Source organism: Dermacentor andersoni, chromosome 11 (assembly GCF_023375885.2).
Source record: "Dermacentor andersoni chromosome 11, qqDerAnde1_hic_scaffold, whole genome shotgun sequence".
NCBI classification, from domain to species: Eukaryota; Metazoa; Arthropoda; class Arachnida; order Ixodida; family Ixodidae; genus Dermacentor; species Dermacentor andersoni.
The window spans coordinates 43,337,807-43,581,599 of NC_092824.1; the positions used below are offsets into that span (position 1 = coordinate 43,337,807).

The 243,793-nt window shown below is 47.8% G+C and overlaps 2 protein-coding genes across 2 annotated transcripts; both read left to right on the forward strand.

The window, feature by feature from the left end:
• Nucleotides 1–108,396: 108,396 nt before the first annotated feature.
• LOC140213980 (phospholipid-transporting ATPase ABCA3-like) lies at nucleotides 108,397–243,511 on the forward strand. The gene is made up of 14 exons (XM_072285182.1): nucleotides 108,397–108,480; nucleotides 113,820–113,937; nucleotides 121,185–121,339; nucleotides 124,037–124,192; nucleotides 125,604–125,814; nucleotides 136,732–136,984; nucleotides 138,768–138,820; nucleotides 145,192–145,645; nucleotides 183,596–183,666; nucleotides 194,708–195,165; nucleotides 212,797–212,984; nucleotides 216,283–216,456; nucleotides 226,499–226,712; nucleotides 243,168–243,511. The coding sequence occupies exons 1-14, from the start codon at nucleotides 108,397–108,399 to the stop codon at nucleotides 243,348–243,350; spliced, it is 2,772 nt and encodes a 923-aa protein (XP_072141283.1). The 3' UTR covers nucleotides 243,351–243,511.
• On the forward strand, nucleotides 147,869–162,403 carry LOC140214033 (uncharacterized). The gene is made up of 3 exons (XM_072285271.1): nucleotides 147,869–148,284; nucleotides 149,623–149,748; nucleotides 161,639–162,403. The coding sequence occupies exons 1-3, from the start codon at nucleotides 147,870–147,872 to the stop codon at nucleotides 161,905–161,907; spliced, it is 810 nt and encodes a 269-aa protein (XP_072141372.1). The 5' UTR covers nucleotide 147,869; the 3' UTR covers nucleotides 161,908–162,403.
• Nucleotides 243,512–243,793: the final 282 nt, after the last annotated feature.

Sequence of the window (243,793 nt, forward strand, 5' to 3'; positions counted from 1 at the left end):
CATGTTTACCACTTGTTTGAAGCCAGAAGCAATGGACTTCGCATTGAACTATATTTTATAACTTGTAATAATGGGGGGGGGGGGGGGGGGGCGTAAGCATTTTTTCACGAGTACCCTCAGAAATGTGTTCGTACAGTGTCGCCGTATATCTGCAAAATAAACGCATAATTGGTGAGTTTAACACGCGTAATCGTTGTAATAGTGTAATAGTAGGTGCTTGGTAGCACACACACACACACACACACAAAAAAACTCTTGATTGGGATTCGCACCATGGACCGCAGCGCACATAAGCATTTTTGTCGAGTACCTCACAAAATCTATCCGTCCCATGACGCCCTATATCTGCAAAATAAATGCAGAATTGGCGAAGTTAGCATATCTAATCGTTATAGTAGTGTAATAATAGACGATTGGAATCGTTAGAAAAAAGGGACCCGCCGTGGTTGCTCAGTGGCTATGGTGTTGGGCTGCTGAGCACGAGGTTACGGGATCGAATCCCGGCCACGGCGGTTGCATTTCGATGGAGGCGAAATGCGAAAACACCCGTGTACTTAGATTTAGGTGCACGTTAAAAAACCCCAGGTGATCAAAATTTCCGGAGTCCTCCACTACAGCGTGCCTCATAATCACAAAGTGGTTTTGGCACGTGAAATCCCATATTTAAATTATTAAAGAAAAAAGGCGTAGAAAAAAAGATTACTTCTGACCGCGATTTGAACCATACACCGCAGCGTGGCAGGCAGATGTCTGTGTGAGCCACATTAAATTCGCGGGAGTGAAAGTTGCTTTGGCATTAGTCTGCATCACACCCGGTTCAAGTCAAAAGGACATTAAGAGGCTTCTAGTTCTTTATTTGCTACAGTCCTACAGTAATGCGTAAGCTTTCTTTGACGAATACCCCAGCAAAATGTGTCCGTCCCGCGATGCGTTATATCTACAAATAAACGCATGACTCGTCAAATTAACAAATGTAATCATTAAAATAGTAGGTGATTTGTTGGGTTAGAAAAACAAAACAAAAGGTAAATAAAAGAAAACTGGTTAGGTCACCATCACTGCGTCAAGGTCATAACAAAAAAGGAAATAATTGTTACTACATGTAATCATTACAGTTATGTAATAGTAGAAAATTGGTAGCGTTAGAAAATTAACTGGTTAAATCCTTGTCGCCGCGTCAAGGTCGTAATTAAGATCAAGAATGAAGAATACATGTAACCGTTATAATAGTGTAACATTTGATAACTGGTAGCGTTAGAAAAAAGAAAGACTGGCGACGTGGCCTTCGCCGCATCAAGATCGTAACAAAAATAAAATAAAAAGAGAAAAATTGCCAGGATATGCCAGGATATACGTAGCGAAAGCTAAGGCATAGCATGGTTAGCCGTGGTTAATCTTGATTGCAAGTCCAGGTTAGTCTGGTTGTTTAGCTATGTTGCGGCGTTTAGCCAGTCGTTCGGCGCGCTGTTCGTCTGTTTTTTGGGTGATTCGTTTCCTCTTCATCACGTTCCGATGTCGATTCGAGCCCTCCTCCTGCTTATCAGAATTGTCGCCGTCCATACTGCCGCCTCAACTGTGATTGCGGCACACGCTAGCTCTCATTTTAAGTCCTCCAACATGTTATCCGGCATGTGACGCAGCTGGCGAAGCGAGTGGAGGCGAGCGCAACGACGAGGAACGCGGTGTGACCAAACGGCGCAAGCGGAACGGCGCGACACTGCGCAGCGGCGGAACACCTGTGACTCGGTGCCACTAGTGGCGCATGCGCAGTAGTCACTAGGGAGCGAGATAGAGAGAGAGAAATATCCGTGGCGAGGCGCGCGTTGTGACGTCATGTGCCTCCTCGTAGCACCGCCACGGTGAAATCGCAAGTTCGCGGCCAGTAAAGCTCTCGCTGTAAAAGCTGTGGTGTGGTAAAAAAGGCCGCTTGTGAAGGCACCTCAGCTCAGTTGATACGACACATTGAAAAAATCATGTGGGGCTTCCGCACCGCTGACAGGCGCGCCCAAAAGTCGACGCCATAAAGGGGACGAAGCGCGTTATGTGCACGCTCTCCTTCTGGTCCGCCATTAAGGAGACAGCGTCATTTTAGCCAGCCTCTATCTTTAACCTACGTTACAATATCTGCAAAATAAATGCATAATTGGTCAAATTAAAACACGCAATCATTATAATAGCATAATAGATTATTGGTAGCGATGTGTAGACATGCATAAGCAGCTAAATAACTTAGCAAAGCGAATGCAGCAGCCGAGCCAAAGGATGCTTAGACATTGGAAGACAATTATCAGAATTTATGTAGCAATCTTTATTTTGTTAATGCTCGTGTAGCAAGTTGCATGCAAGTAAACGTGCCAAGGTAATTATGAGCAGCTCGGTGAGAAAATGTTCTGTTTTTTTCTCACCCCGCAGTGCCTGGACACTGTCAGGCCCGCTATTTCGGGCTCGCTTTATTTAAACGATCGGGCTTGACCGGGACGATCTTTCTGAGTAATGCTTCAAGGGTCGCAAACGCCTGTCCATGAGCCTCTTTATTACGCGCAAGCGTAACTGGCCAGCCAGTGAAATAGGCGAAGGTCTCTTTGAAGCCGCGAAGCACGTGAACTAGGAATGTGCCTGGAGGTCTATCGCTTCAGCGCAAACTCAGCGGCGAGAACAGCGCGTCCTTGCAGCTACGAGCCGTCGGCGCCGTTGGCACACCTGTACTCTGCAGGGCGCGATCAAGATAATGCGCGCGACATAGAGTTACTATACTGACTCTAGAGGACAAGCTACCCATAGGGCCCATGCATTGAAATCGGGAACCGCAAGAGCGCCGCCATGTTGTTACGCACTGAGGTTGCCAGCTCCTGAGACGCTTGCTAGACTTGGTGGCAGTAGTCAGTTTTAATCCGGCAACCGTAGCAGCGTAGCAGCATGGCGTCTCGCTTGTAGTGTCACGAAGTGGTGTGCGTGCAGCCATGTGTTTGGGCTTTATAAGTTGTTTCTTTATTCTATGTTGCGGGATGGTGTGGGTGTGGTCCATGTTGGCCGTGCAGGTGGAAGTTATGCAACCGAAGGATGATCCTGTTGAAGTTTCCGGCGGTATGCGGTTTTCAGCGGTCACGCCTGTTGCAGGAGTGTCACTCGACGAGGTTACGAGCTCGAAGCTGTGGTCAGATTCCTCGTTGGCATTCCGTAATTCTCTTCGCACGGGCGCGGTATGATGCAAAAGCCGCTTTCGCGATCTATCGTCGCGACGATAGATCGGTTTTTTTATTGTTATTATTATAAGTACTCATCCAGCTGTAGGGCACATCTAACCGACAAACGGAAGTCTCGGGAGAGCACCTGAGATTATAATAAAGCAGGCGGCGCACGAACTCCAGGGCACCCAAGGGACAGTGGGGGGATCAAAGCTCGAAGCAGAACGGTACGTAGGGTGGGGCCGCCGAGGCAGGTGTGTGCCAGGGAGTGTTCGCACGGACAGCTCCCCTGGAAAGTTTTTCCTCCTCCTCCTAGCACGCGCAGCGGTGCCTCGCAAGGTCGAGATACTTTAAAGGCACCTGCGTTCATGATCTTTCTTTTGCCTCGGTGCAGTGAGCACAATTAACCAGAATAATATGGAGGGCATCCGGTGCAGTTGCGAATGCGAGTCATGGCATATGTAGCTCGCGTCGTCGGGCGTATGTAGTAATATCAGAGTTACTTGCATGACATTTCTGTATAATACGCTTTGTTACGGTACCTTAACAGAATGGGTCTAGAGGACGGTGTTGGTACGTTTTTTCGTACCGCCATAATCCTGTACCCCCCTACTACAAACACACACACATACCCCCCTTTTTTTTCTATATGTATACATACAATTCCTTGCCATGACGGATTGACCAGTTCAATATGTCAACTTGTCAGTAACTGTCATAGGAATCACTGTAATAAACACAATTCCACAATCGGATTGTTTACTTTCAGTTTTTGTTGTAACACTGAGGACTACATAGAACCTTATTTTGTATATGTGAGAGAAGTATGTGGATATCACAAGCTTAAGCCAATGTGCATACACAGACAAAGCAGCTGCTACAACATTAACTGCATTGAGGGCCACACAACACATACGTAATTAAAGGTGCAAAATATAGGGAAAAGCTTCAAGATATGCTCTGTAGCACTGCAAAGTATAACATATATTGTATGTATACAATAAATGTTCAAAAAAGCAATGCATCAATGTCCCGTTTGCCTTAAAATTTATTATAAAGTTCAAGTTTACTGAAGTTTATTATGAGCATATGTACAACAGGAATCTACTGACACACCCACAGTCAAGGTGGCTGTTTGAGGTGTGCTGGCTGCCTCAGTGTAAGAAAAAGAAATTGGGTGAATGTCGACACCAGTGCCACTGCTTCTTGCCTCTGACCTGCACGTGCCTCTGCGGCACCTTCGTGCACAAGTGAGCTGGCGTGGCGAGGCGTAGGAGTCATCCGAGAGAACGAGCATCGTTTACATGGAGAAGTGGCTGTGCACATTGCCGGTCGCTTTCCCTCAAATGTTTCCTTGGCGACTAGGGTGACACACCCGCAGTCAAGGTGGCTGTTCGAGGTGTGCTGGCTGCCTAAACGAAAGAAAAAGAAAGAAATTAGATGAATGTTGATACCAGTGCTATTGCTTCTTGCCTCTTACCTGCATTTGCCTCCACGGCCTCTTGGATTGCGGAGTCTGTATGAGGGAGCTGCTGTGGCTAGGCAAAGGCATTGTCTAAGGAAAAAGAAAAGGCCATTCAAATGGGGAATTATGGAAATAAATTCAGTTATGTCTGCTTCTTGCACTCTTCTTGCCTAAAAGTTGTCAAACATAGTGTCCACACACAAGCACTTTGACTGCTTCTGCTTTTTACCTGCAGGTGATGCTGCGAGATCCTTAGTATGGCTGCATGCAGCATTGTAACACTTGGTGGAGGCATTTGAAGTAGTAGCCAAAAATGTAAAGAATCATCCTTGTCTGCATGAATGCTTTCAATTTCTACATGCAGTGGTAAATATCACTATTGGTGCAAGGCCCCCCACATCTATGCGGCAAGTGCCATAGCTCGAAACTGAATTTTTCCTTTAGTGTTTCACAAGGCGTCTGATATGTCCACATTAGATGTGATGAGTTTCTTTTTATTTATCCCAGTCAGGAGACAGTATCATTAAATTTTTTATCTTTGCTTGTCTTGTTTTTTCGTTCATTTCTGAATTTATCAAGCAGCAGTCTCATGATGCTAAAGGGACTTATGTAATGACAATCATCAGCCTTTGTTTCGCAGAAAAACAACGCATTGACTGACCCATTGTTTGACGTCCCCTCCCTCGCATAATTTTGCAGGGCATTCTACCTATATTGACTTGCTTGACTCCCACTAAAGAGTCTTGCATTTTGAAATAGCATTCTTTCCTTAAAATCATTCTACACTTCTCATAATTTCTGTACCTTGGGCTTCCGATACTATGCATTCACCATTTTTGCTTGTTGTTTCTGACTAGAAATGTCTTCTTTATTTTAGAGCTTAAATTTTACCCTTGGAACACACGGAAGGGCTTGCCATTGCATATATGCATTACAGGGAAACATGTTTCATTAAACATTTGCAAAATCCAATTGAAGATTGATGAATGCAGCTTGCAGTGTGATTTGACTGAATGAGCCATAAAAGTAACTCATTTCACTTGGTAAATTAAAGCACATATTAGTGTGATGTACAAGACACGTTACACTAACATGGCGGGTTCTTTAGCTTATAGAGCAAAATAATCGGTGCGCGAGAAAAATTTTTTTTTGCATACCCCTTGCACACTGATTTCAGGAAAATCAGCTGGAGCTGTCCACATGATCTACTTATTTTACCTGCGAGTATGGTCAACAAAAATGTGTCCCAGCTGCTTAGTGGTATTTGATATTGTGTCAGTATTGCATATGTGCCTGTTGTCTAAAATAATTAAATTTTGAAAATGCTCGTAGGGATCTGATGTGCATATCTGCAGTTTATAGATACATGTAAAAGACTCAGCGTCAAGTGCAAGTGAACGGTCCCACAGGCCGGAGTCGATCATGAAAATAGATTCGCTGCACAAATTTGTGACCAGAACAGATATGCCACATGAAATGGCATGCAAGGAAGTGTTGAAAATATTGCACAGTTAATAAAAGGCCTACGCTATTAATATGTGGGTTCATGCACTCGATTTCGTCTGTATTAGGCACTCGCCTCTTGATTGCTTCGTGGTACACAAATACTCGGCATCGGGCTGTTTTTCTACTGTGGCCTTTGTGGAAGCATGATTGTTCAAAGTGCAACAATTACACAGATTCTATGACTTGCTTGTGGATTCGCCAGTACAATTCCGGTGCGCTGGTCCGCCTGTCCAGCAATTTTCTACTGAAGGGAAACCTGCAAACAAAACACCGCTCCGCATGTAGAAAAATGCTATACTGTGACGCTTCTCAAACGATTGTGATGCATCACAAGAGCTGTCTGCTCACGTGATGTTCTGAACAAGGAGATACATTCCTTTACTTACATGTGAAGGTATATGCCAGAGCACTTCGGGGCTTCGGTGGCACATAAAGCACGAATGGGCCATAGCGTCCGATGTCGACGCGCGATCGCACGCCAAACCTAAACTGTACGAAACTACTACGCATCCAAAAAACAGATTCGAAACCGAAATTCGCGTCATCCTTTATTGCATGAATGCGTACATCGCGATTTACATTAGTCACGGACTTAGCGATCGCTTTCTGTAAACTTAATATTAACGCACCACCTTCATAAAGTCATCAAGTATGCGTTTTTAAATGACGAAGCATAATGTGACCTGTACTTCTTTTCAACTCTTTCAATAGTAATTGCGCTGGCCACATTGACCAGTAGCAACAGGGCGGCGCCCTAGAGGTTCCCACTTTTCCGGCCCAGCTTTTCGTCTAGAGTTGCTCTACTAACTCTATGGCGCGCGAGGCCGTGAAACACGCAGTTGCTGCCCGAGTACAGCGCCGCACCCGTACCTTCCCTCCCGCCTAAAACCCCTTAAACTTCGTAAAGTAGTGCCACGCTTTGAGGAATGCCGCCTCCTCCTCGCGCGCTCTGGCTGACGCCGGCGCCGTGTAGCTATTGGCCTAATAGCATCACGTGGGCCCTCGCGCCGTGCATCAGCGCCATTTTTGCTCTAGAAGCATCTACGGAGTGACGAGGAGCGCATGTTGGCGCCGTTGCTACGCTCGGGCAGTGTAGGCGGCGCCACGATCGCGGAGGGAGCGTGAAAGAGGAGAAATGAGGAAGAGTGAAGGCGGAGGAGGAGAGTGTCGCTACTTTACGATGTTCAAGGGGTTTCACTCACCCCGGCACCACGCGCGCGCTGCCTCCCGCTTTCCTCTTTTGAGCACGCGAGATCGAGCCGCTATCGTCAGCTTGCCGTCGCACGCTTTACTCGCATATGCAGCACGAATGCGCGGGGACGATATTATCGCTCCTTGGATTTCATACAGAAAACCGAGGCGACGACGAGTGCAGAAACGCGCCTGGAGTGTCCATGTAATTGCTCTCGCAAGGAACGGCCACCATACGCTTGCGCGTAACCCGCATTCACAAAATGAAACGTCCGTGTAATTTTGACGTGCCTCTGCAGCGGAGCTACGCAAACTGTGGTCCAGAAAAAAGAGAGTGCTACAAACACCGAGATCCAATAGCGCAGCGAACGCTTATCACGTTTGATTTGAATTTTGCTGCGTCGTATAAGAACACGATCAGGGGTAAATAGACATGCGAAATGTGAAAATGCGCGTATGTTTGTGAACGGAACAGTCCTTCACTGCTGCTTTTCAGGACATCCCAACCTGAGGCCTGGCCAACACATTTGTCGTCAGCAGCAGTGTCAGTCCCTTAGTCGTCGCCGGAGCCAACCTTCTACGATGTTGGGCAACCTGAAGACTTTCTTATGGCGCACGCTCTACCTGCAAACGATACGTCGCCACTACATTAACACGGGGATCGAGATTGTATTAGTGGGTTTCTTAATTTGGTTCCTGCCGTCTTCACGTACTCCGGCTACACCGCTCAGCAAGGATTCCAAGGAGGTGGACGCCAGTTCTGTTTTCGTGCCGCCTTTATTGACGGACATTGTGTACGCACCAAAGAGTGTCTACAACGATGAGCTGATGCGTGCCGTGGGCGACGAGGTATCCAGTCATATGCAGGGTAAGTTACGTAGGCTTGTGTTCTGTTCTGAGTGCATGCGGCCGTGTCTAGGCGCACGCAGGGAATTTATAGACATCATCGCATAAGCGGAAGCTTTGCTTCTGTCAAAACCACGTAGGAACGAAATTGATTAGAAGTGAGCATGTCGTCTACAAGTGAAGGTAAACAGAAAGTAAGGACGACACGGCATGGGCGCCAGCTCCTGACTGAAAGCTTATTGCCAGAATTAAAATCGCTCTAAGAAACTGTGAGCAATAAATTTTTCAGCTGTGAGTCAAAGCTCTAACGCGATCGTCCTTCCTTTGTGCTGAGTCTGATTTCTTCCTGCCATACGAAGACATGCAATTATGCTGACTCGCCTGACTTGACATGCACGGCTTAAACTCACGGAGGAGCTCAGCGAGGCGGGGGCGCACCACCAAAACTGACGGGGTAGCCCGGCTGCCCGATCGTTGCCATCAGAAATACATGGACAAACATTCACACGTAGGCACGTATACATACATACATACATACATACATACATGTATGTATGTATGTATGTATGTATGTATGTATGTATGTATGTATGTATGTATGTATGTATGTATATGTATGTATGTATGTATGTATGTATGTATGTATGTATGTATGTATGTATGTATGTATGTATGTATGTATGTATGTATGTATGTATGTATGTATGTATGTATTTATTTATTTATTTAAAATACCTTACAGGCCCCATGGGGGCATTGTGTAAGGGGGGTTACAGAGTAAGCAGCCTTCTAATGTGGTACACAAAAGATATACCTCAATACAGGCCTCATCAACAATACTAGCAAGATTAAAACATGAAACAGGAACAACTGAAGTAATGAAAGGCCACAAAGGTACACTTAAGGAAATAACATGAGTAAACGTAACGTAAGGCATTAATACTAGAAAGTAAAATAGACAAAAGATGAACATATCAGGGAGTACAATTCTTGAAGTGATATTCAGGGAAAAAGACGCAAAAAAGCAATAATATATACAAGGCATACAAGTGAACACACGACGCAGCATAAAATAGCAATTCACAAGAGCGAGATAGCAATGCATCAAAAAAAAATATCACAGGATGTTCGAAGCAGATTGCAAAGTGTACGAAAAAAGATAAAGTGATTTGTAAGTGCTATTATGCAAAATGCTCGTGTAGGAGATGACGAAATTTTTTTTGATCTGACTCAGAAGCAATGTGCTCAGGCAGATTGTTCCACAAGCGAATGGCCGTAGGGAGTGCGGAAAAGTTAAAAGCATGTGTCGTACCGTACATGCGCGAAAAACTTAAGTGGTTATTTAATCGACGAGACGTGTTCGAGGCGGTCTGGATATGTAGTGTGGATTGTGTGGCATTATAAACATATTTGTGAAACAAGGATAACAGAGCGATATTACGGCGAAGAACTAAAGGCTGTATGGAATGATCGAGTTTCATTTGCGTTACGCTGGAGTGATGGCTATAATTACGTGAAATGAAACGGGCAGCTCGGTTCTGGACTGACTCAAGCATGTCGATTAAGTATGTAGGATGTGGGGACCAAATGGATGACGCATACTCGAGCTGTGGACGAACAAATGTCTGATAGGCCAATTTGCGGATGTTGGATGGTGAATTACCCAGATTACGACGTAGGTAACCTAGTGTCCTTGAAGCTTTTGCGCAAACGGCTGCAATATGGTCTGTCCGGGAGAGGTTTTCGGTTAGGTGAACACCCAAATATTTATACGATACTGTATGTAACAATTCTTTATTATTGACGTTATATAAAAAATGTCAGTTGTCACGCTTACGACTAAAAGAAATAACCTGACATTTTGATACATTTAAAGCCATTAACCAGGTGTTACACCAATTATGAATTAGGCTAAGGTCATTTTGAAGGGCTAGGTGGTCGTCAGTACTGTTAATTGATCTGTAAATAATGCAGTCGTCAGCGAAAATACGTAAGCGAGAAGAAACATTAAGTGGCAAATCATTTATGTAAATTAGAAAGAGTAAAGGGCCCAAAACGCTGCCCTGAGGCACACCAGAAGTAACGTAAGTAGGAGACGAAGCAATATTATTAACAACCGTGAACTGTTGACGATTCGAAAGAAAATTACGAAGCCATGTTAGAGTGAAAGAGTCAATTCGAAGTGCAGTTAATTTAGCAATAAGGCGACAATGAGCTACACGATCAAATGCTTTAGAAAAGTCAAGGAAAATGCAATTGGTCTGCTGGTTATTGTTCATGTTAAGGTGCAGGTCAGTCGTGAATTCGAGTAACTGTGTCTCACATGATAATCCTTTCCTGAAACCATGTTGATGTCGAAAAAAGAAATTATTGGACTCTAGGTGATTATAAATATGAGAAGCAATTATATGTTCGAGCATCTTGCAGCAAATGCAGGTCAATGAAATTGGACGGTAATTTTCCGGGGAGTGTTTATTCCCAGTTTTAAATATGGGTATGATTTTGGCCATATTCCAGTCCTTGGGCAGTTGTCCCGATGACAGAGACTGCTTGAATATATGGTATGTATGTATGTAATATATGTATGTATGTATGTATGTATGTATGTATGTATGTATGTATGTATGTATGTATGTATGTATGTATGTATGTGTACATACATACATACATACCTACTGTCATACATACTGTATGTATGTATGTGTACATACATACATACATACATACATACATACATACATACATACATACATACATACATGTGTACATACATACATACATACCTACTGTCATACATACTGTATGTATGTATGTGTACATACATACATACATACATACATACATACATACATACATACATACATACATACATACTGTCAGGTAGCAGTGATGGTGAAGAACACAGTAGCAAAGCTGTGAATGAAGAAACAAATTTTTGTTTGGCGAACCTATGCCTAGAAAAGCAAGTAAAAATTGAAGTACGACGATAACGGTGAACACAGTCGGCAATTGTCGAAATCTGATCTGCGGGTCAAGCTCGCCGGCTTTTATTCATGACTCATCGACTGCTCCAAGGTGTTCTCTGGCGGCAGCGTGCCTTCCAGAGCAGCCACTTCGGCTGCACTACCTTCGGCACTACCTTTCAGCGAAGCCGGCGAGGTAGTCGGTTTCCAGGACAATCCATTTATTTCCAATTGTTGACGTCGGAAATGGTCCCAACAAATCCATTCCAATTTACGGAAATGGTCGACAAGGAGGTTCGATCGGCTGTAGTAATTGCGATGGCCATGGCCGAGGTTTCTTGCGCCGCTGGCAGTCACGGCATGTCTTTAGGTAAGGGGCGACGTCGGCAGTCACGCGCGGTCCATAGTACTATTGTATGCTAGCGTGCGGGAAAACCCGAGGTCCTCGGCTGTCTGATCGTCGTGCAGAGCGTGCAGGACTTCTGATCAGAGTGCTGCGGGCACAACAAGAAGATAGTTCGCGCGGACTGGGGAAAAGTTATTTTTTACGAGGATGTCGTTGTGTAAACAAAGACAGTCCACGCCGAAATACCATAGGGACAACGTCGGTCTTGCCTTCTAAGTACTGTACAAGGCTTCGTAACTCCGGGTCTATTTGTTGCGGTTCGGCGAAGTCATTTGTAGTAATTGTTCCTAAGAAGGCGTCATCGCCCAGTTCGTCTTGAGGGGGCGGGCCAATAGCGGCGTGAGACAGGCAGTCGGCATAAGAATTATTCCGTCCAGACTTACCGACATGTTGATGTCGAATCGCTGGAGTCTGAGACTCCATCGGGCTAGGCCACCTGAAGGATTCTTTAAGTTTGCCAGCCAACACAAGGCGTGGCCGGTCGCTCACTACTTTAACGTGCCTGCCATATATTCAAGAGAAAAGACGGGGAATGCGGGAGATGGAAATTCAAGACGATGAGCAAAACGTGAACAAGGTGAATGCAGGAGCCAACGTTTCGACAAGTGGACTTGTCTTGTTCAAGGCGACATATGCTTTCCTCGCCACAGTATATATAGGTAGGGCCCCTCCAAAGGGGAGAGGGCGTGAGGCGGGAGGACGCGGAAACGAGGGAAAATGTGTTAGCGTGTCGAATTTTGAGGGAGAATGTGTTAGCGTGTCGAATTGTGAGGGAAAATGTGTTAGCGTGTCGAATTGCGAGGGAAAATGTGTTAGCGTGTCGAATTGCGAGGGAAAATGTGGTAGCGTGTCGAATTGCGAGGGAAATGTGTTAGCGTGTCGAATTGTGAAGGAAAATGTGTTAGCGTTTCGAATTGCGAGGGAAATGTGTTAGCGTGTCGAATTGACACGCAATTCGGCAATTCGACACGCTAACACATGTTTCGTTTCCGCGTCCTCCCGCCTCACGCCCTCTCCCCTTTGGAGGGGCCCCACCTATATATACTGTGGCGAGGAAAGCATATGTCGCCTTGAAAAAGACAAGTCCACTTGTCGAAACGTTGGCTCCTGCATTCACCTTGTTCACGTTTTGCTCCTTGCGATATATTCAAGGCCGATATTTCACCGTAGCCTCGATGATTCCAAGGCACTCAATGTTGTAGAATAATTCGCTTCAGCTTTTGACAGTGGTCGGCTGGCGCAAGCTATGACGCTTTCAACTCCGCCCTTTCTTTGAGCTAGCACGGCAGCGAGGCCTGTGTGTCGGTGTGGATTTCCGTCTCGGCTCCTTCTTCGAAGTGTAGAAGTACCGGCGGTGACTGTAGTCATCGTTTCGGCTCCTCGCATGCATCATCTTGCGGTGTTTCCCATTTAATGTCTACGTCGGCCTTCGTGGCATGAGTTGATGGTTCCGCGATGCTTGAAATGTCTCTTACAGAGCACCTGCAATGGCACACAAGCCAAGGAACCTACACACTGCCTTTTTGTCGACGGGCAGTGGGAAATCAAGTGATAGCAGCTGTCTCCTGCCGGTCGGGAAGGACTCCAGACGTGCTGATGACATGGTCTAGAAACAGAAGCTCTTCGTAAGCGAAACGACACTCTTCTGGCTTTAGTGTGAGTCAAATGATTCGATCGCCTCTAGTACTTTTTGAAGCCGCCTCAGGTGATCTTCGAAATTTGTGGCAAAGGATATACAATGCCATCCAAGTAGACTGTCCATCACACGCTGGGACGTCGCCGGCGCAAAGTCCGAACGACAAGAGTGTGAACTCGAAAGGCAGTGTGGCGTGATAAACGAGGTCTTCTCTCGATTCCTTTCGTCGACTTCAGTGGACCAATACCCTGTCTTGAGATCCATCGAGGAAAAGTATTTAGAATTGCAGAGTCAGTCTAATGCATCATCTATCCATTGGAGGGGGGTGCACGTCCTTCCTTATTTCAACGCGACAGCGTTAAGGAGCTTGTGTCGCAGAAAAGCCGGTGTCGTCGGCGTTGGTGTCGGCGACGTTGGCCGTGAGTGATAAATCCCGGCAGGCACTTCATGAATGAAAAAGAACTTGCAATATGGGCTGGGTGGGAATCGAACCAGGGTCTCCGGAGTGTGAGACGGAGACGCTACCACTCGGCCATGAGTTCGATGCTTCAAAGCGGTACAAAAGCGCCTCTACTGAATGCGGTGTTGCCTTAGAAACGAGCTGTGCAAAGTTATACTGCGGTGTATATCGGTAATTATGAACATGTAACTTACAGAAGTCGCAGGTACACGAGTAGCGAGGTGCGCTTCTGCTACATTTCTTCTGCGCTTTCCGCACATGCAGAGCCATCTTGAGGCAAACACAGAACACCCCCTCATCTCAATGTACGGCGCTGCCCCGACAGGTGGCGCACCACGCACGCATTGGGGCTGTGCGGGGACCGGTGCGAGGCGCGTGGCGACCCAGACTCCCGCTGCCCTGACGACGCTTCGCCTTGCTACCTCACGGGTTGCAGAATCAAGCGTCCTTCCTTTCTTTAGATCCCTATCTGTCTATCTCTGCCCGTGCCGATCACGACGTTTGGCTGGCGTGCATGTGTCCCCCTCCGAGACACCGAGTGCTTTGGTTCGTTCCGCTTGCTCAGGCGCACGTTTCGTTGCCGCGCCAAACGTTGCGTTGCTCGACGCTCACCGCGTCCGATGTGGAGCGCCTCGTAATTGATCGCTGCGCCGTAGCCCATTGTCTTACACCCATTGGCGGGTCGACGGGAACGCTGTCGCGTTCCACTCTTGATGGCGAGGTTACGCATCCTCCAATTTTAACGCGACAGCGTTAAGGAGCTCGTGTCGCAGAAAAGCCGGTGTCGTCGGCGTTGGCCGTGAGCGATAAATCCCTGGAGGCACTTCATGAATAAAAAACAACTTGCAAGATAGGCTGAGTGGGAATCGAACCAGGGTCTCCGGAGTGTGAGACAGAGACGCTACCACTCAGCCACGAATTCGATGCTTGAAAGCGGTACAAAAGCGCCTGTAGTGAATGCAGTGTTGCCTTAGAAACGAGCCGTAGAAAGTTATACTGCGGTGTATATCGGTAACCATGAACGTGTAACTTACAGAAGTTGCAGTTACACGAGTAGCGAAGTGCGTTTCCGCTACATTTTTTCTGCGCTTTCCGCACATGCAGAGCCATCTTGCGGCAAACACAGAAGACCCCCCTCAACTCAATGTACGGCGCTGTCCCTACAGGTGGCGCACCACGCACGCATTGGGGCTGTGCGGGGACCGGTGCGAGGCGCGTGGCGACACAGACTCCCGCTCCCCTGACGACGCTTCGCCTTGCTACCTCACGGGTTGCAGAATCAAGCGTCCTTCCTTTCTTTAGATCCCTATCTGTCTATCTCTCTGCCCGTGCCGATCACGACGTTTGGCTGGCGTGATTCCGAGTTCTTTGTTTCGTTCTGCTTGCTCAGGCGCACGTTTCGTTGCCGCGCCGAACGCTGCGTTCCTCGACGCTCACCGCGTGATTGGTGGGTGAAAAGTCCGATGCGGGGCGCCTCGTAAGTGATCGCTGCGCCGTAGCGCCATGGTGGCGCATTGTCTTACACCCCTTGGCGGGTGGACGGGAACGCTGTCGCGTTCCACTCTTGAAGGCGAAGCCTAAGCGTCCTCCGATTTTGTTCGAGCGGTGGGCGATAATCGACACAGAAGCGCAGAGTTCCATCCTTCTTCACTAAGACCACATGAGGCGCCCACGGGCTTTCTGATGGTTGGATAATGTCGTAGAGCAGCATTTCGTCTACTTGTTGCTTTATAGCCTCTCGTTCTCGGGTGGACACTCGGTAAGGCCTCTGGCACAGTGGTCGAGCGAATTCTTCGGTTACTACGGGATGCTGCACAACTGGTGTTTGCCGAATTCTAGATGACGTAGAAAAGCAGGCTTTGTATCGTCGGAAAAGACTTTCGAGCTATTGTTGCTTACTCATCGGAGGCTTGGATTTATGTCGAAGACTGTACCAGGAACTATGGTCGTCGAGGTAGAAGCGGCAGAATTCGTGAGGACAAACGCATTGCTGGTTTCCACAGTTTCCTCGAGGTATGTGGTACTCGTGCTCTCATTGGTTTGTTTGTACTCCTGGCTGAAATTTGCGAGAATCGCTGTCCTTCCTTCAGTCGAGCAATTTCTATTGCTAAGCAAATTTCACGGTCTAGCGGTAGATGTTCGCCGCTCTCTACAACGCTATGTCTGCGGGTGTTTCGGCTCCGGCGGAAATGATGATAATGGAGCAAGGTGGAATGCTGACTTGATCGCCGAGCACACTAAAGGTATGGTTAACCAGAGAACTCCAGCGGTGGCGATTGGTCTTCGGATAGCGTTGTCGACATGGCGTTCAGGTCAACGATAATTACACCTACACTGTGTTGGTACAGAAAGTCCATGCCGAGAATTACGTTCGCTAGCATTGTTGGAGATCAATGAAGGTTGCAGGATAGGTCCTGTTATGAACGGCAATTCTTGCCATGCAGATTCTGGTTGGCTTATTAGGTGTCTTCCAGATGTGCGAATTTGAGGTCATTCCAGAGGAGTCTTCACTTTCATCAACTTGGTGACGAGTGACCCACTAATGACGGAGTAGTCGGCTCTTGTGTCTACAAGAACAGTGACTTCGTGGCCGTTGAGAAGCGCGTCGAGGTCAGTGCTTCTCCGTCTTGCATTGCAGTTAGGTCATGGTGTCGGGTCACGGCTTTGTCGCATTGTCCTGCGGTCACGTCTCGTAGTCAGGTCTTCTGCAGGCGGCACAGTCTTGGCCTCGATGATGATGAAAAACGTTTATTCAACGGATTGAGAGTTTGCAGGCCAAACATGGTCCTTTACATAGGTGGAGTCCTTAGTCTGGGACCCCACTGGACGAAGCTGCTACCCGCGCCCGTTGGACTAGAGCCCTTTGGGACTCCAGCGCCGAGCAATTGAGTAGGGCTGCCTCCCATGCCTCTCTAGTGGGGGAAGGGTTGGGGGGAAGGGACGGATTCATCTGACATGCCCACACCATGTGAAAGTTATCGGAGACTTCCCCACAGTGAGGGCATCGCCCATCAACTTTTGGGTCAAAATGTTTTGCTATTGCAGGACACAACAGGGTGTTTGTCTGCAGGCGCCGCAGTGTTCGTTCATCGGCCTTACTCAGGCCCTTAGCAGGGACCGGGAAAAGCCGATGACGTTCGCAATAGTCTGCCAGAATTTCCCTGAACCGCAGAAGCGGTTGTCTAATCTCTGAGCCGGAAGAGTCTGGTTGAGGTGCCCGGTGGGTAAGCGCTCGGGCGGCCGCGTCCGCAGCCTCGTTACCTCTAAGGCCCTGGTGGCCCGGAGTCCAAATAATGCGTTTGGGTGAGGGGTCCGATTCCCTCACGGCTCGCTGTAAAATGCGGTAGGCTAAAGGTGATACCTCGCCCGCCAGGTAGTGCTCACAGGCTCTGCGCGAATCTCGAGGCTTCGTCTGGTCGGCGGCGTGTCGTGGTTTCATCGTCGAGTTAGGTCTTGAAGCGTCGTCGTTAGCGGCGGAGGATCTTCGGCATTTAGATGAACAGCAAATACCTCCATCGGTTGCTGCGTTTAGGTTTCCGCTATGGGCTAACTGACCGGCCGTGACTTGGGCGAGTGTACGTTGGTCGGGGCTGCGGTGAAAGCTAGCGGCAAGGTTACGGTGAACGGGCAGATCGTCATGGTCTCCGCTCAGTAGCTTCCAGGTAGTCGGCGATGTCCCGTGGTCGTTGCCCTAGTCGCGAGCACGGCACGTTCATACTGAATCCTCGTAAATCTGACGGTATGGGTGTCCGCAGCAGATGTGCCGGCTTTTTCAGAAAGGTAGCAGCGCAGGAGGTGGTGAGGAGCGGGCCATACGCCTGTCTTCCTAGGGAAGCTGCCGTGGGTGACGGGCGAGCGTGCTGGTGGCGGCGGTGGGCGGTAGAGTTGCAGCGTTGCGGTGCTGGAGGGGGCGCAGAGGGGCAGCCTGGCGGTGGGCGACGGCACGGTATTTCATCGGTTCCGGCTCCGGCTACGGTGATTGCGCCTGCACCTTAAGGAACTCCAAGCCATCGCTGAACTTCTTCTTTGACGATGTCAGCAAATAAGGGCACTTGAGGCTGCGACCTTGGAAAAGCTTCTGTAGTTCCTCCTGAAAGACCGCTCTGAGGGTCTCGCATAAGTCATCGCGATCGAAGGCGCGCACATCGGTATACTTTGCGGTCAGCGCTGAGCGCTTGTATTGCCTTGTCCGCATATCGAGCGTCTTCTCAGTGGTTCAGGCTTCAGAAACAAATTCACCAATGCTCTTGGGCAGGTTGCGTATCAATCTGAGAAAAGCTCTGGCTTGATACCGCTCATCAATTGCCGAACTTTTTCCTCTTCTGGCATGTCGGGGTCGGCGTGTCTGAACAGGCGAGTTATCTCCTCCGTGAAAAGCGATGTTCTCGTCGAGTAGTTGCATTCGGGCTTCTAGCTGAGCTTCGGCTCTTTCTTTTCTCACAATGCTCGTGAAAGTGTTCAAGAAGGTGCTGCGAAATAGGCGCCATGTCGTTAAGGTTGACTCTCGAATGTTGATATGGCATAGCCTGTCGTCGTAGTTCCAGTTGTTGAACGCAGTGACACTTTCGTAGTTTTCCAGCAAGCTTTCCGGGTCTTCCAGTGATGATTTGGGGAAGGTCGTTGGCTCCCTAGGCTATTGCAGCACTATAGGGGACGCTTGGGCCGCCGTCGTGGTTGGTGACTTGGCCTCGATTCCTGTCGCCTTTTCGGGAAGAGGTCCGTATTCCGGTAGCACCCTTGTAGCCTGCGGCTAGCTCGCTGGTTCTCGGCGACGTTGGTGTTGTCTTCGTCGTTCTGGCTTGGAGGACAGCTTTGCGGGAGCGCTCAGTAGATGAACGCACAAGCACCTCCACCAGATGTCACGAAGTATACACGGCAAAGAACACAGTAGGAAAACTGTGAATGACGCATCTACCTTTTGACTTGGGCGAACTTGTGCCTACAAAAGCAAGTGACACTCGAAGCACAACAATTGCGGTGAAGACATTCGGCGATCGTCGAAATCTGAGCTGCGGGTCAAGCGCGTTTGCTTTCATTCAAGACTCGTCGAACGTTTCAGGGTAATCGCTGGTGCCCGCGTTCTTTCCAGAAACTACTACAAAATTCATGTCGCGGACGCAGTCGGATTATTCAAGGTTCGACGAGAACACACAAAACAGATAGAACCAAAGATCACGTTCGAATAATCCCCAATTCATGCAAGCGAGTCTTGCGCTGAGCGAAAGCGGTTAAAAATAAAAAGCGGTCGCTGAAGAAAGATAAAGCAGAGTGCGTGTCAATACATACATACATACGTACATACTTACATACATACATACATACATACATACATACATACATACATACATACATACATACATACATACATACACACATACATCATCATCATCATCATCATCAGCAGCAGCAGCAGCAGCAGCAGCAGCACCAGCAGCCTGGTTACGCCCACTGCGAGGCAAAGACCTTTCCCATACTTCAACTACCCTGGTCATGTGCTAATTGTGGCCATGTTGTCCCTGCAAACTTCTTAATCTCATCCGCCCACCTAACTTTCTGCCGCCCCCTGCTACGCTTCCCTTCCCTTGTTCTCCAGTCCGTAACCCTTAATGACCATCGGTTATCTTCCCTCCTCATTACATGTCCTGCCCATGCCCGTTTCTTTTTCATGAGAGTGGCTTGTCGGGCTAGTTGGTACATGGTTATACCAGGAGAATGCGAGCAAACTTGAAAGTAAAAAAAATCGGGAAGCAGACATAGACAAAGAGACAGTAAGGTCGCTGGGCTAACAACTGAACTTCATTCATGAAAACGGGAAGCAGGAAAGGGAGCTGATTGAACCTTATCGCATCTATAAACTTGGCCCCGAGAAGTGTGTAAGCGCGCCATCTATGTTCCTTACCAAGAAAGAGCTCTTATTTCTTGATAAGTGCAGACATGTATAGATAAGGTGTTGACCGCGTTTTTGTTTTGTTGGGCCTTGCGCATGTTCAGTATGGACTTGGGGGACGTAGTTTTTATGAATGAAGTTCAGTTATTAGTCCAGCCACCGTACTGTCTCTTTGTCTATGTCTGCTTCTCAATTTTTCTACTTTCAAGTTTGCTGGCATTCTCCTAGTATAACCATTTCCTTTTCTTCATTTCAACTAAGATGTCGTTAACTCGCATTTGTTCCCTCACGAAATCTGCTCTTTTCTTATCCCTTAATGCTGCACCCATCATTCTTCTTTCCATAGCTCCTTGCGTCATCCTCAATTTAAGTAGAACCCTTTTCGTAAGCCTCCAGGTTTCTGCCCCGTAGGTGAGTACTGGTAAGACACATCTATTATACATTTTTCTCTTGAGGGATAATGGCAACCTGCTGTTCATGACCTGAGAATGCCTGCCAAACGCACGCCAGCCCATTCTTATTCTTCTGATTATTTCCGTCTCATGATCCGGATCCGCCGTCACTACCTTCCCTAAGCAGATGTATTCCCTTACCACTTCCAATGCCTTGCTATCTATCGTAAACTGTTGTTCTCTTCCGAGACTGTTAAACATTACTTTAGTTTTCTGCAGGTTAATTATTAGACCCACCCTTCTGCTTTCCCTCTCCAGGTCAGTGAGCATGCATTGCAATTGGTCCCCTGAGTCACTAAGCAAGGGAATATCATCAGCGAATCGAAAGTTACTAAGGCATTCTCCATTAACGCTTATCCCCAATTTTTTCCCAATCCAGGTTTCTGAATACCTCTTGTAAACACGCTGTGAATAGCAATGGAGAGATCGTATCTCCCTGCCTGACCCCTTTCTTCATTGGGATTTTGTTGCTTTCTTTGTGGAGGACTAGTGTGGCTGTGGAGTCGCTATAGATATCTTTCAGTATTTTTACATGTGGCTCGACTACACCCCGATTCCGTAATGCCTCTGTGACTGCTGAGGTTTCGACTAAATCAAATGCTTTCTTGTAATCAATGAAAGCTATATATAAGGGTAGGCTATATTCCGCACATTCTTCGATCACCTGATTGATAGTGTAAATATGGTCTATTGTTGAGTAGCCTTTACGGAAACCTGCCTGGTCGTTTGGTTGACAGAAGTCTAAGGTGCTCCTGATTCTATTTGCGATTACATTAGTAAATACTTTGTAGGCAACGGACAGTATGCTGATCGGTCTATAATTTTTCAAGTGTTTGGCGTTCCCTTTCTTATGGATTAAGATTAGGTTGACGTTCTTCCAAGATTCCGGTACGCACGAGGTCATGAGGCATTGCATATATAGGGTGGCCAGGGTGCAGGATGCAGCGGTGGCGTAGAGGTAGAGTATCCGACTCGCATGCGAGAGGACCGTGGTTCGAATCCCGGTGCCACGCAATTTGCCACCGAACTAAAGGAAATCCGCCTGTTGATAAAATTGCATGAACAGGCCTGGAGTGCGGCTTGATCCCGGTGACCAGAACCGGTAGTGCACTCCATCACCAGAACAGGATTGGCCATCCTGGTGCAGCACTTGGCCACAACCTCCTATATAAATACAACAATCAAACATACATGGTTTCGCAGCTAACTTTGGCCAATTAATAAAGATACAAACAAACCACGTATTATTCTGAGTCAGAGGGAGCACGTCATATATTTGTCCATGCTCCAAGCCGGTTAATTAACAAAGATTGCTTGATGAACTTGTTAAATATTACCTCCAACAAAAGATCGTCAGTGCAAAAGTTGTAGCGCTTGTTGAGCAACATAGTATTATTTCTTCTATCTTAAGATAACTGCCCTGCTTAATTTTATTTCCAGCCTTTTCCTGAAGTGCGCCAAATTGAAACATTACCACGTCACTGCGCGCGCATTTAGTGCCCTCAAATGTAAGTTGAACGAATTAGCAAAGGCTGGCTCCGCGCGCAGAGGTCGATTGAACAGGCTGTCGGTTACTGCGATGGTCTGCGATGGACCGGAGGCTGCATGGCTTTTATCTGTGTTTCATTACACTGTCAGCCTCGCCCCTTCCGTCGTCTTCATTGCACCGAAAACAAAATAAAAAATTGGCAGTGGCTTAGCTCGGCTATGCCAGGATATACGTAGCGAAAGCTAAGGCATAGCATGGTTAGCCTTGGTTAATCTTGATTGCAAGTCCAGGATATTCTGGTTGTCTAGCTATGTTGCGGCGTTTAGCCAGTCATTCGGCGCGCTGTTCGTTTGTTTCCTGGGCGATTCGTTTTCTCTTCATCTCGTTCCGATGTCGATTCCAGGCCACCTCCTGCTTATCAGAATTGTCGCTGTCCATACTGCCGCCTCAACTGGGGTTGCAGCGCACGCGAGCTCTCCTTTTCAATCCTCCGACATGTTATCAGGCATGCGACGCAGCTGGCGAAGCGAACGGAGGCGAGCGCAACGGCGAGGAACGTGGTGTGACGTCATACAAAACGGCGGCGGCGGAAGGGCGGGGCACTGCGCAGCGGCGAAACACCTGTGGCTCGGTGCTACTAGCGGCGAATGCGCAGTAGTGACTAGGGAGCGAGAAAGAGAGAGAGAGATATATATATATTCGCGGCGAGGCACGCGTTGTGACGTCATGTGCCTCCTCGGAGCACCACCAAGGCGATATCGCAAGTTCGCAGCTAGTAAAGCTTTCGCTTTAAAAAAGAAATGACTGCGCTGCGTCAAATGCCTCCGGCCTCGCATCGCAGCCGCTTTTTCGTTGAGGACTTTCTTTCTCAAAACAGTACGCCCCATTCTGTCGCTTAACGCCCATCGCAGTCACCAACGGCCTCTTCAATCTGTCTCTGTGCGGGGAGCAGCCCTTATAGTCGCGGACAACATTCTGAGGCTATCAAGGGAAGGCTACGGGTGCGCGCCTGCTGCTCACGCCTTACCGCGCCAAGTTGTCCGGTAGCGTTTGAGAGCGCTTTCGACGGCTCGGGACAGGCGCCGGATCGACGCAGCTTCACGTGTGCGACAGTTTCACGTTTACCCCTACGCAGAAGGGAAAAGCCGCAAAATAAGTAAGCCTTTACGCTCAGTAATGTGTTCAGTCTTACTTTTGCTAATAATTTGTTTTCTCTTCTCAAGCCTAAACTAACATGGATTACAACGCGGAACCCTTTGCCGAAGCGCTTTCAGTTGAGCGCGCTTTGCCTCCGTAAAGCTTCCGTTCGGAGCCACAGAAAGTTGTCCGCGAGTATAATTCGTTTAACTTACATTTTTTGAGGGCACTAAAAGCGCGGCGCGTTAACCGGCAGTGACGCGGTATTTTCTAAAATTTCGCGCACTTTGAAGAAAGTCTGTAAAAAAAATTTAACAGGGCAGTTGGCATAGTTGAAATAATCCGATGTTTCTGAACGAGCACTACAACTTTCGTACTGAAGATTTTTCGCTAGAGTTAATATTTCATAAGTTAATTAAGCAATCTTTGTTAATTACCCAGCCTGACGGATTGAAAAAAGAATATCATGAGGTGGCAATTCGACATGCGTAGCGCCTATGTTTTTTTAAAAAAAATACTTGGCCCAAGTTAGCTGAAACACACTTATATAAATATATATATACGGACAACCTTGGCGAATGCGTGGGAGCACCCCCGACACGAGCAAAGGGAGACCGCAAGGAGTGCTGCTAGGAATGTCAGGTCGTTGTTTAGAAGCGTGCCTCATAATCAGACCATGGTTTTGGAACGTAAAACCCCCTAATTTATGATATTGGATTATTTTGGAGCCTATACCTAAAGAAACAAACAGGCAAGGCTCGTGGGAAGTAAGCTCTCGCAACCACCAGATGGGCGAGCGGCAAGCTCTCGCAGCCGAGCACGCTGACAGTATGAAAAAAAGAAAACAATAGAGCGATGGCACGAGCCGACCAGCACGACGGCATCACTATAACTGCCTCATAAAGTGAACAATGCCTTAAAATGCCCGACATCAACGCAGGGTCCATTTCCGAGTAATGAAAGGGCAGATTCGTCCCCGAATGGTAGGCGAGGCGGGGTCAGAAGAGGTTGCCTTGCCGAGGGTAGCTGGGTTATGTCACGATTCCGCCTGTCGTTCTCTTCGCCCATCAACCAAACTCTGAAGAAGCCCTTTGACGGCCTCTCATGTGAAAAGAACGTCTTATTTTCAATAAGAAGCTCCAGCGAGATTCTGAAGGCGCTGGCGACCGGCATGCTATTTGCGTCTCCAGTATGTATTGAGAGTATCTCAAAGGGTACAACGGTTCTCGCAACGCGAAGTTTCCGGTTGTCTAACTGCTGACCGCAACCCAGACCAAGGGATGACAGCGACGTCCTAACAAGGTTCACAACTGCCAATCGCATCAACGACATTCTGTAAAGTGAACTTACGCAGCGTTTCCTTTTTTGAGCTGCGCACTTAATGTTATGTTTGTCATTTTGTTACGAAGTTAACTTGTTTAAACGGAGACTTCAAACTGCAGCATTTTGATTTCGTCTATTTGGTGAAGGGGAAGAAACATCAACATCTCTTTCGCTCAGAGAGATTTGCAAAGTTCACCAAGTTTTACTTTAGTACTGTTTGAATTAGGTTGCCATAACATTTCAAGCCGTAAGCCGCGCATTTCGCAGTTGTAACCGTGAAAAAATATATGCTTACACGGTAGTAGGCGCGGACACTCCTACGAGCAGGCCGGTATGCATATATGTATGATAAATCAATTGACATGTATACTTATTTATGATAAATCAAGTTTTGTGAGACTTCAGGGTGCTCTGCAAGGTCACATAAACAACATTGTTCCATACCATTTACGAGATGAGTGTATTTGCTCACAACACCTGCTAGTGTTGGTTCGTTGTGATAATGTACCCTGAAGTCTGCTCATCCTCTAAGCAACTGTTGAGGACGAGGTTACCTGGCTACACTTTAATAACTTGTCATACCTACACGTCTGCCCAATCATCATCCTGAGCACCAAACACTCAAACGGTAAACAGCGCAGACAACAGCTATAGTGAAAGAAGCGGACAGATTCGCTGTCTAAAAACCAAATTTTATGCTTGCGAAAGAAAGGCACATAATGCAAAAGCACAACGGTGTCTAAAAGTGCACGAAGGACCGGCAAGAACCAAAAGTGAAAGCAATCTGGATGTGTATGATAAGCAACTTCCATGACTGTACATCGCAGCACTGTATGTGCGCGCTTTGGAACGCGGTACTTATGTTCGCGATCGTGTATCAACGCGCAAAAAACCACCGAATTTTAGACAAGCAGCGGCAAGGTGCTTGACATCACGGAATTGGACCCGTGTTTACAATCTAATGAGAAGTTAGTGCTTAGGCATTCTTCCTGGAGCAAGTTCCCAGTGACACTTTAGCGCGTTTTTTCTCCTGTCGTTGCAACGTGCAGCTAGATGAAAAAAAAAAAACATACGTACCAGCTAATATTTCCAATGCGCGAGAAGGTTCACACATCGTTCTCGCTGTTGGCACACTCAACATCGTCGTTGCCGCCATCGTTTTCTGTATCGGCTGTCGGTTCGAACATGTAAGGCGAAAATACAAGCTGTCCGAGACAGCGAGAACGTTCCATAATGCTTACAACTCATCTGTGAAGCCAGACCAGAACAGCGTGCTAAGCTCTGAAACGGCGGCGCCGACCGGTGATCCCCGTGAATGACGTCACAGCGGTCCCGACCAATCATGGGCAACAGCGGCGTTCGCGCGATGCCCCGAGGTGCTGGTGCGCGTTTTCTTGCAAAAAAAAAAAAAAAAAGAACAGCCGCTTGCGTTTATTTCCGCCCTTCTTAAACTAGATATTCGTGTTCAATGGACTAAAAACTGTAGAATGCCGAAGGGAAATCATTTTTTTCGAAAAGTGTTTCAGCTTCCCTTTAAGGGCCTGGGAATCAGCAGGAAGTGCGACAGCGAAGCTTTACCGTGTCCGAACTTCTCCGCTTCGGCAGAACCGGCCGAATCCACTACCGCCGCTTGCTGGCGATCCAGTTTTTTAGCTGCTCCTAGTGCATCTCCAGAAAATAACTATTAACACTTCCTTGTTCCTCCTCCCTGATAAGTGCTGAAGAACGGCGCTACGGCGCAGACGAGACGCCAAGTTGCACGTCTTGACTGATAGGCCAGTGAATGAACGTGTTGCTTGATGTGGTGGGGTGATGAGCAAACCACACCCACAATTAGGCGCGTAGTAAGAAGAGGTGGCGAAGGCGGCGGCGGCAGTGGCAGTACAAAGGTTAGCAACTAGTGGAGTATTGGGCGAAAAAGAATTTCCACCCGCTTTGACCTAGTCGCTCTTTCGCTGCTTCCAAAGCATTAACACGCTCTTCAAGCCAGTTTAGAGCATCGTCTTCTTTGCTATGTATGTCACCTTGTCCTCTGGCTATTTTGTTGCCACTCCGTTTTCTTTGGGGTAAGTCGAGCAACTTATAGATAGCGTTGTGCCCTTGGGTCTCCTGACTTCTGTGCGTAGGACACCGAGTAAAACTTCGTTGACACAACGCATCTCCCAAATTTGTGCACTTCTAATGGCGTCTACGCTGTTTGCCATGTCGAGCGTACACCGATTAGCCCAGCTTATGCCCTGTTTCATGCTCGGTAGGAAAAGCTGCAAACACTAGAGAGATTCATAACACAGTTCGAATTCGTGACCAAGCAATATTGCGTCACGTGTGAAAAGAGGCGCGGCTCTGTGTCATGTTGTGCGACGTGGCATTACGTTCCAAACTTCTCTGTCGCAAAGCACAGCGCAGTTACTATATTGAAAGCATCGCACGTCTAAAGCCATTTGCTACCCAGCGAGCGCAATTACGCTTTTCTGCGACCAGCCGCATACTTGGCGACTTCGCAGGATCGCAGCTAAACTTCCAGCGGAGCTATTTCTCTGGAGCAGCTGGGTTCATAATTTCCTTTGAAGGTCTTTGCCGCGTGCTCTTTCCGCTCTCTTGTGGGCAGCGTGCTGCTGCTCTTCGAGACCTGTCTAATGCTAACGTCAACCAACTAGCCAAAGTACACTTCTTAATTATTGCCTGAAATTAAACCCATCACGTTTTAAAATTCTGCTCGCATACGGACGAGAAGAAAGGGGGGTTAACCGAGGGGCCTGATTTTTTATTCATCATATCATATGAGAAGTCAACAAATAAAGACGCCTAGGAAAACATTGGGGCAAATTAATTGTGCTTAATAAAGGACGTAAAGAAACGATAAATTAATGGAAATGAATGTGCGTGAAAAAAAAAAAACTTGCCACCAGCGGCAAGTTCTTTTTTCATCCACTTTCATTGCTACTATTTATAATTTTCTTTAGTTCAATTAGTAAGTTCAAGTCATTTCCCCAATATTTCCCTAAGTGTCCTTGTTTGTTGGCTTCTTATGATGTGCTCGCATGCGAGGCTTTCTAGAATTGTCTTAAAAAATTTCTAGCGAAGGCATTACTACAACCGCGCACTTTTTAACTTCTCGTCCGCATCAGCCATAGTCAGTCAGATCAGCTGATTAGGCTAAGAATCGCTTTCATGCACAGTGTAAACCAAAGGCCCCAATCAACTCACATTACTTAAACTTCGCCATGGTATAACCCAGAACTGAACCCTTGTTTAGAATGAATGAATGAATGAATGAATGAATGAATGAATGAATGAATGAATGCTTCAAATTTGTAGAAAAATGTCCTGCGTACTTAGCCGCATTCGTGGCCGCATAGTTACGGGAGATTCCGAAACCACGATGTTAGTACCATTGAGAAATACTATGTTGTGCTACCTGGTGGGATCAGCAAAACCCGTCTGTCGTGCATAACTCAAACGTGTTTTTAGAGCTGTAGGACCCTCTGGGCTAGAATTTCGCTCCATGAGGTGACCTCACAACCTGCAGGGTTATCTGACTGAGCTAGCTGGGATGCTCGGTTGCCATAATCAGAAGTTCGAATCCTCGCGTTTTTTTCTTCATTTATGAAGGTAGTAAGCTTTAAGTCACTTCTTCGAGTACACTACATCTTCAGGCTTGGAGTGGCACCTGACACAGCAATAACGCCGAGAGCCAGTGAGGCTATATTAATCCAGGTACAACCACGTTAGGAAGACCCACTAAGCTTCAACAAAAGACACTCCCTCACCAGAACACGGACTGGCCTCTCTGGTGCAGTATTCGGCCACTCCCTTCCAGAAAACTCATTCAGTCAACCAATGGCCCTCAGTGCCCAGCAGCTGCGGAGCACTTGACCAAGGCGGTTCTCAGTCCTGTGACGTAGCAGAAGGTGCTAAGAATCTTTGGGCTTGGACATACCGCCAGTGGAAACTGATCCTGGCAACATTTAATACCCAGACTCTCTCGACTGAAGCTAGTTTAGGAAGAATCTTGAGGAACTATCAGGCATTGTTTGGGATATCATTGGCCTTAGGGAGGTAATAAGAACTGGCGGGGCTTATACAGTGCTGACTAATGGCCACGTCCTCTACTATAGAGGACTTTCAGATAAGAAGCAGTGCGGGGTAGCATTCCTAATCCATAAGGACATAGCGGGCAAATATTCTACAGCAATAATGAGAGGGTAGCAGCAGTCGTAATATAACCTAATAGGAGGTATAGATGAAAGGTAGTTCTAGCCTACGCTCCAATCTCCAGTCATGATGATGATGAAGTAGATCAGTTTTATGTAAAGATGTCGAATTAGCAATGAGAAAAGTGCAAACTCACTATACTGTGTTGATGGGTGATTTCAATGCAAAAGTGGGGAAACAGCAAGCTGGTGAACAAGTACTTGGCAACTACGGCTTCGATTGTAGGAACACTAGAGGAGAGATGTTGGTAGAATACGCGGAAAGGAATAAGCTGGGAATAATGAATACCTTCTTCAGGAAGCGTAGCAACAGAAAGTGGAGCTGGGAAAGGCTTGATGGTGAAAGAAGACATTCAACTGATTTCATACTTTCTGCCGATGCGATCGTAGTGCAGGATGTAGAAGTGTTAGGCAGGGTAAAGTGCAGTGATCAAAGGTGAGTGAGGTCTAGGATTCACCTCAATTTCAAAAGAGAAAGAATAAAATTGGTCAAGAAGAAACAGGCCAACCTAGACGCAGTAAGGGTAAAATCAGACCAATTCAGGCTGATACTTGCAAACAAATATGCAGCCTCCTTAAAACAGCGGGATGGAAATGACAGTGGTAATGAATGAAACCGTAACTAGGCTGCCTGCGGAAGCAGCAATTGAAGTGGGAGGTAATGCACCAAGGCAACCAATATACAGGTAAGCTCTCCCAAATAACGAAGGACCGAATAAAGAAATGACAAAGAATGAAAGTGTCCGAGTCAAGAGATCAGACAGTATTCGCGGAACTGTCAAAACTAATCAAGGAGAAAATAAGGGATATTGAACAGCTGATTCATTTATTTTCAATACTGCCAGTCCCATCAGGGACCATAGCAGGTGGACATACAGAAATTAAAGACATGGTAATAAACGTGCACATATAAATTGCGTGTCGATAAGCCAAACAAGGAACGTAAAGGAACAAGGTAAGAATACATAAAGAAACATATAGATATGACATTTCTAGGAGACATGCGCAGCAATGCAGAGAATACATCATGAAAAGGACAGCAAACGGGAACAAAAATAACAGTAAACACCTTCAGGATAATCAGCATGGCTTACACGAGTTGCAAAGCACATTATGTGAATAAGAGTGCGTTACTGATTACTAGATGTGGATTCTAACCGTGATGTGAACTGAGATAATGAGTCTGCAGAAATGACTGACGGATCGAGGCGATTCCATTCCCTTATCACAAGGGAGAAATAAGAGTACATGAATGTGTCATTATGGCATGAATATTCTGTTAAAGCGTGTGCATGTTTATGTCTCGATGATCGGGACTGAGAAAAACTATGTATTTTGTTAGGTCAATATTATAATAGTTGTGAATCAAGTTAAATAAAAATTTGAGCCGGGCTTGCTTCGCTATACGTCGCTAAACCCGATATAGCCGCAAGGTTAGTGGGTGAATCTGTGCGCTTATACTCGTTGTGAATAAACCGCAGCGCTTTTCGCTGTACTTTTTCCAGTTTCGTTATGTTAGTTACTGAGTGGGGAAACCAAACTGTGTTAGCGTACTCCAAAACCAGTCTAACGAGAGTAGTATACGCGAGAAGCTTAGTCGACGTTGGTGCGAGGCGGAGACATCTTCGGAGATAAAATAGCTTGCGTAATGCCTTCGAGGTCACGTTGGCAATGTGCGCGTCCCATCTCAGGTCAGAAGTTAGAGTGATGCCAAGTATTTATGCTGGTGAACTTTCTTAGCATTGTGCCGTTAATAAAGTACGGAAAATCGTAAGGTTGTTTTTTTCTTGTTACCGTCATGCAAACTGATTTAGTTGTGTTTATCGTCATTTGCTATTTTTTGCACCATTCATTTAGCTGGTGTAGTGAGTAGCTAAGCGAAACATGATCTTCGTAGGTGTTAATTGTTTGGTAGAGGATGCAGTCGTCAGCAAACAGTTTGATGTTACAGTCAATATTTCTGGTTATGTCGTTAATGAAAATTAAAAATAACAGTGGCCCCAACACGGATCCTTGGGGGACGCCTGATGTGACAGGCACTGTCGCAGATTCCACATGCTGAAAAAGTACGAATTGTGTCCGGTTTGTTAAGAAATCTGTTACCCAGTCTAAAATTTCCCCATCCCCAATAAAACTTCGCAATTTTGTTAATAATTTACTGTGGCATACGCGATCAAATGCTTTGGAAAGGTCTAATAATATTATATCAGTCTGGCTACAGTTATTGATGTTAAACGCGAGGTCATGCACAACTTCCGTAAGCTGCGTGACGGTTGACAATCCATGGCGGAATCCGTGCTGGTGTGGCGTTAATAAGTTGTGAGTGTCAAGAAAGTTTGTTAGGTGTTTTAGGATGATATGCTCGAGCATCTTGCAAGCGGTGCTAGTAAGAGATATTGGTCGATAATTAGAGGGCAATGAGGTGTCTCCTGTTTTGTGTATTGCAATGATTTTCGCATTTTTCCAGCCGCCGGGTAAGATGATTGCGATAGGGATTTTCGAAATATGAGGCCCAAGTATCGGCTGCACCACTCTGCGTATCTCTTTAGAAAATGGTTTGGAATGTCATCTGGTCCGCATGAATTTTTAGGGTCAAGGGTGAGCAACATGTTAAGGATACCCGCGTCAGATATGATTAAAGGATCGATGCGCGATGTTGAACTGCTACTGAAGTCTGTCAGGTGACCGTCATCTTTTGTGAAGCTCGAGTGAAAATAGTTATTGTACGCATTAGCGTTGTTAGTTTTTTCCTCAGGAGACAAGTGCGATAACGTGTCTTTAGTAGGGCGGAAGTGGTTCCGGAATTGCTGAGGGCTGTTTGTCAGAAAGTTAGGCAGCGTTACATGAAAATAATGTTTTTTAGCCTCTTTGGCTGTCTGTCGGAAATGTGCTACTGCGCATGCTAGTTTGTTAGTTTTGGATGGGTATGATCCATGATTTTTAATAGAGTTACGTATCCTTTTTACGTGACGTTTTGCGTGGATGACTTTCCGAGTTATCCATGGGCTTATTCTTTGTGGTCGCTTGGTTTGTAACGGGACATAGTTAGTTACACAGTAGCAAACCATATTCTTGAAATGAAGCCAGGCTGTGTTCATATCGACTGAGCGGTCGGAGGTTATTTCAGCAAAGGCTTGAAATTCGTGCGCAAGGTGGGTTAGTATGCTGGCGTCATCCGCCTTCTCAAAGTTGGGTACTATAGACGTACTAATACGCGTTCTTATCGAGCAGTCCAGAGGCAACAAGCATAGCGGTATCTTGTGATCTGAAATGCCTTCAATAATTTCTGTCTGTGTTTGGTGCCCTGAAAAATGATCACTGATTAGCATAAGGTCAAGGATATTGGTTGCTGAACCTTGCTTACGTGTCGGTTCTAGGATTATTTGGTGAAGGTTAAATGATAGAATTAGGTCAAACAGAATTTCTGAAGAAGATAATGTGTGATGCATAGTTACCCATTCTACGTCTGGAAGGTTAAAGTCTCCCATAAGGATAATTCTAGAGTTGTTAGCATATCGGTGTAGAAACTTATGAACGGCAGAAATGCTCTCATCACCCGAAGAGGGGCTTCTATAGAAGCAACCGACACAAATAGTAGTATTGTTACAAAGAATCCTGCAAAACACGCTTTCAGCACCTAATACATATGGCAGTAGAACAAATGGAAGGTTTTTCTTTATCACAAGAGCCACGCCACCCCACGGGAACCCCGATCTTGTCGAATGACTGAATAGTTCGGTGGAATGGTTTCATCGTTGGAAACATTCGGTGAAAGCCACGTTTCCGTGATCGCGAATATATCAGGGTCGCGATCAGTTAACAGGTTTTCGAAAGAGTCTATTTTGTTTAGTAAGCTTCTTGCATTCACATTCATGATTGTTAGTTGTCTTATCGAGCTCTTCTCCGCGTCATTGGCGGGCCGTTTGTTTTGCTTGATTGCGCTTCGTTTTCTTTAAGGGGTACTTTGTCATTGGTTTCGTCGTCCCAAACAAAGGCGCGACTGTTAATGTACAGTTTGTCGAAGGCGAGGGAGACTTTGTCGTGTATGTCACGATTTTCTTTGGCACTGTTCCACAGTATCTTTCTAATGTCCCGTATTTTAGGAGAAAAATCTTCCCCAATGGCAAATTTTGAACCTGTAAGTTTAAAACCTTTTTTTCAATATTGCCGATTTGTCGCGGGAATTTAGAAGCTTAAAAATTACCGGCCTAGTCTTTTTCGCTTGCGGTCTGTCTGCCTAACCGGTTATGCGTTCTATCGTAACTGGGTCCAACTCTAGGACATATTGTATGATATCTCTGCTAACTATCTGCTCAAGACAGTCGCTCGTTTCTTCTTCCGATTCCGGTATGCCATAAACTATTAAGTTAGCTCTCTTGCTTCTGTTCTCAAGGTCATTGATTTTTTGTTCCATTGTTTCTATTACGCGACTGATGCGGGAAATCTCGGTCTGACAAGATTGTACTTTGTTTTCTAGAAGTGCTATGGCACCTAATCTGGTCTCTATATCTGCAAGACGTTCTTCCTTTATTTCTTTGATATCAGCAGCAATTTCCTTCAGTTGCTTAACGATGTCCTTTAGTTCGGAGCCGGGGTTTGTTTCGACGTCTTCTGATAACAGTAGCAACTTCCACAGAAATACAGCCATATCAAACACCCCTTGGCATAGCTGCGGGCACGGCAGCACCACCAAAAAACGGTCACTAGAGCGGAAGCATTTTCCAAAAGGCCTTCTCACCTGCACAACGAAGATGAGAGGATTAGTGCACCGGATGCTAGTAGTGCCGCCGTGCCCACTGCCGATGTAGTGCCCGTGCGGGATATATATGGTCCACTCTTGTGGTGGCGCTCGCAGCGGCTTATGCGCTGTACAGTCTGCGCACGTTGCCGTCTCAAGGTGACTTGGCCGATGATGGTCTGATGACGTCAGCGTATCCCACACGTGAACGAGCGCTTCATTCACAGGGGGGGGGGTGACAAAGGTTATCCCGGGATGGTCGATGCTGCTCTTGGTGCCATGAAAACACAGGCCAAGCGCGAGCTGCACAACGAATATGACAGGATTAGTGCACCGCATGCTAGTAGTGCCGCCGTGCCCACTCCACCTTATTACACCTTATGTGGCACTGGGAGAATCAGTTTTTAAATTTATAGACGAATGTTTGATCTAGCCAAGCTTGTCAGTGTTAAATCAGATGTGCGTAGTCTAGCTCCTTTTTCGTCTTGCATTTTGCGTTATGTACTTATTTTACAGTCACCCTTCGTGCATATATTTGACGTGCGATAGCTAACAATAAACAGCTGAAAGTTTGCGCACATGTGTGTCTGTTTTTTTACTTTATATAACAATATACCGCAGCAAGCAGAACGATTTCGTATATGCCCCATGCACCGCCCTTCAGCTTTCGCAGCACCCTTGTTGTCCCTCTGGTAGTGTACAGTGTTGTGCCTGCTTATTGGGTGGACTTTGCGCGTTGTTGGCACATGGTTTTCATCAAATATATGAAACGTTCCTCGTTCAGTTCGCAGAGCACACCCTGGATATCTACTGCGTGCCTCAGGAGATTCATTAAAGTAGACAAGAAGTGGGCATTCAGGGATTACGTGCAATATTCCTACACTGTGACACAAGCGTTAAAGAGTTGTTCACACGTCCCCCCTAACGTATCGCTTACGTTAAATGCATACAAGCTCCGTGGCACCTAAAGTGCTGAAGACGAGATATTGCGATTACCGGCCGCGTAATGCTGTAGGACACTAGCTTAGGAATTTCCTTTTGGCAAATTTCGCAGTTGCTTGACACTCTCGACACGCTACCCACACATAGTTCAAAAGATGCCCACATGTGGTTTTGAAATTTCATTTTCGTTGCACGGTGAGATATTTCAGTTCACCAAGAAAACCTTCTGCGAGGTTCGTAGTATTCGCCGTCGTAGTATTCGTGGCATTCCTTCTGCTTGAACTGCACGATTGTGTCGAATGGCTCGAGTTGGGGGAACTTACTCACTCTACCAGCGCATTGCAAAACGAAGACAAGACAAGCTGATAACTGCCAAGGGACACTTGTCGATCGTCTCCGAGATTTCGCCGAGCTCTAATCACGTGACGCCCCCCCCCCCCAAATGCCGTCTGTTGATTGGCGAAAGGGGAAGTCGCTGTTTTGCTCCGGCCTGGTCTCGTCGCAGTATCTTAATTGTTCTAGTTGCTTATCGACACGGTTGTCAAACGGCATTGGCTTAGGCGCTGTGCCTCTGCTGCGGGTGGAGAGCGGCGACACATCTGGCTAGCCGAAGATACCACCTGCTGCTTGAAGTCTGCAAGCAGGTAGCCAATTATCATTTCTCAGCTAGCTCCTAAGGAAGGAGGTCGCCGCATAAAGTGCATCCCTGCTGGTAAGATAGCGCTTGTGGATATCCCACACGATACGCAGCGTCTTGCCGTGACGAGGGATGAGATCGGCAAGAACAATATAATCTGATTCAAGCTGGTTCTGGTACCCGCAACGCTCAGAAAGTCACCGATACTGCGCATGTGACAGAACGCGACAGAGTCCCGGTTGACGAGACAGTGAAGAAGGAGGTGGCAGCTATTTGTTGCAGGGGCTGCGGGAGCTTGCGGCAGCAACGGCCATGGTAGTGCTGGGCCTGCTCTTATCGCATGCCAGTGTTCCCTCGTCGTGGTTTTCTTCAGCTGTCGGTCGTAAACCTACAGACCCTAAGCGGGCCGTGCGAAAGGGGGTCGAGGGTTTCTAAAGCGAATGTGTTTTGCGCACCGTCACGGGACTTTCCCGAGTGTGGCTGCTGGCTACGCATGTACAGCTGGCTTTCACTGCCCCAACATCGCACCGAAAAAAGCAAAAAGAAAAGAAAAGCTGAATTTTGAAAATTAGAGATTTTCTTGACGAGTCTGCACATTTCCTGCGTAATTTTGATATCAAGAACTATGCACATTTTGAATTTTTTTATACCCTGAAAAGGTGCACCCTTTGTCCCTTGCATCACAGCCCTGCCTTTAGATGCTATAGCGATTTTTATTGTGCATGACAGCGAGCTCCAACTACATCTGCGATGAGAAAAAGCGTAGGTGAAGCTGTGTAGACCAGCTGGGTTGGCCAGAAATACCTGAGAATAGTATTGACAACCCCTCTGAAACTTTATTCAATTTGTTCTTGGTGTCATCTGTCGCCGCTATCACGATCTTTGTTTGCAGCGGAATGTCGGCAAACTTCGTTGGTCTTCGACAAGGATTCAACCTCGCCCGTCAAATGTGAAGATCTTCGCCTCTGAGCCAAACGCCCTTTACACAGCCGTAAAAGGCGTAAACACGTTTATAGTGCAGTTCTTTTAGATGATGCTATAGCTCTTGCGAAGTAAGGCGATGTAGGTACCTCGCAAGAGTTACTCACATGGGTTACCTCCGATTTATTTGAAATCAACGTTCACTTCTCTCTCTCTCTCTCTCTCCAGGTTTCTTTAGCGGCAAGCATCAGGAGCCTTCGCCTGACATTGTGGAACGAGGCGCCCGCGTTGTCGGCTCTCTGATCGGCGCCAGAACCAGCGATGACTCGCGCCAAGGATCTGGCTCTATGCAGCTGCACCCCGAGGCCAATGCAGAAGCCGTGATTGAAAAATGCAAGCAGCTGATGGGCATCTTCTCCTCTAAGACCCCGTTGTGCGTGAATCTGTCTGGCTCGGAAGGTGGCTCGGCTAGCCTCGCGATGAAGCTGTACGTTTCCTCAACATCCCTTCTACCAGACAGGGCGAACCTCTATCCCCTCGGCTCCTTCTCCTCGACCGAACAGTCCTTCGGTGAGTCGGCGGCTGCGGTCGCAAGCGGTCTCCTTGGCGCTGTTGCATGGGTTGTCACACCGCTGTGGAAACTAGAGCCCTTAGTCACACTTTTGTGCGTACGGCATTTTTTTTGTGACCGCTGGTCATCCGCCTTCGCTGTAATGACATGCGGAGCATTCGCAATCCTTAGTACGTTCTTCTTGCGAACAATCCTGCCCTTAGGGGTTCTTGTGCATGCTTGCCCTGTTCTCTGCCGCGAGCTTACCTGCCAAGCGGACGCCTAGAGTGCATTCTGAAGAGTAGCGCTAGACACACAGGAAGGCGGACGGCGCAAGGGCCAGCTGTTGGTTTATCTGCGGACATTACGTACGGTAGAAGGATGGAAAAGCAACGAGAATATTTTAAAGCGATATGTTCTCGTTGTGTGTACCCCTCGTCCGTCATGCGTGTGAAGCCGGCCACATAGTATATGTATATATATATATATATATATATATATACAAGTATTTATTTGCAACAGTTTCGATCGGTGGACCGATCTTATATATATATATATATATATATATATATATATATATATATATATATATATATATATATATGTATATATATAAATATATATATCAAACCCTGATGAAGATCGGTCCACCAATCGAAACTATTGCAAATAAATACTTGTTCTGTTTACCTTGTAGCACCACTCAAGTTCTTTACGTTTGAAAGGTAGCCTGAAAAATTCCTCTTTGCCTACTATATGTATATATACAAATTGTCGCGTATACCCTGCTGGAGTATTCAAGCTGAATCAAGATACAGGCGGTTGCACTTTACGAAAACGCAAGCGGCGACGCGCGATGCCGAGACGAACCTGGTTCTCCTCCTCTTCAGTCTCTTGCTGCGCCACACCATGTGGCATTACCCCCTCTTCAAAAAAAAAAAGAAAAGTAAAGAGGAAGAAGGAAAGCATACATAGGCTTGACCTGAGAGCGCCGAGATGGTCTAAGACAAACACATAGGCTATAGTCACAATCACTGTGGTGTGCAATATAGTCACAGAGCACTGATGGACGAGCAACCACAAAACTAACCGAAGCGGCTGAAAACGTCGAATATTAGGGGCTATAGTACGGTTTCAACCACACCATGTGCACAATCTCAGATTGCGGTTGTCGACGTCGGGGAGGCTGACTTCCGTCAGGAAGGACTTCGTAGTTCACGTCACTAATTCGCTGCAACACTCTGTAAGGTCCGAAGTAGCGACTCAAAAGCTTCTCGGAAAGTTTTTTTCGGCGCACGGGAGTCCAGACCAAAACTTGATCACCAGGTTGGAACTCGACATGTCGATGGCGGAGATTGTAACGGTGCGCATCGATGCTCTGTTGTTACTTTATGTGCACTCCGGCAAGCTGACGGGCTTCTTCCGCGCATTACACGAAAAGTTCGGCATCTTGGGCGAGGTCGAGATGATCGATGTTGTCGCACGGCAGCGTTGCTTCTAACATAGTCGGCCGTGAACAAGGTAAAACGGCGTGAAGCGTGTTGTTTCTTGCGTAGAAGTATTATAGGCAAACGTTACGTAAGGGAGTATCTCGTCCCACGTCTTGTGCTGTACGTCTACGTACATAGACAGCATGTCAGTCATCGTTTTGTTCAGTCGTTCGGTCAAGCCATTTGTCTGCGGATGATAGGCAGTTGTCCTTCGATGGGTCGTGCAGCAAAATTTAAAAAACGTCTTCAATGAGCTGTGCTGTAAAGGCTTTGCCTCGGTCTGCGATGACGTGCGATGGGGCGCCATGCCGTAGGATGATGCTCTCTATGAAAAACTGGGCAACCTCGGAAGCTGTGCCCTGAGACAGCGCCTTTGTCTCAGCATATCGCGTTAAATAGTCCGTGGCGACAATTATCCACCAGTTGCCAGAAGATGACAGTGGAAATGGGCCCATAAGATCCATGCCGACCTGGTCGAAAGGTTTGCCAGGTGGGTCAGTCGGATTCAGCAATCCCGCAGGCTTCGCAGCTGGCGAATTTCGGCGCTGGCATTCACGGCAGGCTTGGACGTACCGCTTACCACACTCGGCAAGTCTGGGCCAGTAGTAGGATTTGCGCACTCTATGAAGCGTTCGCGTAAAACCCAAATGGCCAGACGGAGGCTCGTCATGACAAGTGAACAAAACTTCGGCACGGAGGTCTGCTGGAACGACCAAAAGGTAGGTCTTGTTGGTGGCAGCGGAGTTCTTCTTGTATAAGACGCCATGTCGTAAACAAAAAAAAAACTACAATCCTGGAGCGATATCCCGTAGTATTGATGGATTTCGTCCTTCCAGATGTTCGAATATAGGCCGTAGTGCGTCGTCCGTGCCCTGCCGTGTGGACAAATCAGTAATGCTTAGGGCCCCAAGGAAAGCACCGTCGTCCTCAATGTCGTGGTCGGTAGTGTCGATAGGGGCGCGCGAGAGTGCGTCAGCGTCTTCGTGTATGCAGCCCGACTTGTACACGATGGTCACGTCGTACTCCTGCAAACGTAGACTCCACCGTGCCAATCGTCCGGAAGGGTCCCGGAGATTTGCAAGCCAGCATAACGAGTGATGATCAGTTACAACTTTGAATGGGTGGCCGTAAAGGTAAGGTCGAAATTTGGCCAGCGCCCATACGACGGCAAGGCACTCTTTCTCCGTGGTGGTGTAGTTGGTCTCTGCACGCGATAGTGTGCGACTTGCGTAGGCGATCACTCTTTCAGTACCTTCCTGCCGTTGTACAAGCACCGCACCAAGACCAACGTTACTGGCATCTGTATGAACTTCCCTGTCCGCCTCCTCGTCAAAGCGGGCCAAAACTGGTGCTGACATCAGACGCTGCTGAAGCTCGGTGAAAGAAGTCTCTTGCTCTGAGGACCAGACGAACGATACATCGTCCCTCGTGAGGCGAGTCAGCGGCTCCGCCATCTTCGAAAATCTTTCGATGAAACGCCGGTAGTTTGCGCAAAGGCCCAGGAAGCGTCGGACACCTTTCTTGTCGGTCTGAGTTGGAAACGAGGCTACAGCGGCAGTTTTCGCGGGATCGGGGCTAACGCCTTCCGCGCTGACCACATGTCCGAGAAACATCAGCTCCTTGTAGCCGAAATGGCACTTCTGAGGCTTAAGGGCGAGGTTAGCCGATCGGATGGCTTCGAGAATTTGCCGCAGTCGTTTCAGGTGGTCGTCAAATGTCGCCGAAAAAGCAACCCCGTCGTCAAGGTAGACGAGGCAGCTTTGCCACTTCAGACCAGCGAGAACGGTGTCCATCATTGGCTGGAAAGTTGCTGGTGCCAAACAGAGACCGAAAGGAAGTACTCTGAATTCGTAAAGGCCATCTGGAGTGACGAAAGCAGTTTTTTCGCGGTCTCGTTCATCGACCTCGATTTGCCAGTAACCGCTCTTTAGATCGAGAGACGAAAAATACTTAGCTCGCCGCAACCTGTCTAAAGAGTCATCGATACGTGGTAGTAGGTACATGTCCTTCTTGGTAACATCGCTGAGGCGTCGATAATCAACACAGAAACGAAGCGTTCCGTCTTTTTTCTTGACTAGAACGACCGTGGAGGACCACGGACTGTGCGAAGGCTGAATGACACCATCATCTAGCATCTCCATGACTTGGGCTTGAATTGCCTCACGTTCTTTCGGCGAGACACAATAAGGATGCTGTTTGATGGGGCGTGCGTCGGCGTATGTCGTTATTTGGTGCTTCGTGATTGGCGTTTGGCCCACCTTAGTAGCCCGAGCGAAGCACGCGCGGAATTCGTTCAAGAGCTCCTGCAGTGCGCTCTTTTTGTCGTCCGCAAGCTCGGAGTTTACATTGATGTCTCTGAGCGAACCGTCGTCTGTGTCCACCTCAGAAGCAAAGCACTCGACGATGTCAGTTGATGGTTCGGCGTAGGCGATGGCAGTTCCACGAAAAATGTGCCGATGCTCAAAGGTAAAGTTGGTAAGGAGGACAGTTGTCTGGCTTTCACGAAGTTCCACAAGGCTTCGCGCTACACAAATACCTTGTGCCAACAACATAGAAATATTGCCTTCGACAATGGCTTCGCCGTCTTGTAGTTCGTCGGACTTGACCGGAACCATAACACTCGCACGTGGCGGTATCGTGATGCTCTCGTCCGAAACGCGAAGTGCGGATCTGTGTTCAATGGCGTCGGTCTGTGTTGCCCTTTGTGTCGAGAAAGTGATGCAGTGCTCACGGAGGTCAATAATGGCGCCATATTCCCGGAGAAAGTCCATCCCAAGGATTAAGTTCGCTGACGTCAGTTTTCTCGGCGTGGACTAGGTGCAGCGGTGGCGTAGAGGTAGAACACCCGCCTCGCGTGCAAGAGGTCAGTGGTTCGAATCCCGGTGCCACGCAATTTTTCACCGGATTAAAAAAAAAGAAAACAAAAATCCGCGTGTTGATAAAATTGCATAAACAGGCCTGGAGTGTGGCCTGATCCCGGTGACCAGAACCGGTAACGCAGTCCCTCACCAGAACAGGATTGGCCACCCTGGTGCAGTACTTGGCCACAACCTCCTACATGAACAAAAGAATCAATCCCCGGCCCTTAGTCCCCAGCAGCTCCGAAGCAACTGACCACGGCGGCGGTCAGACCTGCGACGCAGCAGAGGGTGCTAAGAATCCCTGGATCCGGACAGGCCGCCATTGGAATATGAACCTGGCAACGTTTACCGCTAGAAAGTTATCTAGTGAGAAGAGTGCAGCAGTCCTATTGGAGGAATTAGAGGGCAGTAAATGGTATATAATAGGGCTCAGTGAAGTTAGGAGGCCTAAAGAAGCATATACAGTGCTGAAAAACGGGCACGTCCTGTGCTACCAGGGCTTAGCGGAGAGACGAGAACTAGGAGTCGGATTCCTGATTATAAGAATATAGCTGGTCACATACAGGAACTCTGTAGCATTCACGAGAGGGTGGCAGGTCTTGTTGCGAAGCTTAATAAGAGGTACAAAATGAAGGTTGTACAGATCTACGCCCCTACATCCAGTCATGATGACCAGGAAGTCGAAAGCTTCTATGAAGACGTGGAATCGGCGATGGGTGAAGTCAAAACAATAACACTATACTGATGGGTGACTTCAATGCGAAGGTAGGTAAGAAGCAGGCTGGAGACAAGGCAGTGGGGGAATATGGCATAGGCACTAGGAATAGCATGGGAGAGTTATTAGTAGAGTTTGCGGAACAGAATAATATGCGGATAATGAATACCTTCTTCCGCAAGCGGGATAGCCGAAAGTGGACGTGGAGGATCCCGAACGGCCAGACTAGAAATGAAATAACTCTGCGCTAACCCTGGCATCATACAAGACGTGGACGTGCTCAGCAAGGTGCAGTGCAGTGACCATAGGATGGTAAGAACTCGAATTAGCCTAGACCTGAGGAGGGAACGGAAGAAACTGGTACATAGAAAGCCGATCAATGAGTTAGCGGTAAGAGGGAAAATAGAGGAATTCCAGATCAAGCTACAGAACAGGTATTCGGCTTTAACTCAGCAAGAGGACCTTAGTGTTGAAGCAATGAACGACAATCTTGTAGGCATCATTAAAGAGTGTGCAATAGAAGTTGGTGATAATTCCGTTAGACAGGATACCAGTAAGCTGTCGCAGGAGACGAAAGATCTGACCAAGAAACGCCAATGTATGAAAGCTTCTAACCCTACAGCTAGAATAGAACTGGCAGAACCTTCGAAGTTAATCAACAAGCGTAAGACAGCTGACATGAGGAAGTATAATATGGATACAATTGAATATGCTCTCAGGAATGGAGGAAGCCTAAAAGCAGCGAAGAAGAAACTAGAAATTGGCAAGAATCAGATGTATGCGTTAACAGACAAAGCTGGCAATATCATTACTAATATGGATGAGATAGTTCAAGTGGCTGAGGAGTTCTATAGAGATTTATACAGTACCGGTGGCACCCACGTTGATAATGGAAGAGAGAGTAGTCTAGAGGAACAGCTGTGTCTTAGCAGTACTCACGTACGGGGCAGAAACCTGGAGGCTTACAAAAAGGGTTCTACTTAAATTGAGGACGACGCAACGAGCTATGGAAAGAACAATGATAGGTGTAACGTTGAGGGATAAGAAAAGAGCAGGTTGGGTGAGGGAACAAACGCGAGTTATTGATATCTTAGTTGAAATCAAGATAAAGAAATGGGAATGGGCAGGACACGTAATGAGGAGGGAAGATAACCGATGGTCATTAAATGTTACGGAATGGATTCCAAGGGAAGGGAAGCGTAGCAGAGGGCGGCAGTAAGTTAGGTGGGCGGATGAGATTAAGAAGTTTGCAGGGACAACATGGGCACAATAGTACATGACCGGGGTAGTTGGAGTAGTATGGGAGAGGCCTTTGCCCTTCAGTGGGTGTAACCAGGCTGATGATGATGATGATGAAGGAATAAATCGCGGGAACACTCGCGTAGAACCAGACAAGTGGCGAGAAAAGCAGCACCGCGAATTTCTAGTCTGGCCGTGCATAGGCCAAGCGGTGTGACGACGTGGCCACTTGCCGTACGAAGTGGTGCCCCGTTCCAGGGCAACGTAACTTTTTTCAGAACGCTCTCCAGTTTTCCACTAAGAATAGAGTAATCGGCACCGGTATCTACAAGTGCACTCACTTTTTTTGCCGTCGATCAACACAGGTATGTCCAGTGAAATCTTGTTCGTGGAAACTGGTTCTGGCGTCATCGTGTTTTCGTTATTCTGCAGTCGGCACGATACGAGGTCTTGAGCGCGTCGAGGATCAGCGGCCCCGCCTCGGAAGGTTGCTGACGTCAGTTTTCGCGGCGTGGACTTGGTGATCGCCCTTGCGTCGTCCTCGAGGTGGTATCGCGAGCAGGGAAATATCGCCGCGGTGAGGGTGAGCGTGACTGCCGCTGCGATGGGCCCGGTCTGTGCTGCTGTTCGAGGAATTCTGCGATGTCGGGTGGCCTTTGGCCAAATCTAGGTCGAGGTGAACCGATAGAAAAACCCCGCAGTCCGAGTCGTTGGTAGGGGCACTCCCGATACACATGACCAGCTTCGCCGCAGTGGTAGCACAGCGTTCGTCGATCGGGTGCTCGCCAAACCTCTGATTTCCTCGTGGGTGTTCGGCGATCGTCGGAATACGCTAGCGGAGTTGTCGGAGCGGCTTGCGCCGATTGCAGCGCGACTGGTGGCACCACATAAGTAGGTGCGAAAGCTTGGACGGAACTCAGTAATGTTTCTGCGTACGTCTTGCGCCGGGATTCGCTCGGCAGAGGTGTTGCTTCACTGCTGGAAAGAGATGCCTGCAGTGCCTGCTATACTTATTTGCGTACGACGCTGGTGAGCTAGCTGATTGGAGGTGGCGACGTACCGTGGTGCTTCTGCAGCTAGTCGCGAACGACTGAGCAAATCAGCTCGCAAAGCAAGGCGACGTCGCACCATAAGCCTACCGGCGTATCCGGAGTGCAGGCGGCATTTACTTGTCGGTTGTACAAGTTCGACCGTTGCTGAAGGGTCTTCTCCATCGCGGTGGCTTCGGTGAGGAACTCCGCAACAGTCTTGGGCGTATTCCGAACAAGACCGCCAAAGAGCTGCTCCTTTACGCCTCTCATCAGATGACGCACCTTCTTCTCTTCCGACATGCTCGGATCGGCACGCTGAAAGAGACGCGTCATGTCCTCCACGTACGTCGTGACGCTCTCGTTAGGCTTTTGAACGTGTGACTGAAGGGCCCGCTCCGCTTTTTCTCGGCGATCGGGGCTGGAGTAAGTCTCCAGTAGCTTGCGCTGGAACTCAGGCCAGGATGACAGGGCACCTTCGCGGTTCATAAACCACGTGCGACCACCATCCTAGAGGCTGAAGTAGACGTTCCTGAGTTTGGCGTTGTTGTCCCACTCGTTAAACGCAGCCACGCGCTCGAACTCCGCCAGCGAGTCTTCCACGCCTTCAAATGATTCGCCATGAAAAGCCGTTGGCACTTGGGGGTTCAGCAGCGTTAGGTAAGTTGGTGTCACCCGTTCCGTAGAAGTCGCAGTCGTCGCAGTCATCACTTTTTCCTGGAGGTTTCCAAATTCTGGGGCGAGGCCTCGGATTCGCTGGCTTGTGCGGTGAACTGGAGTCAACTCCAACTGGAGGGCGAGGTTCTTGCTGCCCAGTGGGGTCTCCTGCATAAGTTGAGCGTACCCAGCAAGCTCCACCAAATTGTCGCGTATACCCTGCTGGAGCATACAAGCTGAATGAAGATACAGGCGGTTGCACTTTACGAAAACGCAAGCGGCGACGCGCGATGCCGAGATGAACCTCGTTCTCCTCTCTTCTTCAGTCTCTTGGTGCGCCACACCAGGTGGCAATATATATATATATATATATATATTGTAGCGAAGAGAGACGCTAGTAGGTCGAGCGCTCCTGGCTTGAAAGCTGTGACTGCCCTGCCCGTCGACGTTGCGCTGCTCCGAGCTCTGCCACATAAACACCTTTAGAATTGGTGTAGTGTGCGGGGTACCCTCCCACGATCATCGTGGAACTCCGGTCCCGTACCCTACCATCCACCATGCCCCAAAACGCCTCCCAGCAAACGCCTCCTCCTGCACCCACTGCGTGTCCCGGGGTGCCTCGTCATCGCGACCCTCCTATCTACACTGGAGCGGACGACACTGACGTGGACGAATGGCTCACGGCGTACGACAGGGTAGGCGACCATAACAAGTGGGACGAAGCGGCCAAACTGAGCCATGTTCTGTTCTACCTCGCTGGAGTGGCCAGCCTGTGGTATAACAACCATCAAGCAGAGTTCCAAACATGGTCGGAATTTAAGACTTCCCTCGCCAATGTAGTTGGTCGCCCTGCTGTTCGCAAGCTGCGTGCCGAGCAACGTTTGCGAGAACGAGCTCAACAGCCAGGCGAAACGTTCACCAGCTATATGGAAGATGTCCTGGACCTATGCAGGAAAGTCGATTCGACCATGGCGGAGTCTGATCGAATCGGAAAGATCCTGAAGGGCGTAGAAGACGACGCCTTTAACATGTTGCTGGCCAAAAGTCCACGCTCTGTGGCTGAAACTGTCACACTGTGTCAGAGCTATGAAGAACTCCGCAGGCAGCGGTCACTGACCCGTCGATCTCTACCGTGTGACGAACACCTCGCTGGTTTGGCTGCCATGTCCAACCAGGCAGCGTTGCTCGCAGAAATGAAGACGTTCGTCCGCGAGGAAGTTGCCCGGCAACTCTCGTTGATGGATATTGCGCAGCCGCAGTCGGTACACGCGCCTACGCCAAGTTTTGCGCCTCCGCTTCGCCGTGTCATAGCGCAAGAACTGCACGAGGGTTTGCCTGAGCACCACCAGCGTGTTCCTGCGGCTGCGCCTCACAGCTACGCCGAAGTCATGGCCAGGCCCCAACAGATCCCGACAGCTGTGCCACTCAGCTACGCGGAAGTCGTCACCCAGCCTCTACAACTCCCTCAACGGGGACCTCTCACGCACGCCGAAGTCCTCGCTATGCCCCGACAACAGCCTGCTATGCAATCACTTCACCAGCCGCCACGTCCAACGCGTCCTTCCACATGGATGGGACCTGCCGCAACGACTCGGTGGCGTACAGCGGACAATCGACCGATATGTTTTGCGTGCGGCTATGCAGGCCACGTCGCACGCCACTGTAGTCGCCTGCAGTCGCCTAGCGTTAAACCATATGTGCCAAGTTCTATGGCGGGTTCTCTGCGCCCTTATTACGACGATGAACCTCGGGCTGCGTCACCAACATTCCGCCGGTCCGCCAACATCCGCCGCTCAACTTCTCCACGCCGATGCTCCCCATCACCGATGCGGCCTCGTCCCGAAGCTCGGGATGAGGAAAACTAATCTTCGCAGTCCATGAGGCAAGGGCTGCGACGCCGTCGAAACGCGGAAGTTCTCAACGTAGCCCGACCAATGTGATAGACGTGTTGACGGTGTGCGCACATATGCCCTCGTGGATACCGGAGCCGCTGTATCAGTTATGGACGCAAAGCTTTGTCGCTTCCTTCGAAAGGTTACGACGCCCATTGCTGGACTCGCCCTCCGAACAGCAGGCGCACAGCGTATTCACCCGATTGCGGCGTGCACCGCTCGTGTTCTCATCGAGGACGCTGCATACGCCGTCGAATTTATTGTGATTTCCTCGTGCTCCCACGAAGTTATCCTGGGGTGGGACTTTCTCGACCGCCACGATGCCGTCATTCATTGCGCACGGGCCGAACTAGAATTGTCGCCGATCTCAGATATAACGCTTGCCGATAATGCTTCTTTTGCGAACAAACTACTCGTCAGGCACGACACAAACGTTCCTGCCAACTCGTCAGTGATTGTATCAATGCATTGCAGCAGCCTCTCTGACGCCATCGCACTACTTTCTCCGTCGGGACACTTTTATACTCGAAAAGGTCTGCTGCTACCTTTTGCGACTGTGAACGTCAAACAGGGCTCCACAGCTATTTTTGTCTGTAACCCTTTCTCATACCCTGTGATGCTGCTTCAAGGCGAATGTCTTGGCCACGTGGAAGTGATCGACGCCGTACAAATTACGGATGTTCCCGAAGACACGTCCTGCGCCAGTTACAACACGCTCGGTTCTCTCTCTACGTCGGACCTTCTGCCCACAGGTGTGTTCGATTCATCTATTGCCGATGGCCTCACCCCATCTCAGCGTTCGCAGCTTCTGCGCATCTTAGAAGAATTTCGTTCTTCTTTTGATGTCGGGCAACCTTCCCTGGGCCGGGCGTCTGCTGTCACGCACCATATTGACACTGGCTCACAACCGCCATTGCGGCAACGACCATATCGCGTCTCTGCCACAGAACGTCGTGTGATTAATGAGCAAGTGGACGATATGCTTCGCCGCGAAGTGATCCGACCCTCGAACAGTCCATGGGCATCCCCTGTCGTCCTTGTTACAAAAGCTCGGTACGGTTCTGTGTAGACTATCGGCGCCTGAACAAGATCACTCGCAAAGATGTACACCCGCTGCCGCAAATCGATGACGCCATCGATAGCCTACACGGAGCAGAATTCTTTTCATCTCTAGATTTACGCTCCGGCTATTGGCAAGTACCCATGGCTGACGTCGATAGGCCGAAGACAGCCTTTGTCACACCCGACGGCTTATGCGAATTTAACGTCATGCTGTTTGGACTTTGTAATGCACCAGCAACCTTTGAACGCATGATGGACACAGTTCTCCGCGGTTTGAAGTGGCACACGTGCTTATGTTATCTCGACGACGTTGTTGTTTTTGCCTCTGACTTCACCATGCACCTTCAACGCCTACGGCGTGTTTTGACGTGCTTAGCAAACGCTGGCCTCCAACTGAACCTAAAGAAGTGCCGATTTGCAGCCCCGCAGCTCACAATACTAGGTTACGTCGTCTCGAAGGATGGAATCCTCCCCGATCCAGACAAACTTCGTGCCGTAGCTGAATTTCCTAAGCCGACGTCCGTCAAAGAACTGCACAGTTTTGTAGGTTTGTGTTCCTACTTCCGGCGCTTCATTCACAATTTCGCCGCCGTCATATCGCCCCTGACGAAGCTCCTTGGCAGCAACGGACCTCTCCATTCGTGGTCGTCCGAGTGCGACGAGGCGTTCACTAAGCTCCGTCGTTTGCTGATGTCTCCTGCCATTTTGCGCCACTATGACCCAGCGGCACCTATTGAGGTACACACAGATGCCAGCGGTGTTGGCCTCGGCGTTGTCCTAGCGCAGCGCAAAGAAGGGTTTCCTGAATATGTTGTGGCATATGCAAGCCGTATGCGTACTAAAGCCGAGACCAATTACACCGTCACGGAAAAAGAATGCCTGGCGATCATCTGGGCGCTTACCAAGTTCCGGCCCTATTTGTATGGTATACAATTTGATGTCGTCACGGACCACCATGCACTATGCTGGCTGTCGTCATTGAAGGATCCCTCATGCCGTATCGCCCGCTGGGCGCTTCGCTTACAGGATTACGATATCCGCGTACTGTACCGCAACGGACGCCAGCATGCTGATGCTGACGCCCTCTCACGTTCTCCCTTGCCAGACGACAATGCCTGCTGCGCAATATCCCAGCTTGACGTTTCTTCCGTCGACATTGGGACCATCGCTTCTGAGCAGTGCAAGGACCCCTGGATTGCCTCCATTATAGACTGCCTTGCTGATCCGTCATCGCAGCCAACCACTCGTGCATTGCGCCGTCAAGCTCGCCATTTCGCCATTCGCGACGACCTGCTTCCCCGACGCAGTTACACCTCTGACGGCTGCCAGTGGTTATTAGTTGTACCTCTAGCCTGCGTTCTGAAATCTGCGCATCGTTCCACTCTGATCCACAGTGTGCTCAATCGGGACTTTTCAAAACCTACCAGCGCCTCCGACGACGCTACTACTGGCGAGGAATGTACAACTACATTAAAAAGTTCGTTCGATCATGCCCCGACTGCCAGCGCCGAAAATCTTCACCCCACCACTCGCCAGCTGGTCTGCAGCCTCTACCCTGCCCTACCCGGCCGTTCGGGCGCGTTGGCAACGATTTGTATGGGCCACCTCCCCTGACGTCGGCTGGTAACCGCTGGGCCATTGTGGCAGTAGATCACCTTACACGATACGCTGAAACAGCCGCTCTCCCAGCAGCTACAGCGCGCGATGTTGCATCATTCCTGCTTCGCCGATTCATCCTGCGGCATGGTCCACCTCAAGAACTGCTCAGCGATCGCGGGCGCGTCTTCCTGTCGGAAGTAGTTGAAGCGATTCTCAAAGAGTGCCACGTTTTTCATCGTACGACTACGGCGTACCACCCTCAAACGAATGGCCTCACAGAACGCTTCAACCCTACGCTCGGCGACATGGTTTCAATGTACGTTGCCTCCGACCACACGAACTGGGACGCTGTTCTGGCATTCGTCACCTACGCGTATAATACCGCTACGCAGAGCACCACTGGATCTTCACCCTATTTCTTGCTGTATGGTCGACACCCTTCGCACACCATCGACACCATTCTTCCGTACCGGCCGGGTGCATCCGAGTGAGTGCGTATTTCTGCCACGGTCAGACATTCAGAAGAGTGCCGAGACCTCGCACGGGCCTTTACTTCCGCTGATCAAGAGCGCCAGAGGAGCACTCGCGGTGACGCCACTGCCACGGTCACCTTCGATCCGGGAGCGCTCGTGTGGCTCTCAGTTCCTTTAACTGCCCCTGGCCGCTCATCAAAACTGGTCCCTAAGTATGAAGGCCCTTATCGTGTTCTCGAACGCGCATCTCCTGTGAACTATGTCATAGAACCAGTTGAGCCATCTTTAGACATGCGCCGCCGTGGACGAGACATTGTCCATGTCGACCGTTTAAAGCGTTACTACGACCCGCTCATCGTGACGAGCTGTTAGGTCGTCGGACGGCTCCCTTCTCGCTCCCGGGGGGTGATTGTAGCGAAGAGAGACGCTAGTGGGTTCAGCGCTAGTGGCTCTAAACGCTAGTGGGTCGAGCGCTCCTGCTCAGCAACGGCCCTCGTGCTTGAAAGCTGTGACTGCCCTGCCCGTCGACGTTGCGCTGCTCCGAGCTCTGCCAAATAAAAACCTTTAGAATATATATATATATATATATACCATAAGAAGCCAACAAACAAGGACACCAGGGGAATTACACATGGGCAATTACTTGTACTTACTAAAGACATGGTAAATTAATGGAAACGGAAGGGGATGAAAAAGGAACTTGCCGCTGGTCGGGAACTATCCCACGTCTTCGCATTACACGTGCGATGCTCTAGCCAATTGAGATACCACGGCGTCTTTTCCCCATACACTGTCTTGGGTACTTATGCTTATACTACTAGAACTAGCCTTGGAAGTGTTAACCAGCGCCACCAATCACAAACCCTGGCGACGGATGTGGAACATTCTTTCTGCCGCAGGCGTCACGAGTACGTGATGTATTTGGGTGAAGGCAACTGGTCAATAAACCCTTACATGCTACCTGAAGGCATCAATGTTGCCGGATAGAAGACCCTCGTTATGTAATGAACGAGAAGAAAGGGGGTTAATGAGGGGCCCGATTTTTATTAATCACATAATACACATACGTGCTGTGCGCCGTACACAGACTTATCTTCGCTTCCCAAACGCTTCCCTTCTGAGCCTTTTTACTGGGAGGCACCTGCAAGCGGTGACTTTTCCAAAGCGTCGGTAGTTGGTATTACCGAAAACGCATTCCGAGCCTCCGCTAGCTTTCGTTTGCCTTTTGTTAGCGTTTATACTTTTCTCCCATCCCTGTAGATTCCATTTTTGATGAATAATTACATTGCACCTCCTGCTGTACCTACATGCGAGACGACAAGCATACTTTCGCATAAGGTACGCAGTCGAGATCGGGGAGCCCGACCAGTCCGTCCGACACATAGAAAGCCTGGCCCTTGCCCGGCCCAAGCCCGAGTAAGGGAATCTCCAAATGGCCCGAGCCCGTGCACAGCTCTAGACCGTGCTCTCACGAGGGCTGGTCCACCAGCGACAAACGTTAAGTAAACGCGTCTTACTTCCAAAACATTAATCGTTTCCTCTCGTCGGGTCCTGCGTGCTGAACGTTGGAGGAACCCCCCCCCCCTATATATATATATATATATATATATATATATATATATATATATATATATATATATATATATATATATATATAATAAAGACGACGCCTGCGGTAGCAAGCACGTTCCACATCCGCCGCTTAGGCGGTGAGTGGAGGCGCTGGTTAAAAGTCCTTGGGTTAGTTCTAGTAGATAAACGCATAATCACATAATACACAGGGGGATGGTACACAAGGGGATGGTACACAAGGGGATGGTACACAATACACAAGGGGATGGTAAAATGGCACCGCGTTAGCTCATTGGTAAGAGCATTGCATACGTAATGCGAAGATATGGGTTACTATCCCACGTGTGGCCAGTTGATTTTTCTTCCGTTTTCATTTCCAGTTATTATCCTTTCTTGATTTCAGTTAAGAGGAAGCTTTAGCTTGGGTGCTCCTAAATACATTACAAGAGAATTCGTTTTTCTCGTTAACCACTGCACCAAATTTGACGAGGATTATTGAATTTAAAAGCAAAACGTAAAACCTAGTGACTGTATGTTTGGAATGTTTGACTGAGGTTGTCAATTTTTGATAAAAAATTGACAGAAATCGTAAATTTTCCGAAAAGGAAAATATCAACTTTACAACTCTAACTCGGCAATAGATAATGATATCACAATTTTGTGGATTACGCCTAATAGTATATCTAAAGCAGACAAAATTGATATGTTACATATCAATGTTGAAAAATTCAGTAATATGGAAATACGGCCTTTGCAGAACCCTTCTACAACGCATTTGTTCACTCTCACATTAATTACTGCTTAGCAAGCTGGGGTTGCACATACAAAACTCATCTGTCACCAGTGTTTACACTTCAAAAAAGAGCTCTTCGCATTATAGCACCCAACAGTACGCATATGTAGAGTGAAGTTTTATTTAAAACCCTTAACATTCTCAACATTTACGATTTCACAACATACAACATCGCCTCCGTCATGCATCAAATAGTTCATGAAAACTGGCCTTGACAACAGTCTCGCTCCATCCCTCACTTCGCAATGTTGGAAACTCATCTCGCTGTCGTTTTTTATTGCCTAAGGTAAATACTAATTACGGTCGCTTTACACTACAGTTTACAGGTACCTCAGTTTGGAATAAGCTTGATAGTGACCTAACCACTCTAAGAACATTGCATACATTTCTTAAACGATTAAAACTCTCACTTATTAACAATGCGTAACACTGCGCATGCTTGCACATGCCCTCACTTTTCTTTTTTTTTTCTTTTCCTGTGCCGATGTTTTCGATGACGTAGCAAAGGAAATTGTTAGAAAAATGTATCTCATTTGTGAAATGTTCCCTACTACTGTATTTTCTTGTTTTACTTATTCAACAATTTAGGTTTTGTGTGATTTTGCAGTATAAAAAAAAACAGCTATAGAAGTGTTTTTTCCCTGATAACAATCGGTAGGGACCCTTTAACAAATTTGTTGGGTCCCAAAAGTGTGTACTTTGCAATTGTATACGTTCATTATGTTAAATAAACTTTCAAAGTAACGATTTCATGTGATGTATAAATTGACCTATTGAATTTGTCCGGTTCGAATGATCTAATGGATGCCTTTTACAGAACCGCCATATCTGTTCATGATGCAGAGCTATTAATTTGTAAACTTCGTGCTTATATCTTTCTCAAACTTCGAAATTTGTAAAATATTTTAAACAAAATTCAGACCCTAAATCAAAATAGCGCCTCCAACAGTCACTATAATTTACCTTTCTCTCTCAAATGCAAAAAAGAAAAAATACTAAAATCGGCCCAGTGGTTATCTCAGAAAAACGTTTTTGCATTTAATATGTATTTGAATAGGCCGCGTCGGAGATGGGCCCGAGCTAAAGTTTCCTCTTAAGAACTGCAGATAATTTATCGTATGCTGTTGTTGGTATCATATTTTTCGATACTTCTGATATGGTTAATAAAAATCGGGTCCCCGATTTGATTTCTTCTCGTTCATACATACATACATACATACATACATACATACATACATACATACATGCATACATACATACATACATACATACATACATACATACATACATACATACATACATACTTCAGGCGAGCACGTTGTTGGGCGAGTCGGTCGTACATACTTAAGGAAGGGAACTGCGCTAAAAAGACACGGACGAGTAATGACATGGACGGGCGCCCGTCCATGTCATTACTCGTCCGTGTCTTTTTAGCGCAGTTCCCTTCCTTAAGTAAATACATACATACATACATCGCAACTGACAGTGGTCTGCTCTAGACTAGCGTCATTTGCGCTTTGTTCCTCGAAGAATCATGACGTGCCTCGAGTGAGCTCCTGAAGAACACTTCGCAATGTGGCGAACACGCCCTAAATTATCGATGCGTGACCTCAAAGAAGTATGACGTAATGCTAACACATTTCTCTCGCATTTACCGCTAATCGCCACAAATTTTTTTCTCGTTGGATTTACTGCGTTTGATGATTTAATGTAGTGAACTTGGGCTACTGAGCTTGTGCTGGCTGCTGTACTACCGAGTAGACAACCTGGGTCACTACCTCCGTGCACGTTCTTGGCCAATCGTCCCAAATGCACGTACCAAAGCGGCAGAAGGGTTGTGACCGCCTAATATGTAGCCGTCGGACTGCAACTCTGCGTGCGTGCAACTCTCGATAGGATTCCTCTTGCAACAAGCATCCTGAATCGCTTTCGTTCTGGTGACGCAGACAGCTAACAGCCACGGGCGACGAGGCTGCGCCTGCGTTACCCAGTGCTGCTACTGCTACCTTGCTAGCTCATAAATGTTTCGCCTCATGTACGATTCCTACATTCCGTTGGATCTGGGTGCTATCTTATCGCGATAGCAGTTATGTGGACACTCCAAGCGCATTGATGCCGTCGGCGTCGCCGTGAGGTTCCGTGTAAAGTTCAAGGGCGATAAAATCGTCGCCGCGCGCCGTAGGCCGAATGTGCCAGTGAAAGCGCACGAGGGTGAGCCGGCGATCTGGGCTTCGAGCACAAAAGGGAGGAAAGCGGGGAGGAAGCGCGCCGTCTTCCGTTCTGCTCGGGGCGGCGCAATGGGCCGCGCGCGCACGCTCGGGCCACTGTTTCCCGAAAGCCATCCGCGGCGGGGAGCCTGCGCCGCACGCTGTTTTCGCGGCTTAGTTCGCGATGATGCCCCGCTTACTCACTCCAGCATTTTGACAGCGAGTTTCACTGGTCATTGAGTGAGATGTGTCTGTGTTTGCTTGTGCGCGCGTGACACCGTGCTTGCTAATTTAGTTAGTAGGCCTGTTTACAACTTTATAAGGCCGATAAAACTGCTATCCTTACTTCGTATAGCCGTCTACTAATTTGCTATCGCAATTAATGCTCCGGGTTTCGGGCGAAAGTGTGACTTTTATTTTCGTAAAGGCGGAAAGGTAGTTTGTACGGACCTGTACCGCCTGGCGCGTACTTTGCTCACGGATAATTTTCCGTGCCCAAGCAGTCAAAGCTTCAAAGCCATCGCGCTCGTGCGGTAGCGCCGCTGAATATAGTCCTTCGTTTCATTCAATGGCTTGTAAGGCATAATTTGAAATCAAGGGGTGCTTTCATTTAAGGCGTTCAGGCAAATCATATGTTCTTATATATCCTACGAGTTATTGAAGAACACTCTTCTTCTAACATAGCAGTTCGCCTAACTACTTCCTCAGCACCAACGTTACTAGACTAGCTTCAGTTGTAAAACTCTCCGCCCGCGCGCCTACAGCCGCTGTCGCCACTTCTGTGACAGCCGCCAGATGGCAGCGCCGTTCCATCAAGCTCCACTGCCGACGCCTCGCCGCAGCCTTGAGTTCGTGCGGGTGGACAGTTTGCGCGTGTTTTACGCTCGCTGGCGTTCTCCCGTGTCCTAATTAGTGATACCATGAGAAAGCCGTATCCACCTACGGCAATAAGACTTACCGGGCCAGTTGGTTCATACCTAAAGAAGGGTAAACTGCACGAAAGGAAGAAACGCATACAGCCAAGCGCAGAAGCTGCGTTTCTAAATGTGTTTCTTCCTGTCGTCTTAACGTTTTGCGCAGTTTCTTAACTCTTCGCGCAGTTTAGGCTCAGGAGCCTGAAGATCTGGCCAAAGTGCATGATTGTAGGATGATCTTCATCCCCACCAAAGCTTCTCACCGCGCCAAAGGAGCGCTACAAAAAGAAAGATGCGGTCAGTGTTAGACCAAACACACACACACGCACGCACACGCACACGCACGCGCACGCGCACGCACACACGCACACGCACACGCACACGCACGCACGCACACACACACACACACACACACACACACACACACACACACACACACACACACACACACACACACACACACACACCCCCACACACACACACACACACACAAAGATGCCACACATGGTGTGGCATCTTTATTAAACACTCCCACGAGTGTTTAATCACCACGCGAGCTTCGCACGACGGTCATTTGGCCAGGGTCTCAGAAAGGGGTTCCCAGAACGGTCGCAATGGACACGGTGCGCGCAGTGAATAATGGCTAGGCATTCACGCGTTCTGTGTCGATGAGACGCATGGCCCACGCACGTCAAGAGCCAGCGGCGGACGCGGACCTCTTGGCTCTCGCCCTCAAAGCGACCGCAGGAGATGGACGTGGTGAAGCACCGCCTGTAACTCTTTCTGGCCTCAGCTTTGTGTACAAAGGGGTGCTACCCACGAAACACGCAAGCAGCTATTTGATGTCTAAAAGATGTCTTGAACGGCTAATTCAAAAGCCTAGTAGCTGTCTTGATCAAGACATTTTGTAGCCATGAACGTCTAGAAGTACTTCAGTAAGCCCTGCTAACGTTACGCTAAAAGTTGGCTAATGGACAGCTTGACAAGAACAACTGAAGACTTTTATTAGACATTCCCTCAAATTTTTGCGGCAGCTGTTACAGTAGCACGACGTTTGCCCACAGTTACAATTTATTTTAAACGAGGCATGGACATCAGAAAAAATGTTTATGTTGTCGGATAGAGTGATGCACAGGTAGTTTTTCCAGATGTGAACCATGGGAATGGTGTAGTACAGTCTCATTGGTCAATTAGTGCTTTTTAATTAGACCAATCAATTGAATACCACCTGTCAGAATTCTTTTGCAAATAAAACAAGATCTGTATTCTATGCTGATATCATTCCGATGTTCACCCATTGACCTAAACTAGAACATCTTTGCGTGAAACACGTCATTATTGACAAAACTTCGCCCTGCTGAATCTCCACCAAATTGAAATAGCTTCTAGCAAAGAAAAATTTTGTCAGTGATGCTGCAGTTCAGGCACAAATTACATCCTGGTTTCAGCTACAGGGGGCACAATAGCCTTACACCAGTATACGAAACAGAACAGTGCTGCAATGAGCTAAAAAATAATGGATAGTACACATCTGGAAAAACATTCTGCGAACCACTCTAACTAGCAATATAAATATATTTTTTCTGATGTCCATGCTTCATTTAAAAGTAAATTGTAACTTACTTTGTGGGTGCCTCTTGTAAGTAACGCCACATGCTTGCACAGCATCACGCAGAAATAATGGCCCGTTCTTCGGCATACCATCCATTAGTGAATTCCTTGTACATTGCATGTTACCAGAACTGAAAGCTAAATCATAATATGCTGTTATTTTTTTTCATAAACTGTATGATGAGCTTTTCATGCGTAAAAGATGATTGCACGCGAAAATGCAGCAAGACATCAACTTCACACCATGTCACATACTCATACTTTATTACCTAATAAATTAGAAAAGGTGCAGAAAGTGTAATCAACAAGAGTGACAAATAGCAGCAAAGGTGATCATGGATAAATCTTGAAGATGATTGCCGCCACTGCCAGAGTAGGCCAGCCTTCGTAGGAGAGCACTTGCTGCCCACAAAAGCTTGCTGTCACAGGCCACGCGTGACGGTTCTTGTAGACACAGGCAAGCAATACCTGCATAGAAGAGGAAAAGAAGGTGAGGGAGGAAATGGGAATATTGAAATTGGGACTTCAATTAGTAATATGTGCTAAGTAAGAAGTTTGGCTCACAATAAAAATAAATTTAAGCACTCCTTTCTCTTAAATTACGGGTATCTTAAGGTATGTATGCGATGATGTTTAAAATGAGTAGTATATTTCCTATCATAAGAAGCCAACAAACACTGACACCAAGGACAACATAGGGGAAATTACTTGTGCTTAGTAAATTAAATAAAGAAACGATAAATTAATGAAAACTAAAGTGGATGAAAAAACACCTTGCCGCAGGCGGTAACCGAACCCACAAACTTCGCATTTCGCGTGCTATGCTCTACCAATTGAGCTAGCTACAGCGGCGTCGTTTTCCCATCCACTTTCTTGGGTATTTATGTGTTCTAGTAGAACCCTGGGAGTGTCAGCCAGCGCCACAACTCGGAGACCTTGTTCCTGGCATATAGTCATTAAGTTGCATAGCAGAGTCAGCCTTTAAATTATTTTATGGTGTTTTGTGGCTAAAAAGCCACTTATCAGCCTGTCACACAATTCTGAGAAGCTTCCTGCAAAATATAATCAGTTTAAAACAGTAATTCAGTCTGCAGGTAAATGATGTACTAACTTAATTAAAAAGTTAAATAGCTTTTTAAATTGTTGAACTAAAAGCAAGTTTGGCATTTTGTACTGCCTAGCTGTTGCCTTTCTTTCAAACTTAAACATGACACAGTACACAGTAAGCAGGTAGCGTGCAAAGGAGGACTGGTGATAAAGTATTGTTCCAAAGCAACACTCCTAGCTGGATCAATCACTTTTGTTGATATATTTTCATGTGACCCTAATTGGATTAGGGCAATACCTCACACAAATGATGCAACACCTTGGATGATGCGTCATACAAAATTGAAAGTGTCTCATGATGTGATCAAACGATAACATTGCCCACTGTCTTGGAAGTGTTAACATGCTGTTTGCGCAAGGAAGTGCAAAGTTATTCATATAGGTAGCAAATTCATCAGTGCATCTATAGCCTCAGGTAATTCTGAGAATCTATGTTGACTCGCAATTGAGAAGCCACTGCACACAAAAAGGTGTATTCAAGTAATGGTCCATGCTGAATAATTTCCCACCTAGTGAAAAGGCAAATGTGGCAGGCTAATGGGCTAGGGCAAATAGATTGCTAAATTCTGATAACACCTCCAATGATATTATTGAAATAGGTGATAAAAAACAGCACAGGTAAAATTGCAGTTATGAAAAAATTTTAAAATCACCTCAGCAAACTGCTGGAACCCTCAGCATCATGCCTGTTCTACATGCACATATGTTGCAGCGCAATCTACATCTCAGACGCAGGCGCCTCCACACATCACTTTGTGATCTCCTCACAATAAGGTTAAAAACAGTCTGGCACAAGCTACCTGATGTGATTCATTTTGCAAGCGCCAGCCAAGTGCTGATGGTGGTAGAGCGAAATTGAAGCTTGTCCTTGTATGGAAGCCTCGGCCCATGTTTTATCAATTCTAGCGGAAAAGCACACCTTTTACAGCACACATAAATCTTAAATTAGACTGCTTGCTGATGCTGTACAGTAAATTCCCGTAAAGAAACTAAATCACACAGAAAACATTTAGAATACCAAACTAATCAAATACTGGCTTGAATACATTTGTGCATTAGGGAAGCAAGGTGTAATGTACACTGTTGTAGCAAATTTTTACTTATGCATGGTATACTTGTATGACACAGCAGACTTAATTTTTGAACTCTTACATAGCAATGACTACCTACAGGTACATTTTGGAAGGCTTAGGGAAACTAATTATTACTAGAACTGCGTATGTACACTGGCACTGAGAAATTGGTTATAATAGTGGTCCGTGCAAAAAAAAAAATGCCCGTTTGTGAGACACCAACTAGCTATTTTACCACGAAGCGCTACCTGGCCTTAACCCATATAGAAAGCACTGGGAGTAGCAGAGAGGGTACAGTACATTGGCTTACACTCATCATAATGAGGTCCCGTCATCCAGCTAGCGCCAAGGTACAAGAAGGATGTCCAGCCGTCTATAGAGTGAAAGGAACAAAATAAGATAGCATCAAGTCAGTTGAAAGGCAGATTAGCAATTACAAATAAGGTGACCCAGTCACAGTCATTCATTAATAAATGCCCAGCTGTCGTGTTTTCACTCCCAGATGAAGAACCTACTAGGTTAAAGGTTTCGCTGCTTATTTAGAACACAAGTGAAATTTGTACATCAGCAGACGATTTAATTTGGAATTGTATAGATGAAGTAAAGATTGCAGTTATATTTTTGTTTTGCTACAAAGTGGGAACGCTACAAACTGCATAGTCACTGACACCCACGCGCGCACACGCAGGAACAAAAGGACACAATATAGGGCGAGTTCAGTCTGGTTCAGCATTACAGCCAGCGCGTCGTCTTCGAATGCACTCCTTTCGGTTCGTTCGTGCTACGTTAACCACAAAGACTAACAAGCAGGGCAAAGTTCTGACTGGTGTTGCGAAAGTCGTGGAGCGCGGTAGTGCTGAACGGCTAAACACAAGAAGAACCCTCGTATAAAAGTAATGACGAAAACTCGCAGGGCAGAAGAGCCCATATATCAAGAATTGTCGCGGGTAACACCTAAAAATATTCACATTGTTGACGAAAAACGAAGTGCAATATCACTTACCGGAAAAAGTGTTGTCCGAACGTGCGACGTATACAAAGACGCACCGAGACACGAAGGCGGCGAACGCAGATCACGCCGTTGTGGTAGTAAGCCGTCGGCGAAAACATGCAATACAGCCGATGTCACGAAGCACTGATGCAAAACACACGGCAAGCAGAATCAGCACAGCTAAATGACTCCAATTAATATCCAGTATAAATGTACAGAACGGCTTAGAATGACGCACAAGTGGCATAACGAACCCACGACCGAGACATTGGGGGCGGCAGTGGCCGTTTTTTCAAACTTCTTGCCTCCCAGTGTTTCCAGCACAGAATGAGATGTCCGACAAATTTGGATTGTGTCGCCGAAGTGATCGCAGCGCGGTGGCTCTGTGACACCGCTGTGCAACGCCGGCGTTTCGCTCCTGCTGCTATCAGTATACCTGCTGCGCGAGCATAGAATGGCTTCCTGGCGTCGTGTGCGCGCAGTATAGTAACTCTATGTGTGCGCGCCCCGTATGGAAAACAATAACACGCCCTTGATTGTTGAAGTTCTGATGTGAAATTATTTAATATCAAAGCCAATTAACTTATGTTGCTTCCAACGAGTTCGATTTGTCTGTGGCGTCTTTTATTCGCTAACGCCGACGGCCGACGGTAACCGCACTTTTAACACGTCGTTTGGCATTTTATGCACTTTTAGACAAAAAGATCTAGAAAAGTTCTTGAGTTAGACATTCTGAATGTGTTTACCAAAACACACTCTAGTGACACCAGTAGTGGGTTTTGCCGCAGATAGAATATATACTAGCATATTCCAAGTGCGGAGGTTATGTTTAGAAGAAATTCTATCTTCAGTCTTGTCATAGACCAAGACGTCTATAGCCGTTTGTAGCCGTTTCAAGAAGTTTTTAAGAGGTTCTGTGTTTCGTGGGTAATCGCGTCGTTATGCGCCCTCCGCGTTTGTTCAGTGCCAGCAGGCTTGCACGTACATCTGTTTACCAGGGAGACCAGGGTCCCTAACGCGTCCCGAATTACTGGCTATAATGACCGCTCCGCGTGTCGGGTATAATCGGGCAATGTCATGAATGGCGCACCAGTCTCATTTCACTGCCGCCACCGCGAGAGGCACCCGCCGCTGACAACCAATTATCCCATGGTGTTTCGCACTTCAAGCAAGGACCATCGGCAATCTACCGCCAGCCGCCTCTTCACATTTTCTTTGCAGCCGTTCTGTTCGGCGGGACCAGAATGAAGGAAAACGCCGATCGGAAGTTTCTCATGCTAAAAGAAAAAGAAATCGTGATTTTCCGGCAGCAGGCTTACAGTACATGCTGCTGCTATATTGATAAGTGCAATTTTTTTCAAGGACCTCCCTGTTATGAATAGAAGTGTCACAGTAGAATTGATTCTGGCAGTAATTATCCTTAATAACTGATATCTCACGTCAACTGGTGAGAAAAAGACGAAGCATTGCATTACACTGTTCGCATGCACATTGGCTTGAACATTGAGCTGACAGTGCTTAAATATGAGCCAGCTGGTGCCAATCAAGACAATTTAAAATTAGAATTATGTGCGTGGTATCATTTCTCCCATATTTAGCACTGCTACACCTCAAAGATATGCTTGTTATTTTACTCATAATTTTATAAGCAATGACGTAGTTTTCATCAGGACGTCGCATACAAGCATTCGTGCCTTAAGGAATGCCAATTGGTGGGCAGCAAAGCTCTGGGGCCCACGGTGCCGAGGTTGTCACTCCTTGAACACTTCATGCCGAGGTGGTCTTTCTGACGTCGCCGATAAACTTAGTGTTTCTGGAGGTAGAGTAGACGGTTTGCGAAAATACTGTTGCGCAGGAGCGAACACGGCTGTCACGAGCACCCTCTACATGGTTAGATACGAGAAGCAGACGAACAACCAACGCAGCCCTAGCGCGCTTTGGGACGCCGGTTTGTGGTGGTTCTGATCGCGGTATTTTCGTGAGAAGACAGGCTAGTTTTGTTGCGCATTGTGCACAAATTGTTTCACTGGCCAACGTAGCACGAGTTTATTTTGTTTTCCGTCCGAGAAGAGCTATCGAGCGAGGAAAGCAGCATGGATAAGCGACGACCGGCGATGCCATCACAGCACACAACTTGCTCGCTCCTCGCAGAGCTGGGCTGCTGAGCTGTCATATGGCAGCGCCGCGAGGTTATTTAGGCCTGCAAGCTTTGAGATGCCCTTCAACGCAGCCGCATTTTGCCGGAAATGTGGTAAACTCCATATAGACGATGACGGACAGAGCTTGCGAAAGCGCAGTGGTGTCACTCAGTTGTCGCTGACATGTAATAATAAGAAATATTATAAGGTGATCTTGAAAGTGCGCCGCGTATGGCAATCGGTGCCCAGCACTATGTCACTGAAGTGATCGAAGCACACCAGCCGAGGCCAGTTGGTTCCGCCTTCGGGCAGCACTCAGCTACCGCCGGGCGAGGTTTGCTCTTTTCTGCGACGGTGTAAGATTTTCAAATGTATTCAAGGAGGTGTTAAAGAGTTCGCAAAAAACTATGCGCCGACACGGTCAGCGAGCAAGGCCTACCGTCTTCAACGGTGGCAGTTAGTGCATGCAGTCGAAAGAACGGCGCACCGTTTAAGACTTCCCCGTATTTGCCGTAAGCGAAAAAGGACCTTCGTAATATGACAAACATCTCTGTGAAACTTTCCTTTGTTGCAGATGGGCCATGTTAGTATGTTAAACTCTCCTAAGTGGAGCATCACCCTCGGCGCGATGACTTCGTCGGCAGCCGCTGATCGCTCCAGCCGGTAGGCATAGCTCCCGGCTGTCTAAGCAGTAGCCGACGGTGCTAGCGATGGAAACGCCGCGATTCAGAAAGCGTTTATTTTCGTGAGCAGTTTAGTGTTTAGATAATTATGTCACGGTTAAATGCACTCTAATATGGATACAGTACAAGAGAGGAGCAGGAAGCATGTCTCAACCAGAGCAGCTCAGGCAATCTCGAGCTCGCGCCTCCCGGACGACTGGCGATGTGGCTGCTGCGCCGGGCATTCCTCTTCACTACAATTCGCCCCCCATAGAAAAAGGAGCCATCCTGGCGACTAATGGTTAACATAGAATCATGGGGTCGTAATACGGTTTCAGGCGTTGTACGTGGACGGTCTTACGACCACGACAGCGTTGGTCTGTAGGTGGAGTGACAGGCTCGACAATATAGTTAACAGGCGATGTCTGCGCTACAACGCGGTAGGGTCCTTGATATTTGGAGACAAGCTTGGATGAGAGTCCAGCAGGAACGGCGGGAAGCCAAAGCCACACAAGGGAGTCCGGAAGAAAGTGATAATGCGGGTGATCATCGTCACCTCGAGATTTTTGTTGCGATTGGTCGACGGCTGTAAAAGAACGGGTGAGCTGGCGGCATTACTCTGCGCGGCGAGCAGCATCAGAGATGGGCGTACATTCGGATTAGTCGGGTCTGTACGGAAGAATGGTGTCGAGGGTAGCCGAGGTTCGCGGCCATACAAGAGGAAGAATGGGGAGAAGTTTGTGGTCGCCTGTGGCGCAGTGTTGTAGGCGAACGTGATGAATGGCAAAATGAGGTCCCAATCAGTGTGGGCAGAGGCGACGTATTTGGAGAGCATATCGTCTAGGCTGCGGTTAAATATTTCCGTCAGACCATTAGTTTGATGCTGGTAGGCGGTGGTGGTGCGACGGACGATGCGACATTCAGTAAGTAGCGCGTTTACGACTTCGGAGAGGAAGACACACGTCCTCTGTCACTCAAATGTTCGCGAGGTGCACCGTGACGGAGAATAAAGTTTTTTCAGGAGGAAGGATGCTATATCAGGAGCGGTGGCAGCAGGCAGAGCGGCTCTTTCTGCGTATCGTGCCAAATGGTCGATGGCGACGACTATCTAGCGGTTTCCGGGAGCCGTGCTCGGAAGGGGTCCATACAGGTCAATGTCAATGCGATCGAAGGGCCTGGCAGGACACGGAATCGGCTGGAGTGGACCAGAGACATGCTGAGCCGGACCCTTGTGGCGTTGGCACTGAGGACACGACCGAATGTACTTGCACACAAAGGTGTGCATGCCACGCCAATAAAGCCTGAATCGAAGGCGGGGTACGTTTTGAAGATACTCGCATGTGCACACTGCGGGTCAGTATGGAAGGCAGAACATATTTCACCACGAAGATGTCGAGGTATGACCAGCAACCACTTGCGGACGTCAGAGACGCAATTCCGGCGATAGAGAAGTCCATTCCGAATGTCGAAGTGAGATGCTTGGCGGCGCAAAGCTCGAGAAGATGAAGGAACAGTCGACGGGTTCGAAAGGAAGCGGATAAGAGCACTAATCCAGGCATCCTTGCGTTGCTCTGAAGCCATGTCGCAGCCTGTTGGGAACGAAAGTACTTGGTCAACAGCAGAGAGGCAGGCATCGCTTTCTGCTGACACGGGGGAACGGTAAAGCGCGTCAGCATCGGTGTGGCAGCGGCCAGACCTGTAGACAACGCACACGTTGAAATCTTGCAACCGCAAAGCCCAGCGAGCTAATCGACCTGAGGAGTCCTTCAACGTGGACAGCCGACAAAGTGCATGGTGGTCTGTTATCACGTAGAAGGGGCGGCCATAGAGCTAGGGTAGAAATTTACGAAGTGGTCAGATTATGGCCAAACATTCCTTCTACGTAACGGAATAATTCTTCTCGGGTTCGGTGAGGGTGCGGCTTGCGTATGCAGCGGCGTACTCGTCGAATCCAGATTTGCGCTGCGCGAGCACAGCGCCTAGTCCAACACCGCTGGCGTCGGTCGGAGCTGTCGGGTTGAAGTGATGCAGTATAGGCGGCGAGGTCAGTGGACGACGCAACTCTTGGAAGGCATCGTCACAAGCGGACGACCAGGCGTAATCGTTCAAGTCGCTCCGTAGAAGCTGATTCAAGGGAGCGGTGATGGACGTAAAACTCCGAATTAAGCGGCTAAAGTAAGAACACAGGCCAAGGAAGCTGCGAACTTCTCTTACGAAGGAAGCTTTGGGAAAATCAGCAACTGCACGGAGCTTGGCGGCGTCAGGAAGAATACCGTGTTTAGATACTACATCCCCAAGCAGGCACGTACCCAGGATTTTTTTTTCGGGGGGGGGGGGGGGGCAACCCAAGGTAACTTTTCTGTGCAAATGAGGAGGGGTGCAATAACGCCCACCATTCGCCATAAAAACGCGTAAACCCACGAGAGAGAAATGAAATAAGGTGTATTTTACACGCACGCCTGTGCGACACACTTCTCCTTTACTTGGCAAGCAAAGAACCACGTCAAATGGACTCGCGCAGAAAGAACACTGCCTAGAACAAGTAAAGAATCAACAGTGTAAAATAAAGATTAGTTTAGTAGAATAGAACTTAAATAAACAGCAGTTGGCAACAAAGGCACACAGACCACGCGGAGTTAGGTTACTCCACCAGCCATGTCACAGAAGCAAACAAAATCGTCGTCATGCGGCCTTGTCAAGATGGCGTTGTACTTGATACCTCCGGGGCGTCTGCTGTTCCTGAAGAGTCTTTTCATTGGCAGAAGCAATGAAGTGCGCAGCAGGCATGGACAAAATTTATGGAGTCTTTAAAAGTCTGCGGCGCAGTATTTCACTGCTGCACCCGTTTTACTCACGAAACTTCACTGCCAACTGAAGTGAAACTTCACAACAAATAGTTGTAGCGAAGCAAGCATGTTATTTCAGTTCGATAAAGAATTATGCATTCGCCATTCCAATATAATAGGCGAGAGAAAGGTATAAAATTACGTGCTAATAATTTTATTTATGTGGATGCCACCTGATCTGGGTAAGAGAAAAAGTTTGAGGTACGAATTATTTGTAGCCTTGCGGAGGAACAGTGGCTGGTGGTTATGAGGGTGTGGGCGGGGCTTCACTGCAGACTTAAGTTGTCTCCGACAATAGCAGTGTTTTTTTGAATGAGCTGTGGGAGAAGTATACAGAAATATATATTTGCGGAACAATCGCAGTTCTTTTGGATCCCTCGTTTACTGCTCTAACAAGTTCCACAACCGACTCGTATTGTTATTTGGGAAGTTGCGTAACGATACGTGGCCGCCAGTCACGTACAACCGAGTATGGCGCAGGAAGTGCGACTCTAGACGTACTGCGCCCACCGCGTAAGTTTAGAAAAAAATGGCAGTGGCTTAGCTCGGCTAAGACAGGACATACGTAGCGAAAGCTAAGGCATAGCATGGCTAGCTTTGGTTAATCTTGATTGCAAGTCCAGGTTAGTCCGGGGTTCTAGCTATGTTGCGGCGTTTAGCCAGTCGTTCGGCGCGCTGTTCGTCTGCTCCCTGTACGATTCGTTTCCTCTTCAACTCGTTCCGATGTCGATTCCAGGCCTCCTCCTGCTTATCAGAATTGTCGCCGCCCATACTGCCGCCTCAGCTGTGGCTGCGGCAAAATGTCAATAATATTTTGGACGACATACCAGTCGGCTGTAGGCCGCGTGACAGATGATTATATATTCAAGTCTGTTCATAATTAGGAACTGTCTTCTACTTTCAGGTACAGCCACGAAGTACCAGTATATAATAGGGCAGGCACACTTAAAGCAACACAGTAAACGCTATCCACAGAGGCCAATGAATGAAAAGGTGAGTGACGAAAGTGCGCAGTATTTCATATTTTAAGATCGAAATAACGTATGGGGCTATTGTTCGCGTGCTCTGGCGACCAACCGTTTGTTATATAAATTGCAGTGCAAGTGCTCGACTACTCAGTCCATTGCAACATTCGTGAAGCTGTTGGATATTCGTTGTTTTATAAGCAGGCTTGTGTGCCTCAGATATTCCCTAGAGCTGATAACTGTAAAACCTTGCCATTTCGCGGCTTCAGTCGGTCGCAAATAGGGGACTATGGGCATGTCCGCGGCAACCAAACTTCGCGATTTTGTGCTTGCGTTGTGCGGCCCATTTGAGCCGGAAAAAGTCCTCTGCGCTTTATTTTGCGCCGGTTTCTGTCTTGTAAACCCAAGGTAACTTTCCATGCAACTGAGGTGGAGGGGAGGTACTTTTAGTTGACAAATGTGACTAATGCCCACCAATTAACCATAAAGACCCGTAAACCCGCAAAAGAGAACTGAAATGAGGTGCATCTCACAGGTACGCCTGTGAGATATACCTCTACTTTTCTTGGCAAACAAGGAACCACATCAAGTGGACTCCTGCATGAAAGATGTGCAGGAAGAACGCTTCCAAGAATAAATAAACAAGCGATAGTGTAAAACAAAGATTTCTAGTAGCGCCTATTTAATTAGCTGTGGAAGAATTATAGAAAAATATATATGTGTGGAACAATCACAGTTCTTTTGGATCCCTCGTTTGCAGCTCTACCAAGTGGCAAAACCGACTCGTGTTATTATTTGGGAAGTTGCGTAATGATGCGTGGTCAGCAGTCCCGTACAACCGCGTAGAGCGCAGGACGCTGCGGTTCTAGACATACTGCGCCAGCCGCGGAAGGTCAGATAAACACCCACATTAGCACAGCAGAGAAGGGGCTATGTCCGGCGGCTCGACTGATAACTGTAGAAGCGTCATTCAAAACAACCGAAATTATTCTCCACTCCCGGCGGCGTTTACTCTACTTCCCATTTAAATAAAAAGATGTTGATCGACAAATATTTTCAGAAACAACAGTTAAGTTTGTTAATTTTCGTTTTTACTTCCTGTTTGGCTGTTGCTTTGGGTCTCTCCCTTAGCAGATCGCTTAATTTTTCAACTCCTTGCGATTCCTCTTTCCAGTTGTCAATTTTGCACGAAAAGTGCTGTGCAATTAGGGGAAAGAAAGCCAGGCGAGGTAACGGGTTACATTCATATTGCTTATGGGTTTAACGGTTATTGCAGGGTCTGATGATGGGCGCTGTATCGCATTATCTTAGTTTACACCTTATCTAAACCATATAATGACTATAAGGTTCCGCGGATCTTCCAGCGTCGCGGCGAGCCGTCACTCGAGGAAACAATGGAGCAAAAGGAAAAGCTAAACGCAGTCGGCGTTTTCTCCGGCCGCAACTCGTTCCAGGAGCATACAGACCAGCTCACTGCGAACTGAATCCCTGGTCCCTGGATCAGTCTAAACGAAGAAGATTGAACTAACAAATCAACAGCGAATCGCGTGATCGTTGAATACATGGTGACAACTGAACTCATCTCGAGTTAATTGTGTGGGTACCGAATCGACGAGAAAACTGGCCTTCAAACCCCAGAAGATACCGATAACTACCGCCATCCAAAAGGAGTAAAAAAATTGGCTACCATACCACTCTGTGAAGACAGAATGACAACGAAAACTGACAACAGTCAAAGGTGTCAAGCGAAAAGCAAGGTGCTTCACCTCTGCCGGAGGTCGGCCCGAAGATGCAACACCAGGCCAACCCCCGGTGGAGGTGAAGCAGGCGTTAAGCACTTCCCATACGTGGACCATCCCGAAGATCCCGAAGGACGCGTTACAGGTTCCCGAGCCCACAGGTGTATGTGGCATAGAGCTGGGGCTATCACCAGGATCGGCCCACATGATTTTTTCTGTTGATGGACGCCGAAAAAACTACGGAAGGTATACATAGCTTTCGCTGTAAAAGGTAGCAAAATGTTGACCGCCGAATAGATTGACTTGTCGGCGCTTTAGGAATGTGTGTGACGAGTGGTGGCGTGGGCGGGGAAGGAGACCGGGCCCCCCCAGCCTCCCCCTCCCCCCTGGGTGCGTGCCTATATATAGTAATGTTTCGGAGTGAAGTGATGGCCGCAAAAGCGCAAATCCTGGCGCCGATCGGGTACCGGCAGTCCGTTGCGCTGCAGCCACTCCGCTCGTCTGCTGGCTTGCAGAGGGGCACGATGAATTGAATGTTGCAGGTTGACATATTGCCACTCTCTACGTTTGCAGCCTACAACCTAACATGGGCGAACCATGGTGCTCGTGAAAAGAACGTTCAAAACCGACACAGAACGCAGAGCTCTCGTCAACATGGAGCATGTTGTAGCACAAGCAGACAATTGCTATGTACCGGAAGTATTGAGTGTAGTGATAAATTGTCCTTGTGCATTCTCTTTCCGTTGCTTTCTTTTCTATAGAAACAAATTGACTAGCATTCCAACTATTACGAACAACATTTGTTCGCCATTAAGTTGGAAAAATTATCGATGATGCGCCCTGGGCAGCCAATCGGATAGCTGGCCCTACTGGCGTCATATGGTCACCTCGTGTCACCTGGTCATAGGCGGCTGAAAACTCAGCCCAGTGGCAAGCTGCGATCCTTAGCGATGTACATTTTAAAACCTTATAAGAAAATACACACTTTGCGTGGAGCATTTAGATGCGTCAATTAATTATCAGAGAGACCTACCCTAGCGACTCTACGTTTTTACAATATCGTCAAAATCTTCACAGGGTCCTTTCAAGTCATTTCAGTACTTTCAACGCGAGTTAGTTAACGTTCATTCCATGCATCGAACACAAGCGGGAGCTGGATAGCGCAAGCTTGCGCACCGAGGCAAATTAAATACTCCGCGTTTAGGGGCTACAGCTGGGAGAACTAGCTGGCAAGAAAGTATACCACACATATTCTTCCAGAAATTTTCTTGCGTCCTTAAAATTTGGTAATCGAAACTCTGCTGGTTAGCAATATTAACAGCCACACGTGGTTTGTGGATGCAGAGCGACGAACATGAATGGCCCACACGTGCACAATGCGACACAGGACCGCCGGCTGACTGCGTGGTACGATCCTCAAATAGTAATTAGAATCGGCAGAAACGTCTCCAGAGACACGATACCAGACCTGACATTCTCCGCTAACCTAAGGCAAGTCAAGTAATCGAGGCTGAACGAGGCTCTGGGAAAGGACCATCATAATATCCAGACCAATTTTAGCTCACCAAAAGAGCCCCGTGAGAGCAGGTCAGGCCAGAATTACGGACTGGCCCACTTTCTAGAAAGACGAACACAACAGAAATCTCGAGGACATCGTAGGGTGAACTAAGAACGTGACGGATTTACTGGTAGTTACCAAGCGCGCAAGGACCATTCAGCTCACTACGGACAATCCTGATGTCGACGCACACTTACTCCACCTTTTAGAGGTCAGATGAGGAATCTTGAAGACATGGAAGAAACAAAATATAAATCGCAAACTCAAGATCCGCGTTGCCGCTGTCTCGCGGACGGCGGAAGAGTCTGCTGAAGAACTGGAACCTGAATTCAACTCTCGTGTTTTACGTGCCAAAACCACAATTTCATTTTGAGGCATTCCGTAGCGGGGGACTCCGGATTAGCTTTGACCACCAGGGGATCTTTAACGCGCCCCCAATGCACGGAAGACGGGTGCTTTTGCATTGCCACATAAATGCGCCCGACGCGGCCAGGATTTGATTCCAAGATCTCGTGCTTACCAGCGGAACACCGTAGCCGCTAAGTCATCGCGGCAGGTCACGAAACAATGGGACAACAGAATGGAATCAAGTGTTCGACCCAAAACAGGCAACCCTAAGCAAGCGAAAGACATGCGCCATCTTAGAGACCCTCCTTGCCAAGATGGAGTTAAAGACCGTCACAGGGTAACACATAAAAAGACTCGTACGCAACTTCCCGGGCACTGAGGAACTACTGGAGATCGGGACGGAGGAATACCTCCTGGCTAACTTTTCGTCAAAGTAGATATCGTGGAACCTCACGAGCTAAACGACGCCTAGACGGGACAGAAGTGACAAGACCTTCCCTAACCTGGACAGCGGATCAATGGCGACCTTACTAAATTACATGACGAGAGTTGGAAGAGCGGCAGTATATCGGCCAGTGAAAGAACCCGGATGTAACGGTGATTGCTATATCCGGCAAGCCCACTAAGCTACAGAAGCTACGGCTGACCTACTTGATGTCGTACGCGGGGATAATCTTCGACCCAATGGTACACTAATGGCTTTCTTGCGTGGAAGAAGGCAAAAACTACCGAACACTATGTTAGGCTTTCGGCTTCAGCTTTCGACGCAGGACATTCTACTTGAGCTGAAAGAAGTCATTGACGGCCTCACCGCTTCTCACAAAAGTGCCAAGCAGGCTTTCGATACTGTCTCCCACGAAGCACGACTTATAACTGTGGCCGAAGGATTTACGACTACGTCCCCGACTTTCTGGCCGGCCTGGCAGGTCGACACGGAGACCATAGGCTCGGTACTGAAACGATCCATATATCGCAGATAGGAATCCCTCTGGGGTCGATGATCTCACCGTTGCGGTTAACTATGGCGATGAGGAGGCTACCGAACACATATATACACGGACGAAGTGACCGTGTGTATGAGTACGGGATCCGCGGGTGAATAACAAGATGCCTTCCAAGAAGTTAGCGACAAGTCCAAGTGTTACACCGCCGCGTGCGCCCCGGTGTCATGATGTGCGCGGAGTGAATAAAGGGAAGAGGAAGGCGGTGACACGGTGAAGAATACTGGTGACAGCGTATCGACGCCAGGCGCACGTGCCCCACTTAGTGAGAAAAAGAAAAGAAGCTAGTGGAAGAGGGCGTGAGAGGGTTCGGAGGGAGGTGGTGACCGTGGTAGACGTGGCAGGACCAAGAAGACGGTGTCCAGAGCGCGGGAGTAGGGGCCTGCCGAGTTCCTGGCCTAAGGTAGCTGCTCGCTCGCACGTGGGCACACGATCATCATTAAGGGTTTTCTCACAGCCCGCAATTGGCGAACGTCGTAAGGGCGTCCAACGCGGGCCCAGCCAGCGTATCTGTAGCCATGCCGAAGCTCCGGGCCCAAGCTCTGGCTGGCGAACACCGAAAGGACGCCGGCCATTGCCAAGCCCGACGCGCTACAGCGCGGTCGACTGCCGCCGCTTCGTCAGCTGCACCAGCGTCGAATCTCGCTGCCAGCATCTCCGCAAGGCCCATATTGTTTCCAACATCTGTACCATGATCCGGTGACATTCCTTCATTACCGTTATAGGGATCCTCGAGCATTAGTGTTAAAGAGTAATTTGGTTTCTATAGCTTGTATTCAGTTGTCATGTCAATATAATTTTTGTGTTTGCTGTGCATCTGTACAAACGGTCCGGTCTTTAATATTTGTTTACGATCGCTTTGTTTCAAAAGGCGTTCTAAACACCCCATAACTCGGTGTCATTCGGAAAAGTCGGAGCTTCTAATTCTGAATAAGAAGGCGACAGTCTGGCCTCTTCAGGAGATACCAAACTCAACGTTGACCATGAACGGAGTTACCATAACCAAGGTGGACGTACTCTGTATCCTGGGCCTCATTTTTCGTAAGTACGGTGCTTTTTCTAAAAGGCAGTTACCCCAGTAGCGCACATTGTGGGAAGTGGGACCAACAAAAAGGACGGCCTGAAAGAGTGGAGCATGCTCTGACTAAAACAAGCCTTGATCATCGCCAGGGTCACGTATGGCATCCTTTAACTGGGTCTCAAGAACAGTGAGACCGACAACCTGAACAATCTCATACGAAATACCTACAAGCTGACGCTCAGGCTCCCCTCGGCGACATCAATGGAGAAGGCACTCAGGCTGGGAATCCACTATACTTGGGGCGAACTAGCAGACACCTGCAAGACGATTGCTTACAAGCACGGGATTACCAGCGCGGGCAGAGACACGGTAATACTACTGGGCTATGCACTTGAAGACGACTGACCGTGAATGACTGAAGACCCGTAAAAGAAAGGATCACGGCAACAAGCGTCCCCTGAAACATGAACCCGGAACGATAGTAAAAGAAGCAAGAGTACAAGCACCAACCAAGGCCTACGAAGGACAGAGGAGGAAAAGTTAGATGCACCGACGTAGCAAAATGAAAGAACGTGTGGAACACATTGTGAGAGTGATGACTGGCAAGGGAGAAACGTAGCAGCAGCTTCGTTGAAGACTCGAAACATCTACTTCTCGGAAGAAACAGTGATAGCCCTGGCCGCCATGGAGGGCAAGGGAAAGGAAGAGCACACCACCATCATCACGGACTTGGAAACAGCGTGCAGAAACTTCCCAGCAGGCTGCCTATTCAAAACAGGCCTTGAAATTCTTGAAGAAACAAGAAAATCTTCCAAGAAATATTAATTATTTTAGCCCCGGGAAACGTCATTGACGATTAATGTAGCGGCTGTCACCGCTGGGATAGCGCGTCTGTTTCAGGAGCTCCGCTCGACACGCTCGGAGGCGTCCCGAAAAAATACACAGACAACCTGAACCACTACAGGCGGCGTAAGAGGGCCTACCTATCTCCGCCCCTCAAGCTGACCACCCCAATGGTATGATTCAGCGCAAGGGCACAACCACAAACGGACACACAGAACACATCACAGGCGTTCTGAGTTTCTCATCTTTGTGGTTGTGCCCTTGCTTTACATGACGCCATTAAATAAGCACCATAGCCCAGCAACATGTCCTTCTGCAAGATGACCAGATAAGAGACGTTGATGTAGTGGAAACTACAGACCCGCACGTACCGGCACGGCATCCTGCTGCATGTCATCTATCCCTCGAGCTACACCTACAACTGCACCTTCTGGTTTGAATTCAATGGCTTCTACCACTTGATATGGGAGTGTGGACGCAACCCATCGATACCACCCATCACCGCACCAACCATCGAGAGTGGGAGGCCCAGCATGTAAGCTGGATCCCTTAATACCAGCCCTGTTTTTTGATCAAGGCCAAAATATCGACCAGCGCTATGCCATCCTGAACTATGGACGCTGCCCACCTGGCAATATTGTACTAACCTTTATAAATTATGTTGCTTTAGCATTCTTAGGCTACTTCAAGGACGTTTCTGTCCATGTTTCCTTGCATCTAACTGTTTTATTGCATACCTGGGTCAATAGGTAGTCCATGGACGAATGAGAAAGGTCCATCGAACTGCTGTGCTGAAGTAACCTCATTCGAAATCAACCATCGGATCCACTTGTCTCACTGAGTACGTGGTAATGTGTACGTAAGTGCCACTCTTCAACGAACTTTTTTCACGCAGATATGGGTCACTGTAAGGTGCGGGACTAGATACCACTGTTCGAAAAAACTCGTTGACGTTGAGTTGGAGCACTGAGTATATGCCACTCGGTCTGTGCTTGTCTCGAATGAACCTCTTTGATGCGAACTTGCGTCCTTTGGTATGGGCCAGTAGGTGTGTGCGGCTCTTCATTAAGCATCTTTCATGCCAACCTGGGTATCTACGTATGTGCCACGAGGAATGCGCCACTTCACAAATGCGAACGATATCCCTGAAAATTCCTGATTGCTTAGAGCAGTCTCACCCACGTCCCGCGGATTCTTCATGGACAGCAACCCGACGCATTAGCAGACTGCGCCTTGAATGCACTGGATATGTGGCGCTGTTCAATTAACTTCTCGCCAATTTGAGTCACTGAGTCTGTGCCGCTGAGTGTGCTGCATTCGAGAGAGCTGTTTTCTGCGTTGGCAGGCTACAGTTAGCCACGTTTTTCGTTTCGGACGCCACGTCCGGACTTCTCAGCAGTGCCAGAAAGAAGCGCGAGAGAGGGATCCGGTTGCCCCATGACGCGTTTCTCAGCGTTCTGGTGCACGAGCGCACCATGTATTTCGGAGGATATTCGCAGCTTTCATGGTGGCGGCGCTAGATGGCGCAGTGTGTTTTAAGGGACGGCGACGGAGGACTGCCGCTGCAGTATACACGCCTGATACATAGCTAGTTTCGACAGTGGTAATACGTTGTGCCGCTATACTGATTCAATGCTAACGCATCGTCGTATATGGTCATTGTGAGACTGTTTCTGCCGCAATTTGTGTTCCTTCCTTAAGTTTTGCAATATTTTATAATGAGAAAAATGGCGTAAATGAAGGGCGCCAGAAAATAAACGGTTGCACATCATGTGTCAATAAGCAATAGCAAGACTACACTGTCCTTCAGAATGACCTCCTTTATTACCCGGTTAACCAATGTGTCTGCGTGCTCGTGATGGTGCGGACTAACGCAGCGGTAATAACCGTACGGGTGTTACCAATTTTACCGGTGCTACGGTGCCACCATGAGGAGGTACCGGTGGTACCTAGGGGTAATGCTGGGCGGCACGGTGTTAAATGGAGCGTTCTCAAAAATTTCGCTCGTGGTACGTAGTGTTTTCTGACGCTGTCGTTGACGCGCGCTGCACGTCTGGTCGAAGATGCTGACGCTGTCGTTTGAGATTCCCAGCCTTTGCGACGAGACGTGCTCGCAGGCGCTGGACGGGGCTCTGAACTGGTCCTTGGTGATGTGGCTCCCGAACTACCCGCTGGCTCCCGCATACGGTGTAAAACCCTTTAATCTTTCAAAAGCAGCGCCATTCTTAGATCTTTCTAAAACCCCTTAAGCTTCGTAAAGCAGTGCCACGCTTTGAAGAATGCCGCCTCCTCCTCGCGTGCTCTGGCCGAGGCCGCCTCCGCGTCGCTATTGGCCTAATAGGATCACGTGGGCCGTCGAGCCTTGCTTCAGCGCCATTTTTGCTCGAGAAGCGTCTACGGAGTGGCGAAGAGCGCATGTTGGCGCCGTTGCTACGCTCGAGCAGTGTAGGTGGCGCCATGGTCGAGGAGGTAGCGCGAAAGAGAGAAGAAACGAGGAGGAGGGAAAGCGGAGGAGGAGAGTGTCGCTACTTTACGAAGTTTGAGGGGTTTTAGATCTTTCCACCACCCCGCTCTCTCGTGCGTTTCCTCCTCGCCACCTCCGGTCGCCCCAGCCTCCTCTGCTCCCCCACTGGCCAGTCCGCGCATTTTTTTTCTTTCCAGCGCGCTTCGACCTTTTTTTCCGACTCAGTGCGACGAAGATGCTGACTCCTAATGGTGCAGAATAACGCAGCAGTAATAACGGCACGGTGTTGCCAATTTTAGCGGTGGTACTATGCCACCATGAAAAGGTACTGGTGGTACCTATAAGTAATGCACGGCGGCACGTCCCATCGAGTTGTCTATGACAATTTTTTTTGCCTGGAGGACCCTCCACTTTGTGTTGGAAATGAAGTGAAGTGAAAGTAAGCGCAAATGGATTGATCGAGTGCGTTAGCGCACCAAATCAAATGTTTTAGGGACGAGAACGTCATTGTAATGCCGTTCTGCTGTGCCGTCGGTTGCCGCAACCGACAAGGCGAGTGCAACGTGCTTTTTTGTTAACCATCCGGCGAGCGCAACGCACAACGAAGAAAAGCGTGGACGCATAGCGTCGGGTGGGCTAACTTCAAGGAGGTTGCAAAAAACGGACAGCGTTGTGACGTGCCCACGGTTCTTCATTACATCTTCTCTTGAACCTAGCTTACGTCTGCTTTTTTAAAAAAAGTGCTTGTGTATGTGAACATGCTGTGCGCAGGTTTCAGCGTGCCTACGTTGACGTTTCGAATGTGCTCGCTTTGTTTCGTAGCATTTTTGTTTCGTCGCTAAGGTGCTCGCATCTGCAGCTGGTGTGCGACATAAAAGCAACTTTATTCAAGCATTTTTTTCTCAGCTCCACCAGAAGCTAGCACGTCCTCGACGCTTTTGCAAGGCTCACCAAGGCTTACGAATGCAGTCGTTTAGCTTGAATCAACGCCCGCATCTATTGATTTGGTTTGTGGTAGGCTATGACGGAGGTCGTAGTGAATGGCTCCGGATAACTTTATTTAGTCACCTTGGGATGTTTAACGTGCACTTTGATGGTACAGTACATGGGCCGGTAAATTTCTCGTTGGCGTCCCGATGTCTTTGCACGAGCGCGGTAGCGCTGCGTCAGAAGTTGGTGGCTGGGCGTGATTGCGTTTCTTCAATATATTGTATTTACTAGTAGTAACAACGTGTCATTATTTCGTATTATTGACAGCGCTTCCAGGACACCAAAGCGGCAACGGGAACACCGAAGCTAGAACCAGGGGTGCTATGCAGGATGCGCCGAGTTTCTCGTTCACCCGAGTTTTACCCGAGTTTGCTCGACGGCAGTCAGTGAACGGAGATAGCGCGGAACGCGCGGAAGGTGCAGGCAAAAAAATATGTAGACAAAAAGCCGCGTATGACAACATGAACGCACCCTGCGCGTGCCGCGCAGGGTGCTGCTTCTACGTTTCAAGCGCAGAAGGCTGCACAACGAAACGCGCCAGCGCCGCGTATTGTTATCAACGGATTATCGCAACTTAGCGATACCGTGACTGCCCCGCTGTCTGTCTGCACACTTGCCGTGAGCCGCTTGCCACGCCTTTCCCGGGCGCGTCAAGGGCGTGCCTCATCTTTCGGGCACTGTCTTTCTATCCGCCATCGAATGCGAACAGGGTACATGCGGGCATTCTTGCACCTACACTGTCACTCAAACGAATACGTTAAAATACAACAAATAAAATAACGAACAGTTTTATTTCTTTAGGTATCTGTTTTTCGTTTTCAACGCTAGAAATTTGTGATGACAAACGGATATCGAGCAAATTATTAAATTTTGCACTTGCCGCGAGTGGCGACAGGGAGGCGAAAGCTTAGAAGCGGTACATTGAAGCGGGTCGCACGCACGAGGGCGTTCATACGGTGATAAGTCGCCTAGGGGCGCTGCAGTGCTATTCTCAATAAAGTCGGTCATGATCCATGGAGGGTCATGGCCACTCTTTCTTTATTAGGGGAATAGAAACGCAGCGCCGCGGTACGGCTGTTCATCGCAGGCGCTTCACTAGGCACTAGGCAATTAAGGCCCCCGCTTTACCAACTAAAAACGACACAACAGCTGTCGCTGGAAAATGGCGGTATGTTATTTTAGAGTGCGTAGTGACGCAGTTCAGTGAAAATTTACCAGTTTGTCTTTGTGCGCGAAGCCTCTGCCATACATTGCGAAAAGTGCGTGCTTCCCCAGCGACACAATTCATCGCTTGTCATCGCTTGCCCAGTGAAGGCGCCTCTGAGCGCATGTACGCAGTATATGAGTGTGTTGTGCAGTCGAAGGTGCTTGCGGATTACCTCTGCTGGAGCCAGCAGCGATCGCAGATGGATATCGTAACGACGCCGCAGCACTCGCATTTCGGCAGGTGAGGGCTCTTGTGTGCAGTTATGAAATCAGATTTCGAACGGAGAGAGGTGTTGGAACTGTTGAGTGCGCTGTGCTTGTGATGAAGAAATGCCATTGCACTGGGTCTAGAAGAGCGAGCGATTCTCGGACGCTGATCGTGTTTACGACGCTGTGGCTCCGTTTCATCACCGATGACAGAGCAGCCATCTCAAACGACTGCTGCAATACGCACTCCTCAGCATCGTCGTCCCCCTCGACCCATCGACGTCTTGCAAGCAGCTACACTGACGTGCCGATAATTATTTACTGTGCGCTACGCGCCACAATGCAGGCAATGAAACCGTGTTGTGCGGCCATCTCAGCCCGAGAAGATGTATGCATAAGCCAGCGACAGTCAACGCTTTGTTTTTGATAGTGGTGCTCAGTACATCACCGATGAGAGTGCGTTGTGCGTGTTTTATGTCGGCGGTCAAGATTGTTGATGCCTCTCAGCTCGACACCGCGTCGCTGTTGCCGGAAGATAAGTTGGGCGTGGCTCAACTGTAGTGGGTGCGCGCGCAATAGTTACATGCCTCGCGCGGGGCGTGACCTCTGGTTTTGATTGACAGGCGAACTCGTGCTAAACTCGTACATCGCGAAACCCCCTCCGAGTTCAACTCGGGAACATGGCGGCGGCAGCAGCAGCCTGTTTCATTGCATCCAGCGGCAGCAAGCGTTAGTATGACCGTCCGGACCCGTTCACCTGCATGACCGACGGGGAGTTTCAGCGTCATTTTCGCCTGTCGAAGACATCAGTGTGACGAGCTAGGTGAAGACTCTCGTCTGCGGAGACAGCGTGGCGGGCTTCATTCGCTCACCGTCGTAGAGCAAGTCATCTGTGCCCTCCGTTTCTATGGGACTGGGAGTTTTCAGGGAAGCGTCGGCGCCGAGCGTTACATTGGACGCCATCAAACTACTGTTAGCAACTGTTAGCAACTGTGTCAGAGATGTGTCTGACGCGCTTATCGATGCGGCAGTGCGTAAGCGGTGGCTAGCTTTCCAGAATACTGCGGCGGAGCGGGCATATATAAAAGAATGCTTCCTACTTCGTGGGAACATTACGAACGTAGTCGGGTGTGTCGACGCAGCGTACGTAGGAATTAAGGCGCCTTCAATGTCAGCGTTACTGTGATTAACAGACTTTTTCGCTGGTTGATCACTTTTTGCCGATTGTTCTACTTGTCTGTCAGGGTGCCTTCCAAATGGCTCACTTTCTTGGGAAAGAGGTTAATTAAGTATAAATAGATAAATGGATATCACAAATTGTGTGAAGTAACCTATGAATCCTAATCTCAGAAAGAACTTGGGGTTCTTCATTGGTGAAGTTACTAAGTATGCACAATGCTGAATTTTGGTCATGCGTAATCTATCGGCCGCACTATGAAACAGCGAGGCATTGCACAATTTGTTGCAGCGCGAGATGTGGATGTTGCACCAAGCCGGTTGTGCCTATGCATTTGTGGCGAAATGAAAATGCATTGAGAATCTTAGTGTGTTGGCTTGCATGAAGAAAATACTTCAGATTGTTTGCTCTGTTCACTGTCGATGCATGTGCCAGAGGTTCAGTGCATCTTCTTTTTTTTTGGGGGGGGGGCAGCGTTATTCTGGATGGATCAATTGAATATTTTCGTCTCATAATGGGGCTCTAATTCTTAAGCAGTAGAACAATGCACATCCGATACTCTGCAGAACTCTCTGTACGTGAAGATGTCATGAACCACCAAGGCAAAATTACATATCGGGAGAAATGTGGTGCAGATGCCAATGAAAAGTGGGTCTTTAACCCACCATGATAAAAATAAAAATTGCAGAGCAAATAGACCATTTGTACAGCTTTAGAGCAATGATTACACAAAACGTGATATGCCCAAACGAGTAAACCCTTGCCGCAATGCCAAAGTAGGCTGAGCGACATGCAGCATATATTGGCATTGAACATGTCTCGTAACCGTTATTTTTATTGTAAGCCCTCGCTGTCACACCTTTCCCTCCAGCACTCCCTTTACTGAAACGTGGCACTGTCTTTCCATTGGTGTCATGATGATAATGGTAACGGCAGCAGCAAGGCTGGTTAATGCTTGCCTCTTTGATTCCTGTGAGTTTAGTGGTAAAGAATATGGCACGTGCATACATACAGCTGTGCTGCAAAATTTAACATTTGTGATTTTTTGGAGAGCTAATTTGTGTTGGGAAATTTCAAAGATGTGCACCATTGTGGCCTAATAACTGGAGCATTGGTGAGGTTGAAGACGGTGTATTGGTATAGAAGCTTGAAGTTTAATTGCACAACAATTCGACGGGACACAAAGAGAAATACACACAGCAGAATGCTTTGCTGTGTGTGTTACACTTCTTTGTGTGCCGTGGAATTGTTGTGCGATCCAACTTCAAATAGAGCATTGGGCTTCTTTGGTGCAGGACCGAGGAAGTGTGAGCTATTCGACAGGATGCCAGTGCCTTGCCACACAATTATGGAAGTCGGAAGGTTTGCGAACAAAGCTTTGCTTTCAAATCCACCTGCTCATGTAATACAAGCGCTGATTGAAAGAACCATCACACAAAAATAATGGTGAAATCAATGGCCTGTGAAAAGTAATTTGTATGTAGACACTGTTGACATAATAGGTGCCATACCGGCCTCAAAATTGTACTGCACAGAGCAGTTTGTTTCCTATGTGAAGCACAACCTCCCATTACATGCTGTGCAAATAACCAAGCTCAGTTTGTTTTGACGTGCTACACAACATTCAGTGTAATCTGTTTTTGATTCTAAAGAAGTGACAAACACCACCTCTTTTTCAAGGACGTCATGGGAATATTTGGCGAGACCTTTTTCAGCCCCTCATAATGGAAGTGTGGCCAGCCAGCTTTGCTTGGATGCCTTTATAGATTTCTGCTCCTGATGATTGTGTGCTATCAAGTTGCAGAAGTCTATGCAACTGGTGCAAGGCATTACGTGTTTCTATAGTCGGATACAACTTTAGGAGGCTGCGGAATCTGCACTTCAAGGCAGGTGAACACAAGCCTGCACCAATGGGCACGCACTCTAGACTGACATCGTGCCGCCGGACAGACTAATACTTGCTCGTTGGAGAGGGACTATTTCTTTAGACGTGTAGGCAATCGGCTGCTGCGCTTTTGTCATCTGGGTGGGGCCTCTCCTGTCTTCTGAAGTTTTATCCGACTGTAAAGGATGCTGCTTTTCATACAACACAAAAGGACAAAGTGTACAATTATTTGGCCTATGAAATGGATACATCAGAAGTGTGCTATGCAAGGGCTTAAGATGTGTGAAATATGGTACATGCAATTATAAGACAATGTTAAAGAATATGTGGTATCGAACATGCATGTAATGGCACATTTGAATCGGGGAGTGTTGCAGTCATATGCAGTCTATAGGTGATAGCATTATTAAGCTCCTGCTCTTTCCTGTCTTCATTGTGAATTACACACACCGTTCATCTTGTGGCTAATCAACACGCACTGTATTCTTGCACATAGAAAGAACAAACAGCATGATGACGTGTATGCTGCATAGGTGTATTTTTATTTACATGGTCCAAGAGTGGCACAGGTTTTCTTACGTTTTTGCCTATTTTGAAGGGACACCAAGTGCATGTTACAAGTCTCCTAATATGCACAGCACAATGTTTACTGCAATAATTTTATTCATGTTCTTGAATAATAAACAAAATATTAAACTGAAAGCTCCTTTATAAGGTGCCTTCTGTGGGCTCGACAGGAGAGCAGTGAGGGCACCAATACTACTGTTGCAGAGCAGCCCTCTGGACCTCTGCCACACTCTCAAGAGCACGTGCCTGGCGCTCGCCTACTGCCACCAGGCGGTTGAGTGCCTCCAGCAGCAGAATGTTTTGCTGCAAAAAGTGTATCGGAATGAATCAGCCGCATACAAACCATTATTTACAAAGAAAAATGCTCGTTGCACTATTAGTACTAAGTGCCCTTAACTGTGGAAGCCTCTAGTGTAGTATGCATAATAAAACAATGCGTTGGTACAACGTCGCTTTATTTTTCATAACTGGGGTTTTCTTTTTCAGAGCCAATTGTCATGTTGATTAGTGTGCCAGCAGCTGAGGTGGCCCTGCACCTTCACGAGTCTCTACTGTCAGCACCACAAACCTATTTTTGTTCGCTGGAAAACAAATGCCTCACCCTACAATCCCGTCTTATATGAGCTGATTGCATCCTATGCCTACAAACATCATATTTTTGTCCCAATACGCAATTTTCTACCATCCTCGGCTGTAGTTCTCTCTCCTTGACATCCATTCTGTCATGCTTATGTAATCACCTGATATGAATTGGCAACAAGTGATCGAATACGTGCATGGCCTGCCTGCCGATTCCTTTTTTTCTTAATCTCAGCTAGCATATCAGTTGCCACGGTTTTCTACGCCACTGTCTTCCTGCCTTAACGCTATCTCCAACAATTTTTGTTACTTCGCTTTCTGCACAGTCCTTGACATCTCAAGTTTCTTTGTTAACCTCCAGGTTTATGTCCCATATCGCATAACAGGTGGAATGCAATGATTCTAGACTTTTTTCAAGGATATCGGTAACGTGGCGATCACGATTCGGCAATGCCTTCCATGTGCTGTTCAACCCATGAAATTTTTGTCTAAGTTTCCTGCTTTATATCAGTACTTGCTATTGATATTTCACTTGGATAAAGATACTCTTCCATAAATTTTGCTGGCTTAATGTGACTCATGAATTTCTGTTATCTCACCAAGTTAGTGAAGGTTACCTTCATCTTTTCCATATTTTCGCGGGCCCACTTGCATGTAAAAGCACGAGCACTCATTGGTTCTCACTCCCTTCTTTAAACTGCTGGACATTCAGTTCGTTACTACGAAAGTGACTTAATCCGTGCACTCTTAGTATGCTAAATATGAAACAGTAGAAATATACTTATCTGCAGTTTGTCGATGTCTCCTTCACTGTGTTGGTAGCGAGATCCATCGTCGGTACCACCTCCTTTTCGCATCGCAGCTATATAGGATGTCTGCCTTTTGCCCACACTATGTAATGTTCGTGACGCTCGCAGTCACGCAGAGTGGAGGAACTCGGCGCACTCGCAGAAGCAGCACCGGACAAGTTGTTTCTTCAGCACTTCGCCGTGAACAGTAGGTGCGCGTTGCGATCTGTAAAATCGCCGAAGCTATTGGCAGTCTTACCGGGTGCACGGGAAGATTGCCCACGGAGGAACAGAACTATCCAAGAAATAGTGGCCATCGTCGAGCCTGATCACTACGTCGCGCACTGCAAGCTCGTTGTACGGGTTTGTTTACACTGGGCCTCTCTGATGCTTAGCCGCCATGCTTGCCCAGTGAATGGATGTGATGACGCCACTACAGCGTTCCCTCGTGGTGTAATGCGAAGCGTACTAAATTACAAATTAGTCTAAGACGCATTCAGTGCACATCTCGTAAGTTTCAAAATGCTTCTAAACCACGTTAAAGTAACTAATAATATTGTACTAAATGCATTTGTTTTACAACTTGCTTCTGCATGTAATGCACTCGGTGGAACGACAAACAAGTGAAAGAAGGCACGACCATGCACCGACGGTATGATCACGTGAGCCCCAGTTTGTCGACCGCCCAGAAGGCAACGCCCAAGGAATGATAGCCAGCCAGAGTGAATCTAGATAAACCAATGAAACTGGAGGCTTGTCGAAAGACAAACTGTGTCTCGGTACCATTCGTGCTTTCATCTTGGGGTGTCGCCAGAGCTCGTGAAGATCCCGAGTTTCGCCAAACTCGGCGCATCCTGCATAGCACCCCAGGGCTGCTCCTTGGGTTGTGACTCGCCGAGGCCTGTGCGTGCTAGGGGGTATAATATCGGCTGCCCGCCGCTTCGGACCGCCAATTTTATATGTGAACATTCCCTGCGCCACCCAGTTTATTATAATCTGAGGTGCTCTCCTAAGGCTTCCGCTAGCGGTTACTTGTGCCTTTCTGGAGCAGTACCTGCAAAAAATCTCATCTATTGTCGCAACGACAAAGCACCTAGCAGCGAGAAAAATGGCGGGCAACTTCTGAAACATACCGCGTCTGTGCGAGGAGAGTTACGGAACGCCAACGAGGAATCTGCCCACGGGCCTCCTGCATTTCGCCTCTATCCCGGCTGCTGCCGGACGCGTCCTTGGTATTGGAGGGATGAGCAGCGCTGCTCCCACGTTTCGTGTCCAGGATTATCATAGCAGAGAAAACGCGCAAATGACCACAGGGCCCTTGATAAGGATTAACAATTTTGCTGCTTAAAGATATCTTTTTTATGCGTCCAATTAAGTAAATGGGTATCGCATGCATCTTATGTACTGTACGTTGCCTTTCATGTCTTGCGACAAATAATTTCGTGGCTTTTTATCATGGAGTGCGGACGGAGTTTCCGTGGAACCGGCGCGTAGAGCAGTTATATAAGTTTGCATACCCGCACTGCGACAAAGATTAATGCATCTGTTGTAATTCACTTTAATAATTAATCCTTTTTCTTACGGGTTTCATTCCTTGTGCGAGCCACAGCTCAGTGGACTGTGTGAATTTGTGCTGTATACTTTCCTCGTCTGGGAGACTGTGATAAGCACCTTTATGAAAGCCATTCGAGGACTGTCTGGTCATACAACCCTATTGTTTACTTTGTCTCTATAATCGGCGCCGGGGCTTAGCGCCTTTGGTGTAGCGCTGCGAAGCACGAGGTCGGGGGATCAAATCGCGGCAGCGGCGGCCACATTTCGATGGAGGCAAAATGCAAAAACGCCCGTGTCGCGTGCATTGGGATGCGGCACGTCGAAGGTCCTCAGGTGGTCAAAGTTAATCCGGCGTCCCCACTACGGCGTGCCTCATAATTAGATCGTGGTTTTGGCACGTAAAAGCCAAGAATCGTTTTTTGTGTATATGGTGTTCGACTTATAGAGACACCGCTTCCCTACGAAAAGTTACAACGCGAAAGAATACAGACGCACGCAGCATACAGATGTAAAATTAGCACTTCAACAAAAATGTTGCTGGTGCTAAGGGGGGGGGGGGGGGGTGACAATTGCTTTCGGAACCACTAACCAGTTTTTCCATCAAGTTCATTAATGTTATCAAATTCCAACCTCCTGCACTGTAATAAATAAATAAGAAACGATTTCGTGTGCTGCGAGAACTACCGGTACGTTGTTCGCATTCAATACCGTTACCTGTGAAAACGTTGCTTTTGACCGCCAGAACTCGTGTGTCAGCTACGCACATCCGTGAAAGGTGCAGAGCAGAAGCGGCCCAGTTGCTAGGCAATGCTGGCCCCAAACGGTTGGAATATTTCACGCGCCGGTCGAACAAAAGTATCGTGCAGGTACGTAAACGAACCCACGAAACCGCGTTCACATACTTTGACGCAGTCAAAACTCGAAACTCTGGTTCTCACGCGTGTGTTTGACCACACCACATGCACATGCAGCGTGCTTCAGCAACACGAACAATCAACGAGCTGACGATTTGCGCCTTAAATAATGGTGCTTTCCTCTATTCTTTTGCGCAACTACAGCGCGGCGTTACTAAGACCAGTTACCGACCGACGAACAAAAATCACGCTTCAAAAACTGCTCCGCAGGGCTCGAACGCCACTGCCACTGTCGAGGCCGCACTGGCCGTACCGAACGGGGAAGTGAAACGAAGGGGGAGGGAAACGGTGGGCGCAGCTTTTTGAACATTGAGGGGTTTCAGCACAGCGGTAAGGGAAGCGCCACTCACAGGGCGCACAGTGAGAAACAGTGCCACGCGTGGAGTGGGACATCCACCGCCGGGTGATTTGAGCGCTGTTGACATAATTGCACGCAAGAGCACACGCCTACGCTTCGCTTGAGCTAGCGAGCTTGTGCGATTGCCGTAGAGATTAGGGCCTAAAAGATTCTGCCACAGAATTCGAGGCGGCAGGAGAAAATCCAGCGGCACGTACATTATCTATTAGGGTGACGTTGCTATAGTAAGGGCGACCGGAATTATGGGTAGCAAACAACACCTTTCAGTTTGCGCGGAAAGAAAATGTCGAATCCATATCGGGAGTTTTCCTGTAAGGAACCATATTCAATTTAAGCGGGAGGGAAAAACAGGCAACTGTTTGCTACTGATGGTATGGTCAAACCTACTGCAGGAAACTTTTTGTCAGAGTGCTCGTGCCGTAGAGCATCTAAAAGCAGCATTGTAGTTAAAATACAAGAAGCCTACTACAGTCGGCATTCAGTAGTAAAATTTAGAATCGGCATTGGTAGATATGCCACGCAGTAATGGGCTTATCTTGATTCGAACATTCCTTTTGGTGCCTGCCTTGGCTGCCCAGAAAAAGTATAAATGGCATTGTATGAACGATTTGGCAATATTTGTGCGACAGACTAAACGCCCTAAATGTTCTTTCTTCGGCACCGTCCTCTCTTGCATGAGTATAGTGACGAGTGTACGTAGAGAGAACGACGGCTCGATGTGTAGAACGCGCGTTTCTTCATAGAACCAGGCGCACTGTTTTGGACAGTCGGCAGCGGGCTCCGTTGAAGGCCTGTCACGAGGTGTTCGTGGAGCACAGACATTGGTTAGGCGGATCTGGCTCACGCGGATTCGAACAAGTCTGTCATTTAACTAATCTTTCATTGGTCACTGCTTTATTCAGTCGGCATTCCAACCGAGAACTGACCTATTTTATTTAAAATGTATTAAAAATGAAGGGCGCCTGTGTATGTCTTATATTACTCGTAAATGTAGCCCAGTTTCAGTTGTTGGATTTGGCTCTTTTAGAAAAAAAAAACAAACAAACTGAAACTGAAATGTAGCGTAGTATGTGGAGTATCGCTATCGCTATTGACCCCCACTTTCGAGACGGAGAATGGTCAGGGCAACGACAGAGGTAAACATTGCGCACGTAGTATTTACACTCGTACTAGGCCTTTCTGTAAACGAATTTTTCGTTAGCGTACTCTCCGGAAGGCACCCCTAACTTTAAAAGGCGCTTATGACTCTTCAAGAACAGGCGTTTCGGGGCCCCCTTGCTGTATCTGATATGTGCTCAATTCGATTTTGATAAACCAGTCTTATTATGAAAGAAAGTAGCATATGATATTGCATACATTTGACGTCGCCAGTGTACATTTGGTGCCACAAGTACTCTTGCGGCCAGACACAGATTTTTGTTTGTTTCCCAATTTTGCGTTGTATTAAGATAAGAGCGACCATACCACCTACATCTTATGGCCAGTGACATTCCTCTATCGAATACAGCGCTAACTTTTGATTGTTTCTGTCTTACGCAGGTTAGCATTGATGTCATGCCCGGTTGGGTGTTTGAGGGCCTCAAAACGGCGCCTTACGAGAGAACCCTCTCTTTGGTTACTTATTTTACGTTCGTTCTTCCTATGATTAGACGGATAAACGCAATACAGCAGGAGTTTACAAGTGGCACGGCGGTAAGCACAAGTGGTTCCCGAGTTTTATTAGCATGCGTTGTACAGGCCTATCAATCAATGTTACGCCAAGGCTGGCGTCCCTGCAGCCGGTGACAACCCAAAAATAAAAGTTGTGCGCACGTGATTCAAGCCATCCACAATTTGCATAGATGTGCAAGCCAACTAGTTTTACTATGTTTTGTGACGTCAAGCGGTATTGCGTGTTTAAAAAGGCTGCTTTCTCCGTACAGACCTCTCTCTTTGTGTCACTTGTATTGGCGTGTCACAGGAACGTCTTGACAAACTTTGTAGGCGATCCTGACATCAATGTTTATCCAAAAGCAACATGTTGACTTTATATAACGAGCTTTCAATTTCCAATTGGCCCACCGCTTGCACCAGCAAAGCACGGTCATCAATCTTTGAGTGGACTCGTGCTGGCTCGGATCTCTTTCAGAAGTGAAAGGCAGATGCAATGCGTTTTGGTTGGTGGAGCTTGCACTGAGTCTTTGATTTTTCACCGACCATAGTTGTTTTACTGTCAAAAAGAAAGAGAAACATTCAACGGTTTAATTGCAAATAGCTGAAATCTGCACCAGATATCATGCTCTATGCGTAAATAATTTGGTTGCATAATCACAGGTCACAAAGGCGTTGAAATAGTAATTATGTTTCGAATATAAACATTCGAGAAAAAACGACCTTTCAATAATGAAGCGAAGCTAAAAATTTGCAAGTTCGAAAGAATGTGAAGTAATCAACGCCGCTAAGTGTTCGTGAATAAATTTTTAAATACCATTTTATGCTCCCATAGCGTGCATTTATGTTCTTGTGTTTGCATGTGTTCTGCGGCTGTGGCGCATTTTTACGCTCTTACTGAGAGCAGTAATAACGACTGTAGTATTTGGAACTAATTAAGACATCCAATATGATGCAGAGCGATGCGCAACGCTTTTTGATCCAATCATTTATTACGTAGATCATTGCATAACACTTTGTCATAAATAGAAACACCACAAACTCAAATATAAATACAAGTTTTCGAATTTCATGATTGGAAACTGAATTTTCGTTGTCTTTAAAATGAATAGAATAAACTGTTCGAATATCACATTTAAGAAATCATATGTCGACATTGAATTTCTTCCTTCAAAAACAAATTCCGCAGAACCTTTCTAACTAAATAGAATCTTTTCATTATTTGCGCACAATAAATCAGCGCAAGAGGGACACCAGGATATTTGGTTGCTCTTTATTTGCCTGCTTTGGTGTTCGATGAAGACGGACATTCGGGAGGCTCAACGAGGAAAGCATGAATAGCACCATGCATTTGTGCGCTGACTTAGGAAAGGGGGAGATTTATTTGCTTAGGAAAGGGCAAATTTGGCGCAACGTTATAGGTTTTTCCAAAAAATGTGCTGTTTCGTTGTTTCCAGTTCAGAAAATGAAAATTATAGCAGCGTTCACGATTAAGATAGCGTGGGGTCTACCGTCGGAAACAGCCGACAAGAATAGCAACAAAAAAAAAACTATTAAAGGAAGAAGAAAATGTTCTTTCAGGTGGCGTCAAGCTTGAAAAAATTTTACAAAGCAAAAATTGTCATAGAACAAATCTGCACAAATGATTTGACCTTCATTTTGAAGCTGCAAATAAGTTTAGTGATGATGCTACCAATCTAAAGAACCTTATACTAGCTGGAGCTCCCAGAAATTCATTTGTGCCAACATTCGACAGCTTGTGGAGGCCCGCAGAATTAGCAATCGTATCAGTAAAAAGAGGATAAAGATGCGCAGTTTGCCGGTACGCATGACCACGACATGGCTGAGAGTTAGGTTTTGGGGTTAGGTGTTTTGTTCTGGTATGCCATTCTTTGAGTGGTGACTCTGGAACGAGACATGTGCTCATTCGGCCGTGCACGAGCAAGCGACCTTCCAATCGCCCCCCGCGCAAGCCAGGCGGACGTGGAGCTTCCAAAACCGCGTGCAGCCGCCTTGCCGAAATACCACATAAGTGCGGTTAGATCAGGTGGAGCCAAGGTTGCATATTCACCGCATTACCTCGGAGGTCACGCTGTACTACCACCACTTCTCAACCCTGTCATCACACGTGGTGTAAGAGGTGGCCGATTTTAATGCGGAGCCGCTACCAACCACTACCGACCAACCTACCAACAACTCAAAGTAGAAGATTTTGGAACGCACAATGCCTTCCAAGCGTCTGCGTCTCCAGCAGCTCCTCACCCATGAACAGCTCGGTGACTGGTGCCTTCACAGCTGCTCAGCAGCATACGGTGGCTTTTGGGTCACAAAGACATCAGCACACACGGCACCTTGCTCAAGCAGTTGCTCCTGCTGTAGCGCATGCCTTAGTACGTCCGCCTCGTCATAGCTGCTCCGGAAGAGTTGTCTCTATCGTCTTTCTGCGTTGGTGGACAACGTCTATGAGGTTGACGTTCCATCTCTAACTGCTGCCTTGAAGAACGTCGACATTTCTGCTGTTTCGTGCTTAGAGGAAAGCCTGTACCAACTCGCTGCTCAGATAGGCGCACTGCAAAGGCCTTAACCTTGCCAGAACTCTCCACGCCCAAGGCGTCGTTATCCGCGTAACGACTCCTCACGTCAATCGAGTACTTTTCCGATGTGCTGGTACAACGCGATGTTCCAGTAGAACGAAAAAAAGACAACTTCGCCTTGTAGCTAGTGGGGAAACGGCCAGCGATATCACTGACGGTGCATGTGACCTCGCGGCTTCACCTGATTGCATGCTTATGTTTATGAGCCGAAACTCCGTGACGAAGTTCATCTTGGTCGCCGGAGCCAGAATAAGTGGGCCACCTAATAACAACGCGGATCAGCAGGACGAACGCTAGGTGCCGGCAACTCTTCAGCGATGGCCACGTACGGCCGCAGTTCGTTGACTGTTGGCCTGGGCCTGCATCGCACGTTTCGTGCGTGTTAATAACAGCCGACGTCGTCGAGGCCATCATTGAGTCTGACTTTCTCTAACAATACGATTTGTGTGTTAGCATTTGACGTCATCACCTTAATAACAGCGCAACCCATCTCTCCGCCTAAGGCCTGCTCTGCGATTTCGCGCGCACTGGCGTACGCTCACTCATCCCGAGTTCCCCATTTGAGCAACTGCTCGCTGTGTTCCCTGATCTCACGAAGCCCTGCAACCTTACCCAGCCACTTAAGCATGGTGACCTATGACATCGTTACACGTGGCCCCGCAGTCGCTGCCCGTCCGCGTCTCCCATTTGGTGACGCAGACGATTGCAAATGGCCAAGTGATAATTTCACCACATTCTCGTGCTGGGTTGCCCGTCATCCAGCTGTTCGGCTTCGGCACTGCATCTTGTACCGAAGGACTCGGGAGACTAGCGTCCTGGCGGGGACTTCCGCGCCCTGAACTCCCACACCGTCCACGACAGCTACTCGCTACCTCAGATCCAGGATTTTGCGTGTAAGCTAGCTGGCTGCAATATTCAGAAAAGTGAACCTTGTTAAACCATGCCATCAAATACACAGAGCCCGCAGACATTATTAAGACGGCCATCACAGCTCCATTTGGTCTGTTTGAATACTTGCGAATTACCTTTAGGCTCCGCAGCGCTGCTCAAGCTTTCCAGCGGTTTATTACAGATGTGACGCTCGGTCTCCCAACTGCACTCGACTAGATGGATCATATTCTTGTCGCGAGCGCTACTCGGGCAGAACACGAGGGCTAGCTGCATGAATTAGTCCAACGCCTGCAGCAATATGTCGTCTGCCTGAATGCCAAGAAATGTGCGTTTGGGACGTCGGAGCCGCATATCGTAGGCCATCGCACCTTTCCGTGGGGAATCCGTGTGATGCCATCTCATGTTGAAAGAGTGCAAAATTTTCGGCAGCCGACAACACTACGCAAGTTGCGCGAGTGTTTGGGGCTTGTCTATTTATAGAGGCGTTTTCATAGTTAGTTGTGTGACGCTCGTGCAATGACGAAGTTTTCTTCGCGAAAAAAAAAAAAGCATCCCGTCTGAGACGATTCTCTGGACTTCAGAAGCCACAGCCGCCTTCGCGGCCGCAAAGAAAACCGTCACAGATGCGGTGATACTCACGCATCCCAGAGCTCACGGTCCGACTCGAATCGTAGTAGATACTTCAAGCGTGCCCATCGGAGCTGTGCTTCAGCAACTCATTGACTTCGAGTGGCCTCCTGTGGATTTTTCTCGCAAGATCATTAAGCTGCCGAGATAGGCTACAGAGTCTTCGGCCGCGAGACTCTCGCCATCTACGCCACCACCCAACACTTCCGACACTCTTTAGAAGGTCAAAAGTTTCATGTTCTCAGGGATCACAAGATCGTCTACGTGCTTCGAACTAATTCCTCGAAGTACGTCGCTTGGGAGCTTCGTCAATTAGCCAAGTATCCATTACAACCAACGTACGGCACATTAAGGGGCCTGGAAATGAGGCTCCTGGAGGACTCTCCCAAATAGCTGCGATAAGCTCTTGCCATGTTCTTGGAAAGCTTCGTGACGGCGCACCTCTCCAACCCGTGCCGGCATCCCGCAGACGGTATGACAACTAATGCAGGGCCACGACTGTATGATGGTGATGAAGTCACGAGGATGGCATGTCAACAGAATGAGGACAGTGAAATGACGACGAGTGTGTGATGACGATGTGCTGACGGTGATTCTATTCCGAAACCTGTATGACTACGCTGGTGTGAGGACGACGGCAATACGAGAGTCGGATGACGAAGCTGGAGTGACAGTGATGGCGGCGTGGCCACGACGGCTTTACGACGACGTTATGACAATGGAGGCACGATAACGGTTGCCTGACGACGAGGGCATGACAAGGGAGGCATAATTGCGAGTGACGGACGAGAGTGTGGTGAAATAAAATGAAGAAAGATAGGCGTGAATGATACGGGGAAGGCGCTATTACGACCACTGCATGGCGACAATGAAATTACGCTGCTGAAGTGATGACAATGATAAAGCGACCACGTGACCACGACGACATGACGAAGATTGCATGATGACGATGGCGTGACTGCAACGGCATGACAAGAGACGGAAGGCAAAGTTGGAATGACGACGATGGCATTATCACGGCCATCGGCCCAAGCAAATGTACAACTTGGACCATTGGGTAAAAGGGGTGACGACGGCACCATGAAGAGTGTCAGTTCACGAAGTTGTAATGGCGACGATTGAACGGCCACGACCGCATCGCTATGGCGCTGTGATAACGAATGCATGAGGTCTGCATGACGAGGATAGTAGGAGGACGGTGGTATGGCGAGTGTCGGATGACAAAGCTGGAATGACGGCGATTCAACGACCACGAAGTCATCGCTACCACGAGCCCATACCGAACGACTCCGCTATTAGGTAACTTTTACTAGGGTGTCGGGAGAGGAGGAGTGACAAGGACGGGGTGATGAGAGCAAGGTATCAAGAAGCTGCTAACGGCAACGGAAAGGGCACAACACATCTTTACCAGGAGCACATACCTAGTGGTCCAAGCCGATAGACAACTTTGTCAGCTGGGTCCGCGTAAGAGGTATGATAGATAGGGTCAAAACGGCCGAAGTAGGCAAATAATGCTATTCGCTTTAAAATCAGCGTCGCAGTGCAGCTTATCTGGCTTCCCGCTCCCCCTCCCCCCGCCACCCACAGAAGCCTACAGTGGCTGAAAATACATGGAATAAAGCAGTGCAATACATGCTTAGAAATGCACACTTATGCACTAGAACAAGAAACAGTATTCTGTACGAAAATGTTGCAAAAGTAGCATCGTGCTCATATATGTATATATTTATTTCGTATTAGTTTATTATTACATGCTGCGATTCTCGAAAAGAAATATTACAAGTGCAGGCAGGTATTCACGTATTCTTGCATTTATTAGAAAGATAGGACATGCAGAGACAAAAAAATTTCCTACAATAAAACATGTCTGCGCCGTTTTATGCTCTATGGCTTGCCAAAAACATTTCCGGCGAGAGGATATTAGCAAAGGCTTGAAGATGAGGATTTTGTTGTCTTGTCACTAAGGGAATAAAGAACTACTGCAGCACTGGGTGTGGAAATGATGTTTTGTAAATGTGTGCGAGTATCTGTTTATTCGGTGAGTAATGTTTGTTAGGACTTTCTCGTGTTTAATTGATGGTCATGCGCAAGTGAATGAATTCGGGAATCATATCTTTTTCATCCGAAAGGCATAGTTTGCTCAGCATCGGGTTTTTGACGAAAACAATATTCTCTAATAAAGCCAAGAGAAAACCTTATCTTAGCATATTCCAGCTGGTCCATGAATCCGTGCGCTCTTTCGAAGGTCTTAGCTTACGCTACTCACACGCCTGCGTGTTCTTCTAGTCAAAACGTGGCACATTTCGATAACAAGTCCTACACGATGGTCAACGCCTGTGGCTTGCTTCGTGACTCCTCCTGCCAAAAGTTCTGGGAGCTCTGCCTGCTATTTATGTTGTTATACCTGGAACTTCCGGCAGAAATCGTGGCAATTGTGCTTGTTTTGTTTTACTGTTATACGTAGCCGTTTCACCAACACATCTGGAGGAGGCGCGTGACAGAGGGCGCCACACAGCAGAAACTGCCAGAACAGCCGACCATTTCGGCAAGCAGCTCCGTCAGATACCGCCGATTGCGCCGGTCGTGCGGAAAACTACAGTTCTGTGCCTAAAGAAATTCACATGTATTAAACACCCGCCTAGAGGCTACCGCAGGACTTCATTATAGTGTTCTACAACCTACCAAATGTGCCATATTTGGAGGACGCTCAATCCCTATCCTTCTGTTATTTGCTAGGGAGAAAAACTTGGGGATAGCCAGAACTGTTGAAAGAGTGGAAATGTTTCACTAAGGGACTTTTTCGTTTCGGTTTTGTCCGTGCTAGATTAAAACCAGCTTAACGTATTTCAGATGGCCCACCAACTACGTTACTGTAGCACACCGTTCTTACAGGCAATATACACCATCATGTAGCCACTGTTATTAAATGAAAAATCTTCACATTCTCGGCACGAAAGAGTTCAAATTATAGGAATAAATTTCTAGGCCTGTGATTCCGTGTGGCTTGTCCTCACGCGGTGCTTACAAAAGTTGTTAAAAACCCACGGATACCTATGAGGCCTGTTATCATAAAATGATGGGAATGTAAGGACATTCACCCAGATTTGTCGGGAAACGACATCGAATTCACATCTCTGACTCCACAAAATAAGGAAGTATTTCTTCGCCAGGGGACGAGGGTTGAAATTGTTCAGGCCAATTAGTTACAGCTAAAATCGTGCGCAAGGTAAAATTTTTTCTGTTTGCATCTATGTACAAAGGAAAACATTTGTTGTATGTGGTTCCTGATTGAAACGTATGCTGATACGGTTTTTACGTTGTACGCTTCGCTGAAGGCTGAGCATTAAACAATTCAGCTCTCAATTTTATTTCTATTCCTTAAGCATTTCAATCATATCATTAATACAGTCGTCACTCATCTACTCATGAGACATTCACTGAATTTCAAAGTTATGAAACGGCATGTTTCCTGATGCACCAAAGCGCTTATAAGTCTTTTTTTGGGGCGACCAGTAGCAATATCATTTGTTTCTTCTGCATCTTTTCTTTAGTCTTGGTTTTTATTCATGCACCCTTTAAAGGTATTAAAATTTTTAGACAGTGCATCAGTGCATAGATTGGACGGAATGAAATCTACAGGAAAGAGCCCCAAATAGAGAATTCCAACCATATGACGCACTTCACTAGGATCTTTATTAGTCGCAGTTTTCTTTTCCAGGAACACCAGTGTGTAATGGGGTTAAGTGGCGCCGAATTCTTCTGGGGCCACTTCCTCACGGCCTTCATTATTGGCCTTGTCGAGAGTTTCTTGGTCATCTCAATTATGTTTCGGGCACAATACCAAGAACATACGTACGCCGAAGGAATGGACCTGGGTCTGGTGATCACATCGTTCATCATGTTTCAGATTCAATACAGCATGCTTATTATACTCATCACGTGGGTGTTCCCGAAAGGTGAGCGTAATTTCTGCGACTCAAGCTGCGGCTATCAAAGCGTGCGGGTATTTATGATCGCCGAATATGGCAGTGAATAAAATTTGTTACGCACTGCCACTAATTTCCTTTGCAATGATTCTATAGTTGTTCACGCTAGTTGCGCGCTAGATGAATTGTAATTTTAGTCCCATTCGTTGGAATAACAAAATGAACTAAAGATTTCGGCATATTTTTCTATCAGATTGTGGTTATACTGCGGCAGCATACGGCGTAGGAAAGAAAAATCACGTTCGGGCTCTAATGCCACCGTCCGTGGCGAACGCTTGGATCGCTGTCCATCTAATTCCTTAATACTCAGTACTGCGTCCACGTTATCCTAGAAGGTGGAATGGCTATTGCAAAGGACCATGTAAAACAACATCACATTCAATGTCTGCGCAATGCTTTAACGCGACAGCGTTAAGGAGCTCGTGTCGCAGAAAAGCCGGTGTTGTCAGCGTCGGGGGCGTTGGCCGTGAGCGAAAAATGGCGGAAGGCAATTCACAAATAAAAACAACTTGCAAGATGGCCTGGGTGGGAATCGAACCAGGGTCTCCGGAGTGTGAGACGGAGACGCTACCACTTAGCCATGAGCTCGATGCTTCAAATCGGGACAAAATCGTCTATAATGAATGCGATGTTGCCTTAGAAACGTGCCGTAGCAAGTTATACTGCGGTGTATATCGGTAAAAAACACGTTGGCGGGCTAGTTGGTTAGAATCCATGGTAGAGTGTATAAGCGCGACTGGACAAGGACGAAGAAAGAAACAGATACACAGACACAGCGCTTCACTTTCAACTATAGATTTTATTTTCGCACGCGTCGATAAATATATACCGTGCGAGCGGAAACAAACGTAACAGCAAAAAAAGAACATTGAGTGGTACATTTCGTTGGACTGGACACGTGTGCAAGGCAATGGAAAAAATAAAAAAAAACATGTAGTACAAACGTCACAAAGACAGACCAAGGAATCGTATCTCCTTTTCCGATAGTGACACCGAAGGCTTGCTTACGCACTTTTGCTCTAATTTTGCTATCTCGTAGGCCTCTACAATCTCCCTCGTCATCCTGCTATGAGCCTTATACAGAACGGAAGTGCTTTCAAATATTGGCTTGCAGGAACAATCTCGGCAGTGAATACCCAAATGGCCCGATATTACCTTAGTGACGTCGTATTGATGCTCCTTTAATCTCTCGTTGATGCATCTGCCGGTTTGACCAATGTACGTACTTCCGCATGAAAGTGGTATGGCATAGACAACGTTATGAGTACAGGTTACAAATTGTTTGCGATGTTGGGTAGAACATGAGTGCCTTTTGTTATTTTCTGTGTTAACCTCTTTGCACAGCTTCTGTAGACGCTCAGGGGCAGAGAAAACCACGTCCACTCCCGATTTCGCCGCTATTCTTCTGAGATTATGTGAAATGCAATGAATGTATGGTACCACAGCAACTTTCTTCGCTCTAGCGTTGGTACTGCTTGCATTCGACGCGTCTTTGCACTTTTTGCTCAAGCCCTCCGCGACAGAAGATAGCATGTGCATCGGGTAACCAGAATCTGCCAGGCGCTTGGCCTGCTCTTTGAAACTGGCTTCCATTTTGTGGTCACATGACTTCGTCAAAGAATTGTTCAAACATGATGTCACTACTGCGCGTTTTACAAGTTTTGAATGAGCGGAATGAAATGGTAGGACTGGCTTATTGCCTCTCGGCTGGTAACTCCAGCATGTCATTTGTGGATAAAAGTACAATCCCAAGTCTAAAAACCTTATGAAATTGCCTATGGGGATTTCATGTGTCAAAGACAAAGGGGACAACACTTTAGTGAATGAGGTTACGGTTTTTGAAACCAGCGAGTCAAAATTGTCTGATTTGTTATTTAAGATGACTAGAAAATCGTGAACGAATCTAAACACTTTCGCGACATCGGTGTTATTTTTTAGGCGTTCATCAAGAACCTGGTCACGATTGGTTAGAAATAAGTCACTTAAGCAGGGAGCAATACTTGACCCAATGCATATGCCATCTTTTTGTTTGACAACGTTTCCTTCCCAAGTCGCGTAAGTGGAATTAACATAAAAACGAAGAAGTTCTAAAAATCTGTCGCTAGTCAAAGCACAAGCGTTTTGAAAACGAACCGCTCCAAACTTGTCAATGCAGTCAGACACACATTTCATCACGTCATTTTGTGGGAGGGAATAATACAGATCTTTTAAGTCAATGGAAAAAGCGACCAGATCTCTGTCTTGACAGTCTTTAAAGAATTCCACCACTTGTTCTGACTTGGTTACCAAAAATGGGTCGTCGATTGGTAAGAGCTTTAAGTGCTTTTGTAAGTACGTCGCTACATGTTTCTGCCAAGTAGCATTCTCTGACACTATCACTCTGAGGGGACAGTCCGGCTTGTGCGTTTTTGCAGAGAAAAACAGTTCAAAGTCCCCCTTTGTGCTTTTTTCAATAGACCGAGATAAGCCATCTAGTTTGAAGCTTTTGCATAGCTTCTTTGCTTCATTTTGGACTTTCTTAAGTGTTATGTCCTTGTGGACCCTGAAAGTTGACGAAATGGCTTCACGAGCCATTGAATTATACAGCGTCCTGTTCATTACCACGAAACCACCCTCCTTATCCGCAGGGATAAGTGTGAGCGCATTGTTTTTCAAGAACTTAACAGTCCTGTTCAAGGAGAACTTTTAGCTAGGGGGACGGGACCGCGTAAGCACATCCACAGCCTCAGATACACACCTTTCCGACTCGGCTTCAGGTACACGCTTTGACACTTGGCGTACCATTGCCAACAGATCGGGAGCAGACTTCTTTGGCTGAGTCGCGAACTTCGGCCCACATTTGAGTACTTGCTGTACCTTGTTTGGCAGCGCCACGTCACCGACGATGTATACCTGGCTCGTCGATGCTGCAGGCTTCTTCTGTAGTCGCTGTCTCAGGCTTGGAAGAGCATGCTGCCAAAGGAATTCCGTCGTGCGGTCGATGATCCGGGAGAACTGTCGCCAAGAGTTCCCGTTAGCTTCGGGTGCTAGCTTTGGGTGTTAGCTTCGGGTTCCCGTTAGCTTCGGGTCTTAGTTATTCGGGTGCTGCCAACCTTCGACTAACCACGGGATTCGAATCTGCAAACTGATGCGCTCGGAATGGCAGCGACAAGTGCGAATGTACAGAGAAAACTTGCGGCTACTTCTGGAACCTACAACAAGTGGTCTCGCTCTGTCCCCTTCCAACTTCCAGAGTGCGTCACTCGAACCCTCGTGTTTAGGCGATGCGGCTCCTCTTTTCGCTCACAGCGCGATTCCTAGGTGCAGCGTCCGATGCGGTACCCCTCTGGCACGATCGCTGTGCAGTAGCCCGCCTGATGGGAAAGCGTCCCCTGCTGTGTGTGCAGTGGTGCTGGCGAGGAGTCATGCGTCGGCGTGGTGCTCCCAAGCGAGATAGAGGACGATCCCATCGAGGCGTCGGGCCCATAATCGCGTCCGGCTTCATGGCGCGTCGCGGCCCGGCTGTCCGTGCCGATCATGACGTTTCGCTCGCGCAGATCGTTTCTCCCTCCGAGACACCAAGTTCTTTGGTTCGTTCCGTTTGCTCAGGCGCACGTTTCGTCTTTGTGTGAATCAAGAGCATGCCGAGCGAATGAGTGGGCGGTGCGAACAAGGTGCGATAACGCTATAGCGTTCCACCCTTGAAGGCGAAGCTTCAGCGTCCTTCAAGTTTTTTTTTTTACTGTTACATCTGCAGGTAAATACGCTTGCGTCTAAGCCTCATTCGCAACCTTGCAACGCCTCGTCACATAACCGTCACGGCAGCGGGGTTCATCATAAAACTGTGTTTCATGATGAAACACAGTTTCATGACAGTTTCATCACCGTCGACGTTGGCCGAAGCTCTTATTCGACAGTTTAATCTTGCGTACGTTGCGTTCGTAAGATCGGTACGTTCTGCAAAGTGCGCATGTGCAGAACGGAACACGAACGGTACGTGATCCTTACGCGGTCGCCCCGTACGCACGCATACGATTCTTGCGTGCGCACGTGGGGAGCCTTGCGCGCTGCTCTCGCGATTCTCGTTTGTTTGGGAGGGCGCGAGAACAATGGCCTATATAGTTCGACCGATGGGTCGACGCGGTGGCGGACGCGGTCGACGTGCTTCGACGCGCCCGGCGTCTAAGGACGCTCGCCCGCTTACGTACGTAGGCATTTCCCAGTACTAAAAGCCCTGACGTGACAAGCACTGCTACGTTCCGCAAAGCGCTTGCGTGCTGCGTACGTATCGTGATGGCGCAGTCCTAAAGCTGTCTAGTGTCAGCGGCGTTGTGGTTCTGAGGAACCCGGTACGTCGAGTGTAGTGAAGCCACTCGGTATATGCCTGCACGCTTCATTTCACCCGAAGATAGTGCGCTCGTTTTTTCTTGCCACAATCAGGGGTATAAATGTCAAAAGTAATCGGGCACACAAATGTGTACACTGCAACTGAATGACGTAAAAGAGTGCTGGCACAGATAGATGTCGAGCAGTCACAACAAACTGCATTGAGAGCAAAACATGCACCGGCGCTTAACCATAGTAGTGTATAGGTGCTTGTGCAGGGTGAAGGTTGGTAACGATTTTGTTTCGGTTAGTTCGCTTGGAACAGAAATAAACGTGAATCACTGTAACCCGAAAGGTGGGGCACCCAAGTACACCGCTTGTCTGATCGATGTTCGGTCGACGCCTTCTGTGCGTACTAACAAGCCTCAGGTGGTCGAAGTAACTGCGGCGTCCCTCATAATCAGATCTAAGTATTGGCCTGAAAAACTGCAGAATTTGCATTTCATCGTTCAATACCGGTTCAGTAGAATGAGGTCAACAATTGACTTCAATAAACCAAGAGCACTGGTTTATTGTATATTGTATAAACCACTGGTTTCCGGAAAGCATATTCTACAATGAATCACGCCGATATCATAAATCAGATAATTGAGAAAGTTGTGGAGCGCAATCCAAACCTTCACAGGGCTTTCGCAAATAATGAAAGAGCATTTATTGAGGAGGGATATAAGCAGTCATGGAGGTATTAATCAAGGAGGCCAGGAGACATACGTGAATATATTTGGAATTAAATTTCTTCAAGCATTTCGCAGTTAGCTCGCAAATGCACAAGAAAAGTAGGACATTTCATACAAGGAAAGGGTTCAGGTAACATTGCACAACAACCTCTCCAATCGTATTCACTGCATCCTTATATGTATTAAAGCTGTTAGACTGGGAAGGCTTAGAAATAAGTATCAGTGGTGCATACTTAACAACTTTGGGTTCGCAGATGATATTATTCCTGTGCAGCAACACAGGGGTGAATTCAAAGAAGTACTGAGGACCTTAACCGAGAAAATGTGAGAGTATCGCTGAAAATTAAATTTCGAGTATCACTGGAAATGAAAATTCTGAAGATAAAATGCAGCATTAAATAGCCTGGCAAGTCAACAACAGTTCATTATTGTCAATCATCCTCCGAGTATGTGCAAGTCAATTACATACTGGGGACACTGATCATGAGAACGAAATTAAGAGAAGAATAAAAAATTAGTTGGAGTGCACACGGCAGGCATTACCAAATTGTGACTGGGAGATTACTATTGTCGTATAAAATAATGGCATAAAATTATTGCGTTCCTGCGGAGCTAATATGTGGCGCAATAAGACGTTTGAAAAGGCCTTAAGGACAGCACAAGGAGCAATGGAACGAAAAATGCCAGGCATAACGTTTAGAGACAAGATAGCAGTGTGAATCAGAGAGTAAACGACGATAGCCGATGTTGAAATTGACAATAAGAGAAAAAAAAATGGAACTGGGCAGGCCACGTAATGCTTAGGGCAGATAAGCGGTGGACCATTAAAGTTAGGGAACGCCAAGGGAAGTGAAGTCGAGGATGGCGGTAAAGTATTTGGGGTGATGAAATTAGCAAATCTGCGGGCACAAGTTGGAATCGGCTAGCTCAAGATTGGGTTAATTGGAAATCGGAAGGAGGGTGTCTCGTTGTGCAGTGGACATAAAAACAGGCTCACGATGATGACGACTACCGGTCTCATGCTAACGCCACGTAAACATACAAGACATGCGCAGAAGTAGAATAACGAGGACCGACACGCACGGTGAACATTAACCGAGTAGTTGCACAGTAGGAGAAAAAAGAAAACACGTGATCTAACTGCGCTTGCTCTACCCTATGGCAGCGCCAACCTGTCTTACTCACATACACGTGCGAGAGCGTGCTAAACGTAAGGGTTTTGGTCCTTACGTGAAGTGATTGACAAACAGTTATCTATTGCGAGTGCCTGCCTACCCTCCTGATTGGCGTATTGACACTGCCATCACAACATACGGGGTGATCAAAATTAAATTTCCCAGTTTTCTTTTAGGACTAGGCGCTGGGAGATGCATGAAGTCCACCTCTCCATGTGGCCAGGGGGACACCAGGTGCGAAGATAATTATCGCTGTCAGCCGGCGGAAAAAGTAAGATTGAATAAGGAACTTTTTGGTAGCTGCAGTAAGCGGGCCTGTTTGTATTGAATAGTTAGAAGCACTCGTCTTTCCACACAGCTACACTTGCCAGAATTATTCTAGCATGCTTGTGTTGCGAGACATCCAGTTGGATGTTCTCATTTCTGTTTGCATGCGTACGCATGCAAGACAGTGAGCATCGGCGCAAAGCTGCTCCCTTATGTGTCGCGGCTGTTGAGTGCGGCGTTTAGTCTGACAATGGGGTGGATGCATAGGTAACGATTATATCTGTTCCTCTTTCACTCTCGGCTGGCGAAGTGAAGGAACCACTGCGCGATGTGGCTTGCACACTATGAATTATGCTGATAAGGGCGATAATGGAAGATAAGTTCTTGGCATGTTTTTGTGCGACTTGACATCGCACCACGATTTTGTCACCATGTTAGATTCGCAGCCATCTACAATACTGCCTACGCCATAGCGGCATCTCTTGAAATACAATAAAAAATGACCAACTCTGAAGATGAGGTAAGCGAAGCTTGTCCGGCATTCACCTGACCTTCGCCGCGGTTAAGTAATCCACAGGTAACAGTGCCGGATCGCTTCGGCCTCCCGCTCCCTCATCTCGGGATCTTGTCGTTTCTGTCGGAATTTCTGGGCCCGGGCGGCTCTAACGGCTCGATCGTCGTGCCCACGGCGATCCCTTTCACGTGCGAGTTCTCGCCGCCGCTCGTCGAAGAATGCCTGTTTCTCCGGGGAACGCAGTAGAAGTGGCGATCACATCCGTTTTCTGAGACTGAAGTGAACGGAAATGAAGCCAGCGGAGGGGGGGGGGGGGGCAGTGCGCGTGAAACCATTTCCTGTCCTTTCCCTCCCCGGCGGAAGCACGATGGCTCTGATTGGTTGCGCGCGTGGCGTGAGTGCGCAACCAATCAAACCGTCCTATTGTATGCGCTTTCTCAAGCAAGTTTTTTTTTTGCGTGACTACACTACCACCGAGACTTTTGAGCCAATACGAGCTTCGCTTGAACAACCACTTTGAGACCCATTGTGCTGACATGGCTGCTTCGACCCGGACGAGGTATTCTACTGAAAAAAAAAAAAAAAAATAGACGCGGTACTTGCAATGACTGCGACGAATGGCAAGACTTTGTTAGCTGCACGCGACTTGCCACTTATAGAGTCCCCTTCAAAGTAGGCCAGCCTTCACAAACATGTTTCAGCGCTTCCGCACAACAGGATCATACCACCATTAGAAATAGACTAGAAAAAAGATCGATGAAGTCCTCAAAATAGGCGTACTCTCGTACGTAACGCTCGTGCCAGAACTCAGCATCCAAAAAATTGCCGACGAGTGCGGGTGCAGATTCGGAACAGTCGCAAATGTGATGAGAAAGCATAGGTTCCATCTATACCCTGTTTGCCTTCACCAGGATTTAAGTGAGGTAGATCTTGAAAAGCGGGTTGACTTCTACAATTTGGACCGCATCAAAATTGATGATGAAATGGAGTTCTTACAAAAGAGTAATCTGGTCAGAGGAGTTTCGGTTTTGCCGGAATGGCACCATGAGTGTTCACAACGCCCATTATCGGTAACAAAATATAACATTGTGGCTGCGGCAACGGAATCGCCAGGTTCACCGGAATGTGAATGTGCGGTGCGACATACTCGGGGACAGGGATACTGAACCTTAGATTTCTCAGGACAGCGTCAGAGGAAAGAAGCAGACGCAAGGAATACAAAGTGTTGTCAACAGTGTTGTCTCCAGTCTCCCCCTGAATGACCTGCGCCAAGTATGTTTCCAGCATTAAAGGCACCATCACACTTCACCACCTCTGAAAATTCCCAACGACAGTGGATCTGACGGGCAGGAACGATGTTTGAGTGTGCAGCATTCGATATGCATTTTGAGCAGAATCATTGCCTTTGCACTTGCCCCTTTGGGCAGGCTTTGATTGCAAACGCGGGGCAATATGAAACACAGTATCGGAAGAGCAGCGGAAAGCACATAGACCACACGGTCATTTTCTTCGAATTCAATGACTGATTTCTTGGTCACTAGAAAAAGCTACTCTTTGTTTTTAAATAAATAACTAATTGCTACTATTAAAGAAATTAAAAAGAAGGGATGCTTTCAAAACGTCGTTCAGGCAGAGCGTGAGATAGAGTCAACTCAGTTGCTTCTGGAATATAAAAGTATTGGACTGAAGGCACTGTGCAGTGGGCATGGTGCTAGTGAATGAGAAGAAGACGACGAGGAGTGCTTGCTTCCCCGTTTCGATATAGCGCCGACCTGTTTAAGCCTACCGCTGCAACCTAGAACTAGTGCTGCTAGGCGAACACCCCCGTTGCAGTATATTTGACTTGACTTGATTGAGTGCGAGGTTAGCACAATATTAAAGATTCTTGAAGCAATTCGTTGTCCGTGCAGTATGCGGCGAATGCGACCCATTGTTATCCCGCGGCACACTTATAGGAATGACGAGTTCATCGCTAACGTGTATGGTTTCTGAAGTCTGGGATACAGTTTAAATGTGCAGTCGTTGGTAAAAGTCTCAATACCAATAGTGCGCTGTCAAATTTTCTTTCTTCGCAGCTGGTGCATGTGGGTTGAAAGGAAGTTCTACATCCTATGTATGTGTGTTAGACTAATGTATTTTACCTAAATTCTCATGTTACGAAGCTGCGTTTGATAAATCTTTCATAGTGTGATGCCGTAGTATGGAAAATTTAGCTTGCGCGTGTACAGACGTTGTTATAACATAAATTTTAAAATTGGCGTTCAGGGCATTTTTATTCAAGGAGGGACTTGCATATTTGTAGTGTAACCATTGGCCTCGCGCTAATAGAAGTACGACAATTACTCATTGCATTGTTTACAGGTTGGATGGCGTTAATCATCGCTATTCTGTTAGTATTAGTGGTTCCATCACAGATCTCAGACGTGGCTTGGGCTGTGCCATTGCCCAAGTATTTCATATGCTCAAAAACGGACAAGCTTCTCGCATGTCTTATGCCGACCAGTGCTCTTTACTCTTTACTGAGGATTTTCTGCATCGCCCGAGACTATGAAGGTTTGTATAGCCTCAGTTCTATGCTGTGAAAGTATTCGCAAAAAGCTATCGGTGAACCGTTGGTTTCGATCTTCCTCCTAGTGCAAAAGCCTCAGCCCTGGCATTTTGATGACATGCACTCTGCTTTACTTTTAACTTTACTTTAGGTTTACAATCTGTGTATTTACATGTTAGAGTCTGAGTCGCCACTCCCATTATGCCGCTTTAGGAATTGATGGTATTTGTAAAAATTAAATAAATGAGAAACTGAGTGAGGAATTAACAGCATTGTTAAATACAAAAGAGTTCGCAATAAACCTTCCTCTCCATAAGGTTGTAAAAAATTTTCCATTCCCGTTTATTTAAATAAAATCTTCAGAGCTAAAGCTTCTTTTTAAATGACCTGCCGCGGTGGCTTAGCGGCTGTGGGGTTGCGTTGCTAAGCAACAGGTCGCGGGATCCAATCCCGGCTGCGGTGGCCGCATTTCGATGGGGGAGAAATGCAAATGCGCCGCTGTCCCCTGCAGTGGGGGCGCGTTAAAGATCCCCTGGTGGTGAAAATTAATTCGGAGTCTCTAACTACTGTGTCCCTCATAATTAAATACTGTTTTTGGTATGTAAAACCCCAGAATTCCATTCAGTTCTTCCTACATGAAGTTAGTAGTCGTATACGAATAATGGAAGTTTCAGATGCGTATGGAATAGTTTCCGCTATTCGATTCATGTTCGATTCGAGAATTTATTATTCGAAGTGTACGCATATTCGCTCCTCCGTTCAGATGAGATAAGCAACAAATCTGTCGTAAAGTGACAGATGCGGATATACGTCATAAAAGATGTTACAGTGCTCATGAGCAGGGTAGAGAGAACAGGGCTCTTTAAAAAAAAAAGAAAAGTCCACATGCAGCAGAGGGATGCATTAAAGCATGAAACATTACCTGCGCGTCTGCATAGTTCGAAAAAGAGCTAATTATTTTTAAAACTTTGGATATTGCAGGAGGCGCATCATGGTCCCTCGTGACCAGGAGAGTGCTCGGCAAAGATAATGTCACGATTGGGGAACTTTGGGCATTCATGGTTATCTGCGATGTTGTCATGGCGTTCATGGCATGGTACCTCTCGAAAGTTCTTCCCTGGAGCACCGATAATCGACAAAGCCCGATGTTCTGCCTTATGGTACAGATCATTGCGTACTTTGACAATCATTTTAACGCACGTAAACATTCATTTCTTTTTCTTTGAACAACTATGCGAAACTGTATCTAAGGCGACAGAGCGAGGAAGCTGGAACGCAAAGTTTGTTTCGGAACCTGACAAAATAGTAACCTTGAGGCGAGGATGCTGCCGCAGCGTCTTTCTGTTTCCAAATTGCGTTCTGCTTTCAATAGGATGCAATCTAAACTCAGTGACAATTACAAGCAAATGACACGCAATCGTTCGCTTCAGATCGCTTCCAAAGCCGAGAACAGCCATTCAAGTGAAAACTGAGGGTAAATTTAATTCCAATGAATTTCCATGGGGAACACATTGTGACTGTTGACTGCTGGGGATACGTTCCTTGGAGCACATGTAGACGTGCCTTAAGTGCTTATATTTAAGATGTAGCTGCAAGGATTGCGGAAGTGCAGTGAGGTTGGAAAGGAAGGCTAAGCGCGCCCCTCGTGTTTTCAATACGTCCTGAATATCCCCGTTCCATTTTTGACTCGCGAAGCCAGCGACGAATATTTAGGAACGTGTGACTAATGCTGCCACGTTGACATGACTACAGACCCTGCAGTCTGCTTACCATTGGAAAGCGTCCATTAGATATTACTGCCAAGTAACTTGATGTGCCCGCTTTTTATTCACTGCCTAATGCAATGTTTTACTTGCTGCTCGTTTAGAAACGACCCAGTTCAATTGGCTTCCAACAGCATTACACGTACTGATGTGAAACAATTATTAATGTATTTATTAGTTTTTACTTAACGCGACCGGGTGGCAGGGAGATTGCAGGGGAAGGTCATAGTACGGAGAGCCGAGAAGACAGGGGGTAAACCCGGGGTCCGATTTTTATTAGTCATAGCATAAGAAGTCAACAAACACTGATACCAAGGACAAGATAGGGGAAATTACTTGTGCTAGGTAATGAAATAAAGAAATGATAAATAAATGGAAATGAAAGCGAATGAAAAAAAAACCACTTGCCGCAGGTGGGGAACTATCCCAGAACCTTTGCATCCACAACCATGCGACAGCCATGCGATGGTTGTGGGATCCTTCCCCACCTGCGGCAAGTTGCTTTTTCATCCACTTTCGTTTTCCATAAATTTATCGTTTCTTTATTTCATTTATTAAGCACGAGTAATTTCCCCTAAGTTGTCTTTGGTGTCAGTGCTTGTTGGCGTCTTATGACAGTTTGGAGAGAGTGTCAGAGAAAAATAAGGAAAAATGTGCGGCAAGTTTAACATGGGCGTATTGGTTTGTAGAATGACAGAAGTAGGACAGAGCTCGGAATTAGATTGTACACAATTCACCCCAGGTAATTCGACGTCGGTCAACTCTAATAATTGCTCAATTAGAATCCCCTGGAAAGTTTCGGCGAAACACCATGGCAAGAAAGGTAGTTTCGTGCTAATGCGAAAACAGGTCGCTTCGAATTATTCAGCCTCCTGCCAGTGCCCCATCTTTCGCGCTTAAGTTACGAAAAGTTTTGACACGTTGGAAATTCACCCGACTGCGGCACTAGTCCCCTATGGGACGACAGTGACGGTGGTGCCCTGTCCTGCAGGGAAAGCAACTTGCGCCGTGCCCGGGCCGGTCACCCTTTTGACGATTTGACGAGCGCCCATGAGGGTTGTGGCCTTTGTGCCACTGATCGAAGTCAATATGTTCAGTCACTATAACAGCTTATTGAACACTTTTACCGCATTAATTTCCTCTTTTGGATCATTCGTTCAAAAACTTGCGAACACACGATGGCCGAATTAAATTTGAGCCAATTGTCTTTTTTTAAATAATGTTCCAAGTGGGTTAGAGTTATTTCTATTTGAAATTGCATGAGCAACAAAATCCCATTAAAGAAAGGCGTCAGACAGGGAGATACAATATCTCCAATGCTATTCACAGCATGTTTACAGGAGGTATTCAGAGACCTGGAGTGGGAAGAATTGGGGATAAAAGTTGATGGAGAATACCTTAGCAACTTGCGTTTCGCTGATGATATTGCCTTGCTTAGTAACTCAGGAGACCAATTGCAATGCATGCTCACTGACCTGGAGAGGCAAAGCAGATGGGTGGGTCTGAAAATTAATCTACAGAAAACTAAAGTAATGTTTAACAGTATCAGAAGAGAACAGCAGTTTACGATAGGTAGCGAGGCACTGGAAGTGGTAAGGGAATACATCTACTTAGGGCAGGTAGTGAACACGGACCCGGATCATGAGACTGAAATAACCAGAAGAATAAGAATGGGCTGGGGTGCGTTTGGCAGGCATTCTCAAATCATGAACGGCAGGTTGCCGCTATCCCTCAGGAAGAATGTGTATAACAGCTGTGTCTTACCAGTACTCACGTACGGGGCAGAAACCTGGAGGCTTACGAAAAGGGTTCTGCTGAAATTGAGGACGACGCAACGAGCTATGGAAAGAAGAATGATAGGTGTAACGTTAAGGGATAAGAAAAGAGCAGATTGGGTGAGGGAACAAATGCGGGTAAATGACATCTTAGTTGAAATTAAGAAAAAGAAATGGGCATGGGCCGGACATGTAATGAGGAGGGAAGATAACCGATGGTCATTAAGGGTTACGGACTGGATTCCAAGGGAAGGGAAGCGTAGTAGGGGGCGGCAGAAAGTTAGGTGGGCGGATGACATTAAGACGTTTGCAGGGACAACATGGCCAGAATTAGTACATGACCGGGGTAGTTGGAGAAGTATGGGAGAGGCCTTTGCACTGCAGTGGGCGTAACTAGGCTGATGATGATGATGATGATGATGATGATGATGATGATGATGATGAGCTATGTACCTGTCGTGTGCTTCACGTTTACAGCCCAGCTATTGGAAAAGCGAAGGCGCTGTAGCCGAAACCGAAACAATGACGGTCAATCAAGACGCCCAGCGATTTGAGGAAATACCGCCTGGCAACAAGGCTGTAATCGCCACCGACAATCTGACCAAGGTAGGACATGAGTGGTGCAGGAGAAAGATTTCTTTGCAAGCAGGCTCGCAGTTTGTGATCTGCGCGCATTAGTCGAGAAAACGCTCCTGCTCAGCGGAGACGTTGAGACTGACCCCGGGTCGCCTCCCGAAGACCCCGAAAAACGGCACACTGGATTACTTGAAGTCCCAGGAACTCTTAATACAAGATCTGACGCCCGTAATACCGTGGTAATTGATCTTCTTGGTGACTTAAAAAATCAAGACGTGATTGCAAATACTGCGTTTGACCTAACAGCTCGAATTACTGCAGTGGAATCGTCTGTTGAATCGTTTCGAGGCGTTCCTACCTCAGCAGACATCCAAAATCTAGTCTGGTAGGCAGTTTCAAAGGCTGTTTCGGATGTAATTACCAGCGCAGTCTCCGAGGCAGAGGCAAAGGCGGTTTCGACAATGGTCTCGGAGACTGCTGCGGCCGCAGTATCCGAACAGGTCTCTGTGGAAGTTTCCGCTGCGGTTTCGGAAGCGGTGAAAATCGAATACGTGGCGCTGAATTCCCTCCTTGACGATCTCGAGGACAGATCGAGACGTGACAACCTGCTATTCTACGGGGTGTCACCCCCCCCCCCCCCAACGGCAGCATGGCGACAGTCCAAAGCCCGCGTTCGTGATCTCTTGTCGCGGAATTTTGGCATGGATCTAAAGGACCATGCAGACTGTCGAGCGCACAAATTGGGATCCTTCGTAGCAAGTAAAACCCTTCTAATAAAAGCTAAAATTTCGTCCTTGAAGGTCAAAGAGAGCGTCCCGTCGTAAAAAAGTTGAAACTAAAGAATGCTAGTGCCTATTTACGTGTAGACATCTGTAGGGCTACACGTCAATCAAGAAAAAAAAATGCGTACGCTATAGCTAGCGGCCATACCTGTTCCCGTCCCGCTAATAGGCTTATAATTAATAAAATGTCCTATGTGTACTGCGTCGCCGCCGTACGTGTTTGCGAACTGCACTTGCCAGAGCATGAACACCTGAGACCACCCATACCTACGAAATGAATGTATGCATGACAGCAGCGCCATGACTGTATATAACTCTCGTCCACATTCTTCATAACTATCTGAGGTTCAACGGAAAGGAAACAAAACATCTATTTTCTTTACAAATACGCGTAGTATGTTAAAGAAGCGTGCGACACTATCGTCCATGATTGATTCTTGCTCAGCCGACGTTGTTATTTTCGCAGAAACTTGGTTATCGGCTGCGGTGAAAGGCAGGTAAATATTCGATTGCGAAAAGACTTACAACACGTACAGGTATAATCGTGATGTTCGTTCGGGTGGCGGAGTTGATTGCTATTAGTAATGCACCAGTTCCTCATACCATTCCAGTTGCTGCATGCTTGGAAATTGATTGTATCTGGGTGATTACGTCTAGTCGTGAAATGGTCTTGCGCGCTTGTTATCGACGCACATCTGCTCCTTCTTTCTGTAGTGAGCTTCACGATGTAATTAGCCAGATAATTATGAGACACCCTAACATGCTATTATTTGTTTTGGGGGTATTCCAACTTTCATGTTTTATGGGCCAGTGATTCGATAACTGTTGAGCACAGTACGGCAGGGTGTGCTGAATTTTCGCATCTTTGTCATGAATTTAACCTCACACAGCTTGTTCATATGCCTTACACGTCTTAGCCCAACAGTTGCGAGCAACCTTGTTGTTACCACTACACCTGGCCTTGCCTCGCCACAAACATAATTGCCAGGAGTAAGCAATCACGCGATAACTTCATTTCACATTGCGGGCGCATGGTTTAATTAAGAAATGTTATAAACTTTATTCTAAACTACTTCAAAGCTTACTTCTTTGATTCCGTGACAAATGAGCTATATGCATTTTCCCCAGAACACTTCGCGAACTTTGATGAACGAGCTGTTGATTACTAGAATTTGTATACAAGCACAAGATTCCATATTTAATCGATTGTTATGTACCGAAAAAAAAACTGGCTGTGGCTTAGCTAAGGTTAAGCCCAGGATGCGAAGCATACTAGCCTTTATTTTAGTTGTTGAACCACTGTTTAGCCTGGTGAACTGTTGTTGCTTGGCTATATTTGGTTCAGCTAGACGAAGAAACAACTCATGCGTTACTCTGCTTCGCCTTCAAGAGTGGAACGCGACAGCGTTCCCGTCGACCCGCCAAGGGGTGTAAGACAATGGGCTACGGCGCAGCGACTACGCGCCCCGCATTGGACGCGGTGAGCGTCGAGCAACGCAGCGTTCGGCGCGGCAACGAAATGTGCGCCTGAGCAAGCGACGCACGCTCTGTTTCTAAGGCAACACCGCATTCACTAGAGGCGCTTTTGTACCGCTTCGAAGCATCGTACTCGTGGCTCAGTGGTAGCGTCTCCGTCTCACACTCCGGAGACCCTGGTTCGATTCCCACCCAGCCCATCTTGCAAGAGTAAGCCAAAGCCACCTAAAAAAAGCAACCTTCGCTTCTCATTCCAACGAGCAGCTCTGTCTCCAGGAGGCATCTCACCTCGTGAGTGTCTAGCAGAGGCAAGCGCAGCTGCTTATATACCGCCGCGACGGCGCGAGCGACGGCGCGAGTTGGAGCCCCGTTTGATGATGATAGCAACTTTATTGTACCGCCGGATAAGGAGGCCGCTACTCCCCGTGCCCGGCACACAGGCCTTGGGGACGGGGGCCGGAACCTCCGCGATTAGAAGCAAGCAAAGAGGTCTCGACTCTTCGCGGCTTCTTCCGCCAGGCGGATGGCGTGTTGCTGTGGAGTAGGGTCCTCGCTCCGCAGCAGGGCTTCCCAGGCCTCTCTACAATTTATGTTTGCTTTAGCCCCTGGTGAGCTAGCGCATTCCCAGATTATGTGATCGAGGGTCCCTCTCGCCCCACAGTGTTTGCACTCATCGTTTTCTCTATCATGCATAACATGGTATGCCCAGACCGGGTTTACGAAGTTCCCAGCTTGCAGGCGCCGCCATGCGACTGCCTCTCTATTGTTTAGACTTTTATCCGGTGGTGGCACCAGTCTCCTGCGTAGCCGATAATTTTCGACAATCTCCGTATAGTTTTGCAGACGCTCGTCCAGGTTCCGGCAGTCGGGCGGTTCCACAGCCACCCGGAAGTAGAGAGCTCGGTCTAACTCGTGGGCCGCCTCGTTGCCAGGAACGGACGTGTGTGCAGGGGTCCAAATTACGCTAATTTTTCTGTTCAGCCGTCTACTAGCCAGAACCCTTGCCGCTTCCGGCGAGATTCTGCCCTTTCCGAAATTCCAGATAGCCGTTTTGCTATCGCTAATTATGAAATTTGCTTCCGTTCCCACGAAAGCGAGCGCTATCGCAACTTCTTCAGCCGTTTCCGAGTTGCGGCTTCTAATGGTGGCGGCCGATACGGGGGCACCTCGGCCGTCGACCACCGAGGCGACAGCCGCACCCGACTTGCCACTTGCCGCGTCCACGTACGCAACCGACTTGCTGTCCATTGAATCAAAGCGTTTGATTAGCGCTTCTGCTCTTGGAGCCCCGTTTCTCCTCTGTCGTGACGTCACGGTGTCACGTGGTATTGAAGGCGACACCGCCGCGCCTGAGGAGCTGGGTTGAGCTCTCGTAATATGCTTCGCATAAACGTAATTCAAACCTTCGCTCACCTTGGTTCAAAAGACTGCCGTGGTTGAAAGCGGTTAATCCACGTTTGTGGAGCGATAGCATGGTTTTACTTGATTTGGCAAAGGACGCAGACGCTGTTCGGCGACATCAGCAACTGCCGCTTCTACAATTGCACCACCCGACAGCACACGGACGCTAGTCGGCACGGCAGCAGGAGCGAGCGAAGGAACCTCCATGCTGCGTCTCGCTTCAACACGAACTAAGCGTCGAAACCACAGAGCATACGAAGCTACCAGCACTCGGCGCACTTTGTACACATCGCAGATCCCTTTCAAGATATGGGCGCTGCCGCAGCGTACGTAGCTGCCGCGGTTGTGGCCGACTAAGTCCCAGTTTGGCCTTGGCTGAGTTTGACGGTCAGATTTACGGAGCCGGACGTGTTCTGGGTTTATACCTGGAGTAGTAGAGCAGTCGCTCTAATACCTCTTAAAGCGCCTGCGCAGCAACAAGAAGCGGCTGTCTTGATGCGCAGTGTTCACAAATCATGCGCTTCGGTAGTCTGAGTACCGCCGCATTGATATCGATTACAACGGTGCAATTTCACAGGTCAAGAAAACATTCTTCGATAGAACACTGCCTTTGTTGCTGCGGTCTAACCCACCAAAGTTTTGGAGCGTTTTTACCGGTACTAAAATTAAGGCACGTTCAGCTAACCCTCTGCAATGCCCCTGTTCCTTCCAATCAGGGCAGCACTGTTTTCAATAACACATTTGCGTCGTTCTCCCAGCAGATGGCGCCTCACGGACCACTGGCATTGAAAAGAGCACAGGCAACTCTGTCTCAGCGTCAAAAGATTACAATCAAGTGAATTGTTCCCTTTATCTGCCTTTTGAACGTCGCTATTGGAAACGACAAATAAAATTTCAGCGTACTAGAAGTTAGAGCTTGAGTGATAGCGTGAAGAAACATTTGGAAGAACCCGGAAGCAATTTTTTTTGTAACTTGTTTGGCCAGTAACTAGCCTACGCACTGCTGTCCTGCATTGAGGGTTGGGAGCCAAACACCACATTTAAGTTTTCACTGGTTGCCCGCATGATCTCGTTCTGTTCTCGCAACGTGCCCGGATAACGGCTCTGGGTTTTGGGTCAGGGTCACTTGAAGGTCATCGACAACAGGAACTAAAAGCATTTTGTGTTTAAAAGAAAAAGAAAACTAACCTGCACACAGAGGGAAGAATATTTAAGAGGCAGGAGCGTTCCCCAGCTGTCGTTCGGTCGTTGTGAAATGATATCGTGGCAGCGTCCACTGAAAAGCACATTTCGAGGAGCCTATACTCGCGGACAGCTACGGGAGGCGGAGCTTCTGCGCATGTTACCACGCCAAGTAGTCCGGCAGCGTTTGGCAGTGCTTTTGGTTGCTCGGAACAGACGCTGAATTGACGCTACTTCCACGTGAGACGGTCTTCCGTTTTCTCAGACGGGGTAGGAAGAAGCCTCAAAATAAGTAAACCTTCACGCTCAATGGTGTGTTCTGTCTTATTTAACTGTTGCTAATAAGGTATTCATGTTTCTCTTCCCCAGGCTAAACTAGCATGGATTAAAACGCGGGACTACTTTGGGAATCGCTGTCACTAGTGTGCGCTTTACCTTCGTAGCTTTCCTTTCATGGCCACAGAAAGTTGTCTGCGAGTTTAGTATGAAAAAATTGAAGCTTTCGTTTCGTTGCTGCCCTTTCAACAGGTTTATGGTTACAAGCCAGCACTGAATGGCGTTAATTTGAAAGTGTACGAGACGAGAATCACAGTGCTTCTTGGCCACAACGGAGCTGGCAAGACTACTTTGATGAGCATCCTGACAGGTAAGCAGCGGAACTCACCCTAGTAGCACAGAAATAAGAATAGCTGAAATAAATTACTGTCTACAACACTGGCCATGGCGTAAAATAAAGTAGTTCAATGCACCCTCTCTCTCCCCTCCCCCCCTCAAAAAATAAAAGAAAGAAGCCTGCTCCACAACCCGCTTGGTGCACCTGCGTGGCACATAAATTCTCTTGCTTGTCTTTGCAATGCCACCTTCGGTCGTATCAACACGATAGCCTCTCCTTCCTTTTTCATTGCTTCTCTAGAACATTCACGCTATGGTTCGTTCATTAATGCATTTGTATGTAGCCTCCCAAATACCGGATGTCCCTGCCGCTACCGGATGCACCAACTTAAAGAATTTCCATGCATCCATAATTAGCCTGCTGGGCTTTATGGCGCCTTCCGTGAATTTGTCAGAATCTGCGATTTCACATGCATGCTTGTTCGAAATATTCTCCCGCCAGTCATGCGACTCATTGGGCTTTCCGTCTCATTGGACACTCGGCCTCGTTGGACATTCATGCTTTGAATGCAATTTAGGGACCCGAAAATTAGGCCGCGAGAGCTTTGAGCAGTTATAGATTCAGTGCGACCACTGGAAGTGGCCGTTGGTGTCACCTTGTCTAACAACTGAAGGGTAGCTTCTTCGTGACGTCACCGCACTGGCACTTGGTAAAGCATACAGCGAAGCTGCGTCTCCTCGCGACGTCTCCTGCCAACTCGGTAGCTGTTCCGTGTGGCCTGTCTGCGCTGCCACCAATGTATGTCGATGAAGTCGCTGGCGTCTGCGCAGGACGGCCGCGACGCTCAATTTAGTAGCATGGAATTTTCGGGTTGCCGGGCCTGCATTAGCTCCGCGTTTGCTAGGGACGTCTTTTGGTAGTGGTCGCTGCTTTCGAGTAATTGTATTTCGGACAAGGCCACCTACTGTCTTCAAAATTTTGTGAACGTTGATGAGCGATAAATCTATGGCGGCAAAGACATGTAGAATCAGATTTCTAGTTCTAATCTGGAATGAAGTGGAGTGCTACCACTTGCTCCTAATGTACATGTATAGGTGGACAACGCCACCTACCCGTGAAGTAGGTGGCGTTGTCGGTAATCAGTTGTCGTGGGAAACCAAAACGCGAGAAGACATCGAGAGTGCCAAGTGTTCCGTAAAATCGGTGAGTGCAACCCACTTCGTAATGTGGTCGGTAACCACTAATAAATAGCGGTTGCCCCACGGAGTACGGGGGAAAGGGTCCATTATGTCACATGCGACAATTTGCCAGGGGCTTTGACTAAGAACTGACTGCATCAAGGCCGGTGGAAGACCACCACGCGGTTTTACTCATTGACAAATCGAAGACGTTCGTGCATATCGTAAAACACCCTGCTGCATGCCTGGCCAAGTAGCAGTCTTACATAACCTATCGCTAGTCTTGCAGGCAGAACTGTGACTGCAGCCAAAGCTAAGTCAAGGAATTAATTAAGGCTGGTCTTCGACATTTCGGGATAGGTACGCGAAAGGGGGAGTTACCGTCATCCTGGTCAGCTTGTGGAAAGCAGCGAAGCAGTAGGGCATCGTCAGCGAATACATAAGGATCGAATTCACCGATGGTAGACGCTTGCGCGCTAGAGCCACATATCTGTGCGAGGTCACGCCGGCAGAGGCCGTCATTGCGTTGTGCTTCGAGGAGGCGCTTCCTGCTGACCAAGGCACACAATGGTGGGTGCGCGTCGACAGCAGCAACGAGAGAAGGTAGCTCCTGGGAGGAAGAAGGCTTGGGAAAAGGCACACGTGAGAGCGCATCAGCAACTTTGTTTTGTGCGCAAGTGCGATGTTCGAAGGTAAAATGACATTCTTGCATCGTTAATATCCAGCGAGCGAGGCGGCCTACTAGATTAGATGAACTCTGACATATCAAGCGCCATGTGGCCTGTTTCGACAGTCAAAGAGCGACCGTCCAAGTACTTGTGAATTTTTTTAGGCGCGAATACAATGGCAAAGAATTCGCGCTCAGTTACAGTGTATATTTTTCTATGGGTGTTAGGGTTTGACTCGTGAACGCAGCTGGGCGCAAGTCATCTTCGAATTTTTGTAGTAACACAGCTCCTAGACCATAGTCGGTAGCGTCTGTATGTGGCACAAACGGCTTGTTTAAGTCGGCGAGTTTTAGCGCTGTGGTCTCAGCGATTGCACTGGTCAATGTTCTAAACGCGTTGTGCTGAGATTCACCCCAACTTCATCTTGAGAGAGAAATTGAGACGTACCGTAGCTCGTGCTGTTATTGTCGCTCCGTTGGCAGCTCTCAAGCGCGTATTACATTGTGCGAGTTGCACTTTCCGTGTCTGGCGCAAGTGAAAAATGTGATCTCCAATGAGAGGTGCTGCCCCCTGTATCTAGAAGCGCGGATATATCCGTGCCTACAACATGTACCTTGATATATCGTACAGAAGAAGACCTAGCAGAGCTAGTACGATTTATGCGGCAAAGGTAAAGGTGAGGTTGCTCACCCTCGGTAATTTCGGCCTTGAGCGATGTTGGCGAGCTCGTTACTACTACGGGCCGTAGCCATTTGCCTGTGTGGAAACACGATGCCTCGAGGGCGTCATTGGACGCTCATGCTGTCGGTGTCCACGCTTACCACAGCTGTAGTATGAGCCAGCCTTGTATGTATCTTACCTGTACTATCTCGGTGCCTGTGGCCTATAAGCGGCACGAGTGCAGCCTCCGGTGTTTCGAGGACTTCGCTCCCCGACCTCAGGGAGTGGACCGGGGTGGTGGTGGCGGGAAGTAGTCGTGGGCATCCCTGGTCGGGCAGGGCCTCCGCCACCCCTGACAGTTTCGCTAATGGGCCAAGAGAACCGACTTCTCTATCCGGGCCCGCCTCGGAAGTTCCTAGACGAGGACAGTAAAGCGGTACTGTCCCCGTGTTTGTCTCCCTACAGGTACAGGCTGGCTCAAGGGCAACGTCGGCTGGTGGTGGCGGAGTGTAGGGTGGCTCCCAAAAGAGCGTCTGCGTGATTTGCTGGGTGAAGGCGGCAAATTTCTCAAGGGAGGAAAACGACTGACCAAAAAGATATGGCCTGAAGCGAGGGTGGCATCGTCGCAAAGGATGTGAAACCCTAGTTGATTCGATGGCGCTGGATGTCGAAACAGATCCTGCATGGCCCGAACATATTACGGCAGACGCTCATCTTGGTGTTGCGTTCGGGCGTTCAGCTCGCGTCGGATGCGGTAGTTGTAGTCTACCGATAGGAACTCCCCTAGGAACGCCGCGATGAATTGGTCCCCGCACAGGAACGCAGGCTGCAGGTGCAGCCACTGTGCCACGGTGCCTCGAAGGGCAACAGACAGGTCTCGTTAGAGCAATTCGACCTCCGACACGCCTGAAAACGTCCCGTAAAGTGCCAAACCATCCAGAAAATTGGTGACATATTTCCCAGCATGGCGGTCGCTAAGCTTTCGAACGCCTAACGTGAGCCGTTAGGGCCAGGGGCTGCGCGCGCTCATGACCCGTGCGCGTGGCGGCGACCATGTCCGCGAGCCGAGTCGTTGAAGACTGGGACAAAGCCGTGATGTTGCCCAAAGGCTACGAGGCGATCGCATCTTGAATCTCTCCGGGTTCACCGGCTCCAGCTCCGCCACAGTCGACACTCTGGGCTGCAGTTCATCGTCTGCGGAGGCTGCCTTGCATGCCGTGGACAAGCTTTGGGCGGACTGTCGTGCCTCACCCAACGTACAGTCCAGACATCACGCCTACTGATTATCGCTTGTTCACCAAGGTAAAGTAACATTTGAGCGGCCAACGGCTCCGGAGCAACGAGGAAGTCAAAGAAGAGGTTAAACGCTTCCTCGACGGGTTAGCGGCGGAGTTAATTCTACGACATTGGGATACAGAAAGTGGAGCAGCGTCTGCAAAATTGCGCAGAAAATGACGGCGATTACGCAGAAAAATAGAGCAATGTTTCATTTTGCCAATGATGTAAATTTCTGAGAATAAACAATGGTGTCTGTTTTTAAAACTGATGTGAACCTTATTTCTGGATGAACCCTCATGTTTATATCTATATATATAGTTGTGGCTGAGGTAATCACTTTGGCCCCGGCAGTAAAATGAAGAAAAAAAGAGTACGACGCACGTTGAATTAGCACAGTATATTTCCCTGACGTTTCGGCTGGTGGGCAAGCCTATATATATATTATAAGAAGACTACAAACAATGAAACCAAGCACAACAACGGTGAAATTGATCGTACTTACTAATTGAAATAAAGAAATGAAAAATTAATGGAAATGAAAGTGGATGACAAAACAACTTGCCGCAGGTGGGGAACAATCCCACGTCTTGGCATCAGGTATCAACAATCCCACGTCTTGGCATCAGATCCGGCAACATTGTTGCCTTCAGGTAGCATGTGTGGGTTTATTGCCTTCACCCAGAAAGATTACGTCCTCGTGATGCCTGCGGCTGAAGGGATTCTACATCCGCCGCCAGAGTTTGTGAGTGGTGGCGCTGGCTAACAATCCCAGGGTTAGTTCTAGTCATCATCATCATCAGCCCGGCTGCGCCCACTGCAGCGCAAAGGCCTCTCCCATTCTTCTCCAACTACCCCGGTCATATGGTAATTGAGGTCATGTTGGCCCTGCAAACTTCGTAATCTCATCCGTCCACCTATCTTTCTGCCGCCCCCTGCTACGCTTTCATTCTCTTGGAATCCAGTCTGTAACTCTTAATGACCACCGGTTATGTTCCCTCCTCATTACATGCCCTGCCCATGCCCATTTCTTTTTCTTGATTTCAACTAAGATGTCATTAACTCGCGTTTATTCCCTCACCCAATCTGCTCTCTCCTTATCTCTTAACGTAACACCCATCATTCTTCTTTCCATAGTTCGTTACGTCGTGCTCAATTCAAGTAGAACCGTTTTCGTAAGCCTACAGGTTCCTGCCCCGTAGGTGAGTACTGGTAAGACACAGATCTCATACACTTTTGTCTTGAAGGATAATGGTAACCTGCTGTTCATGATCTGAGAATGGCTACCAAATGCACTTCAGCCCATTCTTATTCTTCTGATTATTTCAGCCCCATGACCCGGATGCGCGTTCACTACCTGTCCTAAGTAGATGTATTCCTTTACCATATCCAGTGTCTCGCTACCTATCGTAAACTGCTGTTCTCTTCCGAGACTGTTAAATATTACTTTAGTTCTCTGCAGATTAATCTTTAGACCCACACTTCTGCTTTGCCTGTCCAGGTCAGTGAGCATGCATTGCAATTGGTCCCCTGAGTTACTAAGCAAGGCAATATCATCAGCGAATCGCAAGTTACTAAGGTATTCTCCATTAACTCTTATCCCCAATTCTTCCCAATCCAGGTCTCTGAATACCTCCTGTAAACACGCTGTGAATAGCATCGGAGAGATCGTATCTCCCTGCCTGACGCCTTTCTTTATTGGGATTTTGTTGCTTTCTTTATGGAGGACTACGGTGGCTGTGGAGCCGCTATAGATATCTTTCAGTATTTTTACATACGGCTCGTCTACACCCTGATTCCGCAATGCCTCCATGACTGCTGAGGTTTCGACTGAATCAAACGCTTCCTCGTAATCAATGAAAGCTATATATAAGGGTTGGTTATATTCCGCACATTTTTCTCTCATCTGATTGATAGTGCGAATATTGTCTGTTGTGGATTAGCGTTTACGAAATCCTCCCTGGTCCTTTGTTTGAACGAAGTCTAAGGTCATCCTGATTCTATTTGCTATTACCTTAGTAAATACTTTGTAGACAATGGTCCGTAACTTGATCGGTCTATAATTTTTCAAGTTCTTGCCGTCCGCTGTTTTATGGATTAAGGTTATGTGGGCGTTCTTCCAAGATATCGGTACTCTCGAGGTCATGAGGCATTGCGTATACAAGGTGGCCAGTTTTTCTAGAACAATCTCCCCACCATCCTTGAATAAATCTGCTGTAACCTGATCCTCCCCAGCTGCCTTCCCCCTTTGCATAGCTCCCAAGGCTTTGTTTATTTCTTCCGGCGTTACTTGTGGGATGTCAATTTCCTCTAGACTATTCCCTCTTCCATCATCTTCGTGGGTGCCACTGGCACTGTATAAATCGTGGTAGAACTCCTCAGCCGCTTGAACTACCTTATCCATATTAGTAATGATATTGCAGGCTTTGTCTCTTAACGCACACATCTGATTCTTGCCTATTCCTAGTTTCTTCGTCACTGATTTTAGGCTTCCTCCGTTCCTGAGAGCGTGCTCGATTCTATCCATGTCATACTTCCTTATGTCAGCTATCTTACGCTTGTTGATTAACTTGGAAAGTTCTGCCAGTTATGTTCTAGCTGTAGGGTTAGAGGCTTTCATAGATTGGCGTTTCTTAATGAGATCTTTCGTCTCCTGCAATAGCTTACCGGTATCCTGTCTAACGAAGTTACCACTGACTTCTATTGCACACTCCTTAATGATGCCCATAAGATTGTCGTTCATTGCTTCAACACTAAGGTCCTCTTCCTGAGTTCAAGCCGAATACCTGTTCTGTAGCTTGATACGGAATTTCCCTTGAGGAGGGAACGGAAGAACCTGGTACTTAAGAATCCGATCAATGAGTTAGCGATAAGAGGGAAAATAGTTACACATAAATACCCCGGAAAGTGGATGGGAAAACTGCGCCGCGGTAGTTCAATTGGTAGAGCATCGCACGCGTAATGCGAGGACGTGGGATCGTGCCCCACCTGTGATACGATTTTTTTTCATCCACTTTCATTTCGAAGAATTTCACTTGTTTAATTAAATTATTATGTAAAATAATTTCGCCTGTGTTATCTTTGGTGTCTTCGTCTGTTGGCTTCTTATATATATATATATATATATATATATATATATATATATATATATATATAATATGCATTCATGTATGCGTGTGTGAGTGCATGCGCGAGGAGGAAACCTGCAGACATTATGTGGCGTTAAATTTTTATATGGGCTTAGTGGACGTGAGTCCAATTTTTTTTTATGGGGACATTATCTGGGAATACAGAAACTTTGGTATGGAAGCAGTACTAAGCATGACGGGAATAGCTTTAAGAACCATACCCAGTGAGATAAGGCTTACATAAATTTACTAGTGTTGCTGTTTCCCCGGAATTCAGCGAGATAGGTCTTCACCGTCTGCGAGACAGTGAAGCTTTTGTGTCCTAGCTTTGAAACCCGGTGATTTTTTAGCGATTTCTATGAATTCCACAGGAATGCAGGCCCCAACAAGTGGTGCAGTCACAGTGTGCGGCTACAACGTTGCCAGCCAGCGTGAGCAGGTGCGCCAGCGGGTCAGCTTTTGTCAGCAGACAGACATCTTTTTCGAAGACATGACTTGCCTCGAAAACCTTCGCTACTTTGGATCGGTACGTGCCCTTTGCTATTATTATGCGTTATAAAATTATGCGTCTATAAAATGAGATTTCAGCAAAGCGGCTGTAATTCGGATTACCGCACATAAGCAGCCTCATGCGTCTTCACCGAAAGGACGTTCTAGGTCCGCCGAAAATACCACGAGTGGTCGCCCTAGCTAGCAAGCAGTCCCAATCTTAGTGTTAGTAGATGAGGAGGAGGTGGCGCCACGTCATGAGCGCACAAACTGAGTCTATAAAATGACATTTCACCAAAGCGACTGTAATTCGGATTCCTGCACATAAGCAGCCTCATGCGTCTTCGCCGAAAGGACGATCTACGTCCGCCGAAAACACCACGAGTGGTCACCCTAGCTAGCAGTGCCAATCTTAGTGTTAGTAGACAGGCACAAGTACACAAGAAACCGGATGGGAAAAGGGCGCCACGCTAGCTCAGTTGATAAGAGTGTCGCACACGTAATGCGAAGACGTGGGTTTGTACTTCACCTGCCCACCAGTTGCTTTTTCATCCACTTTAATTTCCATTTTGTGATCTTTTCCTGAATTCAATTAAGGAGGTCGATAAATTTCGCTATGCTGTCCTAGGTGTGACTGTTTGTTGGCTTCTTATGATATGCCTGTACTTGCAAAAAGCAGTGGCCCAGTAATGCTAGCTAAATAACATCAATTTAAATAACCGTAATTATTCACTTTAGAACGCGTGTTCTAATTGTGTAGTTGAAGCTGGCCTAGTTTACGTACCATTTGTTCATTGAAATTACTAGGCTTATTTACATGGTCAATATCTTCGAAAAAATCAATCGCTTGCGTAGTTAACACTCCATTTCCGACAGCGCTGACTCACTTAATATGATTGTCTCCATGTTGTACGCTTCGCTACGCGGTGCCTCTGCTGCAAAGACTAGTTAGGTTCGTTGCTGTAGCGTAACTATCCTCCACCAAATGCTTAATCAAGGTGACCTAACCGAAAAAGTCTACCTCCCCTTGTTCTCGCAGCCTCACGCACTGCTCAATAGAGTGGTTTGATTTAGGCTCAAAGTGCACGAAACATCTCTTTAGGCTAGAAAAATCTTCTTTCGTAACTTTGTTTTTATCCATTTATCCGTATATAGCTTATTATTATATTGGAGACAGGGAAGATCGAATTGTATTTTTTTTTACGACAGCACGCCTAAACGACCGCGACATGATATGTTTGAATGCACTGTCGCATGTTAGGTCCATTTTGACGCAATACAAAGCCTTAATTATTACTGGGTTAAGCCTCTGGTTGACTTTGAGTGCAATTCAATATTTCTTTGAATAAAGCATTGGCTAGACATCAAAGTCTTGCCAGTTTAAGTTTTTGGTTCATGTGAGTGTGATTTCCTTGCGGATAAAGAATTAACTACACTTCAAGTCTCAAGACCCTGCAGCTTGATCTCTTGGTTCACTTGAGTCCAATTGAATCGTTCCTTGCGGTAGAGAAATGGCTAGACCTGAAGTCTCAAGATTTGCCAGCTTGAGCTTTTGGTTCATTTGAGCGCAATTCAATCTTTCTTTACAGATGAAAAATTGTCTGCGCCCCAAGTCTCAGGACTATGCAAGTTCAGCTGTCGGTTCATTAAAGTGAAATTCAGTTGTCTTTAGAGGGATGAAAAGCTGGCTAGACCCGAGCAGAGTGTTTCAAAATGCAGAAGCTGTCGGAAAATTCTATCGAGGGCGCACAAGCAGCCTACCCTCCCCCCCCCCCCCTAACTGTGTGTGCTTTATGTTCTTCGTTTTATTGCATTCTCTCTTTTTCGTCATTTCCGTCTCACCAAGTCTCCATTCGTGGCAAGATTTTTGCTGATCTAGGAATGTTTGTTGCTTATTCTGACAATTTTATCATTCATTCTTGTAGTTATTATTATTAATTCTTGTAGTATTACTAGTTATTGTGTCCAATATCACAATTAGCACTCCTAGGGAACTCGACTCACTGTCCGGGGCACAACTCTCAATTTACACGACGAACCGTTTTTCCGCCGACTTGGAAAACTGGGCAGTACTTGGTCGAAGGAGTAGCACATGGGGCTGGTGCACTGCTGGAAGAGGGTTCGAAACCAATCATCGTATTAAGTTGTGTATCGATATGGCGCGTTTCAACGAACACCTTCGATGCCGACGTTGGCCACCGGAGATACGGCACCAGGCACGTGGCACCGAGTATGTCACGCTCTTACATAAATCTTTCTTACTCCTCCTTAGAGCCCTGAGCATGCGCAAACCAGTATGTACTGTTATTCAGTGAAGCTCTTTGATACTAATTTGGGTCACTGCGTATGTGCTAGTGGGTGTATGACACTTCGCAATGAACCTGTTGGACGATAACTTGGGTAACTTGACATGTGCCACTGGATATATGGGCCGCTCCACAATGGCAGAAATGGTCCTCCAAATTTGTCTCACATTCTGCGGAAATGATTGCACGTCATACGGAAGCTTTACGGCAGCCTCACTGGATGGCGCAATGTGTGCAGTAAGAAACGCGGCAAAATAGCCTGGCTGCTTAGATGTTTCGGCGTTGGCCATCACTTCTGTCGCCACATTGCTTGAACGCTAATCGCATTGACGTCAACGTTCAGCGGCAGTCTTGTTCTGCCGGATTTACACATTTCAGGAGATGACCATTTAAACAGCTCACCGTATATTCTTTCATCTGTTTCGCAGCTTAAGAAAGGACACCATGACAGGCTCATGAATTCAATCCAGGAGACACTGAGTGTGGTCGGGCTGGAAAACAAGGTGTCCAACATGCCCAGCGAGCTCAGTGGTGGCATGAAGCGAAGGCTGAGCATAGCGATGACACTTGTTTCTGATCCAGAGGTACGTTCGGCAACAGTGTGTCGTTGCACTGCTAAGCATGGGGTCGCTGGTTGTATTGCTGGCCGTGGTTCTAGCCGAAATGATAAAACGTTCGTGTACTTATATTTGGACACAAGGACGCCAAGGTGGTTGAAATTGCTCGCAATTCGCCCTATACGAAGAGCCTCATATTCATATTAGTGGTATTGGCAGGTAAATGCCCGAGCATTAAAGGACAGCTGAGGGACTCAATTTTCTCTAATAACATTCATTTGAAGCCAGCAAATTAATAAGCCAAGAAAAACATGGGGAGTACAACAATTAACAACCCAACAAATCATTTATTTATTCTTACTGCAACCATAAGAGGGTTATCGCAAGTTATCGCTTATGATTTATTGGGCTTGTTAGTGTTCTGTCTACATCTCAAGTGTAGAAATTATAAGCCTGAAGGCTTACTGGATTGAGCCCTTTATCGATTTAGAGTGCAATTCAAGCTTCTCGACTATATTCAAGCAATATAGTCGAGCTATACTGAAAGATCAGGCTTCTGTGGTGACAAATCGTCATCGCAGCGAGAACAGTTTTAAAGCGCAGCTCGAAAATGAAAGAAAGCGATAGCGAAGAGAGCAGGAGGATGAAAACGGAGAAGGGCGCAACCGAACCATGAGGCGAAAAGCGGAGGAGGAGGGTATGACGAAAGGCATGATAAGAAAAGCGTAGTGCCACGCAATAAGGGCTTTACGGCGGCGATGGCTGCGAGGTGGCGTCAGAGTAGCGCGCGTGGTCTCTTAGCCGATGACGTCACCGCCACCATTGTATGGAAACAAAGCCCTGCATGAGCAGAGGTCTTCCTGCGGCAGCCGCTGTGAATCTCGCCCACGCGCTGCCACTCGAGCTTCGCCAATTAGCGAGGCCGTCGCGCCACACTTCGCTCCTTTTGCAACGTGCCGCACGAGACAGATGGTCCGCACCAGCCACTATACTGTGAAAAAGATGCACGTATAGAGTTGCGCTCAAATTTGCATTAGGGAGTATCGTAATCGTCGGTGAACTTCTTTTTTTCGATGCGAGAAAGTGGCGAAAGCAGGAATGTTTTCGAATATGACGCCGTTCCTGCGACGCGAGCATTTTTTGATAGGGCGGTAACGTGGGGTGTTCCTCAGCTTGTATATTTTAGTGTGAGCGACTGAAACTGACGAGCAGCAGGGCAAACTTCGGTGGCAATTTTGTGCACAAAAAGACACGCATTAGCTCTCAGAAAACGATCACACACTTCTAGACGAATATTCTATCAATATAACCCTTCTAATTTTTTCCTTCAGTGTATGTTCGGAGCACTGCGTATCTAAACTTAAGCGCAGCGATTGACTACAGCTATCCAGCCAGGTCTGGTGGGTGTGGGACGACGTGAAACCGGATTTGTTCCTAGGTGCTGATTCTCGACGAGCCAACCGCGGGCCTGGATCCGGAGACGAGGCGGATCGTGTGGGATACATTGCAGAACGTAGGCAAGAAGAAAACCCTGCTGCTCTCTTCTCACGACATGGAGGAAGCTGACGCCATCGGAGACCAAATAATCATCATGGCTTCTGGTGTGGTTGTTTGCAGTGGATCGACGGCTTTTCTCAAAAGAGCATGCGGTAAGCTTATGAAGCCACAGTTAATAGTACCAATATTTATTGAATGTTACCGGCCGTTTCATGGCGGCCCAGCTATTCGTATATGAGGTGCGCGCATGGAAACACAGCAGTTAAAGAAAAGCGTGACATACAGAACGGCAGACAAAGAAACGCCCACTGTCGGGAACATGGTTGTAACCCGTTTTTATGGGACACGATCAAGCTGCATAAAATAACTTTTGTAGACACCCAGACAAGCGTAAAAATAGGCATGGTAATTTTCCGGTGGCTTGTGGTAAACTAACGACAGCGCATAAACGCAGCGCCATGTTCTCAACTGCTTCTGCCACATGTCTGGGATGTCTGGGAGTTGTTTATGTAGTACATTTCCCTAGGTTTGAGGCGGAGTTTCTTCTTTTCAAGATATCGCTTTTTCCACACGAAGGAGCACCGAGACCTGCGGCATAATTTCAAATAATAGCCACCTGTGCGTGTCGCCCAGAACGTGAATACGAGACCAACATTAAAGGGACATTTCAGAAATCCGTCTCAGTTAGCATAAATTATCTCATCGTTTGAAATATACTAAATTAAGGAGAAATATTTGTATACAACGGAAGCCGCACGCTAGCCCGTCTTCGATTTTCTAGATGCGTGAATCAGGCGAACTAAAGTTGTGACAGGTAAACGGCAGAACGCAGGAACACCTAGTATGCCTACACAATCAGTCCTGGATGCAAAAGAAGTCGCCAGGCACAGCCGGGCATGATTCAGACAACGAACGGTCAAGGTGGTAAGGGATTTTATATTCGTTCTTGCTTGTATACTATGCCGCTATTGGCGCCGTGCCATCAAGCTTTGCATACTGACAACAACGTTAGACCACCCCTGTAAGCCACTGATATCCTATCACCGGGAAGGTACAAATATTTCTACCACGTCTTCACATGAAACCTAATCGACGTTCTACTAACATTTATTTTGCAAGTATAAAGTTTGTCTTGCAAATATCAAGTAGCCGATGTCTCATTGACGTTAATTCAACTTTAGAATTAGGGTCTTTATGTACATTACATAGCTCCATCGTATAGACATACGCGCTACGTCATTCCTGGTGCCTTCATTTTAGGTTTTCTCGAAGATTTATTTAGGGTGCCGTATTTGGGTGGGGGGGGGGAAGGGTGTACGCAAAGTTTCGTAGGTAAATTTTTTGCTACAAAGTCGTCGAAGATTTCCCGAGATTTATTGTGTTTGAAATTCCATTCTCATTGAAAGTGGTACTTAAATTTTGCAAGAGTAAACGGTGGGACCATAGGTCCTCATTCGACAGTGAATGCTCGCCGAAAAGTTTGAGATCATTGTTATTCCGAAACACAGTATATAGTCCGTGGCTATCTCGCGTGGCGCGACTGATCACGTGGCGTCTAATACGTGTTACAACCATGACGAAAATAATTTTATCAGACTCCACATAAATGGTCCCCCCTCGCCACATAGGTTTTTTCAAAAGAGTTACGTTTTGGGCGAGTTGGTTGTACGTGGTTCTCGTTAGACATTTGCGCGCACAAAGGCTGGACGTCGAACGAAGAAGGGACACCCAACATGCACAAACTTCAACGGGCTTTTATTGTGATAGCGACATATATAAACGCTTCCACAATCAGAAAAAAAACAGGATGCGAAGAAAACAAAGAAAGCCACGTGCAAAACTGCATAACCACATCTGCCACCGACACCAAACGTTGTCACTGTCATACCTCCAGAAACCTCACTTCCTTGTGACCTAATGCTACAGACAGGGCACCAACACAACTCTGATCACGCCGAAAGAATTTCTCTGGCCTCAACTACCTCCCTGGTTAAGCGATCTATGGGAGAAAGTAATATCGTGCATCTGTTAAAGATAAGATAACAACCATTGCATGACTCGCAGTGTTCTGCCATGTGGCGTTCGATGCCTTGCTTTTCCTTGCCGCGATGTTCTTCTAGGCTCTTGTTTACGCATCGGCTGGTTTGACCGCTATAACACTTGCCGCACGACAAGGGAATCCGATATACTACACCTTATTTGCATGCAACGAACTCGTTTTGATGCTTTATCATGCATTTTGGTTCCTCATTCTTAATTGGGCAGCTTTTCCTGAAAAGTCTTTCAAGTTTTTGGGGAGCCGAGAACACGACTTTGACGTCAGAGCGAGATCCTATCTTCTTTAGGTGATGTGAAATTTTATGGAAGTATGGAATGACAACCATTCTTTCTTACTTCTGTCTTCTTTTTTTCTTCCAGTTTTTTCTTCCAGTTTCCCGAAGCGAGTATTATGTTTCCGCGTGTTCAGATTACAGTTTGAAACGGTCACGTTTGCATCCCATGACTACATTGATTCTTCGTATTTCCTGCTGCGATTTAACCTTGCAGCTTTCGCTAATTTATTATGCTCAGTGTGGTGGGCGCAATTTCCAGTAGGATGAGTACGCTGTGCTTTCTTGTCGTGGGCAAGTGGCACTAGTGTGCGCGCGATGTACCTGACCTTGTTGTGAGGGCGTTCTGCCCCTCGGCGACGACTGCGAGCATTACATTGAATTGGTCCTCGATAGTAAACCTGCTATGGCAACCGGAAGTATAACGCACTAGCGGGAACTCAAAACTATACACTAGATATTCTGTAGACCTATGCACGCAAACAGAGAGCATTTATTAGAGGTCACATAATCCAGCGGCGATATCCTCACAACTTTACGGCAACAAGTTCTGGTTGGGACGTTTATGATACATATTTGTACTGTTTGAGTAAATGTGGATATTGACACATGTACTTGCTTCTTTCTCGTGTGAGCGCGTTTCACTGTCTAACACCTAACCCAACTAACGTATGTGCGTATTGTATAAAACATCATTTTCTATACGCATCTATGAAATACAGATGGCTATCCGGGACGTGCCTAACGGGTGGGGAAATAATATTTGGTGGGAAATGTAACTCGTGCATAACGGTCTCACGCCGTCGTATATGCGGTAACTCTGTTGTGGATCAGGCGATGCTTCGCTTGACAAGCTACTAGTAATAGTAGCACAGAACATTTATTGAAAAGAAGAACAAGCGTTGAAGCTAGTCGTGCTTCGTCACTCGCCGGTTGCCAGGCTTCTTCAAGCCCTGCAGCAGCAATTGAGTGCTGTGCCCGTCCTACCAGCCGCAACTATTCGAGCGGATCTGAGCCGGTTGCGCTGTTTCCCATTAGTGGGGTTGAAAATGACCGGGAAGCTGGCTGTATGTGTGCATACCCTAGCTGTGTGAGGTGAGTACGCGTACTCTTTACAGTGAGCAGATCCATACTGGTGTAGAGTGGGATGGATGACATGTCATAGTCTAAGATTGGAGTGATTAAGCCATGGCCTGGAGTGCTTGCCAGGCCGCAGCATCTTCATGATTTAGTGTTTTGCGCAGGGGTGGTTTGTATAGAGAGTTGAGGAATAGTGATGTACGGGATGAGTGTTAGTTAAGTCTCTAGACAAGTCTCAGCCAGAGTCTCTCTGCACAGTGCTAGATTAGTGTGCGCTAGGACACAGGTGTGCGCCTGCTGATTGAAGCGTAGAGAATGGTAGGCCGTAGCCCATGGGAGAATAATTGTGGCGGGTGTTGTTTCTAGTGTGTGGAATACGTGGCGAGCTTTGTAAGAAATAGCGCTAGCGTAGAGTCGGCATGCTGCTCGGGAGTACGAGAAAATGATGACGCAGTCCCATTGCGGCTGAGGCGCTGTAGGTAGCTCAATGGCAGTTTCCCCCGCTTCCGTAATGAAAGTATGTTGTACCGTGGCTGCAGTAATTTATTTTTCCTCGCCGTATACGCCGCTCAGAGGGTGCGCAGAGAGCGGATGAATGGCAACAGCATCCACGCTCCGTGTTTGAGAGTCAAAGCTCGTGTCTCAGCTTGCCCTAAATCAGCATGACAAGTAGGGTGCATGCTTCTAGGCATGGGTGGCATGTAAATTAAACTGCGGAGGCGAGGTACAATCATGAGAGGAAATTGAGAAGGATATGTCGCAATATCAGAAAGATGTGTCGCCCGGTGACTAGTCGTTGCCACCTTTACAGCTGATCACCAAGGTAAGCATCTACGCGCTCTGTGGCAGTATTGGGAAGTGTAAGTGCTTCTAGTCGTAACATAACCTTCAGGTTGGCCGTCCAAGCAGTTGCTCGTACGCTGTTCTTCAGAGATTATAGAGGGCCTCGAATTGTACTCTCCTCATTGGGAGATAAAGAGTGGGCCATTGGAGGCAACTGATAATGAGTGCCTGTATCAGTCGTAGGATGTCATTGTACTTACGACCATGCTTCCTGTTGGTGACGCGACAGACCACACGAAGAACTTGTATGGTGTAGTGTGGTAGGCGTTGCAGAGCAAGGCCAGCTGCGCTGTCAGTTTCTATTTTCATGCTTGCTCTATGCTTCTATTTCTATTTTCATGCTTTCTATTTTCAGCTTGCCCACCCGGGCGATACGTATGGCGCTCGTGAGGACTGTAGTATCGGTCTGTATCAGGCTTGCTTTCCCTCACGGTTTGCACGTTAGCAATACAAGCTCATGGAACGCCCTGAAGTCCTCTGCGTGCCATCTAGTTCTGTACCTTGTTGGCTGCATGTTGTACGTAATTCAGCCCGTATGTAGGGTGTGTTTGATGCCTCATATGACACTAAGGATGGGAGTCTCGTCATGGCAATGTTGAATTGCACTGATGAAAGCACTGCGCTCAGCGATGTGTCCGTGCTGTGTGCGTGGGGAGGTGGTGTCTGCAAGTGGTCAATGCCGACAGTGGTTGTATGGTTGGTGTTGCTTAATCTAGCGACGGTGGTAATGATTGTGTGGCTCTACAATTGATGTTGTTTAAGTTGGATTTACAAGATGGGATGGACCAGCGGTTTTCTAAGCGCATGAGCATGATGTCGTTGAATGCCACCAAATCGCGCCTCATACAAGAAAGCACTGACGATCTGCTTGCGGCGCGAGTCGTTGCAGCCGAGCCGTATCACGTTTTCCTGCGGACTGATTACGTGATCGGTTCTGTCGTGCGAACCCAGCTATTTGCTGTCTATAATGATACGGGGTGCAACATTGTGAAAAGTTCCCTTAAGAAAAAAGAGACGATAATTCTTTTTCTACTGTTCATTCTAACATGGTCGAGGACTTCTTACTTTAGTTGGAGTAAAACATCTTGGTGGGGAAGGTTTGGCCGGAAACCAAACATAGTGTCTTGGACGAGATGTTGGTCTTCTAGGTGATGTTTAAGGTTCTTGTGAACAATGTGCTCAAAGAGACTCGATTGCGCAACATTTGGACGACACACACAGAAGAGAAACACACACCACAGAGCGCTTGTAGTGTGCGTTCTCTTCTGTGTGTGCCGTCCAAATGTTGCGCAATCGATCCTCTAATATGCTATAACAACACGCCCAGTCCTCAACCTGTGCTCAGAGCTATTCCAAGTAAGCTTTCAGTGATATGGTACGATATGGGACCTAGGTTTGTTAGACAGGGCGTTTTAACCGGTTTGGGCATTAGCCCTATTTTACCGGGCTTCCACTCAGTCAGTAAGCATCCCGTTTCCCTATGTTTGTTAGGAAGGAGAAGGTAAAACCGGCATGGAGTCGCCGTCAAGATTCTGGGGCATTTTGTTGGTGATTAACTCGTGGCCAGGGGTGATATTGTGAGTGCATTTTTTGTGAGCTCGCATAAGTTCGCGGGAAGTGATTGGCATGTCGAGTGTCTTATTCGCAGATCTCCTATATTGCGAAGTAGTTTCACAGTTGAGACTCGATTTCTTTATTTATTCATAATACTTCACAGGCCCACTGAAGGGCATTGATGAAGGGGGGGTAATAGTTTGTACAGAATGGAAAAATGTAGCATAAAGAAAACAAATAAAGAAAAGTCGCAAAACAAAGGTTCTTTGCACTTACTGTGTACTTCTCCTCAATATCTTTGGGGAAATTGCTAGTTGGGGCTAGCTGAACCATTAGCTGCATGGTGTACTGGCTCTGCCGCTTGTATTGAGTGGCATCGAGAACGTGCCGGACAACGTTTACTGAGCCAACACTACCCTGCGGAGGGGTACACCCCAGACCTCAGTTTTGTCGCGGAGGACGACCGGCGAATGTCTCAGTGGCAGCAGTGAGGGCTGCGATGCAGAGTTCGGAACGTCTGCTGTATTTCTGTTTGCGTCATCACTTGACAAAACAGTTTCGGGCTTTCCGGTGAGACAGAAAGTGTGTATCAACTGCTGAGTTATCGGTCGTGAGTGTCTTGGACACTCACGACCGATAGATAGTGTCTTGGATGTATTTCATCTTTTCCTCAAGTTTGTCGATGGCGATAAGTCAGGTGGCCAGAGGGTCATGTCTGAAGGCTGTCAAGTGTGTTAGGTTGGTGGCTCCAAATTAATTGCGTGGGAGAGAAAAAATATGTCTGGAAAGCCAGGGAGGTTAAGCAAAGCTTGTTCTTGTTAGCTCCCCTGCACGGAGGGAAGGGGTAAGGCAACAAATATCAGAAGAACGGTAACAGTCGGTGCTTCTAAGGTTTATGGCGAAGGCCCGTAGACCACAGGAACCTGAGTAGCGGTAATAAATGGTGTTCGTTTGTCGGGAGCACTGGCCTATAACTTCTTGTTCGGAATGTACAATTGGTGGAGCGCTATGCACATCATTTGCTTGTGTGCTTGAGCGTCTAATCAGCTGCATGTATCGCACGTGGGGCTGTTGGCCATTTCAACAAGGAAGGCACAGTTCTGTGTAAATGCAACAACAAGCGAGAACAGCAAACGGCGGTAATCCAGGAGCTAGATGCAGCTGGGTATCTGGAGGCAAAGAAGGTAAGCTACTCATGGTGGGAACACGCGAGTTACACAGGATCAATATACGTTAATGGGACATACAGAACAGCTCAGCCATAGAATCAGCTGACGAAAGCAGAATCGAAACAAATCAGCCACTTTTATGTGGAGATTGGGTGGCTTCATTGTTGTGCCATTCCGCTGGTATTGCAGTGCCCCAGGAGCCACTGGAAGGTTGTGTCATGCCCCTTCCCTGGTTGCGATGATAACGATAGGTCTGTCAAATTTCTGAGAGAAGTTGTTCATTTTTTTCCGTGATGCATTTTCTGAATTAGAACTTTATTTCGTCTATTGTGAAATGAGGTACGCGGAGATTACTGCCCATCGTCTCATATTACATTGCAGCAGGCAGTGTGCGCAGTCGGTCGGTCAGTGTTAAGTGGGGGTACGTTTCTTGATTCATGCTGTTGTCCATTTTGATAGAATGTTGAGAATTAGTGAGGATGGCGGGTTGACGATACTGTAACGTTTCATACAGAGCAGAAATATGCCTATGGTCACGTTTCTGGTGTAGTCCCACGCTGCATGCGTGGCGAGGAAATGACCTAGGATGAGTATTGAGTAGTCAATTAGGGCTTGCTGGCTGTTTCATCTAGCGAAGGACCTGGTCTAGGCGGCCTAACTTCTTTCGGAGCGGTACATATGCTGAGAACGTAGAGACTGTACTTACCGTGACCGTCAAGCACAATCTTGATAAGGACATGATCGATTACAGAGTCCGTGAGGGTATTTAGGATGTTTGCCAGGGGTGTGCCTGACAGGGTGGCCGTGCGTGCATCTTGGCAGCGTGCGTTTGACACCCTGAATAGGTAGGTTGCGTGCCTTTTTGCTCAAGGTCAATAACCCTGGTGGGCTTCGTTGATGGGCACCGTTTCCGAGCAGAGCTGCGACAATTGCAATGTCAAAGATGGGTGTTGTTCTTCGCCGAGCTTAGCCCTGTTGCTTACTGTTTGTGCGAATTCTAGCAGGGTCGCTTTGCGTTGGAGGTACACTCTGTGTTCGCTTTGTCATTTGTTTTTAATCAGAACGCCCTCGTGGTTGAGTGTTGTCATGTCCTGACAGAGATTATATGATTACAGGGATTTGTTCCTTCAAATACTTACGTGTAGGATAACATAATGACGGATTTTTGCGGGGCCTTGTAGAGACAAAGCACCACGAATTATTAAACGCCATAATAACTCCGATCCTATATTCGATGTCTAATTTTCGATCTCGATCCTTAGGGAAGCATCCCATATTATTTATTTCCAGAATAAATGCGTGTGCCTTTGCCTTCAATTTTTTTCTGTTGCATAAGTCACGCATATTTATGACGGACAACGAGGCATCGAGATTGTTTAGTAGGGTTTTCAGGCCTTCAAGGTTGGGGGTTGATAAATGAACTGAAATGAAATATAGTGTCATGGACTTACCATTCCATTCGCGACCTTAAAGTTATCTCTTAATGCGCCGACGCTCCTTATTTCAAACATTGATTTCAAGCTTATCAGGGGGCGGCGTGTCCCTCCGAACATTTATGCTTATCAGTGGGGCCATAAAGGTGTCCTGAAATAATTTACATGCGTATACTATCATGCATTGCTGGGTAATTTCGCAAATATGGTTCGTGCACAATGAAGAATATTACACATTCCCGTTGCCGAGGGGCCCTTACCGAAGCTTTTCATTTATCTGACTATTGCTATTATGAATACGCTCACACCAAGAAGAATACAAAGCGTGAGCCTATGCTAATTAAAGCTGCCTGACATCACGATGCCTTGTGCACAGCAAGGTGTTTTTTATTCTGACATCAAGAACTTTGCCTTTTTAGCTGCACCAAAATTTTTAAAGATTGCCTATTGTAGATGGCACGATTCTAACCCTTGATCTAAATTGCTTGATGAGGCGGCCATTAAATGAAAATGTTCAATAATAAACGTAGTTACGGTAATGAATTTCTAATTAATTACTTTACTCGACATATTTCAATGTACGAATTATAACCACTTAGTTCGCAAGGCGTATCCACTTGGAAGAAATTCTCTGGACGGCACTCTAGTTGCGAGATATTCATTTTCAAAGCGTCCGTCGAAATGCATTGGTGTTCCACTTACTTCTGTGCTTCGAGGCATAAAACAGCGGTTTCTTAAAGATCTAACTGCAACACCGGAAGGTAGGCAGCAAATGCCATCAAGGACTGGCCCACCGCGAGTCCGCAACTTAAAGCTTGTAAACACGTTGCAACGAAGATAAAGCGAGTCACAACGCCGTAGCGCGCAAAATTCTGGCTGCATGGGCTGCTTGCATGCGCCCGATGTGAACGAGACGCGAGCCAAGCTACCCCAGTTCCAGAGTAGCTATATCAAAACACAAAAACAAACGACAATCACATATAGTAAAGGAAACCTGTTGTGTTTTAGCCTACGGATGTGCAACGGAGCCCTCGTGGCCGAAGCTCAGGTCTGCCCATCATTACCATGCTGTATGAGCTACTCCTCGTACAGCACCTGCAGACACCAGGAGATTTTTGTGTCCGCTGTTCTTTCTGTCTTTACTTCCCCTTTCCCTTCCCCTAGATCAGTGTAGCAAACCGGAGGCTTTAACTCTGTTTAACCTCCTTGTATTTGCATCTCTCTTTCTCCCGCTGTAAATGCCAGCGCCAGAGTTCCCTCCAGTAATTGTATAATGGAACTCTGTGGTTCTCACATGTTCTAAAAAAGGTGGAGGGGAGAAGCGATTACGAAGGCCAGTTGTGGAGAGGGTGGTCATAGGTGGCAGAGAGCGCGGCGACGTGCTGCGCGCGCATAGGGCGAGAGGGTTTGCTGCGTCGCTGAGGGAACAAAGCTATTTGCGGGTGCCAAAATGGAATCACCTGTATACCTTGCGTGCAGTTCATGACCTAGGCATCGAAGAATGTCCATCGTGCTGCTAACTCTCCCAATCGTCAGGCAGAAAGTCATTTTTTTACGATTTAGACTACTTTCCTCAAGCCTTTATGAATGAGCGTTGACAAGTCATATACCCGAACGTTTTTCTTGCTGAGCTTCGGTATTAAGACCGAAGTTGTGGCTAAATATTTTCGCCAAACACTGAATGATATGCATCAAGCATCATTTCTTGATTAAAAGCAGGAACACGGGACAAAGAAGACGAAGTTTGCCACGCCATAGTTTTCTCAGATAATCGCCTTCCAATTTCGTCCGTATATTGGCAAATCCTTCATAGTGGATATGACCTAGCGACAGAGAACAAACAAACAAACAAACAAACAAACAAACAAACAAACAAACAAACAAACAAACAAACAAACAAACAAACAAACAAACAAACAAACAAACAAACAAACAAACACAAGCACAAACAAACACTCGCTTTCTTTTGAAACTACGGTCAGAGTAGATGTACCTATGCAAGATCTCCGGCTGCAGTGGCATCACTTACGTAATGCACTGCAAATACAGATGCTAGTACTTTACCACGTGCTTTTACCACGTGCTTTAACATGCGAGTCCTTTACCACGTGCTTTTGCATTGTAGCTCATACTGACCGCTATAGTACCTGTATGGATCACGTATAATAATAGGATAATAGTTACCTGTACAAGTTCCAAAAAGCCCTAGGTGGCTTGGCGTAAAGCCCACTTCAGTGAATTAGCCTGGCGTGCCATTCTATTGCTAAGATATTCACGCCAACTAGTTCTTTAAGTTGATTTTGCTTATTTTGGTGCATGTTGCACCTTTAGGTAAGAAATAAACATTTTTGGGGTATTTATCGTCCTTAAAAGGATAGTCATGCATATCTTGACATCTTTGCTGGAGCTAATAATCGTGCAAGCTATACGTGTCACACCTACTTTGTGTCGGACGGCCAATTCATTCAATCCGAAATGCACCTATTTACAAAGAAGAGCTTCGTCAAAGATCTAGTGAAATCAGGAAGTTACATCAACGTCGTAGTCAGTAGAGTAAGCTCCGCAGCTATGCTGGGCCAATTTCACAGTTGAAACCATATTCTTGTATACGAGCCGTGCAACGACTACTCGTCCCTGACTGTGTTTTATATTTCACGCAGGCGTCGGATACAAGCTGACGTTCACCAAGGTGGCGGATGCATTCGAACTCAGTGACGTCATGAACATCGTCCGCCATGCTGCGCCTGAAGCAATCGTCGATGACGACAAGCAGGAAGAGGTGTCCATCGCACTGGGTACTTTGGACAACAAGGGATTTCCTGCAATGTTCAGGGCACTGGAAAGTTCCCGTCAACGACTTGGCATTGCAAGCATCGGTGTGACCGTTGCCTCGATGAAGGACGTTTACCTGAAGTAGGTTTCACTGCATTACAATTCATTATTGCGGCAATGTTTTAGGTAGGCATGGCTATTACACGACAACTTTATTTCATGTTTGGCTCTACAACAGGAGTGAAATAAGAAGCTGCTGCAGAGCAGCTTGACAGGGCTCCTTTGACTTGAGCCGCAGTGAGTCGCATGATTCTTTACAGAAAACAAAGAGGATCACGCGGAGTACACGAGCACAGAACTGCACCTTGTCGTTAGAAATGATGAGCCTAGCCAATACTACGGCGCAAACAAAAAATAATATAGAAAAGAAAGAAAATACAATGGCAGTCAAAACGACAAGCATGTACTAATTCATCAATTTAGCAATAGTATTATTATGTTAAGTAGTTCGGAATATCAACTGAGGAAGGTCCTGGGTACGTGGAAGCTTCGGTGTCTTCTGTTAGTTTCAAGAGATGTTGAGCTTAAGATATCGGGTAGTAATTACACGTAGAGGTTCCTATTATCAGTAGGCACTCGTGGTGTTTAAAGAACTGAACATTTGAGCTCTTTGATAATGAGAGCTCTGCGACTGAAAGCCATGTTTTAATGGACAATGATATTGCTATAGAGAGATGTGCAGATGAGATGGTTTATTTACAGAATATACAAGGAGGATAAAAGTAGGGCAGCAACAGCAAAGATGGCTGTCGACAGTCCTCACTTCGTCTTCCTCTTGTACGCTCTAACGCTTCAGCATCTTCTTCATCCACAGGACAACTGGCTCATAACACTCATAACACTCATACTCTCCGGCAGCAAAAGCACCGACTCGGTGTAGGTGAACGGGGAGTACATGAAAAAAACTTGCAGAAAAGGTATTGAGGAGTCTCCTGGACATGATAAAGCGCAGGACGGACAACGTGTGCAATGTCCATGCGGGGACGAGCAGGGGGTGACGAAGGCGGCAGTGGAGCGATTTCGTAAGAACGGTCACTTGGATGGCAGCTCACACGAAGTGAACGGTGTGCTGAAAGAGCAGGTTTTCGGGATTGTCAGGCACGTGCAGCAGGGGCCACAGGAGGAAGAGCAATCCAGGAACAAAAGCGGGTGGGACTGTGGTGCCTGTTGCAGCGAGACTGCGGGTGTATTTTCGGAGACTCAGGAAATTGATTCCTTGCAAGTTGACGTGCATTGTTGGCACGGGCAATAGTCTCTCGAGCACACTCACTCGGAGGGTACCCATAAGAAGGAACCAGGGGGTCCACGGGTAAAGTAGGGCTGCGAGCGTATAAGAGGAAAGAGGGTGAAAAACTAGCGGTCTCATGTCGCGAAGTGTTATTACACTGTGGAAAAGGAGGCTAAAATTGGGACAACAACAAATGTAGCGGGAGATAGACATAACTTCGTCCTCCTCTTGTCGGCCCTACACTTTAGCTTCTTCTTCTACACCCGCTGGACAACTGGCTCATAACAGTATTGCGAGTCATCACACGTTTATTATGATTGTGAATGTCAAGAAAGCGAGTATTTTGGCTCTCCCTCTTTAACAGACAAGTATAATATAGGTCTGTGCGGATTACCTGAAAGTTCTTCCACATTTCATAGTCACCTTCGGCGAGCATCATAAGCGCGGGGCGCCTATTAGACAAGTGTAAAATGTGGCGTTTTTCTTTCGTTTTCGACCACGCAAGCGACGCAATTACAGAATTAGAAAACGAGACAAGTAACTCCTTCAAAAGGTTCGAAAGGTTCTGTTTTATGAATATGCAGATCTACCCCAGAGGAATTTGCACAGCATGGTTGTCCGTTTCTTTTTCTACAGGATAAACTTGGACTGGGCCCCAGGCGGGAAAGAACGAGAACATGAGGTAGAAGGTATGAAATTATTTTTGTTTTCAAGTATAACTTTTGCCGACAGCATCAATTTATTCGTCTCAATACAACAGGCTTGTCGATCAATCAGGCACTACATCATGAAACATATAAAGATGTATGATAAGCTTTACGAAAGGTTTCCTGTAACGAAATCCTGTGGTAAAGAGTACAGAAACAAATAGCCGAAAAGAGAGCCAGAGTTATCATTCAAAGTCCTTACTGATAAACACACCCTGGGGACACGTACGTAGCCAGCCGTCTCTACCATGGCAGGTACCACCAGCTTTAGCTTTGGACGCAGGATCTTCAGCAAACGGCTACAAGCGAGGTGTGATCCGCCAGATTAGAAATTAAACAACTGCCACGTCGTATTGCCCACCGACGAAATATGGTGCTGATTGACTAGGAAGCAGAGCTGTAAATGCAGAAAGTGGGGCACCTCGCATGAAACTGCCGCAGCGCATAATGGCTTAAGTGCCTATACTGCTCCGAACACAATCTTCCAGCACTTTTCACCACATCGAATAAAGACAGCAACACTCGTCGCACGGGAACTATGATTCACGTGTCAAGCATGAGACTACGAAAACTTTCAATTCGGTAGTGACAAGTGCCCTACTAGCACTACTAGATCAGCAACTATCACCATGCAAACAGTCACTGAGTGGTAGTTCGGAAAGCATCATTCTGCGTTAGTTACATGGCTGCTTAACACGGGCGTTAGTTGAATCTGTACTGGTTTCTAGCCTTACATTGTGCTTGTCGGGTAGCTTTCCCAGCTCGTTCTCGCAGACGTTGCAAGTTTACCGGCTCATGTTTCAGGCGACTACTCAGGTCGGCTAGTCGGCTATCTTCTGGCACATAGCCGAAGCATGGCTCAACACCTGATCTTGCTATTGTCTGGCCTAGTGAAGAATTAGGGTTAAACTGAGCCTTGGACAAGTGAGCATCCCAATTCCGATGGGTCGTGTATTCCATGGCACTCGATGCCACAGGTACCAAACTCTGCTATTGCTTGCTACCTGCCTATTTGCATGTGGTTGAGGTATTGCTGCGAATGTGCTCCTTACTCCCCGCGAAACCCGAAACTTTTCAAAAAGTTCAGAAATGAAGCATGAACAGCTGCCAGAGATTATTCTGAGAGAATCTCCTTACACGCAAATAAATGCCTCCAGGAACTTTACCACATACTTAGCCTCTGTGCGACTGTAAGCACGCAAACGTATCAACTTGGTCAGGTCGTGAATGAGGGCTAAGAACACTCCGTTCCTGAGGCAGCTCATAGCGAATGGCCCTAATTGGTCCAACTTAATGATCCTAAATCGTCTCTGCTCTGGTACAGTTTGGTGTGGATATCTCTGAACTTTGCAGCCTCGAGTCTTGAGGAATGACATCCTAATTACTGCCGTACATGCTGTTCTACATAGGCGGTCATTTTTGTTAACTGCAACTTATGTCTGATGCGTACGAAAAACTGACCCTAAGCAAAACGTCTCCCAAAGTCATGGCGCCTTACTACGATAAACTTTCTCATGCTCTTTAGTTTCAACTTTCTCAACTTTCTCTATTCTCATGCTCCCTATCAGTGCAAACAGTCCTCTTTTTGCACCACCGTCCTGATATTTGTAGTAGAGGAGTGATTTTTTAGCTTGAAGTGAGCGCCATGTTTCATTGCTTATCATTTGGGTAGTGGCTTTCGCAGTATAGCAATCCTCTGCCGCAGTTGAAAGTCTAACGTCTGGATAATGGCCGCTTTTTTCAATTGGCCTAGTGCAGACCAGGGCAGAAAGTTAGGTAAGGTGTTCAAAGTAGAAATCATGCAGGCACAAGTGGCAGTCAGCTAGCGGAAGATAGGGGTAATTACAGGTCGCCTTCGTCCTGCAATAGTTATAAAAACTAGACTGATGGTTATGATGATGATGGATCGACTAGTGTACTACGCAACTCAGTGTGTCTCGCCCGTTCAGACTTTTCTGCAGAAGTCTCTTTATGCGCTTCGACTGTCGCACAACTCGAAGCATCCACATTAGCCACTTGGGTGCCTCATTGTTGCTTAATAGTTTCGACACGCTGTTTAGTTTCTCAGACATCCCCGCAACTAGTGGTTCAGCAAGTTTCCTCGTGCCCAAGGGAACTGTAACAATGCAACTTTGCACTCTGGTGAACCCCAACCAAAACAGAAACTATCGCATTCACCCCACGGCCCACGCAACTGCCACACGTATATGCCGACTAAAATTTACTTCTGTTCTACTTCCCTGGTTCGTCGATGTACGCAATACACTAGACGCCACGGATTTGTATTGTCCTTCTATACGAGCATACCAGCTATTCTGTTAGTACTCGCATCAGTATTCACTTCAGTCTCGTGCCTTCGGTCGAAGAACTCTGAAATGTGCGGTGACAAGAGTTTGCTTTTCAGCTCGTGTAGAGCGTGGTGGGCATATTCTCACGACTTCGAGTTTGTTTGAGCCTAGAGAAGATGGTTTAGGGGTTCAGTATATATGACATAGCCCGGCACAAGTGACCTGACGAAGCTCACCGGCCTAAGAACATTTCGCAGCCTAGTTACATTAGTTGGTACTGACAGTTCTCTGAGGGCTGCTAACTTTCAAATACTTGGTTTTCGTGAATCGTGAGCAGAAATTCAAGATACTCGACCTCATTTTTTTTCAAATATACATCAGGACATACAGTGCCAGTCTTGCCTTGGAGATGGCATACATGTTGTAGTGTTGTCGCGTGGACTCTAAATCTTGCTGCAGAACAAGTAAATTGTCTTGATCAGGTTACCACACTGTATTCACGTGGTGAAGTACGTTGGCGGTTATTTTTCGGCAAGCAGGTGGATCAATATTTAAACCAAATACCAGGTGCTTTGGTTCAATGTATCCATTTAGCGTGTTGAATACTGGCTTCTGCATGCTCGGCTCAACAAGAGGAATGTAAAATATATCAAGCGCCATGTCCAACCCGGTGAACAAGTTTATTCGATCTAAGTGATCCAACACATTGCCAATTACTGGCAGTGCAAAGCGATCTCACACAGTTTCAATGTTCAAATGGCTGTAGTCCACCACCATTCTATATCTGTCATTATTCTTCTCGGCTAAAGATACTGAATTGCTGTACTCTGACTGTGTCGGACCAGTTCACAGGCCTTGAGTATCTACTGTTCTGCCCATCGAACTCGATTAGGGAGCCAACTCATTAGCGTACTTCCCGGCTTGCCTTAAGGACCGTAGCCGCTAAAGTCGTGTATCCGAAATGCTTGCTGTGCATTTGAAACAACTTTCGGTTTCAGTTCTACAACTCGCACAACTCTCTGTCTGTAATTTTATCCCACACGGCCCGAATCACAGCGCCCGCAGTCTAGGATAACACAAGGAAAACTTCCCTAAACACGGCCTCTCAACCGTTGCCAGTTTTCGCCGCGCTGGCACTCGAGAATGTGAATTCATCATCTCACGGCGATTGAACAATGGCGCGGCCGCATAGGCTTCTATTTAAGGCGTAAAACTAATTTTGATTGTCAACTATAGGAGGGCGGGATCTCCGTTTTATCGCTAGGATATGCAACTGTGAAGTACACTCGAAGCAAATTGCTCGAGGCTAGAAAGAAGCATCAGCATCGAAATAGGGGAGGTGTGCTAATAATGCCACCGCATGCAAGCACTTCCAACCTATACATTGCGCATACCCTGCAATGTGCGCGGTGGGCACAGTGCCCAAGCAGGGAGGCTTGATACTGTGGGTAGGCATGCTCAAAGAAGGCAACGCTAGCAGCTCGTTCCACTTATGAAAGCACTCTGGGCGGCGAAAGTGTGATCTCCAGGTAACTAAAGGCGTCAAAGCCAAGACAAAGAGGAGGCAGATTAACTACGGTGTACGACGGTCATGGAGCCTGCATCACTCTGAATGTTCTACAAAGAACGTACTGCGAAATATGTTTCTCGAGAAATCTGAAGGAAAGAGGGTTATGGAGGCTGCTTCTATGCGTGAGCCGAAAAGGCCTCAGGTGCAGCATGAATTGGACGTCCTGCTGCAAGATATCTGCAATTTTTAAAGCTATCATTAGAAATGCAACCAACGCCATCAGCACGACGAGCGGGCAACCCTCTCAGGAAATCTACATGGGTCCGGCAGATGTCACTAATCCATTTCGGACATGTGATTTTTAATTGGCCATCCGTCAGGCATAGCGTGCCATCTAGTGTGTTTCTTTACTTTCTGCAAACAAAACATCGCGACACGAAAATGTTATCTTTGTGTTTTTTCTTGTAGTGTTTCTGTCTTTCTAATGCTCGGTGCACCTGACTATACAAATGCTAGACCACTCGTCGTCGCTATCCTCAGAGGCAGACTTCTGCCGGTAAGGTTTTGCTAGATGGCGTGCCGATAGGAAAGTAATTTTTTTACGCCTAGTAAAATCTAAGACGTTAAAACTGGAAATTGAGTATAGTGGCTTTAAAAAACTCAGTAGCGCTTTTGCCCGCTTTCTAATGCAGTTTAGAATTTCCTAACTGACGCACACACGTTTAGGGCAAGCGTTCCTAATCTGTAGTTAAGTCATCATTAGTCGGCACTGCCCGGATGGGGACTGCGCGTCTGATGACGGGGCACGTGACGATATCTTGAAGCGGCACTGGCGGAGAGCGAGCCATAAGAACAGGCTGAGTGCTATCTCGACCGCTCTTTCGGCCCGTCGCTGTACCTGTGAAAAGATGGCTGCGACCTACCATCGCTGAAAATTGTGCAACGTGTCATCTTTTCCAAGATATATCCGCTGAAAATTCTGTCGAACAGGAGTGGGCCCCCTTAGCCACCAACATGGTACACTGTAGGAGACCGTGACGGTGGTAGCAAAAGGTCGATCAATTGACTAGATCTTGCCATTCGTTGAAACATGCGCGAGGGCAATCGATCAGCTAGTCCATACCACACCCATAAGAGCGACCGAAGACGTTTGATGCCTCTGAAACGCATATTGTTCTTAAAATTCGAGGAACACTCGGCAATATAGGAGAAATGGATCATTTTCCGGCGTCCTTAAGGCGGTTCCTTCTTAGAGGATGCTTTTCGCCCTTTCTGGGGGGTTGTACGGCTTTCACTTCGAATCAACAAGCCACGTTAGACACGCACGCATACGGACGCAGGTGCTCCTCATTACACAATTTTGTTGCATTCCCAAAATTTATGTAGTTTACCGGAATATTTGTCGTAACCAATACAGTCAATGGAACTAATGTCGAAATATGTTTTTGTTTTGCTGTATGTTTGTGCTGAAATGTTTTGAGTGTATAAAGCTCTTATCTGAAATTATTCAAATTGCTTACTTGTGCCTTTGGTTTGGGATTTATTTCAAGCCAGTTTAACACCAGGAAGCACACCGTGTCATTTTTGATATGCTACAGTTGATGGTGCAAAACTTTTACTTAGGGGCTGTAAACCAAATGTTGAGCCCATACTAGTGTTTTTATATGCAGTAAACAGACTTTGGCTACACATAGATCAGTAAATAAATTACGAAATAAGTATTTACTGTACTATTCGATTTTTACTAAGTTATCATATTAGTCTTCTTTGTACCAATGTACTCTCCGTTGCAATATATGCCTGGCAAAAAGCTGTTTTCATTTTCATTGATGTGGAATGGTGATCAGGATTTGTGAGGTTAATCCACTCAATTTCAAGTTTTATTGCTTCACAAAATGCTTCCAAGTTTTGACAAAAACGAAATACAATAGGAGCTTCCATAGTCAATTAATGTATTGGTTTCACTTGAACTGGTTCGAATGACCACTATTCGTTTTATAATATTTAACTGCGAGCGCACCACCAGTATGTATTTCTATTTAATGAAGTCTCACCGTAATAGGACATACGTTTAGCGTACATTACCGCGCATTATCTCGTCTTAGCCTTTTTCGTGTTGCACTATTCCATTGATTTACGTAGGCGGGTAATCCTTCCTCCGGAGTACGTCTTTCCTATACTAGATCGCGGTAATAAAGTCGGTGTCCAAGCTGTTTCATTTTTTTAATCTTAGCTGCCACGCGCATCCAACGAGTCGAATCAGCGACCGCATCAGCTGCAACTACTCTAAACCACCACGCGTTCTTGAATGTGTTAGCTGACACTGTACAGCACAGAAATGAACATTGTTTTATATTTTAGGTTGTACATGGGGGCGTCTGCGAATAAATTGCATTCTTTTTCTATCATACCTAATACTGCAAAAGCTTGAACAGTGAAATGTTTGACACATTGTCTCATACAAACCACTCTTCTCTGTCGTGTCAATTATCCTTACGGTACTTGAAACAAATGAATGAATCAATGAATGAGTGAATACCGCTCCCGACTCGCAGGAAAAGACATCGAAGGTGTCTGCAAACCAATCACGAAACGGCGCGCGATGGCCAGATCGTTCTGTGCCCTCTTCAGAAAGCGGCTTCTGAGCCTCTTGCGGAGCTGGGATCTCCTCGTAGCGTTTGGGCTTGTGCCACTCTTACTGCTGGCATTGTTCACGTGGAGTTCGGGAGAGGGGCAGTCAAGCCATCAGTTGGTGCAGAGCCAGAGCCAAGGCGGGACCGTCGACATCGCAGTAAATATGGACGTCCATTTCCCGGGATCCACCGTGTTGGTTGGTGAGTCACCGGCCACAGACGTAAGTCGAAACCTGCGGGCACTCGTGGAATCCAAAGGCGGCCGCGTGCTCGCCACCACAAAAGGCGTGCGGGAGGAGCTCCACGAAATCATCGAGCAAGACTTCTCAGATTACATCACCGAGTACGCCATGATCGTCGAATTCAAAGAGAATGTGTGAGTATATTGACCCGATTTATGCCGTCGAATACGGTTACAGTACTTTTATTTTTTTTTTAGAAGAAGGCGTCCCTAAGGCACAGTAAGAAAAGTCTAGGAAAAAACAAAATTACAGATCTCAATGCGATCTTGCGTGACGCACGAAGCCTAAAAGCGCTGTACAAGGCTCCGTCTTGTACCGAGACCGGTGGCGTCGTTCTCGACGCAGCCCTCCCACTTGCGGTGCTGTGTTTGCTACTACGTTTCGTTGCATCATGCTTATTACGGCGGAAAAGGGGAAATAATGGCGAAACCATGTAACGAACATCGTTTCAACCGCAGGAAGGACTAATCTTTATTCCGGTTTGAGCACAAGTCTCGAGCTAGTCGGTATGGATATACACAGCGAGAACAAAAACGAACGCACATGTTTACAAAGGACGAGCTAACAAGGGCACAGGGAACACGCACAAGGAAAGACCGTGCCAACGCTCACCAACAACTCGTCGTTTATTCAGGAAACTTTTTTTTTATACGCAAAACCGCACGCTTGACAGACGAGACGCTTCCAATCCCAGCATCGTACACCTTACGCGTTCGTCACCCGTGTTCGAGAAGCGTTGATATACGTTCCAGTCGTGTTAGGGAAGCTTGACTTCGTATCTGTTGCCATTCTGCTTCTTGAAATACGGCGTGAGGTTAGGAAAGCGTATATTTTTAAACCGAAAAGGCGATAGATAGAAGCGCGCGCGCAGGCCTCGTTACACTATGTGACATCGAAACAGCAGCTCTGGAACATTCGTGACGACTTTGCAGGATTCCATTTAATTTTTTTTTATTGATCACACTTAGTTTCAGTGCTGTAGGTCGTTGCAAAAAGAAATGGTTACATATGTGCAAACGTTTTCAAAAGATACATGACTCACGATAGATCCGATGTCACCTAAGCACCTCTCATGAGTTCTGAATGCAAAAGGAGTAATGTCGATTTCGACGCCGCTGAGTGGTCCTTGGAGCTGTGCACAGCTGGTCTTCCACGCGGAAACGCGAACACGTAGAGGCACTTGGCCAACACCTCCTAGATATTACAAGGCCGGTGAACTTCGATCCATGACGTTACACCACCTTGTCCAACTGCCAAAGCATCTAATAGGGACGCTCCCGAGTAAGCCGCGGTGATTTTGACGTCACCACTTTCGTGATGCCGGGCTTCGCATAGAAACTTTGGTCCAAGTAGCATGATGTCCTAAAGCGATTGCGTAGGACCACGTTTCGCCCAGTGGGTAAATCAGATCGGCTTTTGAGCCGAGTACAGGTCAGAAGCCGTAGGTTCTAAACTTCCTACCGCCGTTTTTGCTTTCGAATTTATTTCGTTTTTTATATGTTTATATCTTCATGGGCATTCCCGAGGCGCAGTTAGAACGCAGGCGAGAGCTTGCACGGATAACAAAGGCTTCCGAGAGCGAGGTTGACGTGGCGTTGCGGGGATGTCCTCTCCTTTCACGCAAAACCTGGCCCGCCAATGCGCAGCATTTGCACGAAAAGAGCTGTACAATTAGGGAAAGACCAGACGAGTTAACGGGTGACAGTCATATTGCCTATGAGTTTAAGGGTTATTGCAGGGTTTGATGATGGACGCTGTGCCGCATTGTTTTATTTTCCACCTTATCTAACCCATATCACGGCGATATGGTCGCGAGAATCTGTCAACGTCGCGCGAGCCGTTACTCGAGGAAATATTGAAGCAAAAGTAAAAGTTAAACTTAATTGGCCTTATCACTTCCCGCAATTTGTTCCACGTGCATACAGACAAGCTGACCACAAACCGAATCTCTTTCCCGGTCCCTGGATCAGTCTAAACGAAGAAGGCTGAACTAAAGAAACAACAACGATGCGCGTGACCTTTGAATAGACGGTGACAACTGAGTGCCTCTCGAATTAATCGCGCGGGCACCGAACTGATGCGGAAACTGGGCTTCACATTTCAGGAGACGCCGATAACTACAGCCATCGAAAATGACTGAAAAAGGCAGTAACATGTTGACCTCCGAATAGCTGTCATCTCTTAACATTGATTTGACGGCGCTTTATGCATGTGTGTGAGAAGTGGTGGCGTGGGCGGGAAGGGGGGGGGGTATGTGCTTTAATTTCGGGGGGGGGGGACGGACCCCCCGAGCCGCCCCACCCCTCCTTGGGTACGTGCCTGACCACACATCTGAACTCGCGTCCACGCAGCATACGAATGATGGCCAACCCTACGAGCGCCGTCACACTTCCCATCGTGGTCAACCTGGTGGACACGGCTCGGCTGCGAGCTCTGACGGCGCAGCCGACGGCGCTGATCGACGTCACCATCGCTTACCTGCCATCGGGCGATCTGCAAAAGCTTGTGGCCGTTGTTGTCTCACGCATCTTCGCTTGGGTAGAGTGGGTGTTGCTCTTCGCCCTCACCTACTCGTTGGCCTTCGCCGCGTACTCATCGTTTCCGGTGGCCGAGCGGCTGAGCGGAGCCCGAGATGTGCAGCTCATGACGGGAATCTCGGGGGCTGAATTCATCTTCGCCCACTTTGTGTTCGACTTCCTTCACCACGCCCTGTTCAGCATGCTGTGGTGCTCCATCCACTGCGCTTTCTACTCCTACCCGTTGCGCTCGGCCGGTACGTTCTGGGCGCTCTTTGCGGACTTTTTCGGGATGTTGATGTCGAGCCTATGGTTGCGCGCAGTCCTTCACCCTGCCCACTCTCCCGAATAATTACAAGTACCGCTGACATTTTAAAAATAATGAAAACTGAAATACGGCAACACTATGTACAAGGTATCTAAACTTTCTCATTGTTTGATATTTGTGTTCAGTCTTTGAATGAATATCTGTGCGTATCTGTTTTCGCCGTTGATTTCCTTCCTGTAACCTTTTTTTACTGCCGCCTCGTAGAGGGGGGGGGGGGGGGGAGGCTGCGGGCCCCTGTCAAGCTGCTGTTTGTTCGTGCAGCTTTTACCTGCAGCCTCCTCCATCCTTTTTGAAGGGAAATAAATTTATTATTATTATTATTATTATTAAAAATTAGAGCAGCTATGGTGAAATTAACCTCCAGAACATTTTTCAACCATACTTCTTCAACTTCCTTTGTTTTAAGCAGAGTAACTAAATGTTATCTTGTTCTTTTCCTTTTTTCTGTTATTGCTTTTATTTCTTTATTTTACTTGTCTCATCAATTTATGTATTTGCTTTTTCGTCATGTGCATCATATTGATAGGCACAGTCCTACAAGCCAACTGAGGCTTAGACCGGCCTAATTATGTTGCTTTGCATTTTTGAGGGCAATATACAATATAATAATAATAATAATAATAATAATAATAATAATAATAATAATAATAATAATAATAATAATGATAATGTTTATTGCCACACAATATACAAAACAACACAAGCAGGACGTTAGAAGCCTTAGATGGCTTGTAGGACCGTGCCAATGAATATGATAGACAAGGCAAAGAAATATACATAAATTGATGAGACATGAAGAAATAAAAAATAAATAAATAATATGAATGACAAAAATTTAAAAGAACAACATACCATTTGGTTATCTACATATAACAAAAGTTGATAATAATAATAATAATAATAATAATAATAATAATAATAATAATAATAACATTATTATTATTATTATTATTATTATTATTATTATAAATGGAGCCCCGATACCAACGCATGACTAGCTGCAACATTTAACTGTAACAAGCCCAACGTGTCTCATTAGTTGCTACCTTGATTTCGACACCTGGAAAATTCTGTTGAAACTGACGTTAAGGAGAAAAATAAATCGAGTTGGTTCAGAATATTTCACTTCTACAGTACCAAAAAAGTCACTGGTGCTGCGAGATGAGGCTGGTAAGCCGCAAAAGACTGATGGTGATGATGTGTGATGATTACGAGTTTTGTTTCATACGCCTGTGCAAATATGCTGCATGTTGTTTTCTTTCTATAGGCTTCTTCCTGTTCACTTTCTTGTCCGCTGGGCCTCTAGCAATCGCGTATGGCTACGTGACGGCGGATACCACAGTGACCGCAGGTTCTGCAGTGGGTCGGATTTTTATTACCTTCTTCCTTGGAGGTAAGCAGCAGCAGTATCTAGAGGTCGCTGGTGACGTTTAACGACATAGGCTCTGAAACCCCTATACATTCTGGTGAAAAAATTATGGGTTAATTCTTTCAAGTGAGTCCACATGTGTGTAAGCGCAGAGGGAAAGCAAGGAAGTGCGTTGAAGCTGGTACGTGCCATCAAAGCACATTGAGACACGAATAGGAATAAAAGATAATTGATCAGAACGCCGGTTGCGCGTCATGATATGGCATTGCAATGTTATCCGCTTTGTAGTCGGTTTCTAAGTGTGATGCAGTTGCAAATCAACAGAATCGAAGCCTGAATCAAGCTGCTGTTACAAATGTAAGTGCAAATTTGAAACCAGTTTCGAGGTGTTCGCGTTTCAATTTGTCTAATGGTAGACGCGATAAATGCTTGTATTTCTTATTGCAACAGTGAAACTGCTCCAACTGCTACTGAGTTGGGTGACCCACACTCTAATCTGATTAACACCATTTGTGTAACCATTTACCATTTACAATATTTACTATACATCATTTACACCATTTACACCATTTACACCATCAGTGCACCATAGTGTAATTTGGTCTCTGACTCAAGCCCTCGTACCCATAAGGGTGTAAGGGTGCGAGATATAAAGAAAATTACAGCCTTAAAAACGCTTAAGGGTGTAATATAGCTAACACTACAGCTAACATGCAGCAAAATCGTGGACGAAACTAACGGTAGATTGCTAGCAAAAACTTTACCAAACCTACACTGTCGTTATTAAAATTGATATGCAGTGCCTAGTTCAATCAGGGTTTCATTTTTTACGAGGTCTCTTAGAAAAGTATCCGACCGTATTGTCACGTGGTGGTGACGTTAAGAACACAGTAGCAATACTGTGAAAGGCAAAACTAGATTTTATTGGGCGAACCTGTGCCCACAAAACAGGCTACACTTATAGCACAACGAAAGCGGCGAACACAGTCGGCGATCGTCGGAAATCTGATCAGCGGGTCAAGTGCGTCGGCTTTTATACAGCAGTCGTCGAATGTTCCAGACTAATCGTTGGGACCCGCATGCCTTCCACAAAGTTCTACAACATTCGAGTCACGCGATGAAATCAGATAACACAAGGTTCGGCGGCAACAGACAGCGGATAGAAGCATCGATAACTTTCCAGGAACTTCGGATACATGCAGGCGCGTCCCGCGCTGTCCGATAACATTTCTTATGCGGCGAAACATGGTCGCCCGTTAAATATAAGTACACGTGTCAATACCCCCCTCTTAAAAAGCATCGACCCGATGCTGCAAACAAACGAAAGTAATAAAAGAAAAGCACTCCTAACAAAGAAAACAACAAAATAAGGAAGTTCGTCAGCGTCCGTAAAAGGGTTTAAGACGCACCACGTGGACCGCTTCAGATCGTGCACGGCGTCGCTGTGAATGCGAAATGCCGTCTGGCACGACCTCATAGTCCAGTGCGCCAATACGTCGGATGACCTTGTAGGGTCCGAAATATGGTCGCAGTAGTTTTTCACTGAGTCCTCGTCGGCGTATCGGGGTCCACACCCAAACACGGTCACCGGACTGGTACTCGACAAAGCGTCGTTGGAGGTTGTAGTGTCGGCTGTCGGTCCTCTGCTGCTTCTTGATCCGCAGGCGGGCAAGCTGTCGGGCTTCTTCGGCGCGCTGGAGATAGCTAGCGACATCAAGATTTTCCTCGTCAGTGACGTGCGGCAGCATGGCGTCGAGCGTCGTCGTCGGATTCCTGCCGTAAACCAGCTTAAACGGCGTGATCTGTGTTGTTTCTAGCACCGCCGTGTTGTAAGCGAATGTTACGTACGGCAGGACGGCATCCCAGGTCTTGTGTTCGACGTCGACGTACATTGCTAGCATGTCGGCGAGGGTTTTGTTCAGGCGCTCCGTGAGACCATTCGTCTGCGGATGGTAGGCAGTTGTCCTCCTGTGACTTGTCTGGCTGTATCGCAGAATGGCTTGGGTGAGCTGCGGTACTTGTGGTTGCACCTCAGGAACACCAAGCGATCGGTGCACCTCTTCTTTCACGATGTCGGCGATCGAGGCCACTTGAGGCTGCGACGATGGCAAGACCTTGCGCAGTTCTTCGCGCACAATGGCCCTGATGGTCTCGCACAGATCGTCCGTGGCCAGTGATTGAATTCCTGCGTAGTGGGTAGAGCTAGTACGGTGGTTGAATTGCCGGTTCCGCATTTCCAGTGTCTTCTCGATGCTGGTGGCCTCGCGAAGGAACTCTTCTACGGTCTTCGGTGGGCTTCGTATCATTGCGCCGAAAAGTTCTTCCTTCACACCACGCATGAGAAGGCGGACTTTCTTCTCCTCGGGCATATCCGGGTCGGCGTGGCGGAACAGACGGTTCATTTCTTCCGTGAAGATGGCAACGTTCTCGTTAGGTAGCTGCACTCGGGCGTCCAGCATGGCTTCAGCCCTTTTTTTGCGCACGACGCTCGTAAAGGTGCGCAAGAAGCCACTACGGAAGAGGTCCCATGTCGTCAAGGTCGACTCGTGGTTCTCAAACAACGTTCTGGCGGCATCTTCTAAGGCAAAGTATACATGCCGCAGCTTGTCATCGGAGTCCCAGTTGTTAAAAGTCGCGATTCGCTCATAGGTCTCCAGCCAGGATTCTGGGTCTTCAGTCGCTGCTCCATGGAAGGTCGGTGGGTCGCGAGGTTGTTGTAGGATAACGGGGGACGCTGGGGCAGCCATTGGGGTTGTTTTGACCACGAGCTTCTTTGCCGACTCAGGTAGAAGTCCGTGCTCTGGGGGCAGTCCTTGTAGTCTGCGGCTAGCACGCTAGTCTTGGGCGATGTTGGTTTTGTCCTCGGGCTTCGGGCTTGGATCGCGGCTTTGCGGGGGCGTTCGGTACATGAACGCACTAGCACCTCCACCAGATGTCACGTGGTGGTGACGTTAAGAACACAGTAGCAATACTGTGAAAGGCTAAACTAGATTTTATTGGGCGAACCTGTGCCCACAAAACAGGCTACACTTATAGCACAACGAAAGCGGCGAACACAGTCGGCGATCGTCGGAAATCTGATCAGCGGGTCAAGTGCGTCGGCTTTTATACAGCAGTCATCGAAGGTTCCAGACTAATCGTTGGGACCCGCATGCCTTCCACAAAGTTCTACAACATTCGAGTCACGCGATGAAATCAGATAACACAAGGTTCGGCGGCAACAGACAGCGGATAGAAGCATCGATAACGTTCCTGAAACTTCGGATACATGCAGGCGCGTCCCGCGCTGTCCGATAACATTTGTTATGCGGCGAAACATGGTCGCCCGTTAAATATAAGTACACGTGTCAGTATTCTTTTTTTGCGAACACCTGATGGATACGAAAAAGCGCGCTTGCTTCAGCCGACCTTGAACCTCAGTGCGCGTGCGCGAATATTTTCCCGCCTGCCGATAGTGTCAGTCGCTGGGACGCAGCATTGGAGTGAGGTTGTACGCAGTGCTCTCGGCGGTTTTTTATTGCAAGGAAAATGGTGGAGCGACTGGAGCAGCGCTACTGCACCAAATTTGGCCAGAAACTCGGCGACAGCCAAGTGGAAACCATTCGGAAGATTCAGACGGCTTTCGGCGACGATGCTATGAGCAGCACACAGATTAAGGAGTGGTACAACCTCTTTAAAGACGGCCGCACATCGGTGGAGAGCGAGCCTCGCTCCGGTCGGCCATCAACATGCCGAAATGACCAGGTCATTGCCGAAGTGAACGCTTTGGTCATGCGGGACCGTCATGTGACTCTCCGAGAAATTGCGGAAGAGGTGGGCATCAGGACTTTTTCTGCACATTCCATTATGACCGAAGATTTGGCCATGAAGAGAGCTGGAGCGAAATTTGTGCTGAAGCTGCTCACGGTGGAGCAAAAGCAACTTCGTGTTGAAGTCTGACAGGACAGGCTGGATTCGACAAACAGTGACCCCGACTTCATGAATACCATAATCACTGGTGACGAGTCTTGAGTGTACGGGTACTACCCGAAACCAAATCCAAGTCGTCACAGTGGAAGCATTCCACGTCACCTAGACCAAAGAAGGCCCGCCAAGTGCGCACAAACGTCAGAGTGATGCTGCCTGCTTTCTTTCACTCCCGCGTTTTCGTACACCACGAGTACGCACCACAGGGTCAGCTCATTTCTACAAGAAAGGCCACCCACCCCTTTCATTTTGCACCGATAGAATCGGCAAGATTCAAGGAACCAGCGGATACCACCTACATTATATGTGAGTGCGTTTTGGTCAAGATTTCGAGCTTCATCTTCGCCGACCATCCCGCGCCTTGTTACGCCTAACGCAGCGCAAGACCACGGCGGTCCGCCGGGGAGAACATCTGTCGCACGTGCAGCAGGCACACGGCGCGTGAAAGGAGTCCGACACCGCTCGATGCTGCACGAGCAACAGGCGTTGCACGTGCACTGTGAGCCGAAGCCGACGCGTCCAACGCCCGAGGGTCGTTTCGCGGAAGATATGATAGGCTGCGTGCCGTTCTGAAGTCTCAGGCCAAGATGGTTTTCGCTTCGCCCGGAGAGCGCCCGCCGCGCGTCCGCCACCGTCGCCATGCCAGTTTGAGCCTGGTGACACTCGGCCCTGCATCCCTCGACGAACTCCGGGCTAGGGAGGACCTGGAACTTCGTGCCACTCGTATGCCGGGCCAGTGGCTCAGTCGACGGGCCACCACCATCGATGTCCCAGTGGATGCCCCCCTGCCTAATACCGCTACGAAGCCTCTCCAGGACGGCCCCTCAGTACAGGAGCCCCATGCTTCGGTCCCGCTCCCCCCCTCCGACGACGAGGACATGGATATGTCCAGGTCTCGGAAACGCACCCGCGAGACGGAGAGCCAGGACGAGGAGCCAACCGGGCGACGTAAGCAGCCGTCGAGCTCTCTCCCCACCCCGGAGCAGCGCACGGCAGCCAGCTGCCACGCGCTATCCCTGCGGGAGCATATACAGGAACACTACCACGCGCAGCAACCGGACCACGGCAGCGCCATTTCCCCACACTCCGGCGAAACAGCCGCCACCTCCTCTCCGGCCGCCGCCCAAGACGGAGGCCCTCCAAAAAGGGCGGGCGACACCTCTCCACATCCCGCAGAGTCTACAGGCGCCTCCTCCGCGTCCCTCCCCGAGCAAGGGCGTGCCCGGCACCATCCGCGACCCGCCGTCTGCTCCTGATGGCGGCGCGTCCCCTTCAGCGTCTGCTAGCGAACCAGCTGCAAACGAAAGCGCTGCCGACGCGATGGAGCAGACGGACGCAACACCCACTGTTTCGTCACATCAGGGCCCTGATAACCCCGCGGCGTGGTTTCTGAAGGACCCACCATGCCAGCTTTCTTCGCGGCCGAAGCCAAAGGGGAAGAAGAAGAAGCAGAAGAAGAGGAAGGAGCCTGCCCATGCTTCCCGTTCGTCTCCCGGGGCAACGGACGACTCGCGGCACCCACCCGCTACCCTGGTCACGCCCAGCGTGCCTACAGCCGCAGTACAGAGAGCGACACCATCCGCCCGCGAGTCCACCACGTACGACTTCACGCTGGTGTAGTCAAAGAGGGACCGGCGGCGTGCACGAGCCCTGGAGACTGCTGCACTCCCGGTTGACCCTGCGGTCGTCGGTACGGTGCTCTTCCGTCCCTCGGCGCCCTGTGGAACCTTCCGAGGAGCACCGCGCCTCTCACTCGCTGCAACTCTCTCTTCGCGGCCCGGTGTTGCAGTGGTTCGCGTTAACCATAAACGCGACATCCTGGCAGCTGGTGCTACCACCCGGGAGTGCCTGGAGGAGCTGCTGGCAGTCACTGAGCTGCACGGAATCCCAGTGACCGCCCGATTGCCAGCCGAGCGCGGCAAGAGCACCGGCTTCCTGCACAAGGTAGTCGGGTTACCCGCGGACACAGACCTGCTGGGAGCCATCGAGTCGAGCGTTCCCGTGCTGTCGGCAACGTGGGAGGAGAGCACCATCACAATCCGATTCGCGGGACCGGTCCCCCCTGAACGCGTGCGCCTCTTCAAGCTCGGGTTCAGGGTGAGACCTGCCAGGCCCCGTCCGGTGCAATGTCGGCAGTGCGGCCGCTTCGGGCACGTGCTGGAGTCCTGCAGATGGTCGACGGACTGCATCTCATGCGGCAAGAGCCACGTGGAGGGCGCCTCCTGCCAGAAAGTCCGCTGCAGGAACTGCGGGGGTCCTCATAGGGCCGACACTCTCGCCTGCCCGAAATGGCAGGAAGAACGGGAGGTGGCCATCATCATGGCTTCCTCCACCTCCGCATTGTCGAGGCGTGCTGTCAGGGCAGCAGTCCGGGAGGAGAAGCAGCCGCAGCAGACCTCCTTATCTCCGGCGCGGTCCTATGCGAGCGTGCTAAAAGGCCCCAGCCCTGCACCCAGGCATCCGGTACCAGCCCCTCGTGCCTCTCAACGCCAGCAGACGCAGGATACTGCTGCTCCACCCGCCCAAACTACTATGGATCAGCTGGTAGAAAACCTGCTGCTCACCATGCAAGCGGTCAGCACCATGCTGCCAGCTGACCATCTGCTCCGGGCCATCTGCCTGCAGGCAGTGGCATGTCAACAACGACACAATCACCATGGCTAGTCGCCCAGCCAAACGTCGGCCGTGCATCCTGCAATGGAACGTGCGCTCGCTGCGCCGACAACACGCCGAACTGTCCGAACACCTACTCCTGCACGAGTACGACGTGCTCGCGTTGCAAGAGACATACACGCGCGACGGGGAGTGCAACCTTCCGGGATTCGTGGGATACTACAGTGCGACTACCTGCGAGTTACGGACTTGCGCCAAAGTGCAGTGCTGTGATCCGCTCCATCCACGCGGCCGCTCCCGCGCGCGTATTTACGTCCGTGCGCGCCTTCCCCAAGCCGTCGTTCGTGTGGCCTACATCCTTCCCACCTCCGTAGAGTGTGTGGCTGTGACTGTGCCCGTTGGATGGGGGGGGCGACACTTGTGTCGCCAGTGTGTACGTGCAACCCGTGCAGCGGTGGGATACGTCTTTCGTGGAGAGCCTTACCGCGCGCATCAACGGTGACAGTGTTGTGTGCGGCGACTTTAACTCTCACCACACGGCATGGGGCAGCAGCCGCTGTGAGCCTAATGGCAGGAATCTGCTGAACTCAATCCACTCCTCTGGTGTGCTGATCATCAACACCGGCAGTCCCACTTTCGTGCGTCGGAAGGTGCGCGGGAGTGTGATAGACTTATCGCTGGTTAGCGAACGGTGCCACTACGAGTGGGTACGCAGGCCTGACACTCAGGGGTCGGATCATTATCCGATCTCGCTTGACCCGCTCGCTCTGAGCCGCGACCGGACCTGTACCTACCGCATCACCGACTGGTCACTGTTCAGGACGCTCTGTGCCACGCCCCCTCCGGCGAACACCGACTTCCTCACGCACATTTTGAGGTGCGTTGTCGCCGCGACCAAGCCGCTGGAACGCCGGCGCCCGACATCAAACTTCTGAACTTACGCGCGGCACGCCGACGCGCTGAACGCCGCGCCATCAAAAGTGACAAGGTGGAGCACTGGACACTTTACAACCGCCTTGATCCCACGTGCCGTCGTCATGCCAGGCAGCGTCGCAACCAGAGCTGGTAGAGTCTCTGCCTCTCGTTGGAGGACACTCGCGACAAAGCACGCCCCTGGCGCATTCTCGCCGCCCTACTTAGTCCCAAGATCCCCCACCGCCCTGCACTCTCCATCGCAGTGGCTCGGGCTTGAGTGCCGAGCAATTAGCCGAACTCTTCACGGATACGTTCGCTCCGCCATCTGTGCGCCCTGTCACAGCCGCCGTCGAACTTCCACCACACAACATGGTTGAATGCCTCGCTCCTATGCGCTGTTTCCCAACGAGCGCAATTCTGGAGCATGTAGAAGTGCTGTGTTCTGTTAAGTTCACGCTCAGCGAGTTGCGCATCGTCTTGAACAGATGCAAACGTCGCTCCGCTCCCGGTTCCGACGGCGTTACTCATGAAGTCCTGAGGAACATTGACGCAGCTCAGCTTCCGTCATTTCTCGAGGTCTTCAACTCGGTCTGGCACATGGGCATCATTCCTGCCGACTGGAAAGAGGCGATCGTCGTTCCCATTCTCAAGCGCGACAAACCAGCCTCCAACATTAACTCCTATCGCCCAGTATCGCTAACCTCGGTACCCGGCAAAACAGTGGAGTCCATGGCTTTGCACCGCCTTGAATGGATTGCCTCCGCCCTAGACGCCTTTGCCCCTGAACAAAGCGGCTTCCGCCAACAGCGCTCGACAGCTGATCGCGGACGTTGTCGCTACGCTCGAGGACGCGGCAAGCCGCCACGAAGCCGGATACCTGGTGCTGCTCGATGTGGAACGCGCGTTCGACGGCCTCCAGCACGGCACCATCATTCAAGCGCTTCGCGAGCTGCGTATTACCGGCCGCCTACTGGACCATGTCTCGGCCTTTCTTAACGACCGAACGTTCAGAGTGCGCGTGGGTGACGCGCTCAGCACCCCCCGTAGCGTGACCTCTGGTGTTCTTCAGGGCAGTGTCCTCAGCCCTTTCCTCTTCAACTTGGCGCTGGCAAGGCTACCTGATTTCATCTTGAAACTGTCAGCCTTCGAAGTCCGTGTGGCGATTTACGCTAATGACATCGCTCTTTTTGCTTGCGGGCCCACGGACCATGGCTACCAAGCATTACCTTAAACTGGTAAAGTCCATCGGGCGTAACAAATGCGGTCTTTTCATGGTCTTGATCACCGGTATTGATACTAGCAAAGCACTGACGAATATCTGCCAGTATCCTGACCTCAGGTCGATAGAAGAGAACTAGGCAGAGCGTGTAAACAGTCCAGGGCGTCATCAATCCGCGGCAGAGAGCAGACGTGCTTGCATGCTACTTGATTTAAGCGGCTGTAGTCTACGGAGAAGCGCCAGCTGCCATGTTTCTTCTTCACTAGGACGACCGATGATGCCCATGGAGTGCATGAAGACTCAATGACGTCCTTGGTGAGCATCTTGTTGACTTCACGCTGTATTACTTCTCGCTCGGCATAGGACATGCGATAAGGACGTCGTCTGATTTGGCTGCCGTCCACAGTATTGATAAAAAAAATTATGGGGTTTTACGTGCCAAAACCACTTTCTGATTATGAGGCACGCCGTAGTGGAGGACTCCGGAAATTTCGACTACCTGGGGTTCTTTAACGTGCACCTATAAGTACACGGGTGTTTTCGCATTTCGCCCCCATCGAAATGCGGCCGCCGTGGCCGGGATTCGATCCCGCGACCTTGTGCTCAGCAGCCTAACACCATAGCCACTGAGAAACCACGGCGGGTCACAGTATTGATAGTATGAGCAACCACCGATGTCCGTCCCAAACGGCGGTCATTAAAGTCAAAGATGTTGCGGTAGGACTTCAATATGCGCCGCATATAGGCTGTCTGAACAGCAAGGAGGTCTGACGCTATCATCCTGTCCGTATCACTGTCGACGAGATTGTGCGATGAAGGGGAAGGAGCAGAGGACCAAGAAGCGTCGGTAACGAATAAAAAGAGGCATACTCATCGATAGAAGAGATGCGGCCGAGAGTCATGGCGCCTGGGATAAGTTGGGTGCGCTAGCTAAAGTTCAGTATGGGTTGAGACGCTCGATTATCCGTAACTCTAATAAGGATGTGAGGAAGAGCGACGTTTTTGCGAATAAGACGTCAACGATTGGGGTCAAGATGTAATCGCCATCGCGAATGGGAGAAAAATGCCGCAAGTTCACATATATAACGGCTTGAGGTAGACGAACGTAATCCACTGAACACAAGCGTGATTGGCGTGCAGTAGGAGCGTCATGGTAGCATGGTAGGTCTAGCTGAAGCAATTCGCTTCCACAGTGAATAAGGGCAGAATGGGCAGACAGAACATTTATACCGAGGATGAGTTCATGGGAGCATTTCTCGAGCACGGCAAGTAGCATGCTTGCGGATCGGTCAGCTACACTTATTCAAGTGGAGCACATCCCTAGCACGGGAAACGTTCCGCCATCGGCGACGCGAATGAGCGGTACTGTGGGTGATGTTAGGACCTTCTTAAGGCGGCAGCGAAGCTTTGAATTCATCACTGATATCTGAGCCCCAGTATCCGCTAGAGCAACAATATGTGCGTCATCCAGTTTAAAGTCTGGCAGGTTCCTTCTGGTCTGCAGTTTGGTCAGATGATTTGGCGGGCGAGTTGTCGATGCAGCATCACCTATGGGAACTGCATCGTCTAGTTTTCCCGAAGGAGTAATTCAATCGGCGACTTAGGGCGGTGGAATTAGGGCGAGCGAGATGATTGGCAACGAGACAATGGTGAATGGGACTGGTGACCACGTGGGGATGGTAAACAACGATACGGCATGGAGGGAGCGTCGTCGCCGCAGGTTTGGGGAGGCTCGCGGTAGGGCTGAAATCGGCCATGATCCATGTCGGGGCGACGGTTGTATCCATAGGGCGCCTGATACCAATGCCACCGGCTGTTAAAATGGCGGGCCACGTGTCCAATACGACGGCAGTTGAAGCAAATCGTATGGTCATCAGCAGTCCTCCACTCGGCTGGATTGCGAGTACGGAACGGCGTACTTCCGATGCTTTTAAGCATCGGAAGTACGCATGCTGATACACTTCTTGCATGGCGTATCATGATACAGATACAAGATACCTAAAGATGATTCAAGACAGTACCTAAGATACATGTATCTTCAATACTGCCCAGCACCTCATGTCGTGCGTGCATGCCATACATGTCATGTCTGCGTATCATGTCATGCATGCAATGTCATTCTTTTCATACGACGCGTGTCATGTGATGTCAGTACGTTTTGCGTCATTCATGACATCAGATCATTTATGTCGTACGATACGTCATGCGTGCGTGTTATTTATGTCACGTCATGCTATTGATGTCCCGTAATGTCTTTCATGTGACGTAACACGTTTGCGGAAGCTGCGGATTGCGACGTTGATGGCGTTGAAGGCCACGAAAAGTCGGCGTCGCCTCCGTTAAGTTGGCTTTTCTGCAACGTGGAAGAATATCTGGCGTCATGATAGGCCACGTGGTGGCACTTGGCGAGTAGCGGTGTGAGCGGCGTAAGAAAAACGTAGGCTAAACTCTCCTGTTTTTGGGAGCATATGCAGCGACACTCAGAGAGCATAATTTGTATTCATGTAAACCGTGGCGCAAAGCTAATATACGATACGCTAATAAGGTACGGCTCTACAGAGTTGGTCTCAACGCGGTCGGTTACGGATGCGCTACAACAAATGACGCTTCATGGACCTTGGTGTGAGCGGGGTGCACACACAGTAAACAAAGAGCATCGAACTGTGCAAAACGACAAGTGAATCCTTGCCAAATGTTTTTCTGGTGACTGATACCCCAACGTCTGTGCCTCGTAAATGGGTTTCGAAGGCTAGCCTTGCTTCCAGCTGAGCCGAGCGAAGTCACGCGTACAGCGAATGGCAGGAAATTATCGCACCCGCGGCAGGCAACAGAAAACCAGAACGGAAACTAATGCGGCTTATAAAGAAAGAAATTGCCGTATTTGAAGAGAAGTAGCGTCATCGTCGGACCCCCGGACAAATAGGACATTTTACCTAACCTTCAATGCACGAACGTATTCCGGCTCATGACACTTGCCCCACTTTGAGGCGTTCCGCAGTACTGAATTCACCTTCTACGTGGCCTCTGAGATTGCCCATTGTAATCTCTGAGGCCATGGTTGCCTCATCGTGCCGCATATGCCTAACTACTGATACCGACAAGCTAATCGTAGTTTCCCTGGCGCCAGATATTTTGGTGTGTCCTCCAGGATTTCTTTCTCAAGCGAACTTGACAATTCTGTGGCGCCTCTTTGGTTTCCAGGTGCAGCGACCGCAATAGCGAGGCCCATTATTTGGCTGCAGACAACATCAAACATCGTGGACTACGTGGTGATTCTCTTCGGTCCTTATGCGCTGCTGTCCATGCTCGTCAAGGTGTGGAACGACATTACCAGGAGTCAGGAGTGCGAAGTGCTGCGGAATTTTGGTATCAGTGACACAAAGAGTGCAGTATATATATATTTTTTCCTCTTTACGCAGACGAACGCTTCGTGGCTGCTTGACAGCACGGTGCAGTGTGCAGCCTCTTAGCGGCAATGTTACGAAGCCCCGCATAATCGCAGACTTCCGCGCTTCAGTCGTCATGCTGAGCTGGATATAGCGATAAGCTTACTATACTGGTGAGGGACGCGGGTGACAGATATTTCTTGTTTTTTATTTCCTGACAAAGCAGCTTTTTGAGTAAAAGCATATACCTTTCTAAGCCAAGTCTCAGAGACCATGCATGCTTTCTTTTCCCCGAGAAATGCTTTCCGAACCTGCTTTAATTAGAGATGGGGCAAATTATATCGATAATTCTCGTATACTGTGTCACTGAATACAATCATTATTATTAACGAAGGAGGAAATCGAATGCACTTGTGGCTTTAAAACAATATATTTCTTGCGAGCGGAAAAGCACTCTTCGCTCACCATTGGGAAGTATATTTTAAAGCCAGAAGTTTCGTCTGTTCTTCCTCCCACTTTGCTTTTTGTGTTCCTGGCCGTTTACGGCCAGGAATGTATGTGCTCGGTATGCGCTCGTATGTGCTGGGTATGTGCTCGATATATATATATATATATATATATATAAATAAATAAATTGTGACTGGTCTGTTTTGCCCCACATTCTACCCCTTTGCGACGGGTGCCATGCCTTAAAAACAAAACACAAAAAACACTTTAGGAACTTCCCTCGCCCCTAGTGCTTGGCGCATTGGGCGCGTCGCATAGCAACCATTTACTTACAAAATACGAACACGCGCTTCTTAATTCTGATTATTAGCAAAGCTTCTACGGGACGTGACAGTCCCCGAAATACCCTGTGCGTATCTCATCCTGCTGTGGCGCTGTGACACGCTTCCATAATGTCAAGTATGTCCTCTCTTGCGATCCATCACGTTCTAAAGCTGAACGAAAAAAAAAAGAACGATATGTCTGCCAGGCCTACCAAGGAATCTGAGGGATGCGTTCGTCAGTGAAGTCCGCAGCGCCTGCAAAAATAACAACTGAAGGCTGGTTCAGCCAGAAAATATTAATTTTTGTTGTCTCCCGTGTGAGTCTTCACCGACCAGACGAGTTTCCGTCAGACACTTGACTTTGTAGCTTCGAACGTGTCCCTCTAACAGTAATCCCAAGCAAGACAGAACTTGACACGAAAATGTACACACTTCAGATGATCAAGAGTTGTTGAAAAACTACATATTCCGTTCTATACATAACAGGCGACGCTACGAAAGCTAGACACACTTTTGTCATTGTTCGAATACGCAACCAAAAAGTGGTGCGCCATAAATAAAATATAATAAGCACGCGCTCTGTAATCCGCAATAAAATTAGGTCACGTTCTTCTACGTCAGAAAACATGAACGATTTATCACATTATTAGGCGTTTGAGATCTCTAACTATTTACTATCGCACAAGCGTAGTAATATGTTTCGTCAAGTCGCAACCACAGCCGATCACATGCGCATCGACCCAAACTTAGTACGTAGTCTTTATACTATATCTCAGTAGTTCCTTGCAGCACTGTAGAAGCTGAACGAATTCTCAACCAATAGGAAGGCCGAATGCCCCTCGAGATCTGCTCATCCCCGCCGCGTCGTCAGCTCATTGTCTGCTTGTCATCCTGTCGGTACTTGCTCCATGGCAGGCGGGTGGCTGAAAAAATGTTTTGACGTCATAGCCATCACCTTCGTTTATATGGATGCGACAGCGGTGCTTCGCTTCAGCTGAATGCTTTCCCTGCAGTTACGTAGCAGCCTCTCTAACAAGTAGTAAGGGCGAACGCCCTTCTAAACGTCCACCTGCGGCGCAGCGTCTGCTCGGCGCCTACTTGGAGTTTGCTTGCTACCGTCATCACGTACCATGCTAGAGCGGGGTAGCAGATTAATGATGCAGCGAAGAATTAGGCCTTTGTAGCGTTCCGCATCGTCAACGTATCAGTAGCGTTAATGGTGTGGCGCCATCTGCTAACTAGAAATCAAACCAGTTTTACGGCTCGGCGCCGTCTCTGTAGTCCGATCAGCGTGAAAACAAACAGCTGATCTCATTAAATACGACAAGACATAGCTAATGCTTTGACCTGAGCTTGAGATGAGACTTTGCGATGGCGAATTTCGCCAGTTATTTCTTGGTGACAGGGTGGAGAGCCAGTAACAATCGCGAATTCAGATCGATGCGGGTAGCCGGCGCGAAGGGCACTGCCATGTTGCTATAGTTGATGACGGCCGTTTAGGGTGGCTATTACGCTTACCGGCGGTAACTGCTACATAAATTCTCGGTATAAGACGAGTATGCACAAAGCCGATGACTTGCCACGAATTGCTGTACCGTATCATGTAGCGAACGAAAATAAAACTCTTTAATGCTGCCAATAATCAATCAATGTGGTGCCAAGGAACGTAATATGTAGTAGGAGATAGGAAAGGAGGAACTGTAATGATACATGAAAATTTGCAGACATGGGAACCAGTTGCCTGGTAGACGACAGAGGGATTGCATACAGGTCACCAGCAACGCCTGAGTCATGCGACGGAGTTAAAAAAAAAGCAGATCTTTAAGCTACCGATCAATGTAATACGAATGAATCTATCGTTCAATCAATCATTTACTTAACCAGCCCAGGAACAACCCTAAGGTCCGAGGGATGCCACACGGATATATTAAAACAAACAGAGACGCTTAGAAAGTGATGTGCAAGACATAATGCGCAGAAAATACAAGCCTGGTGGACAAAACAATCTGTGGCAGAGAAATATATGGGGACGCCTCCTCACCATTGTCAGGAGGCGTCTGTAAAAGTAAGTTAATGTTACAGCATTATTATCTACACTTATAGAGAACCCAGGAAATCAACTCTGAACTAGCTAACAATGGGCCCCATAACGTAAAACTTTACCATCAATTTTCTTGCAGTCTACTGACGGCAAAGTCACGTAACCGCCGAGGCAAGCGTCTGTCGGTGTCCTGCAGTGTTGCTTGGACGCGCCAATGAAACGCTCTCCTCCTTTATAGGAGGTCACCTTCGTTACAGGAGGTCACCTTTGTTTGCTTTCAAAGCGAACAGCATTGCCTTTTTTGACTGGATTTTCAAGGAATCTAATTTGCTGGCAACAGGCAAGCAGCACGCTGAACTGAAAAGGGTTTCGGTGGGGCCGAGCTAGCTCAATGAATGTAGATAACCGGATGAGGAGGGTGGTGCCGACATCTGCGATTGGCCCACCTCTCATTGCTTAGACTCTGGTGGGTGGTCGAAAATCGTGACGACGTGCATTGGAAAGCTAAAAATTACAGTGACGTATTATCTCGCGAACGCGGGTTATGCGCTAACGCTAGCGTGCTGTAGCGCACACTAAGCTAGTGGCCCTCGGTGCGCCTAGACGCCTAGACTATCTGTATCTGCATCCAGAAGGGCAATAAGCCTGCTTGAAGAAGGTATATGTTTATTTTGGAGGCGTTCTATGATTTCCGAATTAAATTTGAGTGACGACAGTTAAATGAGCAGACGACGATGAACTACAGCCTCAACTTCAGCAAGCACGTTGAGTAGCTCGTTGTAACTCGAGGTGCCCCGTCCCAGGCACTGCTTTAGTGCGTCGTTGATTGTCCGGATTACACGCCCCCCAATGACTCCCCACCGCGGCGCACGTTCTTCAATGAAGCGGCATTGGATTCGATGAGAGCTGGCCTATTACTGGACTCTCTCTTCGAACAGAAAGCACAGCTGCTCGGTGCTGCAACGGAATGCTTTCGCGTTGTTAGAATGCACGATGGCAGCAATTCTACGTGGTGGTGAAAAACCCCTGAAGGCAAGTAAAAATGCTTGCGCTGTCAAATATGTGGCCCATTATAGGTGTACTGCCATTGTCCCAGCACACGAAAAGGCAATGACGTAAACTTACGAAGTCGACGGTCTTCCAGCACGGCAGTAGAGCGGCACACATAAGTCAGTTTCCACTGCGTAAAACCGTGCTTCTTTCCTAATCGTTTTCTCTGATGCCCCTTGAAAGTCCAAAAGCGGTTCCGAAGAACCAGGAGAGTGAGTTGGACTTTACCATGTCGTAATCGTACGTGTGTTGCATTAACCAAGAGGTCGGTCAGTCAGTGATCTCCACGAAGGAAGATCGGATGCTTCAGCACCTCCAGATAGCTAACCTGCGGCAGTCTGACTCCTACATGAAGTAGTCTGTCACGGTCGATAAGCGGTTGTAATGTCGGCACATTGCAAGTATTCGATGATTGTTATCATTACTCTAGAGCCAGAACCTCGCTCGGGAATGTGTAGTGCTAGGGAAGCCTGATTAAATAGATATACGCCCGGTGCAACCCCAGCGACTTCAGTGGCTTTTTGGATGAAGCGTTCCGGCGAAACTTCGTGGTCCATTCTGTTAGTCGGAGTAAACGGGAGAGGCATTCAAAGCTTGCAGCCTCAAGCACTGGCTCATGTGGGGGTGGAGGAGACGCCACTACTTCGGTGGGGCAAGCTAATTTCACTTATTGGTTTCGCCAGAAAGGGCATCCGGTAAAGGCGCAGAACGTATTTTCACAGGCCATGGCGAATGAGACTGTGACAACCACGAGGAACGGGTCCACTACAGTCTCGAACATCAATGACAAGGCTGTTGCTCCAGCGTCCACGAATCTACTGGATTGTCGTGGCCTGCGCAATGTCTCCAAGGAAAGTGCCCCGACGTCGGGCGTTGTATTTTGAGAAAACGGTTTCTCGCGAAAGTCGCCCTTTCATTAGTGTCGGCTGCAATCCAATGTCGGGCTATTGATGAGTCCCTCCAAGAAAGCCCTCACATCTCGATGTTTCTAGAATTCCTGAAACGTAGCTCCACAGCATGACAGCTAGCAAGCACGCAAGAAGCTCTACGCATGGCAACGAGGTAGTTTTAAGCAGTGCGACCCTGCACTTGCTCATCAGCGGCTGAACGTTAAGCTTTCCTTCTTTGATCTGGTAACGCGTTCAGATGGCTGCACTGTAGGTCAGTGGGCTTGCATCGCAGGACAGGTGAAGTTAAAACGTTGAAATGAGTCGCAGAGTGAAACAAATGACGCAATGTCGAATGCGCCGCGAGGGGAGCGTCGCTAGTACGGATGTGCAGCTTTCCCTCTGTTTCTAGACGTCTAGTCTAGCAATCTAGTCGGTGCTCCTTTTTAGTGATGCTCCTTAGCGGTAAGCATTTTGGGTTCATCCAACTGTGCCAGCAAATCGTAACCGATGGCTGGAGTGTTCGCGGTGCAGACTTTGTGTACCTCCAACGTGCCTACCGTGATGTCGTGGGAGTTGAAACGACTATGGAGTTTGAGCCTGACGCTTCGACAGCTGTAACTGCGGGAACAATTAAAGCACCAAATGTCTGCACAAAGAGGTCTTCTGTCTCGAGAGAACCCAGGCCGAGTCTTTTGGTCAGGTCGCGTGAAATGAACGTTCTCTAGCAGCTGGTGTAAAGCTTTAACAGGAGCAAGCAGGATTTGTGCGTTCCGGACACCCACGCTGCAGCTATTTGCATCAGAAAAGATGAAGGCGTACAACCGCTCGAAGGACGTACAACCGCTAGCTCTTCGTTGTACCATGCTTGAAAAGTTTATTACTAGGTGGGCTCTTGCTGTCTTCTTTCCATATGGAAATGTTCTTGTTCCATATGAAAATATGCATCGTCTCCATATGAAAACTTATGTTTCGTGCAGTACTTCCACTTGTGCCACACTGCATTGTAGCCTTTTCATGAAACGTGCCCTTCTACGCCGCGTTTAAAACGACAATTCTTGCTAGTTCGCCAGCGTGTAATTTCGACGGGTGACAGGTGACTTGGCAATCCCTTATGGCGTGTTCTCGGTGATAGCACAGCACAGAGCAGGTATGGTCATTCGATGCAGATCTTGCAGCCAGCGCTAATGGTCGTCGTAGCTGCGGTGTTAGACACTGTTGGCATCACCCGTTTCTCGCGAGGGTGCTTTTGGGTAGGGACCTTGAACGGGAGGCTTGGCTCTTTTCTCTGCTGTCGACTTGCACCTGCAGGGACTTCATGACTTTTCGCGCGTCTCGTAGTCGCGACCTCGGAGCAGCACCGTAGTCGCCTTGAGTCTCCTTCTGCGTTGACGACATAGATTAGCGATATCTTCTGATAGTGAGCGCATAGGTACACGATGAAGTATGCCGCGTATTGTGATGCTGGAACCCTGTGGCTGTCGAGGCAGCTTGTGCGAAAGTGCAGCTCTTCGTATAGTTCCTGCAGCAGCAATAACTGAGAAGAGCGATCTACGGGAGCGATTGCAACCAAACCGTCAATTTGGTCGGGAACGAGTGCAGTATGGTGGCCGAATTTCTATCGGAGCATTTTCCCCGCTCCCGCACAGCTCACTTTCGCCAGGCGCACACCTTTCATAGCACGCTCCGCTCTTCCCGTTAAGTGTGATCTTCAATACGAAAACTTCTCTATACTGGACAGCCCGCTGCAGTTACGGATAGTGGCCTCGAAATGTTCCCAGAAGACCTGTCACTCGTCAAGTGCACTGGAGAAAACGGGTACCCGTAGTTTCAGTGGAGTAACTCTTTGTACCTGTGGTCCAGAACTGTCTTCAGGAGAGACGACTTGGTTGGTGGGGACAGTGCTTTAGGACAGTGCTGGCACAGTGCTTTAGCGAGAACTGCCCCTGCCGCTGCAGCATAATTTTTAAGAAAGCGAACCTGGCTCACGGTGTTGCGGATCTTGTCGTCCTACTCGAGAGCTACGGTGGCTTCTGGCTCATACTCGTCACCATCGTTCATCATCATCATCATCATCATCATCATCATCATCATCATCATCATCATCATCATCATCATCATCATCATTATCAACATCATCATCAGCCTGGTTATGCCCACTGCAGGGCAAAGGCTTCTCCCATACTTCTCCAACTACCCCGGTCATGTACTAATTGTGGCCATGTTGTCCCTGCAAACTTCCTAATCTCATCCGCCCACCTAACTTTCCTCCGCCCTCTACTACGCTTTCCTTCCCTTGGAATCGATTCCGTAACTCTTAATGACCATCGGTTATCTTCCCTCCTCATTACGTGTCCTGCCCATGCCCATTTCTTTTTGCTGATTTCAACTAAGATATCATTAACTCGCGTTTGTTCCCTCACCCAATCTGCTCTTTTCTTATCCCTTAACGTTACACCTATCATTCTTCTTTCCATAGCTCGTTGCGTCGTCCTTAATTTAAGTAGCACCCTTTTCGTAAGCCTCCAGGTTTCTGCCCCGTACGTGAGTACTGGTAAGACACAGCTGTTATACACTTTTCTCTTGAGGGATAATGGCAACCTGCTGTTCATGATTTGAGAATGCCTGCCAAACGCACCCCAGCCCATTCTTATTGTTCTGATGATTTCAGTCTCATGATCCGGATCCGCAGTCACTACCTGTCCTAAGTAGATGTATTCCCTTACCACTTCCAGTGCCTCACTACCTATTGTAAACTGCTGTTCCCTTCCGAGACTGTTAAACATTACTTTAGTTTTCTGCAGATTAATTTTTAGACCCACCCTTCGGCTTTGCCTCTCCAGGTCAGTGAGCATGCATTGCAGTTGGTCCCCTGAGTTACTAAGCAAGGCAATATCACCAGCGAATCGCAAGTTACTAAGGTATTCTCCATTAACTCTTATCCCCAATTCTTCCCAATCCAGGTCTCTGAATACCTCCTGTATACACTCTGTGAATAGCATCGGAGAGATCGTATCTCCCTGCCTGACGCCTTTCTTTATTGGGATTTTGTTGCTTACTTTATGAAGGACTACGGTGGCTGTGGAGCCGCTATAGATATCTTTCAGTATTTTTACATACGGCTCGTCTACACCCTGATTCCGCAATGCCTCCATGACCGCTGAGGTTTCGACTGAATCAAACGCTTTCTCGTAATCAACGAAAGCTATATATAAAGGTTAGTTATATTCCGCACATTTTTCTATCACCTGATTGATAGTGTGAATATGGTCTATTGTTGAGTAGCCTTTACGGAATCCTGCCTGGTCCTTTGGTTGACGGAAGTCTAAGGTGTTCCTGATTCTATTTGCAATTACCTTAGTAAATACTTTGTAGGCAACGGACAGTAAACTGATCGGTCTATAAGTCTCTGGCGTCCCCTTTCTTATAGATTAGGATTATGTTAGCGTTTTTCCAAGACTCCGGTACGCTCGATGTCCTGAGGCATTGCGTATACAGGGTGGCCAGTTTCTCTAGAACAATCTGCCCACCATCCTTCAACAAGTCTGCTGTTACCTGATCCTCCCCAGCTGCCTTCCCCCATTGCATAGCTCCCAAGGCTTTCTTTACTTCTTCCGGTGTTACCTGTGGGATTTCGAATTCCTCTAGGCTATTCTATCTTCCATGATCGTCGTGGGTGCCACTGGTACTGTATAAATCTCTATAGAACTCCTCAACCACTTGAACTATCTCATCCATATTAGTAATGATATTGCCGGCTTTGTCTCTCAACGCGTACACCTGATTCTTGCCAATACCTGGTTTCTTCTTCACTACTTTTAGGCTTCCTCCGCTCCTGAGAGCATGTTCAATTCTATCCATGTTATGCTTCCTTATGTCAGCTGTATTACGCTTGTTGATTAACTTCGAAAGTTCTGCCAGTTCTATTCTAGCTGTAGGGTTAGGGGCTTTCATACATTGGCGTTTCTTGATCAGATCTGTCGTCTCCTGCGATAGCTTACTGGTATCCTGTCTAACGGAGTTACCACCGACTTCTATTTCACACTCCTTAATGATGCCCACAAGATTGTCGTTCATTGCTTCAACACTAAGGTCCTCTTGCTGAGTCAAAGCCGTATACCTGTTCTGTAGCTTGATCTGGAATTCCTCTATTTTCCCTCTTACCGCTAACTCATTGATCGACTTCTTATGTACCAGTTGCTTCCGTTCCCTCCTCAGGTCTAGGCTAATTAGAGTTCTTACCATCCTATGGTCACTTCAGCGCACCTTGCTGAGCACGTCCACATCTTGTATGATGCCAGGGTTAGCGCAGAGTATGAAGTCTATTTCATTTCTAGTCTCGCCGTTCGGCCTCCTCCACGTCCATTTTCGGTTATCTCGTTTGCGGAAGAAGGTATTCATTATCCGCATATTATTCTGTTCCGCAAATTCTACTAATAACTCTCCCCTGCTATTCCTAGTGCCTATGCCATATTCCCCCACTGCCTTGTCTCCAGCCTGCTTCTTGCCTACCTTTGCATTGAAGTCGCCCATCAGTATACTGTATTTTGTTTTGACTTTACCCATCGCCGATTCCACGTCTTCATAGAAGCTCTCGACTTCCTGGTCATCATGACTGGATGTAGGGGCGTAGACCTGTATAACCTTCATTTTGTACCTCTTATTAAGTTTCACAACAAGACCTGCCACCCTCTCGTTAATGCTATAGAATTCCTGTATGTTACCAACTATGTTCTTATTAATCAGGAATCCGACTCCTAGTTCTCGTCTCTCCGCTAAGCCTTGGTAGCACAGGACGTGCCCGCTTTTTAGCACTGTATATGCTTCTTTTGGCCTCCTAACTTCACTGAGCCCTATTATATCCCATTTAGTGCCCTCTAATTCCTGCAATAGCACTGCTAGACTCGCCTCACTAGATAACGTTCTAGCGTTAAACGTTGCCAGGCTCATATTCCAATTGCGGCCGTTCCATCGTTCATGAGGTCGGTAATCTTCTCGTTCAGTGCTGCAAGGACCAAGTCTTTGTCCTTCAGGTAGTGCGACATAACTTGCAGATCGAATGTTATCTACCATCCGTTGGAAAGTAGCTGGAGCGCTGCATAACCTCAACGGCATGACGTTAAACGCGTGTAGTCAGTCAGGAACGACCAAAGCCGTCTACAAACGTTCAGGGTCCGCCATTGGAACTTGCCAACAACCTGAGCGCAAATAAAAAGACGAGAAGTATTCTGCCCCTTGGAAACAATGGAGTGCCTCGTGGATGCGCGCAACAGATATGCATTCTTCCTAGTTATCTTAGTGAGGCAGCGATAGTCGACACACAATCTAATAGATCCATACTTTTTTGCGAACAAGTACGACAGGAGACGGTTAGGGGTTCTGGGACGGCTGAATGACACCACTCAGCATATCATCGGCTTGTTCGTTGATAATGCGCCGTTCTTACGCTGAAACTCGGTATGTTCATTGGTGCAATGGCGCATGGCAACTGATGTCAATGTGGTGTGTGATGCTCGTTGTAAGACCCAAAGAAGGTTGAACGCCATCGAAGAAAGAGCGGAAGTCTCGAAGAAGGGCCAGGAGGTCGCTGCGATGTGTTAACGATAAGTCGGTGCGATCATCATCATCATCATCATCATCATCATCATCATCATCATCAGCCTGGTTACGCCCACTGCAGGGCAAAGGCCTCTCCCATACTTCTCCAACTGCCCCGGTCGTGTACTAATTGTGGCCATGTTGACCCTCCAAACTTCCTGATCTCATCTGCCCACCTAACTTTCTGTCGCCCCCTGCTACGCTTCCCTTCCCTCGGAATCCAGTCCGTAACCCTTAGTGACCATCGGTTATCTTCCCTCCTCATTACATGTCCTGCCCATGCCCATTTCTTTTTCTTGATTTCAACTAAGATGTCATTAACGCGCGTTTGTTCCCTCACCCAATCTGCTCTTTTCTTATCCTTTAACGTTACACCTATCATTCGTCTTTCCATAGCTCGTTGCGTCGTCCTCAATTTGAGTAGAACCCTTTTCGTAAGCCTCCAGGTTTCTGCCCCATACGTGAGTACTGGTAAGACACAGCTGTTATACACTTTTCTCTTGAGGGATAATGGCAACCTGCTGTTCATAATCTGCGAATGCCTGCCAAACGCACCCCAGCCCATTTTTATTCTTCTGATTATTTCAGTCTCATGATCCGGATCAGCAGTCACTACCTGTCCTAAGTAGATGTATTCCCTTACCACTTCTAGTGCCTCGCTACCTGTTGTAAACTGCTGTTCCCTTCCGAGACTGTTAAACATTACTTTAGTTTTCTGCAGATTAATTTTTAGTCCCACCCTTCTGCTCTGCCTCTCCAGGTCAGTGAGCATGCATTGCAGTTGGTCCCCTGAGTTACTAAGCAAGGTAATATCATCAGCGAAGCGCAAGTTACTAAGGTATTCTCCATTTACTCTTATCCCCAATTCTTCCCAATCCAGGTCTCTGAATACCTCCTGTAAACACGCTGTGAATAGCATTGGGGAGATCGTATCTCCCTGCCTCACGCCTTTCTTTATTGGGATTTTGTTGCTTGCTTTATGGAGGACTACAGTGGCTGTGGAACCGCTATAGATATCTTCCAGTATCTTTACATATGGCTCGTCTACACCCTGATTCCGCAATGCCTCCATGACTACTATCGGTGCGATAGTAGGGTGGAAACTGCTTAGAGGTGAATGCTTGGAAACAGGTGAGGCCATGGCATTCATTTGAAGATGGGGTTGGGCCTCAGCAAACTCCCCAGACCGCAGGAGGTCATTATCTTGTATGTGACCCAAAGATACCCCACGAAGTAAAGTAACGGAGGATGTGAGGAAGTTGGAAACGAACATGGTGGTAGCACCCGATTCAACGGTAAGTACGGCAAACGGCAGCCGTAGGCTGGACAAACAGAACGGTTTCATCTGGGGCGGCCGCACAGGACATGCGTACAAGAATCTACCTCTTTGGGGCTCTAGCTGAGTCCGCAGTAACCTCAAGTTTGTCATCGTCAGGAAGAGGATGCACCGAAAAAGGAGTTTGCAGCGATGTAAGGACCACTTATGCAAGGGCCATTCCTGATGGCGCCATGACGCGAAAGCAAGTTTCACCCGAGAATGACCCCGTGGGAGCACGACTGAAGCATGAAAAACTCGGCGACATACAGTTCAACTTTGAACAACGACACACGTAGTGCACACAGCTGGAAGTGAAATGTAGTGGGAGCTTGCATTGTGGAGTATTTGTCCCGAGAGCAACATGGTAACTTTTTAAAATTTTGAAGCATATGTTCTCGCGGATTATGGAAACGGCGGCTCCTGTGTGAATAAGCGCTAGTACGCGGTTCCTTCATCATAGACGTCAATAGCGTTTTGCGTGAAACAGATGAAGGCCTCGTGGAGTTCGATTTGCATGCAGCTCTGGCCATCGGGACAGCAGCGATCAGTTTCCTTCCTCTGTAATAGGTAGGCGACGCATGGGTGACAGTGAGCGTCGACCCGGAGAAGGTGCCTGGTGGTTGGCATGCGGAGGTCGATCGTCAGGGGTGTACTTTGGTGGCGTTCGTGACGACGAAAGAACAGGCCTGCCCATGACGTCAAATGTAGAAGTTGGACATCGGCGACAGTGACGGGCGACGTGGCCAGCCACACATGCGAAGCAGATGTGCCTATTGCCCGGCGTTCGCCACGCACCTGCGCTGCGGAAAAATGGTGCCGAAGGTCTCGCGAAGGGCAGTGGCGCAGCATGCGAAGTCGTCGGCAAGGCATGGGTCGGCATCCCAGGTTTAACATACGACGCAGGCTGTTGAGGGGGCCGAGTCGCGATGGAAGCGTAGGTAAGCGGCACAGTGACGGGTGATTGTTGAGGCATAGGCCGGAGGGCCTCAACAACTTGGGGCCGAATAACGTGTTGAAAGTCCGGAACCAACAACGGCGCAGGCTTGTGCGTGAGAGGCAGTAATGAAAGCTGGCACGATACGTTTTCCCACATAAAGTTCTTTATTATAGATCTCAGCGACTCTTTATCGGCAAGGCTGGCAGCCAGCTTCCACCCTGCTGATCGGGCGTCGTGAGGGCTGGGTGGGCGTTCGTGCACTGCCTACGCAGCTCTTGAAAGATCTGACACAATGAGACGAGTGCCGCGATTATGGTGGGATTTCTCGCGAGCAGCATCTGAAAAGCGCCGTCCTCGATGCCCTTCAGTATGTGCTTGATTTTCACTTCCTCAGTTATGGTGGAGTTGACGCGGTTGCAGACATTTAGCACATCCTCAATGTAGCTCGTGAAATTCTCTCCGGGATGCTACTCACCGTCACGAAAGCGCTGCTCTGCACCAAGCTGGCGAGCCGCAGGCCGATCAAAGACGTCCGTAATGGAAGTCTTGCAAACGGACCAAGTGAGAATGTCAGTCTCGTTGTTGTGATGCCACAGTTGCACGATGTCCACGAGATAAAACATGACGTGAGCGAGCTTCATTTGATCATTCCATTTGTTATTGGGGCTGACTCGTTCGTTTGTCCCCAACCAATGTTCAACATCTAAGTCACCTGAGCCGTTGAAAAGGGGCCGTTCCCCTTGACGGTACACGGTGCTGCAGGTGGCATGGACTGCAGAATGGTCAGTCTGAGTCGAGGTCAGTCTGAGTCGTTGGCCATAATGGGCACTGGGAAAGAAGGGAGCGTCGGGGAACGAAGTTCAAGGTGGGTGCAGGAGACCCACGCAGCATCCACCAAATGGTGCATGATTTATTGGCGTTCAAACGTCAAGGAACGACGAGATACGTCAAAGGCTAGGGTCAAAAAATGAAAAAATAAAACGGGGGGGGGGGGGGGGGGGGCGTCAAGCAGCCCAGATCCAGGAAAGCGCAAGCTCAGTTCGCATGGCTACCAACAATGTGGTTGGCTTGCTTGGCAGCTTCGTCGTCGTCTTGCCTTCTTCATTGCACATATAACATAGCAAAATACATTGAGATTACTGGAAGTCCGGACACCAAGCGCAAGGACTCTTGAATTTCATAGCGAAGAACGTCCATGAATGTCTTTACATGACCGGAGCTCTATACTCGGATGTTGCCGGTAGCTCGTCGCGCACAACACTAAGTGTGAGATCACCGACAGTTTGCCTCAGACTTTCTGCTCTAATTAAGCGGGCAGTAGTCGTGACATCGTGGCATTCGTACTCTGACGACTGCAGCCGAAGAATGCGTTCTATTGTTGTCGCGTCGCTCAAGAAATTGTCCACATTTGTCAGGAGATTTCAAACGAGTCCGGAGAAAAGTTGTTCTTTAGCCCGTGCATCAAATGTCATACCTTTTTCTCCACTCGGATTAAGATGTCACCGTTCTTAAAAAGTCCGGACAACCATACCGACGATGCTTGCCCGTAATGTGATCCCATTGACAGTGGCACCACAAACCTTGGATAAGATGGAGCTTTTGTTTCCGATAAGCCAGCATCTGATTTGGCTCAGCAGCAGCTCGACGACGTGAACCTGCACCATCTGATTGACTGCATGGAATGGTGCACTCCTCGCGATTTCGCTATACTCGTTTTCTCTTCACAACGGAGTTCTTTATCAGGAGAACTTCGACCTTTACAAAACTGCTTACCTGGTCATCACGCCAACTAGAGGCAATATTTTCTGCGCTTACCATGACGAACCATCGCCCGAGCACGTTGGTTTCGCACGAAAATTAGAAAAATGTGTCGTGCCTACTACTGACCATGTCTTGTAAATTATGCAATGCATTACGTTCGCACGTGTCGTGACTGCCAACGACCTAACTCTCCTCCTGTGCTCTTAGCGGGAACATTACAACCCAAAGTCATTCCGCAAGCACCTTTTCGTCAGACAGCTGGGATCATTCCCCACATCGACGTCTGGCAATCGTTGAATTGTAGTCGCTACAGAGGACCTCACCCAGTACTGCGATAAAAAGGTACTGCCAACATCTACCGCAGCAGACATCGCGCATTTGGTCACCCATAAAATCGTCTTCTGCCACGGGGCACAAGCTGTAGGGATCACCGCTTGGGGCACAGAATTCAGTGAAGTTATGCTACAAGAGGTTTTGAAGTGGAGCGGCACTGCGCGCAGTAAGACAGCGGCTTATCCCCCAAACGAACGCGTTGTCAAAAGGATTGAACAAGACCATCCCACATATGCTGTCAATGTACTTCCTGACAGACCGCGGCAACTGGGACAATGTGCTAGACTTTCTAACTTTGGCCTACAACTCTGCCACACAGCTCTGCCGTTCCGCTTACTTTGTGGCAATGAGTTTACGACTATGCTCAATGCCGTGCTGCTTTCCCACACGTCCGAAATGTCTTACACCGATGCTGCAATTTTCACATTGTCACGTTGTAGTGACGATCAAGAACACAGTAGCAAAACTGTGAATGGCGAAACTATCTCGTCAATGGGCGAACCTATGCCCAGAAAAACGTGCTACACTTAAAGCACAACGATAGCGACGAACACAGTCGGCGATCGCCGAAAATCTTATCAGGGGGTCGAGCGCGTCGGCTTTTATACACGAGTCATCGAATGTTGCAAATAAATCGCTGGTGCCCGCGTGTCTTCCAGAAAGTACTACGCGATTTGCGTAGAGCCTACAATCAGATTAGGCAATGTTCGTTGACAAAAGACAGTGGATACAACCATCCATAACATTCGCGAAAGTTCCGATACATACGGGCGCGCCCTGCGCTGAGGGATAACCTTTGTTAGACATTGAAATGTGGCAAGCTGAGATGACAAAATACACGAGTCAATACCTCTCCCTTAAAAGGCATCGTCCCGGTGCTACAAATACGAGAGTGAAAAAAAAAATCACGCATAGTAAAGAATACACAACAACAAAAAAAGAAAGTTGCCAAGTCCGTTAGCCGGCGTAGAAACGCTTAAGACGCGCCACGGGGGCGACTTCAGCTCGTGCGCAGTGCCGCTGTGACTGCGAAATGCCGTTTGACACGACAGCCTATACGTCGGCTGATTCTGTAGGATCCGAAATAGCGCCGTAACAGTTTCTCGGTAAGTCCTCGTCGGCATATCGGAGTCCGGACCCAAACACGGTCACCGGGCTGGTATCCCACGTAGCGTAGTCGTAGGATGTAGTGCCGGCTGTCGGTCCTCTGCTGGTTTTCTTGATGCACATGCGGGTGACCTGTTAGGCTTCTTTGGCACGCTGGAGATAGGCGCCGACGTCCAGATTCTTTTCGTACCTGTCGTGTAGCAGCATGGCGTCAAGAGTGTTCGTTGGGTTCCTTCCGTAAACCAGCTTGATCGGCGTGACTTGCGTTGCTTTTTCCACTACCGCGTTATAAGTGTAGGTTGCGTATGGCATGACAGCATCCCACGTCTTGTGCTCGACGTCGACGTACTGTACATTATAAGCACGCCGGTGAGCACCTTTTTCAGGCGCTCTGTAAGACGATTCATCTACGGGTGGTCGGCAGTTGTCCTCCTTTGGCTTGTCTGGCTATGTTGCAAAATGGCCTGGGTAAGCTCTGCAGTGAAGGCCGTTCCTGTGTCGGTGATGTGGACTTCTGGGAGACGATGTCGCTGCAGGATGTTCTCGACGAATAATTTATCAACTTCGCCTGATCTCCCTTTAGGCAGAGCTTTGGTTTCGGCGTAGCGGCGAATGCAGTCGATAGCCACAATGATCCACTTATTATCGGATGTTGACGTCGGAAAGGCTCCCAACAAATCCATCCCTATCTGCTGAAATGGTCGGCAAGGAGGCTTAATCGGCTGTAGTAATCCCGCTGTCCTTGTCGGTGGTGTCTTGCGTCGCCGACAGACTCGGCATGTCTTGACGTAACGGGCGACGTCGGCGGTCAGGCGGGGCGAGTGATACTTTTCTTGCATCCTCAGTAGCGTCCGGGAGAATCCAAGGTGCCCAGTGGTCGGACTTTCGTGTAGTGCGTGCAGTACTTCTGGACGTAGATCTGAGGGAAGAACAAGGTAATTTGTGTGGTCTGGCGAGAAGTTCCTTACGATGAGGTCGTTTTGCAGGGAAAACGAAGACAATCCTCGCCTGAAAGCCCAGGTGGTACGTCCATGTTTCCTTCCAAATAATCGACGAGTTCTTCTAGTTTCGCTTCTGTCCTTGCTGTTAAGCGAAAGCTTCCGCGTCATGGTTCGTATGAAGGCGTCATCATCCTCGTCCTCTTACGGCGGTGGGTAAATGGGGCCACGCATGGGCAGTCGGCATCAGAGTGCTTCCGTCCGAATTTGTAGATAACGGTTATGTCAAATTCCTTGAGTCTCAAACTCCATCGTGCGAGGCATCCTGAAGGGTCCTTTAAACTTACCAGCCAACGCAAGACGTGGTGCTCGCTTACGACTTTAAAGGGCCTGCCATATTGGTAAAGGCGGAATATCATGGTAGCCCAAATGATGGCAAGGCATTCCTTTTCCGTCGTAGAATAATTAGCTTCCGCTTTCGACAGCGACCTACTAGCGTAAGCAATCACCCTTTCACCCTTTCAACTGGCGCAGGCCAACGGGCTGGCGTCCGACGATAGAACCAGCACTCTGCCCCTAAAGCTTTCATCGGCCTCCAAAAAAAGTATGTTCTGCTAGGTCATACGATTTCGACACCCGTACGGCTGACATTTTCGTGCGCCACTTTTCGCGCTGAAAGCTCGGAACGCCCATCAAGTTGAATGATGGGGCATTTAAGTATACCGTCCTAATGGCAGACCACCAAAACAAATTTCGTGTCTTTGAGAACAAAATGATGTCACATCTCTTTTGAACGGATATGGCGTCACGTTGTTCTTTCTTCCTCCGCAAGTGTTCCTTTCTCGTACAGATGGCGCTAAGCCCCATCAACCGCTGATGAACCGCCATGTTTTGAACGTATAGGCTTCTATGGAAGCGTCACTACCTTCTCCCGATCAGGAATGACTCCACATTTGCTGATGACGTGGCCCAAAAAATAGAAGCCCGTCGTAAGCGAAGCAGCCCTTTTAGGCTTCAGAGTTCGCCTTCATAACTTGATGGCTCTAGTACTGTCTCAAGGCGCATAAGGTGACCGTCGAAATTACCGGCGAAGAAGACAAGACAGGTTTGCCACTTCAATCCTGCTAATACCGTGTCCATCACGCGCCGGAACGGTGCAGGCACTGAGCACAGTCTCAATGACATGACCTTGAGCTCATAGAGGTCGTCTGGCGTGATGAAGGTATTCATCGAAAATCTGATCAACAGCTCTTCCCTCGCGATCCTTCTCGTCGACTTCTATTTTCCAGTATGGTCTTGAGATCCATCGACGAGAATTACTTCGCATTGCAGAGCCGATCCAATGCATCGTCTATCCGTGGGAGAGCGTATACGTCCTTCTTCGGTGATCTTGTTCAGTCGACGATAATCGACGCAGAAACGTAGGATTCCGTCCTTTTTCTACACCACGATTACAGGTGATGCCCACGGGGTTTTCGACGGCTGTTCGATGTCGCGTGCAGCATTTCGTCGACTTGTTGCCTTTTAGCTTCACGTTCTCGCGTCGAAACTCGGTAAGGGCTCTGGCGAAGTGGTCGAGTGCACTCTTCGGTTATTATGCAATGCTTTGCAACTGGTGTTTATAGAGTCCTCAATGACGCCGAAAAACAGTCTTTGCATCATCGGAGAAGACTTTTGAGCTGCTATTGCTCACTCATCCAACGACTTGAATTTATGTCAAAGTACGGCTTGGCGACTATGGTCGTCGGGTTAGGTGCGGCAGAATCCTAAAGGGCAAATGTATTGCTGGCTTCCACAATTACCTTGATGTCAGCGATCGCCGTGCATTTGTTGATATGCTTGAACGTCTGGCTTAAGCTTGTCAGCTCTACTTTCGCTTTCCTCTGTGCAGTCGAGCGATGCCTGTTGCTACAGAAATTTCACTGCTGAGCAGCAGACATTGGTCGCCCTCGATGGCACCTTCTACGTCTGCGAATATTATGGTACCGACGGAAATAACAATGCTGGAACGAGGCGGGATGTATAATTGATCTTCGAGCGGATTCAAGGCATGGTCACTACGAGCACTATTCGGTGGTATCGCTTGATATTCGGATAACATAATCGACTTTGACGTAAGGTCAATGAATGCGCCATGTTGGTTCCGAAAGTTCATGCCAAGAATGATGAGAAAAAGAATGGATCATGGGCTGCTGCCTCCGTGCCTGGCGCCAAGAAGTGCGAACATCTTTATCATCATCATGATACCTTTTGTGTTCGTCTCTCGCCATGAAAAGTCTTTGTTGGGTTCTCGCGGCTCCGTTCTTTTTTGGTGACGCGACGTGTAAGTGGCCGGCGTGCCGCAACTTATGGTGCCGAAACTCGGGGCAACGAGCGGATCCCAATGACGTTGAGAACGAGCGACGGTGCCGACAATTTTCTTCAATAAACTGCAGCCGGAGCAACCTGATACTCATCGGAACCGCACCCAGGGAAGCAACGCGCGGAACCGGCTGCCTTACGAGCAAGTAAGCCGCGATCCTCACGAAACATGGACCGCCTGAAACCGAAAAGCTCTGTTAGACAAACCCAATAAACGAAAATCATTAATGAGGCGACGTCGTTGTGGGAGAGCGGCTGCAACGACCGCACGGCGTTCAACAAGGGTATAGACAAACTCGTCGCCAGCGGTGACGAGCTTCGGAAGATCAATGCCGAGCTTGAGGACGTGATTCCCGTCGAGGATCTTGAGATAACAGACTTCAGTGCATTATGACGACCAGACGCTTGAGACCCTGACACGCGTCCGGGGCTGGCTCGCACATTTCAGCGTCAGAAGCACGGTGCAGACTCCTCCCCCGACGGCGCTCAATACGCCCCCTGCCCCAACGACAGTTGCGTCACAGAGCTTCGGACCTCGTCTCCCAATGCTGACCATCAAGCCTTTCCATGGGGACGTGTGTAAATGGTCGTCGTTTTGGGATCAATTCAACGGTGCGGCCTATGCAAATACAACTCTGCGCACGAATGATAAATTCGATTACCTCCGCAACTACCTGGTAGGGTAAGCAGCAATTGCCATTGCCGGACTGCCACTGACTGAAGCGTGTTATGGGAGTGCTATCCAGCTGCTAAAGCAGAGGTTCGGGGACAGGAGCCGGATTGCGCAGCATCATTTCAGAGTGCTCCGCGAACTGCAGCCCGTGACGTTTCCACCGGATACGAGGGAGTTGTGCAGGCTGTGCGACGGATTCCAGCTGAATGTGCGCGGCCTCAACGTCGTAGAAGTTCCAACTAGCAATTTTGTGCGATGCTCTACGACGTTCTGCTTCAACCCCTGCCACAAGAAATCGTCGCGGCGTTCCATCGCCATAGCCGTCGCCAGGATGGCGCATAACGCACGGCATCCTCTGCTTCAGGGGAGGCAACCACAACGTCTTGCAAGAAACTCGACCAGCTCTTGCTGGTCGAGTTTCGACACAGATACAGATAGAGCTCGGCACAGATAGAGCTCGAAACAACAGAGCAGTGCGCTCCATCGGTATCCTCCTTCAAAGGCGGCGGGTCCCACAGGAAGAGTGTGGCATCGTCATCAGTCCTGTATGCATTGGAAGAATAGAAACAAATACGCAACGAATGTTCCTTTTTCAAATCTACAAAACATGCAACCGAGGCATGCAGCGCTACCTTGATCATATCAGAGAAAATGAACCGGCTGGCTCAAGCTATGCAGTGCTACTGATGTACTATAAAGGGCCACCGCGCAAACGAGTGCCGGCGGAAGTTGGTGTTTGCGGCATGCAAAGGCAGGCATGCTTCAACGATGTGCGCCCCAATTTATCGAGAGACAAGAGGCGAGAAGTCAGATAACGTCGTATCTGATTTTACCAGGCCAGTGAAGGCAGAGGGTCCATGATCAACTGCCGTTACAAGCTGTCAGCTTGACGAGGCCATTAATTTACAGACTATTTGTTCTTGGATCGTCGGTTTCAACGAGGCGTCTTATATCAGAGGCATCTTCGACGGAGGAATTCAACGCACGTTCAATTAAGGAGGAACTGGTGGTGCGGTTGGGACTAAAAAATCATTAGAGAGACATGCCTAGTGGTGAATACGTTTGCGTCAGACGCTCCTTCTCGTGTGAGAAATTGCAATGTAGTCGATGATCGTCTACGTAGCTAATTTGATTACAGCGAGAACATCATTGAAGAAATAGCCATGCCAGTAGTTTTGCCACGACATCCTTGCCACGGCTATGGAATATTCCTTCGCAGCCAAATTACGCGAGCAATTTTACCGGCTGGCGGACGATCAAACTGCGCCTCGAGGATGTGCCGAGAAAGGCATTAGCCTACTCATAGGATCTGATCAACTGTGGAACATCTTGAGCGGTGACATCATATGCAGCACGGAAGTACAAGGATTGGTCACGGTCAAGACCAATCTAGGCTGGACGCTACAAGGTCCTGTCACGAAAACGAGCGTCATAAACGGAACATCCGAAGTGAACATCTGCGTCCTGCGAGTGCAAGCTGGAGAAACTACAGGATTAGACCAAAGCAGACTAGAGTCCTTTTGGACGTTGGATGCTATGGGAATTGCGCCAAAGGAAGCAACGAATGGGCACGCAGACACGTTGGCTGTTTTCCAACGCAAAAATTGCAAAGATCGGAAATCGGTACCAAGTAGCTGTGCCGTGTAATGAACGGCATATTGAACTGCTACAAGACAACTACACTGTCGCACTCAATCGTTTACGAAATCTGGTTAAGCGCATCTCGAAGCGCGAGGGATTGCTTGAGAGACACGATATGGCGATTCGTCAGTACATTGTTTCCGGCCATGCTGAAGTTGTTCTTAACAAGGAATCGATAGATGGCCCAGCGTAATACATGTCACACGGGGAGGGTATTCGTGAGGACTGACTCACCACCAAGCTCCGCGTGCTTTTTTGACACGTCATCTCACGCAAAGGAGAGAGATCTCTAAGCAGTTGCCTCGAAACTGGCCCGAACCTAAACCCGGACTTACTGCAAGTTCACCTTTGCTTCAGATGGTACTTAGTGCCCATGACAGTAGACATCGAAAAGACGTTCCTGCAAGTGGAGATACGAAAAGAGGACCGTGACCTGTTCAGATTTCTGTGGTCTAACAAAAGTCCTGCTGTTCCTTTCAAGGAACAAGCGGTAAAGGTTTGGCGTATGACCAGAGTACCCTTTGGATCTACAGCAAGTTCATTCATGCTTGCGGCTACTATACAGCGTCACTTGAAGACAAAAGTTCATCCCGAGAAAAGGGCCATAGCACAGCTACTTCTGAAATTCTATGACCTTATATTCGGAGCAAATGATTTAGAAGCAGCGGCAACTCTTTACATGTGCACGAAAGAGCTGATGGATGATGCTGGTATGCCTTTAAGAAAGTGGAGCTCAAGCTGTAGGCAAATAGAACGACTGTTCGACTCCAATAATGCTCTTACCCCCTCTTGCCTATGAGCACACTGGACATCAAGAGAGAGTGCTAGGGATGGGTTGGTCGAAAGCAACAAACGCCTTCATCTACAACCTGCAGAACATATTTTACTTTCTTGGAGAAGGCAAAGGACAGTAAGCGTTTTGTTCTCCAGACGGTTCCGAGGATCTACGACCCATAAGGATTTCTCGCACCATACATAGTGCAAGGGAAAATTCTGTTTCAGCAGTTATGGCTTTCGAAGGTCGACTGGGACGAATGTCTGCCTGATCACATTGCGGAAAAAATGGCATAACTTGAGAAACGAGTTGATCCATTTGTCGAAACTCAACGTTCCCCGTCACCTCATGAGCGGAGTTGCAGAACCACGTGACCTTCATGTACACGTTTTCATCGACGCAAGCACAAAAGCGTACATATCTTGTGCATACCTTCGTGTAGAAGATGTGAATGGGAGCGTGGCTAGCACTCGGATTGTAGCCAAGTCAAGGATAGCCCCACTGAAAGCTCCATCCTTGCCGAGGCTAGAGCTAATGGGTGCGTTAACAGGAAGCAGGGTGCTAAAATATATAGTGGAAACCTGCGGAGTTCTAATGCCAAGAGCGCAATGTTTTCTTTGGACTGACGCAAGCATAGTGCTTGGCTGGTTACAGCAAGTGCCTTCGACTTTAGACGCCTTTGTGAACAACCGAGCCACATAATTTCAGTCTATTACTTAGGAGTGTAGCTGGTGGAATTGTCCAGGAGAAAACAGTCCTGCTGATAAGCTGACCCGAGGTGTTTCCTTAGACGCACTGGCTACCGAGGTAGACTGGTGGCAAGGACCAGCTTGGATGAGTAAGGACTCGGAAAAATGGCCAGCAGTGAAGTATTCACTGCCCCAAATCAGCGACATCCTAGGGATAACAGCGACGAAATCAACAACGCTTCCCTCTACAGAAAAACGCAGGGCAGTTAACACAACTGCTAGATGCCATGAAGTTAACTTCACTGCTCAAGCATTTCCGTGTCACAGCATTGGTGCAGCGCTCTGTCTGCAACGTTAATTGCAACATTAAAAAAGGGGAAGTTATCTCTGCTGAAGAAATAGTGGCAGCTGAGAGATATTGAATCTGGGAAGTTCAAACTGAATTGTTCCCTGAGGAGAGGAGTTGGCTGCTGGAAAGGCAAGGTCCGCCTAGTAATTCATGGGTAGCACAACTACACCCATTTATCAACGAGAACGGGCTTCTACGCGTCGCAGGAAGACAACAGAACCTCACAGACAGCTGAGATGTGAAGAATACATTGCTACTTCCAAGTCGACATCGTTTCACCGAGCTGGTATTTGCCGATTCGCATTGTCGAGTCATGCATGGAGGAGTAAATGCAATGATACACAACGTACGCGAACGATTCTGGGTCCAAAGAGCACGACAAGCGGCAAAGAAAGCAATCAATAGATGCCTGCTATGCGTCCGTTTTCGTACGAAACCCACCGTGACGCCGTACTCGCCGCTTCAAGTCTGCTGGGTCGAAAGGACTAACCCTTTCAACACTCCAGGACTTGATTTTTGCCGGACGATTGTATGTGCAGTCATCCGAGAGTTCCGACAGGAAAATGTACATCATACTTTTCACATGTGCAGTAACAAGAGCATTGCATTTGGAACTGGTCTCCGATATGTCTTCACCCGCGTTCGTGTTGACATTCTGGCGTTTCATTGCAAGAAGGGGACTGCCAAGTACCATTTACTCCGAAAATGCCTTAACCTTTAAGAGAACGTCACGGGAGCTACAAAAAATATGGAAAGTACTACGACAAGACGACTTCCAGGCTTTAATTGCGAACCAAAAAAAATCAGTGGAAGTTCATTGTCGAAGCACCCCCATGGTGGGGAAGCTGGTGGGAACGGTTGGTCGGAACCGTAAAAAGTGGCACTCAGCAAGGTTTGTAGGTTGAAGCTGTCTGTGCGCAGAACTTTCCACTATTGCTACTGAGGTTGAAACGGTGCCCAATTCACGGCCTCTAACGTATCCTGATAATCAGGCAGGCGAGCCTGTAGCCCTCATGCCAGCGTATTTCCTAGTGGACCAGAAACTTGTGACGCTACAAGAAGGAAAGACATTGTCAGACGTAGTAACCAGCCACTATCGCAACGACAATCAGCGATGCTTTCAGCATAGACAAAAATATGATAAATGAGTTCTGGAAGCGATGGAAACATGAATATTTGCTGCGACTACCATCGGCTTATCGCTTACCCAGGCGTCACTCAAGAAATTTAGAGGATGGCCACATCGTAATAGTCGCCATTTCTATAATACGCCCAAGTTATTTTGACCAATAGCCCGGGTTCGAGAGGTGTACCCAGGCTTCGACGAACTTATGCGCGCCTGTTTAATCCGATTGCAGGCAGGCAATGCCTTCAAGAAGCCAGTGCAGAAGCTACATCGTTTAGAACTAGATGTCACCACATTTGAGGCCTCGGAGGATGTCGGAGATTAGCAGACGACGAAGAAAAAGAATGAATCGTGGGCTGCTGCCTCCGCGTTTGATGCCAAGAAGTTCGCGCACCTTTATCATCATCATGAGACTATTGTGTTGGTCTCTCGCCATTAAAAGACTTCGTTGGCTTCTCGCGGCTCCGTTTTTTTGGAGACGCGACCTGTAAGGAGCCAGCGTTCCGCAACAGTTTTCTCGAGAACACTCTTGAAGGATAGCGAAGGTGGCAGGGTAGGTCCGGACATGCATGGTAATTCTCGCCCTGCAAATTCCAGTCGGCGTTATTAGGTGTCCTCCAGTGGTTCGAATATGGGGGCTTCCACGCAGTCTTAACTTTCTTCAACTTGGCGGCGAAGGGTCCAATCATTACGGACCACTCGGCTCCTTTGTCTACTAACGTGGTGACTGTGTGGTCGTCGAGCAACACGTCGAAGTCGGTGGCTTCTAGTTTGATATTGAAGTTAGGTGTTGGCGTCGGATCACGGCTGCGTCGCGTTGACGTGTGGCTGTTGCGTCGCATTGTCAGGTCTATAGTTGGCGCATTCTTTGCTTCCAGTCTTCGTCGAGATTTCGGCGTGTCGTTATGTCGTCGAGATAATCTCTTCGGCTTCACCGTCGGCGACGGAGGATCTTCGTCAATTCGATGAACAGCATCCGCCCCTTGATTGGTTGCTGCTTTTAGTTTTCCGGATTTTGGTTGACGGACCGGCCCCGGGCTAGGACAGTGTATGGTCGTCGCTGCTGCGACAGGTGATGGCGGTGAATTGGCCGGCGAGATCACGTGGTCATTCGCCCTGCTGTGGGCACGGTTTAGTGACGGCGAACGCTCGCATTCGCAAGTCGTGGTATGGGCATGAGCGTTATGCATGCCCGGCTTTCCCGCAGTGGTACCAGAGCACGCGGTGTTCAGTTGCGCGCCGAATGTCCACCTTTCTCGGGTAGCTGCGCTTGGCGAAGGGCAGGCGTGCTTGCGGCGGCGAGGGTTGGCGACGGAATTGCGGCGTTACGGGGCCCCGGCGTGGTGGCTGAAGGCATCTTGACGAAAGGCGATGGCGGCGTAGGACATCGCTTCCGTCTGGGGTTGCAGCGATACCGGAACCACTGAAGCTCCTTAACTATGCCAGCAATCGAGGCCACCTGGGGCTGCGACCTTAGGCACAAGTTCTGTAGCTCTTCCTGTATGACCTCTCTGATCGTCTGGCGCAGGTCATCGGCGTCTAGCACTTGAACTTCGGCGCAGTTTCTTGTTAGCGCAGGGCGGGTATTCTTTCTTTCTTTCTTTATTGATTTATTTAAGACAATGAACAGATTGTCTTAGATATTGCCTGGTGCGTACTTCAAGCGTGTTCTCGATCATTGTGGCCCCCGAAAGAAATTCAGCGACAGTCTTGTGCGGGTTGCTTATTAATTAGGCGAACAGTTGTTCTTTCACACCCCTCCTCAAAAACGAAACTTTCTTTTCTTCAGACGTGTCGAGGTCGGGGTGGTGGAAGAGGCGAGTAATTTCCTGCAGAAAGATCGCGATGTGCTTGTTTGGAAGCTGCACGCAGGTTTAAGTAGAGCTTGGGCTCGCTCTTTGCACAGGATGCCCCTGAAGGTCTGCAGAGTACCGTTGCAGAACAGGTTCCACTTAGTCGGAGATGGCTCTCGGTAGCAAACCATGATGTCTTCTAAGGCGAAGTACACGTGCCAACGTTTGTCATCGACGTTCCAGTTGTTGACAGCGACTCTTTCGTATGTTTCCAGCAAGTTATCGGGCTCTTCAAACGATGGCCCACGGAAGGGAGGTGGCTTCCTGCGCTGTTGCAGTACGATGAGGGACACTGGGGCTGTCACAGGTGTTGTAGACTTGGCCACGATATTCTTGCTTGTTTCAGGTAGGTTAGGTTAGGGCAGGTGTTTCAGCCTGCGGCGTGCTCGATAGTCCGGAACGACGTTGGCATTTTCTTCGTGGTCCGGGCTTTGATCACGGCTGCACCGGATTTTAGGTGGTACTGACGGTTACGAGCACAGCAGCAAAATTGTAACTGGTGAAACTAAGTCTGTATTGGGCGAACCTGTTCCTAGAAAAACAGGATATACTCTAAGCGCAAGGATAGCGGCGAACTCAGCCGGCGATCGTCGAAAATTTGGTCAGCGGGTGAAGCGCATTGGCTTTTATAGATGAGTTAGCGAATATTCCAGATAAATATACTAGACAAGTGGTACTTTCTGGAAGACCACTTGTCTTCCAGAAAGTACCACACGATTCGCATCGCGCTCACAATCAGATTACATAATTGTCGGTGACAACGTTCAGAAACGTGGAAAAGATTCGTGAAAGTGCCGATACGGGCAGACACTTTCTGCGCTGAGCGATAACATTTGCTAGACTGTGAAACGTGCTCAGCACAGGAAGATAAACAAATATACGTGCCCTTATGGCGCAACGACGAGGCCCGTCAGCATGCACGATGTCGTCTTCAGTGTCGTCAAACGTTAGACACCCGCCGCTGCACTTTTCGCCACAGAGAGGTTACGTACAATCCAGGCGACGTGGTGTGGATGTGGACACCTTTCCGAAAGCATGGTCATTCGAAAAAGATATTACGTTGGTACTATTGTCCGTACATAGTTCTGCGGCGACTCAGCGAAGTTAACTATGAGGCTGTTGCAGAAGGCAAATTAAGAGGCTCCCGTCATCAGCCCCAACCTGAATTTCTTTACGTCGCCAGGGTGAAACCTTGCTTCCCACCTTGTGACACACCCCTGGAGAGACTTTGATTTACGTTCGGCAGGTCACTCTGCAACTATGTTTTGCAGCAATTCTGCATGTGCTTCTTACTCTGGCGTACATGCGACCTATTATGCTTTTTCATTTGTTCAGCCACAACTTTCTTCATAACTTTCCTACGTTTCTTGTAGCGTTTCAACGAAGCTACCTTGGGGAAGGAAGTAATGCCACATCCCATGTGTGAGTCTGTCTGCTAAAAAAGCGGGCGATAGGAGAGAAGAAGAGCAGGACAGTTTTGAATAGCTGTTAGTAAAGCCGTTAATTCCGACCGGTCTAGGTGTACTTCACCCGCGACAATATCGAGGCCGCCATGCTAAGCTTGATGAGGGTCCTTCCATACTTTCTATTGAAGGACCATGGTTTTACGTTTGAGAGACGAGCGGTGGCGCCCCGCAGCATTTGCAACAATGGCAATTTTAATGCCGAAATTGAAAAAAAAAAAATAGAAAGGCTATCATTATCACTAGCTGGAAGTGACCCATGACAAGACGCACGGCCCCTTGGCGGCACCTCCGAGACAAGCCGAGGTCACACGTACGCTCCCTATTCATATCGTTTAAAAAGGCTGGTCCACCCCGATGTGCGATGGGAGAACATGAGCTCGAGCGCATGCCATATAGAATAAAGAACAACCTTGGAGAAGGGAAACGGCACTTTCCACAGGGGACCGATAATAAGCAGCGGAAGCGCATGTAATTTACGAAGGAATACGACATGTGGCGCTCTACACAAACAGGAAGCAGACATAACTTTCTTTTACAAAGAAAATCAAATATGGGCGCTTTTACGGGTCGAGTGCGCTGGTACGTGCTGTGCTCGCCCTGCTGGATTTGCGGCATGCCACGGCACCTTGGCCATCGCGTAGCTGGCACGTTCTAATAACCAGGAGACCAAAGAGCCTCTACTGATGGCCATACAAACACGTTACAAATTGGTGAACAGAACGTGTGACTTCATTGGCAGAAGACAAGCAGTACACCTTCTCGTACGAGAGCAGAAATAACATTTGCATGTGCAGATATGCTGGAATCACTAACGCGAGCTCGTAAACGGCTCACTTTTTTGGTCACACATGGTGGTCTCGTAACGAGCAACAACCAGCAGCGCAAGCAGATTGGACAGTGTCCCACCTCTTTGCAACGACAGTCGTCGCTGAAGATGAACAACTTGCATTGCGAAGCACTCGGCTGACGCAGGCATCTGCTGCCGCAAGTTATACAACCACATGGACTACCTGGCAATTTAGCGTTAACTCATTTCCAACTTGCAAGTTTCTTTTCTTTCGGGGGCCGCTAATGTGTCGCTTACACTTGGTTCACCGTATTACCTCACTATTAACATAGCCAGTTTCGTGGCCATTACCTTTGGCAGGCATTCGCGAGCCTTTCCACCCATGTGGCTATCAACTTCATAGACGTCGGACCATCTAAGCACGGATGCTGGTTTCCGTTAATGCGAAATCGTGGCCGAGAAAAGCCACAAGCACAATTTGCCAGCGGCTGGAACGGACGGAACGGGGAACACCAATCATGGTGCGTGTATATGGGGAGTCTATGTCGCTGTGCTGACTGCAGTAGCAAATACTTGCCGTGAGGGACTGCTTCCCAATGCAACTGATCAGGCCGCCACATCCGAGAAAGGTAACACAGCAAATATGACTAAGAAGGACAGTGTTGAAACGAGACTGCAATCAATCACTTCAGCATAGCATTCACAAAGGGTTCGGACTATACTCTATACATATGCTAAAATCCACATGACAATAATGAGCATCCAGGTATACGGGTTGCTTATTGCGCCTTTACCCGCCGTGGTTGCTCAGTGGCTATGGTGTTAGGCTGCTGAGCACGAGGTCGCGGGATCGAATCCCGGCCACGGCGGCCGCATTTCGATGGGGGCGAAATGCGAAAACACCCATGTACTTAGATTTAGGTGCACGTTAAAGAACCCCAGGTAGTCGAAATTTCCGGAGTCCTCCACTACGGCGTGCCTCATAATCAGAAAGTGGTTTTGGCACGTAAAACCCTATAATTAATTATTGCGCCTTAAGCCGCCCGACTACGGGCGTAGTGCTTGCCGTCGTCTCACGTGGTGGTCTCTTAACGAGCGAGAACCAGCAGCGCAAACATATTGGACAGAGCGTCCCACCGGCGCAAAGATCGGCAGAAAGCTCCTCCCTCATGTTACGCAGGTCTGCGTGCGGCGTTTAGGCTGACAACAGGGCGGAGGCATTGGCACAGATGATAACTGTTCCCTCTTCCATATCGGCTGGCGAGATCTAGGTGTGATAGCGTGGTGTGCCGTGCAATTGTTGCTCTTGATTTCAATAAAACTGACAGTGCTCCGAAGTCAGCAGTCCCTTTTATTTGCGTAGCCCAGGCAAGGACCGTGCCCGCTCATCTGTTCACCACTACGCACGCGCACTTCCTTCCGGCTTTTTCGCTCGAACCATTATCTCGGCGTGGCAGCTGCAACCATCGTGATAGGCTGCGCGGTCGCGCGTCGCGACGGTGGTACCGGTTTCTTCGATTTTTTATTTCGCCAGCCAAGAGGGGAAGGTGGACAGTTATCACCTTCGCCAATGACTCCGCCCCGTTGTCATTCTAAGCGCCGCACGCAACAGCCGCGTCACGTCAGGGAGGAGCTTTGTGCCGATCTTCTTTTGCATGCGGAATTATGCGAACGACAATTAAAATTTGGAATCGGATATCTCGGAGCACAGACACGCTAGCAGAATTGTTCCAACTGATACTGTGTAGAAACACTACTGCCTCTCACTTTTCAATACAAAGATGCCCGCTTACTGCAGTCAACAAACAGTTAATTATTCACTTTTAGTTAATTGGGCAGCTGACAGCGATAATTATCATCTCACTTAGTGTCTCCGTGGCCACATAACTTACTGGTGCCGGTGGTCTTGGCGTGCCTCCCAGTGCCTAATTTTAAGAAAACCACAAAGTTTAATTTTGAACACCCCGTATATTGGAATGGTTTCTGACTGCAGAAGACATGCGAATGTACACTGTTTGTTCTAAGATCCTCAAGCAGCATGTTAAGTAGATATTGCTACCGTCCATAAGTTTGATGTCTGCCTAAATACTGTCGCGAAAAGTGTATAGCGCGGGCCTCTTTTGCTTTCTTTCCGGGAGTTTTGTGGGCTTCTCGACGTGGGGGAGACCTTTGTACACAAATAACCGCGACGGCGCCGCGGGCATGTGCTGCCGCCGCCGCCGCCGCGCCTGACGGCACACGTGCACATAACGCGTCCACTTCCCAAGCTCGGCTGTCAAAAGCTGATTAGTTATGGTCAGAGTGCTTTTGTGTACGGAGTGTTGACGCGACCATTTCTTGGCCCCTTAAAGTCTGACGCTTATTGATGATGTCGGCTTGCCTGATTGGTCGGAGTAACGAAATGGCCCATTGGCGGAGAAATGTGTCCCTTGGATGCTGTGTAAACTTATTTAAGGAATAGTTCGAGCAGTTTTTTAGGTGTGAGCAAGTAGACAGCAGCAGACGGCGCAACTTCACCAGGGGAGACCAGGCCGGTCAGGCAGGCCGTCGACGACGGGGGTATGACATCGTTTTGTTTGTAGATATTTTGTACAGTGTTAACTTAAAGTAAATACCAAGCGAATAAACATAGCTGTTGAAATGCTACTTCTCGTCGTCGCACCCGCGGATTTGGACTTGCCCGCGCCAGAGCTCATCCCCATTCATCTTCCGTCTCCCTGGTGAGCTGATGCGTCTGATATCTCACGGCTGCGTCATTTCGCTACAATACAATGCATGTCAACAGCCTAAGTATATTAGGATGCCAAATGAGAAGATTTCTGTGCTGATTTGTACGCTAGGACAGATCACACTGCTGGCTCCAGAAGCAAATGCGCAGAGGACATGAAGCTATTAGAACTACTGTATTCTTTTTCTGCACGAACGTGATGCACCACTTCACTACTAGAACAGTAAATGCTTAAAGGTAAACGAAACTGAACAGCAAGAACATTTGGAACCAATGAGAACAAAATATGGGTGAGTTATGTGTGCAACCGTTTAATACATTTAATACAGTACTTTCACTTCGATTTACCAAAGGGTTATACGGTTTTGTGGATGAAAGAAGCTGCCGGCGGACTCGAAACAAAGAAAAGATATATTGATAGCGCAACTCAGTCGCCTATAGCCACGGCTACAATAAGATGAAACATGTTAAGCGCGTTCCTATATCGCTGCCTTTGTTTCGTTATTGTGTGTGCGCAACAATGGGCCCGCAACTGAAGCTTTGTTTTGGAAACAGCAATGCATGCTCCTGACTGCCCATATGTAATGCGGGAGCTAGTTCGTTACCTTGTCGGCGCCTGTATGTTAACGAAAAGACTATTGCATGAATATTCAAGCAGTGATGATAAACGGCTCACCGGTTATTGCCGTCGTCAGTCGCAGCGGAATCCGGCTTCAGTTTCGATGCGGTCGCGTTCCGCATGGCTCACGATCGAAACCCAAGTTTCGGGCTTACATCTCTCGCAGCGCGTCACTTCTCCCCAAGTGAAATAACGCGAGGTATCGAAGCATGAAAAATTAGTTTCAGCACAAAATAAGCATGCAGTTTAAGCGCACGAACGAGTGAAACCGTGTGTCTGCCGTGAACGCGAACATAGCGGTGCAAAATTGTGAATCAAGACCAGAGTTCATGTAAGTTGTCGATGATGCTGAACGCTGTTTCGCGTTTATAGTGGCAAAAAAAGCAACAACAACACAGCTACTAATAAAGAGTACAATGTATAATTAGGAATGATAATATTGTACTCTTTGTCATGTAATAAAAACGCTTCGATAAGTGTGTGGGAGAAAATTTGTAGACTAGAACTGCGCTTAATATGGCGTCTGTAGCAGGAAATATTGGGCCCAAGCAGATAAGACTTCAAATGGCTGTACTACATGCTTGTTTTGTTAGCGATGCCACGCGGTCGGCAGTTCTTGCCCTCTGTGGCGATATGCTGAACTTGAGAGTGTGCTACCCCTGACGTACTCCAGCGCTTGCGCGTCGCTGTTTCTGCACGCGTTCTATCCCTAGCGTAGAGAGCGTACCTGTCGCGAGGTGTCGCGACGAGCCCGCTCGCCGTAGAGACGTTCGGATAAGGCCGTGCTTCGATTGGTCTCTTTCGGTGACGTGGTCTCAGGTGTGTGGTGACGCGAGCCAGAAGGAGCGCCCCGAAAAACCTTTGGAGGCGCAGTGCTGAGATTCGCCTCCTTAGGACAACCACCAAATACACGCGTCGTATGCGTAGGTGTTGTTTAAAGGCTGCCGAAAACAACACTTTACAGTTACCAGCCCTGCGGTTCCGCTAAGGGTGGTTCATGGGCATACACTACCAATTTATAAAACAAATATTACACAACTTCGTTGCATTTGGCCTTTAAACGTTGCTGTTTTACAGTGCCTGGCTACTCACTAAAGTGTGACAGCAGCCTGCTGGAATTTAGCGACAAGGGAGTAGGCTACGAGCTGTTGGTCATGCTAGTCGAAGGCCTTCTACTCCTGGCGATCATGATCTTCTGGACATCTGGCTACCGGGGTTCTGGATACAATTTAACGCCCAGTGAGTTTGCCGCCGAGGAAGACGTCGAGGAGGAGAAGAAGCGTGTCAGCGCTGCATGGCAGCAAGAAAGGCTCGGTGGCCACTCGCTCCTCGCGTGGAGTCTGCACAAGCGCTACTACCAATTCCACGCCGTCCGGGGCATGTACATGGCGCTGCGGCCCTCCGAGTGCTTCGGCCTGCTCGGCGTGAACGGCGCCGGCAAGACCACCACGTTTCAGATGCTGGCCGCGCTGATCAGCGTCTCGTACGGCGACGCCTGCACCGCTGTGGCCAAGCTCAGCGGAAACGTTCGTAAGGTGAGCGGGTGCTTGTAACAGAGAGTTTTAGCGCGTCTGCAAGAAACGAATTTACCGTTTTCGGGAGGCTGGTTTACCGGAGAGGTATACGGCAACAGTAACTGTCGCAGCGACAGCTGGCGACGCAGAGTTTAATCTGAGAGCATCGCAGAGCTAATACTGCAGTGACTTGCATATACTACTTCTCCTGCTGATTTGAAGCGTTGGCAGGGCGATAAGCGTTAACTTGCAATCCTTTGACGATTTCCTGTCCGCGAAAATACTGATCCGACCGGAAGAAATTTTCATTTGAATTGTAGTTACTAAAGACTCAACCAGTGCTGCTAGCAGCTTCGCGAATGCCGTTAACGACTTCAGCAGTATGGTAATTAGAGAGCAGTAAGATGTTTAAGGACAGATTACAGCTCGCTGTTATCTTGATCTCCAAGCTTCAACGACCCCTATATTTCAAGTCGTCGTATTCAGAACTTGAAAAAAAAAATTCGTCGATGGTTACGATGCTTCCTCAGGCAAAATTGTAGCACAGCTCTTTACACGTTTTTATTTTCGCGATATATTGGCTTGCGTGGACAATGCGTGTCGTGCGGCACGTTGCAAACGGAGCGAAGTGTCGCGCGACTGACTCATCATTGTAAAAAGCAAGCGCAAGCCGTGACAGTCGAAATAAGCGCGAATGAGACCGAGCCAAGGAATCCATACATGCGCTAGATAGAACTGACGCGAGCGGACAATATGTATAGTACAAGATGAGCGGTCCGGCTGAGACCAGATAAGAGTACGCATCGAATGGCCCAACCAGTTCCCGCGCGCCCGCCAATGAACGGGCTGCTCTCATTGGTCTGCGGCGTTCGCGGCACGTGTCTTTCATCTCCCGCTCCACGTTCGCGCTTTCATCTTTCGCTGCGCTCGTTCGCTTGGCTACACCGCGGCCGCCGACGCTCGCCGCAGGAACGAGCCATTAAGTCCTGCGCTCTATTAACCACCTTTTAGGCGGTGCCCAAATCAGCGCTTCATTGCAGGTTTCTTCCGAGAAACAGAAACAGATGTCCTAGACTGTGCTTTTTCGGACTGCATGCGTCGGTATTTATTGCGGAACCGGAAAGGTATCATCGCCGCGACGTTTCATGCAAAATTCGACAAATCGCGCACACTTGCATCGGCGCGCCCAGGGGCGACGACGGTTGGATGAGATGGCACATGAGGGCGCCCCGGTGCGCGCCCCGTGGGATTCGTCGAATTCGCCATTAGACGCCGCATACTCCAGCAAGTTCCTCCCTCCAAGACAGCACCTAAATACTGCGGCTGGCCGCGCCACCTCACGGCCGAAATAGCTACAAGTTCCTAACGTTGACTATCAAGGTTTAACATTACAGTCGCAGTACTTTCTTCTTATCGATAGTTGGTTCCACCGTGTGTTTAAGCAGAAGCTCGGGAGGCGCTCTCCGCATGCGCCACTGCGTTCTTTGTGGCAGCAGCAGATGGCACTTGCTTCCACGCATCCGCGGCAGCGAGGCCTAAGTGGGAGACGCGCGCCGCGGTCGATGGTTGCAGTTAGGCCTTGGCGTAGGATAACGGCTTCGTTGTGTTCACCTGTGGCTGGAACGTCGCGTCGTCAGATCTTCTTTCGTCGGCATATTCTTGACTTCCAGGTTTCGTCGGGATGGCGCCATGTCTGTCTGCGCCGTCGAGAAAGATCTTGAGGCGGTGGTCGTCGTCGGCGGAAGATCTTCGGTATTTCTACGTACAGCAACTGCACCACCATCGCTGTCTGCTTCTAGTTTTCCGGACCCGGCCTACGGACCGGCCCCGGGTCGGGCCTGTGTATGGTCGGCGCTGCGGCGACAGGTGGCGCCCTCACGGCAGTGAACGCCGCGAAGGTCATTGTAGTCTCGACTGCGTTGCGGCAATGTAGTGAGCCATGTCACGTGGCCGCTCACCACGCTGCGGGTGTGGCGCGTGGACGGTGAGCCCTCCTAGGTCCGTCTCGCGGTATGGGCATCGGCGGTAGACGTGGCCCGCCCCTCCACAGCGGAGGGGGGTCGGTGCTGTGTCAAACGTCAGCGCAAGTGTGACGTCGAATTCTAGTGGGAAACTGCGCAGGCGGATGCATTGCAAGAACTTAAACTACGCGTGCAGTCGCCACCGGTACATGCGCACTTCGACGAGGACACCGATACAGAAATCCGTAGCCTAGAGCTCGGTGCCCAGAGTACTACGTGACAATATAACGCAACAACGTATTGCCACCGTCGAAACGAGTTGTGTATGAGGCGTCTGCTGCCGGCGGAATTCCTCTTTCGCACTTCCCTAGGAATACTCGGGGCCATGTAACGCCGCCCGTGACGCCTACGGTGGCCTTCGAAACACATGCCGCACCCGTGCGTGCGAACACAGAGGAACGCCTCCATTCCACAACTGGACTCCTCCCTCGCGTTTCTTTTTGGACGCGCTACGCCGTCCACTGGCACTGCCGAGAAATTCACGCGTGCCCTCCGAGTCGAGAAGCGTGGCACGCAGCTGCCTGCCACTGCTGAGAATTGTTTCCTCCCTTCTCGCGAACTCAGTGGCACAAAATCAGTTATCCAACTTTGCGAAAGACTCAGTGAAGAGCAGTGCATACGTTGTGCAGTTGTAGCGCACTCTGTGCAACCCGTCGTCGGGTTGCTGTCTTTGACAACGCATGTGACGTGGGTTTGGTTCCTCTCAGAATCGTCGAAGGTCATGGGATGTTTTTTCGTCATTGTGGAGTGCCACATTCCCAGTGACCCATACCTAATCAGTCTAGTTTGGCGTGGAAGGCATTCATGGAGAGCAGCACATACCGAGTGATCCAAGTTGGCAGCGAATATGCTCATTGGTGACCAGACCAAGTGGCACATACCCAGTACTCCAAGTGGGCGTCAGAGAGTTTCTTAGAATGGTGGTGCCTACCAGTTTAGCATTTACAGTGACCCATGTCGGTATGAGGGAAGTTCGTGGAGGAGTGGCAAGTATGGAGACATTGGCGTATATTCAAGTCGACCCAAGTTGTTCCGATGGTAGATTTCGAGCCCTGTTACCGTAGCAAAGTAGCCCTATGCGCTAACCATTCGTCTGAGGACTACCCAGTGAACAAGGTGGGCGGGAAAACGGTTACATACGAACACACATACATACGTAGATAGAAAGAGGGATAAATGGGTGGGTATATAGATAGACAGACAGATAGATAGATAAATCGATATGTAGATGGATAGCCCTCTGGAATACGGGAAGTACCATAAGAATACTGACGTATTAAGAGGCATAAGTGTATTTTGCAGTAATTTGAGCCAGATCATTGTTCGAGTACGCCATATTGTCACAGTAGGCTATGTATGTCAACCCTGTACATGTACATAGCATCCTCGATGGTGAAGTGGAAGGACATAACGTGAAAAATCTATCTATCTATCTATCTATCTATCTATCTATCTATCTATCTATCTATCTATCTATCTATCTATCTATCTATCTATCTATCTATCTATCTATCTATCTATCTATCTATCTGTCTGTCTGTCTGTCTGTCTGTCTGTCTGTCTGTCTGTCTGTCTGTCTGTCTGTCTGTCTGTCTGTCTGTCTGTCTGTCTGTCTGTCTGTCTGTCTGTCTGTCTGTCTATCTGTCTGTCTGTCTGTCTATCTATCTATCTATCTATCTATCTATCTATCTATCTATCTATCTATCTATCTATCTATCTATCTATCTATCTATCTATCTATCTATCTATCTATCTATCTATCTATCTATCTATCTATCTATCTATCTATCTATCTATCTATCTATCTATCTATCTATCTATCTATCTATCTATCTATCTATCTATCTATTACACAGACTCAGTTAATTAAAATTATATCTGGGGTTTTACTACCTGAAACCACGATCTCATTATGAGGCACGCCGTACACAGGGATTGCGCATTGGTTTTGACCACCTGATGTTATTTACCGTGCACCCGACACACGGCCGTTTTTGCATTTCGCCTCCATCGAAATGCGGCCGCAAATCGATCCCACGCCCCCAGTCATACTAGCGCAAAGTTATAGCCACTTGCCTCAAGGTTGTCTAATAGCATGAGCCACTACGTATATGCTCGTCGACGTGGTGCTACCTTGATCTTGCTCGTTTCATTGTTGTCATTCCACCTTCGCCTTCGTATAGTCATCATGCATGACTGGTTTATCTTGAAAGATTAACCAGTCCATTTCTCAGGGCTATGATCTTAACGATTGCCCTCTTCAGTTCGTCGACAGCTACAAGTATCTAGGCGTCCATATCACTAATAATCTTTTATGGCAGAAGCATATCCACCATGTTATTAACAAAGCTAACAGTTCCCTTGGTTTTCTTCGGCGGAATTGCCGCCTCGCGCCCGTTCCCTTGAAACTATTACTATATAATACACTCGTGCGTTCTAAACTCGAGTACGCTTCATCGATATGGAACCCGTACACTAGCTCGTTAACGCAGTTCATTGAATCGGTTCAGAATCGCTCAGTTAGGTTTATCCTCTCTAACTACTATCGCTTAGCCAGCGTTTCTCGCATGAAGCAAAAGCTTGAACTACCTCTCCTTTCTACTAGACGTCGAATTTCCCGCTTATGCCTGTTTCATAAAATATACTACACTAATAATGAGCTAAAAATGACACTTTTTTCGCCACCGAGCCATTTGTCATTCTGTATTGATCATCGAATGAACGTTGGGGTGCCTCAGTGTAAAAGCAATGTATTCATCGAAGCCTTCATCCCGAAAACAAGTCAAGACTGGAATCGCCTTCCCGCATGCATCGTCACTATCACAGACCATGTGTTCAAGTCGGCTATGACCATGTGCTGCCTCATTAGCAATTTTTTTTCTTTTTCTAATGCCACTCCTCTCTGTAATGCCTGTACGGCCTTGAGAGTAAATGAGTGAAATGAAATTCGTTGCCATACAGTCGCGAGGATGCCTCGTGGTCGTTTCGTCGCCGTCCTCCTAACTTCGTCATCCGACTCTCGTCGGGCCTTTGTCGTGATTGTAGCCGTCGTAACTCCACTGTTTTCATAACGTCGCCGTTATGCAGTCGTTTTAGCATTGTCATTCCATCAGAATCACCATCCGATGGTCATGATATTGAAGCAGCGCACTGAAATCTTACACGCAGCGGGCACATAAAAAGGACATACACAGGCGTTGTACTGAAACTACTGCTGTATTGCTCAAAGACCCGCCTTTTGTAGTGTCCCTTATGAAGCACACGTGCCCTGACGGTAGTGAAGCATGAACAAAACTCAACGTAAAAACAAAGATGACATTTTTTTGGATTCCCGCTCTAGGAATAATGGCGGCGCGCTTTGTCTGAGAAAGCTGTAGTCGAAGTCCAGCGCCGGTATATATGTCGTTTTTATGCGTGCGTAACGCGCCAGAATGAAGTACGCTTCTTCAATATCATGGCGCGCCAACTAGCCCTTTAGTATCAATTACTACCATAGTCGTCTCTCCATCGTCGTCATACAGCCTTCATCGTTCTGTCGACATCATTTGTTTGTGATTTTATTATCAACAGACTCTCGCCATTCAATCGTAACTGCTGCGCCATCGCCAAGCTATCGTCGCCAATGCGTCGTTCTCAAACAGATGCTGCTACGCATCCGTCACACTACCGTCTTTGTCATGTCATTGTGGTCGTCGGAATTCCAGGTTTGTCACCCGGTTGTCCTCGTGTCGTAGTCGTCACGCCACCATTATTCTACACGCGTCATTATCCCTCTCATTGTCATCGTGCAGTTAATCGTGCCATCATCGCCACGCACTCGTCCACCGAACTGTCGCCACACAGTTCTCATGTCGTCGTCATTGCCTTGGTACAGTCGTCGTCATGCATTCGTTGTCATACGGTCGTGGGGATGCCTCGCAGTTATTCCATCTTCGTCGCTGTAATTTCGTCCTCCTACTGTCATCGTGCCGTCGTCACGCGGTCGTCGTCATGAAGTTGACCCACGCCGCCGTCACCACGTAGTAATTTCACCATAGTTGTCACTTCAAAAACGCCATTCCATGGTTTTTGATGTCGTCGTCGCGATAGGGGCCTTCATGAGCCTATCGACGTCATTTCTTCGTGATTTTATCACAATCACATGCTGTTGTCCTAGAATCGTGATTATGCCACTATTGTGAATACCAGTGTCGCCATTGCCTGTAAGGACAGTTGCTGCCATGCATCCATTGCCGTATGGTCATCATCATGCCATTGTAGCCGTACCATCGTCGTAATTTCAGTTTCGCCATGCGGTTGTCGTTATATGGTTGTCACGCCATCATCGTCGCGTCATAAATTGGTCGTGATACCGATGTGCTCATGCCTTCCTCATCACACTGCCGTCGTTAACATGATTGTCAGGCATAAACGCTAGAGCTTGGACAACAAAACCCAAGCACTTGAAAACTTCATAACCGATTTCGAACTTGATGCAGCATCTATAACAGAAACGGGGCTCCCGTCTGTCATTCTTGGGCCCTATAACGTAAAATTATTCCAATATATTTGACTTCCAATCTCCTGACGTCAAATTTGCGTAACCGCCAACGCAAGCACCGGGCGGTCACCCGCAGGGTTGTCTGAACAGACCAATCAAACGCTCTCCTCGTTCATAGATCACTTTTGTTTGCTTGAAAAACGAATAACATTGCCTACACTGAGCGGCTTGTCGTATCTAATTGGCTGACAAGAGGCGAGGAGAACGCTCAAGTTGAGAGGCATTCGATGGGGCCGAGCCACTGCACTGAAAGTCGATAACCGGACGAAGAGGGTGGTGCCGGCGTCTACGATTGGTCGGCTTTCCCTTACTTAGCTTGCGGTGGCTGGTCGAAAATCGCGGCGGCATGCAACAGAAGCTCAAGAATGACGCTAAAACGCACCCTCAGCAAAGAAGAGTTGGCAGAATGAGGGAGTAAACGTGCCGAAAGTGCTCTAAAACGTTACACGGCAACGCAAAAAGCTTTATTATACGAAAATACAGCCATGCTCTCCGGCAGGTGCGAGTAGCCAGCGTCTGAGCGATCTGCGGCAGCCATCTTCTATTCCTTTCGGAACGGGGCAGCCTGCGGCTATTCCGCAGAAAATTCAGTTTTGTTCAGCATATTAATGCATCTTTATCGCGTACACGTCACTTTGACGCGGTGAGTTCTTGCGGTTTTGTGATGTCGCGTGACAGGCAGGTAAAGTGGGTGCAGCCCGAAAGCTTTTTACCAATAGCCGAAGGCTAAGGACGAAAAGGGGTCGAATCAGGAATAACTGTTCTTCTTTTTTCTGTCAAATCATGCATAATCAGTGTGAACACATCATATCAGATGGGGAGGTATCGCGGTTTTCGTGACGTCGCGTGACAGACAGGTGAAGTGGGGGTGGTCGAAAAATGTTTTTGACCAATCGTGGAGGGCTGATAGCAGAAATGAAATAGAAAAGTTTGGAATAGTTTTACGTTATAGTGCCCCTTGATCTCGAGTTCACCCACAACAAATTACTCCGTCTTTCAAAAGGATCCTCCTACACGTAGTAGTGAAGTGGCGTCATTAGTGAAAAAAATGTTTTGCTTTTGCCACTCTCCCTGTGATAAAAGGCGTTGAGGCGGTATTTTGTAAATTGGCATACTGCATAAGATCCATTCACGACTACACTTAAAGCCACGTGCGAAGTTCACGCGTCGCCCATATGGGTGATTTCAATTTTCCTGAGAATAATTGGAATCGTATGTACTACTTGCCAACAGCCTCCGATACACAATTTGATCTCATGTTAACCGTGAATCTTTATCAGTTCTTTCCACGTACAAAACGCTCGCAGTCAACTTCTGAAAGCATTCTTTCCCTAATACTAGCCATCCATCATTTCTAAATAATCATGTACGAACTGGCGTCTTTCGTGGCATACCTGACCATGACGTACCAGTATGCGTGCTACCACTTGATGGTATTACTGCTCACTTTCCTATTTCCTTTTCCTTATGGGTTCCTATGTCTCTGCCGAAGTAAATTTCTTTTGGCGCATGGTAAAAGCTATCGTCCTCTGCTGCGTCACGAATTACGCGCCTACTAAAACCAAGCAGCCGCCAATTTGAGTGCAGTTCTATACATGTTTCCATCTCGTGACACATTGGGTGGCGTGGGGAATCAGTCTCGCGCTGCACGTTGCGAACGGAGCGATGTGCGGCGTGACTGGTTCGCTAATCGGGAAATCGCAAAAGGCAGCACGAGGATGACACGTGGGCGCGATTTAAAGCCGCCTCCGCAGACATACTTTTGCTCATGTAACGCTTCGTTTCTATATATGGTATCGGTGGACGCGCTCGCCGCATGCCTTATCGATGGCGTCATCGGTGAACAGACGACACCCGCTGCTATGGCGTCATCTCGTAGTGAGTGTAGCCGAAGAACACGCCTTGCGCAGCACTACGCTTGTTTTCTCATGCTTTCGCCATGCCCTCCTCCTCCGATTTCGTTCTCGGGCTTTCTTCGCTATCGCCATCTTTCATCCGCGCAGCGCTCCGCGTTCACTGTTTCATCCTACGCTGTGCTCATTGACTCGGTTACGTCGAGGGACATCAAGGTACGCCGAGGTGCGCAGTTGCTCAAGACAGGAACAAACCTCTACGAGCTGCGCTGTATAATAATCCCTGGATCACCCGAGATGTAATTCAGGCGAAGTGCCGTCGAAAACGAGTTTGTAGAAGCGTCAAATTTAAAGGAGGTGACTAATCCAGAGTGACGAAACTTCTCAATGCCATCGTGGAATTCAAGCTCGAAGCCACACAGGCAAAATAATATTACTTTAAAGGGGCACCGAACCACCCGTCGCTCTTGGCGAAATGACATAGTCTCCGGTAGCATACGCTGCTGCGAACATCTAAGCCCACTTTTGGTGTCGTACGCGCTTCGTGGAGCTCGCAAGCGGATCGCAAAGTCACCTTTCTCTCAAACGCCGTCTTGTCAACAGAAGCCTGCCTTCTAATTGTTTTCTGCACGCTTTATTTCGTAATAAAACGGAATACAATCCACGGCTGCTATTAGTAGCTCTGGTCGGCTACGTAGCGTATATACCGCGGCCGACGCGGGGTGCAGCCAAGAGTCCACTGGGTAATCGCATTGCGGCTATCTGAGAACAACCGCGTTTGGCTAATGTTTAGCGATTCGTAGGCGCCAAAATCGGAAGTCGTGGCGTCTACGTTAATATCCAAAATGAAGTTCGAACGGTGCACTACCGTGACACTTCGAAGGCGAATCCTCGTGGGCCCGTCCCACTATGGCGTAGCTTTCGCAGTGCAAGGCATTGAAGAAGGAACGGGAGCAGAGGAGAGGCCTTGTTTGATTGCCAATAACTCCGCGGCTGCTGAGCGCATTGAAGCACTTTTTTGTGGCACAGTGTTTTTGAAAGAGTCCATTTTCACTTCAAACGGCTTTCTCTACATCGATAAAGAGTGTTTGAGGGACGCTTTAATGTAGAATTACTTAGCCTTGTTACTAATAATCCCGGAAGGTTCTGGAGTCACTTTCACTCCAACGATGGAGAAGCGCGTCACCACCTCCCAGTGGAAAAAAACTGCGAAGGCGAATGCATATAATTTTTTTCATTAATATTTACTCTAGACATTAACATTATTCCCCCTATTCAAACCAGACAGGGTGTAAACATTGCCGAATTAGACATCACAGACGCCGGAATACTTAGTATTCTGCTTAGACTTGACCCTAAGATATGCGACAGTCTGGACAACATACCTGAGGACATTCTGAAGAAGTATGTGGAATAGTGCAGTAGATGCATTTGCACATTTGTTCACAAATCGCGAAAGCAGAGATACAAAACGATTTGAAAATTGCAAAAATAATGCCGGTTCATAAATGAGGGGACATCACCGAAATTTCAAATTTTTGCACATTTCCTAAAGTAGTACGCCCTGTAAGGTTCTAGAGCACGTAATCTTAAACCAGATAACGGTTTTTCTAATGAACATTGGCTTCTTGCCTGCTAACCAGCATTGCTTTCACAGTGGTTTATCAACAGTGACCCATCTGACAGAACTAGTCCATGATGTTGCGTTTGCAATCTGTCAGCCTGGCCAGACGGATGTTATTTTGCTCTATCTGAAGCATTTGATTGTCCATGGCAAATTAATTGCTGAAGTCGAAAGTGTTGTAGCAAGAGGGCCCCTTTCAGCCTGGATAAAGTAACTTCTTACGAATCTTTCACAATTTGTAATCTGCTAAAAAATGCTAACATGGTTGCAGTAGCTTCCTGAGTTCCCCAAGGCTCCGTTATTGGGCCATTACTCTTCCTGAACTATATTAATGACACCAGAGCGAAAATTGGTTGCACTACTGTTCGCCGGCGACTGCGCTATTTATAGCGAAATGTCTAATAATAGCGACCGCATCGCACTTCATACGACGCCTCAACACTCTAGCTATTTGTTACTGTAATTTGCAGATGTGAATGAACTCTACTGTCAGCTGTAACATTCTATACACCTCGCTTGAACTTGTGTAATCCTGACATTTTCTACGTGAAATACTCTTGCACCTCTAGCGCTGTATCACGTCTTGTAACACAAGACAATGCCTTACGTCATGACCTTGTTATATTAGCTCTACTATTTCCTCATTGTAAGATTTCTGTCCTTGAGTAATTCAACTTTTTTTTGTGGCGCGGTGTGGTACTGTTGTTTGAGATTTTCTGTTCTGTTTTTCTGTTTTATGTTCTTTGTGTAATACAAGTGTACCAATGGTAAAGCGTATAGCTGTTCTTGATAACTTCCACAAACTAAATGAAATAAACTGAAAACGTAAAAACATTTGTGACCGCGGCGTAACAAGAAAAACAAGACCATAAAAACTTTACATATGAGATTAATCGTACACCACTAACTAAAATTGAATAAGATAAATATCTAGGGCTTATATTGCCTTCAGTTCTCAGGTGGGATGAACATATTACAAATGTCACCGCAGGAGCACTACGCAAATTATCCTTCCTCAACAGAAGCCTTGCGCTCTCCAACACATCAGTGAGCCTACTAGCATGCACAACGTTTTTAGGGATAATTCGCGAATACGCAAAGGCAGTCTGGTTTCCTCACTCTATAACTGACATAAAAAATTAAAGGTAATACAAAGGAAGGCCATCAGGTTAATCCACAATAAATATAAATGCGCAGACTCTGCGACTGATCTTCTAATGCCGCTGGAATGTAAACGCGATCTGCGAGAGCAATACATGCTCCTCTGAAGTTCTTTTTTCAGCTACTCGAAAATAACTATAATATAGACGTGTCTAGATACATTTCATTTTCTGAGGCTCAGAAAGCAGGTAACAAGCATGCATAGACGTTAAAGGGACACTAAAGCGAAACAATCAATCAGTTTAGACTAATGAAGCATTGTTTGAGAACCCTGCAGGCAGTCATTCCAAAAATATAGTTTTATTATTAGATGAGAAAATGAAGGTCCAAGTATCAGTATTTGAATTTCGCGCCGAAACCCCAGCGCTGCTACGTCAGCGTGATGTCAGAGATTCCAAAGTATGTTTTCGCATTTGGGCCACGCTGGCTGAATAAAGGTTCCCGAAACATTCCATGTTCAATATTTGGTTCCTTTAAAAAACAATGTAGTCAATCTGTTCCGCTATATATAATTAGTAGGCCCTAGAAGATGCCATCAAAATCCAAGACGTCACAGCCCCCAGGTGCAGGAAGTTAAGTAGGCGTCGCCACCCGTATTTCGTTCTTGCGCTTTTGCTGGCTTACCAAACGTCTTATCGTTGTAAGAGTGGTGTTTTTGGTATTGTATTGTAGAACGGTAATTTAGTGATGCAGAAGAAATCATTTTTCATTTTAGTGTTCCTTCAACACAATAGACATGCAACAAGGAGACGTCTAAGTACTCTTTCTTCCCTCTCGCAGTACCGGAATGGAGTTGGGAGTGTTCGAAGCGGCCCAGCTGTTTGGGCGACCGGTGCTGTCTGCCAGGGTTTATACATTGTATACGCGTACGACCCCATTTTAGAGCGTGTGGTGTCCGTCTATATCGTCCTACATGTGCGGTCTCTGCGATCAAGTTTTGTTTGTGCTTGACGTCAACCAGTCATGTAGGTGTGGCGCCATATTGGTCGGTATGTTTGGAAATGCGATGTTGCGTTGTGGCTGAGGCCTTTTTCCTTAGAAGACAAGCGCGCTACTTGTCTGTGTCGGTGTTGTTCTGTTAGTTCGGCGAGAGTGTGAAAGGGGCCCGTCCGTGTGTTGAAGGCGCTGATTTGAGGTGCATATTGGTAGACCTAGGACCGCCTTGTGAAGGGCGTTGAGGGAAGATTTGAGTTTTCTAATTTGTGTTTATGTTAGCATTAGGAACGGGGTAGTGTAGAGAGCCTTACTATAACACGAGCGCAGTCACGTGCTGTGTTGCTTGTCCTTGTCTACGTCCTATTTTTCGCTAATGATGCGTCGTATTAGGTACGTGAAATTTCGGCAATTGTTTATAGTCCGTAAAGCTAGAGTTTGTATTGATATTGTGATTTGTGATGACTCCGAGTATTCGGCACGATGTCGCCTTTGGTACCTGTGCTCCTGCAACGTATTCTGCGTGTGAGCCGTCACTGAGATCAGCCAAAGCCACCTAGAAAAAAATGTAAGGCCTCCGCACGCCGATGTGACGTCACGCTAGTCGGATGGGCCGGACAGTCGACGCCGTCGGCGTCTCCGCACTTAGATTCGTTGCGCTTGCAGGGTGTCTCTTTGCGCGTCGCGGATACTATGGCATGAGAAAATTAGTGCTGTCCTTAAAGTGACAGCAACCTATAAATGCATATGCGTCGGTTCCAAAGCAAGACACGTATAGCTGACGCAAAAAAATAAGGGGGAGCCGCTGGTTCACCGCAGTCAACGCCACCATAGAAAGCAACATTATTTCATAGCTTCCTTAGATTACTTGACTGGCGACATATTTTTTTTTGCGTGTATCGCAACAAGACCTGCCTTATTGTGCTTGTGATGTTTGGTCGGGACTAATACAAGCAAAATGCATGCTGCTTAGTCACTTTAACCTTAGACGGAAAGAAAGAACGAGGAAAACTGCATATTGAAGACGAAGCATATACTTTAATCACAAATGATAAGAACTGCATTCAGAAACAAACATTTTAAATCTTCCATATGCAATTATCATTCTCACTCTTGCATTGCGTAAAACAGTCCTCGCTGGACAGACGAATATCGAGGTTCATTTTATTGTGAAAATTTTATTATTATAGGGTCACGCACAACTAAATGTCAAATAGAATAAGTTTCCGTCTTTTTTGTACCATTTCTTGTGGTTCATTTATTTCCACCCGCCTTGTTTGCAGGCCTTTTTGGTCTTCACAAAATGCTGAGATAATGGCGAAAAGTAAGTCAAAAACGAGAGGCCTACTCTCAGTCCTGAAGGAAAACCTGCAATTAATGGATTGCGGTAGCATGAGGAGTTCGAATCATAAACAGGTAGCACAATACACTCAAACGCTAACATTTGAATTCGCCAAAATGCAGGATTTAAATTTTGATAATGTAGGCAAATAAGTCCTAGCTACGCCACAAGTTTCTTTTTAACCAAACAACGTAGATGTCAACACAAACATACGTAGATATTCAACAAAACAGAGCTTCATGAATAAAAATAAATAATGAGAAACATATCTCAGGCCTTCAAGGTCTGTAATTTTCGGTCTTTATTGGCGTTGCGTAATTTGTTATTTTCTGTGCGGCACAAGTTCGTTCAGCAGTGTATTCGCTGCAGCACTTACAACATGCCCCATTACCTCCTGTGCAGGATGACCGAAATCACATACATCTACATCCTCAAAGTCATGAAGCGTAGCGAACACAAGGCCGACAAGAGTATCTTTCTGCCTAGGAAGGCTGAAAATTGTACGGCATATTCTGGAGTCCTGAGCTTGTCCAATATAATTTCAGTAAAGAGTACAGCATTAACTACAACTGCTCGTGGAAACTGCAGGCCACCCCTCGTCATCTTCGTGATTAATGCATTGTTAGGGTCATCTAGATCGACGTCTTGCATCACAAGGCTTTCACAGCAAGATGCGCATGTCAGCTTTTTTAGAGCTGCGTGGGCACAATAGCCGGCAACATATGTTAGTGCCGGTAGCCTTGACGTTTTTTTCTCAATGTCAGAGTCGGTCACAGTGACGTGAAACTGGCCGTTTCCTGAATTTACACTTGTCTCCAACGTGCTCGCGCTCGGTGGTAGTAGCATGTCCAAATCTGGCAGGTCCAGAACCTTCTGCAAATGCAATTTGTTTTCAGATTCATATATCTGCCTTATAGACACGTGGTAATTGGCACCAGACATTTGCCGAAACTTTCCAAAGCGATCCTCCAAGCTATCAGTTTGAAATTTGCCCAAAAGAACCTACTCGAAATGAAGCTCTTCGAGACAGTATATGGCAAGTTCGTGCAAGGCGTGGGTACTGTGGCTGAAAGCTGTGTGCGTTTCACGTGTCAGGCGGCCATTGTCATGTTTGAGGCTTCTCCAGTGATCAAGCCATTGAACTATTCTCTCTAAGAATTCTAGTTGAGGACATGACGATGAAACTATTGAACCTTGCAACTGATCTCGCAACACTGAGAGCAGCAACAGTAGATGAGTTAAAAATCTTTAAGGCCAGTTTAACGTTCTGCCGTTCCATGTTCGAGGGGTTCAGTGCCTTGAAAGTGAGCGCTGGCGCTAGCTTCAAGAGCTCATGCTTTTCAGCTTCGTGCGACGGGCATAATACCTTAAAAGATGCTGTAAGTATCTTTGGTTCAGCCTCATCACTCTTCGGTTCAGGAAAGTACATGCATTTGCCAATGTTTCTTTGATTCAGCCAGTTATTTTTTATACACTTTAGTATGTGAACAGGGTCCACCACGAAAAACAGGGGTCGTGATGGGTCAGCAGGATGCTGGTAAACAATGCTGACACTTGCCGCCTTAGCGATGTAGGACATGGCTTTTCTGTTTATAGAGTTATTGTCCGAGATCACTGCGATTATTCTCAAACAAGATGCCTCTAGATAAAGAACAATCTTCCGAAGGAAGTCGTGCAGCGCCTTATCATCGATTTGTGCCACAGGAAGAATGTGTACAACATCCTTGTTTGAAGAGAGCAGGCTCTGTATCTTAAATACGTGGGCAGTTTTTGCTGCAGTCTATGAATTTACCGCAGCACCAGTAACAAAGCCAGCCTTGTAATAAAAAAATGATTGAAGGTGAGCCTCATCAATCATTAACGTTACAGTCTTTTCATGCTCTTTATGTGTGCTTACAATACGCTTTGCATAGGAAAGAAAGCTACATTCTTGCTGCTCCGTTTCAGGGCGTACATCGTACGATGAACACAGTCTTCTGATCGTATCAGGATGCGGCATCTTAAGCTTCATCGAACTTCTCAGGAATCTGTATGCATGAGGTGAAATTGTGAACAAAAGGCTAGCAAAAACCAATAAATCGGGGGGATATCGGCCAGCATTATCCAAGGGGATATCGGCCAGACAAGATCAACTTTACTCTTCAAGAATTTAAGCACTTCCAAATGCCATTCTTGCAACTCGCGTGCAAAATGTTTTCCACTTACTTCCTCTAGCAATGTCGAAACCAATGTCAGTAGATGACGGGCCTTTTCAGAACGCTCAGTGCTGATATCCTTATGTGTCTGTTCGATCATGTGTAACGCACTTTTCAAATCTCTCAAGTCACACAGCTTTTCAGGAACTAACACATCACCACACTTCCTCACACGCGTTTCACCAAAACATACTTCGACGCGCAGGTCTGTGGGCACGATCACCGAAGTACGGACTGCAGGAGCAAATTGTAGTGACAAGTCCAAAAGGAAAACCTTGGAGCCCTTGTTCAAAACTGTCCAGAAGTCTGAACTCTGAAATCTTGTCAAGGCCTTGAGCAAGTCCGAAAAGCTACCAACCACATTTTTGGCGTCCTCTTCTGCTTCGGTTTGCTGAGAAAGCATTATTGCTTTTTGCAAATATGTGGCTTCCAAGCGCGCTCTTTTCGCATCCGGCGCTTCTTGAACGCACGCTTGCGGACGCGATAAATAGGCAGGGCAACTGGGAAACAAGCTCGGAACTGCAGTTTTCTTCAGGCGAATGTTTTTCATGGCAACTTAGACCACTTTTCCTGTCTTGACGTCTGTGTAAGAGGTCATCGTGATGTATTCCGTTGGCAAGAAATGCTGAAATGCTTTCCACAGAGCTGAAATAAAATTAAAACAACAGGCCGTTACAGGTGTGAAGCTCGACGAAAACATTGAATTTACAAGCGCGTCGACAGGTGCAGAGACCCATCAATTGTGCACGCGTGCACGAATACGTTGCGCACTATGCTGACGAAACCCATTCGTCTGGAAACCCAGAATAACCACAGAGAGAAGAAATATTTACCACTGTGTACTTCGTTGGGGAGAAGTCCTTCCGAGGAACAGCTCTCGTCCATGCTTCCCGAGTGGCTCGGTCAGATGGGAACTTGTGCACTCGGACACTTGGTCCTCCGTCATAATTGGACTTGCAGTTTGGTGCCGAACCACGCACAATCGAACCACGCACAATCCACGACGAACCACGCACAATCGAAGAAAAGCAATCGCGTTTACGGTGCAGCCTGCCCCACCGAAGCCACCAAGAAAAAGCTCCACGCGTTGCCGCTCTAGTATTGCAGCCACGGAGAAAATTTGTTTCCAGAACGCGCGCCGCGTTGTAAAAACGCAGCGCGTTTTTACAACGCAGCCCATCCACCGCTACCATCAGAGAGGAGGTGATGCGGTGGCCATACATTTTTTTCTAGGTGGCTTTGGATCAGCACGCCATGACTGCGCTCAAACGCATGCTGCTGCGATCGAGCGCGATGATGGCGTGATTCGATCTAGCGAGACCGTGAGTGAGCGAACAAATCCTTTACGTCCTATGAGTGCCAGACCTCCATGGTTAGCACTGACGTCATCCTAGCCGCCATGTTGTTCTCACCAGCACCGTGGGAAGCTGCGTCTGTTAGCTTCTATTGCGGTCGTTCTGCCGGTTCGGCCGTGCATCTGGCACAGACGCCAGCATTCTGACAGCGTCTCTATGACATTGAAGCAGGGGGCGGGGGTATTCTATAAGAGTCCACCTAGTGGACTGTCCACTTGGGCCGCTGCTGATCGGCTAGGGCCGTTCGTCTCCTCCTCTCTCGTACAGCTGCGTCGAATCAGCAGCGGCCTAAATGGACAGTCCGCTAGGTGCACTCTTACAGAATACCCCCCTCCCCCCCAGGTCAACTTTGGGAGTGAATATGATGAACTGATGTCATTCTAGCCCCCATGGTGCAGGAACAGCGCAGTGTGGTAAGTTGTGCTCGTGGCGCCACGTAGGAGCTGTCTGCACAACTTCGCTGTCTTGGGGAAGCATACACATCAGTGTCAGATTAGAACTCGTATGTGACATATTTTGGTCGGTTTAAAATTCTTTGTATTCTTTTTTTTTCATGTAGGTTCCCCTCTAATTTGTTTGGCGTTGAGGAGGAAATAAATTTAATTTTCCTTGTCTCCTTGCCACGCAGTGGCAGTCGCAGGTCAGCTACTGCTTCCAGCTCGGAGGCCTACTGGACAGGCTGAACGCGTACGAGTACCTGTACCTGGTCGGCCGACTACGAGGCATCCCTGAATGCGAATTGAAGCCCATGGTGGACAGCATCATATCGGTCGTTGACCTCGACGAGCACGCGTCTAAGGAGTGCGGCGTGTACAGGTTCGCGCGCGCCGATTTAATTTATGTAGCTAGCATTCTTACAATCAGGCGTGTGCGAGTACTAATCTTCAAAAAAACAATTGAATGTGGATCGAATGGTGCCGAGACGAATAGAATCGAATACTGGTCGAACTGTTTTGTGATAGTAGAAGACGGTTCTTCCAATAAATGTAGAACGATACTCAAGTCTTAGTATTCGCTAGATTAGTGTGTTTCTGTTAATACGCGGGTGGAACATTAGGAATAAATCAGCGGCTTGTTCGCGTAGACGACAATTTTCGCAGATCGCGAAAGACATAACTTGGCACTTTTTAGGCACATAGGGTGCCCACGTGAATAAATTGTCTCGCATATCTGCGCCAATAATCCCTTTGTTGCAGGAAGTTAGCGTCTTGAAATCGAAAGCTACTCGAAAAATATTGTTATTTAGAATAGTGTCTATTGACTATTGACAAATAGGGCACATTTGATTTCTTCAAAAGTTTGGAATATGCGCACTGACATTGACAATTTCTTGCGTTCTATTATTATGAACGATCGTATAGCGAAATTCGTGAAAGAGTAGAAAATATTTTGTAATTTGTAAACCAAGTGCAAGACAGCGGTTGCGTTCTGCCTTATCGCCAGAAGTGATGTTTCACTTCGAGAACGCCGGTGACGCGCAAGCGTATGGCGGCTGTGGCGCACACGACGCTATCGGTCACTGGTGCGCCTTGACGCCTATACTGTCAGCATCACAAATCGTGTTCAATACAACGCTGGCGCAGCTGCACCAGACGCAGCAGCCGCCGCAGTAGAACGCCCTCGTTGTGAGGCTGCGTTCACACTTGGTCTCGGAGCAGGCGGAAGCGGAATAAACTTGACAGAATTCGCCCGCCTTGGCGGGATAACGGGCGGAAAACCAGGCGGCCAAAAATCAGTCTCGGTCCGATGTTTTCGGAACGGCGAAGCGGAACCGCACTCCGCTTCACCGGAGGCTGCACTAGCATGTACACAACCGGTCGTAAAATTTAACATTTTCCGTTGTTCATTATCTATGTTTAGGAAAAACAGCTAGCTAAAGCTATGGAAACTATGTCTTGTTTATTTTCCATGCTAGACGACACTTAAAAACGATACGCCCAGTTGCGCGAAATGATAGCTTTTAGTAACTGATGGGTCCATGAATGAACCTATGTCTTGAAATAGCGTAATGAACAGCGCCACCACGCGGACAAACGTACGCAAACTAGATGGACGTGGGCGAAAGCGGCAGTGGTTTCCGCTGCAGTGGCGGAACAAATGTGAACATCTTGTACATGCGCGGAGAAGATCTTCCGGCCGCCTTGGCTTTTCCGCCCGCTTGCCGTTTCCCAAGTGTGAACCTAGCCTAAACATTCACCGCGGACACCAGCTGTCGACACGCTGGCGTTGCGGAATCGCGGTAGCAGTAGCGAGCGAAGGGACCTTCGTGCTTCTATCGCTTCAACGCAAACTCATCGGTGAGAACACAGCACACGCAAAGCTTCGGACGGCAGACTCTGCCTCCAAAGCAGATCGTTTTCAACATAAAGCGCCCGTGACCGCGCGTGGACGAAGTACAACGCCCCCGCTGGGTCCCTTCAACCCGGTGTCACGGCGCAATGCCCGCGACGGAATACGGCGCGCTTCTTCTGCGCGCGCACGCGAGATTGAACCGCCACCTTCGCCTCACCGAGACGAGCCCGCCACATATGTATCGCAAAGAAAACCAATAGAGCTGCCAGAGGCGCATCACCTACCTTCCGCTTGGCCTCGTTTCTCCATCTGTGCTTCGCTGAACTCCTAGGTGGCGGTACTTAATCGCGCGCTTAGTGAGCTCGTTTGTACTACCCAGGCGCGCGACTTTCTTGAATTCCTGGTGCCTTCATCGTTCCTTTCCTTCGTGGCCTCAGACAAACACCGTCGATTTGAAGAGCTGGCCAGTAACGCTTGCGTGTAAAAATAAAGCTTAAGCGAGCGGATTAGAAAACCGGGCAAGCTTGTGTCGTTTCGCGACTAATTACGAACAATGCACTGAAAACGAAGACAAGGAAGGCGCACACAGCGCTTGTGTTTGTGTGTACGCCTTGGTTCATCTTCGCTTTCTGTGCCCTGTTTGTTATTAGCCATAAAGGCTTCTTTAGAATATTTTATGGATGCGGTGCCGCCTTCAAACGAACTGTGGGCCGTTTGGGGAGCCTGTAAATTAGAAACATCACAAAAAGTTTGGGAAGTCATGGTGGTTCTGCCAGAACACTGACAAATAGGGGTGACATCGCGATACGAGGAGACATTTTAGATTGTGTGGTACAGCGCGAATCAGGGACAAGGGACGCAGGAAAAGCGAGGACAAGCGCTTTCTTGCGTCCATTGTCCTTGATTTGCGCTGTACCACCCAATCTAAAATGGAAAACCAGCCAACTCAAACCATCACCCTATTAAGTTACAAGGAGGCATTTGAAGAGGCATAAAGACGGCGCAGTGGTTCACCTGTTAGTTGGGGCGCGGACCCCGCACTTAGCCACAAGGTTAGCGTACGTGGTGCACTTCAATAATGGCGGTAGCATAGAGGCAGAAAGAGCACATGACTCTGTGCTTAATGAGCAAAGTACAATACCGCACTATTGTAAATCGTTCCAAGCTGATGCAAACACAGTGACATTGTCCGAATAATTATTTTTGTCGCTGAAGTTGACAAAAGAAATCTGTAATCTGTCTAATGTCGAGGCATCCTTATTGACTGACTTGAAATTGTTAAGCAGAAGTAGGTAAATTCGCTCTTTAGCTCAGAATAAGCAATAAACATTTTATCGACACCCAGCTTGGTTAGGAACACGCACACTACTTCTCAGGTAGGTGAGCACATCGCTCCCTCTGCACATAAGCGAGTTAACCTGGTGCCCCTTCAAGGGGCCCCCAACATTACCTCCGCCTTGACACTTTTTCAGTAATGCATAGTGGTTGGTGCCGCTCTACTTAATGGCCGTCTTGCAATCGGCAACATTCCCAATGTAACAAAGCGATTGCTCTCCATTCCCAACCCGTTGTGGTCGCTTAGTGGCTATGGTGTTGGGCTGCTAATGCACGAGGTCGCGGGATCGAACCCCGGCCACGGCGGCCGCAATTTCGATGGAGGCGAAATGCGAAAACACCCGTGTGCTTAGCTTTAGGTGCACGTTCAAGAACCGCAGGTGGTCCAAATTTCCGAAGTCCCCCGCTACGGCGTGCCTTATAATCAGAAAGTGGTATTGGCTCGTAAAGCCCCATAATTTAAGGAAATTTTTTCTCCATTCCCCAGCGGAGGCAACCGCCGAAAGTTGTCCATCGGAGCCGCTCTGCTGGGACTGCAACCGTTCGTGTTTCTGGACGAGCCATACGCGGGGGTGGACGTCGTGTCCAGAAACAAGATCTTCAGAGCCATCGCGGAGATCAAGAAACGCACGCAGACTACCTTCGTACTTACGTCACACAAGTGAGTGCTGCCAAAGTGGAGGCAAAGTCATCACACAACGAAGCCGATGTGAAAATGACTCTATTCGAGCGAGGAGCAATCGAGTGCTCGATTTGTTAGGTCACAGCGAAGCTAAGCCAGTCCAGAACGAAGCTGAGGTGTGAGCACAGAGGAGAGTGTTTTTTGACCTCCTTCTAATCAAATAATTCCTGTAGCCATCACAATGCCTTGCAGGAGATATCCGACATTGAGAGAAAAAAAAAACTGTTTTCATAAGTGTGAGTGTCAACAATTTAGATTTCATAATTTCTTTACTTTTATGTGGGACGTTAATATGGATCCTCCTGAAATTTCGCAAGTGTTCATGCGCATCATCCTGACGTTTGGAAACTGCACTCTGTTTTTGGGGCGTGCTGCTCAATTTATATAAATCAAGGTATCTGTAAACTGGTAAAGAAACTTTCATAGAAGCCTACATGTTCAGAAAATGTCGATCAGAAAATGTTTGATCGGAGGGTGGAGGCAGCTTGTGTCAACAAAATAACACAGAAAGAAGTATCACGTCCAGCCCTGAAGTGGAAGCAGTATCGTGATTATAAGCTGCTTGGGGCAAATGTTTAAATTCATCTACGGTTCGCCGTTAAAGCTTGTACGCGAACAGTTAATTAGCTTGTTTGATGTTGCAGCTTTTTCAGCTTACGTGCAAGTGTGCTTTCAAACATGAAGACCTTGTGCCCTAAGGGGAACATAACTAGGCTTCTAATGTCACATCTATTAAGAACGTGATGGGTTAGGGTGGGTGTGAATGACACCGACAGAGAGACTTGAAAACTGACTTCACTTTTATTTGTTCACGCACCCAGTATGCATAAACTAATGAAGAAAATAAGCTTCAATGGACAGTAACTAGTACGGCCAACACATAGTCACAATATAGGAATGTATGCGATACCTAGGACTCACCATTAAGCTGTGGAACAACTTGTAATCATAACTAAGAGTTATCAGTCTAGACATCATTGCACTGCAGGCCCCCGCCTCTTATTATTATTTAAAAAAATAATTAACCTGCCAATTTTGCTGCCTGCAACTCTGAGTGCACTCGCTTTCTTGCCACGTTCACACTGGAGCATTCGGCGTATTGAACTACCGGAAAGTTCCTGCTGCCGAAATGCCGGGTCGATCACGTTGCTTGCCCGCCGCGTCGTCAGAGCTCGCAAGATGCTTCGGAAGAAACAACCGAAGGTGCGCGATACTCACGGAGGACGGAACTGAGGAGAGGCCCTACCAAGTCTCCGCACTAGAAGAGTAGTGTGGAGAAGGTCACGTGGTATTTTTTGTTGTATCTGCCATCTTTCGGGGCACAATGGCGGTTTTGTTACGATGGCTTTGACCCATGTGTGTGCTTCTCCGTAGATCTCATACTGTGATAAAGGCGCCGTATGTCTGAGTTAGGGTTAGTCCCCGTGTCGTGTGCCGCCGTGTTAGCTAGACCGTGCTTTGCCGGCTGTTGTTCTGGCCAGGTGACATTCGAAGAAGCAAAGAGCGTGAAAAGAGCGCGTATACAACGCAGTACACCACGTACCGCACTACTGTCGAATGACGATCTGGAAGTGTTCTTGCTATCTTCGGTGAATACAGTGCTGTCGTGCCATCACAGACTGAAACCGCTGTGCTTCAGGACGTACGATAAACGACTTGCAGGTCAATGACAGTTGTGGAGTGTTACCGCTTTTGACAGCTGGCGATGCACTCGTGGCATGCAAGGCTGATCGAGAAGCAGCTGTTAGTAATAAAGGCGCGACCCTGCTTACCGCATACATCAATGCGCCATAGAGTGGCAGTGAACAGAACGTTGGCGGACGCGGTGTAAGAGTGAACAAGACTCGACAGAAAACTACGTCTGCGCGCACATAAAACGGCTAATGGTCGATCGCGCGTAGCGAGCCCTGTCAACGCGCTAGAAGCACGCATGTACGTGTATATACTGTTGGCCACTGCGCGTGAGCTACAACAGATTTCATCGGGATAGCAATTATATGGACACTACAGCACATTTTTGCCGTCGCCGTTGCCGTGATTCTCCGCATTAATTCCAAGGGCGATGACACTGTCGCCGCGCGCCGTATGCTGTATGTGGGAGTCAAAGCACGCGAGGGAAGCCGATCATCGCGGCTAAATCTGGCGCGCGCAAAGGAAGAAAGCGGCAACATCCCAACTTACGAGTGCCGCGGACTATACTGGAGACAGTTGCCATTGGTGGCTACGTTGCTCCAGATTGCTTTTAGGAGGCTGCCTGGTGGCAGAAAGAGCCGGTTTGCTCTCTGCCACTATCTGGCTACATTTAACTTTCATTTTGGCTCATTTCCTAGCCATCGTTCATTATTCATTTCAAGCCAGGTGATCGGCAGGCATAAAGTTTACCCATTGTTTTCCACCTTTGCTATCGTGTTAGTTGCAGAACGTATGTGAAATAATATGCACGTGAAGTCATTTTCTCCGCTATAGGATCGCACTTGAGAAACCATCGTGTAGGGGCCCTGAATTGTTTAAGAATATTTATTTAGAGGACTTATCTATTACCGCTAGACTTCGTAAATATGAAGTCAAAGGAACTGCACGCAGAGGCAGCGGATCTGGAAGGCTTTGTGAGCAAGAAAAGTGGGATTGTCTGTGCCTGAAAATCAGGGCACTGCGAGTTTCCAGTTTTTGAGGCTCATGACGATGCATTTTAAACAGCGCCTTTCCAACGTCTCGACAGCGCTTCGGCGGCTGAAGGCATGGATAATCAAGCAACAGGAAGCGCGAGTAGCCGTTAAAATAAAATAAAGCTTAACGTGATTTTTTGTGTTCGTTAATCGGGCTGGAATATGAATTTACAGGCAGTTATCAGTTTGGCCCTACATGATGCCTTAGTTTCTGGCACGTAGCGGCTACCTAGAAAAGCAGTTTCGGTGATTGTCAATTTCTGTACCTGGCGTCAGGTGCGCTCGAAATTTTTACACTTTCTCTTTCAAACACCGACCAAGGTTAATTCACATGGCCCCGAAGGCGAAGCTGAAATGCGTTTCCAAGCCAATAAGCAGTGACATTGAATATGGTTGTGCGATCGAAGTGCGACTACATCTCGCTAGGAAATACACTAGTTGATGATAATTATGCCTCCAATACGTCACCGATGGGACCATTAAAAAAAAGTACCAGCTTCACCGGGAAGGCGAAGCATAGATTGCGATAGGTAATTTGTAGACAGCTACCTATAGGAAGTAAGGACAAGTTTTATCGGCCGTACAGACATGTAAACGTTGGAATACTAGCTAAAGTAAGAAGCATAGTGCCACGCGCGCACAAGCAAACGTCAACACATCTCACTCGATAAGCACGGAAGCTCGCTGTGAAACCGATGGAGTGAGGAAGCGCGGCAGGAACAGCGAGCGAATTGACCTTCGTGCTGCGGCTCGAATGAACGCTTAGTTCGCGTTGATGCGAGATAAGCCCTTTAAGGGGCTTTTAGGCGCATCTGGTCCTACCCGAACTGGGTCTCGCGTCGCTGTAGACGCCGGATTCTCCAGTGTGAACGTGTCGTCGGGATTATGGTGGCATGCAGCACGACGGACGCAGAAGTGTGACGCTATGCGTTAGCTCAGGCGAAATTTCGAGCGAATCACGCGCCACGTCTTGAACCCTTTTATATATATATATATATATATATATATATATATATATAGCTACGGAACAGCATTTGCGATAACGAAGAGGCGGGCAGAGTGAAGACGACGACGACGATTAGAGGCTAGCGCGGGCTGTTGCCCCTTGGCCAAGTACGGCGTATTGCCTTGTAAATATACTTGTATATAGGTTTTCGTTGGCGTCTTCCTACGTAGCATATCTGGCCGAGGTGGACGTTCCCTGTACCTCGTCACGGAGCTTCGCAGTGGACGGTACGAAGAGCCTTCCTTCATGGCTCCCGACGACAACTCGACTGCGCCGGCTCCGACACCTGCTGCCACTTCCACGACCTACATCACTCTCCCCGCTCCCTGTGATTCTTGCGTATTCTCGGGCAAAGATGGGGAAGACGTCGAGGACTGGATCAGTGTGTGCGAACATGTCAGCCACAATACCCGGTGGGACCCTAATATCTTCCTCGCCAACGTAGTCTTTTACCGCGGTAGCACACCTCGAGTTTGGTTTCGGACGCGCAAAGATGAGCTTACCAGTCGGGATTCGCTTAAGCAAAAGCTCCGAGACTTGTTCGGTAACCCCTGCGGTCACAAACTTGCAGCGCACAAGGCGCTTTCCGGCCGTGTGCAGACGTCAACAGAGCCTTACCTCATGTACATTGAGGACGTCTTGGCTCTGTGCCGCAATGTTGACACACACATGACTGAGTCTGATAAGGTTTCCCACATCCTCAAATGCATTGCCGATGACGCCTTCAACTTGCTCGTTTTCAACAACGTGGCGACGGTGGATGCAGTTATAAAAGAGTGCCGCCGCCAAGAACTCGGTAAAAGCCGACGTATCGACCAGCAGGTTGCCCGGCCACCCAACACCCCAGCGACATCTTCTTGTGCCGAGGCTCCTCGTCCCAACAACTCTGGCGATGTTACCAGAATTGTCCGGCATGAGATCGAGGCCATCTATCCGGCTGCCTTCGACTCCAGCCCCTCCAACGCACCTGCAGTCGCGGTTTCCCTGATCCAGGCAGTTGTTCGCCAGGAGTTCGCAAACATGGGTCTTCACACCATCTGCTAGGCCCAACGCCCTGATACCCACCCGGCTTCTCCGATTCCGCCCCGTCCCGCATCTTCTTACCCACCACGTTTCCGCAACCCGTCTGAATGGCGGACTGCTTACGACAAGCCCATTTGTTTTCACTGCCATTGAATCGGGCACATTTCTCGGCTCTGTCGCAGTCGTTGGAGTTCCCCAAACCAGTCTACTTATACTGGCTACTCTCGCGCCCCAGGTGGCCCATCTCGTCCCTATGCCCGTCACTCCGATAATGCCGCCACAGATTCTCCTGCACTGAACAGCCCCTATTCTAGTTCGCCTTCGCCCCAACGACGACAATCTCGCTCCCCCCAGCCCCGTCGCTCCTATTCGCCGACTCCCTTCGGACGCCGCTCCCAGCCGGAAAACTAGACGACGCATCGCCTCGAGGTGACGCTGCATTGCTCCCTGCGCCGCCAAATCCTCCACTGACGTTGCCCACTCATCTGAACCTTCTTGACGTGCAAGTCGACGGTGTTTCTGTATCTGCTCTCATAGACATTGGGGCGCATTTGTCGGTAATGAGCGCTGACCTTCGTAGCCGGCTCAGGAAAATAATCACGCCCGCCGCGGCGCCTGTTGTCCGTGTCGCCGATGGCGGAACAGCCCCTGTAATTATTATGTGCGCCACCCGCGTCTCCTTCGCCGATCGCTCCACTATCAGTCATCGTGGGGACAGTCATCGATGTCGTGGGGACAGTCATCGCCCACTGTCCCCACGACATCATCCTCGGCTTAGACTTCCTCTCCGCACATTCTGCTCTCATCGATTGTTCCACCACTACTCTCCGCCTTGACCTGCCTGTTCTAGATCCCGCTGAACCACACCCCAGTCGCCTCAGTTCCGTCGACTTCGTTCACTTGCCACCTTCGGCACTGGCTTACGTTGACTTCGTGTCATCCCCAACAGTCTCCGACGGTCACTACATCGCGGCTCCTATGCAAGACGTCCTCCTTACACACGGGATCACAGTACCTCACACAGTTTTATCTATTGCGTCCGCCTGCCAGTGGTCAATATCTGCTTGACGACACAAGTGCTGCCACGCGGGATGTCTCTGGCCTAGCTTTGCTCATTCGAGGATCACTCAGTAGCAGCTATTGCAGTAGACGACAGTTCAGCCCATCCTCCTCTACCATCGCAATCGGCAACTTGTACCATCGCCGACTTACAGAAAATGATTGCGCCCGACATGAAGTCCAAGCAGGCTCGTGAGCTCTACCGCGTTCTGTTTTCCTACCACGATATTTTTGACTTTAACGGTCGTCCTTAGGTCCAAACTACAGCTGGTAAACATCGCATTAATGCCGGCGATGCCCGTCCTATTCATCGCCGCCCGTATCGAGTATCACCGGCTGAACGTCAAGTTACTCACGCCGAAGTTCACAAAATGCTTGCCTTGAACATTATTTTACCGTCATGTAGTTAGTCCAAGGGCGTCACCTGTTGTACTGGTAAAAAGGAAGAATGGATCATGGCGCTTTTGCGTGGATTATCGGCACCTTAACAGGGTCACCAAAAAGGACGTGTATCCCCTACCTCGGATTGATGACGCCCTTGACTGCCTTCACCGCACTCGCTATTTCTCCTCTATTGACCTTCGCTCCGGCTACTGGCAGATTGCCGTGGACGATCTCGACCGCGAGAAGCCTGCTTTTGTAACACCCGAAGGTCTTTATCAATTCAAATTGATGCCATTCGGTCTATGTAACGGTCCTGCCACTTTCGTACGCATGATGGACTCCTTTCTTCACGGTTTCAAATGGTCCACGTGCCTGTGCTACTTGAACGACGTTATAGTATTCTCCCCAACGTTCGCTACGCACCTCGAGCGCCTCTCAGCAGTCGTGGACGTTTTTAGTCCAGCCGGTCTGCAACTCAACGCATCGAAATGCCAATTCGGCCGTCGCTAGATTACCGTCTTTGGACATCTCGTTGACGCGAACGCAGTGCAACCAGACCCAGGCAAAATCCATGTTGTTAGGCACTTCCCTGTTCCAAAGTGTGTCAAGGATGTGCGCAGCTTTATGGGCCTTTGCTCGTACTTCCGCCGCTTAGTGAAAAATTTCGCGGCCATAGCACGACCACTAACCGAGCTTTTGAAAAAAGACGCCCTTTTCCATCACTTATCGCCCCTTTCCAGGGGTGCGATAACGAGGCCTCTGCATTCTCGCTTCAAATCGACTTTCTCACAACGCCTCGCGTTCTGGCCCATTTCGATCCTTCTGCGCCTACCGAAGCCCGTACTGATGCCAGCGGTCAAGGAATTGGCACAGTACTGGCACAACGCCAGCGTGGCCACGAGCTTGTTATCGCTTACGCCAGCAGGCTCCTCTCGCCCGTGGAGCACAGTTATTCCATCTCTCAGCGTGAGTGTCTGGCCCTAGTTTGGGCGGTTGCGAAGTTCCGTCCATACTTATATGGCCGACCCTTTTCCTTTGTCACAGACCATCACGCGCTTTGATGGTTGTGCTCACTGAAAGATCCTACAAGAAGACTTGGTCGCTGGGCCTTACACCTCCAAAAATATTCGTGCTCTGTCCCCTACAAATCTGGCCGACTACACTATGACGCTGACTGCCTGTCTCGCTAACCGGTAGACGAGCCTGACGACGCCGACAGTGTACCGCCAACGGCATTTTCTCTCTGTCTGCCTTCGCTAACATTGCCGATGAGCAGTACCGAGACCTATCGCTGCGAGTACTCATCGAGCGTCTGCGCTCTACACCTACCGACGCATCCGTTCGCCGATATGTCCTCCAGGGCGGCCTTCTGTACCGAAGAAACTTCCTCCCTGACGGCTCTGATCTTCTTCTTGTCGTGCCAAAACATCTACGACAGACTATGCTCTTTGAGATGCATGACGCACCCACTGCAGGGCATCTTGGGGTGACACGCACGTACGACTGCGTCCGCCGCCGCTTCTATTGGCCTGGTCTCGCTCGCTCCGTCTGACGCTGTTGCTGCCTGTGATCCCTGCCAGCGTCAGTAAACACCTCAGGCGTTACCTGCCGGTCATCTCCGGCCGATCACCGTCCCTCTGTAACCATTCTTTCGTGTTGGATTAGACCTCCTCGGTCCCTTTCCCACGTCATCCTCTGGGAACAAATAGGTAGCCGTCGCAACTCATTACGCCACCCGATATGCTATCACGCGGGCTCTTCCTACCAGTTGCGCCACTTACGTCGCGGACTTTCTCTTGCGTGACATTATCTGACTTCATGGCACCCCGCGACAGCTGCTTACTGACCGTAATCGTAACTTCCTCTTGAAAGTTGTCGCCGACATTGTGCGTTCCTGCTCCATTCAACACAAGCTGACTACCTCATACCATCCTCAGACCAATGGCCTGACAGTGCGGTTAAACCGTACTCTTACCTACATGCTGTCGAAGCACGTTTCCAAGGACCACCACGACTGGGACATTGCCCTTCCTTAAGTAACATTTGCGTACAATTCTTCCCGGCACGACACCGCCTGTTTTCCATTTTATCTATTGTACGGTCGCGAACCGACCTTGCCCCTAGATATGGCACTTCCTCGTGCTGCGATCTCAACAAGCGAGTATGCGGGCGACGCCATCGCCCTCACTGACCATGGACGCCAACTTTACCGTACTCGACTGACGGCCTCGCAAACCACTCAGCAGCGTCAGTATAATGCCCGCCACCGTGACGTACAGTTTTCGCCTCGTGCGCTCGTGCTCCTGTGGTCGCCCTCTCGTCACGTCGGACTTTCAGAGAAGGTCCTTTCGCGATACACAGGGCCCTACTGCGTGCTGCACCAGGTGACGCCTGTGACGTACGAGATTGCTCCTGGGCGCTCCACCTCGTCCTGTACTCTGCCATCTAGTGGTATGGTGCACGTCAGTAGGCTCAAGGCCTACTACACTGCTTCCACGTCCGGCGTTTAGTCGCTCCGGGACGGCGCTCTTGCCGCCGGGGGAAGTGCAACTGAACAGTATTTGCGATGACAAAGATGCGAGCAGGTTGAAGACGACGACGACGACGACGATTAGAGGCTAGCGCGGGCTGTTGCCTCTTGGCCAAGTGCGGCGCATTGCCTTGTAAATATACTTGTATATAGCTTTTCGTTGCCTTCTTCCTACGTAACAATATATATATATCACAACAACACCAACATGAAACTGGGACTAAACAGCCGCGCTAAACGTAGCAGCATCCTTCTTCAATGCATAAAAACTGTACGGAGACTTCACCTGGCCCGCTATTACTTGTGCCTCAAGCGCTTGTGTGCAGTGGTCACAAAGGACGAATTAATACAATGTAAGGAGAAATAGCGTAGCTCTGATGTTTTAGGACAAGATCATCTGAAACGGGACTCCTACATAACTTGGCAGTATCCTGATATGACATTTTCGTAGATTTGTTACATAGCTGCCGCGTAGATCGATAACCAAAGGTCTTGACGCTGAATGGGTGCCGAGGTAAGGGAAGCACAGTCGCGGACAGTCGATAACTACAGATGGTTTGCATCGACGTTATTCTGGCCCATATTTTTGGGTATTAGACGTGGAGAAGCTGCGCAAACAAGAAACGTGACAGCACAATAGCGCGACAAGGGCGTCTTGCGGCGATCGACAAAATGATCACAATGACTCGCTGATAAAAGGTCACGTCAAAAAGCAAGGCAATGTGCAGGTGGTGATGTAGTTACGTTATCGTGGTCGCCATATTTGGCTACTAGCATTGGGAAAAATGGCGCCTCTGACGTCACGTGAGCGCTATCTATAGGTTGTATTATGATGAAATAAGGACATATGAAAGCATACTACGCTGCCAGCTGACACAAGACAGAGACAACTGAAAATCGCCGGGAGATCTTCAAGTGGTACGAGCAAATGGGCTCATACCACGATTTATCGCTGTCGTTCCATATCAACAACGTGACAATATCAACCTTGTCCGCTTGAAATGATATATTCTGTGCAGTTTACAGAATGGTGATGTAATTTCATCCGCCAGAGTTAAGGATGACATAAGTTTCATGCATGTAGTTTTTAATTAACTAATTCTTGGCAATTCTTTCTAAAAAGAGTTATAAGCTCTAAAATAAAATTTGACTAGCAGCAGTCAGTAGAGATGACCTTCCTTTCTCCAACACCGTTCATTTCATCAAATCGCATAAAGCCATAAAATAATTTTGCTTCGTATGTGTATGTGAAAAGAGAACATTGGAGTACGCCCCAAGCTGAAGCTTCCTTTAAATTCTAGCACATACCTTTAGTATAATACAGTGCTTCTCACCACTCTCGCCAATCTGTAGCATGGACGAATGCGAGTTTTCATGCGACCGGATCACCATCATGGTCAACGGCCAAGCGACGTGTCTGGGCACGCTGCAGCGGCTACGCGAAAAGTTCGGCCAGGGCTACCGACTCGAGTTCCTGCTCAAGCACACGGAGGCGGCAGACGCGCCCAATCTAAAGAAAGCTGTGGCAGAAGTCTTCCCCAATGTCCAGCTCAAGGACGACAACAAGGTATCCTGGTTTAAACGCTATTACGGTTGTTTTGGAACTCCATCCAATTTGCGCTGTCTCATGTATCCGTATATCATTGTACGTATTTCCGCTACTTTTATAGCGTTACCGTTCTTAAGAGTAATTCACGTACTTACGTACTTTTGGTAATCTATCTATCTATCTATCTATCTATCTATCTATCTATCTATCTATCTATCTATCTATCTATCTATCTATCTATCTATCTATCTATCTATCTATCTATCTATCTGTCTGTCTGTCTGTCTGTCTGTCTGTCTGTCTGTCTGTCTGTCTGTCTGTCTGTCTGTCTGTCTGTCTGTCTGTCTGTCTGTCTGTCTGTCTGTCTGTCTGTCTGTCTGTCTGTCTGTCTGTCTGTCTGTCTGTCTGTCTGTCTGTCTGTCTGTCTGTCTGTCTGTCTGTCTGTCTGTCTGTCTGTCTGTCTGTCTGTCTGTCTGTCTGTCTGTCTGTCTGTCTGTCTGTCTGTCTGTCTGTCTGTCTGTCTGTCTGTCTGTCTGTCTGTCTGTCTGTCTGTCTGTCTGTCTGTCTGTCTGTCTGTCTGTCTGTCTGTCTGTCTGTCTGTCTGTCTGTCTGTCTGTCTGTCTGTCTGTCTGTCTGTCTGTCTGTCTGTCTGTCTGTCTGTCTGTCTGTCTGTCTGTCTGTCTGTCTGTCTGTCTGTCTGTCTGTCTGTCTGTCTGTCTGTCTGTCTGTCTGTCTGTCTGTCTGTCTGTCTGTCTGTCTGTCTGTCTGTCTGTCTGTCTGTCTGTCTGTCTGTCTGTCTGTCTGTCTGTCTGTCTGTCTGTCTGTCTGTCTGTCTGTCTGTCTGTCCGTCCGTCCGTCCGTCCGTCCGTCCGTCCGTCCGTCCGTCCGTCCGTCCGTCCGTCCGTCCGTCCGTCCGTCCGTCCGTCCGTCCGTCCGTCCGTCCGTCCGTCCGTCCGTCCGTCCGTCCGTCCGTCCGTCCGTCCGTCCGTCCGTCCGTCCGTCCGTCCGTCCGTCCGTCCGTCCGTCCGTCCGTCCGACCGACCGACCGACCGACCGACCGACCGACCGACCGACCGACCGACCGACCGACCGACCGACCGACCGACCGACCGACCGACCGACCGACCGACTTTTCTGGATACCTGAGACATTGGGTAGTCCCTTGTTGAATAGACAGCGCTTTGGGCAGCTATGGGGTTCGAAAGCAACCGTCGGACAAACTTGCGTCACTGAGTACGCTGTAATGTGCATATGCCATTCTTCAACGAACCTCTTTCACGCCAACATGGGTCCCTGTAGATGCGGGACTGGGTATGTACCGACGTTGAATGAAGTTCTTTGCGGCCAGCCTGGAGCGCTGGGCATATGCCTGTAGGTATGCGCCGCTCCTAGTCTACCCAGGGGCATAGATAGCGTGGAAACAGCAGCACAGAAAGATGGATGGATAGATAGATAGATAGATAGATAGATAGATAGATAGATAGATAGATAGATAGATAGATAGATAGATAGATAGATAGATAGATAGATAGATAGATAGATAGATAGATAGATTGTTAGTGCAGTGAAATTGTGTGAACACCATAACAATGCTAATGAAAAACGAAATACATCGTCAATCCTTTTCAAAGGATGGATGCACCGTCAATTATCGTTTTTTGATCTTTCGCACGAAACAGATCTCCTTAGCTGGTGGCTATACCACTCAGACGTTAATGCAGAGAAGCTTCATTGCCTTTTGTTACAAAGGAGGGAGTCGGGGCTAAGGACTGAAAGGCCTGACGGATGTGTCGGCCCTCCTTCACAATTTACAATCATAGATCACAACAGAAGTTACCATGGTAAGATAAATGACAAACGTAACATTCACAAGAGAACTGCAAGTGGTAATTAGGAGCAGCTTAGAAACGGAAAGTTTCAGAACAAACATACTGATGATGCTCGTTCAGTTTACAGATGAAGGCTGGCAGAGATGTCACATATTGAAATTTATTTTACCTCGTAAATACACTGACGCATGTAAGCGGTGGGGATTACAGGATAAAATCTACATAACGGTAGCTTGAGTAGCCCCACCTCCCCGTGAACAGGCAGTAACATGTCAAGATATTCGTCGCACATATTCGTCGGATAATTATCGCAGGCTTCTGTTTGAGTTCTTATAAATTGTTTCTTTCCTGATTTTCTTTTCCCCCCTTAAGTAGTTACTCACAGCAGGATTCTTTCCATTGACGCCACCTATGAGATTATTTAATCCTCTCTGACTTCCACTTGAGGTTTTTATTGCTGTGTTGCTCACCGTACCGGCCGCATACTTGCTTGTAAGCTTTCCAGTTCTTTTGCTCCAGTGTGAATCAATGTTTTTCGGTACGAATATCTTAACACTCTCCCAGCCCATTTACTTTCTTCCATGTTTTTATTGCTGTGTTGCTCACCGTACCGGCCGCATACTTGCTTGTAAGCTTTCCAGTTCTTTTGCTCCAGTGTGAATCAATGTTTTTCGGTACGAATATCTTAACACTCTCCCAGCCCATTTACTTTCTTCCATGTTTTATTGCTGTGTTGCTCACCGTACCAGCCGCATACTTGCTTGTAAGCTTTCCAGTTCTTTTGCTCCAGTGTGAATCAATGTTTTTCGGTACGAATATCTTAACACTCTCCCAGCCCAATTACTTTCTTCCATATTCCTCAGTCGCTCTTCATAATTTATTTATTGTTGGACGTGTATGAACTAGCGCCCCAAGGGACCGCGGCACGAAGCTAGTGAGTTTTCAATAAAACGAGCGGGTTTCTGGCGAATAATTAATGCTGCAGGTCGACTACTGAAAAAGGCAGGTGACAACCATGTTCTAGACGACAATCCACACGAGAGAAATGGCGTGATCGCGCTGTGGAAAGCAAGAATTTTGCTATCAGAGTGGTTGAAGATTAAGCAATGGACGGCTATGGAACCGACTAAAATTTGTACTCGATTTTTTAGACAAGAACGGCAGCTGTGATAGAAGCATGGCTGCTACTGTAATAGCCGCTACAGCGTATGTTGTGCGGAAACTCAGTTTCCGGTTAGTGTCTATCTCGACTCTCTACACTGAGCGCAACACGGTTCCCACAGACGATTTTTGAAACACAGTGGTGCAAATTCACGTGGTCTCTATAGAAACCCGAACCTCTAATTGCGGTACTGTTTGAAGCCGTTGTTGAGTCGTTCAATCGCCGGCACCTATCATTCCGCTTCATGCTAGCAGCGGTTCGATGTCGTGCTGCCTGTCGTTTTCGTTTTAGCGGCACGTACGACTGAGTTCGATAGTCTCCCACCAGATGGCCGAAACACAAGACTGAACATTCGGGCTTGGTTTTTCCAGGAGTGCTCTTGAAATAATATGTTTTTATTTTTAAAACGTAGCAATGGGTTGCTCGTTTGTTAAGTCGCCGCTTTTAATATCAGACTTTATACCTTGCACAACATGATAACAAGCATGCGCATGTCCTTGTATTAGGTTAAAAAAATTATCCTCCTTTGTAGCATGGACATGCTCAGGAATTCTGGACTTTGTACCTTCACCCTTCCATGGAACTTCACGGCAATGCACATGCTTAAGTGAATGGGCAAAATTTTGGGAAATTCTATTTAAATATATCGACCGAGTATCAACAAGCTTCAATGACTGCGCCGAGAGGCTAATCCCCTCTAGCAACATCTGTATTTATGGAACTTAGTCGGAACATTGGTGGTGCGTTAAAGCCGTGTTTCGTTCAAGAATGGGCGGTTGTTTCGTAGCACAGGAGCAAATGGTTCTGCATCCTTCGGGCAGTGGGCACATTTGCTTGAATAAGCGCCAAATTTAAGCCGTAAAGCGATTTATTATAACATGAGTTTGAACGGTAATCGCAGAGTAAGTGTCATTCGGTCTGTTTGCACCCGCATGTTTTTTTGAGGCAGCAGGGGAGGAGACGTAGTCTGCATGCGCGTGCACTTGTATTTGCGTGAGCGCGCATGTTTGTGTCTCCGTATTTGAATCTGCGCATGCCCTAGTGCGTGTGTACGTGTGCGAGCATACGTGCCTTTGTGTGTGCGTACAGTTCCGTGTACATACGTGCGTACATTTTTCTGCGTATGTGCAGGCGTGGGCGCGTGTAAATGTGTATGCGGGCGAATATTTGTCGTATCTCTCTCTCTCTCTCTCTCTGTGTACACGTGCCCCTGTTTGTGAGTATGCGCTAGCTAGCGAGGGAGTGAGCTTTACCTGCTTATAGCTACTCTCGGCAATGAATAGGATATAGAGCTAATTTAAATATGTAAATCTACGAGACAAGAACTAATCACATTGTATTTGTAGTATTATATCTTTCTGAAATCGAAATGAACGCAACAAAAAGCCTGAGCCGTCAATATCGATGCCGCTGATTTTATCACGATGGCACCGTCATAAATAGCACGGCTCCCTGGGCAGCTGCCGAGCTGTTAAATTTCATCATCTTTCTTCCCACGGCGGAAGCGCATTGTCTTGATACCAGCGACGCGCTAAATCTGCACCATCATTGCGTCGTGCATCGCTTCAGCAAGCAAGCTTTCGGTGGCACATGTTCGCTGCTATATTGACAGAAAAACTTTCGCCTACTTGCCTTTGAAAAACAGCGTCAATAAATATCGCAAGCCGGCAGGCCACAAGGAACATTCTCACAGAGCCACACTTTTGATGACATCACAAAAGCCTAGGTGCGATCAGGTTCACTTTACTGGTTTGCAAGGATTGACTGACTGTTGGTTCATTATCACAGAAAGAACAGCGCTTCAAGTTGTTAGCGCAGTGTATGTGTCATTCGTCTTCTGTGTCCCTTCCTGAAGCGCTGTTATTTCTGTGAGCGTACAGAAGCACTTTTTCTGCATTAGTTACACTTTCAGAGAGCGTTTAATTGCAAAACATTTGTTCGGATAGCACTTACAGAAAAATCTCCAATCAAAATTTTTTTTTGCTCAGCTAGATAAACTCGAGGGCGGGCTCCAAACTACTCACTAGCTTTAGCCACCTAAGATGAATAATTGAAATGTTAATTAACGTAGCTTCGTTCATTATGCAGATAACTTCTCAACTTACTCCGTATCTAGAGGTTACCAATCTGAACACTCGAATGATGAAACGATGGATGGATGGAAAAACTTTATTGAGGGGCATCGGCCCGTGCACTAGCACGGGGGCGGAGGGCCGCACACACATCGGGACACAAAGGCCTAGCTTCTCCACCACGTCGCAGGCCCGTTGGACTGCCCATAGTTGGGCTTCAAAATTTGGACGGCGTAGGGCAGTCCACCCTTTCACTACGTAGCACATTCATCGCATCGTAGCCCGGGGCACCGCCAGTTCATGTGTTCTAAGTTGGCAAAGTCTGAGCAAAGCGCGCAAGTATGTGACGTTTGAATTTCGGCATAGATCCGGTCTAACAGTGCAGGGTTAGGGCATGCCCACACTTGCAAGAGTCAGAGTGTCAATGCCTGAGGCCTGTTCACTTTACTGTGCGTTATTTCCTTCCAGTGCAAGCTCGCCTTATAATGAGTTAGATTCGTAACTCACTCTTTGGGAAGTTATATTGAGTCAATTTTTATTGAGTCAATACTGGGAACTGGACTAGATCATTTTTTGCGTGGGATGTGTTTACACACTTAACGCAATAATTAATTATTCATAGCTTAAATTTTATTTTAGGACGTTGGAAAAGACAGCAACCTTATAACAGCAGGAGGCCTTAGGAATCAATAAAATTTAAATGCTTATTAGTCGGCTTTCACCTCATGGAAAGGTAGGAAATATCAATTAAAGATATCCTTATTATAATTAAAAGCATACCCGCTTGAAAACGTTTCATCTAATTTCCCCCCTTTGCAAGCTGATACCGACTTGATGGTGGTTCGCATTGTGGGCCCTTGACATATGCCCAACCGCCGAACAAAGGGTTATACCAAACAGAATGTGCAAGCGCGACTAAACGAGGACCTAGAATGAAACAGACACCCAGAGACAGTGCTAACATAGTTAAAACACGTTGGTGGTTTTGAATCCATGATCGGCGTATCTGCTTCTTTCTACGTCGCCGTTTAGTCGCATTTATACAGTATATCATGAATTCAAACCAACTAGCCCACCAACGTATTTTATCGCGAATGTTTTATTACGGGCAGGCGTGTTACCCTCGTGCCCTTCACTACAGTTCACAACCACGCGTGAGACGAAAGTGCTGCGTAAAGAGCGCCATTAGCACGTGGTCGCGGGATCGCATCCCGGCCACGGTGGACGCGTTTCGATGGGGGCGAAATGCAAAAGCGCCCAAGTACATAGATTTAGGTGCATGTTAAAGAACCCCCGGTGGTCCAAATTTCCGGAGTCCGCTACTACGCCGTGCCTCATAATGCGATTGTGGCTTTAGCACGTACAGCCGCATAATTCTGCACAACACTTCTGCCGCGATGCGATGTGCCCTGTGGGGCAATGACAATGCTCAACGTTCTAGTAGGTAATAAACAAAGGTGCGCAACAACGCCCCACGCAAACACGTCCCGCGGTATGTTCTGTGTACCACGCAAACATCAGCGGTACACGAGAAGTAACGTTTATCATAAACTCACTACTCTCCTATTGTATAAAACGCTGAAGAAATTAAACATTCGCAGTCACCATCACTGCTAAATATGCTCAATATAAGCAAACTGCATAACCAGCTTCGCTTACATCGATTTCCGCAGTACGTGGAATCCGCATAATCTTCTACACTGGGAAGTTATATGATTAACGATTGCGCTCACTAATGCAACAGTTATAGTCGAAGTTGGAAAAAGTGGTTGTCAACGGTAAATTTGATTCAATGGCTTCAATCCATTGGCCGTTGCCTGATTGCTGACTTCCTTGGGAATGTAGTCGTCAAAATGGCTTCAATTCATAGTGAATTCAAGAAGTTGATGAACGGCAAAAATACAGAGGCTTGCAGAGGGCCTCACAAAATAAAAGTTTTGAGCAGCATACTCAGGGGGCCGCGGTTTGGTTTCAACGTCTACGAAAAATCTCTCTAAAATATGAGCAGAGGTCGACAGAAATGCCGGTACCTTCGGAAAGGTGAAACCGATGGAAATCTCAGGAAAGCACCAAGTTAAGCATTAGGATAACTTGAATTTAAGAAGGACATAACGTACGTTGGCCCTGTGGCCAAATTTTGGGAGAAATAAATTTGCTCTTGAAAGAGTTCAACTGAAACCCGATTGCACGAAATGAGGCGAGAATGAAGGGAGGTGCAATAGGTCCTAAAAATACTGGAAGATATATATAGCGTCTCCACAGCCACCGTAGTGCTCCATGAAGCAAGCAACAAAATCGCAATAAAGAAAGGCGCCAGGCAGGGAGATACGATCTCTTCAATGCTATTCACAACGTGTTTACAGGAGGCATTCAGAGACCTGGAATGGGAAGAATTGGGGAAAAGAGTCAATGAAGAATACCTCAGTAACTTGCGATTCGCTGATGATATTGCCTTGCTGAGTAACTCAAGGGACCAATTGCGATGGACGGTCACTGTCCTGGAGAGGCAAACAGAAGGGTGGGTCTAAGAATTATTCTGCAGAAAACTAAAGTAATGTTTAACAGTCTCGGAAGAGAACAGCAATTTACGATAGGTAGCGAGGCACTTGAAGTGGTAAGGGAATACATCAACTTGGGACAGGTAGTGACCGCGGATGCGGATCATGAGAGTGAAATAAACCGAACAATAAGAATTGGCTGGGCGGCGTTTGGCAGGCATTCTCAGATCATGAACAGCAGGTTGCCATTATCCCTCAAGAGAAAGGTGCGTATAAAAGCTGTGTATTACCAGTACTCAACTTCTACTTAAATTGAATACGACGCAACGAGCTATGGAAAGAAGAATGATGGGTGTAACGTTAAGGGATAAGAAAAGAGCAGATTGGGTGAGGGAACGAACGCGTGGTAATGACATCTTAGTTGAAATCAAGCAAAAGAAATGGGCATGGGCAGGACATGTAATGAGGCGGGAAGATAACCGATGGTGATTAAGGGTTACGGACTGGATTCCAAAGGAAGGGAAGCGTAGCAGGGGGCGGCAGAAAGTTAGGTGGCCGGATGAGAAGTTGCAGGAATAACAGGGCCACAATTGGTACATGACCGGGGTAGTTGAATAAATATGGGAGAGGCCTTTGCCCTGCAGTGGGCGTAACCTGGCTGATGATGGTAATGGCATTAGGTCCTAAGGCCGATGCTAGCGCCCGGCAACTCCCAGGCGACTTCACAAAAAAGTGAGATGTTTAGTTTGAGGCATGGGTATGAAATTTCCGACGCGGACTCCATCACATCATTTGCAATTCACTCTAGGGTGTCATTATTCAAAGGCTGATACCGATTTTCGCGCAATAGGGATGCATGTGCCGACTGTCCCCTTCCTCGAACTGCAAAAATTCCTTAATGGTGTCCTCGACAGTCGCACAACCCCTGAATGAAAGTAAGAGTAAAGAGTTGTGCGCGATGCTTTTGAGTACGTGAGCAGCCTTTTTGGCGTCCGATATGTGCTAGTCTGCAATGCGGCTATATGATAGAAGCAGAACGGCCACATGGTAGACAATATCAAGGACAGACTAATACTGCATGTATTACTGCACAATAGTCATAAGCAGTGGTTATCTCGCACACACAGGGATAACCGTGACGGCACAGTGCTTTGACAACTAAAGTAATCTATATTTCATGTCCAAAGGTGTACCTGGCCCGATGACCAGTAAATGTGACGTGATGCTGTGAGCACCTCCGGCCATAGCATGCTAATGGATGACGACACAGAAACAGTTCGCACAATTATTATGTCACACCTTTTACCCCAAGGTGCAAAACCAAGTTGTTATGCATCCATCGGAATATCAAAGCAGATATTTTCTCGATTTGCCGCTGCTACGGTAGCCCATCAATGCGGAAAGCAAAACCGCTATAGAAATATACGGGGTTTCTTATCGAAACCCACAGGTGAAAATGAAAAGCCGTGCACGTCGGCGTCTCTCGTAGACGTTGCGCGACGTTGAGAAATCTTTAGCTCGGGCCTCCTATCTAAATACATGGAAATTGAGAAATCGTTTTGCTCGGCAAGCACAGCACCATATTCGATGAGGTTTGTCGCATCTAAAATAAACATTTAATGTATAGTTACTATTTGTTGTAAATTCTTTTTCATATCGTCACATTTCTTGTAAAAATGGGTAAAAATCTAATATTTTCAGAAAACGGCACTATCTGTACCTCAGCAATCAAAAAAGATCTCACAATTTCTTCAATTGCACCTAAAGGTACATCTGAAGCGGACGAAAATTGGTACATTGTAGATGTCTCTCAGAAATACCACCAATTTGTAAAAAGAACTTTTGCGAAAGCCTTGTAAACAACGTAACAAACTCACCTAAGATATGAATCTACATATCAACTTTGCCCGCTTTCGATGCTCTCATGGATGCAGTTAACCGAACTGGGATACCCATTCTGGGTATCCAATTTATAAGCTTCGTGGTTCGATTTTTTTTTCAATCGTCGCAATTTTTTTAGGTTCCTTTTAAAACATGCAGAACTAATTAAAAAAATGCCGCTTCCAACAGTCGCTAGAGTTTAACATCCTCTTTCAAATGCAACAAATTTCATTAAAGCCGGCCCAGTGGTTATTCCAGAAAAGCGTTTCTGTGTTTTACCTGTATTTGAATGGGCGACATCGGAGTTAGGCTCGAGCTAAAGCTGCTGCGACGTACTTACGACGATTATCCGAGCCAGTTCACTCCACAGCATTAAAACAAAAAAAAAAAAAGAAGAAACAACCGTGGCTGCCTTTCAGGAAGTGTCTGGAAAGCCGGGGGTCAATCACCGCTGAGTTTACTTCGTCGCGAGTAAACGTTCGTAGCATGATAAGTCATTTCCAGCCGACGAGCGGCTACGCTTTATCAAGAACACCGATAACGCTGGTGGTACAAGCTCTGCGAGGAAGTTAAGTGCGCAGGGATAGCTTTTAATTCTTTGATTATTTTCTATGGACGTCATCGTACGTACGTCACCGCGGGATGTACGAAAGGTTTAAGCTCACTGCGCCACGTTGTGGCGATCACGCGAACTAAACCTTGAAGTTTGAAAAAGCTGGATACGCGGACAGTCAGGACGATAAGATCGCTCGTTTGGCTGCAGGTTTACAGAAGAGTAACGAGGCGTATATGCAACAGTATGGTAGTAACTAGGCTCCTGGAGGTAGTTACGCTGCATTCGTAATGGTGGCCCCAAGTGTTAGTGTTCCACACCTGTTCCAGCTATGGGCAGAGGAGCACGTGTGAGACGGTAAAACTGCTGAGCGTCTCAGAAACATATGTCGTTGGTCATTTGTACGCGTCGACTCTGCTCCACCCGCATGGCCTGCCTGATAGTCGACGCGACATCGAGTGATGGGCAGTCCCTTACGCTGGCAACAGTTGTAACGTTTGGAAGCGGGCGAAATTCTGATCTGGTGCTTCGCGACTTGTGGGGCTCGAAGGTGCGTCAGTGCCGTATTACGTCGGCGACTGAGTTGAGGGTCTCCTTGCTAATGAGTAAGTTGCAAACATCTTTGGCGATTACTTGACATTTATGGCTTTAACATTTATGGCTTTAGGGGAACTTTCCTGAACTTAATTAGAAGTTATTTGCAGTACAGGTATCAGACCGTTGTCGTAGGTAACAACTGTTCAAATAATTTGCCTATATTCGCTGGAGTTCCTCAAGGAAGCATACTAGGACCACTATTGTTTAACCTGTATATAAATGACATAACTAATATCAATACCAACGCCCAATTTGTTATCTATGCCGACGACACTAGTTTGTTCATAACTTCTAAGGACGTGAAAGAATTACTATGTGTTGCTAATGATACACTAGCCCAAATAAACAAGTGGAGCTTATTCAACTCATTAACTATTAATACTACCAAAACAAAAGGCGTGCTTTTCCAGCCAAAAAACAAGAGGCACAGTATTGACGGACATTTAAAAATAGGCACATCTTTCATAGACATAGTACCATCGGTTAAAAGCTTAGGTGTCATATTCCAAGAGAATATGCTGTGGAATGACCATGTCAACATTATTGCTAACAAACTTGCACGTGTTGTTGGAATACTAATAAGATTACGCTTCCTTTTACCATTAAGAGTGAAGCTCTTACTTTATGATTCTCTTTTCTTATCTCATGTTAACTATTGTCCCCTCGTATGGGGCAACACGACTAGCAGTAACATCAACATTCTATATTTATTGCAAAAGAAAGCCATCCGTGCAATTTCAAACTCTTCATACGATGCGCATACTGATGCTCTTTTTTGTCAAATAGATATAGCGCCGATAAAATCGGTCTACAATACAATTTTGCTGAAACGCTTTTTTACGGAAAGAAAAGGTAGCACTCATTTTCTTGTGCACTTGTCAAGGCTAACACTAAATACAAGCAGTTTCAGTACACGTCACAGAGAAACTTGGCATATTCCGCACTCAAGAACTAACTACGGGAATCAAATGCTGCGCCATGAACTACCATCTCTAATTAACTCTTTTCATTAATCACCCTACTTATTATCATTTCAATTGGGTGGCCAAACTTGCCACTCATATTGGCAATCACGTGAATGCTTAGTGTTTTTCTTTGTGTTTTGTTCTGATGTATACGTGTCCTAAGCTGTAATTGCACAGTGACCTATTTAGTTTTGTATTTCTGTGAATGTTACCCGTAAATGAAAAGGGATTCTTAATGTCTGCATTTTGTTGTTTTCCTGTTCGTGTTTTTCGTAACTTGTATGACAATACTATATCTGCATTCATGTCAATTTTTTCGCCGCAGTGCGAAGTAACTTTGTATAAATAGTCCCATTTATCCACATATTGTTTATATTTTTTATTGTTCATCTTGTACTTGTGCACGCATTGCTACGTGATGCCAAGGAAACCAATAAGGGACTCAGACCTAGTCAAGCCGATTTTTTGGCTTTTTGTCTGTGCCCCTGCTATCTGTACTTTGTATAGATACAAATAAAGTTCAAAGTTCAGGTGTCCTGAACTTTGTCCTTCTCTGATATTGCATGTTTGCAGGGATTCACTATGACTTCTATATACATGGTGCTCCTGTCGCCTGCAACTTGCGCTCTTTGATGGAGCGTCTGCTTTGTTTCCTTCTTCGTGGCGGAATCCTCCAAAGCGCTCCTTATTTTGGACGCGAAGCAATCCCACGTTTTAAGCGTATATTCGTGGTAATGGAACCTCACGAGCGTCGCGGCCCTTCAGAGAAACAAAGTTTGAGAGCGGATTTACTCCGTCCCCATGGTAGTTGTTGCTCACCCGTTTAAAGTGGTTGTGACACTCGTCCACATCCTTTCCGGATTTTACTCCGAAAGTGAAGGCCTCGATCAGGTGCTGGCTTTTCCTTGAAGTAGCTGCCGCTGAAAATAGTAACGAAGAGTCCGCAAGAGCTCTTACAGTCCGGGTTCTGTCTTCACCGCGTCCCATAACAACCACCAGCGGTAATGCAGGTAGTTGAGCAAGGCGGTGGCTTCGGCGAAGATCAGGTGGATGATGAGCCGTGCAGTGTGGTCAGGTTATCCAGCCGCCACCAAAACGGTGCTGGATTACGCGTGGCAGTTTACAGATGAAACTAAGCAAGGTTGATATATCGGGTAGATAGCCGTTTAAATCCAGTCGCTCGCCTCAGAGACAATCGTCTTTTTTTGTTCAACCTTTTTTTTTCTCGCAGCATTACATTACTATCGTACTATGAAAAGCACAAATTTGAAGCAATTTATTAGAGTTTAGCTGTGTTCCTTTCCACTTTAATAACAGTTGCGACAAAGCGAAATTTTATCCTTTCTCTGCTATAGTACGAAATTTAGTGACCACTAGCATTTCTGACCGGAGAAGATATTCGTTAGGCATCGTGTGGTCTTGAGTCTATACCTTATTGGGGCTAATTAAGTGCAGCAAGCGAAAATAGAAGACCTGATTCGCGTAATGCAACTCATACGAGCTATATAGTGGCTGCGTGGAAAAATATTTTCGTCTGCAATAATAACCATGCATGACGGTGCCTTGAAGCTCTCTAGTGGAGAATGAGCAGTTTCTGTTGTTTGTTAGTAGTCGTGGTTTCCCCACTAACATGCAATAAGATAAATGATGTAATTAAGGGCATGATACATCTGCAACATCACTTCCAGTGGTGCCAGATTGGCTACTTTGCAGAGACAGCCAAAGCTTTTATCAGATACAGAGGCAAATTTTTTTACGTGTGTGTGTTCCAGTAACGCTTTGGTGATACCAAATACGAAAAATATCAATCAAGGCAACCATGTACATTTAGAGCTCTGGAAGTGATTACCAGTAGCACACAAAATCAATAGTATTGTTGGACCTAGAAATAACGTACCTAATTTGTTTTCAATAAAGTAAAGAAAAATGTATTTTATTGGAACGTGAATGCCAAATTACCGGTGTGCTTTTTTACCACAGCCTCTGTTCGCTTCATCAGCATACTTAACTAGGCATGTGTGATGTTCGGTGTACCTGGTTAATGGTCAGATACCACGGGGTTTATTCATCATTTTCACTCTAAGCATACATGGTTATCTGAGACGTATGTGTCCGTACGCCAACGTACGATGCTCGGTATCCCCGCTTTATTCTTTAATAGATAACTCGTCACTGGTATCGTAAGCTGGCATTATGTGCTTGAGCGGTTATGTTCTATACCCTTGTTACAGGCCAAGCACCGTGGTTTTATTATAAAATCTATCTCTCAGAACCGCCATGCTTATCTGGCGCGTATCTATCCGGTCTGTAATGTCCACAGTGCCTGATAAGAGCGATGTACCATGATGGCAAGGATGATAGTCTTTGTGTACCTCTTCGTACAATTTACACAATGACAGAAATCTTCTCCTAAAGCAACAGTGGGGCCTACACGCAGCATCCCCTCAACATTATCGCACACAGCGCTTTCCTGAACTCACTTTAGGCCAAGCTGCCATACATCGCGTCAGTCGCACATAGGGAATGGTAAGTCTGAAAAGTGGCACGCGTCTGACATGATTGCGCATTACCGAACGGAATACGCGTTTGTCATATAATGAAGGACATTTTCTGTAAATTAATCCGCTAGGCCGTAATGTGGCTCAAGCCTCTTTCAAGAAGCAGAGTCCTTAATGTGTAGGTAGCCAGTTTTTCATTTCACTTTGGGCATTTTTCATGTACCAATTTGATTTTTTCTCTGTAAGCCATTACCATTTGTAATGCTAAATTCTCGCAAGTGATCCTGCAAAGCGCCCAAGTCGTGCGTCCACATAAGAACATTCTTACGCAGTAATTTTATTTGTAGGCGCAGATAGCACGACATTGTGATGTTGGACACTACATAAGCAGAAGGCATTCGGCTGCTGGTATTAGCACTATGAACAAAAAAGCTTTGTGAATTTCGCCGTGGCTGCGATAAGCCTGCGTGACAGCATGTATGCATGCTTGACAGGTCGCACATGTGCTTTCATCTATTGTAGATTGTTGTAGTTGTAGATTTCTGTTTGATAGCTTTTAACTGCCACTTTATTCCTCGTGATAACCGTTGGTTGGTATGTGCAGAAGTTGAGATATATCTCTACTTCTACAAAAATGAGTAACAATGTATGAGGATATGTCTATCTCGAGGCATAATGCTATGAGATTACATGTCAGGGTAAACATATGAAGGTATAGTGCCATATACACGCTTATCAAAAACAATCTATGTGGAAACTGATATCCTGAGGCTCCCAGAGCAAATGCTACCTCATGTTATGTCTCATGGCTTTTTATACAAGATGTACCAAGTGTACAGACAGATGATTTTTTCTACGCAGGTAAAAAAAGCGCAGGTTCTTTGGAGTATTGCTGAAAACTGCCAGTAATTTTCCATTTCTGGCATCTAGTTAGGTGCTTAAATATGATGATGGAACTTTCCATTTCCGGTCATAATTAAAGAACATGAAATGCGGGAGTGTAGAGCTGCGTAATGGCCGTCGAAACAAGGCAAATGAGGGCTCGAGCATGGCAATGATAACATCACTCTTGTTGTATCCAAGGTGCGCCAGCAACTCCTAGCGATTATCGTGTATCAACATCAAACAAATGTACCAAACTAACTTTGCTGAGCGGCAAGCTTTAAAGGATTCGCTTGTTTTCCTGTTCAGACTGTTTTATGGTTTAAGATCAATCGCTTCTTCTGTTTATCCGGCTGTTTGTTTACCGGCAATGAATCGCTAGATTTCCTGTTCAGAGTGTTTGATCGCCGGATGTGTATAGCTTGCTTTCCTTTTCAGACTTTTTGATGGCCTGCGATCAGTCGTTTTCTTGCTTAATCACACGGTTTCCTGGCCTGATATGAATCGCTTGCTTTCGTATTCAGGTTGTTTGATGGCCTGAGATGAAGTGTTTGCTTTCCTGTTTAGGCTGTCTGATTGCGTGAGATGAATCACTTGATATCATATACAGACTGTTTGATGACCTGAGATGAATCGCTTGCTTTTCTATTCAGAATGTTTGATGGCCTGAAGTGAATGGTTTGCTTTCAAACTCAAACTTTTTGATAGCGCAATGACCGCGGAAAACTTGCTGTAGGCTTGAAGCGAAAGATATGAGCGTAGATGTTCTCCACATCCGTCACTGTGCCAAGCAGTCGGACCGCGTTTGGCAGTCTCCTTGGTTTCTTGGAGCAGACAATGGAATGTGGAATGGGTTGTAGAATCACGTGTAATGGGTTCGCATTTACAAAGAGGAGGAAGACAAAAGCAGAAAATAAGTCATAATTAGCACTCAGTGTTGAAAACAACATGTTTAGGTTTTCTCTTCTCCGGCTATGCTAACACATGTGAATAGGTGGAATTCTTTAGAAGCGCTCGCTATTTTGCTCGCTCCGTAGCTTTCTGCAAATTGTCACAGAAAGCTGCCCGCGAATATAGAATCCGGTGCTCGCGGTTACGTCCTATTTGTCGTGTGTAGTGGGCATGTGTACCTTGCAAAAAACGCACTATTTTAACGTTTCGAGTGATTAGCAGCAACTACTCGATTGACGTCTTGACAACTTGAACAACAGGTAATGAGTATGGTGCCTAATTTTAATTACTTCATTGACTGTGACCAACTAAACAACGTCAAATGGGGGGTTTTCATCAAAATTTTGAAGAACATTCACTTGGTAGTATTCGTGTAGAACAATCCGTCTTTATCTTTTTTTTTAACATTGTGTTGCATAACACCGACACCTTGTATGTGATCACGCAGGTGTTTTACGAAATTATCGCCCATCGTAGTTAAGAGCCTATCGTTTTTCTTACTATGGCAATGTTAAATTTCTGTTTCATTTTTGTGCGTGGTGCCTGCACGTGGTACGTGAACGGCTGTTTTTTTTTGCCGTCCAGAATCTGCTCGGCTACCAACTGATGGAGCGAATACCTTGGAGCGAGCTGTTCACCAAGGTGGGGCAACTCCAGCAAAATTTCCCCCTTGAACACGTCCTGGTCGGGGAGAACACCCTCGAAGACATCTTCTTGAACTTTGCCAGATTGCAGGGATCTCCCTCTCTTCCTGGCGGTTTCGTTTAACTAGACGTTGGTAAGAGAGTGTTGAGCAGCAGGGCGACGTCCAGCGTTCAGACACAACGCCGGCTGCTGCAAGTTGCTTCGCGAGGCATGCAATAAAGGCCTTTCTGACATGGAACGCTTGGAGTTCGATAATTTTTTGCACTGCTTATGAACACTGGTCATGAAAGGCTGATCGAAACATAGAATGATAAAATAACGAATAAAAAAGTGAAAGGAGTCTAGGCGTTAAAGGACGCAAAGATAAAAAGTAATTTGGGATGCGTTAGCGTATTACCTTTCCACATCAACAGTCTGGTCATGCCTACCACAAGAAGATGCAGCAGGAAGGAAGCAAGGACGAAAGTCAGGTGGTGACGCCGCCTTGGAACTCTCGCACCCGCACGTCGTGACGTCACAGATTTTGACAATGTCCGTTGCGGCCTAGTAAAACTTTCATCGGTTAG

What these genes read in the sequence shown, in the direction of transcription:
- LOC140214033 (XM_072285271.1), top strand. Translation starts at nt 147,870, where the DNA reads ATGATGGCCAACCCTACGAGCGCCGTCACACTTCCCATCGTGGTCAAC. An exon ending in CTACCCGTTGCGCTCGGCCG is followed by an intron (nt 148,285 to 149,622) that starts GTACGTTCTGGG and finishes TTCTTTCTATAG; the next exon opens with GCTTCTTCCTGTTCACTTTC. An exon ending in TATTACCTTCTTCCTTGGAG is followed by an intron (nt 149,749 to 161,638) that starts GTAAGCAGCAGC and finishes TTTGGTTTCCAG; the next exon opens with GTGCAGCGACCGCAATAGCG.
- LOC140213980 (XM_072285182.1), top strand. Translation starts at nt 108,397, where the DNA reads ATGACGGTCAATCAAGACGCCCAGCGATTTGAGGAAATACCGCCTGGC. An exon ending in TTTGATGAGCATCCTGACAG is followed by an intron (nt 113,938 to 121,184) that starts GTAAGCAGCGGA and finishes TGAATTCCACAG; the next exon opens with GAATGCAGGCCCCAACAAGT. An exon ending in TTCGTACTTACGTCACACAA is followed by an intron (nt 216,457 to 226,498) that starts GTGAGTGCTGCC and finishes GCCAATCTGTAG; the next exon opens with CATGGACGAATGCGAGTTTT.